At 39.7% G+C, this 288,358-nt stretch overlaps 1 protein-coding gene across 1 annotated transcript; it reads right to left on the minus strand.

The window, feature by feature from the left end:
* Positions 1 to 22,486: 22,486 nt before the first annotated feature.
* THSD4 (thrombospondin type 1 domain containing 4) lies at positions 22,487 to 236,328 on the minus strand. The gene is made up of 17 exons (XM_054272475.1): positions 236,300 to 236,328; positions 232,409 to 232,478; positions 219,097 to 219,500; positions 209,174 to 209,585; positions 189,745 to 189,847; positions 148,864 to 149,000; positions 77,454 to 77,658; positions 50,411 to 50,586; positions 46,573 to 46,669; positions 45,471 to 45,713; positions 43,124 to 43,253; positions 42,184 to 42,388; positions 41,721 to 41,894; positions 31,432 to 31,605; positions 29,076 to 29,255; positions 27,047 to 27,191; positions 22,487 to 26,215 (listed from the first exon to the last, which is right to left on the minus strand). The coding sequence occupies exons 1-17, from the start codon at positions 236,326 to 236,328 to the stop codon at positions 26,073 to 26,075; spliced, it is 3,027 nt and encodes a 1,008-aa protein (XP_054128450.1). The 3' UTR covers positions 22,487 to 26,072.
* Between the last annotated feature and the right edge of the window lie 52,030 nt (positions 236,329 to 288,358).

The raw sequence follows: 288,358 nt of genomic DNA on the forward strand, positions 1-288,358 counted from the left end.
TGACAGGAGGGGGCTGGATTTGCCATAGGAAAACATGTAGTTTTCCTATGGCAAATAAAAAATTTGATCTGTTTGCTTGCAATTTTGTTTTGTGCATTTTAATCACTTTGGTTTTCATTGAAACTTCAAGTTAATAAATCTCTAATATAATAATAATTTATCCAAAAATAGAAAAAAAATCCAAATAATTCTGTGGGAAAATGGGCCTATCTTGTTTCAGTACATGGTCTAGACTCCCACTGACAAAGGCTTTTTTGTTGCATATAGGTAAAGCCTTACAAAATAAGGGCCTTGTTCCCCTTGTAAAATCATGGCTCAAGCCTGTTACTTTGGCTAAGTAGAAAAGGGAAAGTGGGAAAGTGACTCAGCTGAATTAGAAGTAGAGAAACAAGTTATATAACCAGTGCATGTTCACATCATGGTTTATGCTGCTTGGTTGAATTATATTTGTTATACTTAAACAGAATGTAACCGATAAAGGCATAACTGCACAAAAACGCCTGGTTTTTGCAATAAAGGGCTCTGTCTTGAACCTGCCTGGGGACTCTTCAAAACAGCATTTCCCTATCCTGTTACCTCAGCACTGAAACCTTCAGTCAGCCCCCACCCTCTGCTCAGTGCCCGCCCTGTCATGTTTGAACTGACATTTCTGTAAAAACCACCAAATAGAACAAGAGGGCACAGTTTTTATACAAGGTTTACCTCACCATGAGGACCAAAATAGCAACAACAGAACATCAAAAGCTGATTTGTTTGCAACTTTTCTTCCCCTTTAAAATCCATCAGAAAAATAAGCAGGCCCTGCAGCTAGAATCCTTTTTCCACTTCATGAGGAAACAAGAGACTTGAGTTTTTACACTGATCACATTTATGGCCACTAGTCAGGGGATAAGAAAAATCTTCTCTAATAGAGTCTGTAATCTTCTGAGGCTCTCCAGTCATCTGTGGCAAACTTGTGGCCACAAGGGCCACAGTAATTTGACCTGGTGCCATCCAGTGCCTTCCCCCTCTGGCAGCTGCTGCTTGTATTGAAGAACTCTTGCCTGTGACCACTACTCTTAATTATTGCCTTTGACATGTTTTAATTACATAAAGGTCTCATAACATTGCCAACTTCTCTCTGTTTCTCAGGATATCATTTCCCCATTTTCTTCCTGCAAAAGCACCTTATCTTTAAAACCAGGCATGGATTGAACCAATATCAGGGCTGTGAGTGTGCTAACAGCCTTAGGAGCATTGCCCAGCCTCACTGGGAGGCTCCCCAGACAGCCCTTGCAGAGGGAGCAGGGGGCTCCATTCCAGCTTGAGCCTTTAGCCCTGAGCTCCCACTGTTATCCCTACTAAAGTGTTTTTCATGAAATTGTAAAAGGACACAATCTCTGTTTCACACTATAAATAAAACAGAGCCAGGTGAAGATATTTTTCAAGGCTCTGTATTGTCTGCCACCATCAAAGCTGACTCAGTGCGGCATTCCTCCTAAAAACCAGGGCTATTATAACAGAGTACGAGCAGCAGCTTGGGCAAAGACACAGAAAAAATTTCCAAAACCCTAGAGCACTGTGTAAGATTAGGAAGGTCCTAGATAAAATGCTTCCAAGGTCTAGGTACAAAAAATGAGAGCCACATGCATCCTAATATTTATAAATGCTTTGATGGAAGTCAAAGTTATCTAATTAATCACAGTTCTAAAGAAGTGTGAAATGCACAACTTGACTTCATAATAATAGCAACTTGAAGTCATTATTTTATCATTTCTTTAATCATCTGATTTTCTGTTTCATTGGATCATGTTCATTTCAATTTCAAGCCATGTAACTGCTACTCAAGTTCTTAAAGAGACAAAAATCCTACATTGCAGCCAATATGAAATATTTTTCTTTTTATGCTCAAAGTTGATTCAACATGGGCAAAAGATTATTATGCTGAAGCAATTTCTTTTTGGAAGTTTAAAACACATGTAGATAAGTACTCCAACAGAAAACAGAGTGCCAAAGGAGAGCTGATGATTCTGCCTGATGCTGAGTTGAGAGACTGATGCTGAGTATCTGCCTTCAGAATGAAAAAGGATTTCTTTCCTCTGTGGCACTGAAGATGCTGAATAAGGTACAAAGCAGTTTAGAAAGATGCATCACAGACAGAAAAACAATGTTCACTGATGGAAGCTCATGCATATTTTTACATTACAATTTATGCTTGCTAGCAAGAAGGTCATATTATTCCTGAAATACATAAAATATTCATCTTGTATAATTTCTATTTATTTTCTGAATGTGAAAGATGTTTCTATTTTAGTCACATTCTGCAGAGCTATTAAGTGGCATCCATCATTACTTGCTCACCTAGGAATTATACACAGGAGACAGGAACATTTAAAATTCTTTAAACCAAACTTGGAAAGACTCTTAATGGCTTCTCAGTCTTTTAACTTCCAATAGACCTCCTGCTTGTTATAACAAAAAATTTAAAAAAAATCAAAAATAAAAGAAGCCACTCTGGCCAAAGCAGTCTTGCACATTATTGATTTACATAACTGGCTTCAAGACAACAATTTTTAAGCCACGGTGGAGGGCAGAAATAAGGGAAAAGTCTCCCTTGAATCTCTGCTCATGCTTTTACCATAGTTGTAACACTTATCTTGCTGAGAAGAAACAGCAGAATTCCAATCATGTCATATCTATAACAGAACTTTTACCAGCTGTTAAATTTGTTATGTTAACAGTCATCCACCTTTAGGATTTTCACAAAAACTAAAGAAATCTTTGTGACTGACCTAAGTACCATTCATGTGAATAAAGGAGCTTCTCCAAATTCAAACCCTTTCTTGTCCTGAGACATGGCCACGTACTGGACATTGACATGAAAACTGTGCACAAGACAATGTACATGTTCCAATAATCTTTAAGATGACAATATGAAGAGAGCATATATTTGTGATTTTAAAATGTTTTAGCACTATATAAGTTATTTGGATTTGCATTTACTATAACATGTGCCTTGCAAGGAACTTAAGACACATGCCAGGATTGCTGTACAACCGATTCTATGAACTACAAGAAAAGCAAGTATCAAAAGAGGGCAAACCAGAAAGGCATTGCTCCAAAGTTTTCATATGCTGAAATAACATTGTCAGTTGATCACACTAAAGCTCACCATTCAAAAACCTCAAAGAAATGAATGGTTTACTTAATTTAAAAAGGACCATTTTACACACTCCATATAAATACAGTGATGTAGATGAGAGAAGTTACTTTGATCCAATTTTTACACATCACTGAGAATTAATACCGTATATTTTAACTACTACCACATCATTTAAAGAGTAACTAGAAGTTCATTTCAATTCTGAAAGGATTATTTGGACTGAGGGCCTAGAAGGTTGATTACCTTCAGCTATCTTGAACACTGCTTCTGAAAACACAATCACAGCTCACCCACAGTTTAGGTCTTGTGCCATTTCCTGCTAGAACCTGTTTTATTTGAAAACACTTCTGTCACTGTCTGGGACTTCACCTACACTTAAGGAAGGACTCTTCAAGGAGCATGTGGACAGCTAAAGACTATGAAAAGTAGAGGAAAGATGTGATATTTCCCTTCCATCATTTCCACCTCTGCAGTTTCTAGAACAAGAATAGAAATAGTACTAAGAAATTAGGTAATGGAAGAAGAGTGAAGACAAATCTACCTAGTTTTACTGTAGTACCTCATTCAGACAGAATTCTTTCATCATCTTCTTGTCCACACAGAAACAGTGGTTCAAACAGGTCCACAGCCATTGTGGACTTCAGACTTGAAGGCTATACCAGATAAAGGACTGTCCCACCATTTGATTTCTCCTATTTTAAGAACTCATTACTCAAGACAGGTGAATTTGACTCTCTATACAGCAAAATTCCTACCCTGAGTCAACAGCTGCTACATTAAGTAACAGCTACATTGAATCAGCTGCTTTAATTAGAATTGATTCGCTTTATTCTAGTTCAAAAATCTGCTCTTGCTGACAAAATTCTGATGTTATTTTTTGTTCAAGGATTAAGCTTGAAGCTAATTACTGGTATAGGCCTGCTCACAAGTCTGAAAAGAATTAAAAAACCAAAAGCATGTTTTTCTTTCGGACTAATATAAAAGAGTTACCTCAATTTGCACCATTAATTTCTACAAATGAAAGGACAGGATTTTTCAGCCTGGGTAGACTCCTGACAATGGAAATCACCCACAGCACCTTCAGGAATGCTCTCCCTCCAGAGGTTTGAGAAGGTTTTGTGCTCTATCTGAACAAACATGGCTCGAAGGCACCACGTGATCCAGGATTTATGTAAATTTTCATTAAATTTAGGACTGAATATTCAATGTAATGCTTTCCAATCACCACCTATTACAAAAGACAGTATAGTCACCTAATTTAGCCTTCCAGCCCTGGAGATTGAGTGCTTAGTATTCTAGTCTTATACTTCCCAAATGCAAGACTGCTACTCACTTTGGTATGCAAATTTTAGGAGCCAGGAGACAAAATTTCCCAAATTAACAAAAATGAAGTGACTATGTTTTCTATTTATACACTTCAGAAAAAAAATTCAAATGTGTGTTTCTGTAATTGCTAAAGCATTGCTAAAAGTTTATTTTCCAACTTCAGTTTGCTTGCAAAGCTGACTACTGCCTCCTTATATACCTTCAGAGATGCCACTTCAAATTGTAAGGTCTGGTTGTGTTTTATCATTTAAAAGAAAAACATTGGCATGTGAAGCGACTCTCAGATTGGCTCCTTTCAGACAGGTTAAGCCCTGCAGTACACAGATTAACACATGGCTGTTTTTTGAAGATTGACTTGTATTGATGTGACCAAAAAAACCCAGGTCATCCTTTGACACCCAAGCTCTTCACTCTTAGGACTCCAATTTCATTGCTTGGGCTTGAATTATGAGGACTCCTGCAATAGACTTCCAGGCAAAAGGGAGAAAGAAAACCCCACAAGATCAGCTGACAAAGATGTGCACTAGACAGGAAACAAGAAGTTCAGCTGCAGTCAGGCTGTGTTATCAGACTGCAGCTGGAGGGGTGTAACTAACCCGAGCATAGGCATTGTTCACACAGGGTATCTGCTGCTTTCCCTTAATTTCTGATGGAGAGACTATAACAACATTTATTTTGATACCATTTTTTTATATCAGAAGGACTTTTACCTAAATGAGTTTGTCACTATAAATGCATTTTTCAACCTCTCAAGATTTTGTTTATTTTCTCAAATCATAAGAGATTTTCCTCAAACAGGATTTCATGGCAAAATTGGAGGAAATAAAGTATAGCAAATAAGATAGAACTGAATGAACAATTCCTGTCATCTATAATGCATTAAAAATACAATACATGCCAAGATAAATCTATTTAATCTCTGCACATTGCAGACAATCTGACTGAACACAAAAAGGGGGAAAATGATCAAGGGAATTTACAGAATTCCAGCTTGTTTAGATCCCTGCAATATGGGCTAATACCTTCCCCAAGATCCATATGGCACCTAACTCTATTTTACTCAGAGAAGTTCAGATGATTGGATGAACACATCCTCCAGAGAAGTGAAACCCACCTGGAATGTATGGTAGGACAAGGCGGCAGCAAGGTACCATCAGCAAACTTCACCTTTTCTCAGCTCTTAAAAGTGATTGAAGATTATCATTGGCACACCATCTTAAGTGAATCCCTCTTCTCCTTTCCCCTGCCACACACAGCTTACAGCCATGAGGCAGTTTCCAAAACTATCTAGGCTCAGCAGTCCTAAACACAAACGTGCTCTGCATCTCAGATTACACTCTTAAGTGCCTGAACACAAGTATAGCAGCTTTCATCAACTGTTGATAGCTCCATTACACAGCTAAGATTAAACGATTTCAAACTGTAAAATTTCCCAAGCAGCACTTGCAATATGCTCTGAACTGAAGTGTGTATGTGCCGTTGGAATCTGCTGTCAAACCAGTCTGTATCAAGTTTTGATTTCTTTCAGTATTTCTAATGTAGCTGTCTCCTAACCCAATCAAAATAAAAGCAAAATATTTCCCACCAGATTATTTTTCAGACACAGAAGGACACAGTATGCTTCTCACCTTAAAAACCTTCCTACTGTATGTGGAGTTAGCCATGCAGAGACGGGGGAAGTGCAATGATGATATCTAATCACACCTTCATATTTTATTATTTCAGACAACACAGAGAAGCACAGTACAAGGGTAAAGCACAAAAGCAGCCACAGCTTATATGTACACGTAGGCTGAGCATCAGCAGAACTAATGCAGGGTGGAAATCACCTCCCTAGACTGCAATAACAATTCAATCTTCAAGTTACCAAGAGGAAACACACAAAGGCGGCAAACACCAGGAACTCTATCAGATCTGATACACTATCAGATAATTGTACCAAGTAATTGTATCATCCAGAACAGGTGCACCAAACTATCCAATTCAGCATCACTGCCCCTAAAAACTGACTTCCTTCAATTTCCTATCTAAAGACAGGAACATGAACAGTAACTACTGTATCCTATAAGAGGAAAACAGTTAAATTCCCAACTGAAGATGAGTAAGATTCAATTTAAAATCACATTATAGTACAATAATCAGCTGAAATAGATTATGGATTCTTTTATGGTACAGTATCTATCAATCATTCAGCACTTTCAATATTACAACAACAGAAAGTAAAACTGACTTATAATTCTACATGCAAGCAACTCCCAAAGTACAGCCAGTAGGAAGCCTCAGAAAGGTTTGAATCTTTTTTAAATGATTCTGCTCAGTGCATTCTGAACAGAGTTTCATCTTCTACATTTAAAACTAGTCAAAAGTAATGGACAAAGCCCAAAAGGACACTATTAATTGCAATTCCATCTCTGAAAACAGATGGTTTGCTTTGCCCTCCAAAAGCTTTCCAAGATGACCTCTGAAGGGCTCTTACTTTGGAACCAATGACAATGGTAATCAAATTCAGATAAAGTCAAGTCCAGCAGCTGAAGAGATACTGGCACTTGGTTGTGACAGAAGACCCATTTTATTATAATCTAGGTTAAGGTTCAAGAAATATAAGCTACATTCTTACATGCACTCCTGCAAATGACAGATTTAATGGTACCAGAAGAGACCTAACATTTTGCTAAAAAAAGGCAAAAAAAAAAAAATCACTTAATTCCAATTCTTTCCAGAAAGAAATTTACATATAACTTGATGTCATCTGAAAAAATGCACAGGATTTCTAATACGTTCCCATTAAAAATAGGGGGGGGGGGAGAAAATTAAAAAAGCTGCAAATTTTTAAGACTTTTTTCTGTCATCTACCCAGGAATGACACTTGGAATTGACTGTATTCTCAGTAGGAATTTGTCTGTCAGGCAAGGCCACTGACTCATCTAAAAAAGAAGAAAAATTGTTCATCTGAAAAAGAATAAAAAACACAGGAACCTATAGAAATAAACTTAGCAAAGAATGGGATCAATTTTTACAAAAACACATTTTTTAAACTAATAAAAGAAAACAAATGTTCAAGGAAAAATCTGGTCAATTAAGAACTCTCCAAACAGTGACCACTAAGCCTGCAGCAGACTGCTGCACAGCACAGCTCTGTCACCAACAAACTGAAGCTATGGCTTCTGCATAATCAAATAATAGCCAGTCTTTTGAACAAGAAGTCATAACAAACATCTAAATCGTGGCCAAGTGTCAAATGAAAAACAAGTTATACTTAAAATACCTGGCTTCTGTTAAAGTAGAGTCATGCTGCTGCTAAAATAAAAAGGTACAACACAATGCAGGGGGTAATTCTTTCTGCAAAATGTTTTGTTTACCCTAGAAAAAGTTATGATTTGATCTCTTTGGCAGATACCAAGACAGAACGTTATTCCTTCAGTAATGACAGAGCTGTGATCACACAGATAAAACTGACAGTAATCAGAATACATTTATACTTGAAAAAGTGAGAAACTAGTCTTCAAAACTAACATAAAACCACATAAAATTTTCCTTTTGTAATAAGTTCTGGGGTTCACTGATCAGTCAGTACACACATTTTAAACTTGCTCACTCTTCTCCATCATTTTCTGGGCCACTTCAGCAGCTGCCTGCAGGGGAACAGAGCCTTTGCAATAGCTATTGTAATAATGGTAAAAAGGATTCTCGTGGCTGCTTCTGAGTGCTGAGGAGAAAGGCTATGAAGAGCAGCTCTTCCCCCAGCATCTGTACTGCACCAGGCTCTAGAGCTAGGAAGCATCCCATAAACATCCTAGAACCCTTCACAAATGGAAGCTCATGTCCTGACCAACTCACAAACCACTTTCTTGACTCTGCAAGTCACCTTCACCCACATGAAGTGCAAGATTTTATCACTCCTACTGACTTTCCTGTGGATATAAAAGACATTTCCTTTATGCAGCAGTTTGGATCTTGTGTTATGTGCACTGCATTGGTGCTTCTGCCTAGCTGAACACAAGATACTCCTATACACATGTGAAATTAATTAGTTTAATACTATTCCACAGTTCCCACTGCAAGAAAAAAAGCAGAAGAAGATGGCATACACAGTACTCAGCCTGAACATAATGCTTTTCAACTTTGTTTTCTGGTGAAATTGCCACAAAGCTCACTAATCCCACAGCCATTCCCTGTTACCCTGCTTTCACGGTGCTCCAGCATAATCAGATAATTAGATTTCCTAGCACAGACATTACAAAGTTGATTGATGCTGTTCCCTGACTCCTCTCATCAATTCCCCTTTTGCTGCTGGCAAGTTTGAGCAGAACCTGGACATAGATAAGCAACTGCATTTCAGATCCTCTCAAACAAAATAAGATAGCTGTGGAAGCTTTTTTTTTTTTTTTTTTTTGCTCTTACTAGAAAAATAAAACATTAACTCTTGAAGAGTTAGTGGTCAGGTCATGGATCATTACCTCATATGCAGCATTAGGATTTCCCCATCCATGTGGATGACTTAAAACTCAATGCAGCTCAAAATAATCTCACATTTTAGTATCCAGTTTCTGGGACTTTTCAGCCTTTAAAAGTGTAAGCTATTTCAGAATGACAGCACTTCTGGTCAAACTTGCACTCCTTTTCTTAGCCTCTTACACAAATACTGTGTTCCCCAACTACAGGCTTTGAGTTCATTTACTAATGTATTTTCTGAATTCTACAAGACAAACTGTTCCTCCTTATGAGCCTATGTCAATATTCAGAAACAGAACTGCTCAGTCCCAAGGGCTCATCTGAGCTTAATGCTGTAGCTGATTCAAGGCTTAGAGCAAACTCACTAAAGACAAAATAAAGCAATTAAAGGATGAGATATTGGGTTTAACTCCTATAAGCCCCATAGAAATTAAGAATGCTGGAAGATATGTCACATTTGGCACAGTGTGCTGAGATAATTTTTCACAAAAATTAAACTCACTAAAAAAAAAATCTGAGCTAAGAAATACTGAAGTATGACTGATGAAATACAGTGGTCTTTGGTCTTTTTTTTAAAATCAGTTAAGGCTTCTGTCTGGTACACCAAGTTCTGCTGTTTGCCACAATCTTATACTGCACAGTTTGGATGGTTGAAAATATTCGTGTCATGAAAAACAACACTATATAAACAGTAGGCAATTACATTTCAGTTTGTGATGTTTCATGCGTTTTTACACCTTTTTTATACCACTTTGCCAAGTATCAAACATAATGCTTACAAAGAATTAATTTAATTTCTATTAATCTTCCACCATCACACAGTGTACTGAGATGAAAGCCAAGCCTTTTATGGAAGTACAGAACCCTAGGATGCCATTTACAGCCTCAACCTCCAACTGAGGTATCCACAGAGCTTCTAGAGCAGAACCTAGACCAAAGGTTTTGGGATAAAACGCTCATTTGAAGGACTTCTCATTTTTCCAAGGAGTCTATAAAGCAGTAGCATTTTTGACAAAATATTCATGCTGTTTAGATGAAGTAATCAGAAGTCTGAACGGGTAACATACACATAAAAGCTAAAGGAGAGGCATACAGGGAGCAAAGAACCTTCTCATTCTTTCTCCTCCCAGACAGACAACAGCACACTCCATTTTCTTTTGCCCTTCTCTCACAATACACTTGGCTTTTCCCCTGTTCTTTTCTCACAGTACTGTAATGGTTCCCATATTCATTGTGACATTTAGCTACTGAACCAAGCCCATGTCAGATGCTTTCGTGTTGTAAAAACAGTTGTGTTTTTAGCCTCAATTATACCTTCTTCTCTTGAAATAAGGCACCTGAATATGATCATTTTGCTGGTAACTTTCTGCCCTAGCTCTACCCAGCTAAAACTGCAGTGGAGCATTTTAAATGGCTGTAGACTGATGCAAGAAAACACACAGAAGTGATTTACAGTTAAACATTCAGAAGAAATAACGAGTACCAGTTTCAGCTGGGTTCACTTGGGTTAGGCTGCAGTGTAACCAGGGGGCTCCAGAATGAACCTGAGTCCTTTCCAGCAGCTGGCATTCAATGCTTAGTTAACGAAGCATAATTGCAACTATCAATCTATCAGTTGGTTAACTGCAACTGTCATTTCTTTCTGCTTTCCATGGCACATAAGGGATTCGATTTTATTACAAATCTAAACCCCTTGCATCAAACCTGCAAGCCTTTACTGGCAAGGTACACAATGAACAATAGGTATTTTACTCATTTAAAGTCCTAAAGGTATTACTTTGGCTTTTTTTTTTTTTTCAACTTAACATCGCAGTGTCAAGGTTTATTATAATTATTGTTCTTCATTTACAAAGAAAGACCACAACTATACACTTTTGACTCTCCAGACAGTAACACAGCTGCAACTTATAGCAGTTTGTAAACTCATCACCAGAAGGTAGCATGTTGGAATGAGTAAGTAATTAGTTTGAGATAGTACTTCAGGAATGTCACTGTGAGTTCATTCAGATACTTGCCAGCAACTGCAGCTGCTTTTTAAAATCTAAAAAAAAATTGGGAAAAACATCTTGTTAAAAAAAAAAAAAATAAAATTTCTGGACTAGGATTTCTCCAGAACAACCTAGAGAAAAAACCATGTTAATTCATTAAAACACTGGCATGCATCCATCTGCTGTACTTGACATACCATGAATTGCATTACCAAAATGTGTAGTTGCCTCAAATGAAGTCAGAATATGCAGTGTAAACATAAAGAAGGAAATATTTTTTTTTCCTGGACAACATTCAGGGCCCACTAGTTCTTCTTGCCATTTTACCACAGCCACCTGCAATGGGAACAGATCTTGCACTAACAGGCTCCAAGCTCCCTTAAGGGTAGTCTCAGCAAAGTTCTCCATGAAATTACAAAAATGCTATGCATCCCAAAGCAAGAACTTGTAACTGTAATTTTAAGATGTCTTTGTAGAAGATTTCTGAAGTTTGTAATATGACCACAATATTAAGAGATTTTGCAATATTGCAATACCAGAGTTAAGAAATAACCAGAAATTACCTATGAGAAGAAGGGAATACAAAATTACACTAATATTTCCCAGAAGAACAAACTAATGTTCCCAAGAAGCACAAAGATGCTGGGGCAACACAGACACAATATCTGCCAGGCTCAAGTACTTGATGAAACTTGATTCTGGATAAACCAGCTGTATCTTAACATCCCTTATTTATAAATATATATTTCAGCTACTTAATAGTTGAAAATTGTCACAGTACAGTTATTTTGTTACACACAATCCCTTAAATGGAGCTTTTCTCAGTTCTGATTTATGACCATTAACTATATTTCACTTTCAAATCATCCAATAGACAAATTAACATTTTCCCAGCACAGTTTCTTCAGACAAGAAGTGCCAAAACTTGCATTGGGAAATCTGCAAATAAATCTATATCTCCTTTGTTCAAAAAGTTTTGTTGAGCCACAGTCCTTGGTACTCTAAGGTAAAGAAGACACTGTTCAGAAAAGTGCTGCATGGCAATGCAATACCCTTGGTAGCAATGTTACAGTAAAACCAGGCTGTGGCTGATATCTCTGTGTTGTTATGACAATGGAAAAGAGCAAGCAACACCAAGAGGCAACGCTTTTCTACAGATGCTGCTAAAATAATCTGACAGTTTAAAAGTTCAAACAAAAGCCAACAAAAATCTAATACAGCTCTCCAAGGGCTATTTAAATGTACGCTGGCAACAGAACCATCTCTGCTTCAGAACTGGGAAAATGTTTGGCAAGGAATCCACAGAAAAGGACAGAAACCTCTGCAGCTGGAAATGACACTATTTATAGAAGCTGCTCTTTGGATAATTTGCTGTGTGGAAAGACACTTGCATGCAAAGACCCAGCCCTCAAGTATTCAGCAGCTTTCCCTGGGCTCTGGGTGTGCAGGGCTTATGGCAGGAGTTTTCCTTTGTACAGTCTGGAAAGCAAGTTAAGCTCCCACAAAGCATTCATACTGTGCAGCACACTGAGCCACAAAAGTGGGTATGTAACTGAAATACAGGTGTTTAAATAAAAGGTCCCATGATAGTAAATTTATGTAGATGAAAATACTGACAATACTTACCGAGATTCTTTAGGTCATGTTCAAATGAGTGACAGATTTTAGTTTCTAATAAATATTAATAAGCTTAAACTGAAAAGTAAAACTGCTCTATTTTGGTAAAAAGTGACTTTACATCTCCTGCAGAATACTATGAGGCTGCAGAGCCAGACTGAAAGAAGTAAACTAAGTGATAACTACTTTCAAATATATGATTGCAATCTTACTCTGAGTGATAAAAAGGAAGATGAAATGCTGTATCATGTGCAGCTATGCTGGCATTATTATCAATAAATCCAAGAGGCCTCATACTGGATTATACAGAGTCTTTCCAGCACAGCACTGAAAAGATGCTAAATGTGCTGACATTGTTTTAGTGTGGAGAAATTACAACTTTGCAGCTGGAAGCAGGGGGTGGGAAGGCAGTCATTCCCTCTACACTTGTAAAAGAAAAATTACCAGTTTCCAGCAGCAGAAAAGGATTGGCAGAAGTGGCAACCGAGCTTTGTAGCACTCTTGGTCTGATCAGTCATTGCTCATGTGGACAGTCAAGTGCTTCAACCTTTCTGCTAAAAACATTCATCATCACAGTGGAAAAGTGACAAATCAGGAACCAACTATGCAAAAGTGTTCTGATATTGCAGAAAACTCACAATAAAAGAGAAATCTGTATAGTTGCATAAACACTGCAGAAATTCCCACCCAAAGAATGGCATATCCTAGCATTTTGTGAAGGACTGTTAATTTGGTGAAACAGCTTTGATAGAAATTTATCTTGCTCTTTAAGACCTATGGACTGAAAAGAGCCTGCAAAAGATAGAAAATGCATGCAAGGAATTAAGAATGAGGTATGCAAACCAGATCCTAGAACAAATGAGTGGGGAAGAGTAGCTTAAACCAACACAGATTTTGGGTGAAAAACTGAGCACATCCAAAGGAAATTTCAGCCTGTGGTTTCCCAGGCCAGACATCCAAGTTCAACTCCAGCATAACAAGATCTTGTTCCTAACAAGGAACAGAGTTCTCTAGAAGAGAGAGAGCCAGAGGTTTGACCTTTCACAGCTAGAGTGCACTTCCTATGCACGCACATTTAAAAATACATATTAATGGGGGGGAAAAAAAAAGAACCACCAGAAAAAAATCATATTCCTGATGTGGAGTACAAGTCTAGCTAAATACAATTAAACTACTGTCCTTTAGCAAGAAACAAGTTTTCCATTCAGAGCTCATTAAAATCAGAATAAATTGGATGTTCTTAGCAAAGGGACGTTGTAAATAAATTTTATCTACTTACCCATTCCTGCCAGGTCCCCAATCAAAACAAGAGTCCTTTCTGAGAGCATGCCCCCACTCTGAATATGCCTATTTCCCAAAATTAAGCACAGCTTATTCCCTATTTCATGGGACACAAACACCCAAGAAAAACAGAATCACTTTATTGTTCATATTATTGCTGTACTGTTCATTAAAAAGGAAGTTTTAAAAGACTGATTAGTCTATCTTCCTGTCCTGAAGCAAGACTCAAAAATAGACACCCATCTAAAGTATCTTTATCCTGCATCAATTGCATCATATTCCTCTAGTCAAAAATAATTCTGTTATTTACACATAGAAAGTGCCATCTTTTTTCTTGAAACTTCAGGCCCTTTTTTCTCCCCTTACCGATCAATAGCCTCCTAATAATTAAAATCAAAATAATTAAAACCAAAAACTTAACACACTGTGAACTGTTAAATCCATGGCCAGGCTGTACCTTCTAGAGTAAACAAACATAATTAGTTTAAAAATCACTCATTACAGATAGAGACAAATACATTTATTTTCATTTCCCTTTTTCAGTCTCCTTTCAGATCTCCCACAATGTTTTCCATGTGACACACGATTTCAGTATAGATCTTGTCAACATTACTGAGAGGGAAATCACTATTCTTGCATGAACTCATGTTGGTAAGAAAAAAACCACTGCTGGAAGTGTTACCTGTAATTAATTATTCAGTTTGATTTTTTGCAATTCTGCAGTTCAGATTTAATCATTAGATTTTGCATTCTAAGTGCAGTATTTTATAATGTAACATTTCTTTCTCTATTTAACTGTTGCAGCACATGTCACAGTTGAGATGGCCATGATACACAGAGCATCACCATGCAATTTCAGCAGGCTTTAAGCACTCACCCATACACAGTAACACCTCACCTCATCAGAAGGCTTCAGGCCTCTGCCCATACAGAGGAATATCGCTGCAGAAGGCTGCAAATACCTGCTCTTTGTTGTTCTTCAGCCCAGCCTTTTATCCCCTCCTGTTGATGCATTGCACCTGTGTGCCCTCTGTTCCCTCTGGTGTTGGTCAGTGCCCCTGGGCACTCCCTGGCTCATTGCTGTCAGTGCTCCTCACCTGTTTTTCACAGCTGTAGCTCATTTCCAATCACCACAAGCTGTGCACCTACATTTAATTTCATTTTATTGATTTCAGATTACATTTGCAGTTCACACTTTGGCTTTCTAATCTTGCCCTTAAAAGTGCTTGCATAAAACATGGAGATCAAATTTGTATTCATATAATTACACATTAGCAAGAATGAGGAAGTTAAGAATGTGATGCATTGTCCACATGTCTTCCACACACGTATGACCTGTTGCACTCATGCTTATTAAATAAAGAAGTATATTGTGCTTGGTGTTAGAGACACATAGGTTGAAACTACCAATGGGATACAACAGCATAACTTACCATTTTACATCAAGAAAAGATTTGGATTTTTAGGATTTTTTTTTGTATGCTAAGGAAGATTATGCACAATAAAACCACAAAACATGGAGGTGGAAGGGAATCCACTTATTATAGTTTAGTGTAAAAAACCCAACTGTTTTGAAGGTAAACAGTAGCTCCTACATTGGACACATTTTAAATTAAAAGAACTATCTGTCAAATTGCTACAGCAAGAACATGATTAAAAATGGACACTGTGTTTTAACTGTTAATTTATTTTCCTTTTTTTGGAAGCAATTGTTCAAATAAACACCTTTTCTCAAGGTTATCTGCTAACAACTATAAAAAAGTTGGTAGAACATTTGCACATTTTCCCTTGTTCTCTCCTTCACTACTTTGTTGCTAAAACAGCATAAAGGTTTAGTGCTGCTACAGGCTCCCAATGCTTTACATTTTTGAGTCAACATCTATCAAAAATCTGACTGCCTCACACATTTTAACAGCCAAGAGCATCCCTTGCCAATCTCTAGGTTGAAACCAGAAAAAATTACTACATTTTATTCTCCACTCTCAGCCAAATTCAGTGCTGAGCAAGTCACTTTGGTTACAAGCAAAAATAATTTTCAGACAGGTGCTGCTTTATAATTGAGCTGGACTGGATTTCACAAATTCTCATTTTCCTTTATTCTGTGGCAGCCAAAGAGCACCCACTCATCTTCAAAAGCTTACCTGACCTAGTGCATTCACATTAGTCTTTTTGAGCAGGCCACATTCTGGCAACTTCTTAATTCTGCATCCATAGCTTACTCTCACATTCTAGGGCTATTGCAACCATTTCCAAGAAAAGTTAGCCCTGAACGGTAAAAAAACAGGAAGCATTCACTCCACAGAAAAAAAATAAAGAGTGGCTTTTCCAAACAGCAGGAAATCTTTTCCAAAGCTGGAAATAGAGCTTCTGAAGAGCTTGAAAAACCCAATTAGCCCATGCTAGGAGTGGCATGCTAAATGCTTCTTGGAGAAACAGTAAGATGCTACTTTTTCTGTTACCTGTTATTTTAACTAAGTAGGCCTTCTGAAATAGCTTCTGCAGTCTGACACCACCTGGCTGAATTAGAATTAGCAGCAGCTTTTCCAATGGGTTGCTGAGACCAGCAGCAGTAGCTGAGAGCAGTGAAGGATTGAACGTAAAAAATTTTAAAGTTCTGGAGATATAATAAAGTGACCTATCCTTAAGAAAAAGCAACAGGATACCTTAGGCTTACTCTAGAGTAGTACCTTCAGCTCCAGTGACATTTTCTTCCACTGGCATGTCTCTTCTATTTTGCTCTAACTCAGAAAGTCCATCCCTTCCAAGGCCTAGGCAAATTTGAAGCAACAGCTACCTTTGTTCTAAGGGAGAGAAAACAAGTTTACTGTATTTCCCAGGACAACACACTTTAAATTCAGTTTTGATATTCTCTTGCATTCAAAACATGGAAATGCTTTATTTATTTTTTTTTAATTTAGCACACACTGTCTGTATACACCAGGTATAGCAGCCTGCAGTAGATCTCTTTGTTTCAGTGAATTTTATTATTTACTTTCCAACCATCAGATTCATGGTTCTGTTTTCCAGAGTAAGGAAGGGTTTCTTCCCAAAGTTGAGCAACAACACAATTCCAAATAAGTTGTTTCTCCTTGGCAAACCTTGAGCTTTCTTTCAGCCTCTCACCTCAGGGATGGGTGACAATGCAAAAGCCAGCTGGCAATTGAATTGGGAACTAGGAAGTGTGTGCATGTGTTCACTGTTGCAAAGTCTGGGCAACACAGACAACAGCAGCTACCTCTTAATGAGGGCTGACACTTCCCCATGTGCCTTAATATAAAACAAAAATAATTAAAAATTGAGACAGTTCCCTATGCCAAAAGGTTAACACACCACTGCTATCTACTGTTGTTTCAGTCATTTGACTTAAGATTCAGGAGCTGGAATCAGAGATACCAAGACTGAAGCAGTTATAATCCACACAATTGCAAAGGATCATTCACTAATAACTGGAGTGACTTTTTTTTTTACTTTTTTTTTTCTTTTTTAATATATTTGGGTATTTTTCTTTTTTAATATATTTGGTTTTAAGAAAATCAAATTGGAATACTGGAGAATACATTATTTGCATTTATTTATCACAAGAATTCACAAAGCTATAGTTCCTTGATAAAATGTTCACATTGCAGCTTACCTGCCACTCTGGAGAAAGATGGCCTGTGTTGCAAATAGCTGTTTGTGCTGGCTGAGGCCGGGATAGTGCTAACTCCCTCTACAGCAGCTAGTATGGAATATGTCTGGGATTTGTGCTGGAAACAGCATGGGTGACACAGGGATGTTTCCATCACTGCTAAGCAGTGCTGAAGCAGAGCCAAGGCCCTTTCTGCTCCTCACATGACCCTGCCAGCGAGGAGGCTGAGGGGCACAAGAAGCTGGCGGAGGACACAGCCCTGGGATGGCTGAACACTTTCCTGCCCGTAGGAAGAGGCGAATGAATCCCTTGCTTTGCTTGTGCATGTGGCTTTTGCTTTATTGAGCTGACGCCATCTCAGCCGGGGAGGTTTCCGACTGTCACTCCTCCGGCTCCGCCCCCGCGGCAGCGGCAGGGACAGAGCGAGCGGCTGGGCAGGGCTCAGACTCTGCCTGAGGTCAAACCCCACACAGGCGGCCTGGTACAAACTGAACTCACGGTTTTACAGTTGGACACCAATGGCATTGAAAGCACACAATGGGATTTTCTTCAGTTGCTGGTAGGCTTCTTTGATTCATTTGTGTGCATATGTCCTAATAATTCCAATTTCAGTACAGGCGCATTACATTAATTTCAGATTATGTGCACTTTAAATATGTACCTTCCTATGCCTTACTCAAAATCATACAATGAATAAATAGGAATGAAGTATGAAAGTTATTTTAATATTAGGGCAAATTTACTTTTGGTTCCTGATTTACCCTATTGGACTTTTCCTCCTTTGAAAGATGGAGTCTTTCTTCTTCAAACATTCACTTTTCCTTCAAAACACCCCAAGCAAAAATGAGTAACAGAGAATAAACAAAACAAAACAGCCCAGAGTAACAAAGGAAATACAACAGAAATTATCTACTGTGCACAAAGCTGTGCCAGACGTTTATATGCACTCATTTCTTTTCATCCACTCAATAATTGCTTCAACTCAATACTAAAATCTCTGCTTTGGATCCCAAGATTGGACCTAAAATTTTCCCAGGCATTTCAACTGTAGAAGTCACCTGGCTGAAGACAACACAATGGCAACACAACATTCCAGTATTAACAGTCTTCACAGCTCAGAGAAAGAAACCATGGAACGCTTATCTTCAACTTTCTGAAGAACTGAGGCGAAGGAATGAAAACAATGGAGCCAGGTGCTCCTCAGGGCTGTGCAGTGACAGGACTGCAAAGAGGCAAAGGGCACAAACTCAAAAATAAACAGGAAATTCCATCCTTTGGATGACATTGGAAACTTGACTGCACACAGATCTGGGCAATCTGCTGTAGGTGACACTGCTATGAGTAGAGAGGGTGAAGTAGCTGGTCTCTCTGGATGCCTTCCAACCTTACCTAGTCTGTCAGGAGCTTCACACTTATAACAGATGTTATGCTACATTCACTCTGTTTATGCACCTCAAAAAATCCCCAACAAAGCCAACCAGATTGAAGGCAGCAGCTAATTCTTAATCAATGATCAGGTCAGCCTAGTTACACCTGAAAACAGGACAGGAGGCCAGCGCTGCCTTTTCCATATTTGTACCTTATTGGAACTTGCATCAGTGGAGAAGCAAAATCAAGTTTCTGGGTTCATTTAAGAGCAATTATTTGAATTTTACCTCATCAATAAAGTTTCTGTAAAAGTTTCCATTTCCTTTTAAGACTGTGACTAGCAATAACTATGTAAAATGGTTTGTGTAAAAGTATTCTGAGCCAACAAATTAAAGCTTAGCATGAAAATAGGGTATGGAGACAGGCATTAAAGACAAGCATTTGCACTCAACAACTACAACTGCTCAGTGCAGGGTTGCACACAACTCTTCTAACTTTGTCTACAGCCTCTATACTTACCTTAGAGGTCCACTCTGCAGGTATCAGAGAAAGCAAGGACCCTGAAACCAGCATCATCTGGTGATGTGGAATCCTCAGGATCTTCAGGCTTGAGGGCTCGGACAAATCACCACAGGGAAGTACTGCAGCTGCTACAGGGCTCCTAATTTTACATTGAAGCTTTATTTTAAATGTAAAGAATGGCTGGAGGAAGAGCAAGGCATTTATTATTGCATAATTTAGTAATTTTATAGATTAATACCTCAAGCTCTACTTTAAAAACCTAAAAACTCAAAAAACCCAATCAATAATATCGAAGAAACCCCCCCTCTTTGCCCCTCCATGGCTATTAAACACTTAAAACCTCTGTGTTCCCACAGAGGGACACGGACACTGTTTCCCCACACGCGATGCCCCTAGGCGCGGAATGCGGCCCGGGCCGGCCCTGTGTTCACTGATCTGCTCCCGAACGAGGGGACATCGTGAAAATACAGCGAGGACACTGCGGGGACACCGTGAGACACAGCGAGGACACCACACGGCCAGTCCGGCCCGGCCCCGTCAGTCCCGTCCCCTCAGAGCCCGGCGGGCGGAAGGCGCCTCCTGGCGGCGTCCCCTCACGGCACCCCCTGGCGGCGCCCCCTCACGGCTTCCTCGTCACTGCTCTCCCCTCACGGCTCTCCCCTCACAGCACCCCCTGGCGGCGCCCCCCTCACGACTCTCCCCTCACGATTCTCCCCTCATGGCGCCCCCTCACAGCTCCCCCGTCACGGCTCTCCCGTCACGGCTCCCTCTGGCGGCGCCCCCCTCACGGCGCCCCCTCACGGCTTCCTCCTCACGGCTCTCCCCTCACGGCGCCCCCTGGCGGCCGTGCGGGCGCTGCTGCCCCTGCCGCTCCTCGCGAACGGCGCAGGCGCTGGAAGCTGCAGAGATCAAAGAAATAATTCTCACGAAACTCAAGTTGAAATCAACCAAAAACCCCAAACATGTCACATATATTCATCTTGAGTTACTTTATTTTCCACAATAATAAAAAATAAATTAGTCATAAACAAAAATAGTTAACATTTTTTCATCAAAGAGAAAATGTATACAATATGAAAAGGATGCTGTACAGTTCTGGTTCAGGTACATTGCCATGGATATATATTCCTGAACGAGTCAGAAAGCAATTTGCTTATGCTCTCCCCCTTTAATTCACTCAAGGAACTGGCTAATCAGAAAGTTTAGAAAATTGTATTATGGATTTACAGTATGACATATATACAAAAATATATATGTAATACCTGTGCTATAAAATTCCCTAAAAGATGGGTTAGTATAATGAAAAAGCTGGACAAAATTTGAATGGTATACGTAAATAAATACATATTAGGTCCCTTTTAATAAAAAAATCTGCCTACTCTAAATATTTGAAATATTTTGGTGCAGTGGCTTGTTCCATAGACACAGCTCAGAATTACATATTTCCCATAGACATCTTGTATTTACAAATAACAACAAAATAAGTTATAATAAAGTATATCCTTCTGCCAAAATCAATTATGAGGGTCAAATAGACAATTTTATACATATTAAAAAAAAGTCAGGGTTTTTTTTGTCTCCTGTCCTTCCTGATCCTCTTTGTAGATCCTGAGTGACTCTGATAGGACTTCACAAGCTCGTATGTACCCAACCCTGCCAAGGCCACTGGTCTCAAGAGACCCAAACACAGTGTGGAAAAACAGGTCAGCAGCACTGATGTGCTGAAAGGTCAATGATCCATCAGAATTAAGCTCCCCTCCTCTCCATGTATGATGGTACTTACTGTACATGGGGATATGGAAAACTGGGTACTCTTGCTCCTCTGAACTTCTGCTTATTAAAAGGTGAGAAGTAAGGAACCAAATTCAGGTCTGCTATGAATTCTCTGAAACAGAATTTTCTCCCTTTCCCCTAGTCTGAACTTTGTCCACAGTGAAACATCATAATGATTACAAGTTTGCTTTAAAATATATTGAAAATGTCAGGTGGATGATTTTTCATTTCTGATGTAGAAGTAATTATTTTACTCTGTTTTCTAATCAATGCCTAATTTAATCTCCCACAAACATTCTGTAAGTTTAGAAATAAATGAAGTTTACTTTCATGTTCAAAATGTCATGGTTTTTGTTCCAATTCCAGGCATGCACATGAATTATCTGCCCAATACACAGAACAGCTCCTAGGAAGTCAGAGACACCAAGTCTCAAGAAAACCAGGTAAACACATGGCTTTTCCTTGGTGAGGACCATAACTATTTCTTACAATAGATCTTACATATGAGAATAAAGGGCCACTCCAGACTTCAACAGCTGTGCAACCACAGGTTCACTGCACAGGAATTAATTCCAGTATGTCCTTTACTACTGTGCACTTTAAACTAGCCAACATGGATATGCACAGACACAAAAATCCAGGGGCTGGCAAAAATACAGCTCTCTTAATAGCTGGGCTTATTTCTAACACAGATTCTTATAAACCAAAGGCCAGTTCAGGATTTTCAGTAATTTAATACTGTCATCCAAAGGACAAAGGGATGAAAGTGAGATAAGAAGGAGAGGAGAAACATTGATGTTGGTGTAAAAGGGAGATAGGTCAGGACAAGGATGGGAAAAACAAAGCCCTAAAAGGCACATTTTACTACTTACAGTGGTACATGTTATAAGGAGAGGAAGCCAAGCCTCCTGTACAAGCCCTGCACGAGCCATAGGCTGTTGGAGCACCTCCCTCAGTGAGGACCACTGGTACTGTCCAGGACTACAGACTATATGACTGACACAAGACTGCACCACATTGCCATAACACTGGGATTTAAGCAATAACATTAAACCATACACAAAATTCTCTATTTGCTGAAGGACTGGGGAAAAGCAGGATATTTATGTGTGTAATGAGGAAGACAGCAGTTCCCTGTGCAGGGATTCTGAGATGGTCCTACAGTGGGCCTGTGGCCATCCAGCAGGGGTGGGCTGCAAGGCTGGCAGGCCTGCAGCACAGCCAGGGGCACTCCCCAGCCCTGCCCTGCCTCCTGACCAGCCCTGCCCTGCCTCCTGACCAGCCCTGCTCTGCCTAACCAGCCCTGCCCTGCCTAACCAGCTCTGCCCTGCCTCCTGACCAGCCCTGCTCTGCCTCCTGACCAGCTCTGCCCTGCCTAACCAGCCCGCCCTGCTCAGAGCCCTGGGCCTGAAGGTCACAGACACCAAAGCAAACATTGACTGTCTCGCTGCTGGCCACAGGTCACATCCACTGGGTCATTCCCACAGAAGCAACCCTCACACTTTTACACCACCCTCTGGGAGAGGAAGGGAGGACTCCATGAATTCAGTCTCTCACATTTGGTGTGCTTTTGGTGTACACAAGGAATTGTACCTCCATATGCTTGAAGATGACACTGCACAGGAGCTAGCAAACCCTGACAAGCCCTTGGTAATTTGATAAACAACTGCACCAGGAATCCTCCATTCCAAATGGAAAGTGCTTTGAGACACAGGGCCTGCTCTGTATGAAGGTGATTTTGGCCAGCTGCATGTGTGTAAGATATGGAATTTGTGTGCAGATTTTACCCCATAAGCAGCTGGACTCTTTCAATAAAGTATCTAACTTACTCTGGTCTTCCTGGATTGCATAAGGAATCTTCAAGGCAAGGAAGCATTTTTTCCCACCATTCTGCATTTTTTGACTGTTAAATTGTCAGAAAAAGAAATGAAAACATTAAAAATCAGAAGTGTGCATAACTGATATTTGCAATTGATAATACACATAATTTCTTACTTATACCTGGTTTCACATCTGCTCTATGTCTAATACTACATTCATTAAGGCCACCTTTGACTTACAGAAAATAAAGTCAAATCCCCTGCAGGCATCATCCTAAGTTGGGGCATTGCTCTGTTAGAGCAAACACTTGCCATAGGCACAATTTCAAAATCGTGCTTTGTGAGATGGGGAAGTCTTAGCACAGCACTTGTGCAGACAATATTGGTATATCAAAGTGCTGATGAAAAGGGCTCATTAGTTCATTTTGCAGGAACAACTATTTTAATAATGCTGACACATGAGAAGAGATGATAAATGATTAGGTTCAGCAGCATTCTGGTACTTTACTTCCCATGAATATTTACTTACCATTAGATATTTAATTAAGTAAAACTGTTCTTCTTTTTAATCTGGTACATCTGAAAAATGTCTCTTTACTTAAAAATAAAGTACAGTTTGCATAACCATAGCTCACTACCTTCAATTCAAAAGCTGCACAATTTAGATGTGTTTAGCTCTCACAAACACTGCTTACATTAGTGGCAGCTTAACAGAGCCTACAAGATGATCATCTTTGTAAAATAAGCTAATGGCCATATATTCCAGGGCAAAATATCAGATTTTATAAAACAGGGGGATCTATCTATGTGCTGAGTCACTGATGGTCTCACAGCCAAAGCATGTGCAAGAAGAATTTGTTCTATGACTGCAAACCAGATTCCCTCTGCATCTCATTTTGCCTTGAGGTTTCCAGGAAGCCTTTTTATGGAACAGGTATTTCCCTCAAGCTGACAGGAAACACTTCCTTGGGATGAAAGGGATAACAGAAAAAATTATATAATGTATGTCAAGACTTGCTGCAATGAGATACACAGATGAAAATCTGTATTCAGAAGTATTGGATTCCAGAGCTGTTTACACTGCACTTTATCCATATCATTCTTTGGTCAAGAATCTAAGGAACATAATATGATAACAAATCTGTAAGTTATCTTCGTGGATAAATCTTTGTAATACAAGGAAACAGGAGGACTGTGAAAGATTCATGAACTTGAAGTTTCCTAATTAGAGCTTCTGTTTCTAACAACTTTATGTCTATTATTTACAGTGAAAAAGCCCAAGTCAAAGTGTACAGAAACAGCCAATGACATTTTCGGCTGACATACAACAATTTACAGTCACAAAGAGTACCTTCAAATTTTAGGGGAAATACTTCATTTCATGTAGCCAGTAGTAGTTCATCATATCCAAAAAATATTTTTCAAGAGTGACCAAATCAAAACATTCAGAAGTTAATCTCAATGCAAGGCAGCTTTTAGACTACAGGAATTCCACCTTCCTGTGGCTCCAGCACATAAACTGATGTTACTGCTTTCACACGCAGCAACCTTTGCCTCCCAGTGTTCCTCTCCATCAAAGCAGCAAGAAGAAAAGGACACACAATGAGGCTCAAACATGGCTCTGCATCAGTGGCAGGATACCTTAACCATACCTCTGGGATTGACTGAACATAGATTATTACAGCTGCTTTGCAACTCAGACATCAGGCACTTCAGGAACAGATGCATAGATGGGCACCACTAATTTACACGCAATATGCTGTAATAAACAGCTGAATAAGCAGAGGTGTTTATTTTTTTCCTCTCAGCCTTATTTACACATTTGAAAGACCTCTCAAATAAAGGCTAGAGAACAAGCAGATAATGCAAAACCTCATCTGCACTGCATAGTACATGATTTGCCTTCAGCAAGTCTCAAGGCTTAGTACAGTAACTGCAGAAATGAAAAATCACCACTTAAAACCAGCTCTAAGTCTGCAGCCATTCTTAAGTAACAGGAAACAAGTGGTATGAATAGATCTGCACAATGAAACACTGAGCAAAAAAAGACAAGTCTGCTGTAATAACTGATCAAAACCTGAAGAATGCCAGTAGCTAAGATCCCCTCTGTACAGATACTCAGCTTCCAGACCCATACTGCTGCCTGATACCAGGAGCAACAGACTGCTTAAGGCACACAGGCCTCTCTCCTTTGGTGGCTGTTTCAGAAACTGGTAACATCTCAGTCTAGGTCTGAACAAAGTACTTTGGTTTGGCAGTTGTTAAACAATAGTGCAGAGACAAGAATTAGGCAAGATCCCAGTTCTGAAATAAGTCCCCTACAGAAAAGAGACCTCACCAATGGGAACAATCACTTTTTATACCAGCAAAGGCTCTTCACCTTTCTGGTTAACCTGTCTCACTGACAGCTGCAGCTGTTAAAGACTTGAAGAGTTAGACACTAGTGTCACTCCAGTAGGGAACAGATTTTAAAATCCATACAAAATTATAAAAGTGTGTCTTCATGAGTTTATGAATTAAATATAAAGGCACCTTCTGGCAGTCAAGTGTGAATATATTTGCTGCCTAAGGACAGGACATCACTTAAAAGGACAACTGAGAGACCTTAACAGTGACTGTGATTTATTATGAATGGACTGAAGTAGTTAAAAATAAATGTTAGAGTGCTAGGAAACTGATGATAAATGCTTTTCAAGGGTCTGGTTCTTTGGGAAGTCATTTTTCTCATGCATGTTTCATCGATTTAGTCCTCTAACTTAAGGCAGTCCAAAAAACCAAGTAAGCACTCAGACAGTAATGGAGCAGCTGCATCCATACTGGTCAATTATCTTCAGTAATTGCCTGCAATTGATTTTAGTTTTCATTAATTTCACAATCTTAAGGCCAGTATGTTCCTTAAATAAGTATCTGATGAGCAGGTGCAAATAATAGTATCAATAAAAATGAACGCTTTAAAAAAATCATGATTTTACAACAAACATCCTAAAAGAGATAACTGCACAATAACTGAAAGGGTGTGAGATTTAACCAAAGTCTCGATGCACTCAGCAATATAAACCCCATCTCTAGGAAACTCCAAGTGCTGCAGTCCAAGCAGCAGCACTGCCCAGGCTCCAGGTGCAGAGTGCCAGAGGTGCTGTGCAGGGCAGGGGGTGTTATCTGCGGCCCAGGAAGCCTGGCTGTCTGTTTGCCACGCGGCTACAGGAGGCACAGCACGCTGACTTGTAGTAGGTGTACACACAGAGCCGCGCCTGAACCACCACGTTGCAGTTGTAGTATTTATCCTTGCAGTTCTCATCTGTGCAGAGAAAGGAAGAGAGAGGAAACTAAGGGAAACAGTACTAGAGCAACAAATAATCAGTTCTCTTCCTTTGACCATGCAAAAACCCTTGGACCTGTATTTCAACATTCATTGTCGGGTTAAAACATATTATCTAAGCAAATAAGTCAGATTATTTAGGATTTCATATAAAGATACATAAAGCACTTGAAAAACGTAGGAATTCCCATTTCCCCAGGTTTTTGATGTTATCTTAAAGTATGTTGAATAATTCTCAACTGAAAGTTGTTGGAGAACAGTCAGAGTTAAAACTGCCTCTAAATTCTTGCTTCTTTCTCTTCCTAGACATTCTCATTACTATAAAAATCAAATCTGTATGAGATGAATGGCTAATCCCAATGCAAATTAAGTGCATCCCTGTATTTACTATATACAAAAGGCAATTGCTTCATTGCACTTAATACCTTAGTTTAATTTTGTTGGTTCTTATAGAACTTGTTTCCAAATACAGTATATAATGATCCTTTTTTTTTGTTTGTTTTAAATACTCTTCCAAGAGAAACCTTGGAGAATGCAAGGAGGCTGCAGAATAACACTTTGAATTTACCATTTTCACAGAAGCAGAGCTCTCACATTCTTAGCAACTTCAAGAATAAGCCAGTTTCTTACACATTACAAGGAAAACATTTTCACTCGAAACCTACTTTTAAATCACAGAAAAGCGCTGTATTTTGTGTAAAAATAAAGCCCTGAACTGAAGAAAGAAAATATACTACTGAAGACTACAAAATAACTTCTCCACTAGATGGAGTTCCACAGTTATAACTACAGAAGTTTCCTCTGCCTTACCTATTTCAGGGACACAATCCTGTGTGTTACAGGGTTCCTTCTCTTCAGGTTTGAGCTGCGGGTCACACTGGGAACTGGCGGCCATGTCGTCCGACAGGCAGCGCACCTCGCGCAGCCGGAAGCCGCCTTCGCAGGACTTGGAACACTGGAACAATTAACTGAGCTCATGAAGGCCATAGGAGATGTGTCATTACAGAAAGTAAACAAGGGAACCCTGATGCCAGAGCCAGCTATCACTGCAGCCTTTTATCAACTTCACCCTACTGGTTTTTATTTTCTACCTAGGAAGCCCTTATTATACAGGGAAAACATTCTTCAAGATTCCCCAACATTTTTGACCACAGGAGCAACAACCAGACAAATAAACATAGTGGATGCTGTGCAACTGAAATCAAGCTAGAACAGTTCCCCTTCTGAATTTATTACTTAGCATCTGCTTCTTTAGTTAGCCCGGTTGTTCTCTGCTCATTTAGATGTATCTCCCAAATCTACTCTTTCCATAGTGCTCACATTTTCTGCTTTAAGATTTTAACTGCACTGAACTTTATTACTTGACTGCCCTGCCCTCCACTCTCCCTTTTGCCATTTAAATACAAGCAAGAATATTTTTAATTACCTTTTTTTTTTCCCTAGCACTCAATTATTTTTCACTTCTTGCAGCACAATGATTTTACTAACCATTGTAAGTTTCTTTGAATTTCTAAAGGAAATATTTCTGTGCTCCTTCAGGATCTGTTATGAAGCCAGAGACTTTTGTACTTGCTTGTTATGGTACTTTTAAAGCCAATTATTACACATTTCTGCCCATACTGAAGCAAATCCCCATTGGCCAAGGATTTTGCCTGAGTGAGGTCTTTGAGATTTGGCTCACTGTCCAGTTTGACCTAATGCTCAAAAACTTAATTAAACCTGGGTCATTTACGATTAAAACCTTAATAGCCCAAAACTAGTAAGAATGTTTTCTTTCTGACTTTTTTGGCATCATTATTTCTTTTCCTAACACTGCATAAACAACTTATCATGATTACAAAATCATATATTGTAAAAAACTAACCAAAGTAGTCTCAATATTATATTTTTAAAGTGTTTTTTCATCCTCAAGTACAACCTTTACCCACATTTGAAAGGGCAGCCGTGTGCAACAGTAACAGAACATGGATTTTTCTAGTTACTCCTGTTACATGCCTGTATGGAATACTGTCATTATTCCACATCCAGCCATAAGGACTTCAGGTCTACAGAGATCTTAAGCACTTAGAAGGGAACGAAGACTCACATCACACTTCACACAAACCATTCTGAGCTGCATCCACATTGCAGAGCTGCCAGTGGCAATGTGACCTATGGCTCAACAAAGGGTCCAAGTGACTGCATTCAATAGAGAGTCATCTCATTCCAAAATGACAATGGACTTCCTGATTTTCATTTAGGACAAAAATGTTGATTTCTTTTGGTAGAGAACCAATAAACTATGTCAGATATAGGAAATTACAGATGATATGGAAGTGTTTTGTGGCACAGTGGTGAATGTAGCTGGTCTACTTCCAGAGGAAACTGAAGATACATGAAGCTGTACAACACATTTTCTCCCACTGAAGTTCTAAGTTTTATAGTGAAGAGTTTACAGTTAAATATTATGGTCAAACTGACTCTAAGAAATGAATACATGCCTCATTCTTTATTAAATACTCCTTAATTTTAATGAAACTAGAGATCTAAAAGGAACTTCTAAGTGCACCACATTGTCTCACTGTAAGGGCCAAACCAACATTATAAAACAGGAAGATTCTATGAAGAAGACATCAATGATACAAAGACAACTGTGCAGTGTCTCTTTCTGGTCAAGATACTTCCTGAATTTTCTATGTTCCACCAGGCAAAGAGTATACTTTCTTTTTATTATCATTCCTATGCAAAGTTAAATCAATTACATAATAGGTGGTTGTATGCAAATAGTGTTCTCTTTCAATACAAACAGAAAAAGATGCGTCAAACAAAGTACAGATACAGGAAAACATGACAGACTTACTGTGCTCCATTCTGTATGAAACCACTTAGATCCACATGGTTTGAGGTAGCAGGACTGCTGGCTGGGAGGTTTCTCCAAATATGAACATTCATAGGGGTTCAAAACTTCAAAATTACCTTCAGTTTTCCTAACACAAATTACTTCTCTCTGCTGAGTTCCACTACCACATTCAGTAGAGCACTGTATCAGGGAACAAAAAAAGTGGGAAAATCTGTTATTCTCCTCATGTCCTTCAACTTATTTACAGAGTAACATTTCTCCACATCACACGCTACCATGGACTCAAAACATTTCTAATTATCTGAATGAAGAAGACATTTGACTCTAAGTGTAGTTCTGGAAAAATCTCAAAGTGTAGTTTTACCTGTAGCTATAAAAGAAACTGGTATTTATTTTCTCAATCAACAGAGACACATAACTCACTTTCTCCATAAGCAGAGTTACTGTTTCTTGCTGAAGCAGGTTCCTATGTGCTGCACTGAACTTTATAAGGGGGGTTATAAGGTTAAAGCACAGTTTTGCAGCTTTACAAAGCCTCACATTCTGTGCTGTTTTTAGAAAATGCCTTGATCTGCCAGGGTGTTATTTTCATGCTTGCAAGTATCTATGTGATACTTGCAGTGCTGGTTCCAGTTCTGAAAAGTGAATTTGACTCACTTGGATTCCTACTGCCCATTTAAAGGTTAAGTACACACACAATACTGTTTCTGGCACTTGTAAAAAGGCTTTTAGAAGATGATTACTGCAACATATTGGTTTCTAGGTTGCATAAAGGACTACGGTTTTGAGAAGGCTTCTTCCAGCCTAAACCAATGAAACATTCCTAACACTGGGGATTTTCTTTATATTTTTGGTAGAATTTACAATCCCTTTACCAGATTCCCACAAAACTCTTGAGCTGAATGAAGAATCTTAAGATAAACGCACCTGAATAAATTCTACAGGAAGTACAGTAACTGCACATTGTTTAACACAAAACATCTCTTTCAATGGTTCCTCCTAAAGGCACCACCTGAACACCCACCTTAGCTCTGGCAGGGGAAGGCCAGCCCTCAGTGCTCCCCACTGCTCTGCCCTGCTGACTGCTCTCATCTTGCTATTAAAAACCAGATAAACCAGCCAGGGCTTGGCCAGTAGAACTGATGTTGTCAGGCACAGCTTTCACATCAGTAAAGACTTTGATTGTGTGTATCAAACAATTAAATTCCATGTAAAGAAAAAAGGTGAATTAAAAGAATAGTCAGGATGCTCTGAACTGAACACCTTTCCAGCACAGCAAAAGTGGGTACAGAGTGCCTGTTCACTGTCTGGAGCAGTCGGAGTAACAAGGCCTGGATTTCATCTGTTATTAGAACTGCAGATAAAGATTTTTTAAATCTGAATTTGTTATTATTGTTACACATATTCTTATACACAATAATTACTACTTGCACTTGAAAGCATTAGCATAGCAGTAGCCCTGTAATCTCCCCCTCAGCTGTTCCAGTTTAACTTCCAGCTCCTTATCTCCTGGAAGGACTGTGGGACGTGCAATGCAGTGAGCTAACAGCACAGCTCCACCAAGCAGTCCCAAAGGCTCTCCAGGCAACGCCAGAGCCCACACAAAGGGACAAAAGTGCCTGGGCATGAGTTACCACCTTCTGAAACGCCTTTGTACTTGACAGAAGAAATGTTCATTTGGAACAAAGGCTACTGGATGTGGGTGAAGGGAAGAATTTACTTGGAGGACAGAGTATCAGTATAGAGGCCACCAACCAAAATTTGTTCTTTTGCCCATTGTAATGGCTTTCAGTACAGCAATACCAAAGCTAACTTTCAGATTTAGCCATTGCTTTTTGCCTTCCTTATCTTTTGGAAATGTCATATGCATATATATGTACAGGTATGTATCTCCTTGCATTTATGCACGATCACAAAGGCTCTACTTTAAGAATTTCACATCCACTGCTTTAGTGTTTACCTGAACATGCTGAGCAGAATTCTGTCACCATTCTTTTCATAAATACACTGGGTCAGTAAGTGAAAAACAAAAAATGAAGATAGAGAGGAGAAGAAAAGCAATTTTTTTTCTTTTCATCAAAGTAAAAAAAAACTCAGCAGATGCTGAAAAATATTGAACATCAACTCAGTAAAATACAGGGAAAAATACCAAATAATACTCTAGAGAGAAATACTCTAGACACCAAATAGCTATATTTGGTATCTAGAGTATTTAGATACTCTAAAATACCAAAAAATACTCTAGAGAGATGAAGAAATACCTTATGGCACACGTCTTGATTGCATCAAAATACAAGTTTAAAGTGAAATACCAGCAGAAAAGCAACAGACATGTTAGACTTGGTGCCTGGCTTACCTGTGTCCAGCCCCCAGCAAACCACTCGACCCTGCCAGCGCAGGGCCCGTTGTTGCAGGGCGTTGTTTCCGCGGGTCTGTTGTTGCCGCAGCCCTCCAGGGGCAGGCTGCTGACGTGGTTGGTCATGCAGAGCACGGAGCGTGTGCGGATCCCGTCCCCGCACTCTGCCGAGCACTGCGAGAGACACGACCGGGACACTGTGAGCCCTCAGACTGCAGTGCTGGGAAGGATGGAAGTTGGACATGAAAGTCTCACAGATATGTATGCTTAGCAGAAAGATTTTTAAATGTGGAACCTGAAGAAGGAATTGAGATGGAAGCAAGTTTTGATGTAGAAGAAAAGAATTGCTGAGCCAGTTTTACTGGATAACCAAGGAGGCAAAGGGTGTGTTAGTTAGAAGGGGTTTTTATGACTTAGTGCAAAGGATAAACACACCTCAAACAAAAAGATGTTTTAACCAAGCAGAAAGATAGCAAAGGCAAACAAGTCAGCAAATGTCGCAAATAGAAAAAAGATCTCAGAATTTTCAACTGCAAAAAAACTGAAAAACAACTTCTAGCTTAAACTGTGATGTACTAACTTTTAGTGATTGGAGAACAGTAACATGAATATGGTAATTATAGTAGTTATGAGAGCCTATAGATAAAAGTTAAGGTATAGATTGGTTCTACTGTATTAAGATGCTCAGCAAAGTATAGACTGCAATGTAACCAAAACCAAAGGGTCTCCAGGCCTGCCTGCAGCTGGAGCTGACAGCTGTAGGCACAGCTCTGTCATCCTGACCCTGGACTGCTGTAACCTCTTGGATGGAATAAACTGCATTTGAAGAGCTGCCTGGAGTCCCATATCCCACATTTAGGCTCTTAGAGCACAGGAAATGACAATGACAGTCATGGAAGTTCATTCATTCAATGTCAATTATTTTTACTTGTAATTCAGCTGTAGCAAATTGCCTTACAGTTTCATACTTCTGAAAACACTACAAGTAGTACCTTGTCCTTACAGTCAAAAATGAAAGGATTAGCTAACAAAGAAATCTCTTGGTTTACAGCTTTTTGTTAGCTTTCTCACTTTTCCTGTCTTCTCCCTGTCCATAAATTTTCCAGTTTTCATTTTATTCATCTTTTTTCACACTAATTAGTAGCTCTGAGGATGGATAATTTCAATAAAAATAGGACAGCAGTCCTATTTCAGCCTTTGTTTTGCTCTCCAGGTTTCTCATTCAAGCTGTCAGCCAGGTGGATCTTACACTGGCTGAAAGGACAAGGCCAGGAAAACTCTGAGGGCTGTGGCACTGGGAGTAAAGTGACTGCACAGCACATCCTGGAACTCTTCCATATAACAAACTGACAGTGTCTGACAGCACAGTGAAGTAGAAGAATGGAAATTATTTTGACAAGTAATTTCAAAAGATTCAGGTAAGTCCTCAGTAAGTAACTGTAACTACCACGAGTTATTGCCCAGCCTGTTTCACCTGAAAGTTTTAAATTTTAGGAGAGGTGGCCATAGAAGCTTATGTCCATTCAATGTTGCTTTTTAATGATATGAATTTCCAGTAACTAATGTTCACCATCCTGAAAGTTACACTGCTAAATTCTGAAAGCTCTTACTAAATAGTGATATGTAGATTCTTATGTCACTTATTCAGAGACAGTATGCATGTCATTCACAAATCACAGGATAAATTCCATTTATGCCCTTAGAGTTTGCTCTTTCATCTACTGAAGCAGGAAAGTATCGGGTATTTCACTGTCCTAAGCAGCATCAAACTATTGACATTTAAAAAACAGAAACATGCCAATGAGATAAAGTCTCGTGTTGACTGTTCCTTTGTTGCTTAATTATTTCTTGATCTTCCCTTTTGTTTTCTGTTAAAATGCATTTAGCATTCTGTGTATAGACCATTAACAAAGAAGAAAAACCTATGTGCAGCTTACTGAAAGATATGTACACAACAGAATTTAAACAAAGCAATTATATTTTACATGCAAAGAAACCCACAAATAAATATGCAATGTATGATAGAAAAAGATGCATTTGATTGCTATTTCAGATTTTATTTTTAACACACAATGTAATTAGGAGAAACTGTGTATTACTTCCACAATGAGCACCACATTCCTTGTGAATGAATATAACTCTGCATTAGAACATTTTAAAGATTTTATTGACTAAGAACGAGTCAAAAAACTGGTAATGAGACAAAAAACTGACCATTAACTTGATTTAGCTGCCATTGGTAACAGTGTCAGGGTTCACTTCCAATAGTTCAGCTGCAGAACAGCAGATGCCAACACCACTATTAACAACAGGACCAACCAACACAGTCACTCATCTTCCTGAGAGAGCCCAGGGACTGAAAATGCCATTGGTAGCAAACTGCTCTTTGCTCACTTGCAGGGAGGAACACTGGTTACTTGTGTGAAACACGTAGTCATGTTACACTTATTTCACTGATACAGAATAGAAAACCACTTTTCCTATCAGCAAGTTGAGTTCTTTCACAAGATGTTCAAATAGAGTAGCAAAGCTTTGCTGAAATGGAATACCTAGGGAACTAAAGAAGTGATTCATCTCTTCAGAAGCAGTTTTTCTAACAAAGTACAATTTTGGAAAAACTGGAAACTCAGATTTCTTCCTCCATCTGTAAGATCAAGTAATTAAGCATCTCTTAAATTATGCCTAGAAGTAACATAATGAACCTTTTCTGTTGGTGATGCACAACAAAATTTTCCACCTTCAAGCAGGTATGTAAAACAGATTCACCTCCTCAGCAAACCAATTTCATGGCTAAGGAGTCCTTTTCAAGGTAAACTGGTAAATTCTTGAAACTACAAGAATAATGTAAATTGTGCTAGTAGTGAACATTTTCCTGTTCACATAAACTACAACTAAACTACAGCTAAACTACACCCATTTCAGACAGGCCACTCACAGGTGAGCTGAGCCCCACACCCTGGCTCCCACTCAAACCTACAAAAATCAATTCTGTGGCTGTTCCCATTCCAAGTGTGCCAAATTACAGTAAGCAGAGAGAACTTATGCATATACTCTGCAAATACTTTTCTTATTGATAACTAATTTTCATTTGACAATCTAGTTTGCTTTTCTGCTTTTCAAACAAGAGCTGGAAACAAATTTAGTCTGCAAATCCAGAAAATCTCCCTAGTCTTATGTTTTAAATGATTATGTTATGAACTAGGCTTGCATATCAAATAACAGAGGAAATACCAAATGGGAAGGTATAGGGTTGTTCCACTCTCTGCTGCAAGATTTTACTACAGATTAACTACTCTCTAAGGATTTACAAAGCAAACTTAAACCTGAATGTTTCACATTATGCATTTTTTAAAAAATGTTTTTATCTCCTTTTCAACAAAAAATCTTCCCTGTGAAAACCATAGATTTCTAAGGTCCAAGGCAGGGTGTAGGGAGTTGGATAATGAATCTTTTCCCCTTGTTTTTCACAATTGACACACCCGTTACTTTCAATTTGGTGCCATTGATTTGTTGCATTAATACACAGTAACTGCCATAACCTAACATTGTGAAACATGAGGAACTTTCACAAGCTGCAACTTTATTCTGTCCTATTATTAAAGATATTTTGTTTCACAGTCTTATTTTAATTGGCACAAATTCCTCAGAAACCTCCGTCTGTGTTTTAAGGAGTCTGCCATTCTTCCTCTTCCTGAGGTCCTTCCCTCACGAGTTCAATTTCAGAAGCTTTCCATACCCATTAAAAACTAAAAATAAACCCCCTCATTCAGGGCTCTGATACTTGTCAGAAAGCAGCTGAGTAGCAGTCCAGGAAAATAAGGCAAGTTCCTGCAAACTTGGAAAACTCTGAGTGGAAGCCTGAATTTTTGTCACAGCTACAACACAAGGGTAGAGCAGGAAAATCCCTTTCAGCAGTGCCAGTTCCCCTTCACTAATGTGCCAGCCCTACTCACTGCACTCAAATGGGGCAGCAGAGCACAGGAGAGTGGCAGCAGGAATTCTCCTGGGCCTCCAGAGAGCTTTCACACAGGCCTCAGCATCACTGCTAGCCTTAATTAAAGTTCTAAATAACAACCAATTGAGTTTGAGTAAAACACTCCCATTTGTGCAGGATTTCTGTCTACCACACTTTTAACCTTCATCACCTTAATTATCTCCCACAAGATAGTACAGACTTTTACAATCATCTGCCTGATGTTACTGCAGGAAAAAAAAAAAATCTATGTTTCAAATACATTTATAAAACTCCTTAACATTATTTGACCTACTCTGAGAAAATCCATTTCAGAAGGGATTTTAGACAGATTATGTAACCTTTGTTTTTCCAATAATACATTCAGCATCGTATTTCAGAACATCATTTCTGCTACAGCAGATGGGGGCAGATTTTCAAAGGACATAAATCTACTGAGAGCTGCCTTGATTTCTTACCAAAAAACAAAACAAAACAAAAAAGTAAAAGGCAGTGAAGGGAGAAACATCTTTATGCACTGTCAAAACATTTTCTGATACCTAGATTTATATAGTTTCCCTTCAGAGTGGACCTATGCATGCAGCAGGTGCTGAGTCAGTGCAGCAGCTCCACGGCACCCTCCAAGCCCAGCACCACTGTCCCCTCAGTGATCACCAGTGCCAATGTCCTCTCAGTGATCAGCAGCACCAATGTCCCCTCAGTGATCAGCAGCACCAATGTCCCCTCAGGTGATCAGCAGCACCAATGTCCCCTCAGTGATCAGCAGCACCAATGTCCCCTCAGGTGATCACCAGCACCAATGTCCCCTCAGTGATCAGCAGCACCAATGTCCCCTCAGGTGATCACCAGCACCAATGTCCCCTCAGGTGATCACCAGCACCAATGTCCCCTCAGTGATCAGCAGCACCAATGTCCCCTCATGTGATCAGCAGCACCAATGTCCCCTCATGTGATCAGCAGCACCAATGTCCCCTCAGGTGATCACCAGCACCAATGTCCCCTCAGTGATCAGCAGCACCAATGTCCCCTCGGTGATCAGCAGCACCAATGTCCCCTCAGTGATCAGCAGAACCAATGTCCCCTCAGTGATCAGCAGCAGGGAAGGCACCTCTGTGCTCTGGCTCACAGTGTCCCTCCCTGCAGAGCTGCCAGCACTGCCAGGACCCGAGTGCAGCAGCACTCTGAGGGGCCCCTGCCCAGCCTCACCTGGCCCAGGCACACCCTGCTCAAGGCCCACCTCTCCCTTTAACCTCTGCTCCATCAGTCCTTGCCCGGGTTTCCTCAGAGAGGTGCCTTTGCCTGGCCACAGCCTGACCTTCCATGATCCCTCCCCTGGGGTTCCCTCCAGCCCAAGCCTGGCTCTGCCCCAGGGTGGCTGGGCTGGCCTGGCTCTGCCCCATGCCCACAGATCATCCCCAGGACGGCTGGGTCTGCCCCTGGGCCCTGCCCTATGCCCACAGATCATCCCCAGGGTGGCTGGGCTGGGTCTGACCCTGGGCTCTGTCCCTGCTCTGACCCTGAGCTTGACCCTGCCCCTGCCTCGTCACTGATCTTGTCTGACAGCCTGGACCCTGCCTGGGCCCTGCCTGCCACCCTCCTTGTGACACAGGTACAGCCAGGCAGGCTTCAGGGGCTGAAGTGGGGCATGGCAAGGCCAGGTTACAAGGAAACACAAATCTCTGTAGACCTTGGCCACCCTTCTATCAAATTCTCCTGGCTTTACGTTTCATGGCAAATATGAAGTGAGTTTATATGGAAATAGAAGGTTTGCATTCTTTACATATTCATATGTAAAGAATGCAAACCTTCTATTTCCATATAAATCCCACATGAAATCAATGAAAAAGGATATTTTATCTTGTTTTTATTTTATACTAAAACAAATAAAGAGTGATAATAAAAAATAACTAACTCTTGCACAAGCTTAATGGTGGTTTTCCTTTTTTTCCCCATGATTCAGGAGATTTTTAAGTGAAGTATGCAGATTTAAATAAAAAACAGTGAAAGAAGAGTGTAAGCTACAATATTCATTGGTGGTTCAAGATTTGACTGGTCAACAAACACACTTGAACCTTTTATGCAACGCTTAGAATTGAGAGGAATAATGCATTGATTTTTACGAAGTTCTCCTTTTACTACAGTTCTTTTGCAGGAGATTATTACAGAAGCATTGCTGTTACTCCTTTTAATGAAGAGTGAAATCCAGAGCATGTGTTTGGTTTGTTTTGATTATGTTCCCTGATGTGCAGCATTTTTCCTTTCTTCCCAAGATTTTATTTTGGCCGCAGAATCTCATTAACATCTAAGAATTGTTTGTATTTTGGCTCCTTTTCTAAGTAGGCTCTAAACATAAAATGAGAAACAAATGAACAGAGGAGATGGCAATGAGGAATAAACAAAAATGCAGGAGGGAAATGCTCCAGTTAGCTGGAAGGAAACATTGGTGAGTCTTCCCATTGCTGTAAATCAGGAGAATGAAGTCTCCCACTCCTGACCCATAGGAGAAATAAACTTTCCAGCAATTAGAGCTGTCAAAGAATCAGTCATGTGAAATGTTTGCAAGAATCTCATCTGCTCCCATCAATCCCATTTTGTTGCTAAGTTCAGTAAGGTTCACCAGATTTCCTCTACTGATTAATGGACGCTGTTTGGTGGAACTCTGCTGCTTTAATGCAGGATGACATCTTTAGAGAATTATGAGACAGGAAGCAATCTTTCTACAAATGCACATAAAAATATCACAAAAGTTTGTCCAGACTCTCTCTAGGCAAAAAGAGGTTAAAGATCATGCAGAAGTCAAAGCCATGAAACTTAAGTTAATTGTCTTATTTATGCCCAAGAAAGAGCAATAAATGCAAAGACAGGCACAGACAAAGTAAGACCAACCAGTTTCACTTTGCTACTACAGACTTTTAACCTGTAATCTTTTCCATTGAAGTGCGTGAAAATTTCTGCTTCTTTCAAGACTGAGCCTGGGGGTATCAATAGATGGTGTTTAGACCTATTTCCCATACAAGGAACAAAAGTATACACTTTTCAGAAAAGAAGTGTTTGTTTCCCAAGAATGAATTGCTTTTCCTCCCTTCCTTTCCAGAGCACACATGGTGGCCACACACCTTGTTTGTGTAACATACACTCAATGGACTCTGATACCTGTTTATCAAAATACCACAAATCAAGAACTGCCTTGTCTTAGGAACATGAAGGGGGTTTTAGTTACATATATAAAAATTCAGTGTGTGCAGAAACCAACACCAAGAAGGTCAATGCCATGGGGTGAAACAGGTGGCCCATAAAATACATAAATACATTGTGGGAAAACAAGCCTGGAGAACAGGGCAAGAAGGCAGCCAAGTGTTATTTACAGGGTAAAGCAACATACAGCCCACCCCTGGGAAGGAAACACAACTCCTACACACAAATTTGTATATGCTCTACAGATTTTTTAAGTGCATATATGTAATATTGCTGAAGTCACATTTAGGGAAAAGTAATGATAGTTACTAGTTCAGAACCACAGAAACTATTAATGATAATACAGGTAACTAGCATGATTTCTGCATCAATTAAAATTTTGCATGGTCTCAGTAAAATAAGATAACAAAATCTCTTCACTATTTCTAAATTGGATCACTTTCTTTTCTTAAAACAGTGTAAAAGAATACCCATGTCAAATTCTGCACAAATACGAAATGCTGAAATTGAACATCTGCTGCAGCAAAGACAATGGCAATTTTTTATGTTGCTGCATTTTTTTCTTGATGTTTTGCTAGTTAACCAAGGCTATATTGCAATAGCCCATGCATCCCATCAATCCAGACAGGGAAGTCTGATCTATCCCTTGCTGAAAGAGGAAGTATATTCCTAACCAATCTCTGACAGGCTTCTGGAAATCTCTACTTGCTGCATGTGCAACTGTACACATGAAGTGTTTGCAAAGTGGGTTCAGAAAAGGCTGCCTCTTCCAGCAGTAACTAAGTTTGAACTCAACCATTTCAAAGTTCCAAAAGTTATGATAAGTTCTTTTACCTCTTATTCTAGGCATGGCTGAAATGTCAAAATACAATGGGTAAGACTGTTCTGTGGTATTTCCAGCTGGGACTTAAAGTAGGCATGTAATAAAGCTCACAAAGAAGGTCTGTTCTTGTGAGATTTCCACCACAGTTTTGCAGACTCAAGAGGTTTGAACAAGCTTTTTTAAAGCATTTGAACTTTTGGCTGCTTATCTGAACCATTTGTGGCTGCCCATCGCTGATCTATGCTTATTGCTGAAGTGTGGCTTGGCTTAGAGTACTTTTTAAGGAATTGTTTTGGGAAATGACACATGCAAAGTCCATATACCTGGGAATGACCATTTCTATTCCATGACAGAATTCTCTTGTTTTTCAACAGAAACACACTCCTGTACAAAGGAGAGAGATTTCTGCTCCTAAGCTGCAGCCCTTTCAAGGCACAAGAGGACAGCTAATGGCCAATGACCTGACCTTGCAAAGCTGTTCACTGCTGCTGTATTTCACTGCCTGCCCCTGAATGTCTCAACATCCCAGTTATGAGGTATGTGTGAATCTTAGGAGATCCTGCATGTTTCACCTCGAATCTACTTTTTCTCCTGAAATAAGCTGTTTCTTACATCCTCTTTGTGAATCAAGCTCCAAACCCACTCCTGGCAGAAGTGATGGTGAATAATGCCAACTACAGTAGCAAGCATTTGGAAGAAATTAATCTGTACACTCTGTACACTTATATAAACTGAGAAGGTAACAAAATCCATTCTTTACTCCCCAGCCCTAAAAAGTCTGTGGTAAAAAAAAAAAAACTGCAACATTTTCCACATTACCTGCTTCACTTCTACGTCTCATTTAACATGTATAAATAAGCATAATAACATTCTACAGTTATAACCTTCAGCTCAAAAGCTGCTTTTAATTCTGCAGAGAACTAAGTATCAGTGTAAAATAATCAAGAGGATGGTGCTAGAGTTTTCAATGCAATGTCTGTGCTTTATGTGGTGGAACTGCCCTGGACAACAGCAGCTGGGCAAAATGATGTCTTTGAGGGTATAACGGATTTAACAGCACTGTAGAAAGAACAGATCTGTGAGGGGGAAAACAGGCAGGAAAAAAAAAAGCACTGCCATTTCCCTATAGCAAAATCTCTGCCCTTTGCACTAATACCTCTGCTTCTCCTGGTATCATTCTGTCCATACTATGCAGGAGCATACACAGGAAAAAAAAAGTCATAATGACACAGATTAAATAGTCTATAGCTTTGTTTCCTTTATAAAATCTATTTGAGTTGTCTGAGGGCTGAAAATTTTGCAGACCTTGTAACAAGAGTCTGATTAGCCTTTTAAAGTTCTGTGACACAGCAGGTACCTGCCCTACTTGTGAAGTTCCTGCTCCATCTTGGCATCTAAACCACATGGAAAATCTGAGTGTCCAAACTAATGCCCAGCCTGTGAGCCTGACACTCCTGGCTTTCAGAGGTACTACCACAAAGTAATCTAAATAATGAAATCATGAAGTCATGAATGTAATCTTACAGCTTCACTGATAAATTATGTTATTTGTCTGTCAAAGCAAAGACAGACTGAAGGCTGGACTTGCCTACAGATGAAACTGATATGCAAGCATCCACAAGAGGGACCAAAATATCAGGCTCTTCTCAGCCCATGTTTGTAAGACTCTTAATGAAAGCATCTAAATATCACCACTGAACAACAACTCTGAGCCCAATCACGAAACAAGTTAAATCACCACTAGTGTTACTGCTTTCATGCAGAGAATCTGACTCATTGGAAGAAAATTAACCCCAATATCCATGTTAATAAAATACAAGAGCCTGAATCAAGCCTGCCTGAGTTTATGAAGTTGTTCTACTCTTTTCACACCTATGAGATAATTGGTTTATGGGTTGAACTTAAACCCAGACATCAGGCCTCAAATCTATATCCCTTAACAAAACAGTGGGGAAACTTTTAAGAGTCTGAATATTGAGAGTCAGCACTAAGCAAGAAGAATAATAAATCCCAGTACACTCAATATTTTGTAAAGTTCAGACTCGGAGCCAATTCTAAGTCTGGACATTTGGCCATGTACCCACAGGCTTGCCCTTTCTAGGCATTCTTGCATCTTAACACAAACTCAAGAAGCCCTTGGGATATTATTTTTTTGTTTGCTTTTGCCTGTTTAAAAGACCAAGAATAAACATGGAAAATAAGATTACTCCTTTTATGGCTATACAGATGTGTATTTTTAACATTCTGATGCTCTTGTTTTAGAAGGTTTGTCAGGATAAAGATACTGAGAAGCCTTACCCTGTCACTCCATTCTGTAAGGAACCAGCTCTTGGCACAGGGGCCCATGTCGCAGTTCTCGATGTCATTTGGCCGCAGCTTCATGTTACATTCCTCATCATCAACAACGTCCCCAAGGTTGCTGACACACTTCACATCTCGAGTCCTCTGCCCCACTCCACAAGGCACTGAACACTGGGACAAAAGGGAGGTTACATCAGGACTCTGTGCAAAGACTGCAGTGGTTTACCAGGGAGCTGGGATCATACAGTTAATTCATTCCTGCTAAGACATCTTTCTGGTTAGGAAACCAATGGTCATAGTTAAGCAGGGATTTATTGAACTAAGATTTGCTTATTTCCAAGGTTTTTAATATTCCACTTTGTTTTTAACAAAACCAAATTGATATTTGATTAGCGATCCCTGGAAGAAAATTTGTATTCTTTCTGAGGTGTTTTACCCTAAATGAATGGATCCTACTTACTGAGGTCCACTCAGTCCTGATCTGCCACTCGCTGCAGATCTTGAGCTGGCAGGTGCTGGTGGTGTCGGGCTTCTCCAGGTGCTGGCAGCGGTACTGCTGCACCGTCAGCGTGCGGTTGGCGTAGATCTGCCGGCACAGGATCTGCCGGTGCTGCATCCCCAGCCCGCACGTCTTGCTGCACTCAGACCACTCCCCTATGTCCCAGCTGCAGTGAAAAGAAAAGGATATCTTTGTTCCACAAAGAATTCTCTAACACTGATCTTAACAGAACTGGAATGACATGATTCTTATGCTGGTCCAGAATCCTATAAAACCCCACTTCAGTCTCTGTGTGTGCAGCGATCCCTTAGGAGGCACCATCACACACTTGTTTACACAGCCTTCCTGCAGAGGCTGGTAACTGTGAGCATGGATACAGATTGCACAATTCATGGTCTCAAGGCACACTGCAAATGTTACTCAAGCCTGTAACAGCTGCTTGGTTTTTAAAAGAATGTGTCTGTAATATATATTACTGCTCTAATGACACTTCTGAAAATATTTAATATGTGCTGTACTTTTCTGCAGCAAAGGCAACACAAGAATCACGTCACGCATCCAGGCATTCATTCATCAGTAAAACTGAAATAGTAAATGATAAGCAATGAACAAATATAAATAAATTTAGAGACTGAAAATAATCTCTCGATAGATCCTTCTCATTCTAAAATTTCACTGTATTTATTCAGTCACCTTTGTATAGATATGTTATTTTCAGTTTTTTCTTTACAAGCATGAAGACACGGACACACACCTAAAGGAAGTATCTAAATTGTTTACACATTTTATTTCAGAACTCGTGTATTTAGAAAGTTAAACTACTTTCCTACTTAGAATAGCCTCCTTGACATGCAAGATCCCAATGACATTGGTTTATTTTACTTAAGTTATAGTATCTTACAAAGCAGGGCATGGGAAGAGGTTGCAGGCCTCCTCTTCTGGAATGGGTTTGGTGCTGCTGTCACAGTAACCCTCGGGTACCTCCTCGTGAGTGATTCTGTTGACGCAGTGGAAAATTGGGTACTGTGATCCTGAAATGAAACAGTCAATTAGGTAAAGAATTGCAATAACAGCAGCATCCAACATTGATGCAGAAAGGAAATGCATAAATTGACAACGGGAGATACAGACAAAGGTTTCATCCAACATTTCCAAATGTAAGAGCTGACAGGACGTGGTAGCAGTTTCTGCAATGTCCAAATCCCAGCAGATTTGCTCAGTCATCTTAAATGGAAATCTAGGACAAGGGATGGTGGCAGTTCTCATGGGAAGCATTTTCACTTTGTAAAAAAAAAGTTAATATAGTCCTTTTCTAAGCCAAAGTTTTACAAATGTGCTTTGAAATCTCTCAGGCTTTCATCAAAACTGTTAATTTAGCCTCCCTTTTCTTTAGGTAGCACAAAAATAACTTAGTTTTTCTTCTTGCAACTCGGAATTTCCTAAGATCATTTAACTTTAGTGGATCTTACAAAAAATATTAAAAACCATCATCTATATTTCTGCATGAAGAAATAAAGTAGAAGAAAATGGAAAACACAGAGGAAAGAAAAAAGCAGAAAGTGTCCTATACTGAACGACACAAAATGAAACAAAGCCTTAAATAGTACAGATTTTTTCCCTGATTTTTCCACTCCTTTCTTTGTCAGCCTATATAACCTAGTTTGGCTTGAAATGCCTTAGGGCCATCAGAGAGGCAGGGGCATCTCACAGCAAGATCACAAGAAATGTTCATACAGTCTCAATAGTCTCAGGATCCAGCTCTCAAGATCCAGTTTCTTTTGAATTTAACTTAATCAGAACATGCACATATTATCCATATAATGGGAAAAGAGACACTTATTTCTGGTAGCTCTGTTGCTAAATTTAATGGAATAAATAGGAGGCTGAAATTATTTTTTTTTTAATTTTTTTTAAGTCCTAGTGTTTTTCTATCTTCATTTTGACTCAGATTTCATTAATACCACTGCCAAGAGTGACCAGATCTCTGCAGAAAGAACAAGAACTATGTGCCAATGTTGATAAAAGCCATGGCATACACAACAAAGATTTTTATGATGGAAAGGAAGAATACATTTACCCTGATGTGTTCCTGCAACTGCACCATAAATTACCTGATTTAGATACTGAAATTCACCTTGAATATGGGAATTCAGTCACTCAGTAGTTGATACAGACTGATTACTGCTAGCCAATAATCAGACACAATTATGGATTCTGCCTAGATGACTTGTAGTAAAAGCACAGTGTGCTTAAATGCCAACTAAAATATTTTTCTCCACAAAAGGGCTGACTTAAGGAAGTCTGAATTTTACTGGTAGTATTTTAGCTCCAGTACTTTTGCAGTAATTTCTTCAAGGAGTTTTCTTTTTTTTTAACTGAGAAGAAATTTTGATTGTTATCAATATTGCTGGATTTTTTCAGCTGTCTGTAGCTATAACATGCACACCGATCTGGCCTTGGACCAAATTTACAAAGTGTCTTCTCAAACTAATTAGGAAGCAAATGTTCTACATGTAAATGAACTGGTGACAGTCAGCTGAGCTCCCACACTGGAACATGTTTATTTTAAACCTCTGCTGCTTTATGGTATGGTGGTGGGTGGCTATGCATAGTACAAAAGATTTCACTTTTACCATCAAAAAAACTTATTCTTCCAAGTAATTGCTTGTGTTCTGCATTATTGAATCTGTGGTCACTGTGACTGTCTGGCAGCAAAGCTTAACCTCTGCAGTACACACAAGCAGTTTATGCACCACTTCCCAAAAGTTCACCAGGCCCTTTCCATCCCTTTTCCTTCCCACTTCTTCCCTGTTAAAACCTCAGACTTCTGTAGTCACATCAGTGCTGCTCCAGCAACATCCAATGAGACAAAGATCTGTCTGATGAAATGCCAGTGAAATCTTCCCATGAAGGTCAGAAAACTGTTGGCAAAGACACAAAAAGCATGGTGGGTGTATCTGACAAAGCTGGAGAGGCAAAAGGAATGGTAAAGAATACCAAAGGATGCTGAGGAAAGTAGCTGTGTATCAAGGGCATGGGAGAGAGTAGCTTGCCAAAAATGCTGAAATATTTCCTTTCAGAGACAAATGCTGTACCCTTCCTTATAGTTTCCACACTTTCTATTTCTAATATTGCTGGTTTTACTGATTTAAATATAAGCACAGGTAATAGAAGTGATATGACCTTTGATTGTAAGAGAACAGAAAACAGCAGGTCTAGCAATGTTTGTGCATACACAAAGCCCTTACCTTTCCCACATGTAGTAGTGCACTCAGTTTTCCCAACCTGTTTCCAGTTGTATTCTCGGTTTTGTCTTGGTGGTTGCATAGCAGGCACCTGGTTTTCTGGCTGATGAGAAGGAAATCTTCCTGGCTGAATAACTGGGAAAGTTCCAGCTGACTGTCCAGTGAGAATGTCTGTCTCTCTATGCAAATCCTCAGACTCATGACTTGTACCTTCTGGCATTCCTAACTGACCATTCAGTGGCTCCCCTGATGATGGACAATAATAGAAAAGTAAAACAATGAGCCTATTAGTCTATGTTATTATTCCCTAATAATTAGAACTGGAGAATCACTAAACTTGGAAGCAGCTTTAATCTGCTATGTAGAGACTGCCTAATAGTGACCTGCAAAGACTGTGTTGTTGTAAACTAAGACAACCAAGTCTTAGCCAGCAAGTACATTAAAAACTAAAAACTGAAGAATCTCCAAAGACAACGTAGAGTTAATGCCCCCAGTGTCAAAATTTCCCAAAGCATTTTTGTTTTGTTCCATGCTCTGCATTCTGTGCCTCCCCATGTCACAGCACAGCTGCTCCTCATTATGAACATACCAAACACTCAGAAATCTGTCAAAGCAAGTCACGAACATTAAAGTGAGGAGCAAATTCACTTGCAAAGTTTCTCCTGTCCTTCAGAACTTCCTAGGTGCACACACAGCACATACCCACAGCTCAGGCAGGGGCTGCCCAGATTCTTGCCTGGGAAGAGAACAGTGTTCTGTTTGATCCTCTCCAGTTGCAAGAGGAAAGGGGAACTGTGGAGGGTTGTTTTAAATTATCTCAGAAAGAAAAACACTCTGAAAATAAAGATCATGTTCTATTTAATTTCTGAGACATGGTTACAACACTCCTACTCAAAGTAGTAATCTTCCCAGCTAAAGCATAATAAACCCTGCCAGTTTCACTTCACTGAAGTTTTACCAAATCTATGGTGAGTTCAAATTTAACATGTAGGGTGAAATTCTGGGCCTCTCCCACAGCATTTACACTAATTCATTGGTACGAATTTCTCCATTAGCTTATTAAGTGAGATAAAGTGTTTGATAAAAGGAAATGGTGACATTTTACCTGGCCTCCTGTGAGCAAGCAACTGAGGACTAATGACATTGTCTCCTGGAATGATATATTCATAATGTATACCAGGGTTAGGCTGCTGATGAATCATCTAAAAAGAAAACCAGCATACATTGAGTTCTTCCACTTGTTATGTCACTAACACTTAAATATCAACTTGAACTGATCAGCTACATAACATTATTTATCACTGGTTGGGATAGAAGCAATGGTTAATGACTGTCTCCAAAAAATGCAAAAAGAAGAAAACACAAGTTACTGTTTGCAAAGAAGGATATGCAAGTTCCTGTGTTTGTAAATTGAGCTAGTTTTTGATGGCAGAGAAACTGTTTGTCTAAATCTTCTCTGAAAAACCTAAGACTGCCTTGCTTGGGCCAGGGTGTGCTGTGGGCTGTGCCAGCCATGGCCTCTCCCCTCAGCAAGGGGAGCAGCAGAGGCTCACTCCAGGCCTCAGCAGCAGAAGAGATGGTCCTAAGATCATCAAAACACTCTCAGATAGCAGGGATTTGACAGATGCCTGAGGAAACAAAAGCAAAGAAGAAACAAAGCAGAAAAACCAAACCACCACAACCCCTAGCCCTACACACGCAGCCTATTGCACTTTTACAGGTTCCCCAGAGGCTCAAGGAGACCCCTGCAGACAGCACACACTGCTCTGTGTCCATGGCAAAGCTGCTGCTCCTTCCAGCACCTGCAGCTCCCTCAGCACCCATGGAGCCCCAGCAACCCACCAGTTCAAACTGTGGCTGTCCTGCTGCCTCCCCAGGAGCAGTGCCCAGCAAGGATCAGGGAGCAGGTCCCAAAGGCCCATGGACCTGCTGCTGCAGCAGCTGAAGATCACCTGCAGCCCTCCTGCATCTTCCCACATTCATCTTCAACTGAACCAAGATGTCTTACAGCAAACCACAATTCCATCAATATGTTCTTTACGAAACACAGGCAGGAACCAGAAAGTTTTCTCCTTTAAATGTGAAAATGAAGCCCAGGGTTTTCAGAATGCTGCTGCACAAGCCCAGGTGAGCTGACATGAGCATGACTCTGACAGCCATTGTTACACTGGGTGTGCTGTTTAAACAGTTGGGCATAATAGGACCTGAGAAAGACACGACTTTAGCACAGCTTTAACACACTGTTAGCAGCACACTCCATTCCCAACTGAATTCTACTGCACTGCTGCTCTGAGCCTGAGCACACCCACACTACAAATGCAGGGGTGTCATGAGCTGATAGTTCCACTATTTTAGCTCTGACTACTTCAGTATTGCTTCTACTGACACATGTTCTAGCCTGAACTCTCTGTGGAGATTAGTCTGATAAAAGCCTCAGACTATACTCAAAGTACCCTTTAAAACCAAACCAAATCAAATCAGAACACAAAAAACCAAAAACCCAAACCAACAAGCCCACAAGCAAACATCAGAGCTACCTCTGGCTCTTTGGTTCTCACCAATGAATCTCATGGATTCTTGGACCTAGAAGTAAAATGTCCTGCTATCCTAATGGCCCAGTGACCCAGCAGAGGACAACTAATGCTTCAAGGCTTCACTAAATTTGTATCTATTAATACCAACTAGGGATTCAGACTTCTGTTTTAACTTATGTCAAAATCACTCTTTCATTGCCAAATATAATAGCTGTTCCCCTAAACGCTGTCCCCCAGAGAGTATTCACTTTTCTGAACCAGCTAATAATGCACTGCTTGCAGTATTTTTTTTTAAGGTTGGGTCCTTCCAATGTCACTTTCTTATCCAAAAAATACACCCTCTTTGTGGTCCTGAGAGAACCAAGAACTGTGAACTAACTTCAGCAGTAGAGTACACTTCCCCTTCCAGAGCCAGGACCCTGTTCTGTAGATAGTTCCAGGAACAACTTCCCAGTGGTTCCCATGTGATGGTTTTTCCATCATACTTCTCAAAACAACTGAAAGTCATATTTTAGACATAGCTTAACTGATGAGGTCCCTAATTAGCATACTGTTCCAGCTTTCCTGCAGGAAAATACTTGAAATGATAGAACACTTCTGCTTTGACTTAGTGGACCCAAGTCTTTGTAGCAATGTATACTTCACACTTGGACAGAACTTGCATCTCTTCTTGTTACTTATAACCTCCTGTACATCAGAAAGCTTTTCACTTTATATTTCAGAGAGGAAGAAAGACAGCATGATCTCAGAAAAATAGAACAGAAGCCATTTGGAGTTCTCATCTGCAAATCTCTTTATTTTTCTACACAGAGCATAGAGATCATGAGTATGGGTGAATGGAGAATTACATAACTCAGGCACTGTAAGTCTGAAAAAAGACATCTGTATCTGCTTGGTTACACATCTCAAACCTGGGAGAGAAGCTGTCATACTGAGCATTGATTTTCTTGCATCTAGCACTATTCACCTTTATCTTCCCACAGTATATTAAAAAAAGACTAAATGATCATTTTATACTGAATTGTAGCATTCCTCCTATCAAACCAAAACATCTCAGGTGAGAGTCCTATCAGCAGCCACAGAGCAAAGCTGGCAAAGCTACACCCATCATGGCAGCTTTCTTACACTCCCTAAGCCTAAACCAAAACATTACAATATCAAACATCAAAACAAACATCAAACAACATCAAAACTTAAGGCTTTTTTATGATATTACTTTGGAAATGTTTAATCCATTTCCTAACCCATTTCTCTCTGGGTCATTACATACTAGGCATTAATTGGCTGAACATAAAAACTCAAAGCCAAGCCTCAACTCACAAACCCTGTAACCTCACAAAAACACAAACATCTGAAAAACACAGAGTCTGCATTGCACAGTTTAAGAGAAAAATTGTTTATTTTTCCAGGTTTTTCCCAGTCATCCATTGCAATCAATTGGAAAAGAAGTTCGGATCTTGGACTTGATGATCTTAGAGGTCTTTTTCAACCTTAATGATTCTAGTGTTAGCATAATTATTACATTGCTTTATTAGACACCATATAGCAGATGGGAAGTAACTTTGCCAACATCTAACTTTTCCCAGCCTAGTAATCAGGGTAGTTACTATTAAGTTTTCTATGGAATTACCCAGCACATTCACTTTTCTACCTTGCACTGCACTCAAGGACAAAAAAGCCTATATGAAAGAATCATTTATTCCCTTAATTTATTTTTTTCAAGAAATTAATTTTACTGTGTGGGAGTGTATAATCTCAGAACACACCATTTATCTTGGAAGAAGTTGTAATCAATTCCAGGTTTTTTTTTTATTTCAATATGATGAACTAAAAACCCATCCCATCTAAAGTAAAAAGCTTTCTCAATATTTCTCCCTCTTAGAAACAATTTGTCTTCTGTCTTCCTTTCTCAAATAGCCATTATCTATGGTCTCCCATCACAGCTTCATAATAAAACTGCCCTGCTTCAAATCCTACGTTCTATAGGTTTATGGACTTGTTTCTTTTAAAGGAAACTGAGATGGTGAGAGGCCTTGTCTGGCTTAAGTATTTGCTTCTTCACTGTAAAATTAAACTATACCAAATTTGTTTCAATAGGAAAGTATCCAGAAAAAATCCAGTTCACAAAAGAAAAGCCTTGAACATTTGTATGCCTTATTTCTATTTTACTGAGTAAGTTCAATTGGTTTTACTGGATCAGTTAAGTCTGAGAGAAAAAGGCTTGATGAAGATTTCCTATGATCTGGAGCAAAACAGATACCACAGGAAACAAGTGTAAAACATCAAAACAAATATTTCAAAACTGCAGCAACAAAGCGTTGGTACTGAATACCATTTTACTGTTGTGTGTTAACCACAAACTGAACAATTTCTTTTCCATCAGGAAGAATAATTTAAATACTAACTCACATAGACATCAAGGACTTCATTGGTTGGCCCATCAGCCAGAAAGGACTCCCCTGCAGTGCTGGAGATCTCATTGGGGCGTCTGTAGGTGAACATTGTGCCCCCTCCTTCGTACCTGCCCGGCCTGTCAATGGCCCAGTTGCCGTTGATGATGGAGCGTCCCGAGCGGCTGCGCAGGGCTGCAGGGACACAAACACAAGCACTGGTCACAGGAGAGCCCCTTCCCACATGCAGGGACACAAACACAAGCACTGGTTACAGGAGAGCCCCTTCCCACATGCAGGGACACAACACAAGCACTGGTCACAGGAGAGCCCCTTCCCACACTGCTGCCCAGTCAGCTCCCAAAGCTGCACAGAACACTCTCGGGTATTCCTGATGCCAGAATATTAGTAGTTGTGGAGAAAAAAACTCAACAAATCAAACACAAACACATCTTAGAAAACTGTATCTCAACACTTCATATGTTTATGTTGTAGGAAAAGAAAGAAAAATCAAAGACAGCATGGAAATCTTTTTCAACAGTTTCTCCTAGGTGGCCACGTGACTCTCAGCCAGCCAGCAGCACACACAGCACACACGGATGCCAAGGAAGTGGTTTTCCTGCACTTTCTTCCCATTGCATGGACTAGTTTGTGATTTAGGCAGAACAAATCACAGAGTCAGATACAGAAAACCAGTGCATTGCACAATGTAGAAGGACCAAACAGTGTAGGAGCACATGAGTACCCTGAGTTGCCAAATGTTCCTGGTATCCTGTTATGATGCCCTTTGGCTGGTCCCTCCACTTCCTTTTCAGAACAAGTTTGTCAGAACATCTGCAGAGTCCTGACCTGCAGCACTGCTTGGAGCACTGAGCATTCTGAAAATGCTCTGTAGGATCCCTTGCATAAAGAAAGTTACTTGCAAATCAGATACTAGCCAAGGATTGATAAAATATGGATTCAATGTCCCGCTGGGCAGTGCCTTCCCTTTGTTATTATGGGCTAGTCACTGGTTTGGTGACATAGGAGCCTCTGTTCCTCCTCATTCCTATTTTCTTTATCTATCTATGTTACTATAATTTTAGTCCTTAAGGTCAGAAACTCCTGCCACATATATGCTTAATTTCTGCAATATTACAGTTGCATTATTTTATATATATATATAGGCTGAAACCCTATCAGACATTGCTTAAGTACACAGGAATGACACAACCCTTTCTCTAAAGGCTCCACTCATAGATTTTCAATTTTATTACAAAAGAATTTTCTTTTAAATAAAAGCTTTAAAAGAGACAACAAAATCTAGTAATACCCTTGGCTGTATTTTGCTTGGTAATTTACTTTTTAAAATCCAAATTCAAGATATGAGCTTTGAACTTAAAAAAAAATTTAGGGTCAAGGAGCCAGTTATTCCAATTTGTTTCTTCTTCACCCTGTCTCAACAACAGTATACTCAGTTAAAATGCTCTCAACATTATACACAACTATTTATGCTACTAGGAAAAACTTACATGCATTGCCTAAATGATGGGAAATTAAATTTATGCTACTAATTCCAAAGTAATACACATTAGAGACAAAACTCTTATTTTTTGTACATATTCCAGACATCTGAATTAACTTAATTAATCAACAGAAGCAGTCTTTGTGCTTTGCTGCAGGACTCAGAACAGAATGTCCCATGAGAAGGGACAGTGACACTCCCTTGTCTTGCTAGGTTGTAAAATTCAAAATCTTTTGACTTGGAGGGGTTGCTGCTGACTACCCAACTATTTATAATTTGCTTAATATTGATGAAATATTTTTATAAGAGCAAAAATGTCAATGAATTTAATGGCTTTGGATCTGACCCTGTAAATGTAATCACACATTTTGAACTTATATTTTACTTAATGCTACATGTTTATTTTCCCAAGAGCTGCCATACATCCACTTGCTTCCTAGGTCTCATTTACTGACATGCCAACAAAACAATCTCTATACTGTGGACATTACTTGAAAAATATTTTATACAACAACAGCCATGTAAATGGCTTCATCATTCCTCATATTGTGCTGAGAGGAAAAATTACAGCTCAAAAATATTGCACACAGGCTAAACAGGAAATCCAGTCACATTATTTTCTATTTATATGCTATTCACACTTTTTTACTTTTTAATTCAAACAACTATGGATTAAAAACTTCTGCAAAACTTGTTGGAGACTGATTTTACATTGGTTTATTAATGTGGAACACTTCCTTAACTTTATGATCTGAGTATTTTTTCTTAAATTGATGCTAAACAAATAAGATAAATGAATCATCAAGAGCTCAAAAAAAAAAGAGAGCTGGCTAAGATTGTTATTAATAATGAAGCTGTAGAAAGATGGCTGTCTGAAAAACTGAATGCACATTAAACTTTCATTTCAAATCCATCATATGACACATTTGAAAGAGGCCTCTCCGTAAAAAGGGAAAATGTGCCTCTTTTATGTTTTGATCACTCTGCATCCACCACCTCAAGTCTGCCCCCTGAAGAATTTTTATGGTGCTAATATTTTTAGCCAAAGCATGAAAGATTATGAGAAGCTTTACCATAAAGTCCTCATGAGGAATTCCTCATAAATGCTGTAGCCCATTTAATCTATCTTTCATCTTGGAAATGGCTTTTAACTAAAACTGTGTTGTTTACAGTGGCCTTCAATAATATTTTGCATTATGTGATATGGAGTATTTCAGGACCCAGAGTGATATGGAGTATTTCTGGATACAATTCTGATTAACTTCTCCATATTAGCAGTTTGTTATCTATTTTAAGGTGTCTTGCTGAATGACTCCTATTTTTCTAACCATATCTGAAGAGAAATATTTTAGCTGTGGGTGTAGTACCTCACTATTTGCAGTACGTTTTCACCCAAAATAGGCACAGTACCAATAATGAAATGAAACTTCTTAAATCTGGCAAAGCACTAACATGCAGAGCAATACAATATATTTTTCTGTCCTAAGGCTTTTCTGTCTGGGAGAACAGTGTCCTAAGTCCTACTTAATTGCTTTACAAGCCCTATTAAGGCTGCAGGCAGACAGAACTGAAGTTCTTTCCCATACACATGAAGTGTCTCCCATTTGTCCTGACCCACAGAATGGAGCAGGGAGCAGTTCCCCTCTCTGGGAACAGCCTTGCAGCTGTGGCCAGTGGGAATCCAGGGCAGGGCCTGGCTGCTGGACTCAACTGCAAATGTCCCACTGGTGATTTAATCCAGGGAACCTGCACAAGCTGCAGATGCACTCAAGGTACAAGTCAAAGACTGAAAAGACAGCATAAAATGTTCTTTGATAAAGGTCCTCAACAAAGGCACCTCCAACAGGGGAGTGGGTGACATGGATGGGGCTCTCTCTCTCTGCAATTGCTTTGCAGCTGCCAATCAAAACCAAAGCATCTTACAGGCAAAGTGCAGCAACTATCTTATTTTTACACCACAAGCAAAATATTTACTTGACATATCACATTTGAAGCATTTCCCTATTTTATTTTAACAAGCTTTTAAAGATTTAATCCTGTTGCTGTTAAGTCAAGAATGTCTTGGCCATACTAGCTTTCTATAGAAACACCACTTTCCCAGCCCCTTTAAAGAAAGTGCCCAGACACAGCTGCAGTAAATAGTCAAGACTACTTCTGAGTAACCACTTTGATGAAAGAAGTGAAAGAAACATTCAACTTCTCCTGTTTATCTTTCCTGCACAAAAATACATGATATGGAGCTTTCAGAGACAAATCTAAAATATTCACATACTGCATTATAAAAATCAGTGCAGGGTGATGCTCTTGTACAACTAAACCCCACAGACAGCCTTTGGTGACATCTCCTGGGAGGTAAGTCAGTTGGCTTCATGGTACAAACCATGAGGAATGCAACAGGAAGAGAAACTTGGAAGGGAAGGGCTTGTTGGAAAAGTGCAGCAAATGGAAAAGTCCAGAAAGTGGAAAAGTGCAGCAAATGCACTGAGCTGGCCTTTAACTCTGAGCAGCCATACCCCAGCCTGCTGACCAGAGCAACTCCTACAACCAGTGGCTACTTCTGAATGCATTCCATCTTGCAAGACTGACAGGCATGAAGGCAGGCTGAGTTATGTGATACTGAATAATTTTTTAGAATTTTTTTGAGTTTTTTTTTTTAAAGTCTGAAATTGTCTTCAAGTCCTTTTGGAGAAGAGAATTTTGGTTGTCCAGCTTTCTATACAATTACACCATAATATAGACCCCTATTCTTACATAGATTACTTATTTTTTATTACATATATTAATAAATTACTTATTTTTTTACCTAGAAGAAACTTTAAAATCTGCTTTTTAGAAATACAACAAACATCTTTGCTTACAGCTTTGAGTAGCTTGGACATTTGCTTATTTTGTAATGGTACTGCTGAATTTATCCATGAACTGAGTAGTTGTCATAACATTGCAAATAAATATGACACATAGTATTTATTGCTAGCATTAGCATTCAAGCAATTGCTTGAATATTTTTATAGTAGGCATTAGATAAAAGTACCAGATTCCCAACACTATTAAAAGGAAATTATAATTCAAGTATATTGTTATTTCCAAGGAAAGGTTTGCACAGTTTTCTTTCTTATCTGAAATATTAACAGCAGAACTTCAGGTCAACAGCATATTCCTGCTCAATAAGTTATTCAGATATTCTCCTTAGGGAGTTATCACACAGAGAAATCCTGCTTCAAAGGGGAATAAATTTCAAACAGTGAATTTCATTAAACCAATTTTGCCAAGTTTGTCCTGAGGTCCCACTTTGGCAGGTTTTACCCTCCACCATGACAGTGTCAAAAAAAGCAAGTACAAGCGATTCCTATTCTGCTGCCTTTGGTCTAATTTAGTGTTTTAGTTTTAGTTTTGAGAATGCAGACATCTTTTGGGTGCATTTCCTAATGATCATGAGAACAGCAAATCCCACTATCACTTTTAAAATATTCCAGGGGTTTTTTTTACCTGCAAAAAGAAAATACTGTTTATTTGCTTAAACACAATTATTTTGCAGTTAATCACTGCAAACAGAAATGCTCCTTTTCCACACTGCAGCAAACAGTCATTTTCCATTTCAGAGGATGCAAACTATTGCTGAACTACTGCTTCCCCAACTCCCTCAGAGAGAAGCCCCCATATCTCTCAGTTGTGCCTGTTCCTTTTTGTGTTTGACTCCAAAAGCCCTGCTGATGCATCAGCTCAAGGAAAATGCTGGGGCAGCAAAGCAGAACAGACAATGAACTACTGATGCTAATAAATATTATAGGCTTTGAGAAAAAAGCCAGATTTGCCCTATAGCTGTACAGTCTGTTCAGGCCCAGACACTACAGCAGGTTTGAAGTCTCCATGGCTTCAGTAAAATCTCCAAAGGAAGAGCAGGATCAATCTGCATGGTACCAAATCTTGAGCCTCTGTCAGAGGAGGATGCAGGATTTCCCCATGTTTTTTAGCAGTTTTCCCTGATAGGTATTAGTAACAGCCCATGAAACAAAACCACATTAAGTAGTCTGGGCTTCCTCTTCTGTCTTTTTGGTGAGATGAGAAGCAAAATTTGAGAAACCCCCTCTCTGATTACAGCATTCTCACACTGTGACTGCTGAGACCTTGGCACACGAGGTACTGCAAAATATACACACAGATATATGACCTGACACGTGCAAAATGTGATAATTTGGTATTTATTGTGCCTCCATGTCACTGCTGCTCTCCCACACACCATCCTCAACCCCAGTGGGAAGCAATGTGCAACACAGACCTTTGGAAAACCCATTTAAACAGTAGTGTTACTCAGGCAAGGAATGTTCTGCATCCTATTAGCCAGCTGCTACACTGAGACTGCAAACCTGTGTCTGTGTACAGCCTGGAGCTCTGGAAATGGGGAGCTCACAAAGTAGATTTGATGATGCAAGTAAAAACATTCATCAAAGCAGAATTTCAGCATTTTGTTAATTCTTGCACTGCAAGGCATAAGCACTTCTTATGAATGGCATCTTGGGTTTAATTTTCAGTTTTCTTCCTATTACTGTTTCCCTTCTTTAAAATTGCTCTAATAAATGCCTTTTCCCATTTTCCAAGCAGGTGCTCTTGAGTGATTGATGACTTTTAATATTATTATTCCTAAGTACAAAACAAATAACACTTAGATGATTTCAAGGCTTTCCATGGGGAGTAAGTTATGCCTAGGCAGTAATTCTGAATGTTCAGATATGGCTCTAAATAGCAGAGAATTAGGGAACACTACAAAGTATGCTTACCCAGATCATATCATTAGTTTCTAAAAGCATTTATTGGAGGCCATACTAACATTTACCAAGAAAGTAAATGAAGGAATAAGAGGAAACAACAGAGATGAAGTCAACCTTTAGGCTAGCGCTATGTTTATGAGGTCTCTAGCACAAAACCAAAACTGCCTAGGCCTCTTTAACAAGACAGGCTTTATGAAAGTCAGGGAAGTGTGAAGGCATTAATGGTCTGTGCTGTTCATGACATATGCAAATATTGGCACTATATCTCAATAACCACCACAATTAAATAGGCAACACCCCAGCTTTTCATCACGGGTGCTTCAATTCTTACTTTGTTATCAAAGTATGGACTGCAGTGAGCAAAGAACTCCTGTTAGAAATGCCATCACTCCTGAACAATTCCTGCATTTTATCAGTCATCTATTACAGCCCCCTATACTGGGGGGGAAGTACAAGCCAAGCTATCAGAAGGCCAGCACAACATTTGTTGAAGGTAAGAATCATTCCAACAAAATCTGAAAATGAGCAGATTCCATTACTCTGTGAATGACCTAACCTAAAAGGATTTACTCAATTAATATACACAATGACAGCACATGATAAGAATGATGAACTTCCCGTTTATTTTTACCTGGCCATTCTCTGTAATTATATATCTCAAATACATTTTATTAATTACTATTAAAATAATCTATAAAAACCTCTCTCTCTCATAACTTGAAGAAAAATTTCCCTTGAGTTGAAGGGGTAGCAGTGGTTGACTAAATTCCCAACTCCACTAAAGTATATGCAAATTTCCTGCTGTTCAGTTGTATGTAATTTTACTGTTGCCATGAAAATACTGAAGAAGTACAGAAGGACAAAAATAGACTGAGAGGAATTAAATATGAAGAGAAGGACAACACTGAGCCCCAGAGAACCAGAGTGAGAATCATACATGTCTTGTATCTGCAACTATGTTGAATGTACAGCCCATTGCATATCTACTATTTTGTTTTGGGAAATGCAGCACTTCAAAGGGAACTCCTGTCGTTCAGAAGACTCTAGAAATTAATCAGTAGAGTCTAACTCAAAATTGTGGGCTTTTTTTAATACAGAAATTCAAAATCTCTTTTCCCACTCTTACTTATACATTCTTAATTTCTTTCTGTAAAGAAGGCAGGACATAACTGAGGTTACAATTTCTAAGTGGCAGTGTCAGAACTTCAGCTCTTATAGGGCATAATTAGAATTTTTGTCTAAGCCCAGTGAAAAAGCAGGGCTTGAATTCTTAGCAAGGTATTTCCTACCCTATGTCAGTAACTTCAGGAAATAGTCTCCAATGGCAATAGCTGTAAATCAAGGATTTAGAAATAACAAACAACATTCAGGACTGGTAGTCTCCAACAGGGATACATTTCCAGTGTAGCATGTGATATTTTAGCCATGCAGCTCCAGCTGAACCTGCAGATGATAGGATTTGTCTTAGTTACATTATTTCAGTAAGAATCTGGTTCTTGTATTTCAGGACTTGATTGGACTGGCTGCTAATGGCTCTGAACATGATAGCTGAGCCTTCTGGCACAGTTCAACTGCATATTAGTGAACCCAGCACAGAAACTCAGCACACATTTGGCAAAAGTCCTTTGGGTAGATAAATGCAATTGAATTATCTTCTAATCTAGACACTACTTCAGTCAGAAGGGCCAGATAAGTGAAATGCACATGTGTAAATACCCCACTTTTTTCTCCAGCTGGCATAACAAAAAGTGTTTTGTACCTCCTTGCACTCCTGTCAACTGCCAATTGGAATAATTGTATGACAGCTAAGCTAAACCAGCAGATTGTGACATGTCTACAGAAAAGACCACTCTATCTCACAAGAATTAAAAGCTGAAGTAGAAACTGCTTCTTTTGTTTGCTAAACAGCTTTTGTTCCTTGCTATGAAAAACTGGAGCTAATGAATACTCCTAAGCTGTTTTGAATTTCAAGTGGAATTTCTCAAGAATTTTGGATGTTCTGTGTGGTGAAGTTAAACACTGTAACTCAAGACACACAGACTGAGCTGCAGAGCACTGCAGGGTCCCCTGGCTTAGACATGAGTTGCTCTGGCCCAGGGTCTGACACTGCTGCCTTCTGGAGGCCTCTCATACCTCCTGGCTGGTTTCAGGCTGGGCTGACACAGACACTGAATCCCAGCTACATCAGGTCTCAGTGAATGCTGACCCTGGCATGGAGGAGAATCTGAAATGGTTTTCCTGTCCTGGCAGGAGCCACCAGGGTGTTGGGGCCAGGCAGCCACGGGCCCAGCAGGGCAGGCAAAGCTTGGACCAGGGGAGATCAGGGCACAGAGACTTGAGAGCAGAGACCTGACTGTGGGGGGAGAAGATGGGCTTTGATTAATTTAGTGACCTTTAGGGTAAGAATACAGGTCCTTTGATTAATTCAGTGCCCATTACAGTAAGGATACAGCCACAGACTAAAGCAGACTGCCCATACCCAGCCCTAAAAAATCACCCAGCTCTTCACTCATTCTTTCTTTCAATAAAAGCTGACAACAGCATGTAAACTTTAGTCTTTCACTTAAAACAACAATCACTCATTACAGACCCTCTGGAGTATTTGGCTCCTAGTGAAGAAAAATGACACAGACACTTGTGAGAGGCTGTCTCCATTTACCTGAGTACACTCTGCCAAAAGAGGAAATCTAGCACAATAAGCTGGGTGGTCAGAGGAAAGCTGGAAGTACAGCACTGCTATCACTTTCTCAGGCATTATCTTCTGGCTATAAAGGCTTGAAGCAGTATCACTCATGTTATTGTTTATGTCAGTTCACACATTTAAATACAAAAAAGATGTTCTGGGACGGAACTGATTTGATATTTATTTGACAAAGCCATCAAACCACGTGAAACACACAACTGATACATGGAGGGAAGCCCAGAAATCTATAGACATGACAAAACAAGAAATCATCACATTTTATTGATGGCTTTTATAGCTCCAAAACTAACAAAGAATACGACTGAAATATTTTACAAAAAGTAGCACAGGATCATTCCAAATACAGAGAGCATTTCAGAGTGTCACATCTCATTCTACTGCTGTTCTTTATTCCCAAGCTACCTACTAAGCTAATGAAAAAAAAAATTCTCTGATCAAACTACTCACAGAAACACAGGAAAAAAATATGGGTTTGCAAGGTGTGAGTCTAAGCTCAGATCATTAGATAACTCTGGCTAATTAATGGCAGCATTTTGTCTGCAGCACAGATGAAACAATGCAGTCCAGATTCCAAATAGACAATAGAAGAAAATTAGTTAAGTATAACTATAACTTAGTACAAACTATGTGGTTATTTTGCCATCAGGAACCGAATTTAAGTTTTTTCAAGCATATGTGGGAAAGAATTATTAATAAAAAGAAAGTTTCTCTCTTCTTTTAGCAACAAGTAACTTATTTTCTTCCCCCCTACGGTGTGCAAGCAGATCACTTGCAAACAGTTCTGCAGACAGCTGCCCCTAATTCTCAAGTTTGATCTTCTAGACCTCCTGCATCAGTCCCACAGGTCTCCTGATCAATACACTGTACAGGACTGTTATATACATTGGTCTCAAATTATAGAACCTGACTGAAATTAATTTATTGTTCTGAACATTAAATATTCAACATTTCAGAAGAAAGTTTCTAGTATCTCCTTAGAAAAAAAATCCTTGTCTTTCTGTCTTTGATTAAGTCTTATTAAAATTTTATATGCTCTATCTTCTCCCTTTAATAGGATATTTCCAGTACCACCTTTTCAGAACCATAAAAAAGTGATTAAATACAGCCCTAATTTTTGCTGAAACCAAAATTCGTACACTCTATAATCTATTTTTTCTGCATTTGAGACAGCATTTTTCACACTGTTTACATTAATAGTGAATTTAATTTTTGGTGAAAGTACATCCAGCACACGTAGTCTCATACTCAGCTGGGAACATTTTTCCATGTTTGAGATAAATAAGCAAGTCTTTTTATGAATGCTGTCCATGAGTGAAGAGCCTTTTAAATATCCACCCTCCCAAAGTAATTTAAACTAGTTTCCTGTTATAAACACAAACTAATCAATTACTGCAATGTAACATGTTACACATGTCTAGGAAATATTTGATGCTATTGAAAGTTAGCACAGACTCTTAACCAATGGTACAAAGTCTTCAACTTTACATAACCTATTTTAATACAACTCAAGCAAAACCAGGAGTTTTATCAGGGAGAGGGTAAATAGAAAGAAATCCACCTTTTCAATCCAGTTTTTTGTGGACTAGACCATGATGACTGCCATAATTTCAAGTGGTTCCACTCCCAGGCCACTGCCAAGTCACAATTCAAGCCCTGATGTTTCTGTGCTTGTTGTACGGCAGGGACAGGACCCCAGAGAGCCCCTCCCAAAGCCTAACACATGAACAGGGCAGGCTGCCCCTCCTTGGGGGGCTCAGCTGTTTATGTGCACACCCTGGGATCCTGGGGGAAGGCCATGGCTTGGGGAAACTGCTTTGCTGCAGTTTCTGTAATATCTGCTGAACAACTGAGCGTGGCCTTTGCTTAATTACAGCTGTTACACTGGCAGCACACACTGCAGCCTCCACCTCCTGCTCCTGACTAAGGAAACACTGAAATGGTCTCACTGCTGACCACACAACCAAGAAAAGCCTTTGGAAAGAAAAAAGGCAAACAGAATCAACTGTATAAACTTCAGAAAGGCTTTGGGATCCTTTAGAGGTTAGACATGTAGAATGCAACTGGTCTGTGCACAGCACAGTAGGCTGGGAGCAACTGCCAAGGCTTGCAGAGCTTGGGTAGGTATTATATAACAAAAAGCAACTGAACTGCAGATACAATCACTCCATAAAGCTGCTGAGTCACCTACATTTAAAAAAATGTACAAGGTAAGTTTGAACAAATTAACTGAACCAGAAAGTCTGTATCAAAGACTATTACCAATCCAAGTAACCAGCAATCCCCAGATACTTCCTTGATGATTTTATATAGAGATAAATCCAGGTTAAAATATTAACTAGCATTTAAAAAGATGTATTGGTAGAGTGAGTCTTCATTTGAATGAGTTTTGGTATTTCCCTTTATACTGCCTTTCACTTAGCATCTTCTTTCCTTTACTTCCTCCAACATTTTCTTCTCCATTTACCTTTTTTGTTTGTTTCTATATTAGCTGCCTAAAAAAAAATCTAACCTAAAGCCCAAACCCTGTCCACCTCATCCAGAGCCATAAGCAGCTGACCCAACAATGTCTCTTCCATTCAAGCCAGCAAAATCATCACATGCATCTGTATTGAGATTCTCTTCTGCTCAAAGAACCTGCCAAAACACAACCCCAAACCAACCCAAATGCCTAAAAATAAACAAAAAAGGCAACAAAAGGGTTCAATTCCTTTCTCAAATACAAATGTAAGCACACTGTTTCTTTCCACTGCTAAAGCATCATGAAGAGAAAGACTGCAGGGCTTTGTAACACCATTTTCAATTACCATCCTGAATAGATGGCTGCTGGTGCCACAGCAAACTGAGCTCAGTGTTAACACACAGGCACAAGGCTTCTTCATCACTCTCAGCCAGGAGCAGGGCAGGGAGCTCAGCACTTCATCCAGCAACCAATGCTGGAAACAGCCTAAGAGCTTCAAGGCACTGATCAATAATGGTTTCTAATGCTTACTTAAGCAGAGTAGGAACAATAAAGCAGCAGAAAAAGGGGAACACATAACTGAATTAAATTTGTAAAGAATGAAGACCTTCTATGCCTATTGCACAAAACCAGGAGTTTTTAATTGTTGTTTGCACACACAAACAAAGAGACCAAAGAGCCACCACCACCTCCACGTTAAAACCTGTCCAAACCCCAGGATTACTGCTGCACTTTGAGGGGTGCCCTCTGCCACCCTGTTTGCCAATGACCAAAAAGGGCAGCATGTTACTGCAGGCTCACCTTTATGCAACATACCAAACTTAGCAGATCATGAATTTATCAAGAGCTCTTCTCCCATCCCTGAGGCTCATTTCTGCCTACACTAAATAGGAAGATGCTACAAACCTGACAGAGTGCAAGTAACACTGCTCAATTTAAATTGGCAGATTGAAATGCTACTCATAGTCTAACATGGTATTTATCAGTCTTTTAATCAATCACTGTTTCAATGTTTCCAAGTTCCCAACCCATTCAATTAACAACTATTTTACTTCCAAATTAAACATCATGCCTATATTATCTTAGAAAACCATAAATTCTAACAAAAATATCTGACCATGAACTGACAATGTGAACTAGATATTAAAGGTCTTTCTGGACAATACTGACATGCATTTATTCCAAGTCAAATGAGTTTCAACACTGCACATTTTTTCATTTATAATCCTATCAAAAATCCACACAGCAATTTCAGCAGTTAACAGCATTTCCTGATTAAATTCAGTAAAGACAGAAACAAACCTCACCCTAAATACCAAAATACAAAATGGTTCCCTTTACTTACTGTCAGATAGTTTAGGATAATGGTCATTTGAGAGATAAAGGAATTTTCAGTAATCCAGTGGAGAGATAAAATATTTTCCATTTCCATACTAAGTTATATCCACAAATACCAATAACTTTATTTTGTTTTGTTTTTCTTTTCAATTTACTTAACATGTCTTTCTCTTGACTGTCACACAAAATCTATTCCATCTGTTTCCAAGTGCATCTTCACTTTAGGTAGTACTCCCATTCTGATGACTAGGTTTTAGAGGTCCTTATTCACATCAGGTCTTACTCTACACTGCTTTGCTTCCCAAGCAAGGAGCCAGGCCCTTCAGCTGGCCTGTGGCAGCCCAGGCCCAAGGGAATCAATGGTACCATTGTAATTTGGGAGCTGCAGGATCTGCCCCTGCCTGTTTAACAGCAGCTTTCTTACATCCACAAGCACAAATGCATAAAAGTCTGCTCAAAGTTCACAAGTAGTTTTAATTTTCATGCCCTGCTTTTCAAACACTTTTAAAGTTATTTGGGCAGTTGAAAAACAAAACAAAAGAAAACAAAACATTTTTTCCAGCTAGGCTGCAGAAATGCTCAGTACAGTAGGAGTGCCTGATGGGCACTTCCAGGCTGCTCCTTACCCTGCTCACAGGATCATGAGGATCCAATTAATTAATGTCAGAAAAACACTTTGAAGATAAGAAGGACTTTCTGTGATGATTTTCTCAAAGAACCAAGGAGCTTTTGTTTCAAAAGCCAAATTCTGGATGGAGGCATGAAATACAAACCCATACACTGGTGGATTTCAGCAGAAAACACCACTGAGAGAAGGTAGAGGAGGGCAGCATTGCACAGCAAGAAGTTTTAGTCACTGTTCCCACTTTCCCTCTGGAACTACTCAGCATGCTGAATGGATTTTAAGCCCTAAACAGCTACACTGCTATTTATGATTAATTTTAAGAGGCAGTGTCTTGAAATACTTCTGGAATATCTTAATGATCTACTGAAGTCTGGGAGCCTTTCAAAGACCAGGAAACCTGGGCAGCTCTGCTTCTGCTCAGGGGCACTGTGAATGCTGAAGCATGCAGGAGATGAAAGCTCTGGCCTGTTACTGCATTCCCTCAGAAGATCATTTCTAGTCCATGGATATGGACTCTGAAAGCTGGATCATCATGCCAGCCAGGAGGTTCTAAATAAACATTTCATTCCATTCCATCATTTCTGCTGGGGATGCCAACAAGCAGCACCTTTGGTTGCACCTCACTTTCATCTCTGATTTGAAACCCAGTGCTTTGGAAAAGATGTCTGTAATTTATCAGATGTACAATATGCCAAAACAGACCCGGACTTCACTAACTCAGACCAATTACACACATTACTATTAACATTAAACATTTGGTTGAAAAACCTGATTTAGAGAGTGTGGTTTTAAGGCTTTAAGTTGTCAGAGTCAGCACTTATGCAGACCTAGTGAATTCCACTGTTCCATTATTCTGCACAATTAGTGAGAGAAGTTTTCCCCTTGCAAGGGGTGGCACTGAACTGCCTTAGAGAGAAAGCAGATCCAGAGCTAAGAACTGCAACTCAGAAATTAAAGGTTTTTTCATGGTTTTCAAAGGAAGAAAGTCACAGGATGGTTGTTTTATACTGGAGGAGGGAAGAAAAAGCCCAGTTAGGTGGGGATGCAGAACAGATACCAGTTCTTGATAAAAACAAAATCCAACAGGAATTTGACTCCACATAAACAATGCTGTACCAATGTTAAGACCACAGCAAGAGATGACTCACATATGAGCATATGCCATAATCTGATCATATAAATTCACACTTGAGTGTTAATTCATTCTACCTCTAAGACAGGATGAAAATTCAAACATAGTAAATTAAAATTACACAATTCAACCAACTGGAAAGAAAACAGCATTAGTCCATTCCATTACTAATGACAGTAAGTTCATCAGGAAAATCTCAGGTGCATACACAAAATACACTAAGGAAACACTAAAAATTGTGTAACATCACTGTGTAATCAAGTCAGTGTGCTTTGTCACAATAGTCCTGTGTTCTAACATGCAGCACTCTGAGGTTTAGATTTTCACATCTTACAATCTGACAGACAGCTTATTAACACTTTCATACTAAGCAGAGTTGAGGGTCTCTACAGACTATTCCGAGCACCTACAGAATGAAGGCCACTGGAGATGCATAGAACTACTTTAAAAGGTTAGCTACATTCCAACATGCCTGATTTGGGTTAGACCTCATAGGTATCCTAACCACATTACCATTGTTTTCTGCTTGAAATGAGTGATGAAGCTAAAAGACTGAAAAAAGCCTTCATCAACTCACCTCCAGAAAAGTGTCACATTTCTATTGCTGCATTAGGGCTGATGCTGAAATCAAACACAAATGCTTATATCCCACTCCACACTCCCTGTCTCTTCCTCAACTTTTAGGTATATCCCAAGGCAGGAAAAAAATTATTCCGTTTGATTTCACCTTTGCTTCAACAATGTGTGCAGTGGAGATGCTAAAGACATAGCACAGATTTTTGGCATAAAGGAACACTCCCAAGGGCCACTGCCAAGACAAGTTAATTCAATGTTAATCTGAACACATTAATGGAATTTCCTATGTTTATCTTTATTAATTATACTATCTATAAGGTTCATGGCAATGTACTAAATTACAAGCATGTGACTCTCCTTCACAAACAGAGCAGAATAAAATTCTGTAGTTTTCCTTTGTAGTTCTCCAAAATCTGCACAACTGCTCAGAACTGAAGTCACACAAACAGGCATGGGGAAGGAATCCTCAGTTCATTCATAAAGCAGTGAACCTTTGCTTAAAGTAACTCACAAACTTTGAAGTTTCAATGCAAAATAGCTTTCCCTCTAATAAAGCTAACTGCTGGCAGAACAATAAACTAGGTCTGGTGCTCATTAGGACTCTATGAACAGTTTCAAAACAATCCACAACAACTCTTCTGAACTAGAGACTCAAAAGCTTCAGGGATGAGCTATGATGAGCTATTTAGTGAGGCAAGGGTTAGAGGAAAAATTGATTTCTCCCTGTATCGATAGAGAAAGTCAGAAGGCAGAACTTCTTAAGACACGTGCTTTTGTTTCAACAGACTTTTCTTCAGAAGTCTGCCTTGCTGAAAATGCAAAAGAAAATTTTGATGTTGAAAAGTTACAGCCTATTGACACAGATGCAGGACTACCATCATGCTTCACTGTCCTATTTTTTTTTTTCTTTTAAATTGGCAGAAGACAACTGAAAAAAGGTATTGTGTCCTCATAAAATTAAGCTCACACCAAACAAATTTCCATTACTTGGCCTTCCCCTGCATTAATTAGGCTTGGGGAAGGAAAGAAATTTTTTTTTGTCAGAACAATCAAAAAATCTGAGGAACTATCATTCTGAATATAGAACAACCTCTTCTAGTTTTGCCAGACACTTGAGAAAAATTAAATCCCCCCAGTCCTCTGCAATATAAACCTAAAAGAGAATGATGAAGTGTTATGATGGAAATTCAACAGTAAACTTTTAATTCCACTTATTGAAGGAATCCTAATTCTGCAGTCTGACTGAACATCAGCAGACACATCACACACTAAGGTGTTGTTGCCTTAGGTCCTTACAAGTAATTCAATGACTAGGTCCCATTTTATCTCACCAATAAATCACATCTCTTTTCCAAGTTTTCCAAAGCTCTGGTATGGCTTTTCATTTAAATGTCCCCATTCTTGGTTAAGAGTCCTTCTAACAGCTCTGCTCTTGATACTCCCTGAGGCTGGCCTGCCATGATTTCAATGGAGCTCCAGCACAAAATCCTCATGGGAAGCCCAGTTCAGGTGTTCCTTGCTCAGCACCCACAGGAGGCTGTTCAGGTGCCACACACACACCCTGAGTGAACATGTGCTGCCTCAGGGCCCTGTTCTTCTCTTCCACAGAAGAGCTGGAGTAGGGGAATGGACTGAAGGTGATGGACTAAGGAATAACCCAAACAACAACAGCTGCAGCTGGGCTGTTGTGCCTCTAAAACCCTTCCCCTGGCTCTTCATGGTTATCAGTGCTCAGCAGATCCTCACTTGTTCAGTCCTGGGGTCCCTAAGCCGTGTCTAAATGAGCCATGCAAGCTGGTAACCTTTGCCAGGTAGCTCATAAAAGCCAGCCCTCAATCTCACAGCAGACATTCACCTGACCCACATCTACCAACACACACCCAGCATTTTCAGAGTTACAGAAATTTGGTATGCAAAAAATGGAGTTATGACCATGGGGCAACTACAGCTGCCATGGGTACAAATATGAAAGGGAGACTGGGTCTGTAGTGCCTCTAAGCACCCAAATTCTTCTGACACAAAGTGTTTGAAATAATATTCAATAGAAAACAAAGACACTGGGCAAGCTAAGAAATAAAGGATAAAGTTTAATCTCCCTTGACTAACTTAATCATACAGTCTATAAATCAAGTTTTAAATCCCCATATATATTGTGTATTAGAAAGGACTTGGATTTCTTTTGGAATTTAATGCTGCAATATAAAAATATTCTCTGCAGATGAAATCTCTTTATTGGTTCCAACCATGAAGCCACTAATCATGTAGAATTTCTACTGGGTGATTATTTTACTAAAAGAGATTTTGAAAAGGGTAAAACCCAAAAATGTTGAAATTGAACAGTTCAAAGGGAAATAGGAGAAGGAACAGCAAAAAAAAGAGAAAGTTTCTTTTACAGAATCAAAGATGTAAGAACACATTCTATCTGCCTAGATCAAGGGATGCTTAAGGAACAAAGAAAGGTTTTTCTCAATCCAAAAGAGAATTTTGTTCAGAATAAAATAAGATTATGGAATCAAAGAATGCTGCACAGAAATATCTATGACAATTGAAACCAGGTTCTCAACCATTTTTTCTTAAGTTTTGTTATGTAGCAGTTGAACAACTATTTAAATTAGTAACAACTTCTCCTCTTGGCACGAAAGGGAAGAACTGTGTCTTCATGAGATTTGGGAATTTGCCTATGGATACTTTATGAATTTGGACTGATTCTGATCATTCTTTATGCACAACTAAGTCACAGAATAAAATTAATTTTGAATTAAAATTTGCAAGAAAAGGAGAACAGTATCATATTAGAACAATGACTACACCTTGCTAACAACTTTATAAAGTAATGTTTAGACTAGCTAAAATACAACTGAGCAACAGATTACATGTGAAGGATTTAATCAACTCCCAAAGCTAATAACTTCCAAAGAGTACATGAAATTTCCAACACAGTCCTGTCCTGGCCTTTATAGGGACAAAGGAAGAATGGAGTGAAAGCAGAGTCAGCTGCATTAGTTAGAGGAGAATTCATTTTACTGAGGATTGCCCAGTGTCATGAAATGCTCTCTCACCAAAAGGTGCCCCATTAGCACCCACTGCTCAGAGAGCTTAGGTATTTGAAGAAGCCTTGGACAAACAATGTGTTGATATTCCAAACACTCTGCACCCTTCAAGGGAGCATTTGCATGGAAACTGCTTGGTGGTTTGGTCATCAGCTAGAAGACAAAAATAATCTAAAGCTTTGAGATCTAAAAAGGTCCCATTAATTGGGTTCAGATTAATAAAAACTGTTCAAACAGGCCATCTCTTTCATGTTTTAATGCATCTTCTTTGAAATTTCTGCATTCAAGTTCCTTAGTTCTGTCCATAACTGGAAACAGAAGTCTAATCAAAACACTGTGAGAAAGGCTGAAATTAAAGATTTTGGGGTCTGACAAGAAGCAGGAAATACTGAAAATCTTGCAGTCAGTTCTCCAGAGGCTTCCATGCCAAGGGCGTTTGCAACAAGGGCGTGTTTTACAAGTCAAACTGAACAATCAGCCTTTCTGAGTTCCCTCTCACTATTTTGCATATTGCTCTTTATCATTTCCCTGCCTTTCAAGGCAATCTTTCCCTATTTAATGAGAAGGAAAAAACCATTCTTTTAATACAGAACTTTTGAAACCAACACCTCAGTGGGACTCATTGCTGCTGGCTGCTGTTCAGATGATGTATTTGCAGGGCAGACCATCAAAGCAACAGCAGGTTTCAGCTGCTGCTCTGTTGTAGCAAGTGTTGTTTTTATATGAACAATGCTTACAAACACATGGTAAAAGAATGCACCACCACTTCTGTCATATGATGACACAACTAGGAAATGAAAATGTGATTTTTATGGGTTCTAAAACCGGTCATGACCACTGCCACCAATGAGCAGGTATGAGCCAAAAAGCACAGCCAGCTGGAAAGAAACATCCATACTCTTCTTTAAGATGCAAAGGATAAAGGCCAAGGAGCCATGTAGCTGGAAAAACAGCAACATGGAGAATTCTCCTGGAGATTCAGACTAGGTGCAAAGTCATCAGCCTCCCAGGCAATGCACCTCTTGCTTAGCACCCCAGCACAGGGCTATCCCTCAGACCTCCTGCCCTCAGCAAACAAGAAGAAACTTATTTAAAGATTCTTAGTGAAAACACTGACCTACAGGCAAGTGACCTGCAGAGAACTGTTTTGTGAGACAGTGGTGGGAAGCTGGGACACACAAGTTAACCCAGCCATCAAGGCTTAACCTGAGGCCAGAGGAAAGAGTATTCTCCATCACCCAGAGGAACAGCAAAGTCTGTCTTTTTGAAATGTTTTTTAAGATTGGCCATTTAATATATAAAAATAAATAAACTAGCTTTTGAGAAAGTATTTCTTTTGTACGATTTCAAAACGTGCCTGGAACCCTACAGATCACTATACAGAGTATTAGATACCAGCTGGCTATTTAATGAAGCCAGAAGGGAAAAGGTCACCTTGGAATTTACTATAAGATAATCCTGCCAGAAATTCTAAATTGTAATTATTTAAGCAACAGCAGTAGTTGAAAAAATATATGGTCAGCAAAGAATAATGTCCTGGATATACTCTGTTCCAACTACAGGTCATTACACTAGGTAAGATGCTTGTGCAACTTGAATTCAGTGGAGCTGAATTCATTAGGATTGAATTCCATCCAAAGTCTTAACAGCATCAAGGGTTTTAGTAAGTGGTCATCCCAGCCAAGTAATACATGTTGGCTGTAGTAAGATGAACATTTATTTAGTGAAAGACACACTCCCTGCAGAAAATCAATTTGAAACCATTTTAAGGACAATAACTGAGAGGATATAGAAGTGTAAGTGTGTGTACAGGGAGAACTGGACATCCTAATAATGAAATACAGGTGAGAAATATTAGAAATGGAGCAATTACACATCTCTGTTTGTCCTGATATACTGTCTCCTATTGGTTTATAACCCTTTTGCATTAGAAGCAAACTTCTGCTGGTCTTAATTCTCCCTCCCAGCCTATCTATTCATACATTATCCACAGACACAGGAATACAACCACAAAGAGCAAGATCCAAGCTCAGGCTGATCCAAAACTTCTTGCCAGAATATGCTTCTAAGATTCCTGTCATCTCCAGGCATAAAGCAGAGACTCCTCACACCTCTCCACCATTGCCTTGAGCCCTTCACACAAAATATGGGAGCCAGACTGGCTATGGTAAAGGTAATTAACACTACTTAATGTCAGAGCAAACTGTAGGCCCCACACACACTGAAACTGCAGTTTGCAGAAGAAGACTATGAAATTATTAAAAATCACCATAAAAACCCATTTAGCCATAACCAACCAACCACAATACTACACCTTTCAGCTCAAGGAAATGTGACCTATTCAATTTCTCAGGCCAGCACACCCAGTTAAACATAAATCCTGAAGGGAATCTGTCAGCAATTAGTGCAATATTAAATCACAGGCACTGAACTGGGTAGCTGCTAAAAAAATGCATGTTTTCTGATCAGACCCTGGGCTTCTGTGCATAAAATAACAGCCATGGAAAAGCACTTTTCTGGATAGGTTGGCATTAGACACTTCAGTTTTAAGGCTGTTTTTAAATCCCTGGTAAGAAAGACAAGTCTCTTAGGAGACCTGTGTTGCTTTTGAATTAAGGCACAGCCACACAGAGAGCAATTAATTAAAATAATTATTAATTCAGAGAATCAATACATCTACAGCTAGTAATGTTAGCTAACTAAACTGAATTAACTGGAAAAAGTCAGAGTCTTCTCTGCTCATCGGGTGTCTTCTAAAACTGACATTGAATTGAAATTTTTAAGGTGCCCCAAAATTTCTAAAGCAGCTATTAATGGCCAGTCTGGAAGAGTCAGAAAATATTTGACCAAATATAGAATCTGAAGCACTGAAGGACACAACTGAGTGGAGACAAAGAGACAAGGCAAAAGCCAATAACCAGGAGTTATCAACTTATATTGCCAGTTCCACGCTTTTATCAGAATGTTTGATTTGCAAACATTTTTCAAAAAAACCCCAAAGTTCTTTATTTTCCTGTGTAGTTTCTCCTGACTCTCCAGTTCAGTATTCAGGAAACAGGGACACAATAGTTTCACTAAGGTACCTAATAATAAAAAGCATTTCTTAGGAACACTATTCAAAATGTGCTGCTTAAGTTTACACACTGACTGTAATTGCCTCTTCAGACACTACTAATTCACTCTGAGGTTTCCTTGTGATTTGAACTTGCTGTGTCTAACTTCAGTTTATTTAGGAAGTGATTCCTTAAATCATTTCTCCACGTTTTGGAGCACATGGTTGGCTGTACTAAGAAATATCTTTGTTGTTTAACTCCAGCAGAGAACAGTCAAGAGTAAAAAGGACAAAAGGTAAAAAAAATAGTTATCCTTATACAGATATTGTAATTACATTTGTTTTTAAGTAATGCATGCAGGAAGCCACAGATGCAAGAGAGACACTCCAACTCAGATGCACTGACAGATACAAGGATGCACTCAATGATTAATACAATGTTCAAGTCCTTGGGAAGGTCTCAAATCCATCACAATAAACAGCCATAGCAGCATAGCTTTGGGTTACAGCACTCCATAAACTCAAATGACAAACTGCAGGCTTTGGTTTTGAACAGAAATGTGAGAATTATCAATGGAGCACTGACAGTTCTCGTGCAGTGGGAGAGCCACCGAGCCCAAGGCACATTGAAGCACTGGAACAGAAGTTTATTATAAGCAGATCCCTTGTATAAAGTTCATTCCAAGCCCTAAAAATTCTAATGTGCATCCTCTCCTCCATATTGCTATATTCATTGCATCTTTTTTTGCACAGAAACATTTAATCTTCTGTAAAAAGTAAAACTATTATTACCAGCAATTTAAAAAGTATATTTTGAAGTATATTAGTTGACTTAATAAGCACCACATGAAGGAAATCAGTGACTATATATATTATAAAGCTCTTCACATGATCACAGCTGTGATCAATGTTTATCTTCTAAATTCCTGCCAGTGTTCTAATCTAACGCCTTTATTTGGTGCAATTTCGAATCTCTAAAGTGATTTTCAAAATGTTATTTTAAGTTCAAGAGTTGCTAACAATCTTCAAGAGTTGCTAACAATCTTTCATCAGGAGATGTATTGTTTGACTTTTATCTGCTACAGGGAATACTGAATAAAAATGGTTTTCAGAGCCCCATTTCTTTTCAGAGCCCCATTAGTATCAAGCCCTGTTGTTTTCATACAACGAATTCCTTAAAATCATATTCCTGTTCAGGCACACCAATATTCACAATAGTGCTATTAACATCCCTTGGACCCTTGTTTAAAGAAATATTAATCTGCAACTTTTATTTTAATCATTAATTGTGTATACTGGCAGGTGCTAATAGAAGATGCTAGAAACAGCAGAGTATCATTTTACAGAAAGCAGGAAAATGGATTAGATGCAAAGATGTCTCTATCTCATTTAGTGGCTGAAGTGACTTAACTCCATGAAAAACAAAACTGAAATACACAATACATTCCCTGAAGGAACTGTAATGAGCTTTACAATTAGCAGTTAAATAATTTCACTGTGAAACAAACATCTTTGTAGAAAATAGCATTCAGGTAAGAAGGAAAATGTTAGGAGACACAGGGAATGATCCACCTTCCCTTGGACAGACCCTCAGAGCCCTGCAATGGCAGGCAGTGTCTGCTACCTTCTCCTGCACTCAACACCAAACCCACAGGACTCCACTCAGACAACTGCCCCAGAAACAAACTGTTCCTTGAGTACAGACATTACCAGATTATCTCCATTAAACTTCATTATGCAGTGTACTTCAAAACTAACACATTTTCAAGCACTGTGTTGTTCAATTCTGCATTAAGCTAAATTTTAATTTGAACTGCTGACACCTCCTTCCCAAGAGAGTGCCTTGCAGTTGAGGCTGTGATATGGATAGCAACCAGCATCTTTCAATTAGGTTCTCAAGACACATTATGCAAAAAAAGCACATTCCAAATAATCACTTCAGATCTGTGTTATCTGGCTTTAAATTCTGCTATTATCTCAAATCCCAATCCCAAAGAGGCAGAAGCATTTATACTCCAACCCACATGTTTTGCAGCACAAGTGCTGTAACGTGCTGGTCCCACTGAAGGTATCATGGTCCTACTTAATTCAGTGGCAAGTTTCCCATGTCAGTGTATGAGAACTGTCCAGATGATGATTACCAGTGGGATAAAAAGTATGCCTTTGTCTCTAGCATGTGACACAAGTGCTTTGCCAATGGAAAGGTCTGGCCAAGGTCAGCAGTTCTGTTACACGTGAGCCAGTAAGAAAATACTGCTGAAAACAACTTTGAAAAAAGTCATTCTGACACAGCTCAGGGCTGTGCAGCTCATAGGCTTCTCTACACTTTACAGAGCTGGTAATACATAGCTTTTTCTCTCAACTGTAAAAAAATACCAGAGTAAATATACAGCCTGATGAATACATCATTAATAGTTATGAATAGCTGTTATACAGCACTCCAAAACTGGACTGCTTTCTTTCCCAACAAACACACACTAGAAAACCAGCATGATATGTTTCCTGGGGAATTTCAGATACACCTCATGGCTCTATTAGAGTCAGTCTGTTTTGGCTCACTAAGACACATTAGTTAATGTTGCAGCCCATTCTCAACTTGACTGCTAAAATATTTTCCTTTATCACATCGACGCTCTTCCTACAGTAAAGTTCCACAAGAAATGGAAAGCCTAAAAGGAATTGGAATACTTGGGCAGGGGGAGAAGAAAATACTCCATTTGTGCTGCATGAAATTCAATTCATTCCAAACTGGGATTTTATGAAAAGTTAATTACAAAGTACCCTGAACAACCAATTAGTCCATCTCCTTTAATCTGCATATTCTGACTACCCAGATAAAATTCTAGAAACACTTTAAAGCTTTATATACCACTGCCATGCTTTCTCTTTTTAACAGAAGTTTATTGTTTTCCAGTGGCAAGAACTTAAACATTTTATTCTGGAATCACTCCAGCTTGTGTGCAAAAGCCAAAAATGCAGTTCTCAAAATGAGAAAATTCAGTAAGCTGAATCATATTCAGCAGAAACTATAGAGCTGTGCTTTTTATGAGGGCTTTACTAAATTGAGCAATAGACTAATACAAAATAGTTACAAAAGCAGTATGGAGAAGCTTTCAAACATTTGGATGACTTCTAGCTGAGTCTGAAACTCATATTCTTTCCTGCTTTTTCCAGCACCTCCTGATTTTAAAGAAATACCTCCTTGTGAACACTCCTGATCACTCACTTGCTTAGTACTTTAGAGGAAAGTGTGGAGCTTGGTAAACCTGCTTAATGAAACCACATGGAACTCAAGGCAATCTCCCAAACAGAGAAAAACAGGGTAACTGATACCTAGGAACACCTGCCATCATCTCCTAAAAAAAATATCTTAATGACCTTGAGCTGGCTTCCAATTTTGCACTGAAGGAACTAAAATGTACAAAGTGAAAGGAAAACCAAAAGCAACCAACTTATGCTCCTTGGAAAAAAAAGGGAATGGTGTTTACAAGCAGCTCTGATAGCTACAACTGGATTATGACAGAACAAGGTATTGAAAACTCAGTTTTGCAAAGCACTCAACTACATCCTTAAAAGAATGGCTGCTGGGTTAATTTTCTTGTTGCTGCTGCAGCATAAGGATAATTTAAATTTCTTACTGTTATTTTTAAAGTTTGAGACTTCTGCTTATTACCATAAATATAGAGAAACCAGTAAATGCTTGATCTGAGTTTTCAAGTTTCCCAGATCCACCAGTGTTATGTGCACTACAAAAATGTCTAAATTCTGAATGCTATTTTATCAGTGAGAAATTTGTGACCACCAAAAAAGCAAGTGCAGAATTACCACTTCACTTGTCCAATAAATTGTTTGATAAGCCTTTCTCTTAGTTTCAGCTTTCTGATCTGCTTGAACATGTTCATTTTTGTCCTGGTGTAACTCACCTGCCTCAATAAACCAAATTTATTGTGTAACAATGTAAGCAGAGTGGCTGGAATCCTTCTAGGCTGGAATTACATCCTCAAGAATTCCTAACATGGGAGGGAGCTGGCAAATTTAGCAGACTAAATCCATACCAGCACTTTTAAATAAAACATATGAAATGGATAAAAACAAAAAAAGAAAAAAAAAGAAAGAAAAGATGATAGCATAAACCAAGAGCTCAGGGGATAAAGAGTAGCATGGGAAAGAAAAACTCTATCACTTTCCCATACATGCCAACACACTGGTTATTTTTGAACAAAAATGTTACTCTCTTTCTGTCCTGCCCATTACAAAAATGTTGAAGTGGCTCAGGACATTTTAATATAGTTAAGGGAGTTTTTCTGTCAGCTGTTTTCAGATGCTGGCACATAAATCTGACAGCAAAATTACATTCAACTCCATGATTTTATATATTAGTAGTGTCACTACTTCCACTGTACTGCCAAGTCAGCTATGTTCTCACCCATTTTCTACCAAATGTACATGGAAATTCTTTAGAAAGAATTATTGGTTTAGTTCATCATCAATTAAGTCAGTGTTGATGGATGCTATACACACTGTTCTCATGAAATAACAAATGCTGGTGTATATTGGTATATAACATATCAAAACCTCATTTGGATGAAACCAAGACAAGTAAGAACTGAGAAGACCACCCAGGCAATAGGTTCAGAACATTTGGCTTTCTTGGACAGAGGGTAGCTTATTCTATTTCTTCAAATTAGAAGTAAATTTTTGGTAAAATTATAAAACTCACTTTCCAATTCAGACTGTTCCCCATAATAAACTCCCATCTACAGGCAACATTTCTGTGGAACTCATTCCAGCTTCAGCAGGAATTAAGGGGAAGAAAGTAGAAAAGAGAGTAAAAGCAATTCCATAATGAGCACCCTCCTTTTTTGCACCTGAGCAGCAGCTGAGATGCTTTACCCACCGGAAGGGAGGTAAAACAGCAGTCCAACAAGAGGACTGGCATTTGGAACTTCTAGTAGAGCCAGACAGTTTCTAGCAAACACCACACCATGCCAGCACAGAAGTTCTCAGGTGGCTCCAATTTTACCATCTGCAATGGCAATTTTTATGCCCAATCTAAGGATGGTGAAGAGAAAACAGAGGGTGAGGGGCAGGTTTTATAAATCATAAGTAACACTCCTCTCTCCAGTCCACTCACCAGAATTGCCTAGAAAACCTGCACAAATGTAGGCAAACCAAGGGCTTTGAAACCTGGGAACACACCAGGTTACAGTGGGGAATGCCACAGTCCATAAATGCACAAAAGACTGATACAGATCTGGTATAAATTCCACATAATCTCTAATTTGCAACCCACTATACACATCTAGAAGTATACATTAAGATGTTATGTTGCTATAAATATTCCAGGATCCTCCACGGTTTCGAATTAGGGACCTGCTTCTGAATAAACAGCTGTACAAAGACCTTGGATTCTGTGAGTAAGTACCTTCTCAAAATCAAATTATTTCACTTTAAAAGAAATGAAAGTTTTTGGCAATCAGAAGATGCTCTTTTCTCCTCAAGCAGCCTTTTATAAACACAAGCATCTGCTTGGCTGGATTCTTGACTGATCAGAGAAGGTTAATGATGTGAGAAAGGGAAACATCACAGCGGAACCGATTCAAAGGAGAAACTAAAGCCAAGTCAGACAGACAGGGAAATAGATTGTAACAGGTCTACAATGTTTGGCATGCAAGATCAATCTAGAATTAAAAACAGCCAGTTAGTTCTGATCAAAACACCTGTTTAATGATTTCTTTTCTTTCCTCTCTTCTTCTTGACATTGATTTCACACTGCTCAGAAGGCCTTTCCTGGCACAACCTCCACCCAGTTGCACGAGCACACAAAGCATTCTTCATTCACTGAGATGCAACTTACCCAGGTAGTTGTTGCTCTTTGACATCTCAGTAATGTTGATTTTAGTAGCTCCTTCAGGAATTTCCACTATCTTGTGGTAGCCAAGATTTGTTAGCGTGTGTTTGAAAACTCCAGACACAACTTTGCAAGCAGTGTTGTCCCCTCCACATATTCCACACTTGTCAATCACCTTGTCAGAACCCAGATAGTCGTCACAGCCAATGCTCTGCAAAATAAAGTAAGATTTCTTTTTCCAAGGTCTTACAACTGCAGACTTCGGACACAACAACTGAGAATAGCATGACTTTCAGAGAAGAATCAATTCTGAAATGATTTTGTGAATTAGCATTTCAGCAATGTCTTCTGTACAGAAAAAAGCAATAAAACCCAAAGGGCTCTCAGACTCGGTGCCTTCAAGATAGCCAATAGATTTTTACATCCTGCCAGGCAAAATTCAAGAATACACCATGAGCAGTAATGCATTGATCATGCTGACTGCATACTCCTCAGCTGAAAGAGAAGCTGAGCAACAATGTTCCCACAACTGCTGCTCAGGAAAGAGGTGGAGAGCTTTGATTTTTTTATAATTCAAAATAGGCTTTCTACAGAAGCAGAACTACTTCCTCCATAGTCCTTTCTTAATCTCCTTTAAAAGTGAGCACTCAGCCTATTCTCACCAAAAGAGGTATGTGAGAAATCTTTATACTGCATCTAGACAGCTCGAGAAGAAACCCACAAGTTCATTGAGCAGAAAACCTTCAACCCACTCAGTAACACACACCTGGACAGGATAGTTTAAAACAAAATTATTTCCTAGAATCACAGAATGGTTTGGGTTGGAAGGGGACCTTGAAGATGATCCAGTTCCAGTCCCTTTTCCACAGGCAGGGACACCTTCCTCCAAACCAGATTGTTCCAAGCCCCATCCAACTGATCTTGATTTGTACAATGCATAAAACAGCTTTAAAGATGAGATGCTAAAGGAATCCTGGATGACCAGGGATATAACTGTGTTTTTGCAAAAACAACACTGCTGTCCATTTTTTCTTACAGTTTAAAAAACAACTTATCTGAGATAAATCAGCTTCTGTTTTGTGACAACAGAGAAAATACTTAAGCAGCAAGCCAAGGAAGAGATTTGATGTCCTGGAATTTTGATATTGGTTATGGCCTCAGTATAGCCTGGAGATAAGTAGGAATTTGTGAGTGGCTGACAGCTAAGCAGCAAACAGACAAACCACATGGGATTTACTTCTGGAGTACAGGCTGAATTTGACTTGGCTAGTGAGGAAGCTCCAGATCCTTAGGAGACAGCTTTAAGATAAGAAGCAGATATTTCATGTACCTCATGACAATACCTTTAAGTTATTAGTGAGCAGGAAATCAGCTGCATGTAATTAGAAACTCTTTATTCCTCAGAATAAAATTTGGTCTTATTTGTGAAAAGGGTAGAAATGCCCAACTCAGAGCTTGCTTACAGGCATCACTGTACCTATGTTTTGGAGACAATACATTCCCCAAACCCTTCACAAACACAGCACAGCTGATCTACCCAGAGCCAGGATGTCCAACAAAGAAACCTCTGCAACCCACACACCCCCAAAAATCACCCAGGCTACTTGCTGACATCACATGAACCACTGCATCCAGCCACTTTCACACAAGGACATTGGGGGTCACAACATAAGGAGCATGTCAGAACCCCAGACATGTGGAGTTTCACTCCCATGGTATTCCATTGATAGCTCACTCAGGAGAAAGATCTAAGAGTGATCAACAAAGGAATTCCAGCAAGAACTACAAATATCATGAAGTAGTAGGACTTCACAGTGAGACAGGTATTGGCTTTATATACAGCCACTGAAGCCAGCAGTAGTGTGTTCTTGCACCTCAGCACATCGATAGCAATATTGGAAAATCAATCAAAATCTCCCAAACCTCAAAGAAAACATAACTAATATCTGTCACAGATTTCAAAACTAAATTTTATTATTCTACTTCACCACTGTGTCCTATAATGAGACACAAGAATTATGATGTCCACAAGGTGGCACTTACAATCCTTGTGAAATCAAAATGTAGGTCTTTGCAAAACAATAAAAAAACTGAATTTCCTACACCTAAACATGAAGTTGATATTGCACTTCTTTTCAAATTAGCCTTCACCACATGAGCAACAACTCCTGCTGCTTTGTTACCAGTAATACATTCTTTAAAATTTTTCAGTCAACCCAAGGATTTCTTTTGCTTTGGAATGAAATAAAATGTTCTACTAAATTGAAACTAAAAAGAAATCTCAAACTATTTCTTCTTGTATCATATGTTCTCCTTGTCTGGTGACCAGGTGGACTTCATTTATCAATCATAAATTAATATTTTAATTCAAATCCTCATGTCTTTTCTCCAAAGAAATCCTCACTGACTTCAAAGTTGACATCAACTGGAAATTTGCCAAGTCACAGAAGTCGGCCTCTTTATGGATTTGAATCTATCAAATTCAGGGCAGAATTCTATCAATTCCATGGTCTTCACAATGCAAAATTTACAAACAAATTTTAAAGACTTTTGGATTTAAGTGTGTCAAACAGAAGTATGTACGTTATTTTTCATTCACATGAATTTTTGTGCAAATTAAATCACTTCCACTGAGTCTGGCAAAATGAGAAAGATCAAGTTAGGAAGCACCTGAGAAAATTTTATGAACACAAAACTTTGGGACCAGATGAGGTCATGGTGATTGGTGGTGATGTCTAAAAAGTAACTGCCACATCCATCTTCATTTAAGGCAAGGAGAACCTGAGGCTCAGTTGCAGGTTGGTCACCTTAACAGCCCTCAGGAAGTCTGCAGAGCCAATCCTCATGGAAGTCATTTCCAAATGTAGGAAGGACAAAAAAAAAAACCCAAAAAAACAAAAGAGAAGACTGAGATCAACCGTTATGGACGTACCATGGTCAAGTTGTGTCTGAACTTGTGATTCACTGACAAGTTCAGCACATGAGTGGAGAGGAATGGATGTTCTGTGCCTTGACCTTAACAAGGCCTTCAGAGTCTCCCTCAGTATCCAACAGCCACACAGAAATTCAGAGTGGGAAAGCTGACAATAAGGTATTGACAGTAAGGTATCACAGCCATGCTGCTCATGTAATCCTTTCCCTCCAGGCAGGAGTACAGCAGATTAGGAACAAGGAAGCACACACTGCTTTGGCATCTGAAAGCTCTGGCTCCTCATCTTTCAGAATTACAGTTTGCATTAGTGGACTCAGATTCTTCTCCCAGTCAGTTTCTGCTATTTTCACCCCAACTTTTATTTCTTGCTTTTGCTAAGTCTCTCTCCTCTCCATTAGGAAGGACACTGGCTTTTCTGAGTTTTTCCCTCTGAAGTCTAAGTAAGTCTGCCTAGAGATTTGCTGGATGGCTCTCCCCTCAATGTGTGAAGAAGCTGAGCACAATAATACTACTTTTCTCTGACTACTGTTAAAATCTTTGACCTTCACATATGACCTTAACTCCTACAATTAGATAAACATAATTCCTTTCATTTCTCTGTCTGTGAAGGGTAGTAAATGAGAGCCCAATGAAGATGTTATGACTGCTAGAGAGTAACAGCCAGCATGTGCAATTTTACTAGCACAGCAGGGAAATGCCAGCACAGCCCATGACTGAAGCAGTTCCCTGCAGGAGGCACTGCCTGTGTGCAGACACCAGGGCAGGGTTTGGTGGTGCATGTTCCTCAGTGGAAACAAACTGAACAGGCTGTTCAGCAGTGAGGAGCCATGGCTGTGCTTGAGCAAGAGGTAAACCTCATGCTTCAGGAAACCTCCCAAGGCAGAGCACAAGAAAGGCAGCAGAGCCTGCTTGTCTCACTTCAATGTCTCACACGTCTTCAAGGTCACAGCCTAACCCTCATTTGCTTTACAAATCAAAGGAGCAATGCTGAGAATTTACATTCAACCACAGGATAACAAACAACATACTAATGGCTCTCACTTGATTTGTGGTTAGCTATAACCATAATTTTTACCCAAACATTTGATCCTGCTTTGGCTTTCAAATATTTCCTGCTGTCCACAGACCTAACGCTCACAAATCTTTGATGCTATTTACAGCCCCTCACGATTAGATTGTGGTCACATCCAGATGTGGTCCACTTAATTAATCACAGATTTTCTTACCTGCACAATAGCTGGTTTCATTACCTATTTGTGCTTAAAGCTGAACTTCACTTGGTCAGATATATTTCAGACAGTAAGAAGAAGCAAGCTATTCATTTTTGACAACCTTAAGAATTCAAATTACATTTATAGTATGTGGATATGCACCAGTTTAGTGAAAAAAAGCTACTCACATGAAGACGTATAAAGACGCTTTCACTAAGATATTCAATAGTTTCTTACTGGCTAGAAAATTACTTGAGAGAAAAAAGGTTTTATTCTTGTTACAATGGAAAAAGTAAAGCCATCCAGGAAAAGTAGTCATGTGAAAAGATGGTCTTAGAGATATCAACTAATAACAGCTAATAAAAAAGGATTAAAAAATCTAAAGTATGCATCTCACACTGATACCTCAGACAGGAAAACAACTTCTCTCCTGTTGTTTTAAGGGAAGATACTCTAAAGAAAACTTGTATCTCTCCCATACACAAACCCAATGTAAGGTCTATGAAATCTGCCTAAACCCCCAGCAATAAAGACCTGAAATGCAAACAGACCATTGCTGCCTGTCACCTATAGAAGTCAGAGAGCTGTTCAGCTTTGAGACCCCACTCTACAAAGAGCTTATTAAAGGAGTTTACTCAAGTGTTTTGAAGTGGCTGTGTTAGCGGCATTTCAGAGTGAAGAAGATGAAGAAGCCTAATCCGAGTATGTACATTGCTTTGGCAAACACAGCTCTGAAGGTGAGTGCAGGGCTTGGGGATTGATCCCATAGATTCAATCAGCAGCTCTCATTTCTGCCTTGGTGATTCTTCCTTTAGGAGGAATCTGTCTTACCCACTCCCAGGAGGCTCTGGCACTGAATCCAGCCACAGGCACATGTCCCCACACAGAAGGAGAGCAGTTTCCCCATGGCTGGGCCCTGGGCCAGGCTGCTCCCATACACACCTGCTGCTAGAGCACTCACAAGCACATCCAGGGACCTGAGGCTTTGTTCTTTCAAGCTAATCAGATTGCTCACAGTCACTGAGAATGGAAATACTGTGACAGAAAAAACCACCAGAAGTATCTCAAATTGAAAGGCTGACTATTTTTTTTTGTTATCGGAACATAAATTTGCGACTGGAATCTCCATACCCTGAAAGTTCTAATGCTCAAGAGATACAACAGGTCCAAATAATATATGCACCTCTAAAATGCACTAATTGTTTTTTCACTTCAGGAAATTTAAAACCACAAGGACATTAAAGGTACAGTAGTACAAAAGCAGACTAAATATAGTCTGAAATAAAAATTCCTAGATCACATATTAACAAAGCACTCATGTCTGCTGCAAATATGCCAGATTACTTGAGAGCCCAGATTCAGCAAGAGTAAGCAAACTCTATGCTTCTATTTAAACAACTCAACTGGAAAGGCAGAAAGCCTTTTCATTATCTAAGCACTACCAATATAGTCCTTTAAGAATGGTATCTTCCTTCATAAAATTTGTACACAAAGTGCATATTTATGGTGTGGATCATAAGGCTAAAGCCTTCAAAACTGCAGACAGGGCTTGGATATACAGATGTTCTGAATTCAGTAACAGTGCAGTCTGAAAATTCATGAGATGATTCTCCAAATCTAGCCTAAACTGACCTTGTTGGCAATGATAAGAAACAGTTAAACAAAATAATACAATTCACATAGCTGATGTTAACTCTGTGCCTTTTTAAAACACTTCTTATCTAAGTGGCTAAAGCTAATGCATGTCAGCACCACCCTGATCATATCTCAGTATTAGTGTTGGCAAGAAGTACTGTGCCATTGCAGGATTCAGTGAAAGGTCTCCACAATTCTCTTCAAAAGGGTGGTACTTCAGAGAACAAGTGTGAAACCCCATATAACCTCACCAAAGTTAGAGCTGTTTCCTCAGTGCCACACACTGACTCCCTGAAATGCTGCCTTTTCATTCCTTCCTGAGCTTTTACAATACCTACCATTATTATTTTCTGGTTCATGATTGCCATAAAAAGCATAAACAAACAGTAATAACATTTGAAGCCAACCTGAGGAAGAGAGTGAAGAGCACAAATAATTTCAGTTCTGAGTGGTGCTCAGAACAGCCCCCTGAGCCACTTCCAGGCAAACACTCACCTCTCCCACACAGCAATGAGTCACTGCTTCTATGACAACTATTTCATTGTTTCAAAGGAACTGCTTTGGCTTGGTGACCTTTTGATGCTGTTTTTGTCCTGCCCTTTAGGAACAGGAGATGGAAAAGATGCCAGTCCATTTTGCTGTTTGAATGATGCAAAAATATAATCTGTTTCTTCTGAAAAATCAGAAGTGGCAGAGCAGCCACTCCACAGTGCAGGAGACACCTCCAATGGCACATCCTGGAGTGGAGACCTCCATTCAATCAAGTTCTATTTTCTCCATCTAAACAGCTACACAGCTAAACACCTACACAGTATCACCCCAATTAACATCCATTTAAGCAATATGGGTGATCCACCCAAATAAACACAATTTATGTATTTACACAAATACAAATGCTCTCTCTTCTCACTATATGCAGCTGTAACTGCATACTTGCAAATACTTGCAAAGAAGTCTTTCAAACTTACAGGTTCAAGTTCTCTGCTTCTAAATTTTATTATTGCAAAGCTCTATTTGAGCTTGCAGGACTGAAACACTAAAGTTCTGCCTGTCCTATTGAAAATAATAGCCCTCAAAACATAAAGTTAGGGGCAGGGGAGGAGTGTTGTGCAAATGCCCTGAAAAACATGTGGAATCTCCATGTTCTGGGCTTTTACATACTCCTGCAGACCAGAATTTAGGAAAGGAGGCAGTGCACCCTACCCCTGTTACATGAGTTAAATACAAAGCCCATTTAACACTCAGGCACTTGCATTTTTGGCTGTACATCAATGCTGTAGGGGGAGGAAATGTGCAAATCCAAGAGGGAGGAGACCACAAGAGCAGAAGATGTGATGGCACACAGACATTTGGATAAAGCTCCTTTCGAGTGTGTGACTGCATCATCACTGACAGAAACAGGAACACCCATTTCCATTTCCTACAAATACAACAAATACCTGTGAACATTTCTTTGTGGAAGATTCCACACACCTGCAGATCACTTCTCTTCAGGATCTCATGTGGCCCTGAGCATTTATCAGACTCTTTAATTTTATCTTAAAAAGAGATGATCCTTTACTCTTCAGCCAGCAAGGACTGGATTTAACTAGTGCCCGGCTCTGAACACAGTGTGGCTGGAAGGTTTGTGCCACAGTCCTATGCTGATTGTTCAGAAACATCCCTTCTGATTAAAAGAAAAAAATATATTTACTATCATGTGAAACAGTATTTCCAGGAGCTGCTCTGTTACCTGCTGAAGCTCTTCCTTGATAATCTTACAACCAAGGTGTGCAGTAGATTCCCTTGGCTCACATTCTCCACTCTGGGTCAAAAGAAGTTTTGCCCGAACAAATCCTTGTCTATACAACACACTAAAACACTGTTCTAAATACATCTGGTTTGTACTGCAGTGGGAGATTTTTCTGCTCTGTGATCTTCATCTACTCGTGAGAAATTACTTGCAGAGATAAGTTTTCTTTTTACAATGGGAGTTTGTGGTAACAGACTTGGAATGAGAGAACACCAGCAACCCATCCCTAATTGAAGAGCTCATGTGAAGAGGGGCTGAATAAAGCTCTGGAAAAACACTTAGCTAAAATTATGCCCCTTTCTATAACAATGAGTATGATTCATATGAAGATAATAGTTACACAGAATAGTGTATTTTTAGACAAAAACAAACCCTCTTTTTCACTTGTTTTAATAGACTTTGTACATGGGGCGAACCAGTTCACATCATTTGTCATGCTCAAACACTATCAAATAACAGAATTTATATTTTGAGTAACATTTTTGCAGCCAGAAACCAGAGAATTTGGGTCTTTATAGTTTGTCTATTCTCCTCTTTGATCAAGTCCAATTCTTAGGATGCTGATTTTCCTGTAACTCAGAATTGTAGACCAAAATACCTTTTCTAGGCTTCTAAACCTATTCAGACAAGAGTGAAGCAGTTTCTCAAAGAAAACCACAGCTCAACAATGGTCTTTCTCCAGAAAACACCACTGAATGCACCAAGCTCCTTCCTCAGCCTGTGTACAGGACTTCATGGGGCTTCATAGGGGTTAGATTTAGCAGCTTGGATTACAAAAGAGGTATTCCTGAAACCTAAAGGTGTTTTAAAGCTGCTATTAAACTAAGCTGTTTTAAACATGTCAAAGCAAACATGAAAAGGCAAGAAACACCAGAATTCACAGTGATTTGACCTGTCTATCACTAAAGATCTAAAATTATTTCCCTTTGTAAAACTTCAACATTTTTCTGTATTTTAGCAGCTTCTTAGTACTTGCCAGATCAAGACATATGGTCAGGAATAAGCAATACTCTGTATTTAGTATCTTGACATATTTCAAAGTTGCAGCTCTTTAAATATTTTTACTTCTGTTAATCAAAGAGAAGATGTGCAAACCATCAGTGACAAGGTCCCTGAGTAATGGAAAACTGTATGCATCTCTCTATTTTGATTGGCTTACAAACATGGAAAAAAAAGGGGCCTAATGCCCTCCTCAGAAGAAGAGCATGTTCAACTTCACCATTGTGTCAATAATGACTTCATCCTTAATTTGCACTAGAAATTCCTGGCTCTTAGTATTTTCTAGCTAATGTGAAGATACTCAGGTTAGAAAAAAAACCCCCAAGTATGAAGAGCTTCAGGAGAATTTCAAGGCAGTGAATGGTCAGGCCCTTTGAATGATTAGATTCAATCACCAAAACTCTCCCACCATATTACAAGAACACAGAAAGATGAAGTCCTTGCAAGTCACATCAAAGGTCTGTTATCCAAAGGCATCAATAATGGGAGCATAAGAGTGACCCTAAAGCTGGGAAAAATGTATGCTATTTATCAGAATACGTTTCCAGGCTGCATTTTTGCTTTGAGGCACAAAGACTTCCTCAGACAAATATAATGTCTTTCTATCATTTAGTAGTCCTTTATTGAATGTGCTTAGCTTCCTTCCTGAAGTTTAGGAGGCCTAATTCCTATGTCAGTCAGTTCCACTACATGCCACATCATCTTCATTTGAGAATAGCACTGGGTAATTTCTGCCAGTGACTCAGAGATCTTGTACTGAGACAGACAATGACAATCATTTCCTCTTCACATTCTCCATGAACTCTCAGGTTTTATGGACTTCACTCAGTCATTCTCACCCAAGTTATTATTTTTCCAGACTGAAATGTTCAGCCTATGGAATCCTGCTCATGTTATTCCATTCCCTTGTCATCTTCATTGGCTTAACTGCACCTCCTGTGCTTCTGAACAGCCCCACCTGAGCTGGGGAGGCCACACATTGGAGATGGCACACATATGTTCATCCATCTGTACACACTCATACCCAGAAACACACACAGAGAAAGCTGCTCTGCTTTGCAATGCTTTCTTCATTCCTAACTTCTTGATTTTTGAGCCATTATGTTCATTTCAACACCCATACTCTTCCTTTCTTAATCTCATTGTTTCAATATTACCTCAGTGCCTATGCAGAAGGCCCTTACATCTAATAGTTTTAATAAAGTTAACTGGTGTTAAGAAGTTTTTTAGGAATGCACATTTCTCAAAAGTTCAGTTCTGGTTTAAATATCATTACAGGCTCTGTGCAGACAGAGCCACAACCACATTCACAGTGTTTTCTCAGGATGGAACTCCTTAAAGGTTTGGTTAATTCTGGCAGGCTAAGCAAAAATCTGATATGCTTGCAAACAAATGCAATTGTAGCACTTTCACAAGTGATCCAATCATTTCTGAGTTCAGCCTACTGCTATCCCTCATATTCTTACCATATTGTTTGCTCTAAGATGTTTAGAGACAGCAATTCCTTCTTCTACTACCTTTCTTCAAATCACTTAAGAGCTCTTCATCCATCATCAAACACTGCTTCCTTGTCTCACTGCAATTGTGTAGATACTCCCTCCCCTCCCCAGACTTAGAAAGCAAGAGGTCTCAGTGAAGAATCATTTTATATAAATGAGGACAAAGGAAACTGGAAATTACTAACTGGTTTCAGACATTACTAGCTTTACAACTCTTGTGACCTGGTCTAACATACAGAAAATCCAACTCTTAGTAGGTTTTTTGTAGGAAAAATAAATGTGTGCCAACTTCTGCAGCATCCAATTCACAGTTAAGTACTACTGCATCCCAGCACTGCTCCCCAGAATACACAAACCTTTCAAAGCCACACAGAATTCTCAGCTTTGTTCTGTAACAGATTTACAAGTTTCACCTGCTTGCTATGTGTAAATAAATGTTCCTATGGGTACACCATAATTAACAAATACTTTCATCTGTCACAACTTCAAAGTTAAAACAAAGAAATGTTTCATTTTTTCTGAAAAATAAGGGACAATATATAAAAATGTGCCAGTGTAACACTCCTGTAAACTTCTGACTGTTCCATGCTGCTTAATATTACAGAAGTCAAGAATAGAGACTATGTGAGGGACCCTTGAGAGGGGAGAAGTTAGATTCACTGTCTTTCTAATAATTCCCTATGTGAAAAGAACTCTAGCCCTTGCCAACAGACTAGTCCCAACTGGCTTTATGCTAGGGTTGTGTTTATTCAAGTGTTCTCCTTTATGAAGGAAAAACTTGGCTTTATTTCAAGGTAAAGAAAAAAACCTCCAAGCAGCAAAATATTTTAAGGACAGATGTCTGATCTTGAAACAGCAGCTAACATAGCCAGAATATATCTGGGCAATAAATACTTACTTATTAGCCCTCTCTTTCAACTGCATGTATTTCTTTTTATCCACGATGTAGCTCACAAAAAAGGTAGCACAGAATACAGTGTTCTCTATTATCTCCTGGGACAACTTTAATTAATTTCTTTAATTCTAATAAATCTGAAATTCAATAACAAGTGTTTGGGGGTTTTTTTTCCCCTCCAGGGGTTTAATGATGTCTGTTACACTTGGAACTGTGTTGCAAGAGCTGTGAGGTGCATGGCCCCAACAGCAGCAGCACCCAGGAACTCGATACCTCAGGAATCTCCTCTGAACCCAAGGGACCACCATGACCTGTGCTTCATCCTGCTCTGCTCACTGACACTTGGCTCGTGCCCTTCCTCTCCACCTTGGGGTACCCACCTTGGAGAATACTTGACCTGATACAATTTCATGCCCAAAGAAACAAAGAAATACATGCAGAGCTGGTAACTATAGTAATGGCTAATATTTTCAAGTGCTTTCCAATAGTATCCCTGTTGCTTTTAGATTGTTATAGCTCTGCCAAAACTTAACAACCCACACTAAAAATTTCCTTGCCAGGGACTTGAAACGAGCTGAACATTTATTTTCAAAGAAAATAAACAGCAAAAATAATTTGTTGGGGTTTTTTTCCCCAAAACCTAGGATTAAATAAAATTGTGTGTTTTGCAAATATTTTTAAAAGAATTTATGACTGGTTTACTCAGAAATGCTTGTTCTTTTCTTTTTAAGACTAGGGGCTCAAAATTGGCAAGGAGATTGAGACAGATTCAAGGATGTGTTCCTTTCTCTTCTTATGAAAAGATGCCCATGTTTAGTCAAGATTTAAAGCCCTGACTATCACCATGGCATCTGGTCAACACAACACCCAAGTCAGGGACTGGGCAGTACAGCACTGAAAAAAACCTGGTCACACTGTGCATGCTGCAGAGTTTCAGGTAAGTTCCAGCCTCAGCCTACCAACTGGTTGTGCCACAGCAGAAGTGCAGGGAAGCAGTCCCTGAAGCAGCTCAGCAGTTGTGAGCTCTGCAGACATGTTTGCCCAGCACAGAAGAGGACAAAGGAGGATCGGATGAATCATTTACAGCCAGAACCTGCAGAAACTGTACCAAGAATCCTGAGCCTTAACACTTCAGCTGTTCAGCAAACAGCTGATATCCAGTGGCTTTTTATCTAATGACTGCTGGCCTTCATGACAGTCAAGGTGATTTCCTGATGAAAACCTCTTGGAGTAGCAGGAGTTTGCATCTTTCTCTAAAAACAAAGAAAGCTTTTATGACTGCTCCAAATACCTGAAAATGACAATATTCAGCTGTATATTTCAGTAAGCACTCAAACTCTTTTTATCCTACCTCCCAAACTCTCTATGAATTTCCAAGGTGAGCCAGAGGTGCAGAGATGTATCCCAACATTGCACTCACAGTAAGGAGGAGGGATGGTACCACCAGCAGGTAAGAAACATCCTTCCTTTGTAAGAAAATGCTACATATCTTATTGAAAACTCTGGCTTACCACTTGGTTAGGTGTTCCATAAATGCTCTTTTGGCCCAAGGCATGGTGAAGGGGAACAGGCAGTACCAAGTCCAGGCTTCAGAATCTGATTTCCAAACAAGGCAGAGTGCAAGCAAGCAGAGCTCTGGTTCTTGGCTGCTCATGCTCATTTTTACAACAAATTCTCATGGTCATCCCTGGACTGCTCCTGAGGCTGCACAGCCACACTCATGTCCCACAACAGCACCAGGCCAAGGCCTGACAGAGGAGGTTCAGAGACACCTACTGTGGCCTGACCTCAGTCCTCCCCCGAAGAAACATTCCAGCTCTTCAAATACCAGAAAGTCCTAAACAGCCCATGGGAGGAAATGGGATCACCACAACTTCACCTTCAGGCTGCCTATGTATATCCAACACCTCTGTCCTCTCTGTGGTTTGATTAAGTCACAACCTGCAAAGTCATCCTAACACTCTGGAGCAAGGCACTGAATCCAACATTCTCCCTAACCTGAGCTGAAAGTAACACCTCCCAGACAAGATGAAGTAAAAATTAACAGGTTTTGGCCTTGGGCAAAAAGAACATTTACGGAATGCCTAACCAAGTAACCCCTCTCTCCTTTGATGGAGGAATTATCAAGCACTGACATCCTGCAGCAACAAGAACTGAGCTGTTCTTTCAAGAAACTCACATCAACAATGGGAGGTAATTTCCTAGCTTGACTTCTACACTAAAAACTGGAAGCTGTTGTATTTTTCATGCTAACAGCAGAGCACATGCATCTTTTTCCTAGCACTTCTGTTCTTAGAATGTCCATTCCATCTTTTAGTAAATGAGTTTGGCCTCAGGGATTATGTAATATTCTCACTCACTCACTGTATGGCACCAATTACACACAATTTCAGTTTCAGTTGTACTTTAGACATTTCAAAATCTCTCACTCCAAAGTACCAGCAAACTCACTGATGTAATTTAATTATTACACATTATTTGTGCCAAGACATGACAGTTTGGATTAATCAGTCTGCCCATCCTTGATCCCCAGCAAAATCACAAAACCAACTCTTCTAGGGTCTTACTCTTTCTGCTCATTCTTTTTACTCCAGCTCCCAGATAAAGTGCATTATAGGAAGCCAAAGTAACATGGCATTTTTATTCAAGCCACATTTAGGCTCTTGCTGGAAATAAATACAAATTTTCCTCTGGCTGTAAACTGAGGATTTTCTTCCATTTAATTCTGCCTTTTTAAAATTTATTACTCTGCCAGTGAGTGCTTTTCAAATAGAAAACTGTTCATTTCTTTCACTTAGTTCTGCTGTACCTGCTGTGGCTTGCAGGCAAAAACATTACTTTGTGAGTGCTGTGAAGAATTTGAGTTCCATTCCTTTTTCAATCCTGCATGCTTTTCTCCAGTCTTTTCTCTCTACTTTATCACTCAAGTATCTGTTTTTTCATAGCAGGCGGTAGGGAGAGAGAAATGATGAACAGTGTTGTGCTTAGCCTCCTAAATACTTTATCTGGGCACTGAACTCAAAAGTAATTCCGCTACTTCATTTCTTGGAAAGAACCCACATATTTTTCAATCAGGCAAATTCAGTGGAAAAAATGTAGCACTTTTCCAGAATATAATTCAGCAACAGCTAATGAGATGTGTGTCCCACCTCCCTCCATTTCCCAGTCTCTGCAGTGGGATTTACTGAACTGGTCCTACACAACCAGCAGGCACTCTGACTAATATTTGCTTTGCTATAGCAATTTCAACTGTCCAATGCAAACACAAGTGCCCATCACAGTATGAACAGTGCAAATTCTTTGACAACCAGCCAGACACTCTGGACAACTGTCCTCCTGCCCAAGACTGTTCTGCTTGCTCTGTCTTCTAGAAGCCCACAGCCCAAAAAATCTGAAATAATTTTTATTAGAATTAAAAATCTATTTTGAGCACATTTACTCATCTAAGCTTTTACGGTACATACGGGTGATAAAGTTTCTGTATCCTTATCAGATTCTAACTTGCATATGACTTCTCTCTGAATTAAAAATAGTATTCAATTCTTTAGAAATGCAATTTAATTGTGATTCTCCTAAAAATCTACTCAAGTGTGCATCGCTATACAATCACTGGCCAGCTAAAGGGACACAATATTATCAGGTATGAAGAACTGCAAGTTGTGACTACAGTGGAGACTTACTCTGAATAAGGCCCTGAATGAGGTCTACAGGAGCTCAGGTCTACTCTGAGCCCTAACTCAAGAGTGTGTCAAAAATAATCAGCAGTTCAAATAGGAATGTCATAGAATGTGTACAGTAACAACAACAACTATACGACATCCCAGAAAAATATGCTGACATACACATTTCAGGGCTTACAAATGCAATCAGGTTGCCCAAATGGATGTCACAAGGTATCTAATACTGGTATTTCATAAATACCTTAATAATTAGTCGTTGTAAAAATAAGACTAACTATAGCACAAATTTATACAACTGAGAAAAAACCCATATCTAAATTATTTCCTCATTCCAGCCCTGTAGTATGTCCAGACTCACACACACAAACAGACACAAACACAAAAAAAAAGCAAAATAAACTCTCTTCTCCCTAGCACAAAGTAGTACAAAACAAGTAACTGCAAAAGCAGGGAAGTACAGTGTCAATAAAAGTTCTGGCAAACTTAGATTGTTCCAATTAGAGACACTGCCAAAAGCTATATGGAAAGAGCCAACAAAATACCAATGGCAAGCGAGGAAAGAGCCAGCCAAGCCAACACACTGTTTGGTTTCCCATCCGAGGAAGGAGAGAAGGAAGAGAGGTGAATTTCCACCTGGAACAAATACATTAAACAGTCCAGAGCACAGAATTCTGGCAGTTGTATTTGGTGTTGTACTGAATCAATATCCTGATCGAATTTGGCAACACTCAGGGAAGCATCTGTTTTCTGCATTCCCCCCTATGTAAACACCCAAGGAGCACAGCTCCATCCTAGGCTATGGAGGAGCTTGTATACACTGAGGAGGACAATTCTGCAGCCTCAGGGGAGCCACAACAGTGAGGGTTTGCCTGCAGCTCTCTGCAAGAGGAAGTGGAGGGAACCAAACTTTCTCTGGACATGTGAGCATCATGCACAGTGTGCATGCAGAACCATGCACAACCAACCATGTGCAGTTTCAGCAATTCCATTACAGCAAACTGATCACAGTGCACAAAGCAGCTGGGACTGAAAAAGGCAATGATACAGGAAACACATGTCATTTAAAAATGTGTGCAATAACACAACAAAGAAACCCGCAACAAACTTGAGATTGGATACAAGCACAAAGGAATAAAAAATTAATCAAACCGGACTATTACACAAAGAAAGTAAAGAGATGTCCTTGAAATCAACTGAAAGTCAATTTAAAAAATTCCAACTCCTTCATGAGTCCTAAGATTGCCTTAAGTCAGCTAGGTGGTTATAAGGAGAAGTACTAAAATGCAAGTAATGCTTTCAAAAATGTTACAGAGTACAATTCCACACAACCTGGAACTTTACTTCTCCAAGATTCACCTGAACAAAACAGTCCATCAGAACGGTTTCTGAGCAGTTTTATTTCACATAACTTTGGAACTGGAGAGTCACAGGATAATGCTCTCCCTAGTCTTTAAAACAATAAGGGAGCACTATCAAAATGTGCAATATCCCCTTGTGCCAAAACACCTGAAGGGCTATATAAATTGCTGTCAACAAGGTGTTGTCAATTTGCTGAAAACTAATGCTGTAATCAGCTATTTTACTATTCAACATGTGTCTGCAGCCATGTTATACAGGCAACTTATTGCATAAGAATATATATATTCCCATATGAACATTCCAGACTGCATTTCTATTGCTTACATCTACATTTAACATCCATATCATTAGCAAATTAAATTTAGTACTTGAAAAAATTGCCTGATAGTTCACTACAAATGAAACTACAGAGCTGAAACAAAAGACTGATAGTACAATGTTGTTTCAATAAAATTTACTGTAAATGGAAAGTACTTAAAGTGCATAAAGGAAGGAAAATTATATTACATAATACTACCAAAGTGTATTTTTAGTGACGACAGACTGGCTGTGAAATTACAGCAGATTGCAAAGACATCAGTGCTGGCTGGGGAAAAACAGTTTGAAGGTAAAGCAATCACTTGAAACTTTAGTAATCAGATTAACAGAGGATACAATGAGAGAATTTAGCAAGCAAGAATATTGCACAGACTAGTCTCCATTCTGATGCCAACTGATGGCTGACTAGTCATTCTATTCCTAGGAGGAATTTTGAACCATTTTTCATTAGTTAGATTACAGTTATATCTAGAGAACACACTGTTTCAAAAGATACAAAAGCATTTTATTGAAATATGGCAAGAGACAGTAAGACACGGAGCATTGTCATAATATTTGCAGACATAAAGCCATAACGCTGATGGACATCTTCAAAATTACACAGAAGTCTATGTACAGAATTGTACCAAAAATATTCAGATTGTTATGGAGGAAAATGAGCTCCAGAACAAACAGCCAATCAACAGTTTAAAAAAAAAAGGCCTGTGTTGCTAACAAAGAACACTGTTCATTACAATCCAACTGGGAAACATGATGTTGATGTCCAGATCAGACAGCCCAGAGCATCAGAGCTCTGCACTCTGGCAGGAGGGCTGGGTGTTACACAGGTCACCTTCACCCTCCTGCTCCTGTTGCTGCAACAGGCACAACAACCATTGCCATGAAGTTACCCTGAACAAGAAAAGGGGACAATGCCCTGCAGCTCTTTGGATTTATGGAGCAAGTTCATGAGTTGAAAAGTCACTCCTAACTATCTATAATGTTAGACAAGATCTGCAAAAAACCCCAAGTCCTCCTCATGGAGCAAGAGCCAAGCCAGGAGACAGAGCAAGGACTGGAGAGGGCACTCCTTGCCCTTCACATTGCACAGAAGTGACCCCAGCCAAAGTATCTGGATGGATATGTCTTGGTGTTTCAGAGAGGGCATGGGTTTGTCAGTGCCAGCAGTAAAATCAATGTGACTGGAGATTTAACCACAAAAACCACTGACAAGGGCCATGGTATAATTGTGTCACCTTAATTTCCAGAGATAAATAGGCAAAGGTCCATAGTAAGTCACATTTTCTTAATTTTACCCTTACAAAACCTCTGATAAATTTGGAAAGCTTCTTTCTAGAATGCTAAAACTTTTCCTCATCTTTAATGAAGCTGAAAATCCACAAGTTAGCCATCAGTTCTAAACCAAACCATCAATAGAAAACAGCTATCCTGGCTCTGTTAAAAGCTGGTAATGGCTTAAAACTGTTAATTGGAAAGAGATCATATTATTATAACACCAACTACAAATGTAATTTGTGACTTTTAGAAAAAATCACTAAATATATGGAAGACACAAGGCAACTTGAAGTACAGACTATTTCATAATGCCAGATTGAGAAAAGGGTTTGTGTGCAAGAACAATCTGTAAGTGTAAGCAAATGCAAATAATGGAACCATTTACATCAGGAATTAAAGTAATTGCAATTTAAAATAATTAAATTAAGAATCAAAATGCATTTATATCCTTAAGTATATTATTCTGACATTAAATCAATCACTACTTCAGTCTTACCAAAGTATGACAATACAAGGCATCTCACCTACCCTCATTCTACTTGCTGCTCATTTTAAAATGTGTTATCTCACATTTGTGAGTTTTGTCAGGACTATGGAAGAGTCCTGATTTTAAAGCTGTGGATTAACAGATCATTTTTCAAGACCTGTCCCCTCAATTTGCAGAACTGACTGCATGTCTTATTTGTTTTGCCTGGCAAGCACTGCTGAGTATTAATCTTTGCTTCCTGAACAGTAAGGCCCATTGACTGAGAGATGTGGTTGGCCTGATATCCTCATTCTTTATGGAAATCTAATTTAGCTTTTAAAGTAGATTTCACTCTTTTGCTTCACTTTATAACACAGTTTAAAAACAATGGGTGTGTTATGTAAAAATGACAACTCAAAGATAACATAATCACTACTAGTGGAGGTAATTACAAGAAACTTTCAGTTAAAATGTCTTTACATTGTTTTGTCATTTCACACTGATAAAGAAGCAGTGCTTCTAGTAATGACAGTTACAATGTGAGGTACTTCTTCCTTGGAAAGTTCTGCCTGACAGTTTTAAAATTGCCAGACCTCTGCAGGCCTGCTCCAGATGAGTTTCTGCAGTGTCTCTCCTGCTCAAGAGGTGAGGGTGAGTGAACTGTGTGGTAGTGGGGACCATTGAACCAGTCACACTACCAAGATGGCATGCTAGGAGAAAAGATTCTGTGATCCAACACTGGTGCTGAATAAATTGCCTGAAGCGCAAACTAACATGAAGCAGAGCCAGAAGTTTCCACTCCTCAGTGCTCTGTACATGAAGCAGAGCCAAGAGTTTCCACCACTGTGTGCTCTGCACCATAAGACCAAATAGATATTCAAGCCCACAACTAACAGGACAGGAGGAAAAGTAATTCTCTGCTCCTTCACTACACTGAGCAGGATCAATGACCAGGAAATTCAAAGAGCTTATGCAAGAAGCACAGACTTGCAAAATGTAGGCAGAGGAAACTTTATAAAGACCACAGAATGAAGCCCATTATGTACTCATCATATTACATTTAAAATATTTTCTTTCTGAAGAATTTAGCCCAGATTGCAACTACCATTTCATATGAAGCTGTAAGAAAGTCACTACACGATGTTTCTTACTATATATTTGTTAAAAATTTCTAGATTAGAATTCAAAGAAATCATTATTTAAGTCAGTTGGTGCCTTTGTGATAATTAGCTTCCCAAAAAAATTATTTCTATAATTCTGGATCCAATGCATACTATCTCAGTATAAAAGAAAGTTGTATCATAGCGAGCTTTAGAAACCTGATGCTAGAACTAAAAAAGAGCCTGAATATTCTACTTTATACCCTAGAGCAAAATTTGCAGCACTTTGAAGTTCTAACACAAAACTTTCAAAGCCTGTCTAACCTTAACAAAGAGTCTGGGTGATGTTCACTGTATAAAAGGAACAATGACATTTGTAGGGCTGAAGAAACTATCTGTGGTTTAGGATCCAGCCCTTCCATCCCCTCTCCACAGCCCTGGATGGCTCCAGACCTCCCTGGCAGTCTTCCCTTCCTCCCAGCCTGGCCACAGATGCACCGCAGGGTTTGCAGCCAGAGGCAGCGTTTCAGGATGCCAGGGTTCACAACATGAGGTTTCATCAAGGTTTCCCTGTTGCATTTCCACATTCCTTTACTTTCTCCAGTGCTGTGCAGAACATCATAGATTAGAGCTACTGTGGTACCTCATCTAACCACCAAGGGAGCAGATAAAGTGATCCTAGAAAAGAAAACATGCCTGTGCAATTCCCATCAACCACCACCTTGGCCCACAGAAGCATTTCAACAGGCCACGTTTATGACATGCTCAGCCTCTCCGAGCAGGAAAGCACAAAACCCAGATCCACAGGAAAAATTCCTCACATCCTGTTCAGTGTAGAATTCCTCAATCCCATTATACAATAACTAGGGAGGTGCTACTGCTACTATTTTTGTTATGTAAGTAGTCCAGCCTAGCTTCTCCAGTGTCTTTCATTTTGATTGGACACAAGCACAAGGGAAAAGTGGGTGTAACACACTAAAATTCTTGTTTGTCCATATTTAGTACTTATTCTGCACTGTTGTGTACAAACTAGACACTCACCTGGGCATATGCTACCTGGGCAGCAAACACTGTGATGAAGCAAACTGTTCTAACTGCATTTTACTGGAGAGGATTTTAAAACCTGTTGTAAGCAGTTAATAATTTTAAGATGGACTTTCTGTATATTTATTGTATTGTTTAAATAAACAGAATTTTCCTGGACTTGGTTCAAGGTTTTTGTATTTGTGATATTTGTTTTAAATTTAAAGCAAGAAAAAGCAAGTACACTGCTATATTTCACAGAACATCTACTCTGTTACCACATGACAAAAACACCAACCATACCAATAATTACTCTAATTCATTGAAGAGTATTTCTTTAAACTTGGCAGTGCAGTACAAAGAATTCTAAATGTAATTCTTAACATCCTCAGTCCAAAATACTGCCAGAGTTTAGAAGTCAGGCTTTCTCAAAAGGAATGTTTTTAACTTCAGCACTAACAGGGCTGAAATTATTGTAGAAAAAAGTGTATTTCCTTTTTCCTTCAAACACCCACTGCCTTCTGCACAATTCAGCCCAAGGCTATAGAAAACTTTATGTTCTAAGTTTGGTGATCCAAATCCTTCAGTCTTTACTTGGGCAAAACTCCCACTGAAGTCAGTGAAGTCAGTGGGAGTTCTGCCTGGGTAAGAACCACTGGGTTTGGCTCAGAACATCCATGGCTCTGTAAGCTGAGGAGAATGTGAGTGAAAGTCATAGCTGCATGGAAGTAGCTCATTTTTCCAGCCATGAAAATCATAAATTACTTTACAACACAAAAACATAGAATGGTTTGGGTTGGAGGGGACCTTGAAGATGATCCCATAAGCAGGGACACCTTCCACTATCCCCAGCCCCATCCGACCTGGCCTTGAGCCCTTGCAGGAACAGGGCATCCACAGCTCCTCTGAGCAACCTGTGAGAGTGTTCAACCACCCTCACTGGGAAGAACTTCTTCATCTAATCTAAACTTACCTTAACATACCAGTGAGCACACTAACAACTTCATATTGCATTCATTAGGTTGTAGAACACATATGACAAAAGAAAGAGAGAAAGGCTTGTATGGCCATTGATAGAGTTAAGTGGCCAGGATGACACTAACTCTCTGTGCAGTCACTGCTTTTTAGTACAACTTCTAACACAGCAATCATGAGAAAATATCTGGGATCTAAAAGAAAAGCTTCTCTACAAAAAGGCAGGCAATGATTACTTGAACCTGCATCTCTGCTTAGAGCTGTGTATCTCATGAGGGCAAGCTCTGCTTGAAACCTCAATAGCTGTCCTACTGGCAATTCTTGAGACTCTGTGACAACTCATGAGAATCATGAAAACTTATGAGGATCTATTCTTCAGTATGTCCCAAAGCCCCTCTAGAAAATTTAGGTTCAGAGAAATGCTTCACAGAAAATACAACACTTTGCTATTTTATAGATACAGTATCACAGATTTGACATGTCCATTCTGTGTCTTCAAGGAATCCCAGCATGCTTGCACTGGCCTGCATAAGTATATTTTCTCTCACACATAGGTACATGCACTCTGTGTGAATTTGGTCTTTGTTCTCAAATTTGGACAGCCCTAAACACCATCAGTGAGAAAACAGATGTGGGGGTAAAGAGTGAAAACTAGTGCATACAGAAGGGAAACAAAATGAATTAAAATTAACTTACAATGAAGCATTATTTGATTAAACCCATCTAAGCCACTCTTTGACATTCCACAGAACTGCATTTTAAGTATTGTGCTTAATTTTAAAATTTTCTGTGTTTTCCTTCCCTTTCCTTTTTAGCTTCTTTTAAGTTTAGATTCAAATTCATAAGTAGGTTTTCAACTTTTGATATATTAACTGAATGCTTCTACTTAACTTGAGCTTAAGACCTTGATAAGACTGAATGACATACCATTATCAAAATAATCTAACACTTTAAGTTCTTTCATCAGTTTTCTCTGTTCTGCACCTCTAAGAAACCAAGAAAAACCACTCAACAGTGTATCAATGACAAACTTTATTTTCTAAAATATTTATGTCAGGTTTACCTAAAAGAAGCCAAAAAACACATCTGAGACAGAAGCCACATGTGATAATTTGTTATGCCACTCTTGTGCTTACCTAAAAATGTGGGCAAAGGCAAGCAGAAATGGAATTTGTAAAGTCAATGGTCCAGCAAATGGATTAGCAGGCACAGTTAGCAAACACAAAAGCAGTGAGGATGAATTTATCTTGGAGTTCAACGCTGAGGTATCACCTTGTGCCACTTCACACAGGGTTGGTTTAAACCTCTGTGGCACTTTTCTCCTTTTCTTTTTGGCAAGAGTGCTGAACTATTCTGCAGCAGATATTCCCATCAATTGCATCTCCTGCTGTTTTAAAACCAGTAGAGGAACTAAACTCTCCCTGTTGTTGATGCAGATCAGTGCATTTCAGAAGGGACAGAGGATAACAACAGGAAACAAGTCAGAGGACAAATAAACATTGCTACTTAAGCCTTCTACATAACTGGAAAACGCTTCAAATAAAAAATACATGCTGTTCAACTAGGCTGCCATGATAGATCTTAGAAAGACACAGACAGTTTTATGGTCTTATAAGTGTTCTTTGCTGAAAGGGAAACTTGGAAGCAATAAAGCATTTTCTTACAACTGAAGCCTGACCACAACTGCTGCCAATTCAACAGTAAACTGACTTCAGTTATGTAGAGTCAGATGGTTTCAGCTTCACCACTACAGGGAAATCAACTCTTGTAGCCTGGCACAACCACTATCTGGAAATGTGCCATGATTGTGCATTGAGTTAAGCTCCAGACAGACTGTAAGGGCTGAACTTTAAACCATTTGTATTTTTAATGTACACAAATAAATTTATGGCTGCATAAAAACTGTCATGCTTCAGGGATTAACCTGTAATAACCTCTCCTGCTATGTTAACAAAGACATTTAAAATCTGCCTCTCCAAGTTACACAGGATTCAGGTTAATGAAGGCAATTCAAAAAGAAATTTTAAGGCCTCATTATATCTAATAAGGGATTAGTGACACCAGCAATTTTTAAGACCATTTGTGGACACTTTGATGCTGCTCTGTGGCTTGGGACTCCCTCATTTTACCTCAGGATTCCCAGATGAACCTGAGTTTGGCAAGGTGAATGGAGCATCACAGAAGTGAATGGCATGGAGGACTTGAAAATGAAAATAACTTCCAGAGTGTCATGACATAGTTTCCTTGTAAGCATTCTACTATCTAACAGTTTTGTGTATCCCTATTTAATAGATTAGAAAAAGTCTACTCTCATGAGGCAGAGTTTACAAGGGAGAGTCTATAGGTGAGCAGTGTTTTGTGATCCTACCATAGCTAAAAACCTGACCATAAGTTTCCTACTTCTAAAGCTAAGCAAAGAAAAGACAAGAAACATATTGGCAGAACAGGAACTAGTGGGAAGTTATGTCAGTGGGAAGTTTTAAGACCTGACCAGCTTCAAACACCCTGGAAACATAGCTAGCTTTCCTAGGCATTTGAGACAGGCACCAGAGTTTTTGAGAGCAGGAGATAAAGGAGGAGGAAGGGATCCTGTTAGAACTCCATCAGGAACACATGACAGCACAAGGCCATCTTATCTCTGTAAGAACATCCATACAGAAACTATTCTCAATGTCCCAATGTCAGAAAAGCTTTATTGGAGATATTTCATTAACCAGACAATAAAGGATCCCTATGATACAAGGCAATACACAACAGTGCTACAAGGGTCAGCCTGTGCCATCAAAACTGAAGCAGCTACAGAAATTTATGTGTGCACAGAGGCAACTAAAGCTGGCAAAACAATTCTGATGACATTCAAAATCAAAAAAAACCATCCCAAAATGTGTGAAGGTTTCCTTTTCTCTTAGTTACTACTGTAAACTTCATGATCTTACACATTTTCTGGGAAATTGTCAAATATTCAGACTATCCAACTTTTCCGTTTTCTTTCCAAACAAAAAGTGTATTCCTAAATTTAACTACTTATCCCTGAACCTTCAAGGATAGAAGGAAATATATAACAGGAAGAAAAATGGAAATTGTCATAACAAAGATCATAAAAGAAGGTGACCTGAAACAGGAACTTGGACATCCTGACCCACAAGGACAATTCAAATCTTATATTCCAATATGACTATTAAAACTTCTATTTTTTTTTTCTGTCTAGACAAAACAGGAAAAATACCAGGAAGAAAATTAAATTACATTTTTTAGAGATTCAAGGACAAGAAGTTTAGTTTGATTCCTGACGAGAAATGATAAGGTTTCCTCAGTTTCCATTTTATCTGAAGAGGTTCAACAAACCCATAGTAGAAACCAATCTAAAGGATAGATATAAAAGTAGAAAAATAAAACCAAAATCCAAGAAAACTCCAGCCACCCAACTGGCAATCCAGACATGCATCTGATCATGTTGTACAAGTGCTGATGTGACCTCACAAACTGGGGTGTGTAGTTGGGCTTTCTGCCACCATCAAGGACACACAGCAAGGCTGCAATCCACTCCAAACGGTGTCTGCTTAACTGAGCAGCAATACTAGATTGCAATTTCTATCCAGAAGATGCCATAAAATGCAGTTCAAATTGCAGTTCACGTTCACTTGTCTCAGGGACACAATGAATACTGTTATTGATGCAATGTTATTGACACACTTTGTCAATAATAAGTCATAGAAAAATGTGCGAAAAACTCGATTCTTTGTCTGAGTCAGGAAGTATTTCTAAAATGGTATGTTGTGCTGAAAGAAAAGAGACCACAAAGAGACACAATGATTGCATTTATACGGACATGTGAATCCATTGGTAAGCATCACTGTGATCCTCTCAAGCAGCACCTCTCAATGGTGTCTCAGAGGTAACTGTACGATAATTAGCTGTAATTATCAGGTAATTATCGTACAATTATTTCAGATTGGATAAAAATTAACTCCCTCTTCATATCTCTAAGTTTGACAATTCAGTGAGTGAATAATGTATTAAAAGTGCTAAGTGATCTTTGAGACAAAGGCTTAATTTCTCATAGATTTAAAGCAAATAATGACAGATGTTATTAAAAATTTTTATCATTAAAATGCAATTTAATAAATAAATGCATAAAAATCAGAAACCTATTAAGCTGCAGGACTTTTACAAATGAAAGAGGGACAGTGTGCTGAATTTTAGCTCTATTCTAAAATTTAAAAGGGCTTGCATGGAATTTAGTAAGCTCTTACTATTTTTAGAAATGTCCCACACCAGATGTTTTTTTCATTCCTCATGTTGCAGGATACCACATTTATTTCCAGATCCTCCCAACCAATGCACTTACAACTCAGCCATTGTACAGATATTTGTACAATGCACATAGGGAAATTTGCATCCAATCAAGGCTGCAGGATTTGGCTAATGACATATTTCCTAAATCTTCAGTCATTGAGATCAAAACCCTAATAATGAGAGTTTTAAATCAGTGACCATTTGGCTTTCAGAATCTTTATCTGAGCCAAGACTTCACCTTGACATTCCCAGAGCTGGTCCTCCACTTGCTTCCCTGCAATGTCTCCCTAATGAAGTCTCCAGTAGTTTCCACAAGGCTGATTATTTTTCAGGTAATTTCCTTACTTTCCTTGGCCAAATCCTCCTAAGGCAAACAATGTTTTAACAGCATTCACTTTTTACTTGCTAAAATTTTGCCAAACTGCTTAGGATGAAGTAGAAATTTCCTTCTGACTTGAAGCAGAAGTAGGAGCATTTTCTAGCACCACAAATTTGTTCTCCAAGAACTATCTTGTCCTCACAGGAAGATGTGAAGTTGTGTGAATTTTAACTTGCCCACCAGGCATTCCCAGCCTTCTCTTCAACAGAGGGAAGAACCCAAAACTTGAAACTTGAGTGAAAACAGTGCTATGGTACTACTGAAATTTGTGCTTGCAAGTTCTGTAGTGTTTACTCTTCACTAAAATACAGCTTCACCAGGTCCTTAATGCTTATTTAGCAGCTAGAAACAGCTGCAGATGTTAACTTTTGATCTCATCTGCTCTCAATCAATTCTTAAAATGAACAACTGCATATACAGCTGGAGCTACAGCAACTGCCATTCTTTCCAAGGACTAATGGACTCCTGTGCATCATGTTGCCTTCTGACAACATGGAAAAATGTATTAGAACTTTTCAAGTAATTCCCACTTTTTCAGTACACTGAATGCCCTATAAACAGATATTTAGAGATTCTTCTGTCCTAAAACTGCCTTTGGGAATTTCATAAAAGAACTAGATGGCTCATTCGTCACAAGTAGAAATTACTGCAGTGAGAATGACAAAATTGAAAGATGCCAAATGATTCAATGTATCCACTACTAAAGCAAAATTATGGACAGGAAAAGCCCACACTTAAAAAAATAACATTTATTAACACCTTTAAAATAGTGTGACAGTTAGGTAATTTGTCAGGAGTGAGAACAAAGAAGAAACTAGAATTGTACTTGAGAGGTTCCTTCAAAGCCTCTCAGTATTGACGCAGCCATGTAGAGGGAGATTAGTACCTCTAAAACTTTTTAATTTCTTCGGAACAAGTCATTATGACTATTTACCTTATACTGAATCCTAAGCATGGTTTTACTTGGTTATTAACCATTTTTACATGGTTAGAAACCCATTTCCATATTACAAAATAAAGCATCATGGCAGTAGTTGTCACTCCCAGTATTTCTCACTCTCATTTGAAAATCAGAAGTGGTCACTCAGAAAGAAGAGGCAGGACACAAGCCAGCCTCTGCTGACATGGTCTAAGTGGAGATAATCCCAATAGCCACACTGTGACAGCTGGATGCATTAGGAGTTTCCTTAATTTCACTACCCCAATGCTGCAGTCATTTTGCTTTGCTTTAGCTTTGTTCATTCCCTGAACCATAATAAAGCAGCTGAAGAAATATTTCTATTTCTTGTGTGGATCCTTCCTAATTATTGGTTTCTTTGGTAATGCACTGTTCATCACCAATAGTCAAGCACCTCAACAAACATAACCCAATACAAGCATTGGTATATGCTCTACCAGAGATCCTCAGGATAACACTGAACAGTTAACCCTGAAGTACTGAAGCATCACCTTAATACTCAAAATTTTCAAAAGGATGAGATGCAGTCACAGAGCAAATGACACTGTAACCACCTCATGTCATGAGCAGAGTACATGTGAGCAATGCTCAATGGCATGGGCACCATGGACACATCACCTTTGTGTCACCTGACCTCTGTGTCACCAGGGCACCATGGACACATCACCTCTGTGTCACCTGGGCAGCATGGACACGTCACCTCTGTGTCACCTGGGCAGCATGGACACGTCACCTCTATCCCCTGGGCACTATGCACCTATCACCTCCACTCTTCAGTTCCTCCACAGCACCAAAAGAATCTGTGCCTGAAGTTCTCAGCATTAAAATATTTAAGGAAATGTCTAAAGAAATTGTCTTCAGTTTAATGCATTGGCTCCAACAAGATAATTCTGCCATTTCAGCAAGAAACTTCCATTTAATGAGGAAATAAGAAAAGTTATTTATATAGTTAGTCTGTGTCCTTGTGCTTTTCTAGAGGATATTGGCTCACAGTTAACAACATCAAAACCCTTGGTGCCCCTGGCTAGAATGCCTCACTATCACCTGCTCGTTCGAGCACTAAATAAATCTCAGTTTTCAAGTACTTACAAGCAAGAGTCCAGCACGTGTTGCAGACATTCTGCTCATGTACAGATGTTAATACATCCTCCACACACCAAATGTTATCAAATGTGGCTTTGTTGCCTCTGCAGCAGTTACTTAAAGCTCGTTTGAAATGTACAGTGAAATAACTACATCAATAGAAAGATCTTTCCTCAGAGGGGTGATTTCTTATGGTAAATCTATTAACTGTTTAGGATCAAAATTCAGCATTTCCACATGCTTTTACCATTGCTTCTGTCATTTCAATTTCCAAGGTGTAAGGAGGCAATTTTATATTAATTACCTAGCCTCCTACTACATTATCATCTACCTGTGATATTAGTCAGCACCTTTTCAAAAAACAGTCTAAAAAAACCCTTTTCATTTTGATTAAGAATTTGAATAACAAAAGGATTTGTCTTGAAGTAAAAAATGTTTGAGGATTTTTTCTCATCATCATGACATTTAGGGAAGAAATCTCATGAAATATGGAAGTAAACATATGCTTCAGTCGAAAAGCAGTTATGGTTGGGGGATTAATTTATTGACTCCTAATTCACCTCATTCTCCTGTGACTACCAAATAAGTAGGAGTGGAAATTTGTCAAAAACCTCTGTCTCTTGATAAAACCTCCCTCACAACCCACACGCTGGGAAAATAATACCTGTAACCCATGAAGAAACAGATCAACAGCTTCAGGCAATGACATACACAGGCAAACCTTTAATTTAATACTCTCTCATGCCTCACTTTCATGTGTCTCATTTAGCAGGGCTCTTTAAAGAGAAGCAGTGTAGCTGCTGTCAGTGATATAACTGCTGTGCTGGTGCCCTTGGGTCCCTAGACAGCAGTGAAGGATGATTGATCCCTGCTGCTGTAGTTTTGGCTGCCACGAACAGCAAGTGATACTGAAGGAAAAATGGAGAAAGCTACAGATCAAGCAAGGACAGGGATCTGTGTCACATACCAGTCTCCTTCTGCCCACGGTCTCTCTACCATGCACTGAGTATTTGCTTTATGCTCCTGATGGCTGCAAAAGTGCCCCCAGCTCTGGACTCAGAGCTCTGAGCAGCAGCTCAGTGAGCAGTGCAGTAACCCACCTCCAGCAGTGTGCCTCCAGCAAAGCTGGTAGCAAAATTCCATTTTGACATTTAACAGCAAAGCATTTGTTTAGTTACTCAGCATAGTCTCTTTTGTGTGCCAGGTCTCCCTTCCAGAAAGGCCAGGGAATTCTAATAATCAGTTTGTTTCCCTAAAATGGGTACATCATCCATAGGCAGAACCTAACAGGGCTGTAACAAATGCAAGATAAGCTCACAGGCTGGGGGCAGTGGGAAGTGTTTTAAGAAGTGATATCACTTAAAGGCAACCACCAGGAGTTTACAAGAATTTCCATTCTTTTAATTAAAGATTTTATGAGTCTTGGAACACATTCCTGTGCCCTATTATACATCAGAGCACTTAAAAATTCAGAGCCTTATAAAATTGCCATAAAGAGATAGGAAAACCAAGGGAGTCTTTAGAAGAAAAACCTATTTATACAATGACTGTTATGATTTACAAAAAAATTAGTGTGACTTATTTTACTTACTATATCTTTATTTCCTCCTTTTCTGTTGTTTGTAACTACCTTTCAATATATTCTAAATTCATTGCTCCATTTATATGCTCAGCATGTTTGGAACAAATATTAAAAGCCTTAGAAAAGGAGCTGAATTCATTGTGCCAGAAGAAAAAGCATTTACATTACAGTGATAAAAATACATTCACTAGAATTCAATTTTAAGAGAATTGTTACTTCAAAAAGCAAAGGTGAAAAAAAATCAGGCAAATGAAAAGAATGGACACTGATAATGAAATATTATTAGGAAAGTGTTTTGTAAACTACTAGTTTCTAGGGAAAAAAGTATTTCCAGGTGTAAAATCCATGGTAAACTCATTTAAACATATGTCTATCTAATAAGCAATCCAACAAGTTTCTGGAACTGCTTTCAAGAAAATGGTCTATGAACCATGTCTCAGAAACAAATTAGCTCATTCATCACACATAACCATTTCTTCGCTAATGACTTAATGAATTTAGCTTCACTAAGCTAGGACTGAACATGATGCTGTAATTACTGTGGGAATTACTGCAGCCCTCAATCCATCTTTCAGATGTTTATGGCATGGAACAAGGAACTCAGCACAGCCTGAACCAGAGCCCAAAGCCAAACGTCTCTGGATCTAGAGAACTCCTAGGGAAGTGCCCTTACAGACTTTGGGCAGCGCACACCACTCTGCTGGGACTGCAGTCCTGTCTGTCCCACAAGAATAGGGGGGAAACACCATACAGGAAGAACTAATGCCATACAGAAATCCTGAGAATACAACTGGAAGAACATTTATTCCCCCTAATGACATAGGGTAAAAGAACACAGTTGGAGTCATTTGGCTAGAATGTAATTAACTCTAAACTGAACATTCTACTACACCAAGTTTACACCAGAGTTTTCAAAGCAAACCAGGGTTGTACTACTAATACTGCAGTTGAGAAAGACAATAAAGCTGGGGAGAGTGAGGCAAGAATGTCAGAGGTGAAATAAACATGTACTGTGACACCAATACATAGAGCAGATTCTTATAATTTGGCCAGGGCTATGGATATTTACTTGACAGGATTATTTTTCAACTATTGTATGTCTCACTTTCAGATGTTTTACTGGTGATGTCAGCAGTTACTGCCATATGTAAATTACCATCTCTTTTTTCTAAGCAGGTAATTTTAAAGTAAATCCAAATAACTTTCTTTTATGTATGCTAAATAAATAAATGGTTCAATCCCTCCTTAGTTACCAATCCACAAATATTCTCAAACATTCTCATGCTTCATAAACAGAAGGATTAAGGGTGATGTTTTATGGGAAAGTAGCAGTCCAGGTGATGTATCAATTTCTCAGGAGAATCAATGGAAACCCTATTAACCTTGGCCTGCAGATGGAAACACTCAGGTACAGAGATGAGGAATTATTTTTGCCTGTATGTCAGTGGGAGAAATGATGTTTTCTTATAGGCTGGCCCTGTGGAAGTCAGAGCTGGAAATGCTTGTTTTATTGGGCCCCATCATGAGCTCCCTGCCCATGACTGAAGGTGTGGCATCAGCTCAACTCAATCCTGGAGACTGAGCAGACACAACTTAACTAGTTCAACTCCTGGTCATACAGAGATTCTTTGAGACAGTGCTCAGCTATAAAACCATACATGTGCTAGAAAGGCTGATTTTTCAAACATATGTAAAAGTTGTTCTTACTGATAATGTTTTGAGCCTCTGAATTGTATTTTACCTATGTGGTCCAGGAATTTTTAAGTAACAGCTGTACAACAGCACAACATCACAGGACTATCATAAGGATAAAAAAATTGAAGATGACAAAATCCACAGATACACCAGTCATTATGGCCAGTCCAGTATGGCTGGCAAGGTACAGCTGAATGCAATAAATGAAGACCACCAACAGTCATGCAGCATAAGCATTGCTATGTTTGTTCTCCATGCTGCCATTTCACAGAATTGGCCAAAATCACATCAGCTGCTGCAGATGTGACCTGCTGGGGAGTTCCCTGCCTCTTCACAAGAGCAGCAGCTCTGACCACAGAACACTGGAAGATTCAGCTGAGTAAGGTCAGAAATTTTACTCCAGTAAACCTCAGGAAAGGGAGCTCCTCCTTGACAAGAGAACAGTCAGTCAAGAGTGTCAAAAGGACCATGACCTCAAGGTGTTTGGGGTCTTCTGTGGTTTGGCTTTTGGGTGGTTTTTTTTGGTGTTCTTCCTTCTTGCATGAGCAAGATCAACAAGGGAGAGCTCCATTCATATTGTACCACACGGAAATAAGTAACAACACTGAGCTGAACACTGAGTTATTTCTTGCAATGGGTTGCATTTGTGCAGTGGGGATTGTGACACCTGACCCTGCTCAGTGAATGACCTTTTAAAATGCTGCTAAGTTTGCTTTGCCTCCCCCTGTGGTTCCTGTGGACAAGCTACACACACTGCAGAGAGGCCAAGCAGTGTGGAGGTGCAAATGGACAGGAGAAATGGCAATCAGCTCCCTCTGCACTCCTGTCTGTTTATTCCTGGTCTTGCAACGTGGGACACTGTGTAGAACAACTGCTCCATTTGTTGGCCCACAAGGCACAGATGAGAACCAGCAGTGTCTGCAGCACACCAACAATCTCACTCAGACTTGCTCAGGCTCCCTTTACTCATTTTAGAGGGTGGAGTGTGACTTTTTCACCCTCTTCATGCCCGAATTCCAAAGGGAAGCATTTCACATCTGTGAAATTTATTCATAATAAAAATATATTAAAACAACTCTTAAGGACACTGTTTAGTATGTTCTACACTCCATGTTGAACTACTTTATGAAGAAAGCTGAACAGCATCTAGTATTCAATATTGTGAGGCTGAACAGTATCTACTATTTAAACAAAACTTTTGCTTCTATAAACAGCCTGATTAATGTGGCAAAACATGCTGTTATCTGCACTACTACTACTCAAGGACTGAAAAGAATTAGGTATCTTAAAACCTGTTCCTGTTCACTTAAACACGCTGAAAGTTCTTTGTTAAGTCATATATTATGTGTTTTGATGATTAGTCAGATTATGATTACTTATCACATTAAAATATAGATCAAATCAACACAGAAGTTATATGTGAGGCTTCCTTCCCATTGTCCACATATTTTGTCAGCTAGACCGATGTTTGTTTAAAAACTAACAGAAAACACTTCAAACCAAACTCAAAATGGTACAATTTGGTTTTGCTTTATTGCTGAGAAGGCCAGACTGGTGACTTTGGAACATTTGCACAGCTTCACTGACACCTGTACTGAGGCAGATAGGGCTGACAGTACTGATTTATGGTCAATTTGTATGGGATTAAAGAAGCTACTAAAAGGGAAAATTCAGCTGAATCAACTAAAATCTCACAGCATGTGAAATTCTCAAATGCAAATATCTGACAAGTACTCTGAGAAAACAGTTTAAAAGGCTACCTGCTTTTGAGCAAAGAATAATGACAGACTTAGGAATACCTGAAAATACAGGGATGGGCTGTTCCTCAGGAAATCTCACTGCTTGCTCAGAGATTTCTCAAGCCCAATGTATCGAGTCAAACCAACGATTTTCCTGCTAGAGCTGATTCCAAACCACCAGATGAAAGAAGTGACAAGGAGGAAAGCTTGATTAAGCATTGTTTTGCTAGGAGTTCAGTGTGTTCATCTGCACACACACACACACAAGCTCTGGGCTTGGCCATACAAATGTGGTGCAAATTGCAAATCTATATAACCTTATTTCCTTCCTGGATGGAAAAGTGATGCAATGTAGTTTCACTGACTTCATGCCAAGTCATGCCTTAAATCAACAACAAATGAAAAGCAGAACATAATCATACACATATTAGAACAACTGTTACGGGTTCCTTAAGAATTATATGGGAAAAAACATACTACTTGAATGTTTGTTATTTTCTGTTTCTTGAACAGATAAAGTTCTGCAGCATTAAAATACAGAGAAAACAAGCTGGCAAGAAAAGCAACTTCCCATTGACTTCATAATCTATCAAAACCTGACATTTTTATGAGCAGAACTTTTAAAAATACATACCTATAAATCAATTAAAATATTCAGAGAAGTATACAAAACAGTTCAAAGGAGCACAAAATGACAATTCAGGTTCCTTTAAAAAAAGGCATCTCACTTATTTTCTCTGTCTTCAATTCACTGTCAACCACAGGAAAAATCTTTACTGAGTAATTTCCTAGAGAAATAATATTTATGTAGCCAAGGTTCTGCAGCTGGAGCAGGGGAATGCACAAGATTATCGGGTGGTCTCTTACAATACAGGACAAAGAAATATTATATTAATAACAGTAGACACAGTATATTTTTATTATGAAATTTCCAAAATTAGGCATATGAACATAATAAAGGAGAAAATTTCTCACTACTTATGCTAAAATCTACAACCTAAAATTCACTGATAAAGTAATAGGCCAATTTTTTATATTCTGCTGTATTAGCTGAAAAACTAAGAAAAACAGTCCAGTTTAAAGTACTTGGCATATGGATCACAGTGCTAAAACATTCCACATTGCACTTTTATAGCAGAAATTAATTTCCAGGTAAGAACACAGCATTGCTTTTATTTTACTTGCTAACGAGGATAATTGGCAGGCAGCACTGCTGCTGCTCTAGATTTGTTCTTTATATGGATCTCTGAAGACCACATGTGCATGCAGTGGTGACAGAAATATTTTCCATATGAGCCACCACAGATTTTAAGGTCCCTCAGTCTGAACAAGGTGAGTCCATCTATCATTTTCTGCGCTCCATAACAATCAACCAGGAAGTTAAAAACTTCTGTGACAACTAGAGGGCAATGATCAGCTTCCAGTTGCTCTGATCATCAAACCATTTAAATTTGTTGAGACACTGCTGAAAACCTTTCCCTGCTTTAACCAGATCAAAGGCAGCACAAGATTTCACTAAGAGACATTTTCTTGAAACAAAGCTGTTACAGATTCTCTTATTAAAACACATTGAAAGCAAAATAAAGTTTATTTCTAGACCTGTCAGCCACAGAGTGTCAACCACACAGTGCTGGACAAGGTGTTTTTTCCAGTTCACTTCCACCTTTACCAGGGAAAGTAATTGATCTGGACTTCATTAGGCTACTATTCAGTTATGACAGCACCAATAAAGCTTTAAAGCAGAATCACTGTTTTCAGAAGATTTACTTAAGGAAGGCATATTTATGGAACAAAATTATCCAATGATTTGTTTAAAATGCACAGCTACACATCCCATTTCAAGTAGAGTGAGGGAGAATTAGTATCAAATGTGTTTTCTGCAAGTAATTTCATTAGATGGACTATTTTATATCAAATAGTACCACGCCTGCTAAGTTATTTCCTAAATGGCAAAAGAGTAGCAGAAAATTTCTGCTTTGGTATGAAATAAGTACTTGATGACAAACTGCTCTGATGAGGACAAAAATCTGGAAAATGGCTCTTCATAAATCAAGCAGCAACTTTTTAAAGCATATAAAGAGCTGTTCTATTGCACTGTTGAAGATTTAGGAATTAGGAATATTAGGAACACATCAAGTCCTTCTTTGATTATACAGTATAGAGTTTTTTAAAAATCAAGTTCTTTCTGCCCTGCCCCAGACTAAACATTACATGTATTTGCACAAAAAGAATGTTATTAAAGTAATGAAGCCTGGAGTTTTTACATGCTCACATCCCCAAAATGTATCCTGTGCAAACACTTTTTCACTAGCGCACATTTCTGCAGAAAATATGAACAAAACAATACCATCTACTGCTGCAGAGTATCATATTTCTCTGTATGTTAGTACAGAAAAATTCACAAATTAGTCATTTCTCATAGAAAGCATACTGTATATCAAATCCAGAGAAGTTTCAAACTATTCTCCTATAGTACCTTTTGGCTTTTGCAAAGAAAAAAAAAAAAAAAAACCAAAGCAAAAAAGCAAACAAAAATCCCCCGAACAAAACAAACCCCCAAAACTAAACCAAAGCAAAAGCTTTTTACACAACACAAACAACACAATTCTAAAACGTCTAATAGCATAAAAATCATTCACAGTCCATCTTAACAGATATGAAGAAAATGCAACTGTGACAAGACGATTTTTGACAAGACATTGTACTTTGCTTACCTCACCCCCAGGTCTTGCTACCATTGCTGTTTGAAAGCAGAGCAACGTTAGTATCAGGTAGCTGACAAACATTATTACCCAAAGTTAGAGCTACCCTGAAGGAGCAAACCCTGTGCCAAGTACTAACAGCTAGCAGATGCACTTGTGTCTCAGGATCACAGCCCTGAGCTCTCGGAGGTACGAGTCCGTCTCCCTCTCCCCCTTTCTCTCGCACTCACGGTCCGACCAGGAGCTTTGCTCTCAGCCACTGCTCTGAAGACAACTGGTAAGTTGATCTCTTCATGTAATGACTTCTCCCTGCTGGGGGAGGGGGCTCGGCCAGCACTGAGCTGGGGGGCTGCAGGCAGTACGAAGCGAAGGGGAGGGACAGAAATGGTCACTGCCAAGTTCTGCATCTGCTGTGATTCATGGAACAAGCTAAACGGTAACCTTTAATGCACGAGGAGCTTTGGCAAAGCGTTATTGACTTAGGCAGGCATGATTGGAGAAACAGGCTGAAGCTGCTGCAGGAGATGCCTGTTGATGGTTAGACGGCATGTGCTACTTAAAGGTACAGCACTTCCTTTTATTAACACGTTTATAATACATAGAGCACAGCTTAAAACCTAACCAGGGAGCAACCTAGGATTTTACAGTCAGCCCCACACCAGCACAGTCCTGCAACCCGAAGGGCCTGATCCTGCTGCCTCTCATCCCTGGCAGCAGGGCAACAGCCCAGGGGAGCCCAAGTGCCCATTTGCTCTCTAGAGTGTCCCAACTGCTTCCTGAAATGGACTCCTTCCTCTAGAACAATCCTGGAGTAGGATATGGATGTTGTCTCTCTTTCATTTGTATATTACAGCTGAAGAAAAGAAATTTTGATTTATAACGATCCAACCCATCAAACAACCTGCTTTGACTAAGCAAGCAAAAGTGCAAGTCTTTCTTAAAGTTCCAACTCCTGAAGTCAAAAACCCACACTATATTCTCATCTTTCATGTAAATACATAGTTCTTATTCATATGGTTCCAGGGGATATCTCAAAATACGACCCAAGAATAACCTGGTCTCATATGTCAGACAGTAAACCACATGAACTCACAATACAGGTACTTGAAAATATCTCAACATTTTAGGAGGCAGGAAGTAAAAATGTTGGTGCAATTGAGAAGAACATCATTACTAAGTATTATATTTCTTTTTGTAATTTGGTGAGCTTTGTATACACAGCTGAGTATGTCAGACTCCTCAGGCTATTTTTAAACTAGCTTTACCAACCTGCCTTTTCCTCTCCTATGAGAGGTGAAAGATAAAATAGTCTTCCTCAGAACTGCAATTAAATACAGTCAAACTCCCAAAGCGGTATAGAAAATTAGCATTTGCACTGCTGCTGAAAGTCCAGCTTCTGTTCTATTTGCATTTGGATATCTGATTCTCCAGCAAGGCAAAATCTGACCTCTATTAATTAGACATGATTGTCACTGTACATCTTCCCACTCAGTTCTTTCCTTTTAAAGACTGCCACTATTGCCCATAAAGATCCCACCTTCTCCTGCCTAACTTATCTTGCAATGCTGTGTTTGTTCAGCACCTCCAGAAAAGCCATTTTTGCCTCCCAAATCAGCAGCCCACCTTTCACCTCTTCTTCCCCTTTTGATCCACAGCCTTGCAGTGCTGTGTATCAATATTTCTGTCACCTCTCCTTGCCCTTTTGATCCCCAGCCTTGCAGTGCAGTGCTCCTGGCAGCCCCACTGCAGTACCTGTGAGCACCATGCCCAGCGAGGGCACACAGGGAGGAGGGAGGCCCTGCAATGCTGCCCAGGACTGGGGGTCTCAGTGGCACAGGAACCCTCTCCAGCTGACTCCCCTTGGGGGAGCAGTACAAGCTGCAGAACATCTAAGGAGCCAGAATGAGAGTTTTAGGATGGACCTCAAGAGTGGTTCTCCCAAATGATCTGATTGATCACAGGCTGGGGACTCTTAAGAATGGTGACAGCCCAAATCTGCAGCTTCTGAAAACTTGATACTGTAACCTTACTGGTACTTTCTGACACAAATCACTGAGAACTCTGTCTTGTTCTCAAAAATACAACAGCTCCCTTCATGACCTACAGTAAAGAAGTTTTTTCTCCCCTTTTAAGACAAGCTGAAGGTTTGCAGATTATACTGTGGTGCTGACAGCTAAATGCAGAGCTGCCATTACAGGTACTTTGTGCACTGGTTGCCTATGGCAAAGTGTTCAGACTAAAAATGTAAAGTCAAATAAACTTAAGGAAATTTTCCATCAAAACCCTGTCAGGAAGCCAATCTGTCCTTCCATATTTTTTTGAAATATCTAAATGTACCACAAAAGGAAAAAGGATAGTGAGCAAACTGCCAACTAAACTGGAGTTCAAAACACTTCCAACAGAAGAGCTGCAACTATGATACTCTGAAAATAGATTTAGTGCTTGAAAAAGTTTTAAAAGAACACACCATTTCAGACTGCAGTGTGTAACAGAAGCTCCAGTGATGAAAGCTCCTTCATGCAGATTGACTACTGCCTCCATAAAATTTAACTCTGTCTTGTTTTGCTGTCCTTCACAAAGTGAACTAGTTTTTCTGAATAAATACATAGAACAGGCACAATATTGCCAATCTTCTTTAGTGGCAGGCAGAAAAGCAAATGTAAGGAAATGAAGAGTACCTGTGATTTTAGTCTCCTCTCTGCTGATCATTCCACAGAGCAGTATATATTCTGCAAATAATGAACAATCTTACTGAAGTCTAACTGAATATTACTAGGATGAGTTTCTGAGCACAGAAAGCTGTACTACATTCCCATTTAATAACTCATATAACTAATTCTTTCCATATGCATTTAATTTTTCCTCTATGAAAATACAGGCAGAATTCCCTGAATTTCAGAAGCTGGTGCTCTGTTCTCCATGTTAAGAGATCTGTTCATACCTGCTGCTGTGCCTCCAAGCTTCATCCCAGTGAACTGGATGGAACTGTGCTGGTTCATAGGCACAAGCACAGCCTTTCCCTGCAGCACAGAGCAACTTGAAACTTAACACTGTACCCAACTTGCACTGCTGCAACCACGAGCAGAACTTCTCTGCAAACCTCAACAACACTACACTGGAGATTACAGAAGTACTGGGGCAATTGAAAAAATCAGTTTATGACTGATGAGCTATTTCAGATGTGAAGTTGTGCAGTAGGAGATAGAGAAACCAAAATACTACTTGCAGCAGTTAAATGGAAGAAATAAGATGTCAGTAATTTCAACATAAAAACGCCTTTGCTTTTCTTAGAAACATAGCAAAAATAACAGCATCACTATTTTAGGTATATAATTGAGATAGAAACTCCAAAATTATAGTTTAAAAAAAGAAAAACTAAAACCAGAACCAAAAAAAAGCAATCACAATGTATTGGGAGAACGTTCCTGTCTCTTATTCTTAGAAATAAAAATACACAAAACAAAAAAAGGACCTTTGGATAATACACTTCTTATTAAGAAAGTACTGTGAAAAAATTAGCTGTCAGTCTCAAAGGGTTTGTAAATATCAATTCATTTATGAAGTTTGCTTACTACCTTCCCCCTGAGGCAATTGCACCTGAATTTCAAAGAGGACAAGTTTGTTAAATTTATCAAAAGTATCACAGCTACTGCTTTCTGCTAAATGCATATTAGCTTAGAAAGTTGACCAAATTCTTAATATAAAAGTAATAATAGACAAAACATGAGTCAAAACAAACTTCTAAAGACTTCCTTTCTACTTCCTACAGACTCAATGTTTAGAGTTCAACTCTCAAATTAAAGCAAGATAAAATGAAGGATGACTACATATTTCAGGCTGAGTTACTTTAGAACAAGACAATGACAATTTCTTTGCATTTTGCATACAAGTGAAAATAATTAATTCATGTTTTGTTACTACAGGTGCAACATCAGTGCCACTGAATCGGCTCAGTTGAAACACCTAAACCAAAGAACTATAAAAGTAAGATGAAGGCCAAAACAAATTTGCTGTTATAGCATAGTCAACAGGTCCTTTAACCATTTCTTAAAACAAGTATTTAAAATAGCATTCATTTGCTTTGGACAGACATCATCTTCCAGGAATCACTAACAGGAAAAGCAGTAGACACTGCATATTCTACTACCATTTAAGAAAAGGTGTTAGGTTTTTATATCAGTGTTCCATGTAAAAATTTAACAGAGGAGGAAAAAGGCTGAATGTACAAGAAATTCAGTACAAATTACACTATCAAGTGGAAAATCTAGTGCTTTGGTTTTATTTTAATTGGTCATTTTTTCCAGCTGGTGATCTACAGGTTGCTTCACAAAAAGAAGGAAAGGAGAAAATTTTTATGTTGATGAAGTCATGTGTAAAGATGGCTGCCATATTTATAGCTGTCAGATAGGCATTTCCAATCATTACCTCATTTCATTTTTTCCAAGAAGCATTCCTTTCTGAATTAATTATTCAGATGTATTAAGGTTAAAATAAATTACCACTGTGCTTTAGCCTGAACTACTGAAAGACACTGGCCATAACATTTTACTCAAAATTCCTTCTATGAGGTTATTTTCTTTTAATTTTATTTTTAAAATAATGCTTGTGTTAAATTAAGCACTTGAATTAAAGAAGTCTCTTGCCACATTATGTGTGCCTGAGCAGACAGGTGATTCTGACTGCAGAAACAATGCATTTTCTGTGAAAAAAAACCCAGTGTACTTGAGAAGGATGGAGACAGAAAAATGCCTTTCCCTACCCTACCTTCTTGGATTCAGGAAATACTGCAGCTGAAGCACTGAGGGATTTCTTGACCCCCATGAAGGCAAATACATCCACTCCCCTTTCTGCATGTCACTGGCAGACAGGGTGATGAAAAAGGGCAAGAGATTCTCTCCTATCATCTGCCTCATACAGCTAAAGCAGTTCTTGTTACTGCAGTCCTGTTGGAAGAGCCATGATCACACTGAATCTGGATTTCAGCAGAGGAAATCACAATAGGTACAAGAAGGACCAAGGAGTACTTGGACTTTTATAGATGCCATTGAACAGAACCAAACCCACACAGCCTGGGCAGGAAGACAAAGGGTGAGCTATGATTGCAGCCTGAGTACATGGAGCCCTGTGAAGGGAAGCCCAGACATGGAGCACCTTGGAGGAAACAAATCACACATATTCCACTGCACCTCAGCATTCTTTCTTGGTTTTAACTCCATTTAGTATATGAAATACTACCACTTTCCCAAGTAACTCACAGCTTCTGTTTGTACCATTTTGCTCAATTGCTTTGTTAGGAAAGCAGCTGACTGACACAATTGCTTGTACAAAGAAGCATTTAAGGGGATAGCTATGTCCCTACAACTGAAATATTGTTTGTTACCAGAATACTCCACTGCATGGAGCAGCATGTCTCCCACTGCTACCTTACCTAATGAAGCTAGAGATTTACTTCTCAATCTGTATGTCTAATAATTTTTTGATCCCACTGTACAGTTATGCAAAAGACAAAGGGTTGCTGTGCAAAAAAGCTCTTTTAAAGAGTTTGTAATCAATTATTCCATACAGTCACTTTGTGTCCTGCCTAATACTTTAGTCGGTTAACTACTGTCCAACTTAAGAGAAAAGAGAAAACTAACTAGGTAGGATTGTGGATGTAATAGTAATTTTCAGTTTTGCTAGGAAACATTCCTGAAATGCTTTCAGAGGAAGAAGCCCTGGTAGAACATGTTTTCTTGCATATACATTCCCTGACCTGTTATTTTCTACATTGGTAAAAATCTCAACGCACTAATGATATTCTCTGAGATGGAAGAAAACAGAACTTTGAAGATCACTGTGAGTCCTTCTCAGGAGTAGCACATGCTAGGCCAATATGCAGATAGGAACTGTGTAAAAAATTACGGTCAAATCTACTTTTGCAAAAAATGAGCATCCACCTCCTGCCAGCTGAAGAGACAAAGCTCTGCAAAAGCTGGCCAATATTTTTCATGCTTAGTACTTCACTAAAGCAATAAAACATTATCAGCCACCTTCAAAAACTGTCAGGGAGCAGTGACAGGGGCTCCCTAAAGGGATGGGGAGTCAGGTGTCAAGCACCAACAAGGGCAGCAAGGCAGGTGCTCTCCCTGCCAGGACTCTGTGCCCCTGCCACCACAAGTCAGAGAAGGGCAGATCCAGGGGGGGCAGATCCAGGGTCAGCCAAGTCTGTAGTGCCAGGGCAGACCCAGGGCCAAGCCAAGCTGCCAGTCCTTGGAGCAGGGTGCAGACCAGCAGGGTCCTGGCCAGGGGCACAAAGGGCTGGGGCTGAGCCTCGGAAGCAGCTCCAGCTGGGACTGGAGGCCCAGGGCTGAATGTAAGTGTGGCTAGTGAGGTATCCTGTGTGAGCACCAGGCTGAGGCTGGTCAGAGCTATCCCAATCAGAGCCCTGAACAGCTGTGATAGGCCAAAATTCACTTTTCTAACCATGTGCATGGAGGGCCAGCAGCAGCAGAAATCTAGCAGATTTCTAGCAGAATCTAGCAGAAAGCAAAAGGAAGAAGGTAGGAGACTGCATCTGGCAGCAGATAAACAGCCTTGAAACAGAGGTAACCTGCTAAGGAGTCAGTACTGCACTTATCACACAGACTAATTAGGGGACAGGACTAGAACAGCATTCCATGGAATGAAAGTCAACATCCCAGCAGGAGTCATAGCTGGAGAACCAGAGCAAGGACAATCCTACAGCACAGGCACCTCTGTTCCCTGATGTCACAGAGGTACTAAATCACAGATTAAGATCCAAAGGATGAATAGAAAGAATCTTGTATCATGATCCATTGTATTTTTTATAGTTTATAGGAATACCAAGCTTCCACCTGCTTCTGACAGGAAAAAAAAGGGAAAACACCTGTTTTGTTACCAAAAGAAATGTACATGTTTGACTGAAAATTTGGGATTTAACTGCAATACTGGTCAAAATGCACTGCATGCACACTCACCCAGAATCCAAATAGAGGAAGAAAGAGGAGGAAGGTTTCCAAAGTAACTTCATTACACATCCCAAGTTACCTGAAGTGAGCAGAGAGAACTACTCTCATAGTACTGTAGCCTACACTTTGGGCAGCAAGCACATGTCTACTTTTCCCATCTAGGTACTAAACTCCTGAGTCAAAGATGCAGTTATTCCTTCCCAAAAATCTCTCCATATTCTGTTTGATTCCATCTTCCCAGTTCACAATCTCTACCAACAGGACTGTCAGGTCTCAGCATACTGCCAGCCTCTAATGCATTGCAAATTAAAAGACTTAACACCAGCCTAGGTCAAAATCTACTCTGTTAGTAGACTCAAGGCTCATTTTTCATCACTGGGGGTCCAGGCTAGGTCAAAAACACACAGCACCAGCAGATCAGTTACACTGCTGGTGCAAATTAGGTACAAATTAGAAGCATAGCTGCAGTGCTAGAACAAGGCTTCTCTTTCTCTGCAGATCTATAATGTATAAAAATGAACAAACTCTTTCTAAATAAGTAGAAACTATGCATCTTTATTGCCTAGATAAAACAAAATTCTGGGGAATCTGACTGTTTACACAGTAGATTTTTTTGATAGTTTATCTTATAAATGTGCTTGCTTTCAAAGTAATCCTATTAAACACATGCTGCCCATTAGAACCAAGTGAACTTCGGTGTATGTGGAGTCTTCCAGCTATCTGGACAGTGCTCCCACATGATTAAAAGCTTGGGAAGCACACAGCTAGAGCAGACTTCATTCCAGTTTCCTAGGTGTCCTTCAAGTACATATACCATTTCTGAAAATGACCAATTCTGCATGGCTGATTTCTGCTACACAGGAAATTGGAACCATATAGCTACAGATTATGTTAAATCTTGAGCTAAATGGCATGTGTATCAATTCTGAAAATTCATATGCAGCTCAAACTAGATAAGAAGCATCTTAAAATAATTATGCATCCTTGCGTCTCAAATATTTCATTAAGTACTGGATTAGCAACTCACAAAACTGATAAATACTTGAATAAACAGCTGATGGGGCTCTGAGTACCCAGAGCACATCCAGTATAATTTAACTTGAAATTTCCCTTCCTGAATCCACCAACTGAAACAAGTTCAGTACTGTCAAATTTTCTCATGGGACAAACAACTTGTCTAAATTCAGGCAAATTCACTTCTCTACTATATAAGGAGGAGAGTCAAGCCTAAAATGACTGCATGAAATTGTATGGTACTCTGAAAACTTTCCTTAAGTCACTCAGCATGCCAATTTATTTGTCAGCAGTTATATATAATTCTTAACCCTTGGTATATTAAAACCAGCATGTGTGTGTGTATATAAAAGACTTCAGTTTTAATTTTACAGTTCAAAATCTCTACACAATGGCACAAAATCTGGAAATACTGTTTCCTGGTAACAAGGTATAAATAAATCTAGAAATAATTCTAGTAGGAACACAAAGAAAAAAATTACTTCTTAAAAGGTCACCTAGAACAAAGGAAGCGAGGAAACATTCTCTATGTGCATTTTGAAAGACACAAATGGTGCTGATTACTTTATCCCCATACTCAGACTGTCTTCGTGGGTTAAAGCTAGCAATAATACCAGTTCTAATCTTAAAGGCCCATGGAGAGACATAAAACCAGACTGCTTAAGAAATCTGGTTGTAAAAGCACATCTGTGCAGCCAACACCATCACATGGCTGGAAAACAATCAGAATTCCAACAAGAATCAAGTGAATAAAACCCACAGAAAATTCCTTCATTGTGAAAGGAAGATTTTCTTTGGAAGATTTCCTACATGGTTCCAAATCTCTTCAATACAATAATTTCATACTTGTGTGGAGCATGTCTCAAACATAATTTTCCAACAATGTTTCAGGGAAGATTTCCTCACAATGAGCTACTTCTCAATTAATATATCACTTATTTTCAGGTACAACTCCATGTGCTAGCTCATGTGCAGTGCCGTAGTACTCACCAGGAACTTATTATTATTTGCCTGGGGTACCAGTGTTAAAGCCCTGCCAATCCATTGGTAGCATAGCTGGCTTATATTTGATTTGCCTTTTTCACATGTATTTTGCAAACCACTTAAAACTGCTGGTTTAGATAAACTGTCAAGGGATTTAAGCAATCATTCAAAACAATGACAAAATTAAGAATATTGAAAAAAATTAAAAATATATTTACCTCATCTTTACTTTTTTGTCCACTAGTTTTTTGGATTTTCCCATAAAGTTGGAAAGCTGCATGGAGAATGAAGGCACATACACCTACACAGATTCCCCCAGTGAAAAATAATCAAACAAATCCAGTCACCATTTCCACAGTGGCATATTTGTCAATTTAGTTTGTATATTTGTCATTACATCATTGTTTTAGAAGCAAGTTTATTATAAAGAATGGTCATCATATCCCTCTCCAAGAAAACACCAAATAAAGTGCAATGATAAGGTTTCCAGCATCTGTACTTAACTATCTGAATTACAATGCAGGATGTGTCCCAGACCCAGGCTGCCACCACTGCTCACTCAGGATTTGACAGTGCCAAGTGGCTCCTGCAAAGTGACACCAGGAACCTGGGGTGGTGAGTTTTGTTTGCCAGGACAAAGGGCCAGCGTTGGTGTTCAGGGGCCTGGGGCCCTGAGTGGGTGGCCACCTCCTGTCTATGATTTTTATTTTTTTTCTCCGAAGCTTGCAAAATAAGTAGCTGTTTAATAGTGCCTTAGTTAATTGATATTTAATCAGAAAAGGTGTGGTTGATTGGAAACTGCTTCTCTTTCAATCTCAGTAACCATTTCATTTTTCTAATATGACACAGATTTTTATTTTATATTTACTGAAAAGAGCTGATATTCTTCTCTCTTATGAAAGTTTTCAGAGTTAAAATGTACAATGCAAAATTCTGCACAATATGCTAGACCAGAAGTCTAATTCATACAAAATATGTAACATTTCACATTTCTAAACACATTATGTGCAAGTTGATCAAGACAATACTTCAGTACCCAGGCTAAAATGTGGTGATAAATGGCATTAAACAAATTCAATCTGCCATGGAACCCTAATGACTACTTTTCCGAAGCCAAAATAGACAAATAATTAAATCAAGCACAAGTCTTTGAATGAGAATATTTATTATGAAGTATTACCAGGGAATACTAGGCATTTATCTTAAAAAATAATTTTAAAATCTCATTTTTAGGACATGTAATATGTCATAACTTATCAAGATTTTTTTGCAACCTAGAGACACTCAAGAAAGTGTTTAGTAAACACTGGATTTCAAGTCGGTAACCTTTCTTTCTAGCAAAAAAAAATGACTTTGTCTTTTCTTCTTAGAAGCTTTAACTGTGAAGGATTCAAAGTCAGATACTAAACTTAGTTTTAGTAAATATTCTCATATCCATATCTAGAAGAACAATATATTTAGGAAGAGAAAAGTTGTTTTAGAAATTCCTCTGCACTACCACCTATTCTATGTATTATTAGGCAGAGCATTATCAGCTCCTGAGGGTATTTTAGGAGATTTCCCATTAGGCCCTTCAGTACATCTGTCCTACCACCCCAACACTTTCAATCTGTGTAGGAGCCACAGACTATTCCTTTCATTGTGGAGAAAAATATAGGGCACATCCATAATTCCCCATCCAGGCTTCATGCTATTCCCTTCCAAGGCGGTTTGGCAAGCAGGGGAGATATTTCAAAGGAAAACATATAGGGCCTCACTCAGCCATATTAATGCTCCTTCACATTCCTCCTGCAATATTATCCTGCCCATAAGGCTTATTTAAGTACAAGAACATCTTTGGCAAGCAGGGCTTTCAAAACAGAGACGCGCGTGGAGAATCCAACAGCAGTACTTCGTTTTCACCTTCACACAATAGCCATGTTACAAAAACAATTTGTACTTACATGGGAACACAAAGTGATGGATAGGTTTAGATTTGAAATCAAATATAGCTTCCCCAGCAAATTTTAAAATTGAGAAAGTCTGCTGCTGTCACCTTGTCATTTTGCGTAAAAATTAGAAGGAAAAAACCAAAACCCTACAGAAATATGCAAGCCAATATCCCACAGCAGCACCATAAAGGGTAACTCTAGACTAAAAAACCTATTTTATTAATTGGACACAATAGTGGGAAGCAAGAACTGTCCATTATATGGCTGACAAAAAACAACACACAGACACCCCACCTTAACAAATGTCTTCTCTAAGCAACTTCATGCTATGAGTATTCTAACACAATGTTTTAATTGGAAGAACATGTTGGGTTTTAATCCAAAAGACATCCCCATTATGCTTAATTTAACATTCCTCTTCCAAACTGAACACCAACAGGAAAGTTTGATCAGTTACAGGATGGGGCATCTTACACTTGAAGGGACAAAGACAATTCTCAGAAGTGTGATTCTGAAAAAAGTGCTGAAATCAAAATCTCTTCTTGCATTTAAGCAACAAAGAATTTGAAATCAAACTCATCAATGTAATTCCTAAAGGACAAGGAGAAAAGACAGCTAAGAGCTGCTCTGCTATAAGGACTGTTACTAGTTTATCAGATGTGATCAGTTGATCACAGAGAATTTTGAAAAATTATTTTAAGCTGGCTCTGTTTCGACATGGACTATAGTAAGAGTATGGAGAACATTTTTTTAAGAGTCAAACCTTTGAATGTATTGCATGCTGCACCCATCTTGGTCATCATTGAACAGTATGCATATAAATCAGATTTGCAACAAGTTTCTGAGCTGGAAGTTTTTTTTAAATTATTTCCAAGTTCAGAAAAGTGGATTGGGATTATGCTTAAGAAATACTAACTTTAAATGTAATATGAAATTAAGTTCTAATGAATTTGCTGTAGAGCAGACTTTTTATGCAATGCATGACAATTCTGTATCTAATTCTGCATTCTGCCATAAATCCCATCAAGCTTCAGCACACCCCAGTTTACCACCACTATTACTACTTACATCAATCACACAATGTTTACTCTGAACATACACTGGCTTAGTCTGTGGGGGCACCGGAATACAGAAATTCCCAGGAATATATTGAGCATGTGAACCCACCTATTCCACACAATTAAATCCAATACAACAGCAGCAGTATAAACACACTACTTCTGAAATAGACTGATTTCACTTTTTCGAATCTTCTGTAACTTTTGCAGACACAATCTTAAGATTCTTAGATTAGCTCCCTATCATCTCACATAACAGGCTATGAAATCTTAAAAATGTACCTGGTTCTGTCTCCATTTGGAAAAGAAACCACAGCAAAATCAAAATCTTTAAAATCATATTAGAATACATCTTTGTAGATAATTTTTTCTTTTAAAATAAAATTCCATTCAAGTCTGAGTTTGAACAGATATTCAGAATTATTTTTGAGAAAATAAAAATTCTACACTTCTATCTGTGATTAATTCTGCTTTCTTTTAATAATTGATATCAAGGTCCTCTGTCCAACTTACACACTCATCTGCTCTTTGAACCTACAGTGTTTTATAGGCACACACTACACACAAAGCTCTCTTCTTTAACTGATTAAAACATGCTCATTTCACCCATCAGCCATGGGATTGCTAAAGAAAAAATGAAATCATTATGATAAAAAGCTTATTTAAGCTTCAAAAGGAAAGCCTACTCAGGGATGCCCCATTTAACATGTAAGCAGTAACAGATACAGCTACCAAAGCATCACAGGAATTGATATTCTGTCAGCAGAGGGGCCAAACTGTAACCATCACCTGTGCAGAGATTCAGACTGGCTTTCATTTGGTTGGTGCTATTTCCAATTCTGCCTTTTTTTTTTTTCTTAGAGAACTGCAAATGTTCAGCACCTCTAGGTCTGTGTCTTGTTCAACTCCAGCCTGCTGACACACTGACGAACAGCATCTGCCAATTCAAAGCAGCTCTGACCAGACTGACTTGATGCAATCTGGCAGCCTTAATCATCTTAAGCTGTCCTCTGGAATACCTGTTCTGCATCTCAAAGTGCCTTTTCCGCACAAGTAAAAATGGTTGGTGTAACTTTGTAGAAATTCATTGTTTTGCAACACTGGACAAAATGTTCTACATCTGGATAGCATGGACAAATAGACAAAGCCCCCTTTTACTCTCCCAGGTTAACATTTCCTGGAAGAAAGGAGGGCATGGTTTAGAGGAAGAGCTGAGGCTTGAACATATGGTTGCTGTAACCTGTGCAACATAAGCTGAGAGAAGGAGAGGGTAGCTCATCCAAGTTCTATTCTGGAATACATCTAAGACACACCCATAGGCACGGTATAGACAAACCAAAGTATCACACACATAACAGGCTTAAAGAAAAAAGCAGAAATAAAAGGCCTTTTGCTTATTTTCTTGCTAGCAGCAAGGGTGATGTCTGCCTTTGGAAAGGGAGTTGGAGGCCAGTGGCAATAGGAGAACAAATTAGCTGTATTGGTCTGGAAAGTTTATGATTAGCTTGGGAGGTCTGAAGCCTGCTGATCACTACAAAAACATTTCACTTTGATGCATGTCTATCGACTCTCACTATATTAAAATGTTTTCATTTCTAAATGTGGGTTTCAGCTGCTGTGTCTGGCCACCATGTGACATGAAAGTGAGGATCTTTATGTAACACTTTTTTTTTCTAATCAGTATTTCATATAAGAGAAGTTAGCAAATACTGAATATTCTGTGTCCTTGTGCATCTGCAGTGATTTAAGAGTTCAAACTGAGACAAAATACTCATTCCTGAAAAGACATACTGGGATAAAATGCACAGGTTCACCATTAGAACTAAAATATCTTACAGCATATTGAGTGGACAATTCTGATATTTTAAAAATTAAACCAGAGAACTGCATAAATCAAGATCAAAACTCCACAGTAAAAGCATATGAGCTACCAGGACATTGACCATATATCCTCTAGCAAACATTACATAGAATTCATTTGTGTGTTGGCAGAAGTACAGCCCCTTAAGCACTTGTGCAATAAAAACGTCGGACATGACAATCAGACAGTATGAAACTATTCCTCACAGGGGCTTTAATACTTGTTATGAACTGCTCTATTAGACAAGTCCAATCTTTCTTTGCGGCTACCTATAGTATTTTTTCTGCCAGAGGCAAATAACTCTTTACAAAGTGCCTCTTCCACCTCTGACTTGAGGATTTGGGATTGGTTTCCCTAAATGAGGCTTGTCTTAAATTAGCTTTACAATAAGAAAGAGCTGCAGTTGTACAGAGAAGCAATTCTGTTAAGCCTCATGTTCTGTTGCTACACAGCATATAAAGCTCCCTCTGTCCTCTCTTCATTGTACCATATGAGAAGGCTAATGGGGATCTTGTGTTTATGGCAGTGGTCAGGGACTCTGAAAAGTTAGGTTCTTATACCTAAGCACAAATGAAATGTCTGTGTTCCTACATGGACAGCCATATACAAATCTAATTCAAAATCAAGTTTGGATTTTAAGACCAGCATTGAATGAAGACCAAATTTCACAATTTTGGAGATATTAGTGAATTTAGAGAATTAGAGAACTTTAGAGAAATCTAACATAGATAGAAAACTACTAGGCTGTGATAGTTTGATTTGAAGATGCAGTTCCAATCATCACTTCCAAAGTTACAGCGGGTTTACATTCAACATTCCTTCTGGTCAATCCCTAAATGAAGAGAGAAATGAGAAGCAAAAGTTCTTCAAGTGCCCAGATCCCACACACACAATGACAGCTTCCTTCTTTCACAGTCGTTGTGCAGTTGTTGCCAAGGAAGTAACAGAAAAGCCTCCACAGGTCTTCACTACTCATGAGTCTGTTTTCTTATTAGAGAGCCATGCAAATGTCCTCGTGACTTTTGTGCAATATTCTTTCAGCTCATGGAGGCTGCTTATTTCTGCAAGAGTTTCTCCTAGCCCAACAGTTATTTGCAGGTAATTGCAATAATGACAGTTCAAATATTTTCAGAACAATATGAAAAAATTATATATCACTTCTCTAGAAAATTATTAACAACTTCTTTACTAAAACAGTTTTGGTGATCCCCAGTTCTCTTAGGCAGGCACATTTTGAATCCTACACAAAAGTTAAAACAGATTCCAAACATTTGATGCTGACAGTTTATATGTGCAGGATAATGTATATTGTTGAGAGCATGTGCTATACAAACCAAGAAAACTGAAGAGATTGATTTAAAATTCACATTACACAGCTTGAGATAAGCTTCTGCATGAACCATCTGTCATGGACAGCTACCATGATTCTGTGATCAAATAGCTGGTGACACTAGGGAAATTCAGTATACATATGCAAGTAAGCTGGAAATTATTTTAGACTGCTGTCACTATGCAAACAAACCAAAATGAAAATTAAACAGAATGTTCTTTGTAATAGCTGAAAAAAGGAAGGGGACATTTCAGACAGATGTCACTGAATGTCTATTGAATATGCTTCTAATATAGTATGAAAAATTATGCCAATGACTTTAATGGGTAATTAAGTGGTTGATGTGAATACATTAATAACTTTTTCTTTTTCTTGGTACTCTGACATTTGTGTTAATTTCATGTCTTGTGTTCCACATTCTTTTAATCAACAAACAGAACAAAATCTGGCACTAACATCAAACTCTGATGAACTAAAGAGGCAAAACTAGGCAACCCTTCAACTGAAATCCACAGGATTACCCAGTATCACACAACACTGGGGCAGTTGTTGACTTAATGGAAGGAGCATAACACTGCACATTTAAGACACTTCACTTCATGCAAGATTAAATTCAGTTCACTTATCAAGCAGCAAAGAGCTCAGCCATGGAGAGACTTAGAACATTGTGGACAGTTTATCATCTGTTTAAATGTAAGAAATATACACTGATGACATTCATGCTGTCAGGCTGACAGAGCAATTGGCTAACTCAGGCACAGGACTTTTGTTTGTTCTAACCCACACTGATTGGTCTACAACATACAAACTTTTTTATCAGTGTTTTCCTCACCATATTTTCAAAACTTGGACTTTTCACCACATTGTTTCTAAGCTGTGCACTAATACTTATAAAATATAGTCTCATACCAATCAGATTTCTACTTTTGGCTATACAGTTTTAACAGCTAACTATAATTTCATTCATTTGCCAGCACAAGTCAGGATTAGTACAGAAAATATAAGGGCAGGAGAGCAACTTATAATAGCAACTAATGTCATAAATTCAGGCTGACATCTGATGTCACTATTGTTTATTTAAGTACAATATGAATGCAACAAATGTTAGATATTTTAAAATATTTTAATTGAACTCAAACATTGGGAAAGTTACTGTTTGTCTGAGCTGATCATGAGCTAGTAAAAATTTTGCATTTTGATTGGGTGTGATCTAATCACCTTTCACTGCTCCATCAAAAAACCCTCATGCTTTAGACTTGCCAAAGCCAGGCTAGCGTAAGATATTTTACAGACTATTCCCAATGTTGTTTTTGTATACAATAGGTAGCTGTCTATAGAGAGATAACTTTTTAACCAGTACTAGATAAAAATATGATCATGAAGGTATCCACTACCCATCCCCTGAGAGACCCTAAACAGTGAATAAAGGGTTTCCTAGAACTGTGGAAAGATAAGAAGGCAGCACAGTTGCATTGCAGGTTTGCAAATAAGAACATTCCAGCTGAACCAAAGTGGGCACAAAAAAGGGCCATTAAAAACAGCAAAACAAAGGATTAGATTCTTTTTGCACTATGTTCTTATTCCCTGTGCAGATTTTTTTCTAGCTGTGTGGTCCCTTGGCTAAAATGAAAAACATTCCTGGAGGACTTTTGACAGTGCAGTGATGAGGAGTAAGAAGAGGCCAGAGAACACCGACTGCAGCAGGGGTAACCCTTGTTAGGAACAAAAGCTCAGCCTCAGGAATGGAATGGAAGGAGCTGCTAATGAAAAGATGGGAGTCAAGTGGGAGGAGAAGGGCTCTGACTAATACTCATGATGAACTGAGAGAGGATACTGGAAGACAAGTGTGATGATGAAAAAAGGTGCAGGAACTAAATGGGTTAGAGGCAGACTCTCACTGCTTTAGTGTGAACTCACAGGTAAGTGCCTCTTCTCAGCATCCTGTGAAATAGGAATGTAACATCCATTTAGTTGTTGAGCACTTTGTATCCAAGCAAAGGCATTAGGAGTAATACTTTTGAAGTGATTATCTCAGGATATATTGAGAGAGATCATATAAAATTATTCAGGTCATGATTTAAAATGCTTGCCAAATGGACAAAACAAAAAAATGGAAAATTAAAGAATGTGTTTAAGAATAACCCTTCACAAAACAATAAAAGTGCATACTTGCAAAACTCAACTGAACACTTTAAATTAGTTATTTAACAAGTAAGAATGTCAAATACAAAATCTGTGCACCAGGCTGTAACACCTTTGTCATCTAGAAACAAACATGGCCAGGTTCTCTCTACTGACAATTTTGAAAGAGGTTTTCTCTGCCTGTAAATGACATAAGTACTGTAACCATGATATTCCATTAACATTATAATCATGAAAGGCTTTGATCTATAGTTTATCAGATAATTAAAAGTGATACTGCTTTTCCATTGTTTTCCTGAACTTTTATTCCATTCCTAACAGAATCTGTGGGTGGCAACAACATTTTCCCTGTGCAGTAAGACACAGACTGCACAGATGCAATGGCTACAGAAAAAGACATTCCTAAGCATACATCAACTTTCATATATATGCCCTTCCTCTTTGGGGAGCAGAGGTGTGACAGTGATCAGAACCAGGACATGCACTTCTGACCCACAGAACCCTCAAGGGATTCCTTCACAACCCTCAAGGGATTGCTACTGACATCAAAGATAAGGACAAGTAGAAAACTGGAGCTCACCCTGGGAGATTTGAGTTTCTTCAATTCACTAAACTATCTGCTCATGGAACAAGGCATGGCTACAAAAGATTTCCAAAAGCAAAACTTCATCTTCAATTTCACATTAAAGTTTCAATAATTAATATTTAATGCTTACCAAATCCAAAGAGAAGTTGATTAAATCCATTTAGTCAAGAACCCACCTTGCCCTTGGGGAAATTTCCAAAGCACCTGAAGTGCAAAAAACCCAGAGATCCTAGTGCAAGTCAGCACATCTGCTATGTTCATCTTTGCCAGTGCTTTGAGAAAATCTCCCCCATAAAGCAATAAAAATGTAAAAACATCTCTCAAAGCAAACTTTGCTCAAAAATGACTGTTCCCTGTATTCAGCAATAGATTTTTGATGTGCTTCTGGAGAGTGCTACTCTTTGGAAAGTAAGCACCTCTTTATTTTGAGAATAAGTAAAAAATTTTAAATTACAAATGTAAACTACTTTTCCAGCAAGCAATTCTGCTCAGTATTTCAAAATCCCAACAAAGTATTCACCAGTAAGTACTTGGAACACTTTTTTAAAGCAAGGCATCAGTGACCTCAGGACCCCAAACTCCCAGGGTGCTCAAGGTTTTCACCAGCACACACATCGCTGTGCAAGGCAGAGATCTCCCAAGGGAGTGTTCAAGGGATCTGCTCTGAGTCCAGAACATAATTTAGCTGTGACAAGCTAAACCAGCAACTGCTGGGTCAGGTCAAGTGGCTTCCACCATTGTTCCAAAAGGAACATCTCCAAAAATCTCAGAGTTTTTACCCATCTTATGCCCAGAGCAATTACAGCTGACATAGCACTGAAAAAAAAATGCTCAATAGGATAAAGAGAAAAGAGTTTGTGCAGGAAGTCTGCAACTGTGTTCAAAATGAACTCCTGATGACATTTTACATTTTGTATGCAATTGAATTCTTATTCTTTCTTTGTCCCTAAAAAAGATCTTCAAAGGAAAAAAAAACCCCAAACTGTAAAGAGTCCTCAACATAAAAAAGCATGTACTGAATGCTATCGGGTCAAAAGTTTGAAAAATATCTGGGTTTTTATTTCCAACATACCGACCCAAATTTTTTTTGGTATCTTATATATTCGGCATATCTTTCCTTAACAGCACTCTTACAACTGAGGAGAACACATGAGCCCATCTCCTCCTCTCCTCTCGGTCTGCCAGCCCCTGGAGGCTCTGAGGCAGCCCTGCCAGCAGCCATGTAGGTCAGTCCTGCTGAAGTGCTTGAGCTGAGCTCTGTGCAGCTGTACCAGCCCTGGGATACACAACCCTCCTGTGCCAGGAGTCAGGTTTCTCCACACAAGGTTCACTGGCAACCGTGCCAAGGAATTAACCAGAGACTCAAGTCACTGGGGGGTTCATATGATTCCAAAAAAGCCAATCTGAACACAGTAAACTGCAAACTACTAACTAAGCCTTCTAAAACCTTATTATAGAAATTAATTACTCCTGAGTAGAAGGCTGGCATGCTAAAATGTTTTCAGAACCATAATATTCTCTAGATGACAGCTCTAGGCACAGCTGCTGAAATAATTGTCCACCATGTGAAAACTGAGGTTTACTGGTAAAAACTTCCACAAAAGGTTTTCCTAAATCAGTGCACCCACTCAACACAAACATCACAGAGCAACATCCAAAGATTCCTGCTTACAGTTTTTCACTGAGCACTGCTGCCTTACAGCCAAAGATGGTACATTTTGCAATTTTTTCTATGCAGTTACTTCTAAAGAAATGCCTACATGATACTTTGCAGCAGATGCAACTCCCTCTGTCCTCCTTGAAACTCACCAGATGCCAAATTTCCCCGTACAGAGCAAGGGTGAAAGGTGTAAAATTTAACAGTGGGACCACATGCCTTTCTGAGACAAAGTTTCTGAAACAAAGTACCAGGCACACTCAGGATCAGCATCATGTGGCTACAAAGCTTCTGCATGGCAAGGAGCATGAGCCAAAACCCCTTGGATCTGCCTGCCAAAAAGCATGGCAAAGGATTACTTCAAAGCAAGCTGGAAGTAGATTATTTGAGCGCCTGAGGCTTTTGGCTGAAAATTTTTGACTGGATGTCATATGCATACCTCAGTCTTAGGGGTAAAATTTTAACTATTATCTTAGAAGAGGCTAAAACAAAAAAAGGAAAAAATAAAGTAAAAACACAGGAAAGAAAGCTTCTGAATTAAATCTCTCTGCAGAGACACCACATCACCTTCTGGATCGGGACATGGAAACAAACTCAGTACTCACTGCATCAAAATCACAGTGTAAGACAATGCTTAGTGTAAGAAAAATATTCAACAAATGTGCATGCATAACTGACTGCTGGCTTTCATACCATCCATTAAGTTCTGAAGGTTTTTAGAGCAGAAGGTTATTTTGAAGTTTACCACTCTTACAGTACTGTCAGTTCTCCCACTTTTTGCACCTCCAAATGTTTGTAGAAAATGTCACTGCAGCCAGGCGTGTCATCCTGTGGGTTCCACCACACCAGCAATGACCAACAGGCAAAAGACCCAACAGTGCTTCTGAACCCAGGCTCATTTCAACAAACTGACTGATCACAGGCTTCCTGGTTTTTCATCAAAAGCATTAGGAATAATGCAGCATGAATTTTAAATATGCCAGTCCAAGAGAAAAGGCTGCAGTTATTAAATCTGATTTACTGAAAAGCTCAGAAGTCAGAATATTAGGACAGAAGACATTTATAAAGACCAAATAGCTATGCTGACATCAAATTACTCAGCTACTGGGCCAAAACTATCAAGATAAATTATATTGTGCTAAAAATATTATCAGAAATACAACCCAAAATAGCAATTAAAAAAAAGCTCCAAGGAAAGAGAGGCTTAAAATGAAAAAGAATGGTTTACACATTCTAGCGTCAGACAAGTAAAAAAACCCCTACAGACGTAATTTTATCTGCTCTACTTGTTTTGCAGCACAAGTACATGACACAAAGGACCTAGAAAAAAAAAACAACTGGGTCTAGCAGAACACTGAAACCTGATGCAGCTTTTGCAGGTACATTTGCAAAATTCACTGGTTTAGATTAATCTCTAGCAGTATTCCACTGGGAGTATGTGAAGAGATTAAAAATCTACCTATGTTTTTTTACTTACACCTCTAACACTCCACAAATACATAGAAGCACAATCTAAGAATTTGTAAAACAGGATTTATTCTTTGCTGTACCCAGAATTAATGTGTTCCACTGTTAAATCCCAAAACTTAAATTTATGCATTTCCCTGAACTTCCCAAGTCCCCAAGTCAAACACATATGAAAAAGAGAAACCTTGTGATTTCAGCACACATCTTTGTTCTCACAAGCCTTAGCACCAACCTAGTTATTCCCTAAAGGAATATTTATTTCCTAAAGGAAAAATTCAGTCAGAAACAGCAGCAAAGAGCAATTAAACAGTATCAAAACATTCAGTCAATTTTGGCTTGTTATTTGTTAGCTACAACTTTATGTTACAGCAGGAATAAAAAACTTGACAGTTTGGCATCTGAAAAGCATTCAGTTACATAATACCTGACACTGTGTACAGCAGATGTTCTCAAACTAGAGCCCACTGCCCTCATGAGACCAGTAAAGACCTTCTAGGGCTTTGCAAAGTTCCTTGATTTGGCTTGTAAACTTGTGCAGTTACTTAAATGGGCTTGTTAGAGGGGAAAGGGTCTCCAGAAAAACCAAGTCTTCAAAGATTAAGAAAAGATCATCTGGTTTCACAGTATGTGCACAACCACAAACTGATGATTTAAAATGCTCATATGAGTTAAGATCTGAACAATATTTATTTTTATCATGCCATGGCAACAGAGAAAATTTGGGTATGGAAACATCTCTTACATCCCTGTCTGGGGAGTTATTTGAGCAACCTGTGTTCCTTCCTCACCTGCCCAGAGCCTCCTTGTGGCCCTGCCAGTGCTCCTGCTGTATTCCTAGAGAGCAGCAGACAGCCAGGAGCTGCACGAATCAAGCAGCTTTCCTTGTCCTGCCATGGCTTTTGGCCTTCCCCTCGAAGGCAGAGTCAGGGTTTCCCTGTCACACACACAATCAGAGCAATCATGTGACACTTTCAAAGGCAGCAGACAAAGGTGAGCTCCCACAACTGGGAAGGCTGAGGGCTGACTGGCGTGCAAGGCTTCGGTGCAGAAAAGATAGAAAGCCTGAGTTGGACTGCAAATGAACACACTGATTACATCATCTCACTCACAGGATATGCTGATCACTACACACCTGTGAGATCTCTCTCAAAGGCTCCAGTTCAGAAATGGATTTGCTTTATAGTTTATATGAACTCTCTTTTTGCTGGAAAACAGTCACAGCATTGCTTTGTTTACCCAAATACAGATTTCTGCTTGGGAACCACTAAAAAGCCAGAGAAAATGTTACATTCAGAAGTAAGATCACTCAAGGAAATTGCTAGTTTGCAGAAAGCCAGTAAAAATACAGAGCCAAAAGCCCCATGTGAGTAATTGCCAGATTTCGGAATGATGCTGTTCAAGACTTGATAAACTGCTGCCACCACAGCTCTCTGTGTTAGGTTGGCTGCAATTATTGCCCATTGAAATAAACAAAAAAATGTGTCACATGCTGTACTTCCTACTTCAGTGCAACAGCAGTGGGCACTATTCTTGTGTCATTAACTATTTTTTCATCTACTGTAACTTTTTCCCCTATTAAATATGTGTTTCTGATTGTATCCATGTGAGATACATTAGTAAAGCATTTTCATTAGTATATCTGGCTTGGAAATGCTTTCTAGTGTTACAAGACTCAGTCAGTCAGTAAAGCTTCAATTCATCAAAGCACTTAAGCCTGCACCTAACTCCAAGTATGCACCTAATCCCATTGACTTTAATGGGACTGCTTACTTGCTTAGTTAGGCATGCATTTAAAAATCAAGGTCCATGTAAGCATAATTGTGCTCTTTGGCCTGGTCCCAAGCCCTTAAAAAAGGAAAAAAACAGGATGGAGAACAAATGTTCAGCAGAGCTGTAAGAAGGCACAGCAGCTTTCTAGGAAATATGCACAACATAACAAATAATTTAACCATCCTTACAGAAAGTGCCAACAATCAGAGTTAGCTTTAGCTGGCAATCCAGTCATTGAATTCTACCCAGATATTTTCAAACTTAAATTGAGCACTTGTAGGAATATTCATTCAATAAAGTTGTTACAAATCATAAGTTAGAGAAAAGCTGTAAGCATTTTGTGTTTATGCTGTTTCTCATCATTTTTCCAGTTACTAAGGAATACAATTCTCCAATGCTACTAAGCACTGACACATCCCTCACTTGTTATTGGGTTAAACTTTATATTAAATAGTTTTAGAACAATGTATGCAAAGTCTAAATTTGGAATATAATTTCAGCAAGGTGCACTGCTGTAATCAAGAACTCAGTCCTGCAGCTTAAACTTCTACAGCATGTTAGACAAAGAAAAACTTGAGGGCTGGAACACAATGCAAATGGTGAAACTGAGGACTTCCAACTTCCTCCTCTTTGCATGACAGATGTTCAAAAGAGAGCAGTGACAAAGGCAGCTGTAAGCCTCTAGAACATGAAGCGGCAATGGTTTTATTCAGATTATTAAGATGATTTAAATATACATGAGGAGATTTGTCCAAGACTGATGAGTCCTCCTCATCCTTACTACCAATCAAGGTAGATAAAGATAATAAGTTCTGACAAAAAACAAACCCAAAAGCTTTCTATTGCATAAAAGCAGGATAATTATTTCTCTCTCAGAATGGCACTCAGACATGATAGTTCAAATGGCCAAAAAACTGATTTTTAGATAAGATTTTTATGTGGTTTTATAAAATGGTTACCAGAAAGTTCAACATTAGAAGAACAGCTAAACAGAACATATTTTCTGAGAGATCAAGTTTCAGTTATACTTTACTCAGCAAAGCTGCCTTGCAGGAGAAAACAAATAAGATGAACCCATTTTTTAACAATGACTCATAGTGCAAAATAAGCCTGAAGCTTCTCTTAAGTACTGTTTTCACTAATATAACTACAAAAACACAAGACTTTAAACTCCTAAAATATATTAGATTCACAGAAAATACATCATAGTTTACTGTAATGGCTCCTGAAAAGAAAAGAAATATCCAATGCTTTAAGTATCTGGTACAATTGAAAGGTTAGGCAACAGCAATTGGAAGCACACATTTTAAAAAGCCCTGCACAAGTGTTTTACAGTCCAGCAAGATGCAGTTAGTTAACACTGCTGTTTATAGTGTCCTTTTGGACTGGTTTAATTGATTCTATCCCCTATCTGGTCTCCAGCAGCACAAACAGTAGCAGTAAAGCATCCATTATGTATATCACAATGTACAAGTACTATTTGCAAAACAGTAACTTTTTTTTTTTTTAAGTCTTGCTCTCCTAGAAAATAGAAATTTAAGCTTTATAAATGTACCAGATGGGGAAAACAAACCTACAAAAGCAATTCCAAGCTCCAGCCTAGCCTCAGTAGCTGTACAAATTCATTAGTGTCCATAACAGAGGTGAATGACCTTGGAGCAGTGTAGGAGCCCCCTGCAAACATTCCAGAGTTCAGAAGTCATGTCCATCACACTGGGACTTTGTGTTGGCAAAGGGACTTAACAAACTTCAGGCACGTAAGATAAACTGCATCTGCCACATGCAGCCAACTCTAAACAAACAAGTCTTGCAGTAATAAAATTTATTTGTTTTAATAAAATTCTATAGGCTGTAAAAGAATATCCTCATGCAGGTAGGATTTCCACAGGTCAAAGACTTTTCAGTCATGCTCCATTTCTTGAAATGTAAGCATAAACTGCAACAATCCCTTTAAAATGAAGCCTTGCCATGGTAGGAGATATATATACACAATTATGACTATTTTCTAGTCTTACAGAATACAGATATTTTAGGATGCTTCCATGCAGGTCACCATACCAACTTAAGGGCCTAAATGCCAGCTATTCAGGCACTTATACAGTTTCAGTGCTTAGGTACTTCCTCCATCCAGCACAACGATGAGATGACACCTCCCTGTAATACTCAATGGTTGGGCAAGGCCACCTGAATAAATCTTAACAGTTGTTTCCACCCTCTCAGCAGACATTGAAATTAATATTTTGATATTAAGACCCCAAATTTAGGGACCAATTTGCCTGTGTTCACATTTCATTTAAATAAGCTTAAGTGAATGCCTACTCTTTCGTACCTCTTGATATTTCACATTCAGTCCTTCTACTATTTTACTACATAGAACTTTTTTGATGTGCACTGCTTTTGAGAATTTTAAATCATTAAATAACTGCATGAATGTGAGGATTTCTATTTTTAAAAATGTGGGAAAGGTTAATCAAGTTCTTCTTCAGCTTTGGTCACATACACAAGCGTAACCAAATGAGATTGGTCTATCAACACAAACCCCAAAGAGACCTTCTGCAATGGCTGAAGTAAATTCAGACATAGTGGTCTTTGCGTTTTAAGTACTGAAAATTATGGAAACCCAAACCCACATTTCTACTTCTCACAAAGCACTAACTCTATGTGTGCCTGGTACATCTGGCTTGAACCCCCTGAAGCAAAATATTCAGTAAGACAAAGATGTAGAACTTTTACTTCAAGAAGATTCAAGTGCTGATCAAAATACTTTAATGTAGTCTCTAAAATACAGAAATCTATCTGAGCAATGTAGAATCACTGAAATCAAATGGTACCAGAAGCAAGGGGGGTGAGGCACACCCAAAAACCTAAACTGAATCACATCCTTTTTGAAGTCATGTAATACATACTAGCTAGTAATGCCCAGAAAAAATTCATGCCTGTTTATTGCACTGAATTTCAAGGCACAAATAAAATTTATTAGTTTTTACAGAATTACTGGTAGCTCCAAGAAACTCAATGTTTCCCCCTAAATTAATGTTCTCTTCAGCAGAGAGACATCTATCACTATAAAAATTTGCCTGCTCCCAAAGAACATACCAAAAAGGAAACAATTCACCATTAAATGCATCCCAAAAAGAAAAAAAGTAAAGAAACCAATCAAAACAAGATGCTTTTCCAGTATTACCTATGTGTTGCCCAGAGTATTCTCATTGAAGTGACAATTTCCTCAGCAACAACAGAAAAGGTGTCCTGAATCCCAATGGACCAGATGAAGAAATCAGAGGTCCAAGATATATTTCTGTTGTTCTTCCTAAGGTCACTATCTCAAGCTCCAGCAAAACAGTTAATGGAACTAATTAATTCTAGCCTAAAATAGCTTTCAGCAGCAATGAGATTGCTAAAAATGGATCAATTTGCTGCAGAATTTGTTGAGATGCAGGCCTGGCTTTTCTTCTAATAAGTATGTTTACTCAATTTTCCCCCTAGCAGTTACCTCTGTTCCTCAAGGGAACAGTGTCACTGCCTCTTGTTCACACTGTTTTGGATCATGAAAGTTCACAGAAAAATTAAGAACTATTCCAAAAATATTACGTTTTTCCAAAAGGTTGATTTCTTTTAAAAAACTTAATTTTTTAGCGTGAGTAAAATCAATATTCGAGCTACAGCTAGTTACTGAAATGAGGAACAGAACTACAGTAATTGTAAAACCCTTCACCCACAACAAATGCAATGCAAACCTATTATCTTGAGTCTCTAGCTGCAGCAATTCTAGGCTGCGTTATTTCCTACTTGACATGAACAAGCTTCATAGTCACAGGTGGTTACTGTTTTCTGGGGAATCTGCAATAATGTAGTGTCACATCCAGCCCCTAAGCACATGCTAACGTGAGCAAACAAGAGTTAATTTAAAACCATGTTTTCTTCAAGATATTCGCTGTACTGCACATACTGCACAGGTGCGTGAAACCAACATTTCCTTGTCATTCTACCCAAGCTGTGTAAGACTCCCAAGTCCCCCATTATCTCCTCCACAGAATGCTCTTTTTTACCTGTGTGACTCCAGCTCCATGACAGAACTGTCTAGATTTGGTTCTGCTCTGAATATCATCAACAAAAACACCAAGTAAGTTACAACTAAAGAATTCCAATTCTTTTCATTGCACTTCCCACTCTAAGTAACTGGGTCAAACTGTGTGTGCTAAAGGGTACAAATCAGTCATACAGATATGGTGGGAAACAGCCTTCTAGGAAAACAAGACTACATTCATTTATTGGAATCTTATGTTAAGATGATGTTGAAGAAGAAGCATCTCCTTTGCAAGAACATGCATTTAACATCACTGCAGGAACTTAGTCCCCTTCAAAAATGTTCTGCTAAGCAATTCTTCCACTTTGCATTGTCTAAGACACCACCAAGGCACACTTGAAACATCTACAGAAATACATTACACTCATGTGCAAAGGCTCACACCCCTTTACAGCTTAGGGTACAGGGAATAAAGACGGGACGGGACGGGACGGGACGGGAAGGGAAGGGAAGGGAAGGGAAGGGAAGGGAAGGGAAGGGAAGGGAAGGGAAGGGAAGGGAAGGGAAGGGAAAGTTCCGGGAAGGTTCCGGGAAGGTTCCGGGAAGGTTCCGGGAAGGTTCCGGGAAGGGAAGGGAAGGGAAGGGAAGGGAAGGGAAGGGAAGGGAAGGGAAGGGAAGGGAAGGGAAGGTTCCGGGAAGGGAAGGTTCCGGGAAGGTTCCGGGAAGGTTCCGGGAAGGGAAGGTTCCGGGAAGGTTCCGGGAAGGGAAGGGAAGGGAAGGGAAGGTTCCGGGAAGGGAAGGGAAGGTTCCGGGAAGGTTCCGGGAAGGTTCCGGGAAGGGAAGGTTCTGGGAAGGTTCCGGGAAGGGAAGGTTCCGGGAAGGTTCCGGGAAGGGAAGGGAAGGGAAGGGAAGGTTCTGGGAAGGTTCTGGGAAGGTTCTGGGAAGGGAAGGGAAGGTTCTGGGAAGGTTCTGGGAAGGTTCTGGGAAGGGAAGGGAAGGTTCTGGGAAGGTTCTGGGAAGGTTCTGGGAAGGGAAGGTTCTGGGAAGGTTCGGGAAGGGAAGGTTCGGGAAGGGAAGGGAAGGGAAGGGAAGGGAAGGTTCCGGGAAGGGAAGGGAAGGGAAGGGAAGGGAAGGGAAGGGCCTCTGTCACAGAAACGTTTGGGACTAGAGGACTGCTTTTTCTCACAACTAGTTTCTTAAGTTGCTCACTAGAATTCTGCAGATATTTTACATATTTACACAGGAACCAAATTGATCTGCATGTTGCCACCTCTGCCTACAGTTCTTTCTGTGTTCATGACCTTGATAAGAATAAGCCAGACTACATATAAATAGCATCATCAACAGTGCAATATCAGTAACTAACAAGTCTGACATTTCTGATTTCTGCAAGGTCAACAGAGCATTTACTACAATTATAGGCACAGTTCTACTATGGAAAGAAAACACATTTTTGTTTCAAATTTATCTTTCCCTGTTATGAGATACATATATATGTATGTTTCAGATTTCCACTTCACAGGACTGGTAAAAATTACACACAAGGTAAACTACACAAAAACACTGCCAGTGAACTACTAGGATTGCTTGACTCTGGACACAACAACTTTAACCTTGGCCACATTTTCAATTTCAGGTTCTGTTAAAAATTCAATTTCACCAAGTTTGAACAAGCTCATTTTGATCTAGCTGTACACCATTTTTCAATCTCTAATCTCATTAAATTTCACAGACTGAGATGGTAGTAGATGGCATCCAGGATATTTTTTTTTTCTGAACTTTTGTAAAAAGCTCAAAACCCTAATGAGAAAGCTTAAGCATTGTGAAATTTAAACTGAAGTGAAACTAAATTGTATCTAAATTGTAAACATGAGCTGCTGCACAAAAATTCAAACTGGTCTCAGCAAAGGGTTAAGACTCAGATTCTTGCTTTCCCTGAGAATATTTTCCCACCTTTGTTTAGCTGATAGGCAAAGCACAACTTCCTGCAGACAAGTATGGTCAAAATATACATAAATTACACAAACCCAGCTTGTTATAGAGAACACAACACTGCTGTTAATTTGGCCTTAAGTACTTTTCATTAGCATTAGGACACACAAATCACATTAATCCTATGAAACAAAGATTTGCTACATAATTCTCATCTTAAGGTGGAGAATCTGGACATTAAAAACACATTTGGAACAAAGATGTATCACATGGAAGAGATGAGAACCAGTTGCCAGCAAGACACCCAAGAGAGGGAGGGAAGCCCCAAAACTACTGGGCTCCACCTTGGTTACAAAAACTGGTTCTTAACAGAGCTACAGCATCCAAAAAAAAGCTTCTGGGTGCAGTTTGCACACTCAGCAGACACTCAGTTCCCTTGTACAAGGTAGACTAACAACAACCAGAGGGTAAATGAAATATCCAAGGTCCCACAGTTGGTTGGAATAGGAATCTGCATCCACAGCAGCTCTCTGAAGCAAGCAGCAGCCACTCAGCCCAGCCCAGGGACTCGGTCTCTCCACGAGACAGTCACACAGTGGCACCTGCCTATCCCAAGAGTTACAGCTTTCACAGTTTTGGTCTAACACAGTGAGTCAATACTTCCAGCATATTTCAAAACAGAGCAGCTCCTCAACTATTTGCTCTGGGTCATTTATATCTGTGTGTGCAAGTGCTGCATAAAAAGAAAAATAGATACTACACACAACTACAGCCTCTATGGACCTTCTTCCCAGGGATTTATTTATTCATGTGACAAGTTTGCCTATCCCAGTCTACCAAAATTGTAATCTTTGCTTTAAAAGAAGTGCCTAAAAACATACTGGACCCTTTCCAGGCTCTAAAGTAATATTATAATGTAGTTAAATGAAAACAAAGCCTAAATACTTAATTTCCTGTAGATTTCCAAGATTGCTGTTTCAGTTTCCTGACTAAATAATAGGTATTTTGGAATATTCTGTTACAGTTATTAGCATTTTCAATTTGCTCCTAGAAGTCATCAAAACAAAATTAAGCATTAACTTACTCTTTGGCTCCTTAGTAAACATAGCTTAGGTCAGACAACATTTTGCAGCACTGTCCTTGCTTTCTAAAAATTCCTCTGTTTTCACTAAGACTTTTGGGTTACTGGCATCTGATAGTTTATTAGAATTAACAAAGTCAAAGCCCTAGTGCCTAAATTCTGAAGTTCCTGAAATTATTGAATTGTAATAAATTTTTCATTTAATCAGTGATTTATCAGTTTAAACAATAATTAAAATACTACCAATACTCACCTGTCATCATGTATAAGAGTATCGCAAAAAGAAAACGAAAGATGAAAAAACCTTTAGCTGTAAATACACTTAAATACACTTCCATGCTGTATTTCTAAGAACTGTGACTTTTAGATGAGGCCTGAAATATCACTAGCCAACACAGCTACCACTGCTAGCACAAGGGAGTACAACTGCAAACAAAGAAAAAACCCTGCTCTCCAGACCACAGATATCACAGGAGGCAGCATGGATTGAAAGTGACAGAGAAAGTACCAAAACAAATCAAATTAAAATGAATACTAATTCCATTTATTGTTTCAATTATTGTTTTAGCACTCACCTCATAAATCCTCCCACATGAAAGCCTTTATTTTTCCTCACAACTGTTCATAAATAGCCCCTCTTCTACTTCATGATCCCACCTGCCATGAGAACACATCAATCTGCTAATAAGCTGTCTCTACCATACATATGTCTTTTCTTTAATGTATAGTAAATTAAAGTTTTACTGCACATTCCAACTCTACTGCAGGTTAAATTCTAGTAACTGACACCATGCAAGCAAGCAGAGAGAAAGTACACAACCAAAGGAGAATTCTCATTAAATATGTGATATACAAGCTTGCTTTAATGCTGTACAATTCTTTTTTATTCCCCCTGCTCTTCTTATGTTTATGATGATAAAATAATTTGTGACTGTTTAAAGTGACAGTCTTCTAGTATGAACATTAGCAGACAACAATAAATTCAAGAACAGCTTCTTCATTTTTATTTTGTGCACGGCATAACACACCACCCCCCACACTGAGTTCCCCTTCCCAGAATTTTTCTGGGACAATGGCACAAAGCTGATGCTGCCCATTCAGAGCCTCTACTGTCACAGAACACAGGGTCAGTGAGCCAAATTCAGATGCTCCAATGTCAACACCTGTCTGAGGGGGTCTGCTGACAATCTCTACTGTCAGGCAGCTGACCAAGGATCTTTTTAAGCATTCTGCAGAGAGGAATCTAAAAGCCCTTTTTGGAAGTCCCAAGCTAAGCACCACAATGAGATGCTGAAAGTTAAATGGCTTGAACATTTCCAGGACAAGAAACATAATTCAGCCAATTAACAGCAAAAGGTATCATTTATACTGCAGGAGTAATTGTGAAGTTTTCAGCCCTCTTCTAAATAGGAGAACAAGAATGAATATTTATGCAGCCAATCCCTTCTTAATAGATTTCTCCCCACTGCTGGCTTGCCCAGGTGTTTAACAGATCCCTTCAATGTGAGTTGCAGAACGTTACTTCTGCTGCACCCCTCTTTGTTTCTTTACAATAAAATCTAAATTACTTTGTTTCCTTCTGCTATTTAACCTCAGAAGAGGGGTCCTGTACTAGCTACATGACTCTCTTTTACAACTGCTTTCCCAAACTTTCATTGAAATCAAATGTATTTCAACTGGTTGAAATTTCTTGGTTTTTTTTTTTCTTTAAACTGCTATAATCTAACACAAAACAGGTTTGGTTCTACTGGTTACCTAAAAGGCATAAACTACATCTTAGTAATTTCTGCATAAGAGACATGACATCAAACCCTTCACCTCCACCATGACACAGAGTACACAGCTCTTTGTTGGTTTCCTCATTTGTGAATGCAGGACAGTGCTGCAATCTGTCTTCCTATGGGCTACCATAGCTAGTTTTGTTCGAGTGCATCCATGAATATTTGGCAAGGGACTGAGAAAAAGGAATAGCTAAGATCACATTTATTTTCTGTTTTTATCCAAACTCCTTTTTTCTTGTCTGCATTTAATTTCTCCATCACAGAAAGCCAGTATTTCAGGAAAAAAAACAGTCATCATGAGTTCAGGGGTTTTTATGAACAACCATGTGAAGGGACTGGTGTGTCACTGAATGTGTCCTCATGAACACTCCCAGCCTCCTTTTATCCACTATCCCACAGGACTTCATCTTGTTTCTTTAAAACTAAGCTGGAGTGATCATTTAATTATTCCAACCTAGGGAATAATTAATTATTCATAAACACCTGACTTCACTTTCAATCTAATATACATCAAACTGCTTAATCAGAAAAAACCAAGGCCCAATAACATGCAATATTTTTTTTCTACTGCACTGCTATACCCAGCATTCTTGAAAACTTCCGATTGTTTTTCAGATTTACTTTGGATTTATCATTTTCAATATCAATTTCAAATTAGTTCAAAGAGAAGCATAACTCAAGGATAATAAAATTCCCTAATTGTGTCAATTAATCATTAGAGAAAACAGCATTTGCTTTCAGAACAACTTCTCTAGTGATACAATTAAGCTCAAAGCTGGGATTTATTTTCTACTGTCAGCTAATCTATGAAGGCAAAGGCATACTGCAGATGAGGATTATATTCTACCTTTTTATAAAGACAAACCACATCTGAAAAATTATTTTTAAAATTGCAGAAATAAGAACAAAATAAAGGTCCACAACACTCTATTACTTTGCTGTATCTCAAGCTGCTTCTGATAGGCAGGTTAGACGTTCCTGACCACATCAGACAGGAGAGCAGAGTGTGGAGCACAGAGGGAACCAGAATCTGGATTGGCCATTCTATGCTGCACTTCAGCACCTACTTTTGCTTCAAAGCAAAGCAAACCTTTTCCAAGCAATGTGCTATGTATGTATGTATGTAGCACACATAAAAGCAGCTAAAAACCTTTTAGAATGAAGATATTTTGTAATACTATTTTGGTTGGTTTGGTGGGGTTTTTTTTTTCAAATGTTAAATGCCATTGTAAATAACATCTGATCCTGATAAGGTCTGTTTTCCTGGGTCATTTATAGCAGAACTATAGATTCAGACAGCAGCTCCATGGAAGAGTGAGGAGCTCCATCCTTTACACTGTGAAGTCTTTTCCAGAACAAGAGACTGCTGGACAATAGGAAAAGAACAAATATGCAGATCCAGTGCTTAGTCATTTTGTCTGAACTTGAATATTTGCTACTCGCAACCACCTACCACCAGATTTCACACCAGTTCAAAGGCAAACTTAAAACAAGAATGTCATCTATAGTTCTCTTACCTGGACATTAGCACACACCAGCACAGTTCCAAATAGGAGCTCCTTGCCTCATCCTGCTTTTCTGATGGAGATTTGGCATGGTTGGCTATGCTTCCTAGAGCTGACACAAGTTACCTCTCTAGAAAGTTTGCAAGGTTTTCAACAGCTGATGCATTCTTTTTGTTTTAGGCAAGTAAAATCTCTATTACCAATCATTTTGCTACTTAAATTACAGTATGCAACTTAACTTACACAGTTGGTCTTAAAAATGTGTAGATATTTTTCTATTAACGTCAGCAGCTAGCTGGAAGACGAAAACAAACTACATTGCAAGAGAAAATATAATATAAATATCAGGAGACAGAAAATAATTGTTTCACGCACCTTTGAGAGGTATCTACAGTTCCCAGCCAAACAGAATTTTGGTTGGAATGCTGAATGATCCTTTGTAAAGCGCGCCCCCGTGTGGTAACTAACAGCTCTGCCAAAGCAATTTTTTTCACAGCTCCCAGGTGACGTTTCTGTCTCCAAAACCACCTCGAGTCGGGGCTCGCACCTGCCTAGGTACTGGGACGGCTTCTCCGAGTGGGAGTGTCCCAGACACATGCAACAACACATGCTACATTCTGCCCTAGAGGCACTTTCTCAATCTATGGGCAAGGTCAGAATTATTAAGAACATTCTTTTCTCATAGCTTGTTTATTAAAGTCTCCTCAGTATTCTCTCTGCATTTTTCTTCTAAGATTAAAAGTTACTGAGTAGCAGCAGCCCACTGTCTCCAGAAGAAATGTAAGGATACACACAAAAGAAGGAAAAAAATCTTGAAGGAAGAAAACAGACACTTCTGACTAAATAGCAAATTGAAGGAAGTCCCATTGGCAGTCACTCTTTAATTTAATAGCACTGTCAAAGTGTAGGGTTAGAAGAGGAGTAGCAAATATATTTACAAAAACAACATCTACTCAATAATACTGAAACATATTCCAAGTGTGTGTCTTAGGAATAACCAGTTGTGACACCAAATAAAAACTACAAAAAACCAGAAGTGGAACTCCATAGGACTGTCACGGAAAACATTTGTTCACTTTAAAAAATCCATCAGTAATAATATTGCTCAAGTGTGCAGAAAACCAAACTTACAGAGAAATAATGCAGCTGATTTTCAATATCATTGTTCTACTTCTTTCTTCTGCATAGGTAGATTATCACCCCATTCTTCCTGCCTTGTCTTGTTTTATTTTAAAAGTATTTAATAATTTAAGAAGTTTTAATTTAATTAGGATTCAGGAAATACATAATCATTTCAATGAAAAGTGAGTTTTTGCAGCACTTGGGTTAGTATATGTGCCAGTTATGACAGTGTCACAGACAGACAATATGTTCTTATAATTAAATACTCTAATGTGTTGGGCTTTTTCACTTCAAGGTTTTTTAAGGACTATTTCATCTCATATATCATATTCTTTACTATACTTCTGAATAATCTTTATTATTTCAGCATTTTCCATCTTCTTTTTCCTCTTAAGGTAAGCTGAAAATACTAACCAAAACAAATGGTCCTGGGAACAAAACAGATAATGGTTTGTAACATAGGGATATTACTGTTCTGGTAATGCAAAAAAATGTCCAACAGAGGGTGACAGAGACTATATGTTTGTAAGACACAATTCAATTATCAGTTTTCTGAGTCATGGATCAGAAATGCAGTTAAAACAAGTTTCTGGCCCTTTCTGAATTAGACTGAGATCAAGGAAAGCTTTAAAGCACAACCAACTTCACCCAGATCTATCCTGCCCACAGGAAATTCAAAGCTATGGCTTTGCTTGCACTAAGAAACACAGAACAGAAACAAACATGGCATTGTCCAGATGTGCACAAGTAAGAGGAATTGGGACATGCAGAGGACAAGGCTGTATTCATCAGTGATTTCCCCTGGCAAACCAACTATTTAAACTGAACTTGACCTTTCACTATTTGAGTTCATGAGTCACATCTGAGCCACTTCTGCAGCTTTTGCCAACACATATAGGAAACATCAGCCAAGCGTCAAATGCCCCTCGCTAGGAATTTATTTCTTTCACTAACCTCACTTGAAAGATTACAATTTTTTTCTAAACACTGTAACATTTTGTTTAAAATTGCTACCATCTTGCAAAGAGTGTATTTATTCATTGCAAATGGAATCTACACAGCAGATGGCAAAAAGTCAACACAGCAGCTCTTTCTGAACCCATGAAATGTAACCACTCAATTGTTTTCTAAGAGAACATCACTGCTGAGTAAAAGGAGAGCCAATAAGACCTGAGGCAAACATGGCCCAATCAGAAAAGTTTGACTACAAGCAGCTATAAAGCAACCCAAAGAAACCATTCTGTTGCAGACCCTGAAAAATATCTTCACTCTAAAACTGAATAAAAAAAGATATTGTATTTCTTTCTTATTTAAGCTTTCAATCTTTTTGCTCTGGTTCTTTCAAACAACATCTAATGCAGAAAGTAAAATATGTTGAAAAAGATCATGGGCACACACCTTAATTGGGGCTAAAATCCTAAATCCATCCCTTCAGCACTCCTTAGTTTGTTCTCAGTAAACACAAAAGTTATTAAGAAATCCCCCAACCTGCAATAATAAAAGCGAATGTTTTTCACACTTACTTTAATACAAATAAAATTTAAGAAAAAGAAGCAAGTTTAAGGCAGCATTGCCCAGGTTTGGGCAGCTGGGGCAGCGTGCCTTACCTTGCACTGCCCTGCCACGCAGATGGCCGTCCCGTTGGGCTCGCAGGGGGTGCCGTCGATCACGGTCTCCGCCTGGCGCACGTAGAAGCGGTAGCCGATGGCGCGGCAGTTCAGCTCACACTTCTGACTGCCCTTCACTGTGGACACAACGCAAAGGCCTCGTTACAAAGAGCACAGCAGGAGATTGGGAAAGGAAAAGCTCCTTAAACGAGCGGTAAGGTCCGAGGGGAAGAAACAAATATGCAAACAATGCATTGTAAGCGACTGCATCAAATGAACGGTGATTAAGAATCCAACTCCGAGGTAAGCATCCCAACACACCTTATCACAGTGTAAACAGCACCTCCATTGGTAACAAATGACACTTCCCTAAATGACCAAGAGTGCTTTTAGTTCCTTAAAAACATTGCCCGGTTCGTCTTCTTAGAGCATAGTGACATGTTATGGCATGTCAAAACTCCTGAGTGTCAGAAAAATGACACCATCATCAGAAGGGTGTGCATCAAATCAGGCTCGCTTATACCAGTCTGCTCAGGGCCGTTAGGTATACAAACATCCAGCACTGAGAAACATTTTAAACAAGATAGATGCACATTTGTAAAAACTCTATTGTTTTTTCTCTTCATTTTTACAACTCAACTCAACTCTTATTCTATTCCACTAAATTTCATTTTCAAAATTGTATAAAATACATTCTCATTCAAAACCCTGTGATTTCTGCTGACATGCAAGAACCAATAGGAAATCTGTCCACTGAACTCTGGGTGAGAGGAACACCGAAGACAAGAAGCAAGACATGTTATCTTCCCCTGTGAAAATCTGTTCCTGGAGCAGATACAGTCTAACACTCCCCACATCTTATGCTATCAGGTTTGTTAACACACTCGTGTAGCCTTTCTGTTGCAAATCATCTGTCAGGTCAGAGTTGCTCTCAGCTTATTACCATTTGCTAACTGACATAACAGTATCTTCAGCTTCTTTCCAACCCAGAGTAGTGCTGATACTCAGTGGCAGCAAGGTCCAAACAGAAATCTTTTTTTATGGCAATACTTTCATTGCTGCCACAACAATGAACCAAAATTCCTCTCACTTCATAAAGCTTCAGCTCATCCCCTATACTGAAACTGAAAGCTGCTATTTAATCTAGGCATCAAAGGAGATGCTATGTACCCTTATTTAATGCTAAAACATTGCATTCACAAGATTTTCTCCTTGACTTCAGTGTATTTTTGAATCTTCAGCTAAAAAATAACAAACAGCCAAAATAAATAAAAGCAATCAATTCAATTATATATTAAACAACTGTTTTCTGTAGAAGTACCAAAATTTCAGCTCAACTTCAGTTACCCCCTGTGCAGACACAGGATTAATGCAGACCAATTCTGTATCTTACATTTTGCCTCATACAGCTGAACTCATTGAACTGCCACTCATATACACCATGTATTGTGTCTGGCAATCTTCTGAGAAAACCCACAAAAACATCTCCTCATTTTAAGAGAGGTCAAAGATCTGTTTACTGAGTTTGGGTTTTTTGCAGAAGCCATGCATGCCACGGTCAACTAGGCCATCCACCCATTGGCTACCTTTTCCTTAGATTCACTAGCTTATAATTCCAATGACTTCACTTAGCTATTAAAAAAAAAAAAATCCAACCCCCTACCCCCCCACCCCCAAAGAAAAACAAAAACAAAACAAAAAAATCCAAACTGAGGTATTCCCTGCAGTTCCAAGTGTAACAGTCGGGTATAACGATAAACTGAGCTTTATTCTTAGCAGCTTCATCACTTCACACATAACTATTTTCAGAATTCTCAAATAAATATAACCCAGTTTCACTGATGCATTACAATTTAAGTCAACTTGTCCTTTTCTCAGTCTGAAAGTGTCCTATTTTCATAACATGCAAGGCTAGCAATCAAGCAGCACCTCTGGAGAGTACATTTTCTTATCTTTTCATTCTCTAAAATCAAGTCAAACAAGCCATTTAGGGTTTCTGAAATGTCCTTATCTTCTGTGTTTGTTCCCTTAAGTTCAGTATCCTGAAGCCTCCCATTCCCATATTCTTCCTCTCACCATCTCCCCCACAGTTTTGATACTTTAAAATATTTATGCTTTAAATTATTAGCTGGCCTTCTAGATCCCAGTGGAAGTTTAGTGCTACTTGGAGATGAAAAAATTACCTGCTGGAGGATGGTATTTGTTCCTGGATCTCTCTCATCCCTCACTCCTGCTGTGATAGGTCAGGCTACTGCATTGCTACTGCAGCACAGCAACAACCCCAAGCAAGACCTCACATCTTACAAATTGCACATCACACAGCACACATTGCAATGAAAATGTTCCGCCATTCTCCTAAGATCAATTTTACTCATCAAACTTAAACCACAAATATCAACACATTTCAAGGCAGATTTCAGTGCAGTAGAGGTTTGAGGAGAAAAATTCAACTGTCAAACATATCCACACATTTTTAAAGGGCGAAAGAGTATTTTATGTGTCATCACACTACACCCAGTGGCTGGAGTACAATCTGTGTCTCCCGCAGCATTTCCGACAGAGGCCTCTCCTCGGGCCCTGCAGAGGGACAGCAGCCGCACGCCCGCTGGGAAGCACGAGTAAGCAAGGGAAAAGTGTTCTCCACTGGGATTCACAGGCTAACAGCCAAAGATCAAGCCTGATCTTTTAATCCCACCACAGGGAAAGCAAGCACTGGCGTAACCGAGCCCACAACACGCTCCCGGCCCGAGACGGTGTCCCCGCGATAAGGCGAGGCCGGCCCGGCCACCTCAGGGCGAGCGCAGCGCCTGGCACGGGCCAAACGCGGCGTGGCCCGAGGGAGAAACTCCCACGAGAGAGAAAACAAACTAAAACTCCTTCCAACAGAACACGCTCGTTCTTCCCTCGTTCTCGCCCCGGGCCCAGCCGCTCCCCGGGAGCGCAGCCGGCTCCCAGCAGGTTCAGCCCTGAGGGAGCCGATGGCCGTAACGGCAGCGAGGGCCGGGCACTGCCGGCAGCGATGGCGCTGCCCTCCCTCAGCCGCTGCCCGGCGAATGAGCCCCTCTGTGCACCAGCCCCTCTGCGAAATTTCACCCTCATCCCACCCTTTCGTTACATGAAAGTGTAAGAAATTAAAGTCCTCACAAAACACCCTGCCCAAATCTAGAAACCGTGCAGGTTTTCTAGAACCCAAATCTAGAACAAAGCAGGAAGTCACCCCTTCAGAAACATCCCTACTTGCAGGAGTTTGTGAATAGACCTGTTTGCATTTCATCGAGAAACAGCATTTTCAAATCTTAGCACTGTGCTGGCCTGTACTAGCACCATGCTGAGGGGCCCTGGAGCAGCACAGAGGGATGCACAGTGCCCCAGCTCCAGCCACCTTCCCAGGGCTGGACAGGGCTGGCACAGCCCACAGACGGTCACCACAGCCTGTCACCAGGGCAGGACACCCGGTGTGGTGACCCTGAACCACACACTCTCCACGTTCCACAAGACCAGAATCCCTCAGCATCACACAGCCCCCGTGTCCCACTCTCCAGCCAGGCCTTCTGCCTCTGACCCTCCACCTGCGCACCACAGAGTGTGTGGGAGGGCATTTGTACTTCATGCCAGCTCTTCCCCTCCTTCAGGCTCCTCTCCCAACATGTTCCACCACCCTCAGCAAGCCCCCACCCAAAGAAAGGCTGTGGGGAGGCACATGGGCATGGCGAATGAGGAAACCAGGCTGAGATTGAGCTGCTCCACAGTGAGCTCAATTGCAGAGACACAGAGAGAGCTCAGCAGGCAGCTTGCCAGGGCAAGGAACAGCAATCTAATGATATTCTTAGGGAAAAATGTCAGAAGAAAAAGCATTGTAACCACAATACCTTTGATAAATAATGTATTCAGTTGTTCAAAGGGAAATTTAAAATAGCCACAGACCAAAACCAACCCAGGAAATAATACCCATATCAAATAAGACTGGAGCTATCAGTAAACTAAATGACACTGTACACTGACTGTCCTTAAAGAATGTACCAAGTTCTTCCTTTCTGTCTCAGCTCCGAAGACTTGAAGCTGCTTGGAGCACGTACTGCCTCTCACAGCACGCACATTAAATCTGCCACAGATAACACTGGCTGAAGGTGCAATCAGAATAAATGATACCATATAGGAATTTCACATTCCTCATGCCATGAGGTAGGGACTGAAATATACAAAACCTCCTCGATGGTTCTTTAGTCCAAATCTTAATTGAATGTGAGATCCAGGCTCCCTGTTGTTATCTACATAGCAGTTCTAGTTCTCCACAAAACATTACAGAATGCTTTTACCATTTGTCAGTTTTTGTAAGTTTGCCTAAACATCTAAAAATAGTTAATAACAAGCTGTGCAATTTGAGAAACGTGCCTCGAGGGTGCCCACACAGAAGTGGCATGCACACTCTTGGCAAGCAAATATCACAATCATGTTAATACTACATTATGGGATTAAGCAAATTTAAATTAGGCTTCATTCTGTGTGCAAACTGCCTTGTAAAGTCAACTTCAGTGCTTCTCCATAACAAGCCAAGATACACTCATCCATGATGTGTCAGAAGCAATTGTTTCAGGAACAAGTTGTCTCTGCATAGCTCAGTTATTTTCAGGGCCCAGCTTGCCATGGGCTGTAATTCAGTATTTACTCATGATAAAAGCAATCAATCTGCTTTACAGGAAGTGTAATGAAGCATTGCAGTCACTGGAAAAACTTTTAAGAGATGTGCTTATGTCAATCCATGTAACATCTCCTTTAGCTAAAGCTTATCAATGCTGAGATTGGGCGGCGTTTCAGCAATAGATGTGCAGGTGACCAGCACTGTCACTGTCAGGGTGCTGAGCCCTGGCACAGGCTGCCCAGAGAAGCTGAGGATGCCCCATTCCTGGAAGCGCTAAAGGTCAGACTGGATGGGGCGCTGAACAACCTGGTCTAGTGAAAGGAGTCCCTGCCCACAGCAGGGGACTGGAACTCCATGATCTTTAAGGCCCCTTAAAGATTTTCTTTCCATACAGGAAGTGCTCCAAGACACAAGCACATACAGAGAAACAAAGACAGGTCCAGTACACGACAGCAGAACCCTGGTCCTTTCACACCCTGCTGTGGCTGTAAGCTGGTAGCTCCACTGCAGAGTCCACAGCAGGCCAGAACAGCGGAATGTGACAATTCCACACTGATCCAGCAGTGGTCTCCTGTGGAGCTTGGGGTGGATGGCAAGTATTGGTTTACTACCAAACACAGACAACTCAGTTTACACAGCTTCCTATACAAAGAAGGAAAATGCATATGGAACATACCACATCCTCTACAAAAGCCTTCAAGAAAGCAGAGCTACTTCATTTAAGGTTTCCCTGTTTAGGCTAATAGACTATGTGGGCTTAGTTATCAGACTGGAGCATGAGCTTAGGCTTTGCACTTTAGGAGACTGTAACGTCCATGACAGAAAACTGTCCCAAATTAGGCTGCTTTTCCACTGATGCACAGTTACACCTTTTTGAGGTGGTCAGAGGAATAATGCTTTCTACAGCAGTTATCAAATGCCAGATTTCTAAATAACAATATGCAAACATTTTCCAGGAAATAATTATCATGTAACTACGTTTGGGCTCTCCAAAAGAAATAGTAATGTGATGTGGTCTGTTTTATTTGAGTCTCTTTTGATACTTTGTCCTTATTAGGCTTGGGAACATCTCTTGACAATAACCAGAAAGGGTCGTGTTTATTTTTTTTCTTTGTCCCCTTCAGTTTTGTTAACTTCTTTTAAAGTTTTATTACTCTGCTTCAGATTTTTTTTCTAAAAACATTTTCCATTCTTCATTCCAGTGATGGAAGAACATTGCCCTTTTTTTTTCCCCTACTTCCACTTTTCATTTTCTCATGTAATAAAGATGTTTATCACTTCACCTTGTCTCAACAATTTAATATATATTTGAAATATTGTCTGCACTTTTGATATTAAGTGAAAAAAAATCAAACTTTTATAATGAATCTGCATTTTATGAATATACATTATATGAATATATCATTATATATGAATATATATGATATGTGATATTAATATATCCATATATGAATGTACATAATGAAATTAATATACATTTTAACAAGCATGGAGCCCAAAAGGAAGGTACAATCACAACAAATTCCTCACCTTTACCTGAATGTATCACTTTTTTTTTCTACTCTTCAGTGAACAGAATATTTCTGAAAGGCCACAATGTTCCATGAACTTGTCTTCATAATTAATGTTTAAGGCAATAAGAAATTTGCAAACATTGTCATTTACTTCAATTTCCATGGTATCTCCATTCCTCCCAAACCCCTCTGTCATTAAAAAACGATTAATAATATCTTCCAGATTTACTGTCATGCATTAAAATTAACTGGAAAGTTGATTATCATTCAATGAAATTAAAAGAAACCAACTAGAAACAAGTAATTCATAAAACCACAAGCATATACATCTTTCTTGCTCAGTTGGCTGTGTGAAAATCAGCAAAAGATTTAAGTTTGATGTGCTTCTATGAAATTTCAGAGCAGCAAAGCACTCAGCTGAGTGGCTCACACGGGCACCTGACCAGCGAGTACTGCTGGCTTCAGTACAGCTGCCACAAGTGAAATGTTTAACACAGGCTCCCGGCCAGCACCCTTTAAATGACATAACCAGGTAATGTAGTTTCTTCCACAGACCTCAGTTTTTACTGTGTTACATCTGGAATTCCAGTCTGAATATAAAGGGGAAAAAAACCCCAACTCTTAAAGATGTCTTTTTTCACATCAGCCTTTCATGTGCCTGCAGCCATGACCCAGAGACAACCATTTGTCAGCCAGTGGCCACTGGATGTCTCCACTGGCCTGTGCAAACAGATCAAAGCTCTCCACCAGTGAAAGCTCTTTTAAAGGCATTTATCTGGTTTACAAGGCATCACTTACACTTTCCAGAGTGCGCAGCAGCCACACAGAGCTGCCCTCTCTGGCCCTCAGCACAGGCAGGGCATGGCAGCTCCACATGGACTGCACTTCTGGTGAGCTTTCTCAGAGCAGCCTCCAGAGTTTAGATCACACTTATTAAGATGTGGCTAGATAAGTAAACCTAATAGCAATTGCTTGAGCTCAAAACTTTTTGTTGCTGTTTATATCCAGTGATAGCTAAAACTGTATTAATAAAACCCTTATAAGAAGATATCACAAGATAAACTATTAGGATTTCATGAAAGATGCCTTTTCTTGAGAGATATTACACAGAATTTATTAAAAATAAAATTGAAATATTTAGGAAACATACTATTATAGACAAAACTACAGCGGACAAGTAATACAACTAGTCTAAACAAACTCAATTTCTGGCCAGATTTATATATTTATTTACATGGGCACTAATCAGAGAAGTAAACCTGCTACATGCAGTCCAACTTCTCATCTGGAAAAATACCAAAATGTGCTCCATCCCCTGAAGTGCTGACCACTTCCTGAGGGACACTGAGAGCTATCATTCCCAACTGCTCTTAGCTTGGGATGTTCTGGAAGGAACTTGATACTGCTTTCTGTCTGTCTTTACAATTGGAAAGAACTGTTTCTGTTTGTCTGTATTAGAAGCTTACTGGCCTCTGGAATCCCAGCTTGCATCCAGATCTGTAATTTGAAATGTGATTTTTATCCCCATCAACACACTAGCAGCCCCAAAAACTTGGAACATCAAATAATGTTAAATAATATAAATCAGTATTTTGGCAAATTTAGTAAATACACCTTCAAATGCTGCCTTCAGACTTCCCACAGCCAACTGGGTCAGTTTTATTCAAATCTGTTCTAGCTGGAGGACTTCATGTCACGCTTCAGAATAATAAGTGCCAAAGGTAGATGGGAAGAAAGGAGATTCAAGTTTGGGCTTGTGATTCCCCCAGCAGCATTCCAGACAAAAGCTTTCAGCCATCTCTTAAGGAAGTGAATTTAAAGTTAAATGTCTTTAAGGTCTCTCTCCTATTAAAACATGAACTCTGCACATGAACACTAAAAACTCCCAAAGTAATGCCTATCATGAAAAGACCATAATGCCCAAATCTCTGGTATTTAATAAAACTCCAGACAAGGCTGCACAGAAAGGCTTGCCTCATGTAAATGGATGGCACACTCCTCTCCATGCCCTCCTCACTGAAGTACACCCTAAGCTTTCTTTAATATGAACATCAAGAAGAACCAAGCAGCCAAAAGTGACAGCAGGGGAAGGAGGCAACACAATGCTGCTGTTTCTCAATTTTCTTTCTTAAACAAAACTTGCTCTGAGATGTACAGTTTGCATTACAGTCTAAATGCTTTCTTATTTACAAGAAGTGATAATACAACACTTTTTAAATCATTGCATATCGAAATCAACTTTCATTTTACTTTAATTACACAATTCAGAGACAATAATAATAATGTTTTCAGTTATCTCAATCTGCTTTTTTTTTTTTTTTAGTTTTCTTAAACAGTCTGATTTTGCCAAAATTTCTTAGAGAACTGTTTTGGATGAACTCGCAAAAATCCTTGTCATTCCCTGCCTCTTTTTCCTTGCTGTCTCCAGAGGAAGCAGTCATTTAGAAATGCTTCCCTACCCCAAAAATCCAGATCCTGAACTCATTTCATATCCCTCTGATTGATAACCTCATCATTCACAGTCTTCTATGCTGACATGAGCACAGCCACTTTGATGAACACAGACTTAAAATCTACTGCCTGTGCTTATACTTGTTTTACACTTGTTATACACAGGATACACATGGATCAATGTGAAAAGCAAGAAAAGAGACTAAACTCCTTTTCTGAAAGGTTTTTAAAAGATTCTTTGCTCTGGAACAACACCAAGAAATTACTACCTGAGGAGCCTCAGCAGAAAGAATGAAATGAGAAACAAGCAGCAGCTCAAAGTCAGCCCCAGACTCACTGTCACTGTCCCTTGGGAAATATTTATCAGTAGGTTCTGACTGAGCCTTATACACTTACAGATTGCCTTAAGATTTAAAAAAATACTAGCGTGGGGTGAAGGGTGCTTCTGAAATAATAAAAAAGACTTGTACTCATTTAAATATTAATATAGCTATTATTTGGTCCAAAATGTCCTAACTGAGTTTCCATGGCCTCTTGCCACAGTCCTTTAATAGGCAAATAAATTCTTAAGGATTACTTAAAACATTCTGTGCTTTTATTTACATACTCAAAGATATTTATTTCCTTCACTCTCATAAACATCAGTTTAAAACATGAATGTTCATCAGAGCAATGTTTTCAGTAGGATGCCAGTGACCTGGAGCTCAGTCAGTTAACTTGAAAGCTGCTTCCCTTCTGATAGCAGATAAAAAACCCTAAACATTCACATTACATTTAATTTTTAAGACTATTCTTATATAAAAAGCTATAATAATCACTGATGAGACTCCAGATTTCTTAGCAACTTTGCTTCTAATTTTTCTTCTAGGTTTTCAAGCTTCCATGTTCTGATTGTTGGATGTTAAGATTCCTGCAGAAACCTCAAGGGTACCAATTCAGTGATCTTTGCTCACTAGCAAGATCACTGGAAAATCTAAGTGGGTGGCACTGGGAGGCAGCTTTGCTCCCTGATGCTGCCAGCTGGGCTCCACCAGCTCTGACTGCAGCACTTGGAGCCTCCATGCTCTTAGCAGCTGCATTTCAGAACAACAAAGCTAAAGTTGTCTCATCTCCCATATCTCTCTCAGTCAAGGGACAAATGGGTAAAAGACTATTTTCACATTGAGAATTCTGTCCTGAAACTAGGATCTGCCTCTCCTGTACTCATCTGTGGCATCACCCTACATCCCACTCCTCCAAGCACAGCAGCAGAAACCAGTATGAAGGTGTCAAGACAAAAATGTTGTCAAACCCTTTTAATTTCCTTCTACAAACAGGCTCTGCATGCAGGAGAAGCAGTGCTGTGATTCAGCTTGGCTTTTCAAAGGTGTCTGACAATTCTTCAGTGAAAAATGACATCTGGAAGTTACTATAAGCAATGTGTAAAGCTGTTTTGAAAACTATTACTCATTACTACTCAGTAATTCATTGGCTGGGTTTTGGTACCTACTGACAAAGAATCTGCAAGATCTTTCCCAAATACAGCTCCAGCTTATGTATTCATGCATGAGGCAGATGATGTGACAGCAAGAGAGATTCACAGGTAACAACACCAAGTTGGGAAAGGCAGCAGTACTGGAGGGAAGGATTAGAGCTGAAAAATATGCTGACAGCTTGGGGAAGGGTCTGAAAAGGCAAGATGAAATATAATAGGGACTGGTATGATATCCTACACTTGTGACAGAACAACCACCTGCACAAACACAGACTGAAAAACTAAAGAAGAAGCAGTAATTCTACAGGGAATCTGGAGCAGTGGCAGTGGGTGCCATTCAATGTGAGGCACTGAAGGTGTGACTTAACAAAGGAAAAGCAAACACTGTATGGGGTCAGTATAAACCAGAAGGCAATGTGCAAATCCCAGCAGAGTCCAACACTCAGGGCAGCACTGTCCATTTCTGCTGGGCCATGGGAAGACAATCCAAAGGAGAAAGTGAGAGACTAGAGCTCTAGTAAACACAGCTAAAGGGGGAAGATTCAAATAATAGGGGGGTTTTGGAAAAGCAGAAGGGATGACAGTCTCTAGGTAGAGATAAATCACAAAAGGGAATAGAAGCCTTCCTATGTGTGCTGTGAACCAGACAGGAGGCAAGAGCCCAAAGCTGTGCCATGGAAATCTACATTACACTTCACAGAAGACTTCCACTGGAAGGAACAGCTAAGCACCATTTGCTTATGGAGACTGCAGCATCTCCACCACTGATGACTGTCACTGGACAAACTGAACAAGCACAAACTGTGCTCTTCTAAAGGGCTCCATTTCCTAACCTCAGATCTTACAGAGCACACAAGCCTTCCTACATTTATTTATTGACTTATTTCTCCCTCCATAGTGCCTAGCTATAATAGACACAGCAGTCACTTTTGTTCAATACATATTTGCTGTCATGTAGTAACTGTTCAGATACTGTTGTTCTCTATCAAGGAAAGTGTTACCATTCACATAAACAGTTCCTGCATGAACAAACCTCTCTCTGCAGCTTTTCCCCAAAGAAATGTCAATGCTCAAGTGCAGTCCTAGATACACAGATGTTTAGAGTTTAAAATGACAAATAAGGAAGATTTTCTTGCACCTGTCTGGACCCTGTCCCAGAGAATTGCACCACGAAACAAAGTCTTAATTGTAAAATTTCCAATAGGTTAGTTTTTTTTCCTCTGGAAAGCAGTAAATTGTGCAAATTCACAGTCTTGCAAATTCTACCTCTCATTCTGGACTGCAGAAAGCATAATAAAAGTACATCATTTTCTGTCCCTAAGGTTATTTATGGAACGTATCTACAGCCTGATCAATGCACAGCCATGAGTCCAACACAGTAAAAGTAAAATGTAACACTTTAAAATCTTCGTAAAAATGTTATCACCTGTTATCTTAAGTATTACACCAAAAGCAACCCACAGAGTAACTGTACCTCAAATGCCTAGAAAACATCAAAGCCATATACCTGGGTTTCAGGCTGTTGATTTAAAGGTTTCTGTAATGGCATTTGCTGCAACTGCTTCAAATTATCTCACATACCCTGAAACACCTTAGTTTCTACCAACCTAAGATGTGCCCCTTGAACCATGTCACTATAAATGTCTTAACAGGATGCTGGAGGTCAAACCATGAATCTCTAATAATGAAAGTATCAGGATGATCACATAGTAGTTAAGAGGAGCCTTAAAAACTAGAAACTCCTTCTCTTGAAAGGTAACAGACTAGTTGCCATCAAAGGGGAGCAATGCAGAGCACATCTGTATAATGCTTCACGTTTTCCTTTCCATACCACAGTAACCAACAGTCACCTCTGTGTCAAAGTACCAGAACCATTCCAAAGAGCTGAAACAATGAGGTTTCTCGCTTTTCTGAAAATTAACTTTAAGGTGTTAAATTTATAATCACCTTACAATGATGGCGTGAGGCAGATTAGCCTCTAGTTTTGTGTCCATGCAGCCAGGCTACTCCACACAAAACAATACAGAATTTTAGTGGAGACTAGGACATGGCAAAAAAGTTTCCAAACCCTCAAGAAAGCTAAATTAATAAACCATGTCCAGCCTAGTTACATTCATTCTTCCCAAAGCAATTAGGGGGGAGAGGGAATGAATGTTTAATTGTGCGGGTGATTTTTAAATGTCCGTATCAATTAATGCTTGCACATAGCACAGAAAGAAGGACACACATCACTACACTTTAGCTCCCTTAAAATTTGCTAAAGCTCTTCTCCCTGCCCCTATCTCAAGTTGGACTCAGTGCAACACAGTAATGCAGAAATCCTTTCAAGTCTGGCAGTAAGACTGCAGCCAAATATGTAAGCTATTCACAAATATTATCCAAAACCAGAGGGCAAGCACAGTTTGTGATTTAGGGTTCACCTGGTACAGACCTTTCAGAGGAAGAAACCGGGCTGGAACAGCAGAGGTAGCCTTATAAACTAAAGAATCTGAGGGGCAAAGAGGGGAAAACTTCAGCAAAACACTGTTGTGAAAAATAATGGATCACACTCACAGACTTTAAATATAAATTACCTCTCTTTTAGCCAAAAAGCAGCTGTACAAAAGCTGATGTTAACGATTATCCATTTTCCATTGAAGCCATTCTGTACTGGCTCAATCACTATAAAACTATATATGCACACACAGGCTTTCAGCAGCTCACCCTCCCCCTCTCTGAAATACTGCCTGCTCCTCTGGTGAAAATAAGCTGGTTAAGTCCTGTAAGCAGCCTGCACAATATGATGCCCAATCCATAGTGCATAATCATGGATTTGGGGGGAAAATCCACTTCTTCTTTTAACAAGAAACACAAGAGGGTTTTGCACTGTGATTCAATACCCAGACTTGTAAAAGCAATTAAATATCCATCCTCACTCAATACTCTCTTTTATTTGGCATTTTCCTAAACTCCAAGATGCTTGGCAGGGAAACAGGAGCACAGACATAAACTGGCACTGCCCTGTCCCTAAAAGGGAATAGCCTCATTGGACCAGTGCAACCCCTGTGCCTTTAAAAGAAAACAGAGGAGAGTCAGAGGAAAACGCAGGAGATGTCAAGCTGCATTAACTGCTATTCTTCTGGAATTAATAATTATGGAACAAGAGATGTTGCCAAGAAAATGACCTATTCAGATAGATTCTGAGAAGGAGATTACTGATGAAATAAATATTTTGAATTTTGTGGCTCTCTAACAGCCCACTGAGCTTCTGTTACAATACAGCCAAGGACACTGACCCTATCAAGCATTTTACTAAATAAACCTTACATACACTAATACTTGAGCTATTCCAAGTTTATTGCCTGTATATTGACCAACTTACACAAGACACAAATATGGAACAAAATCATATATTAAATTAACAGCATACTCTTGAGAACTCCAGTGAAGATGCAAGAGAATTCAAAACATATGGAGGTATTTTCCTATGAACTGTATTAAATAGGAAGATGTATTAGTTACAACTGGGAATTACTGTAGACAGATATCAGCCACAGACATAGTGCAGCACATGATGTTTAACATTAGAACATCTCCAGTGCACATGAGGGCCTGATCCAGAAATTTGCACTGCCTTGGGGTACACAGATGCATCAAGAAAACTGTTTCTGTTACTCTTTTCCTGACTAGAAAACCTTCCAAGCTTTAAATTATGCCACTAAGTAAATAAAGTGAAGTAGCCCAGCTTGTTACATGGGATGGAAAACCTGCAATACACAGCCCTGGTGCTCTAGCTGGTATTTCATACACCAGATCACTCTTCTCAACATGAATTTCAGTTTAGATTCCAATTCTTTCTCTCAATACTTCTACAGCACAGAAGACTCTTACCTCAGCTGTCTCTCCATTTCCAAAAACAGACTTTATACTAACAAGCTAGTTCACAGCAACTAAGGTAAATCATGTTGGTTTTAAACAACATGACAGAAATGCAGATGGAAGCACCTACAGACAGATATATCCATATAAACTTCAGAAAAAAAACCAAATGCAAATGTGTAGACATTAATTTGCATTTTACAATACATATAGTTATTTAAATTGTTTTATCTTATAAATATTTTCCAGCTCTCTTGCATGTCCAGTCTGTACGTGTTTGGTCAAATTCTTTAACTGATGTTTGATGTCCATTTCCATTTGCAAAGACCTCTGTGAGCACAAGGCCATGAAACCACTCTGCAGCAGACAGCAAATACAGTCACAGAAAATTCCCCAAGAATCTCTTCAACACTGGCTGTGAGTCCCACAAAAGACAGTAAGGATGGCTTATGGGAATGAGATGTGAATGAAATTTATTTCAACTGAGCTAAGCACATTAGAAGACAACTGGAGTCAGAAAGCAAGTCTTGATGTAATATTTTATTTCCACTGCAAGACAATCCCTGACATGAGGGTGGTGTTTGTGGATGGAGTGCTGATGGTACTGATGTGTGGCTTGGCACAGCAGGACTAGGAATGGGAAGAAGGATGTCTGCTGGCTTTATATGATTCAATATGCTTAGCTTAGATCAACTAGCTAACAGCAAAGATGAGCAATTAACTGTATTTTTCTTCTGTATTTCCACTGGAAGCTGTCAGGCTGGTTTCAGGGAAATTCCCAAAATGCTTACAGCATTGCTAAGATAGAAGTTTTTCTCATCAGTTTTTCAACTGAAAACTCATTTATGATTGTAAGCATTAAATTAATCATGACATTTAATCACGACATTTCTCCTTTCATGGCTTCAGGGATGATAGATGGAATAAACAGCATTTCAGGCAGAATGCTTCATCTTAGATCCTGCCATAACTAAGACTTGCTTTATTGCATTGGACAAAATAGTAACCAGACATGTTCTATAAATTACAAACCACAAGATCAGGATAAAACTTCCTTTTTTCCAGAAGTACTCCCATAATTTCTGTGATGCTCACAAAGTACTGTGACAAGAGCCAAATGAGTACCCAGGCAGATGTAGTCTCCTGCTCCCTAACATTGATCAGCATCACATCCAACAAGATATCACTGTGATTAAAGCAGATTTGTGCTCAAACAGCATTCAGATTGAGAAAGCAAAACTGGCATCTGGGTCTTCCTGCTTCTTAAATGCAAGATTTCCTGACAAGGAGCAGTGCACACAATCTCCATCCTCATGCAGCAGACACAGCATCAATTCTATCTGCAGCTGTTCCAGGCAAGAAAAGCAAACCCCATAATTTGGATATTACTGCAAGTATAATCTGACTTCATTTTAAACTGGATTTTATCCAGTATTCCTGCAATAACCCCAAGGAGACTTGATCCACTGATGATTTCTAAACTGATTTTCACAGAACTGATCCAACATACCTCAAATATCTTCTTTAATTTCCCAGTGATTAATGTACGTTGTTTCCATCAACATAATGTTTTAATCTAGTAAAGAAAGCCAAAGCTTTTAATTTAGAAAGTTCACCTTCTTCCTGTATATGCTGCATCTTCTCTGTGTTCCCAGCTCCCACCCCAAATGAAAACAGAACTTGAGGCACAGAAGGGCTAAATGTGTCAACCCAGCCAACCAAAAGAACTTTCCATCTGGCCAAATGCAGATTTATGCAGCAAAAGCTGCTGTCCCCAGACAATAAGACCTTTGACATTTTTAAGTTAAACTTTCCAACTTAGCTATTACCACTTGAAAAACTTGAATTTTTTTTTTTTAAATGAGGATGCTGCAAACATGCTGAAAAATCACTGAAAACCATTTTCTAGATAACTCTCACTGATTTTAACAGGAGCTACTCAAATATCATTGTGGTGGATAATCACCTCAGCAAGCTAAAATGCATACATGAAAACAAACGTGTTGGTTTGGACCTACTCAGATACATCCACACGAAGTATTTAAATATTGCTTTGTAGCTAATAGTAGCTAATGACCCTGTATAATAGCTGAAAAAATTCTGTATTTTTTCATGGTTCCTTTTGCTCATGCTTTCCCTCTGCTCCTGCTCTGGAACAGGAACCCCATCCCTATGCATATCCCCTTGCACTGCCAAGACACTTCATTGAGCCACCACCCTCCACAAAGAAATCCCTTGGCTCTGCTCCTCAGACCTGATCTAAACCTTCTTGCTTCCTATACAGGATGAAAAGGAGGCCATGGTTCAGCACAGCTGCCTCCTCCTCTGTGCAACAGGAAAGGCAGAGACAGAGCACAGGCCTCTCACCCCACCCCATTCCCCAAGGTGAGCAGCAGTAGCCAAAGGAGCTCTGTAATTCCAGTTTCTGCCAGTCAGGACACTAAATAAATAAATAAATAAATACAGCAGAATGATCTTACTGAACACCCTCCAAATTTTAGTAGAGCAACAATCTCTTAATACTGTTTGAACACAAACCAGAGATTGAGTGTTCTGCAATAAAATCTCTGTCAGTGACGCTAAGAAAAATATTAAATTTCAGCAATATGCTGACTTTTGAAAAACAGACATCTGTTTGTATTTAGGTTCTTCATGTGACTATTCAACAACAAGGAAAGGATGAGAGTATTCCTTCCTCCAAAACTGGTAGGTGACTATCAAGCTGACTAAATTGAGAAATTAGCATTGCAGAAAATCAAATCCAGCAAATCAATCACATAGTCTTTGTTCAGGGGAGAGACACCTACTGAAATCAAAGGGATAAACCTGAACTTCAAGTGATTGAAATTACCTGAGGTGAGGATTGCTGGATTTGGCACAGATCTGCAAGAGATCCCAGACTGTTCACAAAGCCTCTCCATCCTCATCTTCACACACCTGCCTGGTGCTGGGGCTCCACCAAGGAGACCATGTCCCATTGCAGTTTTGAAGTACAGAAAAGTAGAACCTTGTTAGGACTGACAAAGCTTCATTTCACAGATTTCCATGGGACTGACAGGAAATTTGAGCCCAAAGGATGAAAGCACTGAAGAGTCTGCTCTGCTCCACTGCAGCCCAAGGAGCAGCATCAGCTGAGGGACATGGTGACATCAAAGCTGCATCCCTGGTGCTGCGCTACAGCCAAACAGAGCCAGAGCAGCTGGGCAGCACTCCCACAGCACTGTCCTCTGTTTGGCTATTCCACTGTTTGAAAATCTCACCAGCCCACCCTCAGTGACCTCACACCAAGGACAGCCAGAGCTCTCCAGCAGGATCTCTGCACTCCAGCCACAATCACCACACTCCTGTTGCCCACTCATTGCCAACATTGGACATCCAGAGCTGGCAAAGAAAACTGGAAAGCCTCACCCTGGGGTGCTGGGATGTCACTGTTCTAGCCCAGGTCAGCAGGTGACTATTTTTTTGTTCTACTGGAAAATGTCAAAGCAGCATTGGATGTCCCCAGGAGCAGGCAGGGCCAGTTTCCCAGCACAGCCCCAGCTCACACACAGAGCTGTGACAAGGACAGCCTGAACCAGGAAATGAGGCAGAGATGTGGATGGACACAGAGCACTAGGTCTGCCTGGGAACAAATGCAGTGTAAACACTGCCTGCTATTCCCATTAAGAAATGGGTATTGGCTTCTGTATAGCTACTGACCTCATTTCTCACACTTATTTTGTGGAGATAAATACAGAACAGTAAATTTTCATCATAATCTATTAGATATTAGAATTGTATGTTTTCACAATTATCAATATAACAATTCTTGGGGAAAAAAACTAAATTAACACAGAAAATTTGGTCTGAGTTACTCAAAAAATTACTTCTGGAAACAACTATGATTTTAATCCAATTGAAAGTTCAGGAAATTGAGAAAACCACAATGAGATACAATTTTTTTTTTGCTGTGTTATGCAAGTATCTGAAGATTTGAAGTGTTTGAACAAAGAAACTTTTTCCACAATTTCAAAGCAAGAGATATAAATAAATTAGCTTACAGTTCATAATCAACTCTATATATTAAATATATATCAGAGAATAAAAGGAAATTATGATGATACAAAACTAGGTGCTTTTGCTATAATTTTTCGTTCATTACTTTCCTACATTACCACTTCATCAAGCTATACATAATCAAATTCCACAGAAATCTGTTCATACAAGATGCCTCTTTAAACCATATTTTCTTACAGAAGTGAAAAGTCACATACCATTGTCTTCCTTGGTTACATCTGTGCTAGGAGTGCACATTTCCAGTAACCTGGGTAATGCCCACTCATAACATGCTGTTAAAGCAGAGCTAGAATCCACTGTCCTGCCACTTAGGTAATATCACCTTCAAAAACACTTCAATAATCCTATTTTCTGGGATTTATGTTAATGATCTGCCAGATTTTGCCGCTGGCTGGCAGACACTGTACAAAGTTAGCATATACACCCACACAAATGAACTACCAGCTCTCCCAGTCTGTGTTCTGTACAGGACCACAGCATCATGCAATTCTCTTTCTCAAAGATGAACAAATCTGAGCGTAAAAAATAATCTTCCACCATCATATGAAAAAAGGTAGAATGACAAAATTCCCACTGACTACCATGAAATCAGTAGTAGGACCAACTGTGCTGGTTTTTTGCAACCCATAACTCCTATTATTTCCTTTACTGAAGTTCAGAAAGTCTGCAGATCAAAAAAATATTTCCAGTCAGTCATTCAGCCAGCAAGCCTGTGAATATTTTTTGAGACATTTGACAATAAGGGTGAGTCCCAGTTTGGGAGTTCTGGTTTTTAATGGTAGCCTGTAGACCTCACATCTAGTTCCTGAGAGCAGTCAGCATAAAATGCTGAAGTAAGTGCCACTGATTTGTTTGCTGCTTCATTCTTAGACTTTGATTTTGGAATTGTATTTATGCATACATATTACTAGAATGTTAACAGTCCCTCATTTATTTGGAATATTTACCTGACTAAAGGGAAGTATAGAGAGGGGCAATAAGAAACATTTGAGTGGCACTTGGTTTTGTTGTTAGGATGGTGGAAGGCTCAGCTTTTTTCTCTTTTCTTTTTGGTAGATTACTGTAGAAATTGCAGAGAAGTGACCACAAGTGTCTGAGCTTGCCTTTTGCCTATTTCTATTTGATGAGGCTCACAGAGATCAAGCTGACTGTCCAAGGTCACCCAGAAACAAATGGCCCAATAAGGATGACAGCTCCCACTCCACTCTTTCCTGTTCCTGCAGTTCTTTATGCTGAATCACATGGCAAAGTTAAATCTTCTTCCCCAAAGTCTTGCTCAATTTCTCCCCACTCTTCTGTTTTACATCACTTCGTTGCTCTTCCAGAGCTTGCAAACAATATGTGACTCAGTGACCTTTTTTCTTCTATTGTATTTCTCAATAAGAATTACTGCATAATTAAACCACATTTTTGAGTATTTATTTTGTTTCTTTTCTTTAAGAGCTGTCCCTTTGCAACAGCCTTTGAAATTCTGTGAATGAACCACTTTTCTCTACCAGTCCATTTCTTTTGAAAAAACACAAATTTTTCCTGCACTGAATTTATTTTGTTTCTGTATTTGTGACTAGTTTAATCTGGACTTCATGATCTCAAGGATCTTTTTCAACCTAAATTATTCTGTGATTGTAGAAGACTTGGCTAGGATTAGCAACAGTCTTCTACATCAAAAAGAACAGAGGCTCTAAACTGTGCTGAAAATTTACCTATTTTATCTGCCCTTGGAAAGACATTTACATTGAAAGACTTCAAGCACTCAGGGACAAGATCAGCGTCCCACAAAATGTTTACTGCTCACAACTCACATTCTCAGACTCTGAGCCCATCATCACTCATATGTAGGTCACTGTTTCACAGAAGTTTCCACTCCTCTGTATGAACTGACTCCTTCACAGAAAGGTGCACATGGAAATGGGTGCACATGGACACGTGCAGGACTCCAGCATAAAACTAAAGGCAGCAGAGAGCAAACCTTGCAGACAGACAGCAACTTACCATAAACATACAACAGTCTTAGAAATAAATGAATCCTGATCTGGCCTGTATACATGGGTAATCTAGCAACTCAGAAAGCACTTCCAGCCCACTCAAAAAGTTTCCAAATTCAGAATAAGTGAGGCAACTCTTGGAAGAAGCAGCAAGGAGCAATTCACATCTTTCTATGAGGTAAACTCATCATTTCAACTAGTGATTTATTACAAGTATTAAAGGCAAGCTATTAAAATCTCCACTTTCTGGATCTAAAACAAGATCATGTTCAGCAAATATTCCACATGCTCAAGAACTTAAACTTGTATAACCATCTATATATTATCAGAATTCCTGATAATTGTAACCATATCAACATGAAGTGAAGGGTTACAAAGATCCAACAGGACAGCACAAATGTACAGCACTACCTTCTTTTTTACACTCTTGGGAAACAAAAAATACCACTCTTTCCATCCTTCAAGACACTGATAGTTCATATTTCTCTTACATCCAAAAGAATGGACAAGACTTTCCTTGTCTTAAGAACCAGAGACAAAGGGAATAATTATATGTAGGTTGGAGATCCTTAGATGTGCTTCACAAAGCTACTTTGAGAAATCACTGGTGCAAGGTTGACAACACTGCTGAGCTCCCACTTCCCAAGGCTTCCCAGCCTGAAGACAGAATAAGGGATAAACCATCATGAAATACAGAGCTAGATGCAGTTCATACAGAACCCACACCCAGTATCCTCCTGCAAGGACCAGCTCAGGCCCTCAGTGGGATGCAGGACATTTCCCTCTCCCTAAAGCCCCTCTGGTTTATTTCCACAGGGATGCAACCCAGGTGTCTGCTAAACTGCACTGCAGCACTGGCATGGTGAGCTGACCACGTGCCTCCCTCTGCTTTCACCAGTCAGCCTCCTAAAGTCAAGGCAACTTTTTGCAAAGCAAATCTTTGAGATACATCCATGTTCTGCATGCAAGGTGTCTGTGAAAAGAATGATCAGCTTCCTCTGCTCCCTTGTCCCCCCATGCCTGGCTCCTCTTTTCTTCTGCAGGGCCTTACCAGAAGCTGACCTACCAGCCCAGCTGTGCAGCTGCAAGGTCCAGGAACACATTTAATTCCCTTTTCCCCATGAATTCCAAGGTATAAGAAAGCACAGCCCTACAAGCCTATATCTGTGGGCAGTAGCACATTCTGCCCTCCTAAGGAAAAAGGCAGAGGGATCAATTATCAAGACATGACTGGGAGGGAGCCAAATTATTCCTACCTAAGCAGGAGTGAACCTACAGGGAGCCTCTTGATTCCTTTGGTAGACCACAGAGCAAGTCTCATGTCCAAGTAATAAATTAAGCTCTGCAGAAGAGGGGTTGCTTCAGACTCTGGGCGTGGTGTCAACTCCTCCTGGGTCAGGGAGAAGGGCCAACAGTCTCTGCTGGTCTCAGAAACCAGAAGTGCTAAATACTTTGATTTAAAAACACTAATAATGAAACATATAAACCTTTTGAAGCAAAAGTTCCAGGTCTCGCTTACTGACACAACACACTTTCTTCTAAATGCCTGAAACAGTTACCAATGCTTTTTGGAATTAACCCACTTACTTAAGAACAATAAATAAAAATTCCAATTTTATAACTTCTAATGATAAGTTGCCTATGCCTTCACATATATGGATATACTTAAATTATGTGGCACATCACTGATTTCATTAATACATAGATTTTGTTAAACAGCTGGTATCAAATGCATTTTGGATGTACAAGCTGAAGAGCAGATTGTCACCCTTAATACTAAGAGAAAATTATAAACTCCAGTCTATAAAATGCTAATGAAATAATCAACTTGACATGGAAAATACTCAGCATTCCAGTGACAAGGCAGGAGTTCTCTATAAAATGCCATATTTACTTTGAAAAAGTTGTAACACCTGAAATCTGCTAAAAACAATCTCAAGAGTCTTCTTTTTTCTGTAGTGTTATTTTCCTGCAAATAACATCTTAGCCAGTACAGATCACAGGGAGCTGAGGTCCCTCAGTAGCAGCAGAGCTCGGATGTCACCAGGCTGAGGTGGCCATGCCACTCCCCGGTGCTGTGGCAGAGCCGCAGTGCCAGCAGGGCAGAGCGCTCAGCCCGCTCCCCGAGCCCTCTCAGGCAGAATAACCACAATATTTCATGTCAACAACGTGACTCTGCAAGACTCTTGTAAAACAAGGAATTCCGACTGGGAAGTGTGTGCAGAGAGACCTTCCCTGTCCTGCTGAAGCCACATGAACTCAGACCTGTGTCTGTCTGCCACTTGCACATCCCGTGTTTGGTTTATTAACATATTGTGGCACCTGCCACAGCTCTGCACAGCACATAACCACATGCTGGATTATTTTGTAGTTAGTACTATTACATCTTATTTACAATTAAACAGCTGCTTTAATTTCTGAGCTAGGATAAGGGTTTACTCCAGGGCATTTGTAATGACCAAGTTCATTCTAGACAAAGGCAAATGATGCTTTTAGATGTGAAACACTACCCAAATACTGCTGTGCCAAACAAGCTAAAAAGTCTCTGGAGAAAGAACAATGATAATTGTTATCTTGCTATTCTCCATCGTGTGAATTAAGCTTTCTCACATTTGGTGCTTTGTCTTGATGAGTTTAAGTTCCAACAGCATGACAACAGGCACAAGTCCAATCTGAGCAGTAAAAGATTTTGTTACTGTGCTTTGATTTTTTACTTTTTACAAGGCTGATCCTGATGCTATTTCATTCATTATTATGAGTTTTACACTTTGATGGAAGCAGTTGGATCCTAAGTGAGTTTATACAGGAAACAGAAGATCCTTGTATGACTGAAAAAGATGTATAACAATATATACATTGTAAAAATGTGTAACATCTAGCAAATACTCTGGGGTTGTAGGGAGCCTAGAAGGAGAGATCAGCCCTTTCCAGCTGTAAGGGTAACAGTGTTTCTGCTTCCTTTGTTTTCCAGCAAATAGAGGGTGTTTTCAAGTTTTTTGGGACATACTGTGAGAGGTTTTTCATACCTGTGTGACTGGTTCGGGATGGCCTCAGCTTTGCACAGGGGAAAGAGGAGGAATCTCGTGCTGAGCTCAGCAGCCTTCTCAGCCCCCACCTGCAGGGGGGCTCCCAATGGAACCTGCCCTGGTTAAGGACTCACCCTTTAAGTTAGGGGAGATTCTAACTCACTCAGGTCCTTACTACTGAAAGACTTTTCCTCCCCTGTGTCTGACACCTGACTGCTCCTGCATTAACCCTTTGGACAGAAGAAAGTTTTAGGAGTAGCCCTTGACAAAGATGAATGAAAGCTCTGCTACTGGATTCAAGGCTGTATGAAACTATCTCAGTTTCAGATTTTGGAAGAAGGACAAATCTTATTTTACACTAATTAAATAGATTAGCACATTGGACCACATCTAAAACCTCCAGCTGTCATATCTGAATGACTCCAGTAAGCATTACAAGCTCACCTTCTGGCTTTTGGTTTTGAACATCCACGACCATTCCATCTAAAATTACAGTGGGTGCTAAAAAGCCACACAAATCTACTATAAATCTAAAGGAAAATTTTCCTGATGTCCCTGAGACTGGAAACATCAACTTCCACATATACTGCCTCTGGGAACTGCACAATTAACTCCATTGACCTCTCAAAGTTCTCTTTTTAAAACACACTGAGGCTTTGAATGAGCAGTCTGGAGCCCCACTGGACCTCTAAATGGCTGGGCAACAGCTTTAAAATATGCATTTGCCCAATGGAGTTATTAAGGTATATTGTGGTAATACATACTTGCTACTCAGGCATGCACTTCTAAAAAGTTTCTAATGAAAATATCTTTAATAAGTAATTTTGTTGTTAGGGTACAGGAGCCACTTCTCAAGCACTCAGCTACATCAGCTTTGTTTGCAAAGTATCAGCCTTAAGAGTTTATTCATGTGTCTTGTTCAAAATAAGCTGTGGTTTAGATTCTAGAGTATGCAACAAATCTGTTATTACATAGGTCTGTTATTTTGGAACCCAGCTGGACAGGGTCTCAAAGATCTGCTGAAGGTGACCCCAAGTGAACTGGGGAATTCATCCAGACAATCTCCAGAGATCCCTTTGTTCTTTGACTTACAACTGCAGCTCCTGTTTTCTCTCAGATTTCCCCTAATAAGCAGGAAAAGCTTACCTTTGCATCCAAAAACCACCACCTTGCCCTGAGATCTTGCCTAAATCCCTCATGTATATTGTACTTCAGCATAAATACACATAACAATTACATTTTCATACCACAGGATCTCAGCAATTTGTGATCATTCCATGCAACACACCACAGAATACCAAACAACAAAACAGTTCTACTTCCATTTTTAGTTTAAGTGCCTCCAATTAGGCAATAAAATTAATTCTAAAGTTTCTGAAACCACACCAGACTGGCTGATGGAACTTCACCCACAGTTCATCCAGACAGTAAGTCAGAACCATCCCTGCTGGGTACCATGTATGTTCTAACTCATATGGGTTTTATCACCAATGCTTTTCTGTACCAAAACCAGCCAGCACTGCTTTCCCAGCTGTTTGGACTTCATCTTAAACATCATAATAATTCATATTTTTCTTTAAATAACAGACAAAAATAGAACAACCTCTAGGTCCATTTTTTAAAGACTTCTTGATTTTCATGTATACAATGTTTTTAAAAAGTAACTCCGTTAAGGGACACAATTTAGTAAGTGAACAAAAACCCCTCTCCAAAATACAATCTCTGAGGCTTCACTATTTCAGTGCAGTACTCATGTTTTTCAAGGCTTTAGTTTGACTATTATAAGACAATTAACTACATGGTAGAAGGTGGTGTAAAAGAAGCCTGAAGAAAAAATTGTTCCTGGAAAAAGGAAAGAAACACAGTTTTTGTTCTGACAAGAAATTCTCTCCCTTCCTTTGCTGTGGTACACAGAGCAGGATCTACACGACATGCATGGACACATACCCTAAATACCTGGCATGCCTTCCCCACCCTCCCAGCAGGAAGGCAGCTCTCCAGCTCATGAGCTCATGCACAGCCCCACAACTCTAATTCCTAATGCACTCTGGATAAGGAGCAGAGCACAGCTCAGGATGCTGAATTTCCCTTTGCAGCTGCACACCTGCACATCCAGGCTAGAGGGGCTCACAAAGACACATCTCCATCCTGTTCCTGAAACCTTCTACCCAGCAGTTCCTACCTGAGATTATTTTCATGGATTCTTATTAATTGTATTCAATTTATATCCTACTTGATTCTGGGAAAGTTGAAGACCAAAAACCTTTGCATTCTAAGGATAAATATTCTTTATGCCACAGAAATCTTGATCAATGAAGTTAAAAGAGTATTAACTTTTTTTTAATTACTTCCTATGTCCCAAAATATCTTGCTGACCCTTCTGTGCCTGCTTATTTGCACCAGCCATGGGCTGGGATGTCTAACATTTGGGAAGGTCACCGCACTGCAGAACAGTTTCCTGCGTTATGGACTGATTAAAGACACAGACTGTGTTACATGAATTGTGGCCAAAGGCCAGTAAGGTACACTAATGCAATTACTGCCTTTACTGAGGTCTCACTATGTGGGATATAAGTGCAGGGGCCTCCTGGGAGGCAGACTTCCACAGAAAAGATTACCATGAATAATCCTAGAAAAAGGTCTTTCAGGAAACAACATATTATTTATTTGTTCTCCTGCCAACTGTCTCAAAACCTGACAAGAGGCAATAGTCTCAGAAACAACGGGCCTGATTGCAATTCACAGAAAAAGAAACACAGAAGAATGAGTTCACAGCCAAACAGGAACATTAATAAAGTATCCCTTTGATAATAGCAGGACATGCCTATAATACCCATGTTTTCACAACCACTTGAATCTTATCTCAAGAGATCCAATATCCCAGGCAGTAGAAAAATCCTTTTGAAACTTGGATTTGCTCTTAACAACACAGCCTTTTCTTCTTTGAAAACCTAACACCTGCTCTCCAATGTGTATTTGTAATTCAGGCCCCTGTCCTGGTGGTTCTGCTGTAACAGAGAGCAGAGGGATTGCCTCTGGCATGTACAAGAATATCAATCTTGCTAATATGATTAGAAGCAGCTGTGAAGACAAATGTATACAGATTTGAAGCTGTCTGTGGTGTAGGTGCATGTACCAGTTGCCAACATACACAAATCCTCAGGCCATCATCTTTTCCCTGCACTTGATGCCCGTGCTAACTGTATATAGAACATGTGCTGCTTTCACTTGGCCTTCCAAATTCAATATCCAGCACTGTCACCAATGGCCAATATAAACAGGTAGTCTGATCAGCAAAATTTCCACTTTCATGTGAATGCAATAAATATTTCAATAAGCAATAACTATTTATTGAAATGTCAGACCAAATTATGGCAAATTGCAATAATTTAGTGAATTATTCAATAATTTAAATGCTGCAATAAACACCTTAATATGTATTGCAGTATAGTTTCATAAATCATAAACTGACCAACATCTAGAATATATTATATGTGCTATACAAACATGCAGCACCTCCTTCATATACAAACACTACACAAGCTTGCATACACATAATTCCTCAATTAAATGGTGGGGAGGGATTTACCAGTGCATAAATAAGACTAACTGCTTAGGTTTAGACACATGGTTTTTAAGTCTGTTTGTGCACATTTCAGTAAACTGAAAAACATATTTCAGTTCTAACTACTGGTAACTGTTTGTCCCTTTGTAAACACTCCTGTCATGAAAATGAATCACAAATGAAAAGATTTATTAGAGGCAGACTTCATCACAAATAATATCAACATGTAAGAATAAAAGTAAAAATTAATTTGTGTGAACAGTTTTGCCTGCATGCATTAGGCAGCATCCACAGAACTTGACAAGTCAAATAGCCTGATTTTGAATTTCAAAATATTTTTTAATACTTGTTTCATGATTTGAATTTTGCAGGTCTTCACTGTCAACCCATCACTCCTATTATTTCATTTGGAATGCAACATATGTTATCCCCAAGTACTGAAGTAATTTTCATGGCAGTAGCAGCAACAATACAGAATTACTGCTACTGTTGGATAAGGCCAGAGCTGACTTCACAGAACAGTGTGTATCAAAAACAGGGCCAAAAGCAATCCTGTATTAAAAGACCATTGCTATCCCCAAAATTTCCTGCAGAACAATGCTAAATGGGAGCTGGAGATCGAGATCTTGGCCCGGGCTGTGCAGTGAGGGCAGGCATAGCTTCACGTACAGCACCGGGATCCCATTTCCTCTGTCTCAGCCTGCAGGCCTGGTGCCAAGCATGTTTACTGATGAATTCCCCATGCTCTGCAGCAGGCTGCACATGAACAAGATTTTCAACCTAAACACAACCCACTAAAACTTCATACAGCTGAGGTTTGCTCTCCTCATAGAATGCTCTAAGAAATGTTATGTTTTGCTGTAATTGTAAACCAGGTAATGGTGAAATGCACTTGGGCTGGGCTGCACAAACACGCAGGAAGCTGAGCCTGCCCAATTTACCTGTGGGAATGAGCAACACATTGCACATTAGCTCCAGGATTGCCTTTGGATTTGAAACAGGGAGGACTAAGGGATTGTCCATATAAAAGAAGGATAAATCACAGAACAGGGAGGGAAGAAATTCAATATACCAAGAAAAAAATAATCCTTATTGCTCTGCAGTATCAGATCTAACCTGGATCTAACCTGGATGGTGCTAGAAAATCAACATTCACCCAAAAAAAAGCTTATAAACAGTCACTAGAGAAATCCAGGTTTTTTTAAAGTCTCAGACTCAGTTAATCTTTTCATAAACGATGAAAATAACTAGACTTTCCTTCCAATTATTTTTAAGCTAAACATATATGGTATAAGTGACAGTCATGCATAAACATCTGAAGATACTGTAACTATCCAATAAAGGATTAAGAATGTTCACTAAAGCTGATATGGGTTTTGGATTAAGATCAAAATAAAACCCTCAAAACGAAGCCCAGAACCTAACTAATTAAAAGAAAAAGCGAACACTTGACAGCAAGATTCTTAAATAATTGAAAACCCTCTCAAGGAGAATTAAGACCTTTTAAACTCAGAATACCAAGTTCTAAATACATAATGAAACTAAAGCTAGACAAATTAGGCTAATCAGCATGTCTTTTTTTACTCTTTTCCCTACTATGTTCTGTATGTTCATTGAGATAACATCACTGGGTTTTATTCTCTGTGTTTGGCTGCTGAGATTCAGGTTTGATTAATGGACAAACACTGGAGTCATGTTCTCTCTCAGGCTCTTGGAACTCCATGGCAACAGCTGCTCCTGGGGTGAGAAACAGCAGCCCTGTGGCAGCAGCTCAGGGAGCAGATCATCTTCTCAAACAGGCTTGGGCTAAGGGGAGGCAGGGTTTAAAAAGGATCCTCCTCCTCTGACCTGCTTGAACTGCCAGTCAGTCCCAGCTGGAGCTGGCCCAGTAGAGCCAGGCACCCACCTGAATCAAACTCCATCATCTACACCACAACTGAATTTGTCAGTCTGAGTGCAGACAGATGTAACCATGCTGTATAAAACCCAGGAATGGGAAACTGGCTGGTATTTCTACTTTCCCCTGACAGTTTCTGTTCAGCATCAGGCTTTTCTTCTATTCAAATGACTTGGCCACATGCAAGAATCTCTTTGATATATTGTATTTCATACATTGTATTTTCAACATATTTTCCAATCCAGTTACAAATATAGTGGAGTCATTCAACTGATATTTTTCCTATTATATCAAAATTTTTAATTTCGTGAAAACTGAAATATTTCCTCACAATATGTTTGTTTTGCTGAAAATGAAGTCAGGGATGTCAAAATAATTTTCACTTTCTTGTTTCACTTCAATCCTGAAACACCTTATAATGCTGAAAATTAAAATACTTTTACATCCTAATAATATAACAATTATATATATATATATATATATACACACGTCTAAGACTTCACAATACTGATCCCAAATAATTGGATACTTAAAAATGTTTTGTATTCCTGGAACCTTTTCCCATCTTCAGTTTTTGTTCATTTTGGAATGAACATAAGTAGTCAAAATGTTAACACTGCAACAACACAATGCAACCCTCTCCCTAAGATACACAGAGCAGACAAACAATAAGTTACATTACAACTCACGCCAATTTTTACATAAACAATGACCTGTTGTTTGTTTCAGGATGCTTCAGCTCTTGTCAGTAATGTTAAAGCACCTGATTTGCATTACAGAAAACCCATGAGATATAGAGGGCATTTGAAACTGAATTTTACACAGAAAGATTCCCTAACTTTCTCACTGCTGCATAGGAAACCTGTGCAAGCCTGAAATGCAGTTCTGCATCCCACCCTGCCTTCCCTGGGGATCCCAGTCCCAGTGCCTTATGCCACATTCCCACCAGTCCCACTCCCAGCTCAGGGCCAGCAGCACTGTCTGCCTTTCACCAGATCTGCATTTGGTGCATTATTTATCATTTTACTACTTCAGCTGATCAAAGTAAGGACTAGATGTTGACTTTTCAGATATTTTGGCAGCATAGTTGGAGGAACTTGAAATTATTAAGCAGATGTTCTGTGCCATAACTGGGGGCTTGTCTTGCTCTAATGAGATGCAGTATTTGTTACAATGAAGGAAATTGCTTGTGGATTTGCTATAATGCATTTTACATACATGGGGTTACATTTATACTGGAGCAATGAAAAGAAAATACAGTAAAAGTCTACATTACTTTTCAGATCTGATGATGTCACCAGACTCATATTATTACATCTGAAAAAAGATCAAGCTCTACTTTTTGAGGTCTGTTTCTGTTTTTATACTTGATATTCACCTCAGTGGTGAAATGGGTCCAAACAGTTAGCTCTTTGTGATCTCTCTCCAGAGGAATCACTGTACTATTGCAGCAGAACCAACCAGAGTAGGCTGCACCTCTGTTTTTAAGCCTCTGACCAAAATTATGCAGAAGCAGATCTCCTCCCTTTGTAGATATAAGAGCAAATTTAATGCACAGTTTCTCTGGCTCTTTCAAATTCAATTTTAAATTTGTGGTGTTTGGATTTAAATTCAGAGTTACATAGTGCAATACGGAAAGTAAATTAACAAATTCACAAGTTGACTAGGTGGACAAATGCCAGAGATTTGTATCAATCTGGGTGTAAGAGTGAGGACTGATCCAAAAAAACATTAATGAGAATTGTCTGTCCTTTGTAAAAGACCTCAAACTGTGGCTTAGATATTTATTATGCACCACGCTTATAAAACTTCCAAGATGTCTAATGGAAACAGAGCACAATAGAAGCCAGTTCTGCTTTTCATTTTATATACTACCATTGGGAATCTCTTTCTTCTGATGTTCATCCATATTATAAGTTTTTTCTTCACAGTGGGTAAGAGTTTCCTTGCCTTGAAAATAGCAATTCATCATAGCAAGAAGGAATATTGAGCGTATATAAATGCCAGTCCAACTACTTATACTGTCTAAACTGGCAAAATCATTTCATTCCCTTCATAACACTCAGCACTACCAAGTAACTCCATCAAAACACTACCAGAACACTCCAGAGACACAGAAATGCCAATATTTAATTAATAAGGTACAACAGGCACCCACATGCATACTAATATGCAGCCTCATTTTTCTAGCAAACAGTAACATCAGTGAGAGCTCTGAACTCTGCTCCCTTGAAAGCCTGTGAGATGAAGTTGGAAATTGTCAATCTGAGGGCTCTTAAAGGAATGCCACATTAAAAATACACTGTAATCCTTAATCCTTTTGAACCCTCTGTAGAAGGTTATCTTTACAAGATCTCATCCCTTTCCCCTCTTAAAATCCTGCACAGTGACTTCAAACTAAGCCTGGCTCAGTGAGTCTCAGCCCTGAGCTGCAGCCACAGGCACTAAGCTTGGCTTTCCTACACACAAACCTTCAAATCTTCTCCTCACAGACAGTGGATTTATCAGAACAGGAGAGGCTTAAGCAAACAACTTTTCCTTGTGTTTGTCCCAGGCCAGAGCAGGGACAGCAGCAGCAGCACATTTGAGGAACCTGCAGGCAGGGCTGAGCCTGCAGCAGTGAGTGCTGGGACAGCCCCTCCACAGCAGCCTGGAAATGGCTGCCCCTGTGATCAGAGCCACACCTGGGGCAGCCTGGATCTCTCCCTTTGGGCAAAAGCTGCTCATGATTTAAGTGCCCTACGCCATTGTCAATGTCAAATACCACCAAGCCACCAAGGAGGCAAACACAGCAGCAGCAGCCTGGCCAGATCTGAAACCCAACAAATTCTAGACACCAGTGAGCTCCCTAAAATTTTCAACCAGCCACAATTTCTGACTTGTGACCTCGCACCACACTGCTGTTGGTAACTATGACCAAAGGCTTTGGCCACACTTCAGACTGACCCAAAACTTAGTTTCAAAACTGAGAAGTATTTAGAATGCTAAACAGGTAAAATCCACAAATTTTAGTGGAACCAGAACTATGTATCTACCCTACTATATATCTACCCTATTATATATCTACCTTTTTAGTATATGTAGCTGCTAACTTCTGAAACCCATATTATGCCATGGAAATTATATTAAGAAAACAGAATTTTACACCTAAACCTTCTGGAAAGTGCAAGTTCTACTACTGACAGTATGCATAATGAATTCTTGAGTACACAAATGGAAACCGTGAACACAAATGTTTAGATTCACATTTGACTCTCTCTGAAGTTATTGCTTTTTTTCATATTAGCTGAGACTGGAACGGGCTCAAAATGAACAAACTGTAAGTGAAAAGTATCTTAATATGTAATTCTTTCAATATAATGTAACATACTCAGAAGAAATCAGTCCTCCAAAGGAGATGGGAAAGTCTCTGTTTACTAAGACCCCTTTTATAGTTCATGTCTCCATTTCTCCATTACTTCAGTGCTTGGAGCTTTTTAGAACTAGAAATTCTACACACTAGAAATACATGTACTATTTTCCCTTTTTAGGACAATTGTCAGTACTTTAAAAGTTCAGTAGAATAAATGTTTCATTCCAAGTCACCATTTTAATTACTCAGGAACACAGTCTGTAAAACAAAAGACAAACACATTTTGAGGAGGGGTAAAGAAGGAAAGTACTTTGGTCTCTGAGATGATCCTAAATCCCTTCTTTGTGTACCTGTAACTTGTTGACAGAATGAAAGAAGAGTCTGAATCCAATGTTTGTGTCACTTTTTTCTGAGTCCCTGCTCACACACCCGCCCAAGAGAACCATGCCCAACTCAGCTCCCTGAACCTTTGAGCAGAGTGGAGGCTGCAGGTCACTCTTTGAAATCATCATTTTTCAAAGAAACTGAAAATTTCTAGCGAGTTCCTGAGCCTCCATGGAATTATGTGCATACCAATTCTCTGAAAACAAAGAAATCTGGATATTATCAGCATGCAACAAAGTTTTTCAGGATCAGACTTCAGTTCTGTTCATTTTTTTAGTTACATGTGGAATTTTCTTCTAAATTACCTCATTCAAAAGCCATTGGAGTGAATGGGAAAAACTCATGTTGACCTGAACAATTCTTATACCATTAGGACCTATAAAAAGTTATATTTATATTGCTTTTCTTTAACTTCAGCAGCAACCTGACTGGGAGCTCTGCAGCCTGCTACACACACAGCACCACATTAGGACAATTGCTCTTGGCTGGAATAGATAAATGTGAAAGCTTTTCTGAAATCAAACACATGGAAAATGATATGAAACTACTGAAAACCTTTTGAAATGCATAATTGAATCAACAAAAACCATTTCCACACATTAACTGAAAAAAAGATAGCGTATTCACTTGATTTTTAAAACAGCAAATTGTAAAAGAAATGTGCTGAATTGTACAAGGAATGTGTTGAATAAATATTTCATGCATTTAACAACAAAAATGGAACATGTCTTGATAATCCTTTGCTTAACTGTTGCCCTGTTTATTCAATACTCCCCAAAGTTAATGCAAAACATGTTAAAATGATTACACAGTCCTGACCTTGCAGCTCCATTTTATTCTCCAGACTATTTCATAAATTTGGGAGATAGGGCAGTATCACTGGGGTTCATGCAAGCAGAGCACACCTGCAGAACACTGTGACCCCCAAGCTTCCTCCCATTCTTGTCATCATGCTATAAGGAATGGTTGTGCAGATCTGCCTGACAAGGACTCCTAGGACTACAGACATGGAACTCATACAAAATCATTTCCTTGTGAAGCTGTAAAATACATCTGCTCAGAGCATCTGATCCTGCACGGCTCTGCTACAAAAGGAATCTGTAACCAAACAGAACAGATTTAGGAGAATTCAGACTAAGAATCATTTTTTATATCCCCAGAGGTGCAGGAGTAAGGACAGGATACCTTCTTTTCATTGGTGTTTTACTATACGGAATTCAAGGGAAGTTAAAATGTTGATTAAACAGCAAAGAAATTTTTTGAGTGAAATTTTGTCTCTGAAGCTTAATGGAGGACTTTTCCCATGGACAACAGGAGTCAGTAGACAATACCAGCAAACAAGACTAAAGCACCCCAAAGCTCAGCACTCATTATGCAGCAACAGTTACTGGGACACAGCAACCATCCACTGCAGAGTGGGAGAAATAACACAGTCAGCGTCTTCATTTGTCCCCATTCTCTTCCTTATCTTGTGAAATGGAGATTCCAAAAGAGTTTTTTAATCCTTCCAGTGGGTAAGACTGTAGGTTGCCACATAACCTTTGGGAGACCTGACAGAAAAGAGATAATGCTGATTATCTTTATTTCTTATTCATACTTGGCAGAGGTTTTGCTGCTGAGAAAGCTGTGCTTGGTCCAAAGCAGAGGGCTCAGAAAAGATGGAGACAAACCCCCTGAAATTGCCAGGGCAGGTTAAATTCTCAGTGTACATTAATTTAAAGCAACCTTGCTCAATGGTGATTTTCACTCCTGGATAATCACATCCATAACCACATCCTCAATCTCCAATAGGCCTCTGTTTCCAGGGTATTCTCTTGCCCACCTTTACACAACTCAGACTCTCCCCAAATCAAAGGGATCCAAATCCTCAGCTGTGCACTTGCAGCAAGCTTTAGGCTGCTCTGCACAGCCACTGGACACAAGGAAGCTATGTAAGAAGCACAGACAGATAAGGACTGGTACAGGCTGATTACATGAGCTCATTTATTGTTGACTCATGTAGCCCCACTTATTGCAGACTTTGCCCGACAGCCAAGTCAGACATTGACAAAGTTGTGCTGAAGCTACATAGTGCTTAATGCCAATAGCTCGTGTTTTGTGGATCAAAGCATTCCACTGATTCCATTTTATGGGGTGGAGGTCTTTGGTTTTAATTAATTTCCGAATATTGGATGTCTGCATCTTGTTTCAAGGGACACTAATAGATAAAACAGACAAATTTTATCAAGGTATCTGCACCACTCACTTTTACACATGCTTTGCAAATAACAAATCTTCCTTCTGCATTCTGTTCTAGCCTAGGAATCTTCAGTACCACACAATCTGGATACAATTTTGTTGCTACATCTGAGCCCGAAAGCCACATCTGTCCTTAACTTTCTGCTCCAACCAAAAGAACTAAAAAGTGTGCTTTGAAATGAGAGCTTCATTCTTCCTGGGACATTTCCCCAACTCACAATTAATGCAACTGGACAGGTCAGATACTCTAAAATACACCAGTAAATATTGGTCACCTGGACACAGGGCAGTGCCTCTCTTACAGCAAACCCAGGCTACATTTATCTAAGGCCTGTATGACCTGTCTGCTTTCTCTCACTTTCCTGTCTTACAAATACATTCTGTTTAGACAGTTTATCTTCCATTGCACTTCAAAGTGTTTTGAATATACAGCTGAATGACAACATTTGATGGATGTAATTTCCCATTTTCCTAAAGGCACTAACAACCATTTCCCATTCTTGAGGCTCATCCAGGTGTCCATCTATAAACACTCATTTCTTGCTCTCACCACTCTTTAACCCACTTTCCCCTCCAAATAGCAAGTAGAAAAGTGAGGAAATCAAAGTCTGCACAATGAATTAAAACATTACATGTGCTGCATGTGATCTACTACAGGGAAATGGCTCATTTCAGTCACCAGAGTATGGCGGGCCCTGCTTAATAAAGTAAACTTAAAAAATACATATGCATTATTAATTATTGTAACAAATCCCAGAATCAAAGGTAAAAGCCAGGCTCTACTATCACTAAGCTTCTTACAAATGCAAGTCAAAATATGTATATTGATAAAATGATACAGAAAGAATAACTATAAAAGGTAAGTTGCCATGTGGAAGCACTAGGTTTCCATATACATAAATATCTCAGCAATTTTTTTTATTAAAGGTTTCGATAGAAGTAGTTACATATTTCAGTAATACACAGGATATTTACAATTTCCAGGTCAAGCTCAATACAACAGATGTTCAGGAAGCAGATTTATAGATTAAGTCAAAGAAATGCCTCAGATACTTTACCACAACCACACTTATAAAAATGCAAACTTCCATGTGCTTTCTCTTGTGATCCATTCACAAACCAGCAATAAATGAAGGGGAAAACAGGGACATAGCATAAGTGAACTTCTTGTTCTGCATTTGAATGAATTCTAGCCTCATAAGTGAGCAATATTTCAAAAACATTTCAGTTAAAAGTGAAATAGGATGTTCAGTAATGTGTGGAAAATTGATATTTCACTGCCTCACAAAGGATTTCCACTGAGTCTGAAGGAAATCAGAGATCATATTCCATCAGAATTCAAGAGGGATTTTATGCCTATAGTGCCTAAGCTCTTGTCAGTAATTACAGGTATGTGCTTCAGAATGTCTTGTATCTATCATTATGGAAGCAGGCACTATTTAAGTTGTAACTAATCATTAGAAATAAACACTATCTACTTATAACATTTCAAGTCTCCCAAAACTGTCTGATGCCTCATAGATGAATCTATCTGCCTACAACATTTCATATAAAACAGGAGAAGCAAAATCAAATTGTTTTAGGAAATAAAGTGCATGCAATTAAAGGACATGCACTGTAAAGAACAACTAGCCACAGACTAGAATAGAAGCAATCAGAAATTTCTAACAGGTGGAGGCAAAAGAGAAGCAGAGAAGTATGGTCTGCTGCAATGAGAAATGAAGACTTCAAGCAGCTGCCTCATTGAATATAATAACTTGCAGCTGCATGAACCTCAGCACAGCTGGATTATTTCTAGAGATACTGTGTGTAGATTCCCAGTATATATGCATATATACATATATAGTTGCAAGATATATGTATATCTGTATGCTCACTAACTAGAAGTAAGTTACTTGAGAAAGTATAAATAAAACAGTAAGATGACTTCTTGTCCTCTGGGTGAAAACATTAGGCTGTCCAAGAATTGCACACAAAGCTGGAAGAATGCACCTCAGCACAGCCTCTCCTGAGCCCCAAGGAGCTGGCAGTCACAAATCAGGGAAGGCCAAGCATTCACAAACTGGGACTCAGATATCTTTGGGTCTCAAGGACTGCACTGCCAAGGATCACAGGCACTCAGGAAACACACACCAGGACCCACCTTCCTGACCATACACAACAATCAATTCTCTGAGTACTCTAAACTGAAGTTCCACTTCCAGTTAGCATAAACAGATGACACAAATGTTAGATTTCTCCATATATATCAACCCACACAGTGTTTCTAGAATGGTTTGGTACCAAGATGCAATGAATGCCAGCAACGGACACTGAATGAATCCTTGCTCTAATAATGTGCATATAAACAATATCTATCTATAATTTGTTTATAAACATATCTTACAATTCTAAGAGGAGAAAAAAAACCCCACACTAAACCACCAAATACAAGCATAATACATTCAGGCTTGGCCTTGGAACAGCTTTCTGCTGTTCCACCGCTGAATGGAAAATACTCCACAAACATCTTATTGACAAGACTTTAGAAATTAATAAATACACTCCTCTCAAGCCCTTATACCCTTATGGTCTGCACAAAGCCCAGGCAACTGAGCCACAACCTCCCAAGCCTGAAACATCAGCACAGCAGCTCTGTGCCTAGAGCTGACTGTCCAGGATCCATCCACCAGCAGCTTCTGCATTGCCCTGGTAACTGCACTCCCCAAACCTCCTCCCTGACTCCTGGCTACTCCAAGTGCTTGATGTGCTATGTGCACCTCGCAGCACCTGACCAAGATTTTTAAGAGATCTTAGGTTTTTCTTCCATTTTATAATTACTTAAATCATATTAATCAGACCTCATTCAGTGTCTTCAGTGTCATCAATTGCCAGCAGACTCGAGAAGTTTCTTAGCAACTTTAACATCTTGAGTTGGGCCACTACATTTTGATCTGTTAGAAGCTATTTTGTCATTCAAAACAAGTGACAACTGTTGTTAAAAATCCAGCAAGCAAAAACCACAAATCAATAAATGCAGCAGCTTTGCATCACTCTTCAGTCTCCATCTTAATACGCAAACTGATTGATACTAAATCTTAAATACCTCTTGTCTGACACAAAGTATTGAAGTTGCAGAATTTACTAGACACTGGTGGAAGCAATAAATTTCATTTTCTTCAGAGCTTATATTTATCCCAGCTGTAGCAGGCAGACATCTCTAGCTAGAAGTCAGGTTACTAGAAGGTACTTCAGGACAAAAGTGAACTGATAAATGATTTAACAGCATGTACAGATTTACCTGTACAGTGAGTACTCCTCTGAACACAGCACAGGCTTCAGGGATGGAGTATTGACCTGAGTGCCATTTTTGAGAAAAGAGTCCCATTGAAGTTCAGCATGAAAAACCACACTGACAAAATATCCTTCCATTCATTCAGTGCTTGGATTCTGATACATTTCAAGTAAAGAGAAGCCAGCTAAAACTGCCTCCTGGCCTGTCACAAGGCTGGGTGCTGATTCCTGGCCCTGTAAGCCTCTTTTGCCCCAGGTGACTTTCAGTCACTCTTTGTGGTGCCCATCAGTAGTCAGGTCTGGCAACAACAACACTGGAGGACACTGGGGACACATTTTTCCCCCCACAGAAAATGCAGCAGTGACATCAGTGCCATTTGACACACCCTGCATTCAGCTACAGGAACTTTCATTCCAGCTGAAACTTAGCCTGACTCTGACTCTGCTTCCAGGAGCAACGCGGTGTTTCAGGCTCTGTAAAAATCCCTGTCTCTCTCAGCACCAAGCACAACAGGGAGGGCACAGCAGCAAGCCAGGCCTGGCACTCAGGAGGAATGGAAACAAGGCTGCCAGGCCTCGCAAAGCTCTTGCTGCCTGCCAGAGCCCTCTGTGCCCGGAGCAGGTGAAGGCGCAGCTCCCGGAGCACCCAGCGGGAACAGGGAAGGGACGGGGCCGCTGAGGGGACGGACGGGGCTGCTCCGGGGAAGGGACGGGGCTGCTCCGGGGAAGGGACGGGGCCGCTCCGTTCCCGCTCCGCGCAGCCCTCCGGCCTCCAGGCCTGGCTGCCAGCAGCAGCTCTTAAGCTGATCCCGAGATCTGAACGTGGCTCTGCTCCTAGAAACTCGGCTGGCTTCATGCAGCACTTGGAGCCAAAGACATCTTGACTCTACCGAGTGGAACTGAATCAAGTGTACAGACAGCGCCGGGATGATCCCCGAGCCACGTCCCCACTCCTGCTATTGCCCCACTCCTGCTATTGCCTCCAGAGCCAACATGCAGCCAGCCCCAACACAAGCCACAGCTGCACATGTAAAATCACACACACTGGGAACAGCCAGCATTTCTGGGCAGTAAATGGCCTGCAGTCACCTGAAAGGGGAGCTCTGAAACTAGAGCTGATTTGTTTACAACAAAAAGCAAACCAAAATATCATTTGGAGGCTATGCTTGGTCAAGCATGCATTTTAGAAAACTTTCCATTAAAAATCCACTGTAAAATAACAAAACAAACAAAAAATTAACATAATTATTTCCATTTAAATTTAACATTTGCATTACTTTGAGGGAAGAGCCTCAATATCTGTTAGGAGTAAATCATGTCTGACTTTCAGCGGACCAAGCTCCGATTTGCAAAAACTCTACTTTTCTCTAAGAAAACGAAATTGCTCAAATGCAGTATTTGTCTCCTTGTAATTTCCTTCACTTAGGAAGAAAAAAGGCAAGACCCCAAAGAACACATTTTTAGCTCTTTCAAGTTTTACACACTTGGGAGGCAGCCCTGACTGGTCACCATTCTGCAGAGCAAGCAGGCCAGTAAAGCCCAAAATCCCTGCAGAGAGCAGAGCTCACAGTGCCTGTGCCTGCACAGGGGTAACTCTACCAGCTGGAACAGAAACCCAGGCTGGCTGGGACTGCTGCTTAAAAGGCTGTTTATTACACATACCTGGCTGACATTTTCAAACAGAAGTCAAAGCAAGAGGGTCTGGAGCTGACTGGGATTTTTTGCAGTTGTTGATTTGGAAATACTGCATTTGATGATGAATTCTGGATTTACGAGACTATCCAGGTATCCTCCTGAAGACAAAATATCAGGCACAGGTTCTCCTAAGAGGACTTTATTCCATATTTAACCTTACAGAGAATTTCTGACAAAAAAAGTCTACAGCTGTCCCCCTCCTTTCAACAAATGCAGCCTTTTTTCAGTAAGAGTGACTCCTGTGGCTATATCCCCACAGTTACCCGTTTCAATCCTCCAACAGGTTCTCTCTTTTCAATAGATTGTTTTATCCAGCCATCAAAAGGTTATGAACTTTTCATCACAATTGAAAATCAAAGTTAACTGAACTTAATATTTCAAATTAAAAGAGATCAATTATCAGTATGATTAAAACATTAATTATTTTTTTAAACTTCCTTACAGGTGTTATGGTTACATCACTGTGATGTTTTCCCTCTGCCACAACTGGATCCTTCTTCTCAAATCCTGCCCTTAAAGTCATCATATTGATTCTCACACACAAACTAGGTTTTTTCATTAAATACTCTACATTCATAGGGTTTATAGTCCTTCAAATATGACTTTTTTAATAAAGACAAAAGTTTCTGTTGGAGCAGCAGCAGATAAAATGGGTTAGAAATGCACCTGCACCAATCTGAACAAGGGAGAAATAAAAATATGTGTATTTTTTAAAAACAACAATAATCACAGTTAACACACCAGCAAGACAGTGCTGTGAATTACAGTTTAATTGCCCTTCTTGATCCAGTATAAACATTAGGAGCAAGCTGTGCTATGCAGGAGAGGGAAAAAGAAATTATCATGGCATGTTCTAGATCCCCTGATTCATCCTTCTTGGCAAAAGATGGAATGAGTCAAAGCTGCTGTGCAGGAAGCAAGGAGAGGGAGATGGGCTGAGCTGCCTCAGCACTGGCTGGGTCTTCTCAGCTGGGGTTTGAAGAGGGCTGCATCAAAGCTAACACAGCATAACTCTTCAGGGCCACCTTTAGAAGCAGTGCTGCCTGCACAATGTGCCTTCACCGCGGGCTTGCTGGGGCACCTGGCTCCCTGCTCTGCCTGAATGCATGGTACAGAGAGCCACAGTTGTACAGCTCTGAAACTTCCTTTTCACAAAGCCAAATGTGGCTTTAACTAGAAACAGCATACACTGAATGTTCACAATTGGAGATAAAGAGGTGCAGCTCTGCCACTCCTCACTTTGCCCACAGTAGATAAGAGCAGCACTGAGACATTAGAAACAATCATTATCAGATCTACCTGGGTGTCAGATATAAACCTACCTTCATCTGCACTGACTCATGTCCAGCTGTAAAAATAGGCAACATCAGCTGTGGATCAAAGCTGCCTGATGGCTCTCACTAAGTAAAAATCACATCTGCCTTTCCAAAACACAATCTGTACAATAATGCAAAACCAAGTTGTCTTCCCTTACCTTCTGCAAAAGGTTCCCATTCATAAAATCGACCCATAAATGGCTTGTTATTGTATGATGCACACTGTACCTCTCTAATATTCCTGCTGCTTTCAGGACACATCTGTTTAGATTAAAAAAAAAAAAAGGTAGCATTATAATCAACAGCAAAGTTATTTTTGCCTTCCTATTAATGAACTTTAGAAGGTTAGTGAAGGCATTGCAAAATTCTAATCCAGATGAATAATATAAACATCAGGAGACCTCTTAAAAACAGGTAACAAGCTGTGCTGTTAAGTAACAGTATCAAAAGTGCCTGTTGAAGAAAATTCCTTTGTGAAGTTAATGGAGCAACAGTTCTATTTAAAAAAACAAATTAAAGCTTCTATTGAGCTGTCATTTTCCTCAGCAACAGCACAACACTTCAAGATAAATTCAATATTAGATTAGAATTACTTCCTTTTCACAACAGCTTCACATATTTCATTATTAATGTTTTGGGCTCAGATTCAACAGAGTTGAAACACTCAATGTGCATGCTTCCATAACTTATTAAAAGTTCACCAAAGCAGCTTATTCTCATCCTATGCTTCCATACCATATTTCCACTTTTCCTTTTGTATTTCTACAGGCTGCTTATTACAGTCACTGCATGACTTTGCATTTCAAGGCATGCCTTCAGATCCTGAGCTCCTGCAACTCAGGATTTGGTACAGGAGTTTTGCAAACAAAGAACTGCTTTTATACAAGCACATGTGCACACAAAGGTATTGAGGCAGGGCAGGTGTTACAGGTGGAAGTGGCATCCTCCCTTAGGTCACCTGCAATGCACACCTTTGGCAGAGCAGCATTGCTTGCATGTGAAGTTGATTTCAAAAGCAAATACAAGTTAAATACTTAATGACTTTGTTCTGCCTGAATCCTCACTGCAGTTACAGCAGAAGTTTACTCTGTGTGTGGGCACATACAAAGGGGAGAAAGGCTTCTACCAAATGCAGGGAGTGTTAATTAGAACAATTTCTATGCCTGGACAAAACAGGCAAGCTTTGGGCACAGATGCAATTTTTTGCATAGCCTTTAGATAATAAAAATTACTACTAAAAATACTATTCAAAACCAGTAGAATTCACATTAAGTACTCAACTAGAACAGCAGAATATTTTTTCTAGATGATAGATATCAATGGAAAGCTGGAGATAACATTATATGAAAACAGCATGGCTAAATAACTGTGTTTTCAAAGGGAACACAAGAGAATCACTAAGAACAACTCTTGTTGCAACTGCAGTGAGTTCTCTTATGCCTGTATAGTAGGAAAGACTGGTTGTCTGCTGGGGAAGCCAGGCACATCAGAGGTCCCAGAGGAGTTCTTGCTTTGTATCCACCATCTCCCTCAGAAGATGCTTGTAACTGGATCAAAGAGATGTCACAGTCAAGAGTTTGCAAGTGGGCTATAAACTGTACCAAAGACATGCCCAGGGGAAGGTTCATGGACTACTTTATCTTCTACTAAAATCATGCTAACAAATCTTCTAGAATAAATACAGTTTCTGGCCAAGCAGCCATCTGTGCCTCTTCGCCCACCCTTCTGAGATCTCCAAGTACAGGCAAATACTGCTTTTTTCAACAAACCCTCTAATAAAAATTAAAACCCCACAAAACCCAAAAAAAACCAAAAACAAACAAACAAAAAGCCTTCCCTGAAAATAGGACCACAAACCACCACATTGAAAGGGTGGGACTAAAAGCCTTTCTAGTGCCAAATGCAGAAAGCAAAGCTATATTCCCACAGCTGAAGCACAGCTCCTTCTGTGTGTGGCACAGCAATGCAGAACACTTATTCAGCACAACCACCATCCCAGGCAAGGAAATGTATTTTTCAGGAAACCAATTATTGCACATATCCTAAAGGTGAAGGGACAGAACCTGAGCTGGCATACATTAAGGTCACTACACTAAATTACAGCAGAACAAACATCAGTTTGTACCAGCCAAGAAGGCAGCCTCAAGGGTTTCTTTCTGGAATGCTTTTCCCTTTTTTTTGGCACACGTTTTCTACCAGCCTATTGTGAAGTTTAGTTGCTTCTTGTTTTTCCTTTTCTGACCCTTGAGCTCATGCTCTCGTGTACCAGTATTTCTGGCTCATAAACCATTTCCTGTACACCCTGCTCATACCAACTGCAGGCAATGTATGAGTAAAAATATCAAAATATTCATTGCTGTTGCCAACAAATAGTGACACCATCCCTTCTAAGATCCTTTTCATGTAGCTACAATTTCTGTTTTTAAACTTATTGCCCACAAGACAGAGACCTCAGTGCTTTAAAGGAGGACCAAAGACAGACAAATACACTGAACTCTGTGTGGATCAAGCAAAAATCAGAAGAACAGGCTAACTCAGAACATCTCTGCTACTTTAGAAGCCTCAACTCAGTTGTCCTTCCTTCATTTCATTCATCAAGGTTTAATTGCAATGTAAAATTTTGAGGAAAAATCTGAGCAATCTGATCTGCAAAACACTTCGTTTTGTTCTTGATACAGATTATATTCATTTATATCTTTAATGTCTTCTAAAATACTCTTTAGCTATGAAGTAAAAGTAGGCAAAATTACTACAGTCCATGAATCACCAAGGCTTAAGAGTTATATTATACTCTATGTATATCCTAGTTAACATCTATGCACCATTAACTAGCCCCACCTAAATTGTTAATGCACAGCTGAATGCTATGACAGTTTTATGCTGCCTACAGCTCAACCTCCCTGAAAATTAAATCCTTCAGCCTTTCTCAGAAGACCTTAGAGTGCCAGGCACTGTCTCTTGGCCTCTCTGGCTTTTCAGCACTTTTGTAGGCAGAAAACCACTAAAATAAAAGTATTATCCTGTACAATGAAAAGTGAAGCTTCAGTATAGGGGCTCCTGTAGATCCCGATGTTTTATTTATTCCCTGAGAGTACAAGCTATTTCTACACTTCAATTTAATGAGTATTTCTGTCATATCTAGACTAAAACTCCCAAAATACAGCAACAAGCATCTGTGATAAGAAGATGGCAAGCCCAAAGGCAGCTCCTATTTCCAGTGTCTAACAGTTGTCCCTTGCAGGGTTCACCATGAGCTTCCCAGCTCCCACAGGAGAACTGGAGGTGGCCAGGACAGAGCCCTGGGGCTGCAGCACCAGCCAGGACACAGCCCTGAGGCTGCAGCACCACCCACAGCTCTGCCAGCCAAGGGCAGTGTGCTGGAAGCAGCAGGCATGTTGGCATGGCTGCAGGTGAAGAATGTTCTCTGGCTAAGCCAGACTGCTAGGATTTAAACAGCCCAGATCTCTTTCCAAAATTTCCTAGAGACTTTTAGAATGAACTTTGCTGTACTATTTAACTTACTGTGTGATTCTCCCTCGGTTTCCCCTCAGTAACATCAAGGCATTAAAATCATGATGCCTGGTGGAGACTTGAAAAAGTGTTTTGGTGAACAAAATGTTGATTTTGATACAGGGCTTTATTAGTGACAGATCTGGAATTTCATTTTTTTCCCCTCAAAAGCTTTGTCCTGTGATTACTGAGGGAGTTATTAAGGGAGTCCTTTTAAAACCAGATCTAGGGAGGCCAAAGCAGCAAAAAATATACTTTACATCTACTAAGATGAATCTCAGATTCCTTTATGTAGAGGCAGATATAAATTATCTAGAAATACATACTCTCTGCTGGGAGAGGGTTTTTTTCAGCTGTGCACTATAAAAGCAGATACAGCATTTAGAATGCATAATTTTGTATGTTTTTAGATGATCGTTCGCCTACTTCAACTATGCTGCTTGGACAACACAATGACGTAAATTTAGCACGTGGGGCTGCACTCAGCAAAGTGCTTCAAAGTGCTGGATATTGGTATTTTCACACAGGGAAAGGTGTCTCAGAGCTGCTCCTGCTGCATTTGCACTCAGCTGTTTCAAAGAGGACACCTCAGCTTTTCCTGCTGTGCCTTCAGAGCGTGAGGAAATCACCAGCAGCAGAGCACTGCCCTGACGAGGCAGCAGCACTCAAGGGTCAGTTTTAGAAGTGTCCCTTTGTCTTGCTGGACCTCAGGCCAAGCTTCTTGAAATGCACTGTGCCTGCTGTTGATAGAAACTTTGTACTTTGGAAACAGTGGCTTTATTTATGCCTCAGTTTCTTCTGAAATATGCAGGTATGGAAGTCTGAGGGACAGCAACACGCTGTATTCTCTTTGTCATGTACCATTAGAGCTTTCTTAAAATGACCTGCTAGTACAGTTAAAACAAAGAAACCACCCTGCTAGCTGTTTAGCTTTTGGTTAACATTTGAAAAGCACACTTTTGAACAAATCCTTGACACTTGGTTTAATTAAAGAAGTGCTGGCAAAACACCAGAAAATTATCAGTCTGCCAGCTGTGGGCTCACATCTGCCATTAGCAAAGCTGTGTCAGAGCTGTGCTGAGATAACACTTCTGGAAATGTGTAAAGGGCTGATTTGGTCCTGAAACCACCTCTACAGGCAATTAAAACATTGACTAAGATTTTTGGCAATGCTTCATTCTTATGACCTACAGTAACTGGCAAATGCTTTTTCCAAGGCCCCATATCCCTTCTTGATCCTCCAGGTTCAGACATAATTCATAATTAATATTTTCTCTGTGTGCAAGACTACATGTTCAATTGAGTCCAAACAATCTAGTTGTACTCTTGTTTTCATTTCTGTAGTGGTTCTATAGAATCACATTCATCCTTTGGAATCCCAAAGGAAAAACACACCTCCAAAGAAAAATAACTTAAATACTTATTTCTGAAACAGTAATCTGAAAATTGTTCTTTCCTTTGCAGAGCTTACTTTTAAATGCATTGTGTCCTTCAATATGCATAGTCTATAAATTCCAGTTCTTTACACAACAAACCACCACATCTGCAGTGAAATTTGAACTTCTGCTCTGAACTGCTGGTGTTTCTCCTGAAACCTACAGAAGTTCCAAGTCCATGTAAGAAAGTGGAATGCATGGTCCTTCAAATGTTAATTTTCCAGTTAAGCTGTTTCTCTTTGATAGCCAAGGATTGTGCTTCCCACATAGGTAGTACCTCAAATCAAGGCAACCTAGTTTTGTTCAGCTGAACACACACTGAAAGAGAAAAAGGATCTATTTAAAATCCTGGAGACACTTATTTCCACAAAAGTTCTAATTTTATAAAATGGTAAGAGAACATAAAGACGACTGTCTGCCAACCAGGAAAAAATATGTATATAAGGCATATTAAATGTGTCTAGATATCTGTGACACAAAATACCAGACACAATTCAAATGGAACTGATGCTCCTGAAAAACCAAAATGTGCAAGAAACTTTAAAATGCATGTGAAGAACAGCTCTACAGTAAAAATAGTGCTAGCCAGCTCTGGTTACAGTGCACAGCCACAGACAGTGCTCTGAAAATGTCTGGCCTGACATGCAATGAGAGTTTCCATCTGGGAATGCAGTGGTATCCGCACAAGTTTATGAGGAAGGAGCACCTGTACTGGCAGACTCTGCACTGCCTCAAGCCATGAATTTACACCTCGGTGTCTGCTGCAGTGCAGACAAGCAGAGTAATGACAGCCCCTGTAAACTCCAGTGTGCTGCACTACCCACAGCCCCCAGGCCATGCAGAACCCATGGCAGCCACAGGGCATGGCAGCCTTCCTGTTCCCCCTCACCCCTTTCAAGGGCTGGTAAAGACCTTAGGTGTGTGCACAACACAAAATCAATGTACTTCTACCCAGATCCCATGCAGGGAGCACAGAGCTGGTGTCTGGATCAAGGAAGATGGGCCCTGGCAGAGCCATGGGGAGCCTGCCTGCCCCAGCCACCTGTGCCTGCCACTGCCATGGGCCAGGGAATTGCTGCCCCCTCAGCCTGCAATTTCAGAATGCTTTGTTCCATTAATATTTCAGCTCTGCAACAAGGCGGCCTTCTGAATTTAACAAGAAAAGTCTTTGAAGTGCTACCCAAATCTGATCTTTATTAGCTGCAATCTATCAGACACATAAGGCATTAATGCATAATGTGGCAAGTGCATCTATTACTGCTTTACGTTTTTTCCATTCTGTAGCACTTTACATCTGAAAATGCAGTCTGTCTAATAATGGGGAAGAAAGCTCAACCAAACAGATGGAAAAAGAAGCATTTCTGCTTAACTTCACAGGTTTGTGGCTTTTTTTCTTTTTAAATTCTCACTGACAGATCCTTCTGATTAAACTGAAATAACTTATTTTATTTCAGATTTACAGCAACTTGTAAAAGATTCAAGTCCAGCTTTGGCTTTAAATAAAATCTTAGTCACTCATCCATCCCACACAAAGCATCTCCAATGACCTAATGTGCACAACTGGAAACGTTTGGAACTACTACCTTAGGAGGGGCTAATCAAGGAGCTATAATAGGAAAATTAACAGTACATTTCCTCAGCAATACCAAAAATGTGTCAAGAAAATACTCCAGTTATGTTTAATACTGAAACTTTACAAATACTATTCCAAAAAAAACGAAGTAACCAACCAACCAAAAAATTCTGAGAAACAATAAATGGTTTCTATGAGATGGAAGTTGAGCAGTTAGAAAATGGAAGGCAAATGCTGGAAACAGACCATGCTGGAATAGAGCATTATCTGCTGTAAAGCAATACACAAGTACATCCTGAAAGTCAGGCCTATGTCAACTCACACCTGCACACTGAAGACTGTTGCTAGTCTTTTTTGATCCAGCAAAAGACCAGATGACTGGTCTCTTTAAAGTTGGGTTTTTTTTAAATATAGTTACTACTTTAGAGTCCCAAATTTCATTTAGTACCCAGGCTCCTGAGCAAAGAGCTACTTCAGTATGGAGATTGGAGTTTACACAGAATATTCCTTCCATGCTCCCAAGCAAGCATCAAAAGCTTGCCATTTGCAGCAGAAATCATAACTGCCTTGTACAGCTGCTGTTCCCACTCTCAGCAGTGCTATCACTTTTCTATATAAATATGTTCCATAAAAAATGCTACAGATACAAGAATCCCTCCAATCAAATACCTCTTTATAGAAACACTACACAGTGCTCAGGGTGCCTAAACTGCAAGCTGTTGCCTCATTGAATGGGAAATCAATGAAAAGCTACCTCCATTTCACACAATCTGGTTTAAATGAAGAATGCCTTAACATGGAAGCTTTCAGCTTCATCATCTTGTATTGTCTCATCTGGCTACATTATTCAAATACACCTGCAAAATGGAACATGTTTTATGAGTCCTTCTCAGAAAATTGGAGGTTTATTTACTAAGAATAGTTGCTTTCCTATACTAGCAATAGCCTTCTTTATACTAGAAATATCAGCCACTCCAAAACCCTCTCTGCAAGGCACCACCAATATCAGCTATCAAAGACCCTGAGACAAACTCATGCCTGATCCATCTTTAGTAAAGTTTACAGACTTTAAGCAAAGTTGATGTATCTAGTCCTCATAGTTTGTAGGAAATTATGCCACTGTGCTATGACATCTACTCTAGGGTTTGCAGTAGTATTTTATTACATTTTTATAGAGTATTGTTCTTGGAGCTGCCTGTTCTTTCTGGGGAGCAGTTTTTATGTGACTCTCATTCTACCAGCTTCAGCAGTGGGCAGGAGTAATCCTCCAGCAGTTTTCTCTATGAAAGCCCAATCAACTTCAATGGAAACTCAATTTCATGCATTCCATTTAAATGACTGCTCGTTGTGTGGGAGGAGGCACCACCTGAATGGTTCCGGCAGGAGGACCAAAAGGTCAAGGAAATTTCTGATTGGTATTACCACGATAATCTACTTTTTAATTAAAAATTCATACTGCAGCAGTAATCACAATATTTTTAGAGAATGAGCTCTAGTCTAAGTAACAGCCAGGCAACAGAAATGTCAGTGTGGTGCTACATGAGACAGAAACATACAGGCAAATGTACAGCTGTTACTACAACCAGGGGGAATTTGAAATAAGTCTGTTGGGACAATTTATTTTGTTCATTTTTGTTAGAAAAAAATAAAATCTAGGATGTGGAACAATTTATTTTCCACAAAAAGTGAACACCTTTAGAGCAATGTAAATGCAACTTAAAAACAACTCTGAGCTTGCAGGAACCCAGTCTGGAAACAGAAACTGCAGCATTATTCAGATTTTAGAGTTCATGTTTCCATCGAAAATGAGTTTCTGATAGAACACACATTTAAACTGTTTCTGTGATATATTCTTTCCTCCTAGGTCATATAGTTCAAAGAAAAAGAAAAAAAGCACTTCAAACCAACTGGCAGATACATTTGTCTTATTTTAGAACAGTTTAATATAGCTGCAGCTGGTAGCACTGTCCATTTACTGATGAGTTTGTCCAACTTTAGCCCCTCAGACTAAAACTTTCCACTCCTGTTATCTGTTTTAGTCTCTTTTTCTTTCTTTGACTGAAGCATTTCATCCCAGAAGGAAAACAAAAGGAAAAAGTGTTTTATTTTTTCCCATGCTGCCATATTTCTGACTTTTTTTTTCCTAATGTAACTGCCCATTCTATTTTAATGAGTGAAATTATGTCAGCCAGGAAAGTCAGTTTTTTGTCAAGAATACACCCTCTGATTTTTCTATGGAAATCCACTCAAGTATAGTCAGGCCACAAGAATTTTAAAAATAATGCTGATAATGTTCCTTGTACACTTCCAATCAAAACTTGTTAAAGTTCTGCATCTAACCTGGAGGAACAATCTGTTCACAAGTCTGCTCCGTACCTGAGGCTCAAAGAGGCTGAGCAGCTTTCCAGCTGTTATTGGAAAGTGCTCCTGAGGTCTGTAATAGGGCAAGGACTGAAAATAAAAACATCTCTCTTCTGCTCTTAATAACCACTTGAGCCTGTACCTAAAATGCATGGAATACTTTGGAAAAACAGATAAATGTGGGGACTGACATTCAAGAGATGAGCAAGTCAGCTGAAGAAGGTACTGAGAAGAAAGTGAAACTAGGAGAAACTGCAAAGAAGTGGGGAACCGAGTAGAAAGAGGAGAGACTGGAGGCAGAAGAGATGGGGAGAAAAGATGAAAAATATGAGACAAGGTACTAAGGAAGTGAGAAGTGTGACTGAGGAGAAAATACAGTGGGACAGCTCCAGGCAGAGGAAGGAGCAGAGATAGGCTGTCCCTGCAGAAAGGGCAGGAACATCTGTGGTGAGAAAGACCCAAGCACAGCCCAGGGAAGCATTCCACGGCTCTGTGAGGGCAAACTCCCTGTGCCAGTGCCTCACCTGCAGTGATCTCATGAGTTCTGTGAATACTGATGCATCTCATGATGGCATTCTGCTTTTGAAGGCTTTTTTGGTTTGTTTAAATGCTATAAAGTAAGTCACAGGGCCTTAAAAGAATGTTGTAGCTCAAACTGGAAGAGGCTGTCCATGCAATTACTGTATCACTTGGCTCTTCCTGCCTGTGAGGTCCTGCTCTCAATTCCATGATTGCATACCATGTTCCCCATATGACCTCTGACTCATTCAGTGTGCAGAATGGACTCACTCTGGGGAATGTTTAGCTGGAAGGGTTATTTACATAATCTCTATCCCATTCACTGTAAAACCTGGCAAGTATAAACGGGCATACAGAATAAGGAACATGAAGGACAGTCTGCAGTTTCTGGAACAGCTACTCTACCAGTTTTGAGGGGAAAAAAGTCACCTATGGTGCAATTACTTAATCCAATCCTTTTCCAATTTGTGAACTATGTACTTTCTGGTTTGGGGTCTGACTGAAAACCTCTGGACCTGTTTTACAGATGAGCTGCCAAATCATAATTACAGTTTTGGCAATGCAAATTTTGCTTTGACTATTGCCAAGTGATAAATATGATACTGAACATGGAGAAAAATTCAATTCTAACTACTTGACAAGCAGCACTAATTATGGAACACTTCTCTTAAACCTCATTCTTCCACAGGGCAGCTCCATTCCTTACAACATTTTAGGTCTTGCTGTCACACAGCAGCTTTGTGAATTTTAAAGCAAACACTGCAGTAATAGTATCAACAACTAGTCCTTAGAGAAGCCTTTTTTCTCACCTTCTGCTAGGAGCATTTTTAAGGCAGGAAGCCAAAGCCTGAATAAAAAAGAGAATAACATTGAATAGTGTATCAGTCATAACTAAGCACTTGATCTATGCAGGGACCTTGGGGTAAAATTTACATTATCAAGTAATTAAATAGTTTTCTTAACACAAGAGTTACCAGAGGATTGCTCACAAAACTCCAGTTCTGAAAGCTCTAAACCTCTGCAGGTTTGAGCAAAGGTTTAACTTTGTCCTTCTAATGGCATTTTGCTGCTCAAACTAAAACCTCACGTCATCCAAAAAAACTGTCCTCAGAAAGTCACCCAAACTGAGGTCTCAAAAAAGCCATCAAGACCACCAGCATTCCTTGCTGTCTCTAACAAATGAAAATACAAACAGAAATTCAGGAAAAGCAGTATGTGGGTTGGCTGGCAACTTACTGAATGCTGCAGCCAAAGGCCAAAGCTGGTTTGCAGAATGTGGCAGGGGATGTTTCCCTGGCCTCTTCCCCTACAGATCACCCAGACCCTCCAACACTGCTTGACACATATAACCAACACAGGATTGGTTTTTCCATCAATGTAAGTCAAGAGTTTGAAGATAAAGAGCCTCACCAAGTTATCACTAGAAAGAAGTTCTGTTTCACTAATTACACTTTTATGTCTCTACATGTGCAATGTGCTGCCTGTGTTACATCTGGACAGACACCACAACTGATGAAGCAGATGAGACAGAGCACACCAGACTGGTTTGGGTTTTGTTGTGATTTTTTAATCTCACCACAGTTTCAATTATTTCTGGGGTTTGCATTGTTCTGTAAGCACTTGGCTCTTAATGTATCATATGCAAAGGTTTGTTTACCTGCTCTGGGCACTGCAGGGCTTGCAGTGCCAGGTTTCTTTCAGAGCACTTCTGGGGGAGAGGCTTTGGACTTCATCCCTAGTCTGTGGTTAGGCAAAGCAACACATGCTTGCTAGACATAATTTGACATTTGTATTTCCTAACTTTCTGCACAAATTTTGGCAATTTGCTCTTTCCAAGCGCTGCTTAAAAATTCTAAAATTAGATACCAAAAAAATCCAAAACAAACAAACACCAACCAAACAAAAAACCATACCAAAATAAAACACAATAAAAAAATAACCAACATCCCCCCTTTCCCCAAAACCCACAAAACTAAAACTAAAAACTTGACAGCACCACTAACAGACAGTTTTTTCAGTACACATAGCTTAACTTTGGCATCTTCTCCTGCACTTCCTTCTTCCTCTACTCACCTTGGTCAGTACAAGAGAGGACTGGGACTGTACTGGTGGTAGCTTCACTGCAAGTTCCTGTATTCATGTAATGTATGTTCTTTTCCTGCTGTCTGGCCTGAAAACGTCTTAAACTTATGCACTGATATCAACAATAACTGAACTAATCTCTTAAAAATACCAGGAAAAAGCTACTCTTTTCATGTGCCAAGCAGACACTGACATCTGACAGACCATGTTTTTATACCTGAAATTAATGGGAATAGTTAACAAATATTCATCAAAACAGCATTCAAAAGTTTTTTGTAAATTAATCATGACATTTGCAGCCTCCACTGCTTTGAAAACTTGGATACAATTAAACTGACATATGAATAAAAAGCAAATTTCTTGTTCAAATTATGTGAGTATTGAAAAATTCCACACCAGAATTTCAGACAAACACTTTTGTCAATATGAATTGACAAGAAGAAACAAAAGACAAGCTGGAATGCCTTCAAATCTCTCCCACAACACTTGCCTATATTGATAAATGACACTACTCAAATTTACAATGCACTGTTAAACAAAACTACAGATGTATCAGGAATGCAACCATCTGGTTACAACTCAGAAGTCCCAATTTTCATTGATGAGCTTCCTCTTTAAAACTTGGCACAGAAGTTACACCTGAATGATAACCAGGCAACCTAAATCACCCTGAGTCCTGTTCTACTGCAGAACAAAAACCCCTATTCCATTTCAACAAGCATCCCAATGAAGTTTCCAAATCACTCCACAGGATTTTAAGTGCTAATGCTGCTATTCATAACTGATGAAGTGATGGAATAACTGTGGATCTTTTTCCTCTTTCCTCTTCTCCAAGACACATGTATTCCATTTATTCTAAGAATTAGCAAGGTAACTTCTCAGACAATTCCAACTGCTACATGAAACCTCCCATTCAAAGCTCACCAGGAAGTTAGGAAAGAAGAGCTTTAGGCAACTGATTTATATTTTGATTTTGAGGCACTTAGATGAATTTTTCACATTTTTATGTCACACTGCCATTACACAAAAGTGAGTCTGAATCTTCAGCTATTCACAGACACAAATTCACTCCACTTGAGGCAGACTTCTCCAGCTACATCATGCAACAGGCTCAGACCTTCAAAATAAACCTCAAAGAAGAAGAAACAGGCAGCTCAATGCATCCTGCAGTACCATGAAATACTGAAGTACTACTGTTAACCATAGCTTCTGAACTACTCTTATGCATTAAAAATTAAGAAAATACATATTGGGAAGTTGACAGAGTCCATGGAAAATCCAGCTCCCTGAGTGTTCAAGCTAAACCCCAAGCATATCAATGACACTGAATGTTTGAACTGGCTAACTCTAACACATTTAGTAGATTTTTTTATCACTGATACATAATCTCAACCTTTGCTTTCCAGTGGAATATTTCTGTTTTATGGTCTTAAGGTGTTTATTCTATTCTAAGCTCAACTGTATTTTATTTATATCTCACTGCCCTTGAATAAAGTCAAAGATCTCATCCGTAAGAATGTTACAGAATCCCAGTGGTGACTCCTCCCTGACCTGGAGAATACAGGACCTGGCTATAGCCATGTATACATTACCAAATTTTAACCTGCACTTTCTCCTTTTGGTCTGTGCTTTCATAGTTTGTCACAACAGGGCATGACTCCTGGACTCCTAGATGCTTAAAATGGCTTAGATTTATTGATCCAACTAAGTAATCCAATTTTCAATTAAAACCAACAAGCCTCTAGACATCAAGGTTTTCTGAACTGTGTGATTTGGGACTTACTATGAACATTTTACTACATTAGTAAGTAATCAACCTAGTAATAATGAGTTTATGTAAAACAGCCAACTCTGTGTTACTGCCACAACTACAAAGCACACTTGCACAATAAAACCCTTGGAGAGAGCTTTAAAAGTTACCCTGACATACTTTTCCTGGTGACTTATGGCAAACAGTTTCCCATAATTATTTAAGCTCTAATAAGAATGTCATCATACAAAAGACTTTCTAATGCAGGGTTCTCAGATGTTGAAGGGGATGTCACATAACCACAGTGCAGAGATACAGAGGGAACAAGTGTGGTCCAAGAGTTCCATCAAAGATGTCTCTCTGTGACTTTTGCACACAAATGACAACTGATCAAACTACATGAGACCCTTTACAAGCAATATCTCTGTGCCAGCCTCTGGTAAGTTCAGCCTGTACTGGTGACAAATCATTCTGAATTAATAATTTACACACCTCTGCTGCAAACAGCAAAACATTCAAGAGGAAGGACAGTACAGCCCAAAGTAATGCAAGCTTTCAATAAGTTTCCTATACACCCACAGAATGTCAGACTACCAAACCTACACCTACAATCCCACAGTGTTTGCATGGAAAATTCCTCACATAAAGTCAAGTTTCAATTTCCTCAGGAAAAGATATGTCATCTTAACCCCACTTTGCCACTTATGTCAAACACCTACTCTATACAAATCTCAAAAGGAGAATAAATAAACCCTACAGTAACTCCTTGGGAATAACAAGGGGCTTTTCAGTCTTTAAAAAAAAAGTTCACCCAAGAAATACATAGGCTTTTGTTAGTCTTCACCTCAATGGGTGAGCATCCCAACTACATTAAAGAGTGCACATTTGCAGCACCCCATATCAATTCTGAAAAGACTTGTCTGGGAATTATATTTTCTGTTCCATACAAAATTAAACATTTCCATTTCGACCTTAGCTAAAACTTAAAGCATTGGAAATGTTTCAGTTTCTATAGAGTGGAAAATTTTCAAAACTGCTTGGGCAGAACACCAGTGAGCTGGTGGATGGCCCAAGATCCCAGGTGCCAGGGGACCCTGCCAATGCCTACCTATATCCTTAGGTGACAGAAAAGCACATCACTGTTTAATGGACTCAACACATTCCTGCAGAACATTGTAATTCTATTTAATTAGAGTTCTGCATCCAAAAAAAGCCTTTCAGTGGCACAGCTGTAACTCAGCATCATTATAATCAGTAAGACTCTTCGGAAAATCAAATATTTTAATTTGTCCCATCTTGATAGAGCTGAGGATTGATCCTGAGTCTTTTACCTCACCTCATCTCTGCTACTGTAAAACCTCTTTCCATTTCCAAAATTGTCTTTTCAGGTATTTCCTATTCCCTGCTCAGGTGCCATTCTCAAAAGCTCTGCATGCAGGAGCACAGATCCAGCAGAGGACTCTTACTCAGAACCAAAAGCCAGCTTTTCCATAGCTTTGCTACCACATTAATAGCAGGCACAGCTGGAGAGGCAGCCAAGAAAGTAAAAGCAGTCATTGTCTTCTGATCCTACCTAGACACTTCTCCACAACACAATTGGCTTCTTGGTAAACACCAGTCACATCAAATACTGATAAAAACAGCACAGTGTAACAGGAGACATGACAGTAATGCACATGAACCAGTGGCAATCAAGCAACTGGGAATGGAACTGGACCTGCTCAGCAAAACTTCATCCATAAATATTTCACTGAGCCCTCAGGAGTTACTCTTTCATACATTTTACTTTGACTGTTCCAAAGTCCTATATGAATTTGGCCAAAAAGTCACACCTCAAGCCATAGCTAATTTTACATCTATTTAGTATCACTCTTCATGCAGAAACTGTAGACAACAGATTGTGGGAGAATAGGAATGGGACTGTGGCTGATCCCTGATGGGGTGCAGCTGTGTAAGGCAGATGAACAGATTTGAAGAAGAAGCCTGGAATGCTGATGTGTACTGACCAACAACAAAAGAGTAAAAGGGCACACAGGTGTTATGCATGTGAGAAAAAAGGTATAACAAGTGGTACTGGGAAATAATAAAGGGCATCAGTTGTGTACCCACTGTTAGGAACCTCCCTTAAGCAGTCTGGAATATCCAGAAGCCTGAAAGCCTCCTTGTGTACCCTGTCCAGGAGACCTGCAGCCTGGAGTTGGTTTACAAATATATTCTCACACGTTCAAGCACTCATGAAGAGCTAGTGCCTTGGCAATGCTCGAGACAATTAATTACAGAAAGTGCTCAGTAAATAAATGTTCCATTTGAGTTGCTTCCTTTGTTCTGGTGACAAACCACACAAAGAAGGTTGAATTCAAATTCTACTTCAACCACACATGCAAATAATTCCTTCTCCTTTAATGCAGACAGAAATAAGGGAGATTTACTCACCACTTCCCTATTTCTGAAGGAACTGAGACCACATTGGAAGAATCCTATTATATTGCAGGTAGCTTATGGTTTCAGTTAGATCAGCCAGAGCTGTTTGTGAAGTAAGGAGAGATGTTTGCTGCCTATTTCCTGCCAAAGAGTGTGACAGGCAGCTGTGTGTTCTGAGGTGAGGTTGCATGCAAGGTGCTGAACAGGGGAAGCCACTTATATAATAAGAAAATAGGTTTAATGACCTGCAGGAACACTTGAACAAATACAAGCACTTCCCAGGCTCTCCCTAACCAAACCTCACGAGTTTACCTTTAATGAATCAATCTGTCAGTCATGTGAAATGAGTTCAGCTATCAATGAAAAAACAATAAATGTACAATAATGAGGAAATGACCTAATGGACCAAGGCAGATTAACTTAATTTGTTATTAATTAGTTGCCCTCAGGAGAAACTGTAGAGGGAGTGGCCAAACACCAGGATAAGGGTTAACAGAATACTTCAAATAAATGAGATTTTCAGTTTTGGTATGCTCCAGGAAGAATCAAAGAAAAGAAAGAAATAAAAATATACTGTTCTCTGCTTGCTGGCAAGACCAGTGGTACATGTCGCTGCGGATAAATTAAATTAAAGCCCGCGTGCAGAAGCATTTAATCAGGAAGAACAAGCAAACAAAGTGAAACACTATCAGCCTTGTTTGGTTCTCATCCTGGCCTTACACTAAAACTGTTCTTAGCAACTTCTTTTTTATAATTACATTAATTACCACATTCTGGGGAGCAAAATAACCCTGAATAGCAATTACAGCCTCTCCAAGGCTAACAGAAACACTACTAAATAAAGAACATAATTATGTAGAGTTCCATGCCTAGGAGAAACTACTTCAGCTACAATTTCTCTTTGCTATCAAGTCTCCTGTATTACAGATTTCTTTATAATTGTATTTATACAAGCAACAACAGCAAAGAGGCAGCAGCAGTGCGCTCATCTATGTTTCCTCTTCATCTGTTGAATTCTTCTGCTTAAATAGCAGATTCTAAAACTAACATGAAAACATTTTCACTCCTGTTCTCTTCTATCAAAAGAAATCTGCCAATGGCCAAAGCACTCACCATGCTGACCTGTCCAGCCACTGTCCCACTCACAAGCCCTCTACTCTGCTGCCCTTTTGCCATTCTCAGCAAACGCTTTCCACAAACCTTCCTTGTCCATACCTTGGCAATCTCAGATTGCTTCTTTCTTCCACCTCATTTCTAACTTCCTCATCTCTTACCCCTTGCCCTCTTAAAAGACCTTTTCCTGGAAACAATTTTGTCACATTAAGTCAGGCAGAATACTGTCCAACTTTGTGCACTGATGTGTGAGGGATGAAATAAAGACTGGGACATTTATGTATCGCTTGGACACAGTAAGCAAATTTAGCTCAGGAAACTTTCCAAATTAATGCCCATGCACTAAGGTCATTTCCCATTTCCTTCAAAAAACAGAAAGTGTTTTTGGAAAGAGGAATTTGTCCCAGAGACTATTCTCAGAGGCTCAAATTAGCCGTTCATGTTTTCCATTCCAGACAAATACACTAAAGCTTTCTTGACATTAGGTCTTTTCAATCAACTGCTCCAGTCTCAATCAATGGACTCTATTCAGAAATAAAGCAGGAGTCATAACTAAGAAGCAAAAAGGAACTCATCTGATTTGTTTAGGTTGTGTTTTTGTTATCCTATATTCAATTGTTACATGTTCTACTATGCAGGTTCCACTAAACAAATCAGGATTTCTAGGAGGCAGAAGAATCAGATGTTCACTCATCCAAAAAAATTTGGCCTGTCACATTAACTTATACAAATCTCCCCTGAATATTCTGCTTCTAATATCCAAATACAGACTTCTGCATCTTTGCAACACTAAGATTAGCAGGATAAATAAGAAGAACATATTAGGAACACATACTTTGGGAAATACTAAAAGGGCCCAGCAGAAACTGGAAATTTTAGCAGGATGAAAACCACTAATGGGGACAAAGAACAAAACCTCACTTGCCTCCCACATACAATGGGAGACTGCCCGGAGCATGGAGCTACACCCAGAAAAACATTCTGAACCAAATAATAACAGATTAAGTTTTATTTAAAAATTAACACAGAACAGATTTTCCCTCCAATAAATTAGGAAGTTAAAAATCAAAGCACATACAACTGAATGCTGGTAAAAGTATCATCTGAATCAGAATGCACAGAGCACCATGGAAAGTACTGGAGTGGTCCAGGCTACTGGGAGCTGTCTCTAAATGCTGTTTAGAACATGACTAGCACTCACAAAGGGATAACCTCATCTTATGGGACTGAGAAGCAGACAGCCTTCATAACGTGGCCTATCCAAACTCCATTTCTCAGTTTCTTTCATGGAAAAACATTAGGCTTGTCAGTGATGGTGGTGGTTTCACCCTGGCTGGGTGACAGGTACCCACTAAAGCCACTCTATCACCCCCCAACACAACTGAACAAGGAATGGAAAATATAACAAAGGGTTAATGGGTTGAGATAAAGATCAGGAGAGATTACACACCCATTACTGTCATGGGCAGAACAAACCTGACTTAGGGAAATTGAATTTATTACCAATCAAAATCAGAGCATGACGCAAAACAAGTCTTAAAAACACCTTCCACCTAGCCCTCCCTTTTTCACACCTCTACCTTTTTCCCTCAGTGGTGTAGGGAGACAAAATGGGGGTTATGGTGAGTTCAGCACAGGGGTTATGGTCAGTTCATTACAGGTTGTTTCTGCTGCTGCTCAAGGATAAGAGTCCTTCCCCTGCTGCAGCACGGGGTCCCTCCCATGTGACACAGGTCTCCACAAACTCCTCCATGGGCTACAGCTCTTCATTCACTGCTCCTCTGTGTGTCCCCACAGGGTCACAAGTCCTGCCACCAAACCTGCTCCAGTGTGGGCCCCTCTCTGTCCATGGAGCTGCAGGTTCCTGGCAGGACCTACTCCAGCAGGGCCATTCCATGGTGTGACAGCTTCCTCAGGGCACCCCTGCTCCAGAGCCCTCCATGGGCTGCAGGCCCAGGGCAGCTGCACCATGGGCTGCCCCACGGGCTGCAGGGGAATCTCAGCTCCAGGGCCTGGAGCACCTCCTGCCCCTCCTTGTCCACTGACCTTGGCCTCTGCAGGGCTGTTCCTCTCACACATTCTCACTCTGCTCTCCTGTGGCTCTCCTCACACCTGCACAACAGCTTTTTCCCTTCAGAACACAGGATCACAGGGATGGTACTGACATCCTGTGATGGCCTTGGCCAGCAGTGGCTCCATCCTGGAGCTGGCTGGCATTGGATTCCCTGTTGGACATGGGGGAAGCTTCTGGCAGCTTCTCTGCCACACCTGCACTCCCTCCACCCCTCCCTTCTACCAAAACCTGGCCATGCAAACCCAACACACTCCACTCCTCACCACTGTGAATCACACACTTAAGAATTACCATTAAAATGGTAATTCTTCACACAGAAAACAAAATAACATCACAACACTGAATGAAAGTGGAAAATTTACACTAAATTCATTCCCTTGTCCCTTCACCACAATTACAACTAAAATTTCCCACCATTATTGTATTCTCTGACATTGTTCAGACCATGTTTGTCCCTCTCTCAATTATTATACTTATCTCAAATTCCTTCATGCTCCTGGGTTTCATCAAATTAGAACTGTACATATCGGTAGATGAAGTGACTGATTAAAGCCCTTGAAGCTACAGTATTAGGTAACTGTAATATTACAGATCTATTTTCAGTATTCCCTACAATAAGTTCACAAAAATAATCATTAAATTAATTTTTTAAAAAATTCAACCTAACTCGATGATTAGGTGAACATTTTGCATACTAGGGAAAACCAACAGCTGTCAAACACACGAAACACAGGAAAAGCAGACTTACATTTGTGTTGCAGAGTTTGTATTGCTTGTAGGCACCAATGCAGACGATGGCCGCAGCCCTCTGGGGCTGGGGCTGGCCCTGCAGGGCCTGAGGGCTGGAGTCACCGCCGTGGAACAGGCTCTGAGACACGGGGAACGAAGGGGACTGATACACCGAGGGCCCCAGGACTTGGTGCCCTGCCTGAGGCCCCCCTGGCTCCTGGTAGAGGCTGCCATGCTGCAGGGAGGGAGCAGCAGCCTGGCTGTAGGGGCTCAGGAGGCTCGGGCTCTGCTGGAACAGGTGGCTCCTGGACGATTGGCGCTGCCGCCGCAGCTTCTGGGGCTGCTGGCCAGTGTCAGTTTGTAAAGGTAAAATGTATGGCACCTTCCCATAGCCATACTTCCCTGGACCAATGGGATTTCTGTTTCTGCTTCTAAAAACAGAGAGAGACAGAGAGAGAAAACAGTTACTGACTCCATAAGCGAAGGAGCAGCTAGGTATTTACAGGACTTATCATAAATATGACCAAGATGTAGTCAAGCTTGATCTATTAGGAATCTCAGAAGACCTTGATCCTAACACTGCAGTCTGACACGTAAGTTGGCAAAAACCATTTCTTCCAGTTCAGAGCAATGAATAAATACAGCTATTCTTGGTGACATTTGCAGCTCAGGAAGGGAGACACCATTAAAGAAGAAGAATTTTCCTTCTGTACATAAAATACATTTATGTTTTTAATATATATGCAAAACTGACTTGAACTCAGTGAAAACCAGAGATTATAAATTGACATACTTATTTTCTAGAAACAGAAGTGCTACAGATGTCAGACAGCCACCAGATCAAAGGGACCTTTCTTTGGGTTTGTTTTTATTTGGGTTTGTTTTCTTCCCAAGTCTTATATTCTCCCAGGACTCCTGCTAGCTGGGAACCCTGAAAGTCATTTACCTCCCATCCCAGCCTTATGGCCACTTGGGGCTTTTAATCAATCTTGCTCAGTCAAGATGTGTGAACCAGAGTGCTGATTTGCCCTGGCAGATAAGCAACCAGCACTCTTGAAGTGTTCATCCCTGTTAATCTGTCTGTGACCATGACAGTCATTGTTGAGGGAAGCTTTTGGTAGTTACAGCACAGAGAGCAGTATAATGGGTTTGGTATTAAGGGAGGGAAAGAAAAGCTTCCCATAACTATACAGGAGAGGAAAGAAACAGAACCCTTAAGCCTTGTCCTACTTAGCCAGACCTAAACAAGAGTGAGATTACACAAAATTAGTTTTTCTGTTGCTCCCTAGGCTAGAAGAAGAGCAAGACAGAATAAGAGGAAAGAAAGTACTCAAGAATATCTGCAGCCAACTAGGACAAAAAGGGGGAAAAATGCCACCAAGAATGGAGGTACAATCTAAAGGTAAATTACTGCTAACAGAGAAATATTTGTAGAAAAGCATTATGTAATTCATGTCAGCCCACAGCCAGCAGCCATCTCTGATCTACTGTGTTCATCTCCAGCAGAGGCAGAACAGCTGTTTAACACAGGCCTGACAATCTCCTTTCTTTGGGCAAAATTCTCATATACACATACACCTCTTTGATTGCTCAGACAAATCTCTTTAGCACTTTGATAACAAAAATGATGAGTCCCTTTCAACTTCAACCAACCTAAATATATTCTTTATTTCAAATAATACATTTGCCCAGACAAGTAAGAAAATCAGGTTTTGTGCTGTTAATGTAAGAGTTGTAGCAAACATCATGATGATGATGTAGCATTTTTACTGTTGTAACTTCTAACAATTTCTCTCATGCTGAGACTATGTCAGCTGTGAATAATACAAACTGGCCCCTCTTAGCACATTTGCAGTGTCAAAAAGGAATCTGGTTGCCATAGCTTTTTCTAATTTTAGCCATAAGCAAACGTGTGCCTTGGCAAATCAGTGCATTATCACTGCCTCACAGCCTTCATGCTAAGAACAGTGCTTTGAACCTCAAGTGGTCTTCAAGACTGAAGCACTTTCAGAGCTGGTGGGCTGGTTATTTATACTGAATAGAAACCCTCTTTGAACTAAGGATATACAGTGTCTTTAAAATACACAGGTAAGATTGCAAATTTCCTGGGCCTCCACCTCTTCTCTTAAGTGCTCTTTACACAGCCTTTCTCCAACATACCTTTTTCATTTTTTCCCTTTTTCCATCACTTCCTCTCTCCTTACATTTCTCCCACTGCCTCTAAATGAAAGTTCCCTGGCTTACTTCCAGCTGAAGCACAACTCGTTTTCTTTCTCTTCTGAGGTCAGGCAGAATAAAGAATGTATTTCCATGAGCTTTTCAGCATTTCATTTATCTTATCTCCTAGTATCAAAGTACTTCTCTTGTAAATGAAAAACTGCAAGGGTGAACATTAGCAAAACCACTCATTTATGACAACAAGGAAGACTTGTTGTACAACTGCTGGAAAGTTTCCTTAGAATGAACCCAAAGAAGCTTCTGATTGATCTCATTTTCAATTCACAACCTTTCACTGCTTCTGAAGAAATAATGTAATGTTTTGGAAAGGTAACAACCTTCAGCCTCCAGATTCTCAGAGAGAGTAAAAACAACACCTAGACCTTTATTTTAATTTTGTGTAGCATTTGGTCAAGTTTGAAGCTTTTTTCAAAATCTTCAAAGGCTTCCTTTACCAAGAGTCCTGTCCTGGAATGAACATTAAAGTCCTCTAACATGCTAAGGAAACCCCTGTCCTCAGTGAGTCTGCTCCAGCTGCATTTCTGGGTGCCCAGGGCTCAGCATTCTCCAGGTTCTTGCAGGTTCTCCTCACTGGGAATCCAGCAGCTGCCCATAATCCATTCTCTGAAGTGTTGCTGGCTGTGCTTGTGCCCTATCAGCACAGCAACAGCCCAGAGCCAGCACCTACTGAAGCTGAACTTAACACTGATCTATCAGCAGAAACAGAGGTTTCATGTGCAAGATGAAAGTGGAAGAAAAGAGAGAAGACAGGTTACAAATGTTATTTATACTTTATTTCCCAAAAAATAGCCCACATTATTTATCACTGTAGAAGTCCTTTGAACTATACTGATTTGTGCTTTGGTGTTGCTGTTCTTAATTTCCATTTTAAAAAATGCTCCAAAACGGCAGTTCTTTGACTTTGGTTAGAAAATTACTTCTAAAGGAGCTGAGTCCCCTTAGATCCCTATCAAAGCTTTTTGGTTTAAATTTAAGCCATTCTACTCATCATTGTTTTAAACAGAACTGCTTTTCAGTGGGCAAAATTGTCTATAACTGGTATCAATTACATACATTAATTAAATCTATTTCTGTGGAGAAGTATGCCAATATTTAGCCTAATACTTGAGATCATAGCAAAATATCTGTTTTGCAGCACTACATTACTGTCATTAATTGACAGGTTTCAAAGGACACTACTCATCTACTCACAGTTGGAGTATTTAGTACAGAGTTGCCTTGATTCTTTTTCTGAAGAACTGAAAGTGACTTATTAGCTATTCCTGTCAGCAATGAAGCTATTGAAATATTATTCAAATATTTAAAATGTAATTAAGGAAAGAAAAAAAAGGGAGATGGAAAAGTCCTTGGAGACACAAAATGTCAAATTGGAAAAAACCTGGTCCTAATTCTGTAAGTTTCTGTTAACAGGATCACTCTGGGCATATATTTTTAATGTACTTTTTTTTATTACCTTTTTTATTACTAGATAATGTTCTTAAAATAATTTCAGACATGCACATTTAATCCATGGCATTTCCTCCATAATTCAAAACTGTGACTGGCCTACAATTGTCCAAGGCAATCATTTACTTTCCTGCCCTCCTACTGCTTTTAATTTTCTTTCATACTTTATATATTATTAGGCAGACAGTTAACAAGGTATGCTTTAAAAAAATTCCACCATAAATTTTTTCCCCCCTTAAGTCACAAAATAAACTGTCTTATACTGTTCATAACTGTTAGTGAGTTTATACCTCACAGTGTTTTAGCACATTCTTTGACAGGAATCATAGTTAGCAAAATGACTGATCTACTGAGTCTGGGAACAGATTTCCATCTACTCAGGAAGGAGAGCTCCCAGCAGTCAGGCTGATTCCCATCAAAAGCCACCCTGCACTGCCACTCCCACGGCAGCACAGCCTGTGCTGCTCTGCATTCCACGTACTCACCTTTGCACCAGCTCCAAATCAATCCGGAGAAAATCACTTAAACATGAATGAATGAGAGAAGGGAGCCCTTTGACTGTTTCACGTTACAAAATGCATGCCTGTCTGCTCACTGATCTAGAAACTGGCCTTACAGCAGTGAGAAGAGATCTCTGAAATGTTTGCTCTCAAAAGCTCAGGCAGCCCTCTCAGAGAGCATCACTGCAAAGTGGGGCCAACAGCACCGACCTGTGCCACTCTCCAGCACGTTCTTCCCTTCACAACACCAACCTGTGCCACTCTCCAGCACATTGTTCCCTTCCCTGTGCTACACTCAGCACGTTGTTCCCTTCCCTTCACCATCACACTGCAGGGCAGCTCAACAGGGCAGGCTGTTACTGCATCTCACTATTGGCATTTTCATGAACTAAAATGGGAACTAATTGCCTTTTTTACATTCATGGTAACTCTGGTAACCACACCATAATTTGTGGATACGCACTGTTTCCCATGTATCACACATACATAAGAGTATCAAAATCATTGGGAGCCTATTTTTCCTAAAAAATTCAACTGCTAGAATTCACAGAGCACCAACAATGTCTAAAAAGTGTTTCTTCTGAAGAAGAATGGATTATACCACATTACACCACAAAAACTCTCATTTCTATATCAAAGTAGGGGGAAAAGATATTTACATTTTTCTGAGACATGAAAATTAAACAATAAGGTCACTAAATAAACTGTCTCTTGGGAACAGGTTTAATTAATGGGATGTAAACTATCTTAAATGAAATTTTCCATCCTCAGAGATCAGCACTGATACCCCAGTTCAGTATAGCTGCAATATGCCCAGTACAATAATTTAGTATGTTTGCTTTTACTGATCTCTCAGCAAGTGCTGTATAACCTCATTTATGTGACTTTCAACACTGAGATAGGATTTCAAAATTCAAACCCAAATACTTCAATCCTCTTTTTCAATAATACCTCTGATCCCAGGCAATTCTTCTTCTTTAAGATTTGATTGAATAATGCAACCATGCAGTTGGCAGGTAAACCAGCAGAAATTCAATGCAAGTACCCTCATAACTCTGCTGAGATGCCTTCCCTCCTTATGGGAAGTTTGGCTGTTTCTAGCCCTCACTGATGGGCAATAATTCAGTGGTACCTGACTAAAGAGCAGCAGGGTTCTCACGTCCCCTCCCTCAGTGAGCCCAGCTCAGAAAGGGATGAAATGTTCAGTATTAAGAATAAGCTTGCTTAGGTGGTTTGCAATTATAGTACTGTCTTAGGGGGTTATTTCTGGTAATCCCACTCAAAGCATGCTTGCAGCAGCATAATGAGAACTGATACTGATTTGGTAATAACAAGACCTATAGAGCATGTCATGGGGATTAATACCCCAATGAGAGGTGTGAGGCCTGAGCCATCCCAACTAGCTTCTCATTTTGTGAGGAAACACCTCATTTGAGCATTATTGCCACTAGATCCTGTCCAGAATTTTATTCAGAAGGAAAAGAAACACCTTCCTCACATGGCTTCAAATCCCCCAGGTGCTACCAACACGAATTGTTTGATTACCATTCCTGCTCTTAGATCTTTCTGGAAAACTTATCCTTACCAAGGGATCCAATCCTTCTCTCTCTATCTTCCTTCTGTACACACACCAACCCACAGTAAGCTTTTAGAACCATGGTGGGCTTGGGGTAAAATCCATCACATTTTCATTCCATGAGAGAACTAATGAAAGGAGGGGTGGCCAAGCACTTGAGCTGGGTATCATTCCAGATACTAAAAAAGCAAACACTCATGCCAATAAATATAAAGCCTCACAACTTGAGAAAATAAAACCTTCTTGAACCTTAAGGTCCAGCAACCACACATTTTTCCACCTCTAGGCACTGGAACTAACCAGAACAGGTCACAGAAATTGCATCACAACACTTTGGCTACTGGTTAAAGAAATAACAGAATTGTCCTTTGAAAAGTTGACTGTAGACCTGCCAACAGAGTGACCTACATTTGCCTGATCAGAGCATCTGTGAGAGAGGGCAAAAGAAATACTTTCAGAAAGGAAATTCTGGTTTGACATTAAATGATGCACTCAGTTCCTTTCCATTGCTGAAAGGCCCAGAAATGCAGAGTGACCCTACACAGGGTACAGAGCAGCACAGCAGACTTGCACGTCAGCTGCTGGCAGCACAATAAAGGCCCAGAGCTACAGCCATGTGAGAAGTCAATGATTTCTGGATTATTTCCTCAGTGCAAATTTTTCCTCTCACTCTTCTTCCAAAGACACAAGAAATGCTTTAGGGAAGCCCTTTCCTTATTAACATGCTTCTTTAACTTGCACTATTTATGCCAGAATGCTTTAGTTATTTTGTTATTCTGGTGATAATTCTAGTTTTCTTCTTTCTGCTCCTATGACCCCAGATACAAAATACATATCACACTCACACAACAGGACACTGAGGTTTCCTGCTCTGCCACCAAAGCCTAAGTGAAGCAAAAGTGAAGGTGGCAGCTGGAAACATCCTACACTCAACACATTGGTGAGGAATTGTGGTTCTGTCTTCTCCATCACCAAAATAGCGAATTGGAAATGCAACATTTAAGAAGTACTAAAACCTAGTCCATGAATACTTCCTTTCAACATGTGCTTTCTCTCTTAAAGCATCTTATCTTTCTGCATGCCCTTATTACTTTTCTGTATGTGCCTCTCAATAAAGATGTTTAAATGCTTTAATATTTTTCCCTATCTCCTCTTTCCTGTTCGTCCTTGGTGTGTGTGCTTCATGCACTTGAGCTAGGTGAAAAATAACAAACCAAGTCTGTGCCACAGGGAACTCAGCTCTTCAAAGCTGGGGAGGGCTCCCTGCCTCTGCCAGGGGACAGTCAGTGATTGTAATTAACACATTTCAATTTCAGTAATTTTCAATTACTGCACTGAGTACAGGGGAGCACTGAATTTTTTTAAACCAGGCTTCTAATTGTAGGTACCTCAAACCTCACTCCCCCTGAACTTCTCATGCAGTCCTGGTTTCTAATGCCTAACTAAAGTAAGTTTCAAAAGCTGAAAATGTGAATACCCTCTTCAAAGACAAGGCATAGCAAATTTTATGACAGACAAGTTCTATTTTGGATTTTGCTAAAAAATCCCTAATCAGTTCTTTGTCAGCTGCTTGGAAGCAGGCAGAGAACATTTCCTCTTGCTGGTAAATGATACAAACACACTGGGCTGCTGTATAGGCCTGCTATTGCTGTTGAAAATCTTTGCCTTGGAAGCCCTCCAATTTCATTCTACCATGTTATCAATGTGAGCTTATCTCAGTCACAGATGTCCATTCCTCTCTTATTGTTTTATGGAAGTGTTCTAAAATTACAGCTTTTATATAAAGTCCAGTGCAGTAAATAGAAATACCCCAGAAAGTTTCCATTAACTGTACAAATTGAGAAAACACAAGTGTTATTTAACAGCCTGACATGAATTTCCAATATCATCCTTTTAGTGAACACTAAACAGTTCTACAGTATAAAAATCATGTGTAGCGTAACTCACATTTTGAAATCCATTTTCCATCTACCTGATAGGAACAGTCATCTCCTTTGTAAAGAAAGTTTTTACTCTGGATTTTGTAAATCAAGGAAAACTATTGGGTTTGTCATTCATATGATTCCATTTTCAAATAACATTTTTTGTTCTCATTCTGTTTTTACAGTCATCACCAAGGAATCTGAAAGTTATGCAATACAACAGGCTTTAAAGCCACCAGGGACCTGCTAAAACAAGATGGAAATAACTTATTATGCAAGTAAGATTAAAACACTGACCTTGAATCCAGTCTTTTGCCAAGGGGCAGAGTGTGTGGGGGTGGAAAATCAACTGTGGTACAGAAGTTTGCACTGGGCTTAGGAAAGCACAAGAATTTTCAAAAGCAAACACCTCCACCATACAGGAAAGTGAACATTTTAATATTTCATATGGAAAGGCCTTTCTTAGGCAGTAACACAGCTTCAGCTCTGCACACAGTCAGTGCCATGCTCCAGCCAATCCTGCAGCGGCTGCTCCAAGCCCTCCCAGCCTGGGCTGGCCTGCAGGGGCCACCAGGGCAGCAGGGACAGCCCCGGGGATGGCAGCAGAGGCAGCGGGGCTGTGCACAGCCAGCCGGGATTCCCTGGGACACAGAGGTGCCAAGGGCCAGAGCACAGAGCCTTTGGATGGCCTTGTGCTGACAGTTCAGGGCCAGGCTGCCATGCCAGCAATAACCCAGCCATGCACCACAACCTGGGGCTGTCACACTGCACAGCCCAGAACAGAAGTGCATTATAGCCAATTATTAAGTAGGAAAACAGAAAAAAGGAAATATGACTTTTGCCTCAATGCACTCATGTTAACACTACTAATCCTGTCTCTGGCACTCCCTGAGCTCTGTGAGACCATCAGTGCTGCACTGGCTTTGTGTTCAGCAGGTCTGGGCTGTCATTGGCATGGGTTTGACAGAAACACAAAGCAGGGACAAAGGAAATTGGCAACAGCAGAGAAGACCAACATCTGAACAGCTGGTCCCAATTTTTGAAACTCTTGCTTCATTGAGACAGGCAGGGGCTTTACAGGTTAATTCTATTTTCAAGTATTCTTTTCTATGCACAGGCTTTCTTGCAGGGGTTGAGAATGTCTTTATCAGCAGCAACAGAGATCTACTGTCTTATTCCAGCCAGGCTGGAACACTGCCTCAAGGTAACAGTCTTTCTTATGCTGTTAAAGACAGCAAAATATCTTGAAAAAGGGAATTACAATTGACTGCTTCACTAAGAACCTTAAAGATGCAGATGATATAAGAAAGGTTTCTTTGGTTATGTCTGCAGGGGGAAACTGGGGTGTTTTCTGTTTTGTTTGGGTGTATTTGTCAGCTACCCCAAAAATCTTCTCTTCATGCATCTCCCAGAAGAGAGCTGAGAGGGGAAGAACCAGAGAGCTGCTGGAATACATATACAGAGGAAAGACAGAGAGAACAGACATTTAAGGAGTGCTCCATCCCAGGGGATCTCCATGCCTGCTCTTCTCAGTCTCCAGACTAGAAACACATCTATTTTCCTTTCACACATATGTAAAAGAAAATCTGATAGACTGATATCTAAGTGGATAAAGAAGTGTTTCTCCAGAAATGGGGAAATTAATTGGAATTACTTATAACAGCACAGCTTTGCCCAGCCTTAAAGACTGTTACTGTGAAATTCATAAAAACATACACAGTGTTTAAAATATTCTATGTATTAAAAAAAACAGGAAATTTTGCTAAAAGGGAAAATTTCTAAAAGGTAGGAAGGTAGGATTTGCAAAAAGGTGGGAAGAAAAAAAGAAAAAAGAGAAAACAAAAAGACAACAAAGAGAAATACAAAACAAGAGTTTTGAGTACAACTAAAGTCAACAGATGTTTGACCATCCTTTATGAAAAAAGTTAACTTTTTTCCAACCAATTAATATCAGGCTGGCTGCTGACGTTAAGAATACAATTATAGAACACTTATTTGTTCTGATATTTAATGGAAATGTCAAATGAGAGTGCAGCAGAAAAGGCAAAACCTCTCAATAAATCACAACACAAAGTGAGATAATCTGAGTAATGACACCTGCCCTTGGCATCATGTATTAGTCAGGGGAGGGCCTCGAAGGCAGTAAGGCAGAGGGCAGTAGCCACGGTAAAAGCCATTCTTGTCTCTGATAAGGTCCCTGTAGAGAAGCCCCTGTGTGAGAAGCCCCCGGTGCCCTGGCACAGCCGTGCCCAGCCCGTACCTGCTGTCGGGCCTGGCGCTGTGCCGCGGGCCCTGCGAGTGCCGGCTGCCCCTCAGCGCCGCCCGCCCGCCCTGGCCGCTGCTGCTGTTCCGCGGCGGTGCCCACGGCTGCTCCTCGCTGCGGTGCAGCGGCACGGAGGTGCGGATGGCAGAGATGACGTGCCCGGGGTAGGCGGACAGCGAGTCCTCGCGGTGGGCGCCGCGCTCGGGGGCCGGGAAGTGGCGGCCCGGGCGGCGGTAGCCGCGCTCCCGGTAATAGGCGGGCAGGCAGGGCCGCGTCTGCTCCATGACGCCGCCGCTGCAGCTCCGCGAGCAGGCGGACCAGGGCCCCCAGCTGCCCCACAGGCCCGGCACTCCGCCGCTGTCCTCGGGGCCATCGCCGTGCTCCTCTATCCTCTGCGGCACCTGCGGACACAAGGACAGCCTTAGGAACAGGAATAAGGCACACCGGAGTAAGGGGAGCACCAACACCTCGGTGTTCAGCCCTTCACTCCGCACTCTCAAGAGAAATGGAATGGCATCGGAAGTAACTTGTGCTATTCCCTGCCTGCCAAAGGACTGCCAGTACAGGACGTCTCCTACAGCCATCAACCATTGGGACAAAAAGTTTGGGGTTGGTTATTCCAGATTTTGTGGTGGTTTTTTGTTTGTTTTTTGTTTGTTTTGTTGTTGGTTTTTTGGGTTGGGTTATTTTTTGGTTTTTCTTCTGGACTACCTGGATAGAAATAGATTTTCTTTGTTCTCAGCAATGGAAAAATTGCATGATGCAAAGCTTGGAAATGTGTTATAATATTACCAAAAGCAGGAAATAAGGTCACTTTTGGTAATGAAATTGGGTTAACAGACACTCACTGCTCTGCTGCACTCTGACACTTCAACAATGCAGAGTGCTGGTGGTTGCAGTAATATTTCAGGAACTCCCATCTAATGTGGAACTTTTTACAAAGGCAATGATGTAAGAGGACAGGTTGATTTCCAACCATCCCAAAATGCTGGTAGAGTTAACTCTTATATTACCACTCTTACCCTAGTCCCCACATTACCACTTCAGGATGACTCACTCAATCCTACATTCACAGAAATCTCAATAAAAAATGGGATAAATTGTTGGTCTGGAGTTCAGTGCCACTTAAGTCCATACTCACCATTCAGCAGCACAAGGCAAATGAAAAAAAGGCAGAGGATCCTTCTCAAAAAGGAAGCTAGGAAGGATTAGGAAGGGCAGGGTCTCTCCACAAGGAGAGTTAAGCCCTCAAGCCAAATATTTTAAACATCCTGACCTTGTGATTGGAAAGGTAGCAGCACAGCCAGAAGTTACAATCACTCATCCCCAAGGTTTACTGACCTTGGAGCTGGATAGAGTCAGGATTTCTCAGTGTTTTACACTAAACAAAGTACTAAAACTTGCAGTTTTTCTCTTGCTTCTCTTGAACAACTAGTTGAATCACAAGGTTTTAAGCAGGTTCCCAATATCTTATTCTCACAGTTATTAATATGCAGAACATTCTTTTAAATGAGCATCCTTTAAGTAGTTTATTAATACTCTGAACAAGTTTTGTACCGACAAGCACACACAGGCATCATTTTAGCTGGGAGACAAGAAAAGGCACTGTCCACAAACGTTTGCCATACCTCTCCAGCCCTATTCTAGTGCAGCTACCTCAAAATGAGCTTTGGAAAGCCAGCCTTGGCTGGCTGTCACTTCTCCCCCTTCACAGCATGAGAACCTGAACCCGTAACTTCCCTTAATAATTTTGCCTCAAACGTGAGTGTATAACAGCACAGGGTTACCATGTGGGTAACACCCTGGGTCTCTCAGCACTGGCCCCACACTGGTGGCTGAGCTGTGCCCCAGAGTGCCAGGGAGCAGCACACCCTCCTCATCAGCTGCCTGCAGACAGGCCAGGCTGCTTTGCACACATGCCTTGAACACAGCATTACAATGCAACAAGCAAGCCAGCACAGGGTTTGTGCTGCTGCTGCTGGGTAATAGTCACTTGTGGGCTACATAATCTGATACATTTCCCCCCTCTGAGGTTGCTCTCACACTTTCATCACCAACCACAGAAAATACTGCATTTAATTATAACTTGTGATTAATAAAAAGCATCTGCATTAGTGTGATATGTTACCCATTTCTCCCATGTCATTGGAAAACAGGAGCAGATGTCTCTGTATTTAATGTCTTTTTTCCTGTGCATACTCCATTTGGCATGAGCCTTTAAAATCCAATAGCCTGTACAACCTAATACCACATAATGTCAAACTTAGAACATGCAGCAGGGTCCTTCTGGCTGCTACATTTGCTTCCATATCCAATAACAGAACCACTGGCTCACACTTTGACCAACTAAACAAGCTATTCTTCAGTTTGTGATTTTTCCAGTGAATATTCACTGCCCATACTTACACTATGCATTAATGTGCTCTACCCTCATATATTAAATGGTAATGACTACACACAGAGACACTCTTCTGGTCTCAACTCAGTCAGCAGTAAAATTTTCTTACTGTAAAACTAACAGTCCTTTGTTGTCAGACAAGGTTTCACTTGTTTGGGCTATGTAATCATTTCTACAGTGGTTCAGTACACCTGGTTTTTTTAAATGCCAAAGACACTCACGCAGGCAACAACTAAAAACTATAACCTGCAAACAATTCAAGTTCTCACTAACACAAGAAATGTACCATTTTGCAGGAATGGAAACTGAATCGTGCAAAGTGTCAACCTGCTACAGACAGAACCTTCCAGCTGCCAAACTTCATTGCAGCAAGAATTGGTTCAGATAAAATGACGTTTCATATGACTGAAGGCAATGTAAAGTAATTTCACACCTCCTAATCTTCATGGTGAAAGAGTTGTAAACATAGCACAAGAAGGTTTAATCCAGCTAGTTAAGGGAGAACATAAAAATAAAACTTTTTAAAAGTAACATTATAATGTCATACTGATAGATAAATTTATCAATACTACTTAGTTGTAAGATAATATTTTGAGATGGGAATTTTCAGTAGCAAATCCGGTTATGAACTTTTATTTTCTTACTTTTCTTACTGATTTCTTACTTTGGATAAGATATGGGCTACAGATGGATCTTCAGAGGAGATGATGTGATTGATGGCATAATCTACTCAGTGAGTTCTACTATGAGAGACTGAATAAACTGAAGCTGCTTAGTTTAGGGAAGGAGAAACACATCGGATAATATGGCACTTCCAAACAGTTTACATAAATAAATACAAAGATCCCGTTACTTTTCTCTTTGCAGCAAACTGTTCTTGTTTATAGCCAACACATGAATAACCATTGGGATTTAAATTTAATCAAAGGTGATCCCAATTAAAGGGGGGAAACTACTTAGAGAGAAGGCAAACAAAGCCCAGGAACGAACTGCCTGAGGAGATCTTGGCAGCACTGAGACCAATCCTAAAGCTCTACCAGGAAAACGAGGTGTCACTGACCCTTCCCCAGGGCAGAGGAGCTGAATTACAGCACTCACAGGCCGGTTCCCCTCCTTTGATCCTGTGATTTCCAGATAACTTAGTAGCCAAGAAGAAATTCTGCCACAGCTCTGTGATACAGCCGAGAAATTCCAGCTGAAATTACAGGATTCAGCTGAAGTATTTCAGAACCTCTCAGACACACCACATACTCAGAGATCCCTGACATTAGGTCCCTCCTTCTCTTGTTTTATCAACTCCCCATTAAAAGCACACTTTCTGAGAGGAAGAGTCTGAGCCTGCACTGGGGAATAAGTGAAATGCAAACTGAACTTTGCTTGCCAAATTAAGTCATGAGATTAAATTCTTTAAGAGAGTCACATAGCCCATTGATAGAGATCAACCAACCCATTTAATCTACTTTCCCATAGTTCATGAATGATTCCTTCTCTAGGTGACCTAGACTAGTTCTAACTATAAGTGCACCACCAAGATTTTTATTTACTGCAAATATTTTTATTTACTGCAAATCACAACCAAATATTTTCCTCTGCAAACTCAATTTCTTTTTCCTTTTAATTTCCCCCTTTCTTTCCTATACATTTTTCAGTAATTTTAAACCAGGGCTTGGAAGTGGACCCAGTATTTTTCACTACATGCAGCTGTACAAGAAACAACGTAAAGAAAAGTAAGACAAGTAAGTTTTCAGGTATGCAAGTGCTCGCAATTTCTACAACTCCTATTAATCTGCTATCAAAGATGGCTTAAATGAGAAATTTTCTTCATAATGACTGTGTACACACCAAATATCTTCCAACCTGCCACCTTTTGACCAGTGAGTGGCAAATGGAATTGAGGCTGGAGTTTCAGAAGGGTACTTTCAGGGTCACCCCTTTCTTTGCTCACCAGTACCCTGCATCCCTTTCTGTTCTCTTTCCCCAGTTTTCTTGTATTCTGTCCCTTTTGTACACAGGAGCTGCACTACATATGGGTTTTATTCTAAAAGAGTTTGTTGTTTGGTTTTTTTTCTAAAATCATATGGAATTAAAAATACTACCAGCAGGCTGACATGGATGACATTTTAAATAGAAAAATAATTTGTCTTAATTCATGTAATTCACCAATCACTCTGATCCCGAGTCAAAAATTCAGCAGAAAGTAGGAATACACAAGGTATAGAAATTCAATGCCAATTTCCAGTACTGCCTCTGTCAGAATTCAGAAATAAGATCCACATCTCAGGATTTCAGCAGCAGTTGTTGAAACTGTGCTATGCAAGAACGTCCCTGAAGAGGAAACGTCACTTGAACTGAAAGCCACAACTATTTAAAATGGAACTTCTTGTGCAGGAAGACAATGGCAGACAATGCTGTACTGATCTGACAAACCCTAATTTTACATACTGAAGGACACTTCATCCTGTTAAACTATAGCTTAAATACAAATTAACTGCTCAGAAAAGTGGAAGGGGAAAGGCTTAGGTCAGAGGCCCATTTAACTCAGTACTGTGTTTCTGATTGAGTGGAAGAAGCAAAACTTTAGGAAACAGCGTAAGAACCAGGACAAATTCTGAGATATCGAGGGACCTTCTGCTTACAGCTAATCAGTAATTTAAGGGCCTCCTTCAGCTAAGCACCATATTGCCATTGTTCTTCACAACCACTACTGGACTTATTCTCCATGAATACAATTAATACATTTTTTAGTATATTTTTAATCTTGTCTTCCAAAAGATTGTAAATTTACATTGCAAAAGTGCTTCTCTTGCTCTGGTCATACATGCAGCCTGACCACTTCACTCTGTCTCCCAGATTTTTCTTAGTGACAAATGAAGAATGATCATTCTGCATTCTTCTTAACCATGCTATGATGCCTGATTTGCAATTGCTAACACAATCCAGGATCTCTTTCTGAAATTCAGCAGTCCTAATCTGTTCAGTTTCTTTTTGTAAGGAATTCCTCATTCTCAGCACCTTTTCCACTCCTACATTCTCGCACGGGTGTGCAGTGCTGCATACCATACTCCAAATATGAATTAATGATGGAATTTCACAGTAATAATGATTATAATGCTTGGTGACAGTATATACCTTTTAGCCAGCTACAGAATTAAGCTGCTGTAGCTTTAGCCAGTGTTACTAAGTATTCTGTAGATATTAAGCATGCTATAGCAATCCAAATTCAAAACTGAAAATATATACAAGACAGTGGCAAGCTTTAAACCTGGAAATATCTAAACCAAGTCAGACATTCCTGGTGTTTCTTACCATTTAAGTTTAGATACAATAATGTTATTAGATTTCAAAGATTTAATTTTTAACATATTATCCAGTAATTCTTTTTTCTGGGTAAATGCCCAGAATGGAAATGGGCTCATGAACAAGTTAACTACATCATATAAATATACATCTGAAAGGGATATATCAGGCATAAATATACATTTCTCAAAGCTTTATGGTATTACTTTTCACCCAAAGGCAAAGAAATTGTATCCGAGAGAACATTTTATCACCTGCTCATTAAAATGCTACCAGTGGTATTCACGGAGTTAAACCATATTCATACACTAGATGCAAAGTGGAATTAACAGAAGCCAGCATGACTTACTTTCAGGCTTTAGCTGTTGGTTCACTGTCTCTTCCATGGTCCTTCTTCTCATTACCCCACACAGGATAACCCACACTATGACACCAAACAGTCCCCATTGTCAGTAAAGGAGTATCAAAGCACTTGGAAAACATGACTCCTTATTGATTCCATGACTCCAGGGTCGCACTTTCTTCATCTTACAGTTCTGACTAATTAAAGATTCACTAGGCACAGCCTGTCACAAAGGGTATGCATGCAGCTTTTACCACAGCCAGGCTCAGACTGACTGAGGATTCCAAACACCAGTAAAACAGTGTACAGATACCCTTTAAATGCATAGGTCATACTTGGGATTAGATGAACACAGCATTCTTCAAGAACACCCACCTTTTGTGAATATAACTGATCAATGATCAAACCGCAAAGTAAGAGCTGGACTTCACCTTCTTAAAATTTTAAGAGTATAAAAACAAAACCAGTCAGACTCCCAGAAATGAGACCTGAATTGCTGCTCAGGGCAGAGCATGCCAAATTTTGAAGGGGCTGAGGAAATGTTAGTTTCGTTTTAGAACCTGTTCAAGTGTAACATTGTTTCCCTGCCAGTGTTGTAAACACATCTCTGGAGCTCCTTTAATTCTGTCACCAATCTAAACATCTTCAGGGAATACTCTTCCAGTATTAGCTCAGTTGATTTCCAATAAAGTCCATACCTATATAGCTATGACAACTTCCCAGCAGCAAGTCCATGTAATATATGCTTACAGTCCATGTTATGTATGTTTATTTGCAACAACTGCATTTTTTATCCCTCTTATAAAAAACATGTGGGACACTGGTGGTTTGATTAGAAAAACAATTTACCAAGCCCCCTTCCTCCCCCCAAAACTTGCAGATAACTTTTCTCAAGGCTAGCAGAAAAATGGAGCAGAGGCCAACCAAAACATCATGACACAATGTGTACATGTCTGCCTGCTTCGTGTGCTCAGCCATTTTAATCCTTCAGTGCATTTTGGAAGCCTTTAATCAGAGAAGTAGTAAACCATTTGTATTTTACAGTACGTGGTAAGTGTAAATATTACCAGCTTAAACGATTTGGGTTTCCGTCCTTTGTATAAAATCTCTGTCTGAACATCTGTGCCTGTGAAGATTAAAGGGCTGAAAAGCCTGGAAATAGAAGACCTTTGTATTCACAAATCACTGAAGGGAGTTACAATGCCTGGACAGCTTAACTGCCCCTTCAACCAACTCTGACCACATCTGAAGAAACCTTAACATTATTTGAATAGTCTAGAAAGTAAACAGCTCTGAAAAAGGTTCAGAACCGTTTTTGTGCCAACAAAGCTTGAAGCTTCCCCCAAGTTTGGCTAGTATTTTCATACCAAGACCACCTCCATGGCACTCTGGGAGATTAGTGTTTAAAGGAAGAGGTTTCTTTCCACTCTTCTGCTCTTCTGTGAGATCATTAAGTGCTTTCAACTAAAAGACAGTTGAGTCCTGACCTCACTTCTATCACTTCCATACAACCATTCCTTATTCATGGTAGGATTGCTTTTCATTTACAGTAAAGATGATAGCAATCAGGCCCTCACTTCATCACAAATTCAATTTCTTTATTTTTAAAAGTATTCCCTCACCATTTGTGGCCTAGATCACTAAGCCTATACTATTCTTGGCCTCCTCCAAGTCAGCCATCTACAGCTGTGACAAGGTTGTTGCCATTCTATTTATTTCTACACTTGGAAAAATTCTTTGGAATCCACATGTGGTAGAAATACACATTTTATTTATTGTGTAAATGCTGTAACACCTCTCCAGATCTCTTGGTGAGTCATCCACCCATCACTCCAGAAACAGAGAGGACAAGCTGTCACAAAATAGAAAGCAACATTCCCTAACAGAAGAACTCATCTGTGAATCCAAAAGCTTCTCATCTTTATCACCACTCTTACCCAAAGCTTGGACAGAACTAGCATGCAGAACTGCTCTGAAAGAAGGTGAGAAACTTAGCTATGACTAATTAAGCTCACCTGCACTGGAATCTAACTTGAACTGTGATATTTCCATATTTTCTTCCAGAAAAACACAGAACTCTTTCTCTGAGCTTAAAGAAGTCCATAATTTTAAATTTAAAGATAAAAGTTCAGAGGTCCATGATAAAGCAGGTTAAAAACACCCGAAATATTGGCCTTGATTTTTCAAAGAGTATATTCACATAAAATTATGTATCCTTATCCTGTCTCCTTTCCTGAAACAAAGATGAATTTTATTTCCTAACCACTTTAATCCACAACGTCAAGGACAGGGAATTAGTAACAACACAGAGATAGTAAGAAAATTCTTTCAGCTGTTGTTCTAAATATTCTGTTGTACTAAAAGGCTAATTTTAAAGGAAAAGTCTTGTTGTGGTTTAAATCACATCTCCTAAGGATTGCTGCAATTAGAATGGCAGATTCTACTTTGCCAAAGGTTATGAAAGGAGCAGATGTATATTTATACAGTTAAAGGCAAGCACATACACTGACCAGTGAAAAACTGCCAGAGAAATATGGACTCCCTTGCAGCTGGAAGTGTTTCACACGAGTGAATTGGATGAAAATACAAATAATGGACAGCATTTATCCTATATACAAAAACACCACCAGAGAAGAAGGGGTGACACCTGTGAGCATTTGCTGCAAAGGAAGAGCAGCTGTGCAAATGCACAGTGACTCAGCCTCTCCAGTGCACTCCAGTTCAGTTGCTCAGCCCAGCCAGACCCCAGTGCCTCTGCTGTGGGTGGCTCTGTTAGCACCAGCTGAGTTCCAGCTCAGCAAATCCTGACAAGTTCCACACCTGGGTCACTGCTGGCTGTGGGGCAGAGCTTCACCCTGCCTGGGCTGCAGGGAAGAGCACAGCCCTCCCTCCCAAGCCTCTGCTTTGGTGCTTGTTTAAAGGCAAGGTGGTGGCCAGCTGTGGTGGGGGTCCCAGGGTGCTCCTGACAACTATTGGGCTTTAGTCCTGGTGCCTGGCCTTTGGATATCCTTAGATATCAACCACTTTGTCTTACTTCAGTTTGCTCCAAGGAAGGACAGAGCAGATTTGCTTCGTGCTGCACATTGCCCTCTCTTACAGTGTGGCCAAGCAGCTGAACTGCTCAAACTGCTCACCATGACCAAGTGAGGGATCCTGGCCACCTTTTCCTTCCCCCTGTTCCACTCTTTTCCCTCAGCTCTTGTTTCTGATCCTGGATGCTGCTCCTTATTTCTCTTGACTTAGCACTGATGGCCCCTCCACACGGGAATTTGAATCCAACACGAGACAGAGGAAAAAACAGCCAAAAAAACTGAAGCCAACAAACCCCAACACACATTCCAAAGCACATTAATCTCAAAATTCTGTGAGGAGTATAGTCACATTCACTTGATAAATAGTTGCTTTTCATAGAAACATTGTGTGTCTGACAAAGATAACATCAAGTTTATTTCTTCTTTAATTTTGAGCCAGCCGAAAGAGATTACACTGAGCCCAAAGAAGCTCAAAATTCTTTAACAGTATTGTATTGCCCCAATGAAAAACTTGTAAAAATAAATCCTGACATTGCTTCCATACAATAAAAATCAGTTTGTTAAGACACTGAACTCAATACTCATCTACAACTTAGTGACAAAAAAGATATGCATAAATTCAAAGCAATTTCTGTTGCTTCAACACTCCTATTTAGTGCCATAACAGAAGCAACATGTTAAACCAAAGCAATATTCATGTCAGAAATTTTATTTGGACAGACTTTGCTACTATTTCCATTACCAGTTTTGCTAAAATGAATAAGGCATAATTATAACTACAGCTTAGTTTCCTAACACAGAAACTTATGATTAGTCAAAAATCCACCCAGGAGTGACTTCTGGAAAATTGGGAATACAGACTTCAATGGTTGTCTAGAAGAAAGACTGTTTATAGTTTAACCTTCAGTTCACCACAATATGACACTTATCTGATAAGGTTAACTTTCAATAAAATAATCACAGGGAGAGAGAACAGAAAGCTTGAATGCATCATGAGCAGCAGCAGGGCTGTTCATATGTCCAGTACTGAGGATAAGGCAAGCAAATTGTTCAAATAATAAGAAAGATTTCAGCTTACCAAGCTGCAGAGACTTTGGCTGATTTTAAAAGGCAAGTGGCAATTATTTTGTTTAACATAAGGTTTCCCATTTTTACCCTGTTATTGATGAGTATTTTGGCCTTACTGAGTACACCTGATATTAGAAATTAAATACTATGCATGAGGAATAGAGAGGTTAGATTATTTAAAAAAGCTCCAAGAGACTTCCAGCTACAGTGCAAATCCTGTCCTCAGCAAAACCCCATAAAAGTGCTTTACGTAAGAATTTTTATTTCTAATGAACATACCACATTTAATGTATTTACATTACTGTACAAACCTGTGCCATTTACAGATATAGGAATAACAGAGTAGTGATCTAAACTCAGATGTAGGAACCTATAGAGCTGGGTTTTGTTTTCAGTTTTTGTGCACTTCTGACAGCAGAGACAGTGTTGATTAAAGAAAGTCAAAAGCTACTTCTATATAAAACGCAGGTAGCCATGTATTTCTGGAACTAGAAAGTCTGTATTGGTAAATTCTGACTTTATATGTCTGACAAGCTTCCAAGACTTTCACTCAAAAATAATAAAGACTAAAAGCAGAAAACATTGCCCAATCAAACCTTCTCCCACAACTTTCCCATTTGGTTTTGTCATTTCCCCAAGTCTTAATTCCAATATGTGCGCTTCTGTGCAAGTAATTTGGCTCATTCTTCCAGCTATCAGTCTCATGCTGTTATGCCAGAAACAGATTTTTGTGTGTGCATCTGAGAAAGCAACCTGCTAAATCATGTTTAGCTTAATGCAAAATAAACACACAGTAAGAACTGGGGTATGGGCTAATGTTTCATTAGACATCAGCTCCAGTTATTTGATTCCCCTTACTATACCCTTAGAGTGTGTATATGAAAGTCAGCAAACACCACTTTCATTATTGACTATTTTGTTAAAATTGTTCATCAGATCCCTCATCCTCCTCCTCTCCCTTTCTTTCTTTCTGCACAACTGACCTCCTCTCACACAGAAAGAACCCTGCCAAACAGCAGAGACATCCACCCAGAAATACACAGGGGATGTCAGCAAATATATGTTGGGGTTAATGCAGGAAAAGAATAGAAAGAATCCCCAGAGCTGCAAAGCTGAGAACTCACACTCAGAAACCCATGTCTGACTTGGCCTTCAGAGTTACTAATACCCCTCTTGCATGGAGCTGATAGGTAGGGCAGAAGGTTTGTGAAAAGTGTCATAAATACAGAGTTCCAGCCTAAACAGTTTGGCAAGAATAGAATCCTCTCCTTCAGGGTAAGAGCTGAGAATGACAGCCAGCCTTAGGCCCGTGTGAGACTGTCACCAGGAAACTTGGGCCCTGTTTCAGTAAAAGGGACATCTCCAAGGTGGTTACCATGCCCTTAAGTCCCTTTAACTAGGATAGAACACACTCCATACCCGTGGCATTTCTCATTCAATTGAAAACAAAGAATCTGATTTTATCTAAATTAATTCCGGGGCTTCCCAGAATGAAGCAATTGTTTCTCTGAGTTACTCCATTTTAGTTAGTAGATTTATTCCCCCTAAGGCCATTTGGAAACTGGACTGAAGCATCTCTCCACTGTCAGTGTTACAAAAGAATGTCTAATCAGACAGAGTACTGAAACCAGAGCAGCAGCTGGGACCATCTCAACTGCACAACAAAAGAGAAGAGATGTAAGATAGGCAAAAACACTAAATTGTCCTGCAGTTTAGAACAGAGCCCTTGGACAGCTAGCTGCAGACTGGACTGGGCCAGTTTCACACCCCATGTTACTGACCTCATTTAACTTGTCTTACAAACAGCCTGCACAAGGAGTTAACAGGACTTCTGGGTTCTTCTGGAACTCTGACAATTAGACAGCTTCAGGTTTCTAGTCCATACTTATGAGGCTATTGTCCAAATAACTTTTTACCCTAAAGACAGTGGCACATGCACATAAAAAAGGCAAACCCTGCAAACTTGCCTTTTATCTCCTTTTAACAGTATAGTTTTCAAAAAAATACACATCTCAGATTATTATTTAAAAATCTATAGTAAAAAGCAAACTGGTTTTTAAACAGGTTATTTAACACCTTCAAGAATTATTTGGTTGCATTTTAATATCAAGAGTTATGAGATCCCAGTGATATTAGGATATGAGAACAACATTGATATGAAGTGAATGTGGTGAGAGTGGGAAGAGACAGAACAGCATTCAAGGGGTCTTGCCTCAGGTCTGTGGCAGAATGAGCAACACCTGCACATTGTTCCTGATAAACATTTGTCCAACACATTCACAGATACTTACATCATGGAAATTCTAAATATTATTCAATCAATATAATCTTCTTTATATCCTTACCATGACAAGTGTTTTCTAATGTCAAACCTAAGTTTCCTTTGCCTCAGATTAAATCTGTTCCACCAAACAGAAAAAACCAGCCTTCTTTTTGTACTCAAAAGTATTTGAAGATTATATCTTCCTCCAGCATCAGTCTTCCAATCTTTAGAATAAACAATATGAATTTGTTCAAATTTCCCTCAGAGGTAAGATTTTAAAATCTCTCAAGGATAATCCCTGCTGCTTTCTGTTTCTCTCCAAATTGTTCACTACTTTCCTGAAAAGCAGTGCAAAAACCCAAGGACTCCAGCCAAGATCTCCCTTATGCTGAGCAGGATGGAAAGTGTGCAGGCTGCAAGCCTTCCTAGAGATGCCAATGCCTAGGATGAGTAACCATCCACAAGAGCACAACAGGAAATTCCAGCAGTTTCCAGCTCCAATCTCTAGAATGTGAATAGCAACAGAGTGCTTTGGGTCCAGCTTCTGTTTCAGACATTTCTATCTGTGCAAGAGAAAGAGCTGCCTGTGAGCAGCTGGGTGGTTCTCTGCTCACTTCATGCCTGCTCTCTTTTTCCATGTCTTGCATGATGAAAATGCTCCAAAGCTTTAGTAACTATTTGTGACCTATAATGCTCCATACAACTACTCAGCTAAGTAACCATGATGAGCCTCTTTCAACCATGTATATAATTATTAAAAAAGAAACCAAAAAAAAACCCCATATGCACAAACTGAAGCCATTTATTCCCAGAACATTATTCAGATTGCATTGCTTTACACATCTTACTCTAATGTTTTCACATTTACTTTTCAGTGTACACAAAGTCTGAATGTTTCTGATGCTTACCTTTCTGTGTTCAATTGAAGGCTGTGGGATGACAAGCTGAAATCCCAGCACTGCTAGGGAACTGAGAAGTCTGAAAAGGCAGTGAAACAGAACAGATAATTACCACTAATACAAACCACACATCTCCAACATCTTACAGGGCTTCACACTGCAAGGAGATATTTAAACACTTGAATACCATTGCCAACCAAAGCAGACTCACTAAACTGTATGAAATGTCCTTATAGGATTCTGTTCACAGCAGGCTCATACATAGATTTGTCCAGCTATAAAGCAAAAGTAAACCAAATAGAATCCATTGATAGTATTTCATATAACTTCATGTTTAAATTTAAAAATTCCTGGCAGTGCATATTTTAACCCCTCAGCATTCAGTGTGAAACTGACATGTGCTTTGCAAGTTTTCTGAAGTGCTAAGTAAGAATTCACCCAGCTGTGGACCACATCTGCTTCTAGCTCTGGCTCCTCATTTCACAGATGAACACTCCACCTTCAGCACACAGGAAACAGAAAATGGGTTCTTCCCCAGCTGCCTAACTCTTGTGAAAACTGAATAACCTAATGGGCACATAGGATGGAAAGTAGTGAACACAGCCCACCAGAGACTGGGGATAAGCAGCCAAGCATCACCCCAATCCCCACATCTTCAGTGTGAAAGGAGTCATAATGGGAACCAAGCCCAAACAAACTGTTCTGTCAAGCCTCACCACTTTAGTGACTCCTAGGAGCCTCTTACAACTTAGGCACAGTTGGCTCAGTCTTTTGTTTGCTATAATTTGCAACAGAAACTGGTTTGTCTCCTTCTAACAAACCCCTTCACCTGAAAACATGGACAGGTATGGCAAATAGGATCGAGTTATCTTTATTTGTACCAGGAGTTTGACATTTTAGTCTACCAAGAGTATGTTTCAGACCCACTAAAAGGGAGAAAGCTGCTAAGGATTTGCTGAATTTCAATGTAGAAGTAAAACTGGTGGATTTGGATACAAAATGCATCTGCAAACTAATGGACCAGACAAAATCCAGCTGCATTTCCTGTCTACAGCTCCATTGCTCCCTACCCAGTAAATCTTTAAACATTTCTTATTGTTTCAGGTATTTTCTGAGGCAGATCTCCCAAAGAGAAAGGGGTTTTATTAATACTAAGCATTTAATTACCACCAATACAAATATTCTTCTTCTAGGGAGAATGTTTAGCTTGTGTTTTCTGTGTTTGTTCTTGCTAACATACTGCAAAAGGAACCTTTAGGTAAGTACTGATTGCACATGGCCTATTATCACCTCACCATCTATGCCCCTCTAGCAAAGCAATAAACCAGTGAAAGCCTAGGAAAAGTCATTACTTCTTTACTGCCAGATCAATATAGGGAAAAAAAAAAAGAAGCTCTTTAAAAAGTGTGTTAGAAGGAAGCCTGCTATTTCACAAAGCTATCATTTGTGATAAAACAAAATACAGAGGAGGTGGCTGAAACCAAAGCCAGTGTAAGACACTATTAAGAAATCACAGCAGGAGTCAAAGCATGCAGTTCAGAGCAGGGCCCAATCACACAGTGGTACATGGAAGCCAAAGGCACAAAAGAATAAACTGATTTGCAAATCACACCTGAAATCAAAGGCAGAAATAGAACTCAGACCTCCAAAGTGCAAAATTACAGCATCAAGTCTGTCTTCAGCTCACCTGCCTAAGTGTTTAAGTGATCTCCCAACTCTTGTCAATGAAGAATCACAAGCATCTAAGTAGGTGGAGTGCAGTGGCTGATGGGCCCAGCCTCCATCCTCTTATATTTTAATTTATATTTAACTTCCATCTCAGAGTCTTCCTACCCACCCCTGCTCCCTTATAGTTTCTGCTCCCTATAATCCCTCAGAACATGTGAGACAAAGTTCAGACTTTCCATAAGGAAATGAATGCTTTCATTCTCAACAGGACAGGATTTTTCTGATCAGTCTGACAGTGTACAGATTTCCATGTGTAAATTCTTCTGAAATCATGCACAAGGTTGTGAGTTCTGAGCTGAATGAGAACTGTAATCCTCAAAGCAAATTACTTACCAGATTAAAGTTCTCAGTTCTAAACAGCAAACTTTTAGTATATGTGTGATTACTCTGTGCCAGGCTTTTCCTGATCATTCTTCAAGGATGTTGCACTGCAATCACCATTTCTATGTACATGGCTCAAGGACAATAAAGGCAGATTTTAAATTTGCTTCTGTATCTGCAATTGGATCTGTCAGAAACAATGGTATCAAGCTACTATTTCAAACACACAGGAAATCTGCCAGGAATACTTAAACTATCCTGAGGTAAGCCCCAGCTTCAAATCAGTATGTGGCAATTTAATTTTTTTAATGTTATTCCCCCTCAACAGCTTGCTTGGCTAAGTTCTCTGGACTAGGCTCTTTTATTTGTCATGCATGACTAACTTTAAGCCTCCCAAGCTACAACAAAAGGCTTCTCCAATTTCAGTGGGTTTGGTTCAGGTATCCTCACAGGGCAGAAAAGCCAAAAAGAACAAGTGCTTCTCAAAATAAGGCAAAACTTTTCAAGTATACCTGACCAGGTGAGGCACCAATTGCAGCTGATGGGTGGCTGTAGAACTCAGGCCTCTGGTGCAGAACCTTGCTGGTACAGCCCCTGCTCTCACAGCTGAGGCTCTGTTTGGAGCCAAATACCCAGTTTGAAGCAAAGTCAGACTTTAAACTCTCTCACTTTCTTTTATTGGCAAGACCAATTGCCAATAATATAAAAACATTAAATAGAAACTTAAATATAAGCATACATATAAACAGCTGAGAGAGACTGGGAGGCACAAGCACAAAGCAAAATTAGGTCTATTGTAGGAGTAGCATGAAAAATTTTGCAATTTAACAGCTCATTTAGGAACACCTCTCCTGGTTCTTCCTACTCAGTGCAGTGAGTGTTAGCTCTGCATGAATGAAGCTAAAGGCACCAAAGCAGATCTCTCACATACTGCTGTTCCTTAGTAGCTGCATTTTATGGAGGAATATTCTGGCCAAGTGTGGATTGTCCACACACAGGTGATCAGAACCGACTAGAGCAGTGTGGCTCTTGTCTCAAATTCCCAACTTCCTCCCAAATCTGCTGAACAGCCTGGAGGGAGCTATGCAGGTCACCTTTCAGCTGGAAAGATAACACTGGTGCTGTCAGTAATGTGTGACAGATCCATTTTGATGGAAAATCTGCCCTGGCATATTAGGAGGGTGCCAAAATTGCAATCCAAATATTGATGTCTCAAAGTCAGGAGAAGCAAGGTTGGAGCAGAGGTGTCACAGTAACTCCATCCCACAGACAGAGCACTGAGCTGTCATTCCCTGCAGGAGTGCAGCCTGTGTTTGTGTGGCACCAGGGCTGTCTGCTCTGAATCTGCTCGCCCAAGGACAGGGCAGAACCAGACAGACCAGCTTAGGAACAGCTGAATGTTTCCTTTGTTAGCAAAGCTCTTTGAAAGGTCTTTCCTATGTTTGCCCACTGGCAAACTGTTTCAGGAATGCATAAGACAAATCCATGAATGAATTGCAGCACAGGTACTAAAACATGTAAATCAGCAATTTAAGCCCAGTGACTGTAACTGTACAGCCTCATCAAAAAGCACAGGAACTTTCCAGTAACACAGACCATCACCTTGGCACACACCAACAGATGCTCTAAGCATGAACTAACACTGAGAACTTTCTTTTCTCACTATCACCAAAGAATGCTATGTCTGGTATGCATATACTTGAGTATTTGGTCTTGGGACAAGATTTCTATTTACCCTCCTACAATACAGACACTTCTAACAGCAAAGCAAGAGACCACCAAACTGAAATTTACTGCAGTGTGTTAGGAGCATATTAAGTAAGATTTTAAATGTTTTATTGCATCACTTACCTCAATGAAACTATTAAACTGTCTACCATGATCTTTTAATGCAAGGTATCTTGAAGTGAAAAATACCTCTTCGCTGTGGTACAGCACAATGACAATCACACACAAATCCTACAAAAAGAAAGGAAAAAAACCAATTAACACTGCTTATTCAGTATTTCCCAGGATATGTATAAAACTGCATACAGACCTACATTAGTCATCTCTACTTCAGTTCTGGGGACTCCAGTGTATGTTACAGAAATAAACTGCATACACACCATTTTTTGCAACAGGATTTCAACATTACCAAAGTGCTCTGCAGAAATACTGTGGGGTGCAAAATCTTGGTTTGATTCCCAAGAAGGCAAATCTGATGCAAGACTTACTTGCCTTTTTAATTTGCATTCCTGGTATGTCACTTGTATAACAATAAAGTAAACAATCTCATTTATAGTCTTGTGTTAATAAAAGTCATAGAATGAAACTGGGTTTATAACTTCTAACATACCTAATATTATTAATACACTCTGCATTTTGTGGGCAATGCAAGGATGACTTTGGGAGTGCTTATACAGTTTGCAGAAAAAACCTGAAGAGCAGCGTTGTTTCCACTACTAGAGATGGAAAACCTACCCACAATGAAATGAAATGCCTTGCTTATAGTCAAGGAGGAAATCAGGAGTTAAACAGCATTTAGAAATTTATCTGATCCTTCTTGCTCATCACAACTTCTGTGAACACACAGAAACCCTCCCAGCCCTTGGGAGGATTACCCAAACATACTTTCATTTGTTTGTAAATAACCTCAAATATTCAGACGTCTGGGAAGTTCTTATTTTACTACATTTGAAATCATATATTGGGCATCTAAAATGTACCAGAATTTTCAGGCTGGAAGGAGGTCCTTGCAGTAAGGAAATACAGCATAAATCAGAAGGGCTGGTGGGAGAGTGGCAAGGAGGGAGGGAAAGAGGAAATAAAACACTATTAGAACATAAATCATACATTTCAAACCTTGGTCAGCCACTGTCTGTATCTTTCCCTTTACAAATGGTTACATGCTGAAATGCAGTGAAGAGAAACAAGAGAACATTGCTGTTCACAGATAAAGAGCTCTCAATTTCTGTCAGACAGCCAGATAATTGAAAACTGCCTAGAATGGGGCAGGACTGGCAAGAACGTAAGAAATGTGCAGTTAGACAAAGTACAGGTCCTGCTGCCAGAAAAATGCAGATTGTTTGCAGCTAACTGGACAGGTTAAATACTCCCTACCCTCTCCTAAAAATCAAACAACATCAAATTTGGTTTAGGAAATCCCAAAATACATGTAACATCTTCAAGAGAGAACTTCATGATTGATTAATGATTTGATTGTTTAGTTTAGCTTCTTAATGGAAGGCATTAAAAGTTGAGTACTTGGGAAAGTATCACAACAAAAGTTCTGTATGTAACAGGTTTGACTCAGCCCTGACGAAGAAACCACTAAGGCTGAGCTAAACTTCATCCTCTCCTGCAGTTTCACAGTTGTCAGTAGATATCAGAGGTTTTATCAAACTTCTTCATAGTTTTCACTACTTAACACTGTAAAATTGGCTTGGTATAAGATGGGAAGCACTTCTGAGAACAGATTTTTAGTCTGGATCTCCTGCAACAGTTCAAACCATTTGAGATTTTAGCACATTCAGTAAAAGCTACATTCCTTTAAACATTAAGCAGGTCCACACATCCAGCACCACCACCAGGCATTTAGACAGATCCCCTAACACAGGATTTACTAATCCTGAACTGAGAAGGAAATAAATGTCTCTCTGCCTACAACCTGACTCTTAATTACCAGGTATACTGAGGTACAATAGTTGTTTATATCACTTATTGAAGATGGAGAATCTGTCTGTAACATGGATTGTAACCAACATGGTGTCAAGTTCTTATCATCTTGGTCTTTTTCCAGATGTACTGTCTTTCAGATTTTTCATTCCACAATAATCTCTTCATCCAACAAACTTGTGTGGAGTGACACAGTCTCAAAAGAACACTGCTCCGGGATACAAAAACACAGAAAAGGCAATGTACACTCCACTAATCCCTTCTATAAACTGCACCTCGTTTGAAAAACAGGAAAAATAATAGGATAGATCTAATTTTGCAAAGAAACAAGAGAAGGACCAGAGTGTTTCTGGAGACTGTTCTTAAAAGCAGTGCCTAAAGTCCATGCATATGTTTTCAATTTTTTTCAGTTCATTTGTATCTTCATTGTCAATGGCAGGCTGCATTACTAACTCTACTTTCAGCTGCATTTCAATGCCTTTTGCAAACACCTCTTACCACAACTCATAGATGCATTTCTTTTGAAATATCATTTGTGGCACATAGTGTAAAAACTGCTAAATATTTAAGTGACTTTAAGAGCTTGTTTTCCAGATTGTTTAAGAGCCTGGGTTCTTACAGCCTACAGAAAGGCATGTCATTTTGGCAGTGGTGTCTTTGATATGAAAATGTGCAAACGTGACAATCATTTTCCCTCCAGAAGATCCAGGGCAAAATGAATACCTGAAATGGCTACACAGTTAACACTGGGATTGAATAACATGAATTTGGCAGGGAAACTTTCAAAAGCCTGATGAAATGTACTTGTGTTCAATAAGTCTTGCATTGTAAAAGTCAAATTGCCTTCCCAGAAGGGGCTGAAAAGCACTATAGACCTTTCTAGCAAAAAACCCTCTGGTAACCCTGCATACAGCAGAATATATATTAATTTCTTAACTGGAACAACCCCCACTCTTCTACTTCACAGAGTCAGCAAGGCTTTCTCCACTGCATTAAAATATTTGACTTTTCAGTAGTGTTCCCTATTTCCCTTCCAAGCTGGATGAGAACAAGATTGATCTGTGAGACTGGGTGGAGGAAAAAATAAACCAACAAAAACACACCCCTCCTAGAAAATCAATCAACTAAACCAACCAACCACCTTGCAGGATGGAAGAGAATGCAAACCTCTCCAGAACCATGGGTGACTGTGATAGGGAGAAGTGTTTCATTGCATATAATGAAATGTTCATTGGGTCATAGAAATGACCCTGCTTAAATCTCCTCCCCTTTCACACTGCAGGTGAGTGGCTGTAACACCTCCCACCTGCTGTATCAGCAGTTACCCTACCAAGCAATGAGCCCATCATAACCATCCCTTAACTTGATATTTACTGACATTGACCCAGACTCTTTCTCACAACATTAGAAAATAAAAATATTAATTTGTAATGGAGATTTAAAAAAGGGGTGGGGATGGAAAATGGCAGGAAAAAACCTAATCTAATAAGCTCATAGGCAATCATAGAAATTTGCTGATAAGGAAAAAAAGATTTCTCAAGGAGTTAAATTACACAATACACAGAATTATCTGCACAGGCACCACAGATACACAAAGTTAAGAAAAGAGGAAGAAAGATCTTCTGAGAAGTCAAAGATAAGAGTTACCCTTTGGCTAATTAACTTCAAGAAACGTCTTCCTACTCAGAGGTTTGAAATTTTGCAGAAAGCCAATGTTATCCTAACCTCTTAATTATCATGGGACTACTCACATGTGGCTTTTCATGTGACTGTGCCCTTTGTGTATTGTGAGTGGATGTATTTCACTTCCATGAATTCCTGTGTCATTTTAGCATCAATCTGTACTTCTTGTAAGTCCTGTCAACACACATACATCTGCATCTATGTATTAACAGAAATTCCTGAACACGTGCTTGTGTACAGGACCTACTTAAACAATCCAAGCCCCTCTATTTTAACTCACAACAGGAATGTGAGATTCATCATATAGAAACATATGCTAACTCAACCAAGCTCAGAAATGCTCAGAAGAGCTTTCAGCCTCTTCTGCCTTGGTGACTTACATATATGAAGCCAACTTCAATTTCTCCCAGTATTTTTCTTGTTGGTCAGATTATGTATCTTGCCAGTTACTGACAATGGCAACTTGAAGCATGTATGAAAGTTGAGCATTGTTCCAAAGTCATGTTTTCACTGATAGGAAAAATTCTTGTTTTCTTTCTTGTTTGTTCAGTTTTGGTTTTTTAGGGTTTTTTTTTCTTGTTTGTTTGGTTTTTGGGAGGTAATGGGGGGGTTAATCATAAATGAAGAATATATAGAATATCGCACCCTTTAAGACTGCCTTTGAATCTGTTGCCTCACACATTTGTAAAGTACAGTGTATCTGTTGGTTTAGTTGTTCAAATCTATTAAATCATGTTCAGTGCAAGTCCTTTGGATTGCATCCAAAATTCACTACATTCACAAGACTTTGATAAAGCACTCACAGTTTGCCAGGTTTATCTAGCTACATAATTTGTGCATACATCCAACAGCTTGAACTGCAGCTGTTGACACCCACCACCAGAGTTTTAATCTCTTCAAATATTCATTAACTACATTAAAACATACACTTGTCTCTGAAAGCTGCATAAAAGAGAAATCTAGCATTAGATCTGATGAAAAGTTCTGATACTTACATGGAGAAAACATTTTATTTAAACAAAAATGGCAAGTTGCTCCACCTAACCCTGCAGGTATCTTTCTTTTTCATTTGAAATGCTTTGAGAACTTTCAGGTTCTCCTTCTGGGTGTGTACAGAACTCCTGCAGTCCAAGAAAGCTCAGTGCCTGTCTCCAATGTAAGTTTGATCAAGATCCAGTTTTCACTGTGTGAAAAACACCAATCATCTGGTTTTTGAAATTTTAAAAGTTTAATAGTAATAAAGTGGTTATAAAAATAGTAATACAATTAGAGTAATAATAATTTGGACAACTTGAATTAGGACAATATGAGACAATAGAAACAAAGAGTTACTAGCAGTCCAGGTACCTTTTTCTGGGCAGCACAAGCTCGAAAAAGAACCCACGTCAACAGAGGATTAACCCTTAAAAATAATAACCTGATGCATTTTCATACCTCTCATACATGATGCATAAAGTCTATTCAAACAAAGGATTCCATCTGGTCAGTGTCAACTTTTTCCTCTTAATCCTAATGGCATCATAGTACCTGTGCGAGGCAGGAAGAAGTTCTTTTCTCCTGATAATGGGACACTAAATTCTCTTTCTCTGAAAGCAGTCACAGGACACCTCAATCTATCTTACTGCGAGTCCTTTCTTTAGGAAAAAAAGTATGCTGCATAGCATAGTTTCTATTTTAACATTATGTTATAACCTAAAGCTATATTTAACACGCTACTTAAGATAATTAATACAGCATTACTTTCTAACACAACACATATAATATTCATTTTAGGATTTGCGAAAAGCCAATCATAAAATCCGCAATTTCACAATTGCTTTGCCTGAAATCTCACAGGCAGGGAGTACAGTAAGCGTGCTCCACCAACAGCATCACCCCCGGAGCAGTTGTGTTGGAGCCCTGGCTCGGGGCTCGCTGAGTCACCCCCGGCCCGGGGCGCGCCCCGCCCGCGGCACCGCCCGCCCGGGCAGCCCGAGCGCCGCTCTCCCGGGACACCGGGGCTGCACGGGGCACCGAAACAAACCGGGGTGTAACAGCACCGGGGGGCTGCACGGGGCACCGAAACACCGGGCTGTAACAACACCGGGGGGCTGCACGGGGCACCGAAACACCGGGCTGTAACAACACCGGGGGGCTGCACGGGGCACCGAAACACCGGGCTGTAACAACACCGGGGGGCTGCACGGGGTACCGAAACAAACCGGGGTGTAACAACACCGGGGGGCTGCATGGGGCACCGAAACACCGGGCTGTAACAGCACCGGGGGCTGCACGGCGCACTGAACAAACCCAGGCTGCTGCACGGGACACCCAAACCCGCAACAGAACAGAAACAGAGAGGCCAGAGCCGTCCTGGGTACTCAGGAATATTGGCCATGTTTCTAGACCTTTAATTCAGCAAATGTTTCACTTCTCAGAGAATAAATTCAGCTCATTTGGCTGGATTTCAGTGGAAGAAGTGTGTAACCTGATTATTTGGCATCTGACCCTATAATATTTAATTGTTCTCTGAAAATCTAGGAGGCAAAGGTGGCCGAATCCAACAGTAACCATACACATGATTTCCCAAAATATCCATTCACAAAATGCACATTTTGGCTTTTAAAACATAGTTATTCTGGAGGGTGCCACAATTCAAATAACTTGCCTCCATCTTTCTTGAAGAAGATATAATTTAAGATCAAACAACAGTTGTGACATTAATCTTGTAAGTAAAGGGGAGAAGCAGGAAAGTGCCTGCTTAAAGGTCATGAGTTGCAGTCAAATTTGAGTAGTAGGATTTCTTTTAATTATTCTTAGTCTTTGCTCATACCACTGATTATATATTTGCTGAATGTGCACTAGTAATAAAAATATCATAAAACTGGAAGGACTGCAAAATTCTGTCTAAAGAGGTACTGTAGGAATCTTGATACCAGCCTGTCACCATTCACTGGTTTAAGGAATTTCAACTCCTGTCAGAGCTGTTCTGGATAGCTGGTGCAGAACAAACTGGAAAGACCTTCTATAAGACAAGTGTGCAGAGACTGACTTCTGTTCCTATATGAAAGGCCTTTCTCAATGTTCAACTGGGATATTCCACCTGTGCTGTGTAAATGTGGCTGAATCCCTTTGCCCACAGAGCCACTAACACTCACTCCACACACAACCATGGAGAACTCCCTGTTGCACACTTAACCACCCCAGAGAAATGCAAGGTTCTAGCAGTTTCAGCACTTGAAAACCATGAAAGTCATCACAGCTCTACATATTAGAAATCATTACCTTTTCCAACAAAACACATTACATGTATTTGAATAAATTTTCCTTTCCTTGTAAAAAACTTTTTTGCTACAATCTGAATCTTATAAACCAAGAATGTAGAAGGGGCTGAACATATAAGAGGAAGTTAAAAATCCTTTTCATCAAACAATCTTTCTCAACCATTCCATAATCCCAATCAACACTTATCTGGTGACTGATATAGAAAGATACGGAAAAAATAACATTGAACAGCCTAAAAAGTCAGGTAGAAATACCTGAAATCTCTGTGACCATTGATACAAAATAGGTGAATCCCTCATTGTTATGACAAGCAAGAGAAACAAATCTGTGTGAACACTGCTGTGATTGAACATTGAGAGTCTTGCCTACAAAAGGAGCAGTAACAGCACAATCTGTTTCCAACAAGTTCCTGTTCTAATTACTTTTTTACCAAGTGTAAGTAGGTGGAGAGGTGCTTTAGGTTTGGTTCAGGTACTGGTTTGAGACCCACTCCACTGTGGAAACTCAGGTAAAACTGTGCTGTGACTGGTAGTTGGAATGCCCTGGATGGAAATAACTGAGAGAAGGATTATAAATGAAATGTCAGTCTGCAAATCAATCTGTTTAGTAGAAGTTTTAATGATACTGATATTGCAAGGCATATAATTATTTCAGAACAACTGGGAATAATGGAAATTTCTTAGAGCCTCTGTTAGCCATACTCATTTCTTTTCCTGTAAATATGTCAAAGAAAATTAACTTTTCTTATGCTCTTTTCAGAAGAGAAAGAAAATTTAATCTTAAACCTTCTATAATGAAGGCCATTTTCAGAATTGAAGAAAGGTTGAAAGTTAGAAGCTTTTCCTAGCCTGCCTTCAAAACACAGGCTCCCAGCAGCATTTCACTGGTGCTTCTGAGGACCTACTGTCTCATGCATGAAAACCAAGGACCCACCAGCTCCACTCAGAGAGTTGTAACACACCCTGTTTAAAAAGGTCAAAGAAAACAAATATTTCAGCAAAGCTAATTGAAGGCACATGCACAAGCAAAGTAAAACACAACATATTTCAAGAGTATAATCAGCTATTTCTGAGTAATGCAGCCGGGAGACACCCCTCTCATTATGTAAAAATCCTGTATATTACATAATTATTGTGAAGTTAGAAGAGACCTTCCTTCTGCAAAAATGAAAAATGATTTTCACCCATCTGTTTAATAAGAATGTCTGTCTGGCTGGCACAAGTCCTTTTTTAAAAATTTTTAAACTGCTTCCCATGAGAACGGTGTTCAAGAAACCGTAAATACATGTCTAAGCATCAATATCTTCCATGTAGTAAAAGAAAGGATGAAATATGGGAAGCTGTGCCTTGGAGAATAATTTTTAAAGTATTAGGGAACATTCAACATCATTTATAGGTGAAGAACAAGTGTTCCTGTTGCTAATGTACCCTCTGAAAGAAGTAATTAATTTAGTGGTAAATAGATGTGTGTGCCATTAGCCTGCCACAATTAACTCTCTGCACTGCTCCAACACAAATAGGAAAACTACCCTTGCCATAAATTAGATCTGATTCACAATAACAGGAGAGTAAAAGGAGTCAGCAATTCCTCTGTGAACTCACAGAAACATTTCTGATAATATAAAAATCCTGAACTTCATAGCTGAGATTTCCTAAGGAAGGAACTAAGCAGTAGAGGAAGGCTTAAATATATCACAGTCCTCTTTTTTTTTTATTTTAGAAAAATCTCACCATCAAGCTATTACCTGAACATTTATAATCTCAAAATATTAGCTTAATATTAACTACAAAATTCCTTCTGTTCTATTGGCATGATTTCTGAGGTGTTGACCAGAGTCAGAACACAACATGGAGGACAGTATGAGATGTGGACTTGTAATCTTTGCTTGCTTATTCAGAAATGAAATATTTTCTTTGCCATATCAGTGGGAACCGTCTCTCTGCACAAGTGATACCTCCAAATAACAATTCTTTCTGGGAATATTCCTACATTATCCACAGCAGACAAGAATAGAAGTGTTTTAGTACAGAGACACTGCAAAGTCAAACCAAACCACTTTTAAACTCATTAGCCAGCCTCTAATGGCCAAGTTAAGCCTTCTTAGTCCTTGGAAGAGATCACTTTGCATCTCCCAGTTACCAGAGAAAACACAGACTGGTCAAGAATGACTCAGTATTTCTCTTCTGGGTAGCTATTCATATCCACTATCATCAGAGATGTTTAATTTTCTAAAGTTAAATTCTATTTAACAGAGGAACAGTTACTAACTGGAACATGTGCCTATAAATAGAAGACAGGCATCCTATTGAAATTAGCAGGAATATCCTTGGGATTCAATTTCAAACTTCAGCTACAGTGACTCCAAGGGCTTCTGTAGCATTATTCTTGATGTACTAAACTATAAATGGGATAAAAACCATTTCTGGGAACTTCAGAGATTTCCCAGCCTGTTATGTAGCTCTGTGCCTTGGGTTAGGCATTCTAAAGGAAGGCTGGCATTCCCTCATGACTGAATGGGTCTTTGACACAGAAGAACAATTAGGGGGAAAAACACCAAAGAAACCCAATCCAAACCTATTTGTCAGTATAGGTAAAAGCAAGGCAGTTCCATGTCAGTTTATTAGTCCATACACTTAGAAATAAAATACATTTATAAATGGATATGCCAGGCCACAACCCTGCTTGTCTCTCTCCCCTGCAGTTTGGCAGCAAAGGTACAAAGACTTGGTAGTCCAAGGACTATCCCAGTGTTCTAGTGCAGGGCTGCACTGCAGACCACTGACTCCTGTTCTTTCTCTAATGGAGATTAATGTGGGCACACATCCCAAAATAACTCACCAAATCCTTTTCTACACAAGTTTTCAAGGACAAGTGTTTTAACATGCATTTCAATACTGCCAAAACTGGAAGGAAAAACACCTCAGGTACCCACTGATGGACATTTTGTACTAAAACACATCCAAGAAAAAGTGACCAAGGCTTTCATAACAGACTCCAAACATGATTAAAGTCCTCTTCTGCAGTCAGCAAACTGCTTTATTTTGGCAAAAAGAAGAGATTTCTCTTTTCTACCATGCAATTCCTAAATGACTTGGGCTTCACTTCAATCAGTGAGCAGTACTGTGTTCAACTGAGCTGTCATGAAAAAGCTGAACAGCTTGGCTGTGCTGTACTGGGGCATGGAGGGGCAGAGATGCACCATCCTAAACACTCAAACAACACCTTGTCCTCTGGCATTTGGGGTAATTTGGGCACCAAACACTTGCTAAATAGTTTCAGTACATGAGAGCAACACAAGGCTTCAGCTGACCAGACACAAGGATGTAGAACTTCTCAGGTACCCCTGTGGGAATTTATCTTAGGGACCACTGAAAAATAAGTGACACATGCCCAAAATAAACAGTGCTGAGATTATTCCGTCATCCTGGTAACTGCTGAACATGCCTTTGCTCAATAAAGCATAAAAAATCAACTGTTCACATCAAGGAAAGGTCATATACCTAATAGTAAGACTTAGATGTTTTATTTTTTTAAGAGGAAGTATAGAAAACTGCTAGATCATGGACAGAAAAACAGCTCACCATGTAGCTTACACATCTTCATTGTGCATTTCAGAGTCTAGGCTCCTGAAACATCTTGAAATGAATGAGTTATGCAAGATAGCCTAAATTATGTTGTTAAATAATACTATAAGAATGATGAGATTCTAATTTATTTCTGATTAAAATTCTCTCTGATGTGAGGTTTCCCAAATACTGGCACAGAAATGCAACAATGGAATTTGAAGATTTATTGTTTTCTTCTCTGTTTCTACATAATGATGAATAATAGGCCTAATGAGAGATCTTGCAAGAGCACTGTGAAATTAAATATTTTTTCCATAATTTCAAAATAGAATACAGGGAACTTCAACCCAACATGAAACAAACTATCAATGGATTTCTGACAGCCAGCTGAAGAATGGCAGTAAGTTATCTTGTACACCTTTTGCAAATATTAAATTCTGAATGCAAGTAAATACAGGGATGACTCAGAGAACCCAGGGAAGAACTGTTTCACAGAGATCTATTTAGCTTTCATCCGCAATAAAAGTTAGATGAAGTCTCCAGCACAACAACACAGACATTCAATATGTTTATCTGCTTAGCTTGATATATATAGAATCTTACAAATAGTTCAGTTCCAAAACTGGACTGACAACCAAGATAGTAGCATCAGATGCCAATTGTGCTGCCAAGCCTTTAGCACTTAAAGGGGTACATTTGCAGAGGTGCATCTCTTTTCTATGGGAATAGGATGGTAATGGAGAAAAAAGAAAAAAACCACTAAGTTACTAAGCTTTAATTTGTAAAGATGACAAACATTATCATTGTGTCTTTTCAAGAAAGAGAAATTAAGATTAAGCATGATTAGTGACAGCAGATGAAATGTAAAATCCCCATGTTCAGAAATCCAGAAACAATTTCCATTTTCAATTCTACCTCCGAGACTGATGCCACTGAATATCATTTTCCTGAAGTCCTTATTTGGTTTAGGTTCCAGAAATATCCTTATATAATGCTTGTATCAATCATAACCTCCATGTGGTGAACACTTCAGCCTCCTGTATTTTAAAGCTGAACTGCAAGATCCTTTAAGTGTTGGGAGAGGGAGCTGTTTATTCTTATGCTGTCAGCTTGAAAGGGATTTTAGACATCCTACAAATCTTGTCTTGCTGCTATGCCTCATGTGCTCTGGTGGTCTGGATGACAGTTATTATTTCAGTCCATTTAGTGTAAACTGCATGAACTGTTACACTCCTACAGGAGATACCAATCCTTGACACAAAACCACAAAGATAATCATACATTCAAGGAATCCTGAACTATCATTCACTGAGCAGGGAAGTTGAAACCTTTCACCAGCAGCAGATTAAAATCTCCCTGTTAGGAAATTTATAGTTTGGAAGATGCCATCCAGTGGCCTGTGAACAATGACTTCATGGTTGACAGATAAAAGATCCAACCTTGCAGAATCACCAACAGCCCTTGTCACCCTTGCTAAAAAACCTAAACAAGTGAGGAAGACGCCTTTTTTACTTCCAGTTGTCCTTTCCAGTTCAGGTCCTAGTCTCAAGTTTTTCTCAGCCTATAAGTAAACTCAATACTGCTTCCAGTAGGGGTTTGCTTAGAGAGCAGGAGTAAGACATGATTGTAGTCTGACTTTGAAAGAACTGAATCAGCTTTGCTGCTTGAAAAGTCATTCACCAGAACTAATGCACACAAGTACCCACTCTTATATCTGGCAAAAGCCAGAAGGGTTGAAGAGAAAAAACAGTAAGAAATACCATACTACCCTGGGATTCCTGTATGGGCTTGCAGAGAAAGGTAGGTTAAAGAAAAGCCCTTTTGAACAGAGTGGTGGAAACCATCAGTCCAGTCAGTCACTGCATAGTAAAGGGGTGACTGTCCTGCCTCCCCATTTAGCCATACACTACTTTGTTCAGAATAAGGGAGCCCCAACATACTTGCAACACAGCAGTGTGAGCAAAATTATGATACTTAATTTAGTGAGACTCTGTAGCTCACAGTTTAACAACATAGCCAGATGAGGAGGATACCAAGAGGGGTAAGTGTGACTCCCATGATGCAGATCCACTCACTGACAGCATGTCCAGCCTTCTGGCTGTATCTACAGCCACTGACATTCAGGTGGAGGTATTCTTTTCTGTCTGTATATAACAAAAGTTTTAACTTTGCCCCCTATCTCTGTTAATCAGATGCAGCTTAGAAACTGTGCTTCATAGTGGTAGTTTCAGAGTTGGCAGCTGTGCAAGTCACAATGAAGTCACTTCTCTCTTCTGACCACAATAAGAGCCAAATCTAAGTCAGTGTATCAGTCATCTATAATCCAGACATCTCTGCCACCCTTATACCAAGTTTCAGGACTTTCATAACCATTCCTGCTCAAGAAAATCTATTCAAGGGGCTGGGACCTGGCCTAAGCAGAGTGAACAGGGCCCTTATTGCATCAGGTAAAAAGAAATCAAAGGTCATCTCTTGGCAGTGGAGCGTGAGCTTATTTGTGCTTGAGGGCAGCTTATTACAGCACACTGACCCTCACCTGATGTCACTCAGTGCTTCCCATGTGTCTGCAGACTGGAAAACAGGGGCTGAAAATGTGAATGCAGGACTTCTTGAATCTGCATGACAACAGGAACAGCCTATTACAAAACACTGGCAAAGGAAACCAAGTAACTCCTCCAACACTGTGGACTTCATTTGCTGCTTTATAAATTCTGTATGCCAGAGGTGATAGAGGGATCTTTTTAAAAAGTGTGACCAAATTTCATTTGCTGTCTTTTGGGCTTTTGTTTTTGGTTGTTTTTTTGTTTTTTTTTTTTTTAATCAGTCTACTGCTGTTGCACACACTGCTTAGAGACAGAGAGTCTTATATAGTGACTTTTAATCTTCTGCTAGAGTACTCACTGTTGGAGATAGGTGAAGACTTGCTGAAAGGAATGCAACTCAAAGGGAATCACTCTGGGCACTGCTTCACACTGTGCTCCCTGTTTTAACATAACATCTCCATGGGCTGAGGAAACAGGCGTTCTGCAAAGCCCAGGGTTTTGAAAAGCCCTTCTAACATAACTTTAGGAAAGCAGCAAAACAAAAAGCAGAAATAAACCCCACCTATCTAAATCTTCAAATGCCAGGAGGATACATTTGGAAACAGTTTCTCCCCCATTCCCATTTCAAAGCAGTAGAAACAATCACAACTAAATCACAAGCACTGTGCTTTAAAAGAAATCAGAAAATGACAGTTTATGTCCAATTTTAACAGTATGAAAGCAGCAAAGATATTTCAGCCCTTTCATGCCCTCATGACTCAAAACTACATAAAGATTGTTTCTTGTTTAAAATAATTCTTAGTTATTATTATTTAAATTTTGAAAATGCTCTCAACAATCACTGCATTCATGGTGTGATGAATTTGGCCACCAGCAAACACAGGCAGAAGGCACAGCTTTATGACAACTAATTACAGCAGCATTGTGAGTGTCTGAGTAATAAATCTGAACCTGAGCCTGCAACACTGTAAACATTCCTATGGGAAGAAACAAAACCACTCCAATTGCCTTAATCTGAGCAAATCTCTGAACTGAAGGGGGGCAGGAAGAAAGAAAGGAGAAGAGAGACAATCGTTTTGGTGTGCAATATGTACTAATGAGTACGAGCAACCCATGAAGAAGTATAAGGAATTATATTTTTAATGGCTGCTTATCACTACCAAAAAATCAAAACTGACATCCTGCCTTAACCCCTGTGTTTCAACACATGAACAGTATTTCCTGAGCCAATAAAACTGAACAATAGTAACAGTTAATGGTTAACCCACTCTATTCTTTTAAGTCCTTATTCTTATGCTGGTTTAGTAAAGTGCTTCAATTTCACATAGTGCCCCTGAAAATCAGCAAGGAGGTTTGCCCACTATTCCCCACTCACTTCCCCAGCTGCTGAATGCAGCTCCACAGAACTACAAGAAAATGAGACAGCTTTCATTTCTGCCAGATTAAGTAATTGCATCCATTCCATACAATTTATCACTCTTTTGGGCAGCTTGTGTCATGGGATGACATTTTATTGTAATTATGCAGGGTGGGATTGGACAGGCTCTTGCTTCTCTTTGCCAATCTGATAAGCAAAAATATTTCTTTTTTTTTTTTTTTTTACTTTCGTAGAAACTACATGTTCTAGATAAAAATAACCAAACCAAAATGTAAGTATAATGCACAACCACTAATGGTTTGATGTTACCAAGTCAGGACTACAGCAATCACCTTTACTGTGGAAAAGAAGTCCAGGATATCTGAATACTTTCCAAGTCAATATTTACTCTCAGATTAGTGTCAATAGTTTTGCTGAAGTTGCCATTTACAGATAGCTTTGTCCTTCCATGCACTTCTCTGCAGCTAATCCAAAGGGAGTATCAGGGGAATCTGCCTGACTCAGGATTACAGATTTTAGTCACACAATATTCAAGTATCCAAGTGACGTTTTCTCCTGGGGGAGCAGTATCCATGCTCACATATCCAAGTGCTGATCCAGCAAGGCCAAGCACAACAGATGTTTTTCACCAAGAAGCAGGTTTGATGAAGAAGGGCTTTTAAAAAGGGCTTCTTTATCCATCCTCTTCCCCAAACCAGAGCAAAGCAAACACATTCCAACTGGGATATCATGAGTCACATAGAGGGAACAAGCAGGAAACCACAGCACTTCTATCAGTGTTACAGACAGCATCCTCAGGCTCCCAACAAACATTTCACTTTGGGAAGCCTTCTCCTCCTGCTCTTATCTCCCCAGGCCATGCAGTCCCAAAGGACTGACCTTGCCCCACCTCCTGGGCAAGCCAGGCCCAAGGTGTCACATGAGCAGAGACAACCTGGGAGAGTCTGCTCACCACCAGCTCTCTGCTAAACTTCATTCTGATACCAAAAGAGGTCAATTCAACCCAGCCAAAGATAAAGTTCAGAAGTTGAAAGTTCAGAAGTTGGAACTTCTGTTGTCACAGCAGTTATCTCTTGGATTTACTAAAAGGGACTATTCCTTTATTAATGTTTGTATTTTAAAAAGCTTGGGTTTAGGAAAAAAACCACAAATAAGGGAAGCTAAATCAACAAAAGTAACACTCAAAAATGGTAGTTTTCTGTATTTCTGTCTACCCTTAAACACATATGTCTATATATACCTCATGAGTTCACAGCAGTCTTATAGAAAAGGAATAAAGGATCACAGTTATGAACAAGTGGCTCCTCTGCAAAGGGATGAATTTTATCTACCAAGCCCTGTAAGTTAAATATTATTTTGGTACCCAGACAATCTTCAAAAGGCTTCAGTTTCTGGAGCCAACTATACAACAAGTATAACTTGTCAAGTTAAAGAACAAGTTACTAACTCTTGTAGTGTCAAAGAAACCACAAGAAACTCATGGCTGAAATCAGTGGTCCTGCTTTCCAAGGACAAGAGCACATCAGGTGGGAGTGGCCTGATCTGAAAGACACAGAAGTTGCTGACAACCTTCTCCTTGACTTTACTGGCTCTTAGACCAGAGCTTTAAATAAAAGAGATAGTGGCTCTTGCACTTACTGAGAAAAAAATCTACAGAACTGATGGAAAAAGTAAATTTTTAAAAATACATTTTTCCATATAAGGAGTCTGGAATCTTCCTGTGAAGGGAAATTCCAAAACCAGGACCAAAATAAATACTGAATTGGGATGCCAAGTAGTAGCAGCAGCACAGGATTGATGTGAAACAGCCAACAAGCAAGACCTTAAGTTGTGATTTAGAGAATATCAGTAATAAACCTATGAAGCACATATAACATAGTGTGGCTTCATTCATGTACAATAAATAGTTTAATTCAAATTACTTTTTGTTTAGTATCTTTGCATGCAAACTATCTTCAGGAAATTTAACAGTTGACCAACATCCTGTAATTATCATACCTAGTTCAGAGATAGAGGAACAAGTTCAGAGATAAAGCAAGATGCCAATGGCCTCAATGAGCAGCACAGAGCAGCCCAAGGAGTGTTGAAAGCAGAAGCCCACATTCCAGGAACTCACACATCCATCACCTCAGCAGCCCACAAGGCTACTTGCCCTCACAAGGACAGGACTGAGATCCTATCTGCATTTCTAGTGCCAGAACAGCTCCTGTGGAGAAGCCCCACACTGAACACTTGGTACCACCATGTAAAAAATGTGTACCAGATGTCTGTACATGGTACTGACAAGTGCTGACTGTTTAACAGCAGCCAGAATTATGAAGGCTGACCCATCTCTGGGAATGCCATAACCCTGCAGGGGTTACACAAATTTGATGTGTGACATGACACTCAAGTCCCCGAGAGAAAAATGGGTGGGACAGAACATTCCAGGAGGAGAAAACTGAGTTGGTTTAAATTACAGAATTTTAAGCTGTTATTGTCACTAACACAAAGAACAAAAATAATCAGGCAACACTAAAGCACATGGTCTCAGCTCTGCTTTCTTTATACAGAGTAAGATATGAGGCAAAATCAGATCCATCAGATCATTCTGTTAATAATTTTTAATACCTGCTTAACATCCTTCTAATTAATCTTCTAAGTACTAAACAATGCATTCTTCCTAAAAACCTAATATACATGAACAGAATTATCTAGTGTAAAGTACTAAGTATCCTGAACAAAAACAAAGTTATTGCAATGCAAAACACTGTTACTTACCCTGCCAACAATGCAACCATGTTCATTGGTCACATACTGAACCACATATATTCACAACATAATTAGCTTTACAATTACCAAGTCGTAGTGCAACCTGCATTTAGATCAGGTAGAGCTGCTGTCTGAAAACAAAAGAACTAATAACTGAACTACTAATATGTAGTAGTAACTACTAACTAACTAATATGTGCCTGCTCAAGGGAACAAGACTTGTCACAGAATCTGTTCTTCAGCCATGACTGTTACCCCTGGAAGCATTTCACAATTCAAAGCTACAAAATGCTTTCCCTGTCAACTTTATGGTAAAAGGGCTACTATCAAAGTCCAAACTCTTTAAGAAGTTGGTTTGACACAGTAAGTTTTCTTTCACTTTTTTTCCTACTTGCAAAAAATAACAACCTTCCAAACCTGAAGGTTGTTATGATAACACAACACTACAGGGGACACAGCTAAAATTGCTTATGCGTGGTTGACTTTGGAGCTCCTTGGGTTTTTTAAGTGCTTAACCACCTAACCTTACTCCTCTTGTACAGAATTTAATGCCCACAGAAGTGTCTGCAAGTGACTGCACTTCACTGTAGATGGTAAAACTGATTCTCAAAGTAAAAAAGAAAATCCCAAGTACCACAAAGTTTCTGACTAGCACTTCACCTCTGTTTTTACTTCAACTGCCACTGTGAATAGCCTGAATATCACACATCTGATGTGACATCACAGAGAACTGAGACTGCAGTGTGGAAACCCAGCTTTTCTGTTGTCACTGTCTGCACAGAACCCCACACTGAGGCCAATATGAGTCTTCAAGATGACCCTGCCTTCTTGTTTTGTTTTCAGCCTCCATTTAATGCACATTTCTAACGCGGTTACTCAGCTTGTTCTACAGCATAACCAAAGATTTTCTATTGAGATAATAAAACCCATCACTGCCTGGGAGCAACCTAATTAATTTGCTACAATTAAATCTGCTGGGGCTCTGAAGGAACCTGCTGTATGAAATGCAGAAAGACTGAAATCTTGCACCATGCAACACCTCCAAGTGTTTCTGAGAGTTAATCAGGAATCAAACTGCTTCTTCCATTACAATGGAGCTTTTTCAGGTTAAAATCACCAGCAGCAAAACCTGGGGTTAGCCCTGCTCCTAGATAAAAGCTGATATGTTATGTTCAGGGCACAATAATGATAAATATTCCATATTTCCTACCTATACTCACTTGGAAGGACTCCCTATGACAATCCATACCAGCTGGCCTCATATTTCTAACTTGGCTAAAAATGCTCACTTTGCAGCACTTTTCTTGTTAAAGGCAGTCTCTCCTCCTAGTCTGCTTAAATCCATTCTCCCACTACAGAGAATTCTCTTTCCACTCTGGAAATGGAATTCCCTGGTGAAAAAGAAAGCATCAAGAATTGCAGGTGTCTAATGAATATCAGCAATATCCAGTTTCATTTTAAATCCCTGATTATACTGAATAGATGAAAACCACATCAACCAGTAGATTACTACTAAGTTTACACCAGAAAGAAGTCCAAGTTGGCAAGCTACAGCCTGGTAGATCAGCTTTCTAAGAGTACATTGGCAGTTCCACAAACAGCAATAAACAGACAGATTTGGGCTATTTTCTGTTCCTGCTCTTGCCACAGAGGACAGGAAGAACATGCACAGCAGACTGACAGAATATTAAGAGCTCATCAGACAACTATTTAATCCATAACCTTACACCCTTGTTTTGAGCTAGTAACGACTAGTGCCTTAGGCAGTGGTTTCTGATTAAAAAAAATTAATCACACTGATTTACCAACAGGTGACACATGGAGTTACAAATACTTCCATTACTTTTGATGGCTATTCACAATATAGATGCACCAAATTATCTCTCATCTCTGCCAGCAGACATCATCATGCCCTTATATGACCCTGCTGTATTGAAATCTTGCATATAGCTCAGTTTTGCTGATACCTTGATTTAAAAAAAATATGAAAAAATTTAAAAAATAGAGAAAAGAGAAATTACATGGGCAAGAGATATAGAAGAAAGGTGACTAAAAAGCTAAGAATTCTTTAACCTGAAATAAGGAATAGCTGAGGTAGACAGATCATGAAAGAGCACAGCTCTGAAATAGCACAGAGATAGTGAGCAAAAACCAAGCATAATTAATTTATAAGGTCCATACAGTATCAGGCTCAAAAATGAAGAGAAGCAAAAGGAAGCAGTTTTTTCCACACAACGGAGTAACCTGTGGAACTCACTGCTGCCAGCCTCTCTAAACTATTCATGTATCTAGAATCTGGAAGAAAATAATTTGGATGAATTAATGTCAAGTGTGTCAAGAGCTATGAAACACACACAGGTATGGACACACTGACATTTGCAAAAATGCAAACCCACAGCGGGAGAAAAAAAGGTATTTCAAGTTTCTCCTCTGCTACAGCACATAGCCTGTCGCCTGACAAGTGAGCACAAACAGCTCAAGTGCTGGTAGAATTAAAGGAGAGATGGTAACAAAGCCAGAGGCAGGAAAGCGTGAAGAGAAACACCGAACGCCAAGCGCGGTTCATGCTTTGCACACTGTGCTTACTTAGACCAAAAGATCTGGCCCCAAGCAAGAACAATTGCAACACGCACTCTTCGTGAGGCGAGTTACCCACTGCTTTCCCTCTCCCGTACAAACTGCTGGATTCGGCTCAGGCTACGTGCAGCCACGGCTTCTGGTGGGACACCGAAGCAAAACGAAGCAGCTCCTTACGCTGCCTCTGGATGCAGCTCCTGGAAACCGAGCGTGCGAGGAGAGCAGCTTTGAAATGGCTACTTACACTGCTCACACAGCCAAAACACGCGGCGCAGGAATCCCGCGGAGCGGAGCCGACCGCGCTCCCGCAGCCGGGGCAGAGCGAGAGCCCGCGGGCCGCGGCTCCGAGCGCAGCCCCGGTGGGGAGCAGCCCCTCAGCGCGGCCTCGGGCTCCGCCGCCACGGGCATTGCCCGCGCCCCGGGCACGGCGCCCACCGCCCACCTGGCGCGCCCACCCTCCCGGGCCTTGCCTCGCCTCACCGCTCCGCGCCGGCGTCCCGTCCGGGCGCCCCGCGACGAGGCGCTCTCGGGGGCGAGAGGGCTGAGAGCCGCGCGGCCCCCGGCGCATGGGAGGCGGTGCGCCCTCGGCCGGGAATGCCGGAGCCCCGCAGGACCCGAGCAGGTTCCCGGCGGCTCCGGGGCTCGGGCTCAGCCTCCTCTCCCCTCGCTCCCGCCCGCCGCCCGCGAGGAGCCGCGCGCCGCCTGCTGCCACCTGCCGGCCGCGCTGCGCAGCCGCTCCCTCCCGCCCTGTCTCCTTCCTTCCCCCGCCGGGCCGGGGCTCCGGGCGATGGCCAGCTGGGAACCGGCGAGGCGGAGGCGCCGGAACACAGCACCGTCCAGCGCCGCTGGTGCACGGACGTGCGAGGGGGTATTAAGGGGTGCGAGGCACCCAGCGGCGGGGCTGCCCCGCGGGTTCCCCGCTGGCCCGGAGCCCAGGTGCCACCTGCGTCCAGCCCGCGCCGTGCGAGCGGCGCTCGGAGGTGCCAGGGAGGCAGCGCTGCCCCGGGCTGGCTGCGCACCCTCCTCTGCAGCAGCGGCCGGGCACGGGAATGGGTGCATTGTACTCCGGCCGAATTCAGTTCTTCCAGCCCTTCGCTCTTAAGGCACCCCGTACTGCTGCCCTCGGACACCAGAAGAAAACGCGAGAGACGACCGTCATCTCCCTACTCACTGGCTGGGTGAAAGACCATCTGCTTCCAGAAAACACACTGACAACTGGAAAGTAATATGTGCTCCTGACAGTGTTTGCTTAAACGTCTGAGGTCTGAAACCGAGCCAGTAACAGTGATACCCTGGCACTGTGAATACCTCACCACCGATAGGCAACTATGAGGAGGACCTTCTCTTGGTAACTTTTGAGTTAGCGTCTGAGGGAAAAGCCTGGAATTGTGTTTCTGTTACTGCTTTATATTAACTGCACTGGACCTAAGATCCCTAAGGGCATTTTCACTGAAAAGAGCAATAAAGTGTCCAGCATGAGCTCTAAACCTTAGAACCAGATAGTCACTGGCAACAGTTCATTGCAACATTTAGTTTTACGCTTTAAAACTCACAAAATTATTATTATACTGGAACTGGCCCAGCCAGGTGAATGTATTTATTTTAAAGCACAGCAAAACAGGTGTTTTTTCCTTGCCAGCATTTTGGGCTTCATTACACTTGAACCCAGACAAAAAGAGTAAAAGATGATGTGCTGACTGTGCTATTCACTGCACAAAAACAACCTTCTCCACTCCCAAGTCCATGTATAGATAGAGGCTCTAAGCAAAAGATCTGCTGCAGAAATCCTCCTTTCTCCTGTGTCTTCACCAGGCAATTGCCACAGCACAGCACTCCCAAGCAGTTTCAGATGCCTTGTAAGCACCATGGCAGATCCTGGTTGCAAAGAGACAGCTGTACACAGCTGTATGGTAACGATTTCTCACATGCAAAGAAAAGCTGCATTATAACACCAAGAGAAGGGTAGCTATGCTACGTCCAAGAGGTCTCATTTGTAGGAAGAAACTGGGTATGGAAACAACAGATTTAATCTAGAAAGAATTCTGCCAGTCCCTCCTGAGTTATGAGGTGGTTTGCTATCAGGTAGAACCTCAGCTGAGCTTCAGAACCTAGACTGAAGCCTGTTTGGCAGTGGTAGACAATCCCTCAGGAAGCAAATACTGAGCTGCTCTGACTATGACCTAATGAAATACATAAATAAGTGACTAATTGCTAAGGTAGCATGTGAGCAAGACTAGCTCTGGCATGTTACAGTATTTTAGTTCTAATCTCTGCTCAGAGTACACATTCTACTTCACCCACTCTGCCAGTTGCATGACTGCTGTTTGCTTCAGGGAGAGACACAACTGCAGCCAGATGGACCAGAGACAGGAGGTCTTTTTCAAGAGCAAACACCAAAGTACTAAGGTATTAATTAATTAATTACTGTACTTAGTTTACATGATGGGAATGCTCTGCTTGAGACAGCTCCTAACTCCTGGTAGTGGAGAAAGATTTCTTAACCTATGCCAGTCTGAAAATTAGCTACCAACTTTTATCAGCCCTTGGGGGAGGAAAACTTGTTCTAAATTAAGGGCAGCTGAACAGCATTAGCACCACTCTGGATGTGCCAAAGGTTGTTCAGCTGGGCACAGCCAGCAACAGAAGAATACATTAAAGCAGAGACCTCAAGGAGACCTTTCTGAAAAGCCAAGGAACATACACTTGTCACTGTTTTCCCTCCCTATCTCTTTTGCTGCCTTTAATTTCCCTAACTTCCCTCTTGCTATTTGAGTTTTGGAGTGATTGCTCCCTCCCAAGAGCCAGTGCAGAGTCCTGTCTGTCATCCCTGCCTCTCCTCCTCCCCGTGCTGCTGCTGCACTGCTCAGAACAGCGTGCATCGTGTTTCCCAGCAGTGCAGGAGGAAGCTGTCCTGCTGCTGAGGGGGCGAGGAGCAATCCTTCCCACCCCTTGTCTGTGCAGCAGAGCAGCTGACACTCAATTTGCTCTGAGCAACTGCAGAGTTACAGTCCCCTCAGTGCACTGCACTGTTATCTCAGGTCTTTCATGGTCTCACTTAACAAACCTGGCCATCTGATGAAAACCACCCAATAAGCTCAGGCTGTTGGCTGCTTTTTGCTAAGTAGACATCAAGGGGAATGAGAAGCGACATCATTCTCTTCAACAGAGAGCAAAATATAAATGCTTGAAAGAAAGCAGCATTCACTAGGAGATTGAATGTAATTGCAGTAACTCACAAAGGAAATGCTTGCTTTGATTTGCTTTCAAAGATGCCCCAGAAAATAATGCTTTTGAGGGAGATATGAACTCATCAAGCCAAGAAACATTAGAGTGTAGGACAGGAATCACAGAATCATTGAGGATGGAAAATACCTCTAAGATCATCGACTCCCAGCTGTAAACCCACCACTGCACCATCCATCAGAGTGCCCCATCTACACACAACCACATGGGTTCACCCACTTGATCATCCTTCAGCATGTGGTGATTCTGTCACAGCTCATCTCCTTGAGTCAGGGTGAGGATAGCCACCAGCACCACTCACCCAGCAAGTTGCAAAGATTACCCCAGTACCCCTTGCATCTCAAAGGGGATTTTTACTTCCAAAGCTGAAGGACTTCCCTGCCCATGAGCCAGTTCTTTGGCCAGCTGCCTCAGTGAAAGAGGAGGAATCTATTTCAATTAGTTTCATTAAAATTCTTTGTGTTACAGCAGCTTGGGAACAAGACATTAGTGCTACTTCAAAAATTCAGACAAGGGTACAGCATAAAATGATAAGACTGGCAACAGACAAGAGGGTAGAAGAGTGCCGTCGGACTAAACTGCTGCTTGCTGGTCACAAAGAATCATTTCACACTAACAGTGGGAATGAAAGTGTGTGAAAATCCCCATTGGGATAAGGAAAGAGAGAATTTGAGAAAGAAGATTAGATTGTGGTAGAGTAGGAAGCTAGTGTTTCCCTCCCTTGAATTGTTTCAGCCACTTATTATTTGTTTCAATACTTCTCTGTGAGCCACTAATTGTCGCAGTGGGATCTTTCTGCTTCATTTCCTTCTCTTTGTGAGAGCAGGCGTCAACACTGCAAAGAGTTAGAAATCTGCAGCCTAGTATACAGAAGACAGTGTCCAATTTGCAACATGTCCAGCATAGGTCAGTGGCATGGTAAAGCCTTGGAAAGTGCCTTTTATACAAGCATTAAATATCTTTGGGAAAAAAATATCCCTATTGCAAATCCCAAAACCAAACAGAAAAAAAGAAAGATGGTAGATTTACAAGTTTCCTCTTCACCCTTTGATCTGTAATTCTTTAAGCAGGAGTACTTAGTAGAAAGAATGCATTTCACCAAAAGAAATTTATAGTGGCTAACTCAGTTGTAGCTTAGGTATCCTGAGCAGCAGCAGTGTTTTGTAGTTTACCCTCAAACTGTGTTCAGAAAAACCTGGTTTCTGTCCTCATGTCCTCCATGCCTTTCCCCAGTGCTAGATTGAGAGTTCCTGTCAGATCCTTGCCTGAGAACAGCAGAGATACATAGAAGTTCTTGAATTAATACGTCACATTACAGAAATGGGAGAACATGCCTGTTCTAAACTTGTACTTTGCATGTGAGGGCAAGTTCCAAGAGTGGCAGTTCCCTGCAGCTGCTCTGCTTTCTGGTACCACTGCCTCCTTCTTATGGAAAACTTCTCAACAGCACAGCAGGACAAGTTGACTTCCTAGCCAGACAAAAGAAGGACTTGCCCCTCCCTGCTCCACACCAAGTATTTCTCTTTGGTCACACCAAAGGACTCTTCCCTTTCCAGATAAGCACCACCAGGCCATGCACAACTACACAGACCACATCCTTTGCTCAGCAGTTGTCATTATGTGGACATATCTTTACTTTCTTCCATTGCCTTTTGCTAATTACCATCTTTAGTCCTTTAGAGCTAGTATTATGAAACATATGTCAAATAACCTGCCTACACATGTTTTCTGCTTAAGCCTTCCTTTTAAAACACATTCACAGCAGAAAATATGAGGGAAAGAGAAGCAGATTACACAGATTTAGGTGAAGCAAAAATAGACATTTAAGAAAACATGAGGGTCATTCAACTGAGTGACATTTTTAGCTTGTGTTTCTTATCTTTCCTATCTAACAGCAAGACTAGATAGTCTCACTATTAGAGAGAGACCTACAGCACACACATCATGTGCTGTTTTACATTTATTTTCCTTTGGTGTTTCTCAGCTGTATAATTTAAACCTTCTTTCTTTTACTATATCTGTAACTACAACACATTCCAATATTTACAAATGGAGAGTGACTTGGCACAATATTGGGTGCAGTCTGTCTGCCATCAGAGAGGCATTCTTCAAATGGACCTACCCACTGCAAGAGCTGGGAGATCTGAACTGTTTGTTTAAAACCTAATTTCCTCTCAAAGTAGCTAGGCACAGCTGTAGGTCTATTGAAAACTATTAAACAACTAGATATTTAGACCAAAACATTGGTTAGGACCCTTTTAGGGAACAGCTAGATATGCCATGGCAAGTGGGAGCAAAGGGTGCCCAAGGTGTTCAGAAAGAAGCAGCCAGAAGTCAAGGCACTGTGCTAGGCAGCAAGCCTTAATCCTGCCATGGAAAAGAGATAACCTGTTGACATTATTTGCAAAGGTTCCATACTGTTGTCTCCTTATTGCAAGAGGTCCATACCTCCTTGATATTTCTCATGGGGAGCTCTTCAGAGCACTGACTCTTCCTTCTTCCCACAGCAGCCAGCTAACTCCAGTTCCCCTTCCAACCAGCCACCCCACTCTTTTATAGCATCTTCTTCTCATTGGTTACAGCTGTGGCCTGGTAAAGTCAGGCCTGTTCCTAATCTCTAATAATTGGCTCAGCTGCAACTCCTTAGGGATAAGACTACTTCCTATACTACCTTTATTCTCTTATATTCTATCCCCCTACAGTAACCTAACTCTTGGAACTTAGAAATAATAATGGATTGCAGCATTGTTCACAGGTTAGAAATGCAGATGCTCAGTCACCCACAAACTTTGCCCAAGATATCTTTATTTCCTCTGGATGCAAAGAGATAATTAAAAAGACCTATGATAAGACTGAGGACATCCTACCTGACTAAGTATTCCAGCTGAAAAGCACCTGTGAGACAAAGAATGGGATATGCTGAAGAATAGCTACAAACATCCAATTCCCTGAAGATGCTCCTACATCAGGGATTTCTTGACAGGAAGGCATTAGTACCAGTTCTTGCAGTGCAAACAGATAATGCTGCCTGCTGCAAAGGGCAGACATGGCCAGAAGCTTCCAGTAAGAAGCTCCAAGCCAGGACAGCCACCTCCATTCAGCACCACAGGATGGGGGGAAGAACCCACATGCACAACCCTCCTTGTTGTGCACCTCCTCCCTCATCACAAATCTGTGATTTGTCCCCATGCTGGAGCTGCAAATGAGCCTTCTAAGCAGTGTGAGAATAACAGGATGAGACTGAGGAAATTGTTCTTGAGCATGAGCTTTGACCCTTCTGGGCAGTGAATATGAACCACATGGGCTGGACAAGTCCCGGGCACATTAGATGCCTTTGTGAAGTTATTTGCTGATTCAGAGGTGAGAAACTCTAAAAAACACTGTGGAAGCAATGGCACTGCTTGTGGTACTGAAACAGCATGGATTCCTCCTGGGCTGCTGTGACTTCATAAATATTGACTTTGGATAAACCTTCTAACAATATTCTGATTGAGGTTTTTTTTTTCTTCTTCTTCTTTTTCCTCCCAAGTGGGTTCCCAGAGTTAATTTACTTAAGGCAACATACATGACCCAAGAATAAGCCCTTTGGTTAGTGATGCAATTGCTTGGTCATGAAATGAAAAAATCTGGATTTTGATTGATAGTTGGAATTCATGCTGGATTCTTTGTCACCTCAGTGCTATTCCTGCCAACACATGTCAGAACACAACTGATTATGAGCTGAAATACTGTTTTAAAGGGTTTTTTTTTTTAATTTTAGGCTTATCAATTTTCCTTCCCCTTCCATAGGAGCAATGCAAATTAAGCCATGAATTTTTTTTCCAAGAAATTTCAGCTACAATTAACTTCATGCAATGCCTCTTTCTTTTCTCATCTGCAGCAATATGGAAATTAAAACAGCATAATTTAGTTCTGTAAAATCATTCCTCTGCAGTACATTAGAACTAGGTCTTATATGTTTTAGGCAAGTACTATTATTTTTCACTCTGTGGCATGATTGCAGTTGCTCTAGTACAGTTGGCAGTCAGAACTGCCACCAAATGAGCACCAGCACACATTTCTCTCAGTGTTATGCACAGGAAAGTCCTGATCCAGTAAAAAGTGTCAGGATGCTACCTGTCAGTGAAGGTAAGTACATGGAGGAAGTGATTGTTTCCTTGCTTTGGAGACAAAATCAGACATTTCTTCCACTAGAAAAGCTCTTCAATATTAAATATTCCTATGTGTTAGCCTGAATCAGGCCCAAGTTTGTGTATTTTATTCTCAGAACAGGTTGGGAGAAGAACCAAGAAAATAATGAGGGTAGACTGTACCTACATCTGAGAAGACAGGAGCTTAAGTACAATTTAATGCATTTTGCTATACTCTCCCTTGGCAGTAGCAGGTAGAGCTTGGTAGACTCCAGCAATATTTCCAGGAATGCAAGTCAAGTATTAATATCTAAGTTTATTCATTATTTCTTGCCCCTTTACTCCAGTATGCAGCACTGCCCCTATGTCAGACATAGATGCACAGACTGAACTCACACATACAGCTTGGAATGGAGGCTGTTTCCAGACAGTTTTTCTCTTTAACATTACCTTCTTTCCTGATTTACTGATTCTTGGCTGAACTTAAAATTACCTGAAAACCATTGCCCCTGAGAAAATCTTTACTCAAGTGCTTGCTGAAAAAGTGTAACCTGAAGAACAACATGCAGAGATCCAGACCCTGTGCTATGGCTCTGATCAGACACTTGAAAGCAAGTTACTGGCAGGAACACTCCTATCAGCTTCTTGTCATGCTGTCTGCTGGCAACTTGATGTTAATAGCTTAACATCTGTATCAGTATCTCAATCAGGATATTAATTTGAAGCAGAAAAGAGTTGTTTACCAAAAAAAAAAAAAAGCCCTATGGATTATCTAAGTACTGAGCTATGAGGTATCCCTTTTTGTGCAGCAAGCATGCTTACTTAGATGCTTTTCCCCTGATTCATGGAAACAGTTGGACCACAGGCAACCTGTGTGCTGATCTGCAGGCAAATCTTGTGTCAGAACATTGGTCTATACTGAGAACATTTCCAATGCATGAAGAACAGCACGAAAAAAAAACATTGTGGTGGCTCCCTCTCCTGCACCCCCTGAAAACTATTAGATCTGCATCATCTTTTACTCTCACTGGAGAATGTGAGTCCTATAGAGTAAAGATTTCCATTCTGCACTGAGAAGAATAGAAGTACATTTGAACATCATGTACTGACTGAATTATTAGGTTATTAAAAAAAGAAAAAGACAGGACAGTGGAACATGGACATGTTCAATTCCCCTTTCTGAAAAGAAGGGCTTTTTTAGCATGAGGCATGCAGTATTTCAGGAGGAGTATGTACAAAGCAACCTTTTACATAAATGGTCATGGCCAAGACTATCCAGCTGTTCTGTAACACTTTCTGCACCATGACAAGTCATCTTTACAGCCAAACCCCTATGAGTACAATGTGAGCAGGGTTTCACCCTGTCTTCCATAGAAACAAGGAGTAATTCTGGGACAAGAAACTAAGACATATTCTACATAACTCAGGAACAATTCCCTCATCTAATAAGCCTAGCCTAAGGTTTGTTCTTGAAAAATATACCAGCAGAATAACTAGAAAAAAATCTAAAGAGACAAGTTTAACTTATTTGTTACAGTGAAATAAAGGGAGGGACAAAGTGGGTCGAGAGAAGAGGGAAGATGCTCTATTTAATTTAGAGATTAACATGAGGATAGTATTGTAAACTAGATTTCATATGTTGCCTTTCTTTGTGCATGATGGAAGCAGAGCTCAGTTCACTTCAAGCAGATGGTCCACAGACTCCAAGCACTTAAAATAAGGGACAAGCACAACAGGATGAAGAGGACCAGGGGTTTTTGAAAGTATAGACTTCCTCTAATGCACATACATACTGCATAGCAAGACACCCAGCTCTGCTTCACTCATCTACCTTCCATAAAATATAATCTACATAATATCAGCATCTGTTCAGCAGGACAATTAGACATGGAATGGTGTATTATAGATACATACACACACACAGAACCTCAGATTGGGTAGTTTATCACATTCTGTAAAGTAAATAGAAGTATAGTCATGGAAAGCACTTTTCTCATGTTGGAAAAGCAATCTAGAGGCATTTAAAGAGTAAACGCAGTGCTCCTCACTATCTAAATATCTCTAATTCCCAAATTCTTTGAAGTAGGCACTGTTAATATTTTTTTCATGAAAAATATTCCCTTATGCCTCTCAGCTGCACAGAGAAGTGTTGAACAGATGTGTTTACAGGCACAAAAGAACAAAACCATAACTTTATAGCTCTGTAGCAATTTTTCTATCTGCAGTGTTTCTGGATATTCACTTTACAATTCCTGTAGTTTATTGCAGTTCTGTGGGGTTAATTAAAATCCTTCTACAAAATCAGATAAACAAGAGCCACGGGGGAGGGAAAGTGTGTATTTTATGTACTGTCTATTCATCTGTAATGAAGCCTGCCCCATGTGTACAATCAACATCTGGGGAAAGCCTGCACTTCAACCAGAACAATCACTACTCACATTCCAGCTTGAGTGGCTGGTTCTTTTCTTGAATTTTGTGTGTATGTATCCATGCATACATACATGGTTTCAGCACATGTTTCACAAATGAAAGAAAAAAGTGAGAATTTACATGGCTTTTAATTAAGGTAAAAGCCAAAAAAATCTTCAGGCCTTAAATTGTAAACAGATAACATCTTAAAATTTCTACTCTGAGATTTTTTGGGAATGAAGGAGTAGCCTTTTTAAGTCATATGTAACAGTCACATATTGATGTGAGAGCATCAATATAATCAAATGAATCAATCTAGATAACATTTACCCTCTATGTATATATAGGATCTTTCAATACATTGGATGATCTAACCTGGAATTAAATCAATGATGAAACACCATGTGGATTTCAGGCAGCTGGGTCAGACCCTTGCACTGCAAGCCAGAAACAGCTTATGTTCAACTCTTGAGTCGTCCTTTTATGCAGAAAGATGGGCTCGTGCTTGTATAAGATCCCCATTCCCCAGGGCTCAAAAGAGCATGGTTTGTTTCCTGGTTCTGGTATCCCCACCTGTCAAGTAATTCATTTTGGTAACTAAATATTTCTCCTCCTGATGGAATCTGGAATTTTACTCTTCTCAGATAAGCTCTGAATGAAATTTCTTTAGTCACACCAACAGCCTTGCCTCAGGACCTTGAGAGCTGAGAGATAGCATTTTATGCCAATGTCACCACTGAGTTAAGAGAATGATACCAATAGGGAAGGCACATGGACTTTTGTCTGGAGAAAAAGAATCTGCCCAGTTCTCCATACACCTTTCAGAGACCAATGCAAAGAGTTCTAATGAATGCTGCTGTTCTGGTCTTATCTGTAAAGTCTGAGCTGCATCCATGGGTGCCAAGAGTTCTGCATCCATGGAACATCACTGAGCTGTGGTTAATACAAAACACAGTAAAACTTCTTTATTAAAGTAGCATTGGTGGCACATCAGCTGTGCAGGTAAAAAGGCAGGCAGTGTGTAAAGGAACAAAAAAGGATATGATCACATAAAAGCAGCTCTTTGCACAAGAGATTATTAAATACTTTTACCTGAAGTCAAAATAGATTTTTCATGTCATGCAATTTTTGAAGACTACTTTTGATAAATCATTCTGTGGCAAGATGCTGCAGTTCCCTTGATGCAGCTGGATACTACCATATTCTAAAATGACACAACAACCAGTAGGAGTTGTCTCTGCTTAATGCCTGTGCTAACAATTTCTACAAAGCAAGAATTCTCCAGTCCAGTATCTCAGATAATACACAGTGGTTGTGGTGCTTACATAACTACCAGGCAGGGTGAAGCAAAACAGATCTTTTCCTGTGGGCTATCAAAATTGTTACAGATCACTTGGTCATTACTTTCCATATTTTTATGTTGTTTATTTCCAGTATTTCTTTAGCAACTCCTGCATCTTTTGCAGCATTTTGCAGCTCAGATCCAGAGACAACCTACTTCCTAAATTCCATCTTGCACACCGAAGCACTTGGACATCTTGCCTACCTTATGTCATGTTTGCCCTGGATTCAATATACATATATACATCTTCAAAAAAAAACATTATAATTCCAATTATCTTTCTTCAATGACCTTCCTCCTGAAAGTTTAGCTTAATTTTCTCTTGGAATTGGGGATGTAATTTCAGCTCTGAGGAAACCAGAACAAAACCTCTCTCTATGTTATACAGACACTGTACAGTCAGGGTCTAAGCACAGTTTGTCAGCACTGAGAGCCAAATCACAGCCTCCATTTGAAGGTGTGGACTAGATGAAAGAACTAGAAAATGCATTACAATATCCAGAAATCTGTCAGAGGCTGAGAGAGATTTTAAATCTTAACTAGCACAATGCTCTGTTTCCCATCTCCCAGGGCACTGTGTGTTGAGGATTTCAGGTTCCAATGGATGCTGCTGCTGCCTGGAGAGGCAGGGGAGGCAGAGCAGCCTGGCTCTGCACAGCTGAGGCTTCTGCCACATCCTGGGGTGAGCTGCACAAGGAACTCTGACTCAGCTACAAGGGTTGTTTTTCTACCTGCACAAACTCACAGCTCCCCAGTATGTGCAATGAAGAATATGAAGCTGTTCAGCCAGGGCATTTGGGTTTGGATGAGACAATCTTCTGCATACTTGGAGATCTAGAGAATTTCCAAATTATGAAATAATTAGTTGGCCAGAGATCCACTTCTGGGCCCATTCAGTAGGAAGACAAATTTTATTCCCTTACAATCTCTGACTGGAGCTGGACAGAAAAGCTGGGGGTTTTAATCCCTAGGGCAAAGTTGATAGGCTTGAGATAATGGATTTTCCAAAGAGGTTAAAGTTACAGTGAAAAATTATAAGTTTCATGGGGTTTTTTTCTATACTTTCCTGATTTTCTCACTTTTGTCCTAATATTTCCTCTAAAAAGAAATGAGTTAGGGGGAAAGGAGGTTGGGGAAGGAAGGAAGAATGAAAGTGATCCCCTCCTTCTCTAGTTGTCATACATTTAATACAATCTGTTCAATAGAAGATAGTGATTATTAAGAAAATATGTAAGTGCAAAGCCAGACTTTTTCTAATTGCTAAGGTAACCCAAACACAACCCAGAGGAGTATCAAGATTCAAACTGCAAAGTACAATTCATCAAAGTAATGAAATGCAAGTAATCAGAGGTTTTAGAATTCCAAGATTACTGTTGGCACAAGGTAAAACTAAGCTCTAAAAGAACTCCTTCAGCAGAAGGCAGAAGAAAATTTATCAAACTGTTGATAACCCAAAAAATAATGAGGCCTTTTGAACTTTGCTGACATCATATAGAAATATCTGGGGGAAAAAAGAAAAAGAAAGAAAAAACCAAACCTAAACAAAACCTAAATACACATGATTTAGAAACATTTCTGCTTGATAGTCACAGCACAGTGATGTACACCAAATGAAGGAGTTTAGTGCTCTTCATTTCCCAAGAAACCTGCAGGCTCCTCACTTGTTTCACTGTGAAGATGAAGGATAACCCAGTAAAGATCACCTGTGGAGCCTTGCACAGGACAGAGCAAGATTAATGGTCGTGTGCAGAAATCTTCCTGAGATATTGCTGAGCTGAGTAGAACAAAAACACAACCCAGAACTCAAGCTGCTCTAACAGACCCTGCAGCAGCAGAGATGTTCTCTGTGTAACCTGGAATAGCTCACAAAATACTCCTGACAAATTTACTGGCCCATACTTTATCAGACAAGATTTGGAATATGTATTATTAGAAGCCATGTCACTTCCCAAGGACAGATTTTCACCCAAGGTTTGATGCTGTCTAAAAGCTTCTGCAAGCTCAGCTTGAACAACCACTACTCTGCTTGAAATAGGAAAGAAAAAAATAAACAGAAGGTCCTAGTTGAAAGCTTTCCAGGGTACCAACATCATCTGCCAGCTGTTGTTTAGTAGTCCCCATTATTTACTCCTGTGATGCTTTTTCCTTTTTCACAACCTAATCTCTCACATAAGGGCAAATGCTCAAAGAAACATGAAATAGACACATAAATACACACATATATACACAGACACAGAGTCTATTCCTAATCTTGATGTTGCTGCAACCTTGTAGTTACGGAAAAAGGAACCCAGACATATTTTAATCACGAAAAACTGATTAGATAAATTTGGTCTGATTTGTTGTTTATATGATAAATTGTTCTAACAGTTTCACCTACAATGGCACATGGCCAGTACTGTCCCAGAGTGGACATGAGTATCACCTCTAGTTTGATCATGCTCCCTCCTCAGAATCTTTTCCAATAATCATTCCTTCACTCTCCCTGTTCTTCCAGGACTGTAGATACTCAGTCACAGAATCATAAACACATAAATTTTTGATGTTTTAATTTTTGTTCTTTTGCAGTGTTGTTGTTGATCTTTGTTTTGTTGCCAGTCCTTCCATTTCAGCAGGTTTGTTTCTAACCCCACACATGGCTTGATGCCAGTGCATTGCTCTAGGAATCAATAATGTGCTCATTTACTCCTAAGGAAGGGTCACAGAAATGTTCAGCAATCAGGGGGAAAATGGCATCACTTATCCCCTCCTCACAGCTGCCAGGCCAGAGATGTGCAGCTTGTTGTCAGGTCACACTGTTCTAATAAAGCTTTCAAAACCAAACCTCTGCTCAGCACTGGCCAAGTAAGCATCTGAGCCATTTCTCCTGTACTCTGACTTGTTATCAAAGTTATGATGTGTGAAAATAAAGCTGATCAAAAATTAGCATGGACTTTATGTTCAAGCCAGAAGTGATTTCTCAAGCCTTGTAGAAATAATGCTAAATATCAGTTGAATATTATTATATAATAAAGTATATTCTGAAATATGAATGAAAATTTTGATACATATTTTGCAGTATGTATACATAAAGAAATATACACTGTAGGAGCTCAAGTCATTAAGTCAGCCCCTCAGTACCTTTATCAATTGGGCAGCACTATCCCCTACTCAGACACAATAAAAGCCACTGACAGAAAACACTGATGGAGATGAGCCATTCCTCTGCCCACCTGAATTTTTCCTATACTACATATTGCTACATTTTTCCTATACTACATCATTTAGCTTTACACTTTAGTTTAGACTTAGCTTTAAGTCTCAAGGAACAGGAGCAGCAGTAAAACTTTTGCCAGTAAAACTACCCTACATTTTAGGCTGACTAATTATTTTCCTTGTCTTCAACAGGTATTAAATTCACTTCCAAATTATCCCCTTTCCTGGAACTGGTCTAGATGTCATTAATCTAAGGAGAGAATTTTGTCACAGCTGGACTTAGTAAGCATCAACTATGGACAGCAAAAAGAAGGAATTCCTAAAAGCTCATGTGCAGACATTCTGGCACCTAAATGCAGACTAAACTATTTCTATACTGTCCTTTCAATCTCACTATTTCTTCTATTTCATCAAAATAGCTATAATTTTCTTAATCTTTGATTTGTAGGACTACTTGTATCTCTAATGTCTTCATTTGTGTCCATGTTATTAAGCTGCCCAATAATTCTACTTCAAAGAATAACCAAAGCCCCAGAGCCTATGAATCCTGTAATCACAGAACCAGAGAAAATGCTCATTCCAAGGACTCCAGAGACTTCTCTTCTGTCCCACAACAGGATCAGATCTACCTGGCAATTGCCTGTTAGAATTGTACTTAAAAGCCCAAGTGACAGAGATATTACACACTTCCAAAGAAGTAGCACATTATCCCGAACTAAACATTAAGCAAAGCTAAGTAGAATCTACCTTATTGCCATTCAAGCTCTTTCTTTCTTTTCATATCAAAACTTGAAACCACACACATTACTCTTCTGACTTTGCAGTAGTTTTCTAGCTATTAAGGAAGGAAATTTTGTTCTCTCAGTCAGAGAATTGAGCTTTTAAAAGAACACTGTCACTACTGGAAGATGAAAGGAACATATTTAGACCTTCTGGGAGCTCCAAAATACTGGTTTCTTTCCTAGCTTATTTGACACAGCTGTTTCTACAGCAAGCATTGTGTAGTGACCAAGTACAAATGACATAATTCATCTTGACCATGCCAGAATTTCAGAAGTGAATCACTGGCCCTTTTCCTTCTATGCTATTTAGAAATTAATGTCTTCTAGTTTGTTCTTAGTTGGGGTTACTTGTGTACTGGTCCTTTGGCACAAGTCAGGAAAGCATATTGTGTGACAGCACTGCAGGGCTCTGAGGAGCAGCTGGAACACCTACGAGCTGCAATTAAATCTTCTTTCATTTAACTCCCACCCCTTTTCATTCTGGTCAATATAAGGATCAGGACAGAGAAATCAGGGATATCAGAGAACTTTGTGCTGGCCATCAGAGCACAAAAAAACTGTTTGGGGAAAGCATAAGTACAACGATGTATTTGTACACCCTGCAGTTGAAATTACACGTACATGAGAAAATCCCTCTAATTTTCCTATGTTGTGATTTATGATACATGTCATCCTAAGAATGTTAATGATTTCAAGCCTTTCAAGAACCTAAACAACAAAGAATCATGACCCTGACTGTTTGTAATTCAACCCAACAGATGACAACTTCCCGACAATATATGCTCTCTCTGTAGCCATGAATACTTACAGCAAACAAGGAGAAAAACTCTTCTCAAACCCTGTCCAGTGTTGAAACAAGCCAAAGTCACAGACAATATTCTGTAAGACCCAAAAGCTAAATCACTGCCTTCCATTCCACTCTAGCAAGAATAAACATGTATTGTTGTTCTCACAGAAACAATACAAGAATTAAAACCCAACTGCATCTCAAGAAATAGCAAGAAAGCACCTACACTGATCAGTAAAGATAGCAATAGCACCAGGGAATCAAATGCACTTGCACTGAAATTAGTGGCAGTTACTCACTGCAGAGCCAGGTTGAAATTCTTATTTATAATATTTAAAAAAATATTATATTTTTTTATATATATAGACTCTCTTTATGAGCATCTATAACTTGCTGCCCTAAAATATTGTGAAGCTTTAGTGTATTAATAAGATGAATAGTGACCTGGAGTTTGAAAGAATAATTGCTCTGTGGAGTTTAAAGGAATACTATTAAAAGGAAAATACCTGCTTTTAAAGTCAAACATTTTGATATTATGGTCTTACTCTAACTGGCAGTATATTGAATGGGCTAGGAAATATCCTAAATAAATGCTTGATATGTGCACTAAATTTAGGGAAGTTTGACCAGGAGTAATATTTGTATATAGCATTAATAGAAATACCAGCATGTTGCACTTCAAATGGGATTTTGAAATACAGGAACTGCTATTGTAAATCAGGCTATTAGTCCAGCCAGATCTGCTATTATTTTTCCTCCTACTGTGACTAATGCTTTGGAGAGGAGCACAAGAATCCAGCAGTTCTTTTGGCCTCACTGACATCTGACAGTGACAAGTTTTCCTATTCATTGCTTTATTGCTCTGGCACAAAAAAGGGGGGGAAAAGCCATTCCAGAAGCAATGCTCTCCAATCTACAAGAATGCTCTTGCCTGTGTGTTATAGAAAAGGTGAAAAGAAACACAGGTGGGCTATTTCAGAGTACACCAGTACAAACACACCAGTCAGGCCCTTTTTCCTCAATTGTCACAGTCCTACTTCCCTCTTATGTGTGTCTTTCTAGGACTTGAGATCTCTTTGGTCCCTTTTCATTTCCTCATAATGCATGGGTGTGGCTGCAGCAAACTTACAACATTGCAAGCTCAGTATTACTTCCTGGCCCTTTCTTTAAACTCCTACACAGGTAGGAGTTTTGTTTCTCTGATTGTTGCTTAATACTGAACAAATAATTTCATTGAGTCAATAATATTTCATCTTTTCCCTGTTTTATAGCCAATTTACACAATTGGTTAAAATTATTCCTTCCACTGCATGTTATTGAGCATTTGGCAATTGTTCCACATGTTATCATGGTGCCTGTACTTCATTTTGTATGTGCAAGTCTTATGCAGTTTTCTCTAGTGCTGTGCATTTCACAAAGCATTTAGAAACTTCTATACCCTCTGCCTCATTCCACTTTCTTCCTTGAGTTTCTTCAAAATGTCGAATTTACCAGAGCCATCTTCACTAATCCTGAGATAGTCCTTTAAGCACTTCAGTGAATTGAAGTTTCAATTCACTGCCAGCTGTCTGCATCCTTTTCCCTAGAGGATTTTCTTTTCGGTTTCTCATACTGTGCAGCATTTATGGAAAATATCATATGCTGTGCAATGGTTTGCATTCAAATTGCCAAAATATAGCACCATTCCCCACAACTCGAAAACTCAGAGGAATTTTGAAGATGACCATTTTAACAGCTCAGAAAACTGCACATAGTGATCTTTTATTCACAGCCCTTCACAGTGTGTGAAGGTGTCTGCAGACTCTCTGTGAGGGCAATCACTCCCTCTTGGCAGCTGCTCCACTGCTTTGCTATTAAGCACCTGGACTCTGCATCAACACTTCTCCTGCTTTACTCCTATAACTTCAGATTTTTTCTTCTCTTTATCCTTGTTTACATCAGGGAAATTACTTACTGTTGGTTGAGATGGATGCGACTGCAAGCTAAGTGCAGCCTGTGCCAGATTGATGCCAGTTCCCAAAATGGTTCTGAACATTTTGTCCTTGTATATGCTGGCAGCAAACCCACATTCATCTGGGATTCTGCTGCAATACTGCTAACATTTAATATCAGCAAGAGATAATTTTCCTAGTATAAACATATTTTTTTTTTCTTGCCAGATATTAAACTTGTGTCATTCATAATACTAGCAAAAGCCATCTTGCCACAGAACCCATGGGAATGCTTTTGACTTGAACTCATTTTGTCTCCCACTGTTGAAAGGCTTGAAAAAAAGACAGTGAAATAGAAGGCCAAATTTCTCAATGGTTTAAATCTGTGCATTTCTGTTGATGGTGTTGATAAGGCCATACATGAGCATGGAATATATGTTAAATTTACATTTCTCCTTTTATTAATGCAATATGCTATGATCCTCTCAATTCCAAAATCATACAAAAATTCCTTTGCATTACAACTCAAAGCCCTATGAGTGTGCAAAACCTCTGAAAATGCACTTGGGTGTAAAAGCCAATCCATGTTCACATTCTCAGCCACAGAAATTTTCCAACAAAACCCCTACACTTACAAGACTTGTGTTGTGATTCTCTCAGCAAAACTGAAATCACCACTGCAGACAATGATTCTACAACTACAGAAATTATTAAATCCATCTCACTTGTCCTAGTAGGTGCTAAACAGGTTGGAAAACTGAAATAAAAGCCTTGCTTCTTAGGTTCACAGCACTGATGTGGGGATAGTTTGAGCAGAATCAGGGAATATCATGTGAAGATAAGGTTGTAATTTGCACCTGAAATGACTGTGCTGCTGTGTCCCAGAACTCCCATAGTTATCTCCTCCTCTGATATTTTAGCATAGCAAAACCACTGATTGGCATTTATCAAGAAATCACTGCTTTGCACCAGTCTGAAACCTGTAAGTAATCAGTGGAAGGCCTGTTTGCAGTAGCCAGAAATCCTGAAGTCTGTCAAGCTCTGAGCTTGATCATGAAATTCTCTTATAAACTTTCCTTTCTTTCTTTCTTCAGTACATAGCATTTTATTAGGAAAAGCATGACACGTTAAAAAAAAAACAAGTTAAAAAAACCAAAACCAACACACAGTTAAAAGAGGCAAAGGAGAACAAAGAAATGTTGAGTTAATTTCCTTACCCAAATTTGTCACAGCTGCTTGGCTGTTTTCAACCACAAATAACAATGATAAATAATCATGGTGAAATTAATGAAACTGAGTTAATGAAGAGTAATACATTTTCAAAATCCATTACTACTAGGTAAGTAAGTGTTATTTCAGGGAAACAGACAAAAAGATCATTTGTTTTAAGACAAAGAAAAAGCTTAAATTGCTTAAACACTTGAAAATTTTGAAAGTAATCTTTCGTTGAAGAGGACTAATGAGAGGAACTACAAGACAAGGACAATACAACTGGAAATCTAATTCTGCTTCTATGAACAATAGAAAATAATAGATCTCAGGACTTCTCCTGGTGCAATACTTGTTCAAACCACCTGACTGATACTAGATCAGGTTACTCAGGGACCTGTTCCCCAGGTGACGCAAAACAACCAGTATCCACCTTTCAAGTGAGCCTTGGGAATGAACTGAGCTCAAGGAAGTTCTTTCCAGCTTTATTATCACACATGGATGACTGCTTCCCCAGAATGGGAAAGCTACCATTATCTAACTGATCTGGATTGGAAATACAATGAATTATATATATATATATATATATATATATATATATATATATATATATATATATAAAATGCCAAAATTATTCTCTTTTTCCAACAAAGTATCATCACATCCTCAGGAACTGCACCAACAATACCAAATACTGGTATCTCTAGAAAAGATCTCCAAGTGTAATTCTACCTGAGGAACACCCTCTTTTGATAAATAGGAAGATTTGGTAATTATTAATACAAGTGGTAAGTGTAAATATTAGAGTGGGTTAATGAGCCAAAATACTCAGCTCTCCTCCAGTCTTGGCCAGGTAATTAGTGTGTAATCCTAGTCAAGATATTAGAATACTTAAGAGTAATTCATTGATTTTGGAATTAAAAGTCTAAATCCTGTGAAACTTCAGGTATGGAACAACTGGCAATGTAGGAGAAGGAAGCACAACTTATTGCCTCACAGCCAAGCCCCAAATATGTCATTAATAGAGTTTCTGGAATGCCTCATACCAGTACCTGCAACACTCAAGAATACTGGTATGTTCATAAGAGTTTACTCCTGCCTACAGTCTCCACATGTCCACTTCAGAGTTATTCTTTTAAAACTGCTGGGAGACTATCAAGAATATCATAGATATTTAAAGAACAAGTTTCACCATTATGGATTTGGCTCTTAATCTCTAGGATACTTGAAATGGAAGAAAAAAACTCTTTACCTTCATGTGGATCACTTTGAGGGGAATGCCAGTCGGAATTAAATAATTATTTTTGTCTCTTTCCATTTCTTCTCTAAGGCTTGTCCAGTCTGATCCTGTCTAAGCAGCAACAGAAGTAGTTGCAAAAGGACTGTTGCTGTTATGAACAATTGTCACTAAGTTTGAGAATAACAACAATAACCCACTACCCAGTGCCAAGAAAAATGCTCTCTACATCTTTAGCAGTTACCTGAACTATTGCTTGGCTCTAAGAGCAATGTTTTTTTGAAAAAAAAAAAAAAAACCACTAAAATTTTAATTACACATTTGTTTCCCACATAATTTATTTTCTATTTCCTTGATTTTTACTGAGATTGGTGCTCTGAGTCATATTTCATCCACAAGCGTAGCACTTGGAGTAAGCAAGCCCTTCCAAGGGAGAGTTCCAAAAGCTTGCTGATGTTTTGGTCCTACGTGCTGTGCTCACAGGCTGCCTTTAGAGCTGCTCCCAGTGCTCTTGGACAGCTTCCTCCTGAACAGAGTCAGGATTCTCAGAGTACCTGCCATTGCCCAGGCAGCAGATAGTGAAATCACACAGACGTGCCTGATGTTGGACAAAATGTTCCAAGTGTAACAAAAAACCCCAAGCAGCATCTAGCATGCTTTCCATCCTGTTTCTTACTCCCTCCACCCTGTAAAATATCTCAAGTTTTATAAGATAGCAGAACTTATGGAAGGACATGGAAAAGACATTAATATACAGTATTAAACAGAGCAGTGTCCCTGCACACCTATTTATGCTTTTAAAGAAAAAAGCCAAAAGAATACTTTGAGAGTTAAGAGGAAAACATTTCTAACTTCTTAAAAATAGATTCCTTTATACTCCACTTTTCTTCTTTCACACCTTTCCTTCTTTTTTCACTTCATTAAAAGAAACCAAGCAAATCAAACCAAACCAAGCAAACCAAAAATCCCAACCACGACCACAAAACCCTGAAGAACTCCCTCTAGAAGCAAATAGAACAAACTTTTTTTAAAGTTTTTTTTAAATCCTGCAATCTAAGAGGAAGTGAGTCTTTGTTCTTTGTAAGTGACAGCAATCACATGAGCAATTTTTAAAAGGGGGGGAAATAAATAAATAGGTTTATCTGGTATAAATATTATATAGTGACTATCATGTCCTGTAACAGGGAACAATGCAACAGAACTTTCTATTGCAGGGAAAAAGAAAACTAACAAACAGAATTTTAAAAATCTGTAGAACCTGCCTCAGAATTTCAGGACTTGCTTTGCCTTTCTTTTTTTTCTTCGCACTGCCAATATCCAATCTTCCTGTCCTTGTAAAATAAAGGTAAGTCTGTTAGTTTTGGGACAGGACCCTTATGAAGATTACAGGTTCTCACACACTCATTCAGATGGGGTTTAGGGTTATTATGATGCTACTTTACCTTTTCCTCATCTCCTGGAACTGGCACAATTTACTCATTTACTAGCTGTCCAAATGGGACAATAAATCCTTTTCATTAATTTCTTGAAGTGTCCTGGGAAGCTTTATGTAAGTATTTAACAGTTCTTGAAAATTTGCTTGGAACTTTTCAGGTAGAAGCTCTGGAATGAAGAATTTTGAAACAGTTGAAAATCAGCAGTAAACTCAGGGGAACCCTGCTAAGAAGTCATCCTCAAGACAAAAGCTGCAGTCCTGCCTTTCCATCCAGTGGCCAGGCTCAAACAACTATTGCATGAGAACTGCAGTTTTTAGGTGTATAAACTTAAGCTTTTTTCCTGTCCTCATCAGTTATTTCACTGTAGATGTAGCTACAAATCTGGTTATGAATCGAAAAAAAAAGAGATTTATTAATTACTTTGAGGTAAAAAGAGATGCAAACAGAATGGTTTATAGTCCAATTAAAGAACTGTAAAATGGTGGAAGTCTAAACATCAGAGTCCTCCTACTTGCCTGAAAGAAAATTGCAATGGCTTCCAAGTGATGTCACAGTGCTTTGCTTGGCTATTGTGTGGTCTAATGTCCCATTGCAAAACTAGTTTTCCTCTTTCTTTCTTTGACTGGGTTTTCTGGGTTTGTTCCAGTGTCCTACATGGCCTATATGTCTGTTTAATAACCCTGTCTTGGGTTATAAACTCTGCAACTGCTTGGCCCCTGGTTCTAAACAAAACAAATCATTTTCTCAAGCACTGTCAGTTAATTTAAGGAAACAAACTGCTCTCCAATCCCACCAAAGAAGAAAATATTCTCTCTCTTGTGGTTTCAAATCTGAAAAGGAGTAGAATAAATCTGTATCATCCATGTTTATCATGTATATCAAAAAGTGGTTCTGCTTTGCTTTTTTTTTGTTGTTTCCTATTATTCTTGCAAAGACAAGTCACCATGCAGGATTGGTTTTGGGTTTTAATAAAGTACTTAACAGCCATTCTATAGCTGAAATTGAGCTGTACATCAAGCTCTGCTTTGGGTAATCAGCTTTATGGAACACTTACCTGATGTGTAGTAGTGCTCTAACCTGCTGAATGTCCCCTTTTCTCTCTTTTTTTTTAAAGGATATCAACAAGAAAGAACTTTTCCAGCATGGAAAAGTTGCATACTGTAAAAAAATGAACAATTGCAGTGAGCTATCCAGTGAGTAATTAACTTAATTAAGCTAAAGAATCAACTGCAGCACAGGACCCAAACAAGGGGAAATGGATGTAATTTTTTCCTTCCTCACCTTTCACATCCACAAATTCCTACATATAGATGGTCCTGTTTGATCAGGTTTAAGACAGTTTATTAAATCAAAAAAGACTGCAAGTGATAGGCAGAGTGAAAAAACCCAACCCCACCAAGCAGTCCAGAATTCAGGACTCCTGGAAGAAGTGTCTCATTTCAGACTTGGAAGTGTTTTAATGCTTTTCTGTTTAATGTTAGAGTAGGAATGTGGATGAAGTGTGACAGGTTTTCTACCTACAGGATAAAATATACCTCAGAGATACTAAAACTCTAAAATCCTCACTCTTTGTTTCCTGTCCTGATGAAGTTTAGTGTTGGACTTCTTTATAACACCAACAACCAGAAACAATTCCCAAATGCCACAGCTTGAGCCATCAACATAACATGCCTCCTGCCACACATCAAGCTCTGCTGTCTCTGGTATTTTCATTCTTTCTAAGGAATTAAATACTTCATATACACAATTAGAGAACTCTGCTCAATATCTGAGCTAACATTCAGTAGAGGTAAAGGCAGTAGTTCACACCTCCCACTATTGTTACAAGCTCTGTGCAAACTTCTGGCTGCATCACCTACATCCAACTTCACATACTTGAGGTTTCCTTTGATACTAAAACAGCCATGGTCTAATTTTCTTTAAAGAAAGAATATCAAAGCTGAGACTGAGGGGAACATAGAAATCTCAAAGATTTATGTAGAAACCTCCTGGCCCTTTTCAATTCCAGATACAGATCAAGCAAATGAGACACAGACAGAAAGGAGCTCTCTGCAGCATTGTCTGTGCTTAGATTCTCCTGAAAGCAAGACATATTTTTAGCACTTGCACCTCCACTAATAATAAAAACAGAGCACTAGCAGTGTTGTATTTTTATCACACAGTGTCCAAAAAGGCCTGGATGTTGCTGCAGAGTCAGCCAAATTTCAGCAATGCTAAAACCAGCTGCATTCTCCAGCTGTACAGCTGTAAGGACAAAGTTATGGAGTATCAAAACAAGCAGCAATATGCTTTAAGTAACTGCATGTTCTCCCACATTAAGATTGCTTCATTTTGGTCATTGATTTTAGTTGCAGCTCCAGAGAAAAGGAGTTCAAACCAACCTCAATGCCAATGAAGTAGCATTTAAATACTTATTTAATGTAGAAACTTCTGAAAATCTTGAGACAAAACCCCTGTACCATATTGCAAGGACAAGCCCCCACTTCAGGATGAAAATATAGCTTCCTTACCAGCTTGGTTAAAGAAGACTAAAGATTTTTGTCTCTGTATCAAGACTGTTGGCCAGACCACACTGGAATGCAATATGAGTAGATGTTGATGAGAATACAAAGAAATCAATCAAAAAAAATTTAGAAAAAAAGAGCCCAGAAAAATGTATCAACCTGTTTGATCTATAGCCTAAAGCTCAAGTCCTGCCAGAGAAAATACCTTTTTTATTTTTAATATTTGGATGAGGCATAATGGAGTAACAGCAATATTTTCTATAAAGTAAATGGTCTGTTTAAGAAACATTAAGGCCAGTTTGAAGATCAGTTTGTCCCTGATTTTCCAAGCCACCACATCACTCAGTCTTTTCAGACAGAATGCCTTTGATTTGCACAGGTTTGGCTTAAGGTCAGCAATGTAACAATCCTGAAATAACAGACCAGCCTCTGAAATCCCATGTATGAGGAAGACGCTGAGCAATGCTGCAGATCAGGGAATCATCTTAGACAACATTAGGAGATGAGTAGTCCTGTTCTGTCCCTAGACACTGATACAAGCCAGATCAAACCATTAAACTTTTGCCACCAAAGAGGAATAGGTGTCTCAGCTGGAGCCTTCCCTGCCCCATGTCTGGAAAGGGAGGAGAGGAGCAGATTTCCATGTGCATGGCATTTACCAATAGAACATGTGCTGCTGTGGCTGCAGAGCACCAAGGAGAGATGTCTGTTGCCACCCAGCTGCTGTCACTCACAACTTCTCAGCCACTTGCACTGCTTTTCAAATTAGGGCTGGGGGGAGTCTATCCAGCATGCCACCTTTTATCTCTGCAGAAAAGGTCTGCCAACTTTCCAGCAAAAGCAGCAGATGGGAACAAGCTGCTGCCCCAACAGAACAATGATCTAGCCTGAATTTCTCTTGAGCTTATCTACTTCAACATAGAACTATAAAAACACTTTTCAAGAAATGTATTAACCCTTTAAAAGCAGTGAGAAAATAACTGCTCCTCTAGAAAACACAAAGATGATGAGTGCCACAGACTTGCATGAAAGTTTGAACAGTTACTGGTTTTCATAAGAGGCAGTGCTGGGAATGCTTGAGAATGTCTCTGGTGGAGGACCAGGAAAGAGACCTCACATTGCAAGGATTATCAGCACTGTTCATAAAGGATCTGTAAAGGGCCTACCCTTTTTAAACTGAGACAGGTATTTATATGATACAGCTAATCTGTGTCCTTTTATACAGTGATCATCGGGCACTCCTAAAGTAAATAAAGGAGCACCAAATACTCAATAGTGATGTAAATCCCTGAGCTGACACAGGCCAGAGGCATCCTCCTTTAACACAGCCTGCAGAAAACTGCCTTCAGGAATGCACTGGGAGAGCAACCAAAGAGAACAGTTAAAGAATGTTATGAGAAAAAGACAAATGTTCACTGAGGTTGGGGTGCACATATTTCTCACTCAAAATTACAGAGACCTGCCAAGCTCTACAGATTTGAAATCAAAGTTGCAGTCCTGGCTCCCAGCTCACTCATGCTTGTGTCTAGCTCTCCTTCACCCCATGAAGTACTGTAGGCCTCCCTGCACTCCACAGCACTGTGCACCAGAGTCTGCTGGTTTGACAAATTCCCCTTCAACAAAGCTTATTTCTGAATTTCAGACTACCATTACAGACCCTCCCTATCTCATTGCCCAAACTCCTCTACTCTTGCCACCCACCCATTCTTCCTCCCCTTCTCAACAGTCTCAGAAAGATAAAAATTGAAGACCAAAATGACAAATTTTGAGCTAGTTTGCTCCTTATCTCCATTGCAGTCACAAAAATAACCAGTTCCTTCACCTCTGTGTGATAAGAATGTATCTAAACTTCTAAAAGCAGCTGCAAGAATCCATGGCCTGTCCAAGCTCATTCTAGGAAATAAATAATACAATTTGCTACCAATGCAGGCAATCATTTCTCAGATCTGAAAGTAGATGTAAATTTTCCAAGAATCACGAATCTTCCAAGAATCATTTCCAGGAGATCACTCTGGAGTTTGCCCTTGCCAAAACCTTGATCCCAGTGTCACAAGTCCTGCCAAGAACGTGTTGTACCACTAAGCTCCAGTTGTCTCTGATGTGGAGACTGATGTCATCACACAATGCTGGAACAAAGGAAAGTCCACCAGCATCTGACATCATACTGCTTTCATCCAGAATTAAAGCAAGAGAAACAGCTATAGTCACCAAGTTAATCTCTAGAACATTCTGTAAATACTTCTGAAAAAATGTACTTCATGAAAGGAGTAGTCTTGAGCACATCACAAAACTGCCTTTTGAACAGTTAAGGAAATAAACCTTTGAAAGCTTTCTCCAAAAGAGATGAAAAAATTTCATCCAAAATTTTGAAATAACTTTCATTTGCGGTGTTAAAGATAAATTCCAAGAACCTACTTAAAGTTTTGCAAGATTTTTAACTGTACTGTAAACTGTCATTAAAAAAAAACAAACCATGCTGCAAAATCAAAAGCCAAACTTGGCAATCTTGAAGATTTCTAAATGTTTCTCATTAGGAATCACTGAATTGATAACATTCTGAAACAAATGTGTATGCAGAAATCAAGAGTATGAGACTCCTCTACATCAACAAATATTTCAAAGAGATATGAAATATTTAGCACATAGACTCTCACAAAAATACCTACTTTCAGTGCACTTTATCTATCACAAATTCCATACATGCTATAAGTATAACGATATATAAAAAAGACCCCAAAACAGCAGCCTGATTTCTCCCTAGAACATAAGACAAACTAGTTTAAAAGATAAAAGAAAATAAACATGACCTGTGACTGTTACAGGTGAATGAGCTGGTTAATGTAATCTGTGTTAGTGGCAGACAAGTTAGGGATTCTCTCATCTGCTGGCTCAACTGAAATGAGAGCAATAAGAGCCAGGAAAAAAAAATCCCACTGAATTCCATGTGCTAGAATTATTTTTCTCCAGACTGACAGGTGCCTGTACCTCCAGCACTCCTCTCAACCTCTCCACAAAACACAGCCATGCCACTTCAGCTCTACACCAATAACTAATGGCACTTCAGCCACAGCCTCCCTCTGGCTCTTCCCCACGGCAAAGGCTGGGAAAAGGGAAAAGATGCCTGTGCCTGCCTTCTGTGGGCCAAACACTGAAGCCACAAGCAATGGTGACAGTGTTTTCCTTAAATAACAACAGAATACACTGCAGCTTGGGAACAAAGGGTGGGGAAAGTGAGAGTCTCTTAAGTGAGTATGGGAGGGGAAATTAGGTATTTGGCTTCTCCTAACAGTTCTCACACCTCTAAAAATACACAAGACTGCTCACTCTGTAGCTGCCCAACACTTAATACACAGTACAGATGAGATAAACAGCACCTGCCTGCCCTAACACCTTTGTCAGCTCATTAGCAGCTATCTAATGCAACCAAGGGTTTTTCTTCCACTTTTTCTTCTGCTGAAATGTAGGTCATGAGGGGATGATCCTCTTTGAGGCATGGCTTTTTATCTTACAGTCTCCTCTGAATACCAGTTTGAAGGAATTTGACCAGTGTAGTTTATAAGGAGTCTCTGGAATAAAAACTGAGAGGTTGTCAGCAGTAAAGGTCCACAGATGTCTTACACTAAACATGAGAATCTTTACAATTGACACTCATCTGCTGCACAGAAAGACAACAAACACATTCATAGATCACATATTGAGATGCGCGTTATCAAAAGCTAGTTTTTCCCTGCAACAGGACAAAGTTTGTTGAAGTGAGGTGCTGATGGAAGGTGTGAAAATGTGAAAAATTACTAATCTTAGATTGCAACACATGTTGATTGTATTTGCAAACTGCCCTGAGCACACCTCCATCCATTAAAGTACTTTCTTGACACAGACTATAGTTAATCCTTGAGTGAGCTACAGCCAGCATCATCAAACAAGGGCAAAAGTTCAGTACCAACAAAGAAGAAAGTGCAAATAATACAATTTTCTCAGACCACCTGTGGTTTCTTTTTGGTTTCTTCTCTTCTTCAATGACACACACATTCGCGCAATTTTAAAAAAATCTTAACAACAAAGCTAAAGGATCCTTCACATCTCTGAAGCAATTTTTCTTCTAAATAAATCTGAAAATACTGAGAATGATACTCTACAGAATGAATCAGAAGAAGCTGCTTTACAACTTGAATACAACATATTATCTGCAAATGACCTACTTTCTTCACAGTTGCCCAGCACATAACAATCTCTGTACAACAGACAGCAGCTGCCTTGCAACCAGTGAGCTCAGCACCAGAGAAATGGCTCTGCCTAACAAATGAGATATCTTGGTTATTTTGACATGTTTAACACATGTATTTCTGGCTTGTCACCAAAAGCATTTAACATGTTTTGCAACACTTTACTACTAACAGCCATATGCTATTGCACTGCTTTGAGTGAAAAAGCAGTTATCTACTGCCTAACCATGTCTGCTCCCATTCAGTCTCCCACCCTGTCCACATGGCAGAATCTAGATGAGTTTATTGCCCTTTGGCAATAAATGCATTCAAATCAGCAAAGGAGAGAACCTGTGTGCCAGCCCTCAAGGTCTCTTCAAATGTGACAAAAGGATTTACTGATCTAGATTTCACTGAAGTCTAGCATGACTTGAGACATGAGGTTCTCATTTTGGAAGTCCAGGACACACAGATTTTACCCCCCAATCCAACTAGAACACATTTGTTCATGTTTAAATGGGCTGATTCTGTGGGCTCTAACTGCCTTAGAAGAATATTTTGGTTTTAATCACAAGAGAGGAAGCACACAACACGTGGGAAGGATGGAGCTGGTCAGTAAAAGGCCAGGCTTTTGCAGACATCAATATCTGGAAGACTATCTCCACAACTTTAACAGGAAAAGAAAAAAAAGAAAGAACAACTTCACTTCATTGAAAATACGGACAGCTAAAATAAATCAGATGTTTTACACTGTAGGAGTGTCTATTTTCCTCCAGGCAGTACAGAATCTAGATGAGTTTCTAATCTAGATGAGATTCTAATCTTAGATCCAAGACACATCTGTCATCACCATGTATATAAAACAATTGTTACTCAAATCACTGGGAATCTTGCAGCAACTTCAACAGCATCAAAGGTTTCAGCTCACATAGGTTATCTAGTTTCTTGTTTTGATTGTGCATCCTAACAAAGAGCATAACTCAATGCAAATACCTTTGAGAATCTTCAGCAGCATGTCAGCTTGAATCTAAAATTTGTGTTACGGAGGGGACTGCACTCAGCTTCAGAGTCAGATGACTCTGAGAGCTCTAACACAAGGATTTTATACAAGAGTTGTATGAAGCCTAATAGACCCTATTGTCAGTGCTGAGTTAGAAATTGAGAAAAGCTGTATTCTGTCTTCTTTCATCACTCTTGAGAATGATTATTTTGTGAGGAAGCATAGATCATTGAAGCCTAATGCAAACAGGCAGCAAATGTGCTACATATCCAACTAGAACACAAACCACAGCACATATTGTATCACAGTATAATTTCTAAGTGTCATATAATATCTAATCAATGAACTCAGCATTTTTTATCACTGGAAAGTCACAGCTTCTCTACATATTGCAATGATTTCTTTTATTGGTTGCGACCACTGTTATTTGCATGACCAAGTAAAATGTCTAGACTATGTGAGCATGTAGGACAAACATCACATTCACAGCCACAATTTCTTCACCACTGCAGTCAGAATTAACATTACAATCTCTTGTCTAAAGATACATTTATAAATAGATGGAAGCCATTATCATTCTGGGACATCTTCTCCTGTGCTGAAGTGTCAAGTGCTCAACACTACATACAAAAAAGCTTTGCATTATCACCTGTACTCTTGAAAGCTGTCATTCTTGCTGTTTTGAAAAAGTCAATGCTGTTTATGCTATCCATGTCTAGAATTCCAGAAGGAATGCACTTTTTAATGATCTGCTCAGTCTTCCCTAAAAGTTCCAGTTTTGTTAAGTTTAAAATGGAATATTGCTAATTACAGCTTTTAACCTCTAGAATACCCATATTACACAAACAGAAGTGAAAGAAATAATTTGAAAGTGGAAAATGTCCAAGTTATGGATGCAGTAATACACCCCATGCCATGCACTATATAAGAATGAAGATTGCACACAAGATTTTCCTTAGTATGCAAGTACCTACCTAATTGGGAAGATTGCAACAAAAATGGGATTAAGAATTGTCATGCCATTGACTAACACAATTTGGCACCAAGAAATATGATTCTGCTGTCCTGATCACATTATTTTATAGTGCACCAATCAACCAAAGCCCACAGCAATCAGGAAGGCATCAGTTTGGATTTTCCAAAAAGCTGGATAGAGCTACTACCCATAAGGGCCTCCTCAAGCCAATGTATCAGTAGTAAGGACAATGGGGTTATCTTGTATAAATCCATTTCCTGAGCATGCTGGATGCTTCTAATCCTGGATTTGTTATAAACATTCTAACTTTCAGTTTTCTACTTTTCCATACACTCAGTGTACTTACATCAGTCAAATTTGTTTCTGCTTGTAACACATCTATCCATAACTGAAAAAAAATCCCACCAAAACCACACAATTTAAATTTGAGAAGAGTCACTCTTTCCCCCATTAAGACTTCTCAGCTCTTCACCAGTGTTTCCTTATGTTTGATACAATAAGCAGAAATGTCTGTCCACTCCATCTGTACAGAAATATGGCATATAAGGCTCAACACACAGTCTGTAAAAAAATGGTTTTTTCCCCACAGCAAACAGAGACAAGAGTTCCTCCAGATGAGCTTTTCCTTCTTCCCCCGAGAGCAGAAGCCTAGCAAGGCTTGCCAACAAAGTTAATACTTTGGCTGAATAAACAGTTCCTTAGATTCCATTTTTTAGCTCATGCTCAAGAAAATCCAGCTCTGAGGTGATGTGTGTAAGCAGATACTTCTCAGCTTTCTGTAACATTGTCTCAAGTTGGCACTAACTCCTATTTACATGCAAAAAATAAATCAATTTATATTCACTTTGGAGTAAAAGCCACCTCATCAGACAGTAGAACAAAGTGACAGCCAGTCTCTTCCTTCCCACTCCTTGTTCTATACATATGTAGCAAGAACCAAGACTTAACAAACCTCCGAAATCTGATGCCTCCAACTTAAAAAGAAAAATAATTTCACTGGAACTGGGCTTCAAGATGTAGCAGAGTTTGTGTGATATGGAAACAGAAAAACATCCAAGCAGTCTGCTTTCTTAATCAAACCAAATAGCTGCTATTGTGATTTTGACCTCCCAATCTAAATCACATATTTATGACTATGACATAATAAGAAGAAATAGCAAATATTTGCCTTAGCTTCTTAAAATAAAGCAGCGAAGAAAACCCAATTCATCCTGATGTGTCGCTGTGAAAAAGCAGAAACTGGAAACATCATTGTCACTTTTACAGCCCACAGTTCTGGTTAATAAAGCATCCACTTGTCCTGAAATTATGGAATGCATACATAGATTGTGGAGTCACTACTGTCTCCACAGTAGCCTAACTTCATGTGTAGATCTGTTTTAATAGGTTAACCTTTTTATTATTGCCATTATTTTATGTAGTTTACATGATAAAAATACATTTGGAGCAGTGGAAGAAGATAATTCACTTTTCTATAATGGAAAACACTTTTCAGCTGTTTCTGGATTCAGATGTGTCCCTTGGTCCCAGGCAGTGTGGCAGTGTCACTTCTGTGCTCAGTTAAAGCTTTTTCCCAGTACCTTTTTCTTCCTACCTGACAGCATCAGCTTTTGGTTTGCATCAAGTGAATTTGTTCTCCCTGCTCCACTGTGGCAGCAAATATGCAGCTCCATTACTTTTTCAGATTCTGTATTAGAAGGAATGTACAAAATACAGCTCCTCATCAGTCTCCTTACTGAAGATCAAATTTCAGTTGTGTAACAAACAGTGACTCTGCATGACATAATGGGGCCTTCGTGTGTGAAACAGCTAAACTGAAACTGAGCAAACTATCCTACATCATTATCTGCTTTTGGCTGGACACAGAAGAAATTTGTCTCAGGAAAGAAGCAAATTGCATAAATAATCCAAAAATGAACCCCAAGACTTTGCAAAGGACTTTAAACAGTATCTTTTTAACCCTCAAGGTGATTTCTAGTTATCATTCAGATATTTTACAGTAATAGTTCCTGTCTTGTGCAGAAGTCAGCTACAGGAGAGGATCACAGTTTACTTTGGATGGGATATCAGTGAAATATTAACAACACCAAAATTTGGTTTTATGCAGC

This window comes from Melozone crissalis, unplaced genomic scaffold (genome assembly GCF_028551555.1).
Source record: "Melozone crissalis strain CALT ecotype California unplaced genomic scaffold, PUWL_Pcris_2 ptg000014l_1, whole genome shotgun sequence".
NCBI lineage: Eukaryota > Metazoa > Chordata > Aves > Passeriformes > Passerellidae > Melozone > Melozone crissalis.

Bases quoted from the DNA above. Each gene is read 5' to 3' on its own strand.
- THSD4 (XM_054272475.1), bottom strand. From the start codon at position 236,328: ATGGTAGACAGTTTAATAGTTTCATTGAG. The intron at 43,254-45,470 runs GTAAGGGCTTTG...GTTTCATTTCAG, and splicing joins CACTACTACATGTGGGAAAG to GATCACAGTACCCAATTTTC. The intron at 26,216-27,046 runs GTAAGGCAGAGG...TTCTCTGCACAG, and splicing joins GGATTGTGTCCCTGAAATAG to ATGAGAACTGCAAGGATAAA.